Below are 222,555 nucleotides of genomic sequence, written 5' to 3' on the forward strand. Positions count from 1 at the left end.
CAAAATTTTCTATAGAAATAAAATTTTGACAAAATTTTCTATAGAAGTAAAATTTTGACAAAATTCTCTATAGAAATAAAATTTTGACACAATTTTCTATAGAAATAAAATTTTTACAATATTTTCTATTGAAATAAAATTTTGACAAAATTTTCTATTGAAATAAAATTTTGAGAAAATTTTCTTTAGAAATAAAATTTTGACAAAATTTTCTATAGAAATAAAATTTTGACAAAATTTTCTATTGAAATAAAATTTTGACAAAATTTTCTTTAGAAATAAAATTTTGACAAAATTTTCTATAGAAATAAAATTTTGACAAAATTTTCTATAGAAATAAAAATTTGACAAAATTTTCTATAGAAATAAAATTTTGACAAAATTTTCCATAGAAATAAAATTTTGACAAAATTTTCCATAGAAATAAAATTTTGACAAAATTTTCTATAGAAATAAAAATTTCAAAGATTTTCTAAATGGCTAGATCGACTCAGGGGCTGGCCCGTAGCATTATTACCAAAGACACTATTTGTCTGTCTCGTTTCCTTCTGGGTTTTGTTCCACAGTGTTAGGGTATAAAAAATTATAACAAATTTGTTGTGTAGCACATTATTGGAACACTTGGGAAGCTTTAAATTGATTTTTCTTACATTTGCTTTTCAAATACACTCCTCACATATACCTTTAATCAATTTTTATTTATCTGACGGACAAACGAGAATCATAATCACATTTACCTTGAGAATTCCATTCCTTAATGAAAAAGAAAATATATATTTTATTGAATTATATTATTTTGTGTCCCATAATCTTTCTTAGTTATCTAATGGATCTTGATCGTGTGGCTCAACCTGATTATTTACCAACAGTGCAAGATATTTTGCGTGTTCGTGTTCCGACAACGGGGATTATTGAATATCCTTTTGATTTAGAAGAAATACGATTTAGGTATCGGCGTATTTTTATAATTGTTCTATTATATTGCATGTCTGTTTGTTTTTTCTTACTAATCCTATTTTGTTTTCGAATATGCATTCAAATGTATTACTAATATTATTAATTTGGTGCATGTGTTGTTTTGTTTTTGTTTCTTTATTCTATAATGATGGTCATGGGTATATTTATATTTACATACTTTGTTAAAAATATAAAATATAAATTTAAACTACTGTCCTTTTGACTTTTGTGATCAATGAAAGTTGAATCCATGATTCAGTAGAAAATATAATTGCTACATACATATAAAAATAGAAAACACTGAGTGATGTTTTCAGCGGAATAATTTTTTTTAATATAACGTAATGTTTTTTATATGAAATAAAGTTCTATTACCAACAATATCCGTCGATTGTGTTCCTACACAGAAAAAAAAAAATATTTTTTGGCTTCAGTCACGAAATTAATTGATTCAATTAATTATTAATTGAAATGTCTTCAATCACATAAATGATAGCACCAATCAGCAAAGTCAATTAAAAAATTAATTGCTCCAATTAAAAAATTAATTAATACAATTAAAATTAATTAATTGATTTTTGTTGAATTAAATTTTTTTGTGATTATTTTTTGTTTCAATTAAAGAATTTGTTGACTCAATTACATTTTTTATTGAATATTATTTAAAATTCTATTAAAGTTTTAATTGGAAAAAATATTTTTTCTGTGTAGTTTCTAGTAATTATATGGTAATCTATTATGAATAAAATGAGTTGTATTGTCCATAAATTGGTAATCATTTCGTATTTAACCGGCCATCAGCGGTTAATGCATACCATCTCGTGAGGTGCAATTCGTCAACTTAAATTGTTCTACGTGCTTCCACTCAGCAAAAAAATTTGGAAGTTGTTCTAACGGCACAACTTTAAAAGCACTTTCCGACATGTCCTTCCAATGATGTTAACACGTTTTTTTCATATTTTTAATGGGTAATCTTAACGTTTTTATTCCAAATAGCTTAGGTTGAACAAGATTACGGAAAACAGAGTAAGAATTAATAAAACTGAACAAGTTATTTAAATTTTGTCGAAAAAATAGTAAATCAGACTCACTAAGACAATTCAATCCATTGTGATACCACAAGGGGTGAATATCTCTCTTGTCAATAACCCATGCGACGCCAAAAAAGTAGTGAAAATGTTCTTTTTGGATCCGGAAGTGGTGCAAAATTGGAGCAGAAGCGATGAATTTAACATGGGCTTGTCATAGGACGGATGTCCACCATCGTTGCACTGAATTTGCATCACTTCTTAAGTGTGTGGCGAATTCAGTGTTTTGAATGTGAATTAAGAATTTTTGTGATATTTTGACAAATAAATAATTTTTAAAATTTTTTATGAGTTTTAATGCATTTTTACACTTGTGTGGAACGTTTGACATCAAATATTTTCAAAAATTCGTAATTTTTCTAGAATGGATTTGACATTTTTTTCGGCAAAATTTAAATAATTTTTTACCATTTTATTAATTCTTAATCTATTTTTAATATATTTGAAACAAAATTTTTTAAAGTTTCCATTTTAAAAATATGAAAAAAAGCGAGTTATAAAAAAATTGACTCTAATGAACTTCCTGTGCAGCTAAAATAAAGAACTTCTTTGGAAGGACATTTTTGAAAGTGCTTTTAAAGTTGTGCCTTTAGAAGAACTTCCAAATTTTTTTTGCTGGGAAGTGATACCCAATCCAATGTTTAGCTCAATCATACGCAATCTTCCGAATACGAACAGTGTTTCACATTACGTTGAAACACTTAGAAATTTCACAAGCATTACTAAGAGGGTTTTTGTGTCGAAACTGGGATTAAACCCATGACCAAGAATACAATACTGGGAAATTCATTTCGGTCGAGCCAAAGATAACGCAAACACACTATTACTCTTCGACTCCATAATGACTTCTAAAATACTCTTAGACTCAAATATTTTTTTTTCAAACGGTCCGATCGCCCATTTTCCCGCCCCTTCCGACCGTGAGGGGCTCGTCCCCATAACGTAGCGGTGTGGAGGCAGAGGGATGTAACCAGATACAGAGAAGGACTCATCAGCCGGATATACTACATTATAGGACTAGCATATCTAATAAAATTGGTAAAATATGGACCTTATCACATCAATACTTAAGTTAGCATCAATTAGATGATAGATTGAATTAAAATCAATGCACACCCTACGAATGGGCTCTACCGAAGCATAATTCGATTGTTGAAAATCAATGAATGGGAACTGGCAATTCCTAGAAGTCCTGAAAGGGACATTTATTCTAATCCTATATACCAATCCGGAGCAAAGAATGCCACCGCTAATTAATCTACACATCAAGCTCAACATCATCCGACGGCTAAATGAATCAGCCTAAATCTAGAAGTGTAAGGAGGATGAACAAAGTGACTGTTGCAATGAAGATGCTTCAAAGCGAACAACAAGAACTGCTTCTGCACCGATTCTATCCTATCAATGTAAACACCATACGATAGAGCATCGAATAAATATGATCAAATTAAGCCTACGATCCATAACAATGCCAAGATCAACAAAAAAATCAACCTCGTCCAATAAAGAGCCCCGTATATCAATAGACCTAGTCCTGAAGAATCGCATAAACTTGCATTTCTTCAAATTCAAATCCATTAGATTCGACCTACACGAAAAAAAATATATTCATCTTTATTTACATTATTTTTCCATCTATATACATTTTTGAGAACATTATACTAGATATTAAATGAGATCAGTTTTTAGTTTTTGTGATCTTTACTTTTCAAAGAAGATTTCAAAGGGTAAAATAGGTAAAACCCCTATCTAAAAAAATTTGTTATAAATCAAACATTGCCAGAAAATCAAATATGTATAAATGAAATTTACTAATTGCATATGTATTATGCTTTTCAAATTGGTGATGATTCTCAGAGGACCTTTTAATACCTATCGCATGAATATAACCTTAAACAGAAACCCATGTCATTAGTCAATAATCATCCAATCCCAACTCGAAACATTGCCATTTCACTCAATAAGACATTATGGACGGACACTATGACACTAAGTGTAGATTTGATCAAATACTAATTTTATTTCTCAGTTACATAAGCGATATACCACGTATTGAACAGCCTGATTATTTACCAACTGAACAAGATATTCTACGTGCTCGTGTACCAACGACGGGTATTTTGGAATATCCCTTCGATTTGGATGGCATTGTATTTAGGTAAAAAACCAGAAAATGAAAGTATTTACAAAATTCCCCAAATGGCTAAAAACCCTGTAGGAAAGAAACAATAATGTGGAAGCTCTAAAGGCAAAACAAATATTATTCCGCCCTTTGTAGATATACTGTAAGAATTAATTGTAAGAAATAAAATAAAAAATATTACTGTACAATACTACAAGTATAAGCAAGTAGAATTTTATATATATTTACTTTATTTTTATACATGCTTTATTAATTTTATTTAGTTTTTATGTTTCTGTGTTGCATGCTTTTTGTTTAGTATTTGTCCTTGTTCATTGAATTTCATTGAATATTATTTTATAAATAAATTGTACTAATATTAATTTTCTTTATCCATTTGTTTTGTTTGTAAACCATAGAATGGTAGACGTCGGCGGTCAGCGTTCGGAGAGAAGAAAATGGATTCATTGTTTTGAAAATGTAACATCAATCATATTTTTAGTGGCCCTTTCGGAATATGATCAAATTTTATTCGAATCTGATAATGAGGTTTGTATATAAATATTTAAAATAATTATTAGAATATTGAATATATAATATATTTTTTTATAATAATTTTCTACTTATAGAATCGTATGGAAGAATCAAAAGCTTTATTTAGAACTATTATTACGTATCCATGGTTCCAGAATTCATCAGTAATTCTTTTCTTAAATAAGAAAGACTTGTTAGAAGAAAAAATTATGTATTCGCATTTGGTAGATTACTTTCCTGAATATGATGGTAAGTTTATTAAATAAAAATGGTTACCGAAAGCTATAGTTGAAAACAATGTTCTATCGAAATAGTGTTTACTATTTTTTTCTTCGTAAAATTATCTCATAAAACTTTCTGCAAGATTAAAAAAACGTAAATTAAACAAAAAAAGTTTTGTTTTATGTTATCAAATCATTTGTTAGGTATTTTTCATTGCTCCCATAAATCCGGAAAGGCGGGTATATAGAAACATTTTAAATTACACTCTAAAAAGGGAATGCTGTAGGTTATATTAAAATTACAAAATTACCTGGAATTAGGAGCTCAAAGAAAAAACTTTTTTGTCTTCACTCACGAAATTAATTAATTAAATTATTTTCTAATTGAAATATCTTCAGTCGCAGAAATGTTAATATCAAACACAAAATTCAATTAAATAATTAATTGATTCATATAAAATATTAATTGATAAAATTAATTCTTATGATTGATTTTTGTTTTAATTAAAAAATTAGTCGATTCAATAAAATTTTGAATTAAATATTTGTGGAAATTTAATTTAATTTAAATTTTAATTGGAAAAATTTTGGAGATATTCTTTTCTGTGCCATTATATAGAGACTACCAGATATTTCTACTTAATTTGGATATTGTATACAAATTATACTTCTGCAGTAAAGATTAGTCTAGCTTGATAGTCGGCATTTTTAATTTCTTCTCTAATTTTTGACACTAAGATATATATTCCTCAACTTGAGAAACTACAATCACACCGACTTGCTTATATTCACCCATTCTGTTAACATGTCCCAGGAATATTCACCCATTCTGTTAACATGTCAAATTCGAAAAGTGCTTCCAGGAGCATGGAAGGACAAATAGAGTATTAGCATTCTGTTGAGCCTTATTTTCGTCTTTTGTAAGGTACTTATGCAAATAGAACTCCGTGGAGGCAATGCTCACTCCTTATTCAGTTGAAAGACATTTTTATTTGAAATCAAAAAGAAGTTGCAAGGGGAAAATCGGTAGATGGGACATTTTTTTAACGAATGGCCCCAACGCACACTTTCCGACCATGAGGATTTCATCCCCAGAGGCAGAGGGAAGCACATATTATATTACACGACTAAATGTGCTAGTATTTAGTCAACAAAAATGTATTAGTTAGTCAAATATGGTAAAATTCTGGACTCCACCCTTGTTCTGGTTTACGAATTCGCAAAACGCAAAATTTTCCTCAATCTCTAGATTCCGAACCACTATTATATTTACTACGAAATTTTTACATACTGTTTATGGATAAGGAATTTAATTGGAAGAAATTTCTTGGCAAAATATTGAATAGTTCCGAAGTTAATGGCGGTTAAAAGTTTTGCGAATAAACCAGAACATGGGGGTTTATCACATCTGATGTCAAGGAAGAGTAACTGGTAATTCCTAACTATTTGTGATAAACCTAGATATCAATTCTGAGCAGGGAATATAACCACTAACTATCCCATTCATCGTCATAGGCCTCAACATCGCCTGTCGGCACTTAAGGTTGGGTAAATAAATCACCCTCTATCTACTAGTGTAAGGAGGAAGAACAATCTCATTGTTCCAATTAAGTTTCATATTCCATAGAGCCATACTCCTGTTCGTACACAAAAAAAAAAAAATCAAGAAAATTTTTTTAATTAAAATCTTGAGTTTTTTTGGGAGCCACCGTGGTGCAATGGTTAGCATGCCCGCCTTGCATACACAAGGTCGTGGGCTCGATTCCTGCTTCGACCGAACACCAAAAAGTTTTTCAGTGGTGGATTATCCCACCTCAGTAATGCTGGTGACATTTCTGAGGGTTTCGAAGTTTCTCTAAGTGGTTCACTGTAATGTGGAACGCCGTTCGGACTCGACTATAAAAAGGAGGTCCCTTGTCATTGAGCTTAACATGGAATCGGGCAGCACTCAGTGATAAGAGAGAAGTTCACCAATGTGGTATCACAATGAACTGAATAGTCTAAGTGAGCCTGATACATAGGGCTGCCACCTAACCTAACCTAACCTAATTGAGTTTTAAAATATATTCAATTAAAAACTTCATTGATTCAACAAATTTTCTAATTGAAACAAAAATCAATTTATTGTTTAATTGATACAATCATTTCTGTAATTGAAGACATTTCAATTAAAAATTAATTGGATCAACTAATTTCGTGATTGAATCAGAAAATAATTTTTTGTGTGTGGATTAATTTAAACGTGGCGGGTCGTTATCCTTGTGAGATGTACATTTCTTTAATCGTCGTATGGCACTGTCACTTCACTCCTGCCGAATACCAGAAATCGGTGTTCAATTTTTCAGCCCATGGCACAGTCTCTTCTCGGCCGGTCTTTTCTCGTCAGTTGCAGTCAATAGTTTCAACTGTTGCTTGGACTCTGGTAGTGAACGAACGTAAAGTATACAACCAAGGCGACTTTTGGAATACCTACTACCAAGGCGACTTTTGGAATACCATCTCTCCTACAATCCTACTTTTTCCAATACGAGATCGTAGATTTTAGATGCTTTGTCTTCAATACGTCATAAACTCCGACTTCCCAATGACCATCTATTTTCCTGCTAATTTCAAGAACTTAAATTCAATTTTGATAAATTGGGTCATAAGGGAGATTCCCCTTCCCGAAAATATAACGAAAAATGGTTTACACCATTATTCACTGTATTTTAAATAAAAATGTCGGGAAAGAGGAAGGTAGCCCTTCCCATAGAAATTTCTGTGTAGATACCACCCTCAACATCCCACGAAAATTTCAAGAAAATTGGAGAATTGTGGTTAGTTTTTTAAAAAGTCGAGTAAGAGAGCAGTCCAACCCCCCGATGTCGAAAAATTGTGGTCTCTGTAAGCATTAAATAAATTGGAAAAGTTTTTTTTAATACTTTAGGGAAAAGTCGGGCGACGAAGAGGTTCACCTCCTTATTACCCCAATTATCGACCGATCTTCTTTAAACTACAGTGTATATTTAAAATTAGTTCCCAGAGTATTATTTTTAAAATATAACTGAATTTGCTGTTAGGTAGTCATCACCACCATCACATTGTCCCTTTTTCAGAACGCGCCTTTTTGGATTTATAGTGACGATAAATTAATATAGTTTAATAATTAATTATACCATATTCTAATATAAATAATCAATTAACAAGAAAATCAGCGATTTGCTAAATTATATAAATATTATTATTTATTTTTTTATTATTTTATTTTTATTCCTTTAACGCCCACTGGAGCATAGGGCGTCTATATTATCTCTATCACAGTAAAAACCTATAGCAACTCTTTGTGTAGAACAAGACCTAGGTTTCAAGTCTTTCCGCAATTGTATTGAACGAAATGTATTAAGCTCTTTTTATATACTAATTTTAAGTTTAGATTTAGATTAATATATAAAATCTAGAAAACTAATCAAGCATTTTAAACAATTTATTTCCTAAATAATACAATCGCCCATGGTTATTACTGACTAACAAACAAAGGCCCCAAATGTGATCATGCCGCTGCAAAACAATTTGTTTTAAAGAAATATCTTTCAGCCAATCCAGATCCTGAGCGTCAATGCTATTCTCATTTCACTACAGCCACAGGTTATCTCTTACAAAAATTAAATACGGCTAGAAAAAGGAATCACGCAAAATTTATAAATTAGCCGTATTATATTACTATCATGAAGTTCTAATAGAGTTTATATTGCTTAGATTACTTTTACAGTAAAAATGCTAATTTGAATTAGATTTTATTAAAAGTATACATCGTTTTGGGGCAAATCAAATCAATGAATTTCAATTGACGTAATAATTGACAAAATGAATAAAAAACCAAAGAATTTATAATGAGCGTAGCAGTATGGCAAAGTGATATACAATTCAAATCCTTATTTGGCTGAAATAAAAACAAAAATTAAAAACTTTCTTTATTTCTCATTAGATGGAACATTGTATTTTATTATTTTACAAATATTTTTAATTTGCTCATCTTATTAACTATTCCCATTTCCTATTTTTTTTAATAAAACCAAAATTGAAAACATTGAAAATATGCCAAAGGTCCGAAATGTGATCACGCCGCTGCAAAACAATTTATTTTAAAAAAATATTTGTCGGCCAATCCGGATCCTGAGCGTCAATGTTATTCTCATTTTACTACAGCTACAGGTTTTTGTTCAAAAGACGACGATATTAAACACCCTTTAATTGCTTTTATTATGTGGTCCATGTATTATTGTAGTATTTCATATCATCACCATCATCGATATATGGGTGTTGTTATTGTATTATGGTTAAATAAATTATTATAAATTATATTGCTAGAACATTTTTATATACATATTTATAAGGCCTTAAAATCTTAGTGCTAGATTTTGTAATTGCTTAAATATTTACTTATTGTCTTGTATCGCTATTATCACAATAGGTCCACAAAGAGATGCCATAGCCGCCCGAGAATTTATATTACGTATGTTTGTGGACTTAAATCCAGATTCAGAGAAAATTATTTATTCTCATTTTACATGTGCTACAGGTAAGTTCTATATTTTTATTAGATTAAATATTGGGGCATTTTTCAGGACTTTATGAAATACTAAAAGTCTTTAACAAAAAAAAAAAAGAATATACATATATGAAATTTTATTTATGACATTTTTTCCTTTTAAAGAGATCTACGCTGAAAAAGCATTGACCTGGTATGAAAGATTATGCAAACTAAATTTTAGGACACACTATTAGGGACAAATTTCTTTGAAATAAGGAAATTTTAATTAAGAAAAGATTATATTCTTTGTTTAAAAAAAAGTTTATTAAATTTAGGACACTTGGAATGTTCGTTCCTGTGTTAAAGTTTTCTTAATGTTTCATTACTTTGGAATTAAGACAACATTTTTATACCCTCCACCATAGGATGGGGGGTATATTAACTTTGTCATTCCGTTTGTAACACATCGAAATATTGCTCTAAGACCCCATAAAGTATATATATTCTGGGTCGTGGTGAAATTCTGAGTCGATCTGAGCATGTCCGTCCGTCTGTTGAAATCACGCTAACTTCCGAACGAAACAAGCTATCGACTTGAAACTTGGCACAAGTAGTTGTTATTGATGTAGGTCGGATGGTATTGCAAATGGGCCATATCGGTCCACTTTTACGTATAGCCCCCATATAAACGGACCCCCAAATTTGGCTTGCGAGGCCTCTAAGAGAAGCAAATTTCATCCGATCCGGCTGAAATTTGGTACATGGTGTTAGTATATGGTCTCTAACAACCATGCAAAAATTGGTCCACATCGGTCCATAATTATATATAGCCCCCATATAAACGGACCCCCAAATTTGGCTTGCGAGGCCTCTAAGAGAAGCAAATTTCATCCGATCCAGCTGAAATTTGGTACATGGTGTTAGTATATGGTCTCTAACAACCATGCAAAAATTGGTCCACATCGGTCCATAATTATATATAGCCCCCATATAAACCGATCCCCCGATTTGGCTTGCGAGGCCTCTAAGAGAAGCAAATTTCATCCGATCCGGCTGAAATTTGGTACGTGGTGTTAGTATATGGTCTCTAACAACCATGCAAAAATTGGCCCACATCGGTCCATAATCATATATAGCCCCCATATAAACCGATCCCCCGATTTGGCTTGCGAGGCCTCTAAGAGAAGCAAATTTCATCCGATCCGGCTGAAATTTGGTACATGGTGTTAGTATATGGTCTCTAACAACCATGCAAAAATTGGTCCACATCGGTCCATAATTATATATAGCCCCCATATAAACCGATCCCCCGATTTGGCGTGCGAGGCCTCTAATAGAAGCAAATTTCATCCGATTCGGCTGAAATTTGGAACATGGTGGTAGTATATAGCCTCAAACTCCCATGCAAAAATTGGTCGAAATCGGTCCATAATTATATATAGCCCCCATATAAACCGATCCCCCGATTTGACCTCCGGAGCCCCTTGGAAGAGCAAAATTCATCCGATTCGGTTGAAATTTGGTACGTGATGGTAGTATATGGTATCCAACAACCATGCAGGAATTGGTTCATGTCAGTCCATAATTATATATAGCACCCATATAAACCGATCCCCAGATTTGACCTCCGGTGCCTTTTGGAGAAGCAAAATTCATCCGATCTGGTTGAAATTTTGTACGTGGTGGTAGTATATGATATTTAACAACCATGCCAAAAGTGGTCCATATCAGTCCACAATTATATATAGCCCCCATATAAACCGATCCCGAGATTTGGTTTTAGAGCCTCTTGGAGGAGCAAATTTCTTCCGAGTCAGTTGAAATTGTGCTAGTATATGGCCGTTAACAACCATGCCTAACTAGGTCCATATCGGTCTATAGTTATATATAGCCCTCAGATAAATCGATCCCCAATCACACAAAAATTGGTCCATATCAATAATTGTATATAGCCCCCATATAAGCGACCCCCATATTTCAATTCTGGCTCCCTACGTACCGTGCAAAAGTCCATATCGATTCGTAATTATTTGTAGACTTACTTACACATATTTTTTTTTGTCTAATGTATGGACTAACTCACAATTTAGAAAACGATTTAAGATACCACAACCCAAGTAATTCGATTGTGGATGACAGTCTTTCGTAGAAGTTTCTACGCAATCCATGGTGGAGGGTACATAAGATTCGGCCTGGCCGAACTTACGGCCGTTTATACTTGTTGTTCTTTGAAGTATCTGTTATTATCTCCATTTTTAAATGGATTTTGTTTGTAAGTTAATAGCTTTATTCATTCCGTTTGTAATACATCGAAATATTGCTCTAAGACCCCATAAATCGAATATATTCTGGGTCGTGGTGAAATTCTGAGTCGATCTAGCCACGTCCGCCCATTCGTCCGTCTGTTGAAATCACGCTAAATTCCGAACGAAACATGCTATCGATTTGAAACTTGGCATATGTAGTTGTTATTTATGTAGGTCGGATGGTATTGCAAATGAGACATATCGGACCACTTTTACGTATAGGCCCCATATTAACCGACACCCAGATTTGGCTTGCGGAGCCACTTAGAGAAGCACATTGCATCCGATCCGGTTGAAATTTGGTATGTGGTGTTATTATATGGTCTCTAACAATCATGCATATCGGTTCATAATTATATATAGCCCCCATATAAACCGATCCCAGACTTGAACTCCGGAGCCTCTTGGAGGAGCAAATTTCATCCGATTCGGTTGAAATTTGGTACGTGGTGTTAGTATATGGTCTCTAACAAACGTGCGAAAATTGGTCCATATCGGTCCATAATTATATATAGCCCCGTATAAACCGATCCCAGATTTGAACTCCGTAGCCTCTTAGAGGAGCAAAATTCATAAGATCCGGTTGAAATTTGGTACGTGGTGTTAGTATATGGTCTCTAACAAACGTACAAAAATTGGTCCATATAGGTCCATAATTATATAGCCCCCATATAGACCGAACTCCAGATTTGACCTCCGGAGCCTCCTGGAGGAGCAAATTTCATCCGATTCGGTTGAAATTTGGTACGTGGTGTTAGTATATGGTCTCTAATAACCATGCAAACATTTATCCATAACGGTCCATAATTATATATAGCCCCCATATAGACCGAAATCCAGATTTGACCTCCGGAGCAAAATTTCATCCGATTCGGTTGAAGTTTGGTACGTGGTGTTAGTATATGGTCTCTAATAACCAAGCAAAAATTTATCCATATCGGTCCATAAAAATATATAGTCCCCATATAGACCGATCCCCAGATTTGACATCCGGAGCCTCCTGGAGGAGCAAATTTTATCCGATCCGGTTGAAATTTGGTAAATTTGGTGTAAGAATATAGTCTCTAAGAACCATGAAAAAATTAGTCCATATCACTCCATAATTACATATATCCCTCATTTAAATCGATCCCCAGATTTGACTTCCGGAGCCTCTTGGAGGAGCAAAATTCATCCGATCGGTCAATAGTTACTTATAGCCCCCAGATAAACCGATCCGCAATCACACAAAAATTGGTCCATATCGGTTCATTAGTGTATATAACCCCCATATAAAACAACTCCCATATTTCAATTCTAGCTCTCTAATTACCGCACAAAAGTTCATATCAGTTGGTAATTATTAGTAGCCTTCCCTAAATATACCGGTCAAAAACTGAATTATATACGTATTTTATATGCTTTTATTTTGTCTAATATATACCAAGTATGGACTAACTTACAATTTAGAAGACGGAGTTAAGAAATCCCGTGTAAAAATTGGGGGATCTAAGTATATATGATTAGATCTCAAAATTGGCCGCTGTAGATCCAAGCATATTTACCTAGATATTATGAGACACAATTAGATATTATTATACATAATTCCACATATGAAGAGATCTAACATCAGATCCAACTATATATAGGGATAGATATAATCATATATAAGGCATTAGATCTAGGCCAATTTTGAGATCTGATCAGATCTAATTTCATAGTAATTAGATATGATTAGATCTTACCATTTTTCGGATCTACTCATATCTCATTGTATCAAATTAGATCTCTCAGTTTTTACTCGGGATTTTAAGATACTTTGCCATCGGTAAGTATTACCACAACCCAAGTAATTCGATTGTGGATGACAGTCTTTAGTAGAAGTTTCTACACAATCCATGGTGAAGGATACATAAGATTCGGCCTGGCCGAATTTAATTTTTTTAATTTTATTGATCCTAGCTCGATAGGTCAATTAAAAATTTCTTTATTTTAAAGATGCGGCATGTTAGGTTCGGAACCCATATCAAAATCCTTAGGGTGATGTCAAAATCATTGGATCCAAGTAACCTCTTTTTGAGGGTAATGACCATTAGGGTAGGGATTGTCATTAGAATTGAAAAGTTGAATTTTCCATTTGCGAAAATCGAAATATATTTATGACCGTGTGGCTGTTTAACCTATGTAAATTTTATGTGATTGAAAATTGTTTATGTGGATTTAGATTTTCCTCTCTAAGCTTTCACTTGAAAATTTCCAACAACAAAAAGCAAGTATAACAGTAAATTTTAAATATTTTCCTAGTATTGTAATTTTTTTCTAATTATTTCTATTCTCATCATTTACATTTGGCTAGTTTTATTTAAATTAAAATGCTTTCACTATTGGCTCATTGTGTTTATTGTTCAAATTTAATTATATTAATTTGACATTAATTCTGAATTTATTTTCTTTTTTTACAATTTCTCTTTTTTTCATTAAAAATATATTTTTTAAATATTTATTTAATTTCAATTCTTTCCTTGATATATGGTGGTGAACAAAAAAAAAAAACAAAAATCTTATTAAACAAATACAGATACTGAAAACATTAAGCTTGTATTTTGCGCTGTAAAAGATACAATTATGCAAAATGCTCTAAAAGAATTTAATTTGGGTTAAATATTGCTATGGATGGATATATGGATACAACAAGCTGGTTTCTACCACATTCCCAACGGTTTTTTTATAGTAAAATTTCTTTGGTAATTTTCTTATTTTTGTGTTTCTTTATTTTGCCACGGAATTGGATCTGCTGTTATAGGACAAAAGATGATTTATTAAATTTTGAATTTTAATAGTTATACAACAAAATATATATACATATATTTAAAAGAAAATTATTTACTTTAAAAATTGTTTTATGCAATATTTTCATAATAATGTATGATGAGCCTCACCCCACTTCCCTCTAAACAAAACTCTTAAATAAATTGCCATTATAATTTGTTGTTTTATTTATGATTTTCTCTAAAAAGGTGTTGTTATTTAAAAAAATAAATAAATTTGTTTTTATGAAACCAGTGTTATCGATTTCTACCGTACATCATATTTGATCTTATTATATACTGAAACTCTGGCGAAGTCGATATTTTCAGCCACAGACAATATTCGACCAAAGACGGAGCCGAAGCAGAAAAGCTGTATTGTCAAGTAATTAGCACCACCATAGAATGTTGATGGGGGTGTAATAAGTTTGCGATTCCGTTAGTAAGACATCGAAATATCCATTTCCGACTATATGAAGTACATGCAGTGCACTCGCGCTAACGCGAACACCGCCTAACGTGAACACGCTTTTTCTGACACTAACTATTCCGTAACGCTGAAAAACATGAAATTTGACGTTAAGGGCAGATTCAAAATGTCAAATACAATTTCAAATAAACCTATGGAATTTTTTAGTAATCTAGTTTGGATTTTTTTTTTTGTGAATTTTAATTATTAATTTAAATTGCTTTATAAATCCATATCCACTGATATTTTTCCAATATCTTTTTTTTTATTAAGTTTTTAATATTACTAATAACAAAAAAAATAAAAGACTATCACGCTAGAACGTGTAAATCTCACGAATATGACGATGTTTTGTTCTGAAATTCGCTGAAGTTCGCTAACGTGAACTCTCTTGGTTTTAATTAGTTCACGTTACCGCGAGTGCACTGTATATTCTTGATCAGGGAGAAATTCTAAGATGATATAACCATGTCCGTCTGTCCGTTAGGTTAGGTTAGGTTGCAGCCCGATATATCAGGCTCACTTAGACTATTCAGTCCATTGTGATACCACATTGGTGAACTTCTCTCCGTCTGTCCGTTGCTGTAGCTCGCTTCATATGCTTAGGATTATCACATCCTTAAGTTCTTGTTAACTTCGATCTGGCTTCATCACACCGGATTCTTAATTAACAGCTGTTTTGTTAATGGATGAGAGGAAATTCCGTTTGTAACACATCGAAATATTGGTCTAAGACCCCATAATATATTCTTGGTCGTACACACAAAAAAAAAAAAATTCTGATTTAATCACGAAATTAATTGATCCAATTAATTTTTAATTGAAATGTCTTCAATCACAGAAATGATAGTATCAATTAAAAAATTAATTGAAGGTCAATTAAAAAGTTAATTGATCCAATTAAAAAATTAATTGATACTATTATTTTTGTGATTCATTTTTGTTTCAATTAAAAAAATTGTTGAATCAATTAAATTTTAATTGAATGTTTTTTAAAACTCAATTAAAATTTTAATTGGAAAAATTTTCGTGAATTTTTTTTGTGTGTAGTGACATTCTGAGTCGATATAGCCATATTCGACCGTCTGTTGAAATCAAGCTAACTTTCGAACGAAACAAGCTATCGTCTCGAGACTTGGCACAAGTAGTTATTATTCATGTAGGTCGGATGGTATTGCAAATGGGCCATATCCGACCACTTTTACATATAGCCCCCATATAAACCGAACCCCAGATTTGGCTTGCGGATCCTCTTAGAGAAGCCAATTTCATCCGATCTGGTTGAAATTTGATACATGGTGTTAATATTTGACCTCTAACACCCATGAAAAAATTGGTTAATATTGGTCCATAATTGCATATTGCCCCCATATAAACCGAGGTCAGGTTAGGTTAGGTTAGGTGGCAGCCCGATGTTTCAGGCCCACTTTGACTATTCAGTCCACTGTGGTACCACATTGGTGAACTTCTCTCTTATCACTGAGTGCTGCCCGATTCCATATTAAGCTCAATGACAAGGGACCTCCTTTTTATAGCCGAGTCCGAACGGCGTTTCACATTACAGTGAAACCACTTAGAGAAGTTTTGAAACCCTCAGAAATGTCACCAGCATTACTGAGGTGGGGTAATCCACCGCTGAAAAACTTTTTGGTGTTCGGTCGAAGCAGGAATCGAACCCACGACCTTGTGTGTGCAAGGCGGGCATGCTAACCATTGCACCACGGTGGCTCCCCAAGCTAAAATTGGTCCATATTGCATATAGCTCCCATATATACCGATCCCCAGATATTGATTGCGGATCCTCTTGGAGAAGACAATTTCATTCTATCCAGTTAAAATTTGGTACGTGGTGTTAATATATGGCCACTAACAACCATGCAAAAATTGGTCTAAATCGGGCAATAATTATATATAGCCCCTATATACACCGATCACAAGATTTGACCTCCGGAGCCTCTTGGAGGAGCAAAATTCATCCGATCTGGTTGAAATTCGGTACGAGGTGTTTATATATGGCCTCTAACATCCATGTAGCAAAAATTGCTCCAAATCGGTCCATAATTATATATAGCCCCCATATAAACTGATCCCCAGTTTAACCTCTGAAGCCTCTTGGAGTAGCAAAATTCATCCGATCAGGTTGAAATTTCGTACATTGTGCTAGTATATTGCCGTTAACTACTATGTTCAACTTGGTTCATATCGATCTTTAGTTATATATAGCCTCCAGATAAACCGATCCCCAATCACACATATTGGTTCATATCGGTTCATAATTGTATATAGCCCCCATATAAAGCGACCCCCATATTTCAATTCTTTTCTAATTACCGCGCAAAAGTTCATATCGGTTCGTAATTATTTATAGACTTCCTTATAACAGGTTGGCTGATAAGTCCCCGGTCTAACAAAGAAAAACACATTTTTTTTGTCAAAATTCGTTTTTATTATTCAACATAGTTCCCTTCAAGAGCGATACAACGATTATAACGACCTTCCAATTTTTTGATACCATTTTGGTAGTACTCCTTCGGTTTTGCCTCAAAATAGGCCTCAGTTTCGGCGATCACATCTTCATTGCAGCCAAATTTTTTCCCTGCGAGCATCCTTTTGAGGTCTGAGAACAAGAAAAAGTCGCTGGGGGCCAGATCTGGAGAATACGGTAGGTGGGGAAGCAATTCGAAGCCCATCGTTCGCAATGACTTGTGGCACGGTGCGTTGTCTTGGTGGAACAACATTTTTTTCTTCTTCATATGGGGCCGTGTTGCCGCGATTTCGACCTTCAAACGCTCCAATTACGCCATATAATAGTCACTGTTGATTGTTTTTCCCTTCTCAAGATAATCGATAAAAATTATTCCATGCGCATCCCAAAAGACAGAGGCCATTACTTTGCCAGCGGACTTTTGAGTCTTTCCACGCTTCGGAGACGGTTCACCGGTCGCTATCCACTCAGCCGACTGTCGATTAGACTCAGGAGTGTAGTGATGGAGCCATATTTCATCCATTGTCACATATCGACGGAAAAACTCGGGTGTATTACGAGTTAACAGCTGTGAGCTCGCGCGGCACCCATTTTGCACAGAGCTTCCGCATATCCAAATATTGATGAATGATATGACCAACACGTTCCTTTGATATCTTTAAGGCCTCTGTTATCTCGATCAACTTCAATTTACGGTCATTCAAAATCATATTGTGAATTTTTTTGATGTTTTCGTCGGTAACCACCTCTTTCGGGCGTCCATTGCGTTCACCGTCCTCCGTGCCCATTTCACCACGCTTGAATTTTGCATACCAATCAATTATTGTTGATTTCCCTGGGGCAGAGTTCGGAAACTCATCAAGCCAAGTTTTTGCTTCCACCGTATTTTTCCCCTTCAGAAAACAGTATTTTATCAAAACACGAAATTCCTTTTTTTCCATTTTTTTTCACAATAACAAAAGTTGCTTCACAAAAGACGCTCTATCTCACAAACTAGTTGACTTACAGACGTTAAATTTTGGCACGAATCATTTGAAGGTTGGTACTATATAAAAATAATATGCATTTAATACTAGCGACGCCATCTATGTGTCAGAGCGGGGACTTATCAGCCAACCTGTTATATACCGGTCACGAATTGAATTATATACCTATTTAATCCGCCTTTGTTTAATATATACCCTACGTGGACTAACTTACAATTTAGAAGATGATGTTAAGAAGTTTTAAGATACCTTGCCATCGGTAAGTATTACCACAACCAAAGTAATTCGATTGTGTATGACAGTCTTTAGTAGAAGTTTCTATGCAATCCATGGTGGAGGGTACATAAGATTCGGTCTGGCTGCACTTACGGCCGCATATACTTATTTAGTCTTGTTTTTATTTATAGATTGGAAGTGCGACCGGTTGTAAATATAAAGAATTCAATAATTCCCGGCCGAGAATCGAACCCGGGCCTTCGTCTTGCAAGACTAACGCACTTGCACTTTGCTATCAAAGGCCCATCACTCTACAGTCTTCAATATTAGCGCTTTTGTCCTGAAATTTGGCACAGATTCGTTTCTATCCGGATGCAGTTCAAAGAAGGCTATAAGGGTCCATGTATTGATATAACCCCCGCATAAAGCTATCTACCGATTTCTATTCTTGAAGTGTTAGTTACCGAAATTTTTATCCGATTTGCATTGGCCCATGTTTTGATATAGCCCCCGATTTGACTTTTTGGGGTTCTAGATACCAAAATTTCTATCCGATTTGCATGAGGTTGGAAATCTAGAAGTAGCTAGGTCAAAAAATAGATGCTCCGAATATGGTGTGTATCGGTCCATGTTTTTGTATAGCCCCCATATAGATCGATCTCCCCATTTGATTTGCCTGAAATTGGAAATCTAAAGTTTAAAGTATATATACCGTTTTGAATTCTAGGACATCTAGACACCGTAATTGTCTTGAAGTTGTAAATCTAGAAGTATGTTGGAACCATAAATATATATATCAAATTTAGTTTATATACGAAATTCCATATAGTCCTCATATAAACCGCTCTTCCGGTTTTAATTCTTTAAGAGGATAGAAGACTCACCATCCAAATTGAACGAAACTAGAAGTAAAATTTCCCGATTGGACATCTTGTGTTCATGCGAGTAATACGGGGAGCCACCGTGGTGCAATGGTTAGCATGCCCGCCTTGCATACACATGGTCGTGGTTTCGATTCCTGCTTCGACCGAACACCAAAAAGTTTTTCAGCGGTGGATTATCCCACCTCAGTAATGCTGGTGACATTTCTGAGTGTTTCAAAGCTTCTCTAAGTGGTTTCACTACAATGTGGAACACCATTCAGACTTGGCTATAAAAAGGAGGTCCCTTGTCATTGAGCTTAACATGGAAACGGGCAGCACTCGGTGATAAGAGAGAAGTACACCACTGTGGTATCACAATGGACTGAATAGTCTAAGTGAGCCTGATACATCGGGCTGCCACCTAACCTAGTCCATACGTGGTATATAGTAGATAAAAACAGATTAAATACGTATATAATTCAGTTCTTGACCGGTAAAAATCATGCACGGCGTGCTCATTTCAAAACGATTCGTTTATGAAAGTGAATCGACACACGTGTGGTGTCAAACTGAGAACGATAAAATGACACCATGCGTTGTCAAAACAAGGACCAGCGTTCATGATCTGAAAACGTTATGGTTACGAATTTATAAACAAAATTAAAAAAAGATTTCCGCTACCGTGACTCGAACTTGTGTTTTCTGCACCATACGCGTACGCTTTAGCACATTGCACCACCGAGGAGTTGTCATAATAGGTTAGGTTGGGTTAGGTGGCAGCCCGATGTATCAGGCTCACTTAGACTATTCAGTCCATTGTGATACCACATTGGTGAACTTCTCTCTTATCTTGTCATAATAACGTCTAGCGATTATTTTAAGGCTTTTCGTGGTCGAAGAAAAACGAATGCTGTTCATGAAATCGTGAACGCCCGTGGACGAAATTGTGAACATTCCGTTTTGATTTTTTGTGCACTTTTCCGTTTCATTTCGCCACCGTTCGTTCACGACTGTGGAACGTAATTTTTTCTATTAGTGTATAGGGAAGTCTACAAATAATTACGAACCGATATGAACTTTTGTGCGGTAAATGGAAATCCAGAATCGATTTATCTGCACCAATGTACCAAATTTTAACCGAATTGGATGAATTTTTCTCCTTCAAGAGGCTCCGGAGGTCACATCTGGGGATCGGTTTATATAGGCGTTATATATAACTATAGACCGATATGGACAAGGTTTGGCATGGTTGTTAGAGACTATGTACTTTGCTCCTCCAAGAGGCTCCGGATGTCAAATCTGGGGTTCGGTTTATATAGGGGCTATATATAATTAAGGACCGATATGGACCAATTTTTGCATGGTTGTTAAAGACCATATACAAGTACCACGTACAAAATTACAACCGGATTGGATGAAATTTGCTCCTCCACGAGGCTCCGCAGGTCAAATCTGGGGATCAGTTTATATAGGGGCTATATATAATTATGTACCGATATTGACAAAGTTTTGCATGGTTGTTAGAAGGCATTGAATAATTTCAATCGTATCGGATGAATTTTACTCTTCCAAGAGGCTCCGGAGGTCAAATCTGGGGTTCGGTTTATATGGGGGCTATATATAATTATGGACCGATATGGACCAATTTTTGCATGGTTATTAGAGACTATGTACTTACACCACGTACCAAATTACAACTGGATTGGATGAATTTTACTCCTCCAAGAGAAGGAGGAGAAGAGCTATATATAATTAAGGACCGATATGGACCAATCTTTGCATGGTTGTTAAAGACCATATACAAGTACCACGTACAAAATTTCAACCGGATCGGATGAATTTTGCTCCTCCAATAGCCTCCGCAAGCCAAATCTGGGGTTCGGTTTATATGGAGGCTATACGAAAAAGTGTCCCGATATGACCCATTTGCAAAACCATCAGACCTACATCAATAACAACTACTTGTGCCAAGTTTCAAGTCGATAGCTTATTTCGTTCGGAAGTTAGCGTGATGTCAACAGACGGACGGACGGACAGGGTTATATAGACTCAGAATATATATACTCTATGAAGTCTTAGAGCAATATTTCCACCATGGGATGGTGGAGGGTATTAAAATAGAAAAAAATCACATGATTGAATATTTCACATTACATAGCTAATCAATATAATTTTTGATAGGTTTAAAAGATAGTTTAAGGCCGCTATTATTCTCGCATTATCGCGCTAAAAATGCCATATTTTCACGATTACTTTTCTTTAATAACTTATTTTAGGAAATAGGAAATTAAAAAGCTTTGTATCATTCACCTTCAAATTATAATAAAATTTGTGAAAACCGTTATAATATGTCATTCTGCTTATATTTATTTTTTTTTATTTTAGAGGCTAAACTCGAACTTTATATCCCTCTTTCTCTTCTCTCTTTCAATTAAATATTACCAAAAATATTGCTGGTTTGTATTTAAGTCCTGAGAGAATGCCCGGTTGCCAATGTAAAAAATACTATATATAAATATATTTCTTTCGATTAAATGTTAATATATATATTTTTTTCTTATTCTCCCTACCATTTTCAGATACGGAAAATATACGATTTGTATTTGCAGCAGTTAAGGATACGATTCTTCAATCAAATCTAAAGGAATACAATTTGGTCTAAACGGGTCTTTAGACAAAACCATAAGAACTAATTTTGTGATTTTATTAATTATGAATGAATTCCTTCTTTTTTCACTAAACAAATACAACAACAAATTAAGTCAAACAAAAAAAATTTAATTGATAACAAACAAAAGATATAATAAAACAAAAACCCCCACAAAGATACTACAACAAGAGAGAAAATATTTAATACCAGATTTCTTTTAAGGAAACCAAAAATAAAACAAACAAAACAAAATTCAAAATAAACCACAAAACATCAAAACTGATAAAAAACAAAATTAAATATTTGAATACATGATGATAAAGGAATAAAACAAAGTGAAAACAAAATTACTAATTTAATAATTAATAAAATAAAGAAAACCGAGATGAAAAGAAAAAAACAAAACAAAACAATTTTATAACGCTAATTATAACAAATGATATACTTTATATATAAAAACAAAAAATAAACAAAGAAAAAAATTATTATTTAAATAAAAACAAAAAAACAAAAACAAAACAACATCATCATTGAGAAGAAAAGTTTAGTCAAGAAGAAAAACTAAAACTGTTGAAAATCTTCTTTTTTGCAAGAAACAACAGCAAAATAAATTTAATTTAGAGAGAAAACACAAAATACCAACGTAATCACATTCATAGCAACCAATGATGTATAAGACGATAAAGAAGATCTGTTTGTGGTACTATACTATGACTAAATTATAATTTATTATAATTATAACATATTTATAATAGAACAAAAATGGAAAACAAAAACTCCCCCATCGTACTCTTACTGAAAAACACTCGTATACACTCACTGAAAACAAAAAAAAAAACAATATCCGATAAACACTCACTCCAACATATACATAGGAAAAAATTATTTTTTTTTTTCGAAATGAAGTTTTAGGTTAACAAAGGCTGCAAGTTGTTAGTTTCTGCAGAAAAAAATTTGAAAAAGTAAAAATTGTTATTACATATGTTTTGTTTTTGCACCCGATATCAGCTATACAATGGTATGATAATTAAATGTGAAATCAAAAATTTTGAATGTACACCCATAGAAATAAGTCTATAAAAATAGTACACAGAAAAAAAACAATAACTTTGATTCCAAACGAAATTTTAGACAAACTAAATTTGTCACAAAAGTGTTTCTATACGGGTAGCTAAACCCTAATTCGGGGTGTTAGTAGCAATAAATGTCTAAATAATTTTTCGCTTTCTCCTAAACATATATTTTTAAAGTAAAAGGAAACTACACTTTCTAGCATTCCTTTGGAACTAAAAGATTGTGGAAATTTTCAGATTTTGATAACAGTTAAAGAAATACACCCATGCTCGGATATCCACTTCAATTCCACTATTCACGTCAAATCCACAAACGTGAAAATTCACCCAAAAATTCACTAAGGCGGAAATCAAAATAAGACTTATTTTAATTTATTATTTTTTTTTTTTTAATAAAAATTACATTTTTTTAATAAAACTCGTGAATTAAATGTAAAATATTTCAAATTTTTTACGCCAGTAATTTTTTTAACCGAAACTACATCCATCTTGGACATAATTCAACTTTCACCAAGACTTTTGCAAGTGAATTGATTTCACGAAACTTCCGGTGTAAGTGGATTGGAGGACACCAAAATCGTGGAATTTATTCACATTCACCTGGAAGTGGATTTGCGAACATGGGCAATAAGATTTTAAACAATTACCAAAAAAAAAATAGGAACTAAATTACATTTTACGTATCTCCATCTTTCAAATGATCTAAAAAGCTACCGATCAACAAACATTTATGGTGCTTAGCCCTAATTTTTGTCATTCTTATATGGGTGAAATTAAAGTTTTTCGACGCCTGAGTAACATGCAGCATACTGGCCTTATTAGGCAAACAATAAGTACCTTTCCATTTGACTGTTTAGACAAACTTGTTTTGTGTCTACTAACATATTTCAATGAGTGTATAAAATCTTTAGATGATAAAAATAATAAAATTATTTAAATATTAGATATATTAGATAATTGGGGGATCTAATCATATATGATTAGATCTCAAAATTGGCCCCTTTAGATATAAGCAGATATACCCAGATACGATGAAATAGTATTAGATATAATTATATGTACACACAAAAAAAAATTCACGAAAATTTTTCCAATTAAAATTTTAATAGAGTTTTAAAAAATATTCAATTAAAAATTTAATAGATTCAACAAATTTTTTAATTGAAACAAAAATCAATCACAAAAATAATAGTATCAATTAATTTTTTAATTGGATCAATTAACTTTTTAATTGACCTTCAATTAATTTTTTAATTGATACTATTATTTCTGTGATTGAAGACATTTCAATTAAAAATTAATTGGATCAATTAATTTCGTGATTGAATCAGAAATTTTTTTTGTGTGTAGTAATTCCATATATGACCAGATCAATAATCATCAGGTCCAACTATGTGTAGGGCTTTATAATTATTATATCTAAGACATTAGATCTAGGCCAATATTGAGATCTGATCAGATCTACTTCCATTGTAATTAGATATGATTAGATCTTATCATCGTATCTACTCATATGTAATCGTATCAAATTAGATCTCTCAATTTTTACTCTGGATTGTTAGTAACATCAAACAAATTGGGCAAAAACAGCAGAGAACCTAATGAAATTGGACCAGAAGTCATTGATTACTTAATCAACTACACTGAAAAAAGCATGCCCGGTTCCAAAGATATTGTCCTTATTCTAATGATTTTGGTATTGATTCCGAGCCAAAGAAGCGGAGAATTGAAGTAAGGAAAAATTTAAGACACAATTCTCTTTTATATTTAAGTTTTGCATACGTAATTTTAGGAAACAATTTTTAATTTGTTCGTTTTTTCAGTATTTTTCTTCATGTGCTATCAGAGTCCTTTAAAGTTAACAACTTAAATTTCCAAATACAAACAATTTCATTAATTTTGAAGGATTTTTCAGAATTATTAATGCCAAGTTGACCTTAGTCAAACAAAATTTTCTTTTATTTTAAAATACGCAATTTTAGGTCGACTCACTTAACTATAAAGACAAAACGACTTCATTGAAAAGTTGATCGACTTTTGAACAAGGAAAACAACTTTATATGAGAGAAATGTATCTTCTATGCTAAGCAAAATTCTGATTCGTTTTTTAAGGACATGAAATCTTTGGTTTCACGACAATATTTTTTTTTCAGTGTAGCAGATAGGCAGTGGTAAATCTAAAATGTTCAGGTATAAGGGAAACCCAATAAATCCAGTAAATTAAATTGCAAGTTCCGAGTGTAACGAACAGTAGGAAAATTTTCTCAAATATTGCACATAGGAAAATCGAAAAAAAATCTTGGAAAGGACCCTATATCGCCCGGCATTAAGGTTTTGCCTTGTATTTATATTATAGTGTCATTAAAAAAATTGATTGAATATGAAACCAAAAATTTGACCAAAATAGAAATGGAGTTATAGCCCATTCACATGAGTCTCAAAATCTACTAAAAGTAGATTTGAAATCCCTGTTTTGTAAGGCAAATGACAGTTGAAATCTACTTAAAGTGGTTTTTGGAAATATAAGACATTGAGGTATAAGACATTAATTGTGTCGCACTACTTCCTACACAAAAAAAATATATTTGTTTGTCTTTAAATTAAATTTTAAATTAATTGATCCGATTAGATTTTAATTGAAATTTCTTCAATCATTGAAATTATAGTATTATATATATATAATTAAGAATTTAATTGATACAATTAATTTTTGTTTTAACTAAAAATTTTGTTGAATCTATTGAATTGATACAATTAATTTTTGTTTTAACTAAAATTTTTGTTGAATCAATTGAATTGATACAATTAATTTTTATATTAACTAAAAATTTTGTTGAATCAATTGAATTGATACAATTAATTTTTGTTTTAACTAAAAATTTTGTTGAATCAATTAAGTATTTAATTTAATTTTTTTTTTTTTTTCAATTCAATTAACATTTTAATTGGAAAAATGAAAATGGATTATATTTTTTTCTGCATATTCTTTCTCCAATCGATACTTTTTATACAGGGATGAAACTTTCAGACCAAAATTCTTTAATGCTCAAAAAACAAGTAAATTCCATTCAACGCAATTCATAATTAAAAACAATAATTTCATAGAAACGAAAGTATTCAAAATTAATATGGAGTAGAATCGGCTCGAAGAAAACTAACCAACACAATGCCGTAATTTGGTTTATGGGAAGTAGATATGTTTAAATAAGTTGAGTGATTTTTTGCTGGATTAGTGAAATAGTGTGGGCGAATCATATGATGTATCCAATACAAAAGAGGTCCTATTTTTTTGCTAGAATAACAAAGTTTTGTTCTTATTGCAAGTCCAAACATATGAATGAAGTCGCCAAGTTGAACCTTCAAATAAAAAAAATAATATAAAACGAAAATGGTTCAGTAATGGATGTGGATACTGTGGATTATCCATGAAATTGCTCCAACAGCATAGGAAGCAACTACACCAGTTGTGGATCATCCTGTATTAACGCAACCACCATAGTCATCATCGCTGTAGCATTCCCATATCTTTGGACCATTCTTTTTGTACACTCTTCCCATATTAATTGAATCAGCAATATACCGAAATACATCTTTTAGTCTCTGAATGTCTTCAAGGATGTGCTTATCCACATTAGAAACCAACGCTATACGCCAAAGCTGGCCTGGTTCCTAGCATCAAATACATAAGTGCACCAACTGATTGCCAACATATCTTTAACACACAGAAAAAAATTTCACAAAAAATTTTCCAATTAAAATTTTAATTGAGTTTTAAAAAATATTCAATTAAAAATTTAATTGAATCAACAAATTTTTTAATTGAAACAAAAATCAATCACAAACATTAATAGTATCAATTAATTTTTTAATTGGATCAATTAATTTTTTAATTGACCTTCAATTAATTTTTTTAATTGTTACTATCATTTCTGTGATTGAAGACATTTCAATTAAAATATTAATTGGATCAATTAATTTCGTGATTGGATCAGAAAAAACTTTTTTGTGTGCATGGATGGGTGTGATTTCCATTGGAGTTTTTAATGGACAGAATTCTGAGAAATTAAATCCCTCCAATATTTTCTTTGCATACACACAAAATAATTTTTTTCTGATTCAATCACGAAATTAATTGATCCAATTAATTTTTAATTGAAATGTCTTCAATCACAGAAATGATAGTATCAATTAAAAAATTAATTGAAGGTCAATTAAAAAGTTAATTGATCCAATTAAAAAATTAATTGATACTATTATTTTTGTGATTGATTTTTGTTTCAATTAAAAAATTTGTTGAATCAATTAAATTTTTAATTGAATATTTTTTAAAACTCAATTAAAATTTTAATTGGAAAAATTTTAGTGAAATTTTTTTGTGTGTATGATTTCTGAAAAATTTAATATGATTTTATTTATTTTCAAATTCCATACCAAGAAAACACGTTGCTTCACTAGAAACAATCTTCAAATCTAATCATAGATCATCAACATAGAAAGCAAGTATTAGCTTGTTACCATTCTTTTCTCTTATGTACAAACAACTCTCAGCTGAACTTTAGAAATTTCCCATTCTTTTATTCCAATACCTGGGGACTTGCTTTAAGACATAAAATCTTCGTTTAAGAAGGCAAACACTGTTTGTGCCATCTTGGTGATGGCCTTCGGGTTGTTGCATATGAATTGTTTCACTCAAATCTCCGTACAAAAAGGCTGTGTTCAGTTGCAGCAATACTTAGAAGTAATTATATGGTAAATATTCTCGCTAAATGTCTCATCATAGTCCATCCCAGAGAATGAAAAGGGAGAGAGTCTATCCCAATACATACTCATATTGTGATATACTTTGATTGCAATCATAGATCAAGAATTGCGACCAAAATCAACTCTCCATACCAAAGGGCTGTATTCAGTTGCAGCAATACTTAGAAGTGATCATATGGTAGATATTCTCGCTAAATGTCTCACCATAGTCCATCCCAGAGAATGAAAAAGGGTGCTCATCAGAAAGTCTATCCCAATACATACTCATATTGGGATATACTTTGATTGCTATCATAGATCAAGAATTTCAATCAAAATCATGCAAATAATAAAAAAAGACTATTTTGTGTGGATTTGCTTTTTATGAACGACACAAAAGCAATTTACTGTATGGAACAGACTCTTTCGGAAATAAAATCAACATGAAATGTCAAAAAAAATATTTCGAGCTAACATATTTTTTCGTGGAGAGAAACGAATGTTCTATGTAATCTATAGTCTATGCTTTACATGAATGTCTTTATTAGAATGCCCATCAGTACACACCCTTTTCTCCTTTTAATCTCCATTTTAAAGTCTCAAAAATGGACACCTCCAAATGTGGACAAAATTTAGGCGAACGTAGGTGTCAACTTCTATAAACAAAATAGGTAAACCCTCTAAAGCCCAAACCTGCCTTTAGGCAGTCTTTGTTCAAACGCGAATCTTTCAATAAAACACACCTAAAAGCAACAAAGTTTCTAGGTCATTTGAAGCTTGGAGTAGGCAAAAAAAACTTGTTATATTTTTGTTAAATATCGTTTGTATAATTGTTAAAATCTCAAAAATGTTACGAATTTTCATACGTCAATCAATTCATTGGCAGACTTTTTTCCATGGGTGTATTAAAATATATTCGTAAATCGCTTTGTACAAATACTTTAATAACACAAAACAGCCTTTGTTTGCCTAAAACGACTATTTCGGACATTCGGAAAATTTTTTACGTATACCCTCCCTTACATAGCCCAAAAATAATTTTTATTTAAAAATTTATAATTATGTTTGTTTTTTTTTTTTAAAGAAAATTAATAAATACATACAACAAACCAAGGTCGTAAATTTTAACCCCTCCTAACTCTACAAAAAAGAAAAAGGAAAAATTATTCATAATTAATAATTCTTCAATACATTTAATGTAAAATTACCAAGAAAAGAAAAGAAAAATTGATGAACACAGATACTATTACATCTACTATAACTACTACAACAGCTACGACTACTACTATACTATACAAACAAAAAGAAATACACACGCACACAACCGAAACTAAACTACAAAAAGATAGATGTAACAATAATATAAAAATAAAAACCACAAAGTTTTGAAAATACACTACAATACTACATAATGCATTATACATAAAATAATTTAAAGAAAAGTCATTATAAATATAATGATGATGATAAAATCAATATTATGAAATTCTCCAAATCTATATCTATTCTCTTCTCCTGTTTAATGCATTAGTTTTTAAACAAACAAAATAAAATAAAACTTATTCAAAATGTATGAATCAAAACAAAAACAAAAAAAGAGAAACACCTTACAAAGAATACATCATTTTGAACAGCTGCCTTGTTTATTAGAATACGTTTTCATTTTTATTTGCTTAGCGGCATCATATAAATACTACTACTAATAATAATAAATATATATAAATTTACATATATATACCCAGTAGCAATTTGAAGAATTTTGTTAAGTACATCATAATACCAAGCAAGCAAGCAAACAACCAACAAATCAATCAACCACCATACATCATTTGCTGTATAGTATTCAAACACAGTAAAACAAACAAACAACAACAACAACAACAAAACAATCTTTAAATGGAATAACTATGTATGTATTGGATTTCGAAAATTGTTCGTAAATGTAACCAAAAATTAATTTATTTGTAAAATAAATCGTCCTTTTTAAAAAAAAAAAACAAAAATTGTATAATAAAACATGCGTAAAATCGCCTAAAAATGTCTTGTACAAACAAAAAACAACCAACTAATAGTGTTATCATATTTTCCAGATTTGAAACGAAATTCGAATGTGAGTATTCGCTATAGAAAGGCAATATGAAAATGGGTCCCAGGGAAATTAGTCCCAAAATCCACAAATAATGAATAGAAGCCCCAACAAAAGCATTAAAATCGACGCTAAATAAAATTAGGCATCATTTTCACTTTTGGTGTAAATAAAATGAACCTTAACTGATGAAAATGAATCCTAGCTGGGGGCTAATCACGGCATTCGATATCGAGAACTTTTGATCGAAATCTAAATTTTTCGGATCACGGGAGTCGATATCGAGTTTTTTTGATCGACAATTTTTTCGATTGGTAAATTGCAATCGTAAAACATTTTTCACTTGTTTTTTACATTGTTTTCGCCATATAGGAATAGTAAAATATATTAGTTTTAGTTCGATTTGTTGATAATTTGTAGTAAATTTACATATAATGAACATATGAATGTTTAGGACTAATGCAACTCCAATAAGTTAAACAAAAATTGGTCATAGTCGAGTTCGGGAGCGAGCATCCTAGCTTGGCAAAGAACCATATATAAAGTGCACATGCTAGATCGATATTCAAGAGATTGTGATTAACCAATTACCGTACCATTCCGTGAAAACATAACGCTTCTGGACCACCTTGTAAGAATAGTGAATGATGAAGGCTTCCACTGGCAAAAAGTTTTAAGACGGCAGACAATTGTAAAGCGATAAAATTGACGTTGACGTGCCACCAAAAATTATTTTTCATTGAACGCCTCCTTCGTCAGCCGAAATCGTCCATTGAGCTTCCAAAGGTGACTTTCTAACAGTGCACACTATTTCAAACCCATGTACTTATTACACCAATAACAATGCGCACATTTATTCCTAATTTGTCGCCGAATTATTTTATATTTATCTCATCCTCCAATTAGGAAGGAATTCGGAGGAATGTAAAAAGAGATATGGGTCCATAAGATATAATGCAATACAATTTACTTTGAAATCTTCATTCTATTTTGTGCCGCTAACTTAATTTTGTCATTTCATTTTGTTCTGCTTCGTTGTTTGCTGTCGGCAATGCTAGAGAAATTACATTAAATTTCGATCGAATGCCGTGATCCAAACTTCTAATCGTATCGACAATTTTTTCGATACGATTATGAATTCGATATCGAATGCCGTGATTAGCCCCCTGATTGAAAAAAAAAAAAATATGAAAATTTAAGAAAAAAAAGGCCTGCCACGCTATAGGTTAATCTATTGCCATACAACGCCATTCGGAACAACAAAAGTGTGTATAGTTGGCACCATTGTCAAATCCCAGAATGCGAAAATAGGTCCCACTTGAAAACGTAGCACAGTCACGGTGCCACTCGTGCTAAAACTAATCTTCCAAACTTGAAAATTTGACCAAAATTTTCTATAAAATTTAAAAAATCTTATCTCTCTGAACAATTTTTTCTGGTTAGTATGAAAAAATATGATTTTTCCTCTTATCAGCTACAATTTTTTGGGCATGAAATAACACGAATTAAATTTTTTAAAGATATCGAATTTATAGAAAACTTTTTTAAAATTTTATTTCAATAGAAAAGGTTTGTCAAAATTTTATTTCTATAGAAAATGTTTGTCAAAATTTTATTTCTATAGAAACTTTTTGCCAAAATTTTATTTCAATAGAAAATTTTGTCAACATTTCTTTTTCTATAGAAAATTTTGTCAAAATTTTATTTCTAGAAAAAATTTTGCCAAAATTATATTTGTATAGAAAATTTTGTCAAAATTTTATTTTAATGGAAAATTTTGTCAAAATTTTTTTTTTTTAATAGAAAGTTTTGTCAAAATCTTATTTCTATAGAAAATTTTGTCAAAATTTTACTTCTATAGAAAATTTGGTCGAGATATTATTTCTATAGAAAATGTTGTCAAAATTTTATTTCTATAGAAAATTGTGTCAAAATTTTATTTCTATAGAAAATTTTGTCAAAATTTTATTTCTATAGATAATTTTGTCAAAATTTTATTTCTATAGAAAATTTTGTAAAAATTTTATTTCTATAGAAAATGTTGTCAAAATTATATTTGTATAGAAAATTTTGTCAAAATTATATTTGTATAGAAAATTTTGTCAAAATTTTATTTCTATAGAAAATTTTGTCACAATTTTATTTCTATAGAAAATTTTGTCAAAATTTTATTTTTATAGAAAATTTTGTCAAAATTTTATTTCTATAGAAAATTTTGTCAAAATTTTACTTCTATAGAAAATTTTGTCAAAATTTTACTTCTATAGAAAATTTTGTCAAAAGTCAAAATTATATTTGTATAGAAAATATCAAAATTTTATTTCTATAGAAAATTTTGTCAAAAGTTTTATTTTTAAAGAACATTTGATAAAAATTTTAATTCTATAGAAAATTTTGTCAAAATTTTATTTCTATAAAAATTCAACATTTGTCACAATTCAAAAATATCAAAATTTTTATTTGTATAGAACCTTTTGTTAAAATTTTATTTGTATAGCAAATGTTATCAAAATTTTATTTGTGTAGAAAATTTTGTCAAAATTTTATATCTATAGAAAATTTTGTCAAAATTTTATTTCTATAGACAATTTTGTCAAAATTTTATTTCTATAAAAAATTTTGTCAAAATTTTATCTCCATCGAAAATTTTGTCAAAATTTTATTTCTATAGAAAATGTTGTCAAAATTTTATTTCTAAAGAAAATGTTGGCAAAATTTTAATTCTATAGAAAAGTTTGTCAAAATTTTACTTCTATAGAAAATTTTGTAAAAATTGTATTTCTATAGAAAATTTTGTCAAAATTTTATTTCTATAAAAATTCAAAATTTGTCAAAATTCAAAAATATCAAAATTTTTATTTCTATAGAAAATTTTGTCAAAATTTTATTTCTACAGAAAATTTTGTAAAAATTTTATTTCTATAGAAAATTTTGTCAAAATTTTATTTCTATAGAAAATTTTGTCAAAATTTTATATCTATAGAAAATTTTTGTCAAAATTTTATTTCTATAGAAAATTTTGTCAAAATTTTATTTTTATAGAAAATTTTGTCAAAATTTTATTTCTATAGAAAATTTTGTCAAATTTTATTTCTATAGAAAATTTTGTCAAAATTATATTTGTATAGAAAATTTTGTCAAAAATTTTAATTCCATAGAAAATTTTGTCAAAATTTTATTTCTATAGAAAATTTTGTCAAAATGTTATTTCTTTAGAAAATTTTGTCAAAAGTTTTAATTCCATAGAAAATTTTGTCAAAATTTTATTTCTATAGAAAATTTTGTCAAAATTTTATTTCTATAGAAAATTTTGTCAAAATTTTATTTCTATACAAAATTTTGTCAAAATTTTATTTCTATACAAAATTTTGTCAAAATTTTATTTCTATAGAACATTTTGTCAAAATTTTATTTCTATAGAAGATTTTGTCAAAATTTTATTTCTATAGAAAATTTTGACAAAATTTTATTTCTATAGAAGATTTTGTCAAAATTTTATTTCTATAGAAAATTTTGACAAAATTTTATTTCTATAGAAAATTTTGTCAAAATTTTATTTCTATAGAAAATTTTATTTCTATAGAAAATTTTGTCAATATGTTATTTCTATAGAAAATTTTGTCAAAATTTTTTTTCTAGAGAAAATTTTGTCAAAATTATATTTGTATAGAAAATTTTGTGAAAATTTTATTTCTATAGAAAATTTTGTCAAAATGTTATTTCTTTAGAAAATTTTGTCAAAATTTTATTTCTATACAAAATTTTGTCAAAATTTTATTTCTATAAAAAATGTTGTCAAAATTTTATTTCTATAGAAAATTTTGTCAAAATTTTATTTCTAGAGAAAATTTTGTCAAAATTTTATTTCTATAGCAAATTTTGTCAAAATTTTATTTCTAGAGAAAATTTTGTCAAAATTATATTTGTATAAAAAATTTTGTCAAAATTTTATTTCTATAGAAAATTTTGTCAAAATGTTATTTCTTTAGAAAATTTTTTCAAAATGTTATTTCTTTAGAAAATTTTGTCAAAAGTTTTGTTTTTAAAGAAAATTTTATCAAAATTTAATTTTTATAGAAAATTTTGTCAAAATTTTATTTCTATAGAAAATTTTGTCAAAATTTTATTTCTACACCATAGACACTTTTGTCAAAATTTTACTTCAAAACAAAATATTATTAGTGATTTCGATGGAGGGAAAAATAAGTTGCATTTTATACACCTTTCCCCCGTAAATTGTAAATTTTTGTTCGATTGAAATAGAAAATTTTGTAAAAATTTTATTTCTTAGAAAATTTGTACAAAATTTTATTTCTATAGAAAATTTTGTCAACATTTTATTTGAGTAGAAAAATTTGTCAATATTTTATTTCTAGAGAAAATTTTGTCAAAATTATATTTGTATAGAAAATTTTGTGAAAATTTTATTTCTATAGAAAATTTTGTCAAAAGATTTATTGTTAAAGAAAATTTTATCAAAATTTTATTTCTATAGATAATTTTGTCAAAATTTTATTTCTATAGAAAAATTTGTCAAAATTTTATTTCTATAGAAAATTTTGTTAAAACTTTATTTCTACACCATAGACATTTTTGTCAAAATTTTACTTCTATGCCATAAAAAATTTGGTCGAAATTTTATTTCTATAAAAAAAGTCAAAATTTTAAATTTTTGGCGCACAATCGAAATTTCCTCAAATCGACCTAAAGCCCACACACACATACGATTAATCTTATACATGTCGATAACACAGTTGTTGTATGAGTTTCTTATCTGAGGAACTGTAAACAAACGATAGCATTGCCCTTACGAAAATTGCAGTAGCAAAAGTACGTATGCATACCTTAGCAACAATAAAGCGCCGGTAACACGGTTTTGACATGTATTTGTCTTATATGAGAAAATTTTAAACAGTCGATAACAAAGCGAAATCACCGAATTTTAATTAGCAATAATAGTTATGCATTTCTTATGGGTAAGGGATGTGCATACTGGTCTTTAGATTAAAAAACGTTTGTCGCAGATGGGCTATAATTAAGTAAGATGGAACAAGTTTGCCTTATTTTCCGTTTAAATAAATAGGATTTGTTGTACAAATTTTATAGGACACATTAAGTATGCTCTAGTTTTGGACGGAATACCCCAGAAGACAGTAAGTAAAAATACCAAAAAATGTTCAACAATAGTTTTGTGAATTGTGGACATTCTTAAAAATATTACATTTTTAAATATGTTGTGGATAAATAAGTTCTGTTTTCTCGTTTAGCCCTATCTCCTTTAAGAAATGCATGACAAAACCACCTTATCGAGCTATAAGCCCGATATGCTCCTACAGCGGAAATTTTATACCGATAACACCGTTTTATAATGTTCAAGTTGAAAACCACTTTATTTTCGCTGTTACTTCTTTAAAAAAAATATAAATGAAAACAAAATCTTGATGAAATATAGATGACATAGAACGTACGAATCAGTTAAACATAGCCACCTGCGTTATGAGATCAAAATGTGGGCAATCGATAACCATACCTTACAGAATTTTCAATAGCAAATATAGGTTAAGCGCATAACAGACTATCAGTTATTCCGGACGACAGTGCTCGTGTCGAACATATCCCATATATTGTGCACATTATAAGTTAAGTCCGAAGCATAATCGATACTGCTGCATGTTTATGGGATCGATAACACATTTACCGATTATTTAGTCATCGCCGACAAGTCGTATCGATCCGACACACTGTAAGATTCTTTGCAAACACCGACATTTTTTCTAAAGCGCATTAGAAAAAACTTTGCAAGAAGAAATTTACCGGCCTTCAATCCGGTTTGTAAATTCCTGTTGAATGCCGATAAGACGGTTTTGTTAGAGGCCGGTATCTTACGAAACTTACTGATGTTCAATAAGTCCATATTGCATGTAGTAACTATCTAACGAAATTTCTGCTACTAATAACAAAGGCATAGGCAGAGAATGAAGCCGCCGAGTCGCGCCGCCGATTTCAGTCGCCGCCGGTCATTTTTTGCCAGTCGACGCCGCCGCCGAATATGTCGGCTCATCACGACTCAAATTTAGCCGCCAATTAATCAAAAATATTAGTTTAAATCAAAAAACTTTATTAATAATTGTAGTAATTTTAGTCAAAATTTTGAGCCTTTCACCCCCAATCAATCTATTTCAAAGTGTTATAATAATTTTGCAAACATTTACCTCAGAAAATTTGAATGAAATGTAAATTTGATTGTAAGATTGATTGTACAACTAATCTCATTACCATTCGGATAACTTCAAATTGATTTTATAATGGATAATTGTCCGCAGCCGAAGAGACTTATTTATATCGGCTTAGCCGTCAAGCCGCCGCCGCCGGATGCAAAAATTTAATGTCAGCCGCCGCCGACAAAAATGGGTCGGCTTCATTCTCTGGGCATAGGTAGAGAATTTTATATAAGGATATTGTTATCGACAGTTTAAGTTCTCTTCCATAAAAACACTAGGAAAATTTGCATAACGGGCAGGCCTTATATATTTGCAGTGTTTTGATATTGCTATTGTGGTTTTGAATTAGAAATTTTAGCAAACACACAGTTGTTGTTGACATTTTCTGGCGCAAAAGGCAATACATTTGAGTAATACGTTGAAGCAAACTTGATGCCATTATGTTGGCAGAGACTTCTGGTACTTAAGATTATCACTTTGTTATTAATATGTCACCAGATTATTCTAAATAATTTGTTGGATGAGGTTTTAATTTCAGATGGGTATACTATGGATTCCAAATAAATATACGTTTACATATTGTATTTCTTTTTATATGAAATTAATTTGGAACATTATTACAATTTGCAAGAACACTTCAAAATAATTGATTATTAATAGATTTGTAAACTGTATATTAAGTAGGGGAATGCGCACAATATTTTCTAAGGTAATGAAGTGTTTTTATAAATTGCAATAAAAATAATATATATAAAGATATATCTATATTACTTAAAATAAAATGTTTAAGAAAAAATATTCAGTTTTAAATTCCATTTAAATTTTAATAAAAATCAATCCTTAAATAAATATTTAATTTATTTTGATGTAAACAAAAGTTATTATATTAATATATTTTTTCCCATAAAATTCCTCTGGAATTTAGATAATTCCTAATCAAGATAGATCACACCAAAAAATAATTCTTCACTTCCTACTGGGTTAGAATATATATTTTTTTCTTTTCCTATAATTTATATATACAAATCAAAAAGGAATCACTGTATTATTTGCCTTTTAATAAATTCAATAAGGCGGTGAAAACTAATCTCATTTGATTGCTTATTAATGTATGTAATTGACTAATTTTTATTATTTTTATTTCTAATATTTTTTCTCTCATTATTATGAAGCTTTTTCTGATGCTTTTGTAAATGTCTCTAAAGAAAATAAGTTCTTCCTTTTGTTAAATAACTTAGATTATAATTGTAATTGCAACAATGATAATTTAAGGTTTAGTAGTTTTTTGTTTTTGTATTTTTATATAAATATTATGAAAATATGTTTAATTATATATGTCAATGTTTTATTTTTCCATATTGTTGAATTATTATTTATTTTTAAATTTATGTTGATAATTTATATACACAGATTCAACATACAACAAAACAATAAAGTGGATAAATTAAAATTGTGATAATTTTTAATTAGAACCATAGCGTGGAGAATTTCACTGACATGACGATAATGCCGTCATCCAAGGCTTTTTTGGTTATAACACCTGTTTATGTTAGAGAATTATATAATTATGATGATTACTCATAGGCTCATACCGGACTTTCTGTGGTAAGTTTTACCTTTAGAGAAATTTCGTTTCCATGCCAATAATACAGTTTTGCATTGGTGCAAATTGTAAATTATGGTTCATTTTGGTAACGGAGACACTGTTATTGGGTCTTTTCGTATTTTTTCAAGCGATGTGGTTGGAGTCATCTATTTCCAGTGCTACCAGTGGGTCATTTCATATTCTGTTGGAAACATTTTAAGATTCATTCAAGAGAAGATTGTGAAACTTAATTTCGCAGTTTTTCGCCAAAAAAATTAAACTGAGGAAACATTGTCTTCAGTCGATAAAAATCGTATATATAATATTTTAATCTAAATACAAACATCTACGTAGTGTTACATTTTATATTTTGCATTTTATATCTTACATTTATTATTAATTATTTTTTTTTTTATTTAATTATAATTAATTTTCCTAATAGTCATTCTTTCTATATTTACGCTTTTACCGTCTTAATACTTTATTTAAATATTGATTAAATATTAATTTTTTTGTTGTTAATTTTTGTGTACTTTATTTTTGGTTAATTTTAGATCTGTTCTAAAATGGGCTTTCAAGGTCTCTCAATATGCAAATAAAAAGACTTTATTTCATATTTACATCCGACGTTTCGTTGGTGATTTCCAACATCTTCTGGGATGAATTTTTTATTGAAATATTTAGTCTTTTGTCATATTTTTTAAAATTAATTTTAAATTGTAAAAAGCAACGGCACGGGAACACCACGGCATTAAACAAATATTTAAATAAATTACAAAACTAAATTAAAATATCACAGATGTTTTTCCTTATGACTACGATCATAGAAGATTGGACGTAAACTTATTTTTTTTATTATTATTATATTTTATAATCTTACATAACAAACACATTAAAACTGCTTTGTCGGCTTTAAATTATACAAACTATGTATGTATTTTTTCTCTTAAGCCCGTTATACATCTCTAATGAAATTTTCTCTTCGTATAATAAATGCATAGGCACTTTTGCTAGGGATTTTTTTCGTGAGAGCGAAGTTTTGTCTTTGCTTCCATGAGAAACACATAGCTAAACTGTCTTATTGGCATGTAACAAAAATTTTCGGGTGCGAATTATACCGGGCTTTAACTCATTTTCGTTCGATTACGTTGTTATCGACCGTTTTCATGTTTCCTCATATACTCGTATATATGCATACTTTTGCTAATAAAAAAATGTCATTAGCTGTCGTTATGGATTTATACATTTTGTTATTATAAAACAAGTATATCCAGCCGTAAGTTCGGCCAGGCCGAATCTTATATACCTTCCACCATAGAATGCGTAGAAACTTCTACTAAAGACTGTCATTCACAATCGAATTACTTGGGTTGCGGTAACACTTGCCGATGGCAAGGCATCTTAAATCTTCCTAACACCGTCTTCTAAATTATAAGTTTGTCTATACGTGGTATATATTAAACTCAAAAAAGGCCGACTAAATACGTATATAATTCAGTTTGACAAAATTTTCTATAGAAATAAAATGTTGACAAAATTTTCTAGAGAAATAAAATTTTGACAAAATGTTCTATAGAAATAAAATTTTGAAAAAATTTTCAATAGAAATACAAGTTTGAAAAAATTTTCTATATATAGAAAATTTTTTCAAACTTTTATTTCTATAGAAAATTTTGACAAAATTTTCTATAGAAATAAAATTTTGACAAAATTTTCTATAGAAATAAAATTTTGACAAAATTTTCTAGAGAAATAAAATTTGACAAAATTTTCTATAGAAATAAAATTTTGACAAAATTTTCTATAGAAATAAAATTTTGACAAAATTTTCTATAGAAATAAAATTTTGGTAGATTATTTTTGACTCGAGTGGTAACCATGATTATGAACTAGAGGTGTGCACGTGAGTAATATTGTGCTCACGCTCACGCACACTCACGACGGAGAAATCTTATTCACGCACACTCACGCACGATATTTTTGGTAGGACTCACGGTCACGCACGCTCACGAAAAGAAAATTTATACTCACGCACACTCACGCACGAAAATCTTTTAAATGTCATGACTCACGAAATATAGCGTGACTCACGAAAAATGTCGTGACTCACGAACAACTTCGTGACTCACGAATAATTTTATAAGTGATTTACCTATAGAACCTGACTGAAAACATGAGTATGGTTAAAATCGAGTGCGTTATAAAACTCGTACCACCTAGGATGTTACTAAAATTATAAATGAATTCAACTCGTAAGCATTTTATGTTCGTAAGCGGGATTATTTTCGTGAGCGTGTTTTTCCGAAATTCGTTACTCACGCACACTCACGAAGATATTATTTTCGTGACTCACGCTCACGCACGACATTTGGTTGGTTAATCACGCTCACGCACACTCACGCCGTTGCCGTAAGCGTGACTCACGATTCACGCGTGAGTCACGAAACTGTTCGTGAGTCACGACACTTTCGTGTCACGTGCACACCTCTATTATGAACCGAAGAAATAAAATTTTGACAAAATTTTCTATAGAAATAAAATTTGACAAAATTTTCTAGAGAAATATAATGTTGACAAATTTTCGATACTAATAAATTTTTGACTAAATCTTCTATAGAAATAAAATTTTGGTAGATTATTTTTGACTCGAGTGGCAACCATTATTATGAATCGATATGGACCAATTTTTGTGTGATATATATAACTATAGACCTATATGGACCAATTTTTGTATGGTTATTAGAGACCATATACTAACACCACGTACCAAATTTCAACCGGATCGGATGAATTTTGCTCCTCCAAAATGCTGCAGAAGTCAAATCTGTGGATCGATTTATATGGAGGCTATACCTAATTATGGACCGATATGGACCAATTTTTACATGGCTGTTAAATACCATATACTTACACCTCGTACCGAATTTCAACCGGATCGGATGAATTTTTATCCTCCAAAATGCTCTGGAGGTCAAATCTGAGGATCGATTTATATGGGGCTATGTATAATTATGGACCGATATGGACCAATTTTTGCATGGTTGTTACAGACCATATACTATCCGCAACCAAATCTGGGGCTCGGTTTATATGGGGGCTACACGTAGAAGTGGTCCAATATGGCCCATTTGCAATACCATCCCACCTACATCAATAACAAATACTTGTGCCAAGTTTCAAGTCGATAGCTAGTTTTGTTTGAAAGTTAGCGTGATTTCAACAGACGGACATGCTTTGATCGACTCAGAATTTTACCACGACTCAGAATATATACTTTATGGGGTTTTAGAACAATATTTCGATGTATTACAAAGAGAATGACATAGTTAATATACCCCCATCCTATGGTGGAGGGTATAACAATATTTGGCTTGCCAAAATCAGGGATTTAAATTTGGTACAATTGTACTAAATTTGGTACATTCCTCTTCCCAAAAGTACACATGTACTACAATACTGATTAAATTACAGTCAAATGCGATAAAAAATGGTCCATACAAAATCTGCAGTTCGGTGTGTAGGGTGCCCTACAAACAACAAAATTGTCTGATATCCACCATTTGACAATAAAATACAACATTTCGAGAATGAAAATGCACATGGACCATTTTTTGCTAAATACTGGAAATGAATTAAAAAAATATATATTTAGGATTGTTATCAAGTATTTGCATTAATCTTTAGTCTTGGTAATGAGGTTGGTTTTGAGAAATCCAAACTTCGGATTTCATGGGAAGTTCTCTTATGTCGAGCAATGTTATAGCCAAATCTAAGCGTGGTGTCAGCCACTCCGAGGTATCCCGATTGTGAAGTTGTGCAAATATTTAAAAAATATTGACTGTGAGTATTATTAAGAGTAATTCTACGACTTGTTTATGGTTTCCGCCAGTTTGCTTTGGGCACTAAACCTTTACGAATGGCACCTTCGTTATTTTAAAAGATGATTTTAACAATTTTTTTTTTTTTCGGTTATATAGTAACCGATACATTATTTGTGAAATTTGTTACAATTTGAACCCAAAAAATATACTTTTTGAGTCTCGTTGGTACAATTTAAAATTTTAATTTTTCATTCCTGAATAAAATTCTTCATGGATTTGAGAGGCTATTTGCAACTCTCAATCTCTGGTTACTGGTTTATGAAGTCGATAAAACTGTTAATCACGGTAGTATGTATTATAATAGGCAATTTTCTCACCTAACATAATGCCACTGTTATGGTAATTTTATTTAAATGATCCAACCACTTTCCAAATTTGTTATAACTGTTTTTTTTTTTTTTATCCTCAGATTAAAATTTTAGATGGATTACTTAACAGTAGTATTTCAGTTAATTCTATTTGTGATTATTCACATTTCCACTTTTTTCATTTTTTCAGTTTATATATTTTTACAAAAGCATTCTTATGTTTTGTTTTTTTAATATCTAGTGTCTAAACTAGTAATAGATTAAAATCTATAATAAATTACTAAATAGACATCTACATCAAAAATATGTAATAATAAAAGAAAATCAATAATTAAAAATAATTATTTTCCAAATTAACATAAACCCACTGTTATGGTAATTTTATTTTTTTATTTTTCTTTTTTAAATGATCCAACCACTTTCCAAATTTGTTATAATTGTTTTTTTTTATCCTCAGATTAAAATTTTAGATGGATTACTTAACAGTAGTATTTCAGTTAATTCTATTTGTGAATATTCACATTTCCACTTTTTTTCATTTTTTCAGTTTATATATTTTTACAAAAGCATTATTATGTTTTGTTTTTTTAATATCTAGTGTCTAAACTAGTAATAGATTAAAATTTATAATAAATTACTATATAGACATCTACATCAAAAATATGTAATAGTAAAAGAAAATCATTAATTAAAAATAATTATTTTCCAAATTATGTATTAGATAATTTTTATAAAACCAAAGTGTTGTATAAAGCTTTAAATTGAAAACCGAAATAAATAATATATATATATATGAAAAACGACATATTAAATCAAATTATACCAATTATAAAAAAAAAACACACACACATAAACATACATAGACCCACACAATTAATAGCTTTTAAAAAGCTTCAAAAACACTGGACACATATAATCACAATGATTTTCTTTTCAATCCCTTAAGAAGAATAATATATAAAATATAATTGAAAATATTTATGGTTTATTATAAACATTGTATTAGATTAAGGATTAATTTTTATTATTATTTTTTTTAATATTTTTCTTTTTAATTTTCCGTCCAAAAAAATTGTCAGACAGAACAACAGTAAAATTTTTAAAATTTTGTTGTTTATTTTCTTTAGCATGGAACCATAATGAAAATGTTGTATTTTTTTATTTTATGCACAATTTGCCGCTGCAGCAGTAGATGATATTTATATAGAAATTTCAATAGGGACCATTTATACAAGTTCCTCTCCATAAAAAAAAGCAAACACACAAAGTACATATACAAATATATATATTTTGAATGTATATAAAATTTAGTACTTAGTTTTATTTCTTTTTATTATGTATTAATTCCAATTTTATATTTCTTTGAATTTTATTTTTATTGAACGAAAGATTTCTCATCGCCCAAGAGAGAGAGAGAGGAAGAGTGCAAGATATGAAAATGTAAAATTTTCATTTTATTCTATACTACCCGTGATTGTTTTTTTAATATGTATTTAATTTTATTTAATTAGTTTATTTTAAAATTTGGCCTATTTATATAACTTACAATGGGGCGACCAGAGAATGAAGCCGCCGGGTCAAACCAATGATTTTTGTTCAGTCGACGTCAATTAAGTCTCGACTGATCTATTGTAAAAGTTGACAAAATCGTCCAAAATTTTCCCATTTCATGCCATAAAGTTTAAGCTTTCAAACACACCAATTCAATACTACGATTCTATAATAATTTAGCAAAAATTATGCACAACAGATATGAATGAAATATAAATTAGAAGTTAACCCTCTAATACCCAAGCCCGCCTTTAGGCGGTCTTCATTTAATAAGGAAGCTTTTAGTAAAACCCACCTTAAGACAACAAAAAATGGGTAAAATAAAAAGAAAACTTAGTTAAAACTGTTCAAGAGGCTTTGCAGCATATACTTAATTTTACCGTATAAATTTTTCTTGTTTAGTTTTCTTGCTTTCGTGTCGTTAACATTGAAAATTTAATCAGCTGGCAAAAAAATTGGGACATTAGAGGGTTAAGATTTGTTTTACAATTTATCTCATAGCTGCTTGATTACTTTTTCTCTGATCACACGACTTTCTGTGGTAACGCAATGGACTGAATAGACAAGTGAGCCAGAAATTGCGAGCGGCTATTAGACCTAACCTATGGTCGGTATGCACCTCTAACGAAAAATAGGCATTGTTATATATGTGCTAACGAGAATTCCGTGGTGCGTTGTTATCGATTGTTTAGATTTTACATTCTTGGAATTTTCGTTAAGTCTACATTATTATGAATATGTGAATGTCGATAAGATACTAATATACACTGAAGAAACAGTAATCCATCAGGAAGAAAAATTTTGGTTAATTTTAGAAAATTTAGATTATTTTTAGAAAATTTTAACTGAATAGTATTACAAGAAAAACATTTTTTTTTTTCAATTGTTAAAGAAAATTTTGTAGTTTGAAGGAAAAAATTAAAGTTCAAAAATGCGAGAATGTCTTTAGTGCCATATGAAGTTCACGATGGACGTATTTGTAGTAAAATGTACAAATTTAAAGAAATAATGAACTATTATGTGAGAAGTATGAAATTACTAAATATTTATGCTTCAGTTGGGCATATTTTTATACCCTGCGCCACACTGTGGAACAGGGTATTATAAGTTAGTGCATATGTTTGCAACACCCAGAAGGAGACGAGATAGACACATGGTGTCCATGGCAATAATGCTCAGGGTGGGTCCCTGAGTCGATCTAGCCATGTCCGTCTGTCCGTCCGTCTGTCTGTCTGTGAACACATTTTTGTGATCAAAGTCTAGGTCGCAGTTTAAGTCCAATCGCCTTAAAATTTGGCACAAGTTCCTTCTTTGGGTCAGAATAGAACCCTATTGATTTTATTAAAATCGGTTCAGATTTAGACATAGCGTAGGAAGGCCTCTGGGGAGGGGGCTTAGACCCCCCAGAAAAATTTTAGCCCCCCCCCCAGAATTTGAAAACCTATTTACGATTTTACATTTTTATAAAAATTAAACAAGTATATATTGGTACAACGCACAAAGTTCCACTAAAGACTTGGTAGAAGTCTGATAAAATTTTGAAATAAAGCTGTGGTTGAACTTATGATTTAGTTGAATAAAAAATAGTAATTGATATTAAAACTATTCTTTCATAAATTAATATCTTAATAATGCTGCAAAAAAGCGTCGCCAAAAAAGAAGTGAAAATGTTCTTTTTGGGTCTGGAAGTGGTACAAAATTGGCGGAGAAGCGATGAATGTAATATGAACTTGTCATAGAACGAATGTCCACCGTTTCAACAACCGTTGCAATGAATTTGCATCACTTCTTAAGGTGTGATCTGAATTCAGTGTTTTGAATGTGAATTAAAAATTTTGTGATATTTTCCCAAATAAATAATTTTTATACTTTTTTATGATTTTTAATGCATTCTTACGCTTGTTTGAAACGTTTTTTCAAATAATATCGATTTTTCTATAATGGATTTAGCATTTTTGAGGCAAAATTTGAATAATTTGTACCATTTTATTTATTCTTACTCTTTAAACTATTTGAAAAAAGAAAACAAAAAATTACGCATTAAAATATACAAAAATGAAGTAAAAAACTTCCTGTGTAGTTAAAATAGTTAACTTCTTTGTGAGGACATTTTTGGAAGTGCTTTTAAAGTTGTGCCTTTAGAACAACTCCCAATTGTTGCTGGGAAAAGTTTGGAACTACCCTACGGGAAATGGATCAACCACAAAACTGGTACATGGACCAGTCCCAGTGTGTATGGTGTGTATGGACCAGTCCCAGTTCTGATCAAAACGTATGGAAGGGACCGTCCACCTTAACATGGGTTTGTCATTGACGGAGTAAACTTACATTTTAGGACGCGTCTTGGACTCACCCCAAAGGACACGTCCTGGGACAATTTAGCAGGAGCAACCCATAAACAGGTCCTCAGGAACCAGTCTCGGACAAACTCTTAGAAATCACTTTCAATTTGGGCTCCTAATCGAACCCGACATGATTTTTTTTTAAATATGTCGAACAAAAGGTTATTCTGATAATTTTATTTCACTAAATGTGAAAATTGCAACTAACTGGAGCACAGGTACCAGTTCTGTGATAGGTCCGTCAGTGGCAATTTGCACCAATTTCCCGTAGGGTACTTTTAGTTGCTTTATTATAAATTGATTCTCGAGTTATTTTGATGTCTATTTTTTATTCAATTTTATGAAATAAAACATTAGTTGAACCTATAAGTTCAGTCTATAAAGTTTTAGTTAGGGGGGCTATAGCCCCCCTAGGAAAATTGTCTAGCTACGCTAATGGATTTAGATATAGGTCCCATATATATCTTTCGCCCGATATGCACTTATATGGCCCCAGAAGCCAGAGTTTTAGCCCAATTTGGTTGAAATTTTACACTATGAGAACAATAAGTACTATAGTCAGGTGTGCCAAATTTGATTGAAATCGGTTCAGATTGAGATATAGCTCTCATATATATCTTTCGCCCGATATGGACTTATATGGCCCCTGAAGCCTGAGTTTTAGCCCAATTTGTTTGAAATTTTACATTAGGAGTACAATTAGTGGTGTAGTCAAGTGTGCAAAAATTTTATTAAAATCGGTTCAGATGTAGATATAGCTCCCATATATAACTTTCGCCCGATTTTCCGTCATATGACCATAGAGGTCAAAGTTGTAGTCTGATATACGTGAAATTTTGCCCAGGGAGTAGAATTAAAATATTAAGTATGCCTGTCAAATTTGGTTGAAATCGGTTCAGATTTCTATATAGCTTCCATATATATGTTTTTCCGATTTGGGCAAAAATGGCCAAAATACCCACATTTTCCTTATAAAATCGCCATTGCTAAGTCGAAAACTTGTAAAAGTGACTCAAATTTTCCTTTATTTCTAATACATATCTATCGACCAATAAATCATAAATACACTTTTTCAAAGTTGCCTCAAAATTGTTTCAGATTAAAATGTTTCCCATATTTTGTTTTTACTAACATATACAGAAAAAAAATTCACGAAAATTTTTCCAATTAAAATCTTAATTGAGTTTTAAAAAATATTCAATTAAAAATTTAATTGAATCAACAAATTTTTTAATTGAAATAAAAATCAATCACACAAATTAATAGTATCAATTAAATTTTTAATTTAATCAATTAATTTTTTAATTGAATGCCAATTAATTTTTTAATTGATACTATCATTTCTGTGATTGAAGACACTTCAATTAAAAAATTAATTGGATCAATTAATTTCGTGATTGAATCAGAAAAAAAATTTTTGTGTGTAGGGACCGTCCACCTTAACATGGGTTTGTCATTGACGGAGTAAACTTACATTTTAGGACGCGTCTTGGACTCACCCCAAAGGACACGTCCTGGGACAATTTAGCAGGAGCAACCCATAAACAGGTCCTCAGGAACCAGTCTCGGACAAACTCTTAGAAATCACTTTCAATTTGGGCTCCTAATCGAACCCGAAATGATTTTTTTTTAAATATGTCGAACAAAAGGTTATTCTGATAATTTTATTTCACTAAATGTGAAAAATGCAACTAACTGGAGCACAGGTACCAGTTCTGTGATAGGTCCGTCAGTGGCAATTTGCACCAATTTCCCGTAGGGTACTTTTAGTTGCTTTATTATAAATTGATTCTCGAGTTATTTTGATGTCTATTTTTTATTCAATTTTATGAAATAAAACATTAGTTGAACCTATAAGTTCAGTCTATAAAGTTTTAGTTAGGGGGGCTATAGCCCCCCTAGGAAAATTGTCTAGCTACGCTAATGGATTTAGATATAGGTCCCATATATATCTTTCGCCCGATATGCACTTATATGGCCCCAGAAGCCAGAGTTTTAGCCCAATTTGGTTGAAATTTTACACTATGAGAACAATAAGTACTATAGTCAGGTGTGCCAAATTTGATTGAAATCGGTTCAGATTGAGATATAGCTCTCATATATATCTTTCGCCCGATATGGACTTATATGGCCCCTGAAGCCTGAGTTTTAGCCCAATTTGCTTGAAATTTTACATTAGGAGTACAATTAGTGGTGTAGTCAAGTGTGCAAAAATTTTATTAAAATCGGTTCAGATGTAGATATAGCTCCCATATATAACTTTCGCCCGATTTTCCGTCATATGACCATAGAGGTCAAAGTTGTAGTCTGATTTACGTGAAATTTTGCCCAGGGAGTAGAATTAAAATATTAAGTATGCCTGTCAAATTTGGTTGAAATCGGTTCAGATTTCTATATAGCTTCCATATATATGTTTTTCCGATTTGGGCAAAAATGGCCAAAATACCCACATTTTCCTTATAAAATCGCCATTGCTAAGTCGAAAACTTGTAAAAGTGACTCAAATTTTCCTTTATTTCTAATACATATCTATCGACCAATAAATCATAAATACACTTTTTCAAAGTTGCCTCAAAATTGTTTCAGATTAAAATGTTTCCCATATTTTGTTTTTACTAACATATACAGAAAAAAAATTCACGAAAATTTTTCCAATTAAAATCTTAATTGAGTTTTAAAAAATATTCAATTAAAAATTTAATTGAATCAACAAATTTTTTAATTGAAATAAAAATCAATCACACAAATTAATAGTATCAATTAAATTTTTAATTGAATCAATTAATTTTTTAATTGAATGCCAATTAATTTTTTAATTGATACTATCATTTCTGTGATTGAAGACACTTCAATTAAAAAATTAATTGGATCAATTAATTTCGTGATTGAATCAGAAAAAAATTTTTTAGTGTGTAGTGGACCATCCCAGGGCATTCGCCGACTTAAATTTTAAGTCTATAGAATATAAATTTTGTTCAGATGGCGTCAGATTTGTATTTGGGACAAAAACCTTTATATATAGCACCCAACACATTGGACGAATTTGATATGGCATTTTCTTGAATTTATTCATAAATATTTGGTTGGGTTGTTTACCCTTTGCTCCCACCACATACCAGAACTGCTTTATCGACATACAGCAGTCATTTTCGTTTCTCGATCTCATAAGACTGCATTGCGCCCCTAGCGAAAATGTTGCTTCAAAAATTTCGAATATTTTTTCTCGTTGAGCACATTTAAAACAAAACAACCAAAATTGAATTATTGACATGCATGTACGTGGTATGTACATGTGGGATAAATCTTAAGAAAATCATCGATAATTTTGTTGTCAGTCTGTTAAAACAGTTTTACCATGAGCTTGCCAAGCGAAATTTCAGCTACCCGTGAGAAATGCATTAGTACTGTTTCTAACGAAATTTTCGTGAGAACTGCCTTATCGATTGCATCTTCCATACAAAAGCTCTACATAAATCTCTAGATAAATTACTACTTCCCCTAAGAAATGAATATTTAATTTTTCTAGGGAAAATTTCATTTGGACGATATTATCGACTGTTTGCATTTCCTTCTTTAGGAAACATGGGGTCAAACTACTTTATCGACAAACAACAGGAACTTTCGCCAAGACCTAGCAAGACCGAGCATAAGAAATACATGCCCAAATTGTATTTATTATTGACAAGCAAACAAAATATAATAAAGGCATATAAAAGAAATATTCTTTCATGGAAGTGCATACAGGGATATATGCGAGAAAAGTTAATCCCAATACGACACACCTTTAATGAAATTAACCCCATTTGATTTTGAAGCCATAACAATCATTTTGTGATTTAAATAGATTTTATTACACAAATCAATAAACTTCCTATGGATGTATGAGAAATCTTAAAATTTATTTTCATTTATATATTTTTTTTGAAATATTTCTCAAGTATAATTTTCTAATATCGGCATTCAATTGAAATGAGCCATTGAAAATCTTCAAATGAATGTCAAAACAAAAAATTGTTCAAAAATGAAAACTATATCTTCAGAAATATTTCTTATCACAACCCTCGAATTTCGTAAATAGACATTATATTCATAAAAATAAATTTTAATACAATTACTTTCAAATAAAACAAATAAAATGCACAAAGGGAAGTATATAGACATATTAGTGCATTTATAATTAATTAAGTGGGATGCTTCACACATTCAGATTTTTTTTATTGTTTATGGATTTTAGTGATTTTTTATTTTTCTCAAAATTAAAAAAAAAATAAATATTGTTTTAAATATGTTTACATCATTTGTAGACTTGCATATATTTTAGAAAAATTTATTTGTTTTTTTTTTATAAATATTTGTAGAGTCATTAAAATCCAAAAACCCAATATCTGTGTGTGAATCATCCATTAATTAAAGTTTTTTATTTATAATTTGATTTTTATGTATGACAAAAAACTATTACAATTCATAAATATATAAAGTATTTTTTTTTCTTTTATATATACATACACCAAAGAAAATAATTCATACTTAAGGGAAATATTTTTGAAAAACAAAAATCATCCCCTTCAAAATTCAAAAAAGATAAAAAATTAAAAAAAAATAAAACACAGCATAAAATAATATGCTGCTAATTTATATGTAAGTCTAACTAAGTAAGTATTTAAATTAAGAAGTTGGTAGAAGGAAATTGGAAATATTACAACAACAAAAAATCACACTAACACAATTAACTATTTGCAAAAAAAAATAATAATAAACCCACGCCTACAAACCACGTCTCGATTCATATTTATACATGTGCATATACATTTAAAATTTCATATATACAGTGACCATTCGATAATTAATTATTGAATGAATGATTTATATAGAGTATATATACATACTTATACATACTATATAGTATATATAACACTACTATAAAACAATACAAAAAGAAATCTAATAACTAAATAAAAACATACTAATTAATTATAATAAAAAAAATCGTGAAGAAATAAATGAATGTTTTATTTAAGGATATTATAATAAATCCTTAACACTTACATTAATTATAAAATCAACCAAAAGCCCACAACATCAAACAAAAAAAAACTTAAAAATGATTATTAATGTACACTTATTTAATAAGAAACATATTTGAAAAATAAATACAAAAATTCATAAAATAAAATTTTCAATAATAATAATTGCTTTTATTTCTGGGAACAATTTGAATGGGTGTTTTAAGTAGAGAAAAAATCCACTATTATTTCCAATAAATAATGTTAGAAATATGATATTTTGTACTGGAAAAAGATTGTTACCAGTGTTACCAGAAGTTTCCTAATTCTTGTCCCCAAATTGGGATAGAAATAAAATTTAGAGACAATTTTCTATAGAAATCAAATTTTGACAAAAGTTTCTATAAAAATAAAATTTTAAGAAAATTTTCTATAGAAATAAAATTTTGACAAAATTTTCTATAGAAATAAAATTTTGACTAAATTTGCTATAGAAATAAAATTTTGACAAAATGTTCTATAGAAATAAAATTTTGACAAAATTTTCTATAAAAATAAAATTTTGACAAAATTTTCTATGGAGATAAAAATCTTGACAAAATTTTCTATAGAAATAAAATTTCTACAAAAATTTTCTATGGAGATAAAATTTTGACGAACCATTTCTATAGAAATAAAATTTTGACAAAATTTTCTATTGAAATAATTTTCTATTCTATTGAATAATTTTGACAAAATTTTCTATGGAGATAAAAATCTTGACAAAATTTTCTATGGAGATAAAATTTTGACGAACAATTTCTATAGAAATAAAATTTTGACACAATTTTCTATGGAAATACAATTTTGACAAAATTTTCTATAGAAATAAAATAAGAGAAATAAAATTTTGACAAAATATTCTATGCAGATAAAATTTTGACAATATTTTCTATGGAAATAAAATTTTGACAAAATTTTCTATAGAAATAAAATTTTGATGAACAATTTCTATAGAAATAAAATTTTGACAAAATTTTCTATAGACATAAAATTTTGACAAAATATTCTATGGAGATAAAATTTTGACAATATTTTCTATGGAAATAAAATTTTGACAAAATTTTCTAATAGAAATACAATTTTGACAAAACTTTCTATAGAAATAAAAATTTAACACAATTTTCTATAGAAATAAAATTTTGACAAAATTTTCTACAGAAATAAAATTGTGACAAAATTTTCTATCGAAATAAAATTTTGACAAAATTTTCTATAGAAATAAAATTTTTACAAAATTTTCTATAGAAATAAAATTTTGACAAAATTTTCTATGGAGATAAAATTTTGACGAACAATTTCTATAGAAATAAAATTTTTACAAAATTTTCTATAGAAATAAAATTTTGACAAAACTTTCTGTAGAAATAAAATTTGGACAAAATTTTCTATGGAGATACAATTTTGACGAACAATTTCTATAGAAATAAAATTTTGACAAATTTTTCTATAGAAATAAAATTTTGACGAAATTTTCTATGGAGATAACAATTTTGACAAAATATTCTATAGAAATAAAATTTTGACAAAATTTTCTATAGAAATAAAATTTTGACAAAATTTTCTATAGAAATAAAATTTTGACAAAATTTTCTATAGAAATAAAATTTTGACAAAATTTTCTATAGAAATAAAATGTTGACAAAATTTTCTATGGAGATAAAATTTTGACAAACAATTTCTATAGAAATAAAATGTTGACAAAATTTTCTATGAAGGTAAAATTTTGACGAACAATTTCTATAGAAATAAAATTTTGACAACATTTTCTATAGAAAAAAAATTTGACAAAATTTTCTATGGAGATAAAAATTTTGACAAAATTTTCTATAGAAATAAAATGTTGAGAAAATTTTCTATAGAAAAAAAATTTTGACAAAATTTTCTATGGAGATAAAAATTTTGACGAACAATTTCTTAGAAATAAAATTTTAACAAAATTTTCTATAGAAATAAAATTTTAACAAAATTTTCAATGGAGATAAAATTTTGACAAAATTTTCTATAGAAATAAAATTTTGACAAAATTTTCTATGGAGGTAAAATTTTGACGAACAATTTCTATAGAAATAAAATTTTGACAAAATTTTCTATAGAAATAAAATTTTGACAAAATTTTCTATGGAGATAAAAATTTTGACAAAATTTTCTATAGAAATAAAATGCTGAGAAAATTTTCTATAGAAATAAAATTTTGACAAAATTTTCTATAGAAATAAAATTTTGACAAAATTTTCTATGGAGATAAAATTTTGACAACAATTTCTATAGAAATAAAATTTTTGACAAAATTTTCTGTACATTAACTATAAAATCAACCAAAAGCCCACAATATCAAACAAAAAAAAAAACAAACTTAAAAATGATTATTAATGTACACTTATTTAAAAAGAAACATATTTGAAAAATGAATATAAAATTTTGACAAAATTTTCTATGGAGATAAAAATTTTGACGAACAATTTCTTAGAAATAAAATTTTAACAAAATTTTCTATAGAAATAAAATTTTAACAAAATTTTCAATGGAGATAAAATTTTGACAAAATTTTCTATAGAAATAAAATTTTGACAAAATTTTCTATGGAGGTAAAATTTTGACGAACAATTTCTATAGAAATAAAATTTTGACAAAATTTTCTATAGAAATAAAATTTTGACAAAATTTTCTATGGAGATAAAAATTTTGACAAAATTTTCTATAGAAATAAAATGCTGAGAAAATTTTCTATAGAAATAAAATTTTGACAAAATTTTCTATAGAAATAAAATTTTGACAAAATTTTCTATGGAGATAAAATTTTGACAACAATTTCTATAGAAATAAAATTTTTGACAAAATTTTCTGTACATTAACTATAAAATCAACCAAAAGCCCACAATATCAAACAAAAAAAAAAACAAACTTAAAAATGATTATTAATGTACACTTATTTAAAAAGAAACATATTTGAAAAATGAATATAAAATTTTGACAAAATTTTCTATGGAGATAAAAATTTTGACGAACAATTTCTTAGAAATAAAATTTTGACAAAATTTTCTATAGAAATAAAATTTTAACAAAATTTTCAATGGAGATAAAATTTTGACAAAATTTTCTATAGAAATAAAATTTTGACAAAATTTTCTATGGAGGTAAAATTTTGACGAACAATTTCTATAGAAATAAAATTTTGACAAAATTTTCTATAGAAATAAAATTTTGACAAAATTTTCTATAGAAATAAAATTTTGACAAAATTTTCTATAGAAATAAAATGTTGACAAAATTTTCTATGGAGATAAAAATTATGAAAAAAATTTCTATAGAAATAAAATGTTGAGAAAATTTTCTATAGAAAAAAATTTTTGACAAAATTTTCTATGGAGATAAAAATTTTGACGAACAATTTCTTAGAAATAAAATTTTGACAAACTTTTCTATAGAAATAAAATTTTAACAAAATTTTCAATGGAGATAAAATTTTGACAAAATTTTCTATAGAAATAAAATTTTGACAAAATTTTCTATGGAGGTAAAATTTTGACGAACAATTTCTATAGAAATAAAATGTTGACAAAATTTTCTATAGAAATAAAATTTTGACAAAATTTTCTATGGAGATAAAAATTTTGACAAAATTTTCTATAGAAATAAAATTTTGACAAAATTTTCTATGGAGATAAAATTTTGACAACAATTTCTATAGAAATAAATTTTTTGACAAAATTTTCTGTACATTAACTATAAAATCAACCAAAAGCCCACAATATCAAACAAAAAAAAACAAACTTAAAAATGATTATTAATGTACACTTATTTAAAAAGAAACATATTTAAAAAATGAATATAAAATTTTGACAAAATTCTCTATAGAGATAAAATAAGAGAAATAAAATTTTGACAAAATTTCTTATGGAGATAAAATTTTGACGAACAGTTTCTATAGAAATAAAATTTTGACAAAATTTTCTATAGAAATAAAATTTTGACAAAATTTTCTATAGAAATAAAATTTTGACAAAATTTTCTATAGAAATAAAATTTTTACAAAGTTTTCTAATAGAAATAAAATTTTGCAAAATTTTCTATAGAAATAAAATTTTGACAAAAGAAACTTCCACGAAAGACCACTTTTGGCATGGCTGTTAAATATCATACACTCCACCACGTACCAAATCGGATGAATTTTGCTTCTCCAAAAGGCACCGGAGGTCAAATCTGGGGATCGGTTTATATGGGGGCTATATATAATTGTGGACTGATATGAACCAGTTCCTGCATGGTTGTTGGATACCATATACTAACATCACGTACCAAATTTCAACCGATTCGGATGAATTTTGCTCTTCCAAGGGGCTCCGGAGGTCAAATCTGGGGATCGGTTTATATGAGGGCTATATATAATTATTGACCGATGTAGACCAATTTTTGCATAGTTGTTACAGACCATATACTTACACCATGTACCAAATTTTAGCCGGATCGGATGAAATTTGCTTCTTTTAGAGGCTCCGCAAGCCAAATCGGGGGATCGGTTTATATACGGGCTATATCTAATTATTGACCGATGTGGACCAATTTTTTCATGGTTGTTAGAGATCATATGCTGACGTCATGTACCAAATTTCAGCCGGATCGGATGAAATTTGCTTCTCTTAGAGTCCCCGCCCCGGTTCGTTTATATGGGGCTATACGTAAAAGTGGACCGATATGGCCCATTTTCAAGTTTCAAGTCGATAGCTTTTTTCGTTCGGAAGTTAGAGTGATTTCAACAGACGGACGGACGGACATGCTCAGATCGACTCAGAATTTCACCACGACCCACAATATATATACTTTATGGGGTCTTAGAACAATATTTCGATGTGTTACAAACGGAATGACAAAGTTAATATACCCCATCCTATGCACCCAGAGAAAGAATATGATCACCTCAAACATGTTTTAAGAGCAAAATGTTATTTTTGGGTGGTGACCATGTAACATGGTTTTCGCAGCCATGTTATTTTCTCGTAAATCATGTATCTGATTTCGGCAAGCAGGTTATATTTGACGAGAAAATAACATTTTAGTGACAAACATGTTACATGGTCACCATACAAAAATAACATTTTGCTCTTAAAACATGTTAGAGGTGATCATATTCCTTCTCTGCGTGTGGTGGAGGGCATAAAAAACAATCCAGTGGCTAAGAAATTCATTCTGCAACATTTAAACCTTCGGAACAACAGTTTCTCCGCGGAGTTCTTCTGATCTATAATCCCCCTCTGATATATTCCATTCTACAGTTCCTCACTCAGATCTTCGGATCTTCGGCTCCCCCAGAAATATATTTGGTCTGCAGTTACTCACAGAGTTCTTGGAATCTACAGTTCCCCACTAAGGTCTACAATGCTTTCTCGGAGGTCTACGAGTTTACAATTCCCCCACTGTGTTCTCCGGACCAGTATCATTATAACGAATTATGGTACAATGCACTTACATTTGATTCACATTATGGTTTTTTGGCTTTGCAAAAATTGCCGCTTCTGATTTTCCAGCCCATTATAATTACAAATACATAGGAATGGCAAATTAAAACAGTTTTCTTTTTTATAAAAGCTGACAGAATATTTCATATGAATTATTACGTCTTCCCGTGTAATATTTGTCCACTTTTCCATCATATTGCATTTGTGACAAGTACTAATTAATTTTTACTTTAATATATTGATTTGAATTGCACATATTTAATCGTCATCATTTTTCATTTAATACACATGTTTTATAGTTTCGAATTTTCAGTTTCAATTGAATTTTTAACAATAAATAACGTCAGCGGATTAGACCTTTTGATAGGATAAAAAGGATTGTTTCTTAACAAGGTGAAAATAAAAAAATTCAAAGGTATTAATTCTATTTGGAACTATAAAGACAATTTTTAAGGCCCGATAACCACAACAGTGAAATTGATAAAGGGTGATTTTTTAATAGCTAGTGGAAATTAAAAAAAAATACTCACAAAGTAAAAAAAAATCATAAAATCTCTATTTGAATCGATAATACGGTCCATATAATTTAATGCTTGGAGATTTTTTCATGCAAATATTAACCGCGATTGCGCCTCAAATGGTCCATTGGCTTAATACAATTTTAGCTTCAATTTTGTATTCCATTTCGTATATTGAAGTTGTCTTGTGAGCATAGTCTAAAGGCGTTTAAAGGGTGATACGGTCAAAATTTGGTCAATATAAACTTGACGTATTTCTTTCAATTTTGCATTTAAAAAACCTGAACATCCCTCATTTTGAAGGTGTGTGTGTGTAGAATGTTGCTCCTATTTTGATTTTGGAATTCACTCTTCAGTTGTCAAAATGCCGTCCAAGCAAGAAGAGCAGCATATCAAAATTTTGCTCGCGCATCGCGAAAATCCGAGCTACTCGCACGCAAAGCTGGCAAAATCGCTAAAAGTTGCCAAATCAACCGTTACAAATGTAATTAAAGTGTTTGGGGAACGTTTGTCGACAGCCAGGAAGTCTGGATCGGGGGGAAATCGAAAACCGGAAGCCGCTGAGACGACAAAAAGAGTTGCCGATAGTTTCAAGCGAAACCCTAACCTCTCTCTCCGAGATGCCGCAAATAAGCTGGGTGTCTCGTCTACAACCGTGCATCGAGCCAAAAAACGAGCCGAACTATAGACTTACAAGAAGGTAGTGACTCCAAATCGCGATGATAAACAAAATACGACGGCCAAAGCGCGAACCCGGAGGCTGTACACGACGATGCTGACGAAGTTTGACTGTGTGATAATCGACGACGAAACCTACGTCAAAGCCGACTACAAGCAGCTTCCAGGACAGGAGTTTTATACGGCAAAAGGAAGGGGAAAGGTAGCAGATATTTTCAAGCACATAAAACTGTCAAAGTTCGCAAAGAAATATCTGGTTTGGCAAGCCATCTGTACCTGTGGCTTGAAAAGCAGCATTTTCATAGCTTCCGGGACTGTCAACCGAGAAAAAGTGTTTGAATAAACGCCTGCTGCCTTTCCTGAAGAAACACGGTTGTTCCGTACTGTTTTGGCCGGATTTGGCATCTTGCCATTACGGTAAAAAGGCCATGGAGTGGTACGCCGCCAACAACGTGGTGGTGGTTCCCAAAGACAAGAACCCTCCCAACACGCCAGAGCTCCGCCGAATTGAGAAATACTGGGCTATTGTCAAGTGGAACCTAAAGGAGACCAAAAAAACTGCTAAGGACGAGCAGCAGTTCAAGGCAAAGTGGCTTTCTGCGGCGAAGAAGGTGGACAAGGTGGCTGTACAAAATCTGATGGCAGGTGTCAAGCGTGAGGCCCGGCAATTCGGATTTGGAAAAGCGAAAGAATTTTATACTAATTGAACTTGAAAAAGAAATTTAATTTGATTTTTTTAAATAAACGATTTCACCGATTTACACGCGTTTTCCCTTGACCAAATTTTGACCGTATCACCCTTTAATCGTACGATCTAGACGGCAAATTGATCGGTCCCAAAGTAAAATGAAATGTTCATCATTCTCGTCTCTCAATAACTCCAATATTACGCGCACTGTGTGACTTGTGGCACCGTCTTGTGCAAACCGCATGTCATGTAAGTCAAGCTCTTGCATTTTGGGCAAAATAAACATGGATATCATGGTACGGTAGCGCTCACCATTCAGGGTTACATAACGATTCACATCATCATAAATGTCACCAAACTGTCACTCTTTCTGGATGCAAATGTTTCTGGCAGATCTTCACTCAAAAATTTAAAATTCAGCTTATTTACGTACCCATTGGACCTAAAAGAAGCTGCGACTCTGACACAATTTTTTCAATAAAAACGTCCATCTAAAACGTTGGGCTTCAATTCTTGCACCAGCTATATTTTGAAAGGCTTCGCATCTAAATCCTTTTGCAAAATTGTCCACGTTGCTGAGTAATGCGCCGCCCAGATTATAAGTTATTCCCGACGGAATGCCCGTGTTTGAAAAGAATCTTACAGTGTGGCCAATCTATACGAATTGTCGGCGATGACCACCGTGGTGCAATGGTTAGCATGCCCGCCTTGCATACACAAGGTCGTGGGTTCGATTCCTGCTTCGACCGAACACCAAAAAGTTTTTCAGCGGTGGATTATCCCACCTCAGTAATGCTGGTGACATTTCTGAGGGTTTCAAAGCTTCTCTAAGTGGTTTCACTGCAATGTGGAACGCCGTTCGGACTCGGCTATAAAAAGGAGGTCCCTTGTCATTGAGCTTAACATGGAATCGGGCAGCACTCAGTGATAAGAGTGAATTTCACCAATGTGGTATCACAATGGACTGAATAGTCTAAGTGAGCCTGATACATCGGGCTGCCACCTAACCTAACCTAAATAATTGACAAATGTGTTATCGATCCCATAAACAAGCAGCAATATCGATTGTGTCTTCGAGCATAGCTTATAGTATAGCCAACATTTGGGATATGTGCGACACGAACACTATCGTCCGGATAAACTTATAGTCTGGACGGCGCATTACAGAGGCCCAATTGCTGCGAAAGGGGACGGATTTTTGATTGATTGCCATCATTAACACTGGTCGATACATCTGCAATATTTTCATCAGTTCGCACTCCATGGAAACGTGTTGGTGATTCAATGTTCAATATTGTAAATTTAATGTGAAATTTTGTCACAAAAACCCGTATAGCCGATGCAGTGAGTTGATTAAACTGACTCTAAAATTGAAGAAGCGCCATTTTGCATCCATTTTGATAATTAAATTTAATAATTTGCAATCGTTCTTCGTTTGTAAGACGATTCATTGTTGAATTATAGACCAAACTGAAGGTGTAAGACAGTGAATCAATGTTGACAAAATCCTAACCTTCAAACGGCCATTAAAAGCTGCACGAAAGTCAATCTGCGGTTTCTTGACTCGTTACTGGTGAAGCGCCATTCATATTTTTTTAGTGACAACCTTAGTTTCCAGAATACCCCAGGCGCAAAAGTCCAGCAGATTGAGATGTGGAGAATTTGGTGGTCATCCTGCTGTAGAAATGGAGCGAGGAACCTACATTGTTTGTAAGCCATTCTTGGTTGACCAATGCTAAGTTAAGTTCTTTGGGAATATCCATGGTCCACGGCCGAAATATTTGTCTGACCAGAGCTTCAATACTGTCCATAAGACATTTCGGCATTTTTTTAGATCCCATGATCGATGAATACGAGAGGGAAGCGACCATCGCCCGTTATGGTGGCCAATCGAAGGTGTAATTTTTCAGCTGAACTCTTTGGCAAGTAAACCCATTTTTTTTGATTGTTCACTAACTGCTCAATTTGGAATGGAGAAGCCAATATTCGGTCACTGGTCACTTTCGTGCAACTAAAGCAACTCCTTGGTTCTTTCTAGTCAAAGTTTTTTGTTGTTCATCGGCGAGTTCTTGCTTCAATGGCTTTAGTCCAACTCATTTTTATAACCAGCGCCGCACTATGGAGCAGGGTATTATAAGTTAGTGCATATGTTTGCAGCACCCAGAAGGATACGAGATAGACATATGGTGTCTTGACTCGATCTGTGACTCGATCTTTGAACACATTTTTGTGATCAAAGTCCAGGTAGTTTTAGTCCAATCGACTTTAAATTTGGCACAAGTTTCTATTTTGGGTCAGAATAGAACCTTATTGTTTTTTGAAGAAATCGGTTCAGATTTCGATAGAGCTCTCATATATATCTTTTTTTTTACCATAATTAGCTTGAAATTTTGCACTATGTTAGGTGTACAATTAGGAGTGTAGTCATGCGTTATAAATTTTATTATACCCTCCACCATAGGATGGGGGAGGGTAACTTTGTCACCTAACCTAACCTAACACATTGCTCGTGGGTCGTGGTGAAATTCTGAGTCGATCTAAGCATGTCCGTCCGTCTGTCCGTCTGTTGAAATCACGCTAACCGACCTAACGAAACAAGCTATCGGCTTGAAACTTGGCACAAGTAGTTGTTATTGATGTATGTCGGGTGGTATTGCAAATGGGCCATATCGGTCTACTTTTATGTTACGTATAGCCTCCATATAAACGGATCCCCAGATTTGGCTTGCGGAGCCTCAAAGAGAAGCATATTACATCCGATCCTGCTTAAATTACATGTACATGGTACATGGTGTTGGTATATGGTCTCTAATAAACATGCAAAAATTGGTCTACATCGGTCCATAATTATATATAGCTCCCATATAAACCGATCCCCAGATTTGGCTTGCGGAGCCTCAAAGAGAAGCAAATTTCATCCGATCCGGCTGAAATTTGGTACATGATGTTGATATATGGTAGAGGTGTGCACGTGAGTAATATTTTACTCACACTCACGACGGAAATATCTTACTCATGCACACTCACGCACGATATTGTTTGGTAGGTCTCAAGCTCACGCAACTCACGAAAAGAAAACTTGTACTCACGCACGCTCACGCACGAAAATGTCGTGACTCACGAAAAATATCGTGACTCACGAAATATGTCGTGACTAATTTTAATTGTAATTTACCTGAGAGTTTGTTAATGTTTTTGGAGCAATCTGGTTGGTTCAACAAAAGTAAATAATAGAGAAGGTTCAGTTGTTAAGACTAGAAGTGCCCATATGTAATAGGTACTTTTAGTTAAATGTGATATCACAATGGACTGAATAGTCTAAGTGAGCCTGAAATTTAATCGGGCTGCCACTTTAACCTAACCTAACCTACCTGAGGGACGTGTCTGAAATCATGAACACGATTAAAATCGAGAGCGTTATTAAACTCTTAACATCCTAGGTGTCACTAAAATTGCAAATAAATTTAACTTTAAAGCGTTTTATGTTGGAGAGCGGGATTATTTTCGTGAGCGTAATTCGTTACTCACGCACACTCACGAAGATATTGTTTTCATGAGTCACGCTCACGCACGACATTTTGGTTTGTTAATCACGCTCACGCCGTTGACATGAGCGTGACTCACGACTCACACGTGAGTCACGAAATTTTTCGTGAGTCACGACAATTTCGTGTCACGTGCACACCTCCAGTATATGGTCTCTAACAACCATGCAAAAATTGGTCCACATCGGTTCATAATTATATATAGCCCCCATATAAACCGATCTCCAGATTTGGCTTGCGGAGCCTCTAAGAAAAGCAAAATTCATCCGATCCGGTTGAAATTTGGAACATGGTATTAGTATATGGTATATGGCCGCTAACAACCATACCAAAATTGATCCATATCGGTCTATGGTTAGGTTAGGTTAGGTTAGGTTATGTGGCAGCCCGATGTATCAGGCTCACTTAGACTATTCAGTCCATTGTGATACCACAGTGGTGAACTTTTCTCTTATCACTGAGTGCTGCCAGATTCCATGTTAAGCTCAATGAGAAGGGACCTCCTTTTTATAGCCGAGTCCGAACGGCGTTCCACATTGCAGTGAAACCACTTAGAGAAGCTTTGAAACCGTCAGAAATGTCACCAGCATTACTGAGGTGGGATAATCCACCGCTGAAAAACTTTTTGGTGTTCGGTCGTAACAGGAGTCGAACCCACGACCTTGTGTATGCAAGGCGGGCATGCTAACCATTGCACCACGGTGGCTCGGTCTATGGTTATATATAGCCGATCCTCAATCACACAAAAATTGGTCCATATCGGTTCATAATCATGGTTGCCACTTGAGCCAAAAATAATCTACCAAAATTTTATGTCTATAGAAAATTTTGTTAAAATGTTATTTCTAAAGAAAATTTTGTCAAAATTTTATTTCTATAGAAAATTTTGTCAAAATTTTATTTCTATAGAAAATTTTGTCAAAATTTTATTTCTATAGAAAATTTTGTTAAAATTTTATATACGTATTTAATCGGCCTTTTTTAGTTTAATGTATACCACGTATGGACTAAATTACAATTTAGAAGACGGTGTTAGGAAGTTTTAAAATACCTTGGCATCGGCAACCCAGCAAAAAATGGAGCACTAATTCAGCAAGATTGTAAGGGAGAGAGGCAGTACAAACTGCTTATAAAACAACCGAATCAGCGCTGATTTTTGTGCGCGATGTTCCGATTTATAGCAGCTTCAACATAGCGCTGATATAATTGCTCATTTTAATAACAATATTGCTCAGAAGTGAGCAATATTGTTATTGGTATGAAGGAAAACAGCACTACTTTTTGCGCATCTATACTGCATGAATTGGTTGCAATAACGTAAACGAATGATCATAAACTTGTTTGATTACTCGTTTACGTTATTGCCGCCGATACATGGAGTATGCCTGCGCTGCCTACTTTATTGCATACGAAAAAGCGCAATTAAATTTTACTGCTGAAATATTTTTTGCTGGGAAGTGTTACCGTAACCCAAGTAATTCGATTGTGGATGACAGTCTTTAGTAGAAGTTTCTACGCAATCCATGGTGGAGGGTTGTTGTTTTTTTTATACCCTCCACCATAGGATGGGGGGTATATTAACTTTGTCATTCCGTTTGTAACACATCGAAATATTGCTCTAAGACCCCATAAAGTATATATATTCTGGGTCGTGGTGAAATTCTGAGTCGATCTGAGCATGTCCGTCCGTCTGTTGAAATCACGCTAACTTCCGAACGAAACAAGCTATCGACTTGAAACTTGGCACAAGTAGTTGTTATTGATGTAGGTCGGATGGTATTGCAAATGGGCCATATCGGTCCACTTTTACATATAGCCCCCATATAAACGGACCCCCAAATTTGGCTTGCAGAGCCTCTAAGAGAAGCAAATTTCATCCGATCCGGCTGAAATTTGGTACATGGTGTAAGTATATGGTCACTAACAGCCATGCAAAAATTGGTCCATATCGGTCCACAAAAAAAAACTATCTGTTAACAGTTGTGTCACCCGACTAATTCTTTCAACTCAATCGAATCATGGCCGACTTCACATATGCTAAAATGCTACAAATGCAAAAAAAAAAAAAAAAACAGTGAACCCACCAGGAAGAAAACATTTTGTTATACCCTCCACCATAGGATGGGGGGTATATTAACTTTGTCATTCCGTTTGTAACACATCGAAATATTGCTCTAAGACCCCATAAAGTATATATATTCTGGGTCGTGGTGAAATTCTGAGTCGATCTGAGCATTTCCGTCCTTCCGTCCGTCTGTTGAAATCACGCTAACTTCCGAACGAAACAAGCTATCGACTTGAAACTTGGCACAAGTAGTTGTTATTGATGTAGGTCGGATGGTATTGCAAATGGGCCATATCGGTCCACTTTTACGTATAGCCCCCATATAAACGGACCCCCAAATTTGGCTTGTGAGGCCTCTAAGAGAAGCAAATTTCATCCGATCCGGCTGAAATTTGGTACATGGTGTTAGTATATGGTATCTAACAACCATGCAAAAATTGGTTCACATCGGTCCATAATTATATATAGCCCCCATATAAACCGATCCCCCGATTTGGCTTGCGAGGCCTCTAAGAGAAGCAAATTTCATCCGATCTGGCTGAAATTTGGTACATGGTGTTAGTATATGGTCTCTAACAACCACGCAAAAATTGGCCCCCTTCGGTCCATAATTATATATAGCCCCCATATAAACCTATCCCCCGATTTGGCTTGCGAGGCCTCTAAGAGAAGCAAATTTCATCCGATTCGGCTGAAATTTGGTACATGGTGTTAGTATATGGTCTCTAACAACCATGCAAAAATTGGTCCACATCGGTCCATAATTATATATAGCCCCCATATAAACCGATCCCCCGATTTGGCTTGCGAGGCCTCTAAGCGAAGCAAATTTCATCCGATCCGGCTGAAATTTGGTACATGGTGTTAGTATATGGTCTCTAACAACCATGCAAAAATTGGTCCACATCGGTCCATAATTATATATAGCCCCCATATAAACCGATCCCCAGATTTGACCTCCGGTTCCTTTTGGAGAAGCAAAAGTCATCCGATCTGGTTGAAATTTTGTACGTGGTGGTAGTATATGATATTTAACAACCATGCCAAAAGTGGTCCATATCAGTCCATAATCATATATAGCCCCCCATATAAAGCGATCCCGAGATTTGGTTTTGGAGTCTCTTGGAGGAGCAAATTTCATCCGAGTCAGTTGAAATTTGATACATTGTGCTAGTATATGACCGTTAACAACCATGCCTATCTAGGTCCATATCGGTCTATAGTTATATATAGCCTTCAGATAAATCGATCCCCAATCACACAAAAATTGGTCCATATCAATAATTGTATATAGCCCCCATATAAGCGATCCCCATATTTCAATTCTGGCTCCCTACGTACCGTGCAAAAGTCCATATCGATTCGTAATTATTTGTAGACTTACCTACACATACTTTTTTTGTCTAATGTATACCACGTATGGACTAACTCAAAATTTAGAAAACGATTTAAGATACCACAACCCAAGTAATTCGATTGTGGATGACAGTCTTTCGTAGAAGTTTCTACGCAATCCATGGTGGAGGGTACATAAGATTCGGCCTGGCCGAACTTACGGCCGTTTATACTTGTTAATTTTAGAAAAATTTTGCAAACCCCGATATCAAAAAATAAAATACAAACTTTTTAGACATAATTTTTATTTTTTTATTTTTTTATTTTTTTTTTAAAGAAAATTTCGTACTTTGAAAGAATAAAATGTAGTTCAAAATTGTAAAAATGTCTTTAGCAAATTTTAAGAAATTCTACACTATTTTGTGTGGAGATATAGTAGTCAGTAACCTTATGCTTGTTTATAATTTTTCCCCCTTTTTAGTTCATTTGACTAACGTATACAACAAATTAAAGTCAAGGAGAGTTTCTTAAAATATAATAATACCATGAACTATGTTTAAAATGGTCATGATTTGGCGCCAATTATTGTTTTCTTTATTTTTAGTTCATTTTTTCTTCTACGAGAGGGAATAATTTCGTAGGTTGTAGTTAAAAAGTACAGCAGGGCATTAAATTTTCCTTGATTTAACAACGCTTTGTGGAAATCATAAAATGTACTAGGTAGTTCATTCAAACCAGTTTATATTTTTTCTGTGTAGAGGATTCACTTTTTTGCTTGGATGCACTAGTGTTGGTTTCTTCAACCAATTGAATCGGTTGCTATGACCTACATCTTTCGAAAGAAAATTAATTATTTTCCTTTCAAATATGTTGATTTTATTATTCAAATATATTCATGTAGGCAAATGTATGCACATAATTAGTATTACTATCAATGTACGAGTATACAATGTAACGGCTAATACGGATATTCCTCGTATGATTTTTACTTTCCTATAAAGTGATTTTACATTTAGCACATAATGGTGCATTATATGCTGTATATAGTGACGCACATAAATATTGCGTCACTGTATGCAACCCATATTTTAAAAGTGATATGAAACTATTTTAAATTAAGAAATATTTTAATTTGGATTGTAACTGCATTAAAAATCGAGACCATTTTTTCTTTTAGAAAAAATTTTGTTCTTTCAATATTTAAATTATAAAAAATTAAAACAAGGCACATTTTTTTGAGGAACAAAAGTATTGGCACAGGTAGGTCAAAATTAGTTTTTTTGGTACATTTATTACTTATTGGGCATTCCTTTTTATTTGATAACAGCATCAAGCAGTCTAGAAAATTAATGGATTATTTTTTTGTATTATTTGTAACTATATTCCCCCAATTCTTCCATAAACAATGTACCCAATTTCATCAAAATAGCTTAATAATGGTGGCCTAAATACTGTGAACAATAAACACATGGTAGGCCGGACGGACACCAAGGGCTAAACCAACCCAGGATGTGCCTCAAAGGCGATCGGTATATATTTTATGGAGCTTAAATCAATATTTCTGGTAGGCCCATTTTTTCGCAGATACCCTGACCACTATGTGGTAGAGGTGTGCACGTGAGTAATAGTTTACTCACGCTCACGCACACTCACAACTGAAGAATCATACTCACGCACGATATTTTGTGGTAGGACTCACGCTCACGCACACTCACGAAAAGAAAATTTGTACTCACGCACACTCACGCACGAAAACGTCGTGACTCACGAAAAATACCGCGATTCACGAAAAATATCGCGACTCACGAAAAATACCGTGATTCACGAAAAATATCGTGACTCACGAATAATTTTATGATTAAGTTACCTTACCGAAGTGTCTGAAAACATGAGCATTATTAAAATTGAGAGTGTTATTAAACTCGTAACATCTCAGGTGTCACTAAAATTGTAATTGAATTTAACTCTTAAGCGTTTTATGTTGGTGATCAGGAATATTTTCGTGAGTGTAATTCGTTACTCACGCACACTTACGAAGATATTATTTTCGTGACTCACGCTCACGCACGACATTTTGGTTTGTTAATCACGCACACTTACGTTGTTGTCATTAGCGTGACTCACGCACGAATTACGAAAAAATTTTCGTGAGTCACGACAATTTCGTGTCACGTGCACACCTCTGCTAGAGTAGTATTTTACTCACGCTCACGCACACTCACGATGGATAAATCTTACTCACGCACGATATTGTTTGGTAGGACTCACGCTCACGCACGAAAATGTCGTGACTTACGAAAATACCGTGACTCACGAAAATACCGTGACTCACGAAAAATATCGTGACTCGCGAAAAATGTCGTGATTCACGAACAATTTTTTGAGTAATTTACCTTAGCGACGTGTCTGAAAACATGAGCATTATTAAAATCGAGAGCGTTATTACACTCTTAAAATCCCAGGTGTCACTAAAATTGTAAATGAATTTAAGTCTTAAGCGTTTTATGTCGGTGAGCGGGATTATTTTCGTGAGCGTAAATCTTTACTCACGCACACTCACGAAGATAATATTTTCGTGACTCACGCTCACGCACACTCACGCCGTTGCCATGAGTCACGACAATTTCGTGAGTCACGACAATTTCGTGTCACGTGCACACCTCTAGTGGAGGGTATAAAAATTAGACTGGAAGGAGCCAAGGAGTTGTTCCGTTTGCACGACAGTTTCTTCGTTTGAACGAAAGTGGTTTTCTCCCATGAAAACCCATTCCAAATTGAGCAGTTTGTGAACAAACAAAGTGATGGGGGCTTACTTGCCAAAGAGGACAGCTGAAAATATACACCTTCGATTTCCTACCACGATTGTAATGGACGATCGTTCCCCTTATGTATTCAAGGCCCCTGAGGTCACGAATATTATTGTGAAAATTTCCTTAAGACAGTATTGAAGCCCCGGGGCAAACATTACGGCCGCAGACCATGGACATTCCAAACGAACTCAGCACCATCGTACTCAGCACGCTTCAACATGAATGGCTTAATAAGCAAGTTTCTCGCTTTATGTTTCTCCCTCTATTCTTTCAAATTAAAAAAATCGATTCACATATGTTGAGTCAAGAAAGCGAGAAAGCGTGGAGGCCCCCTACACTTTAAAATATCAAATTGTAGTGTACAAAGTTTTTATAGAATTCAATTCATTTTGTTCTTGTCTATTGCATAGGAATCATAATATAAATTAGTTAGAGTCTTTATTAAAACAAAATATCGCTATTTCGCTGTTATGTCCATCCATTTTAAATTATTTCTTTTTTTTCGTCATACTGCACTTGTTACAAGCAAAAACAAAATATTTTTCTATAATTTAATCATTTGCAATGCACATATTTAAACTTTCTAGTACCTTTCATTTAATACGCATGTTTTATAGTTTAGAATTGTTAGTTTCCATTAGATAGTGAAGTGCAAATAACGTCTACAGAATAGAGCTTTTGAGAGAATAAACAAGGATTTCTTCTAGCATAAAAGGTGAAAATAAAGACAAGTATACAGGAACGAAAGTTCGACGGGATGTATTTTAAATACGTACCACCATGGATTTTCTTTGAAAACATATGGATTACATGAACATCCATATAACAACTTTTGTTACGAAATTGCGAATATATCGGTTAATATCGGGTCTACAGTGAATTATGGAAGTTTTGAGGACTATTTCTGCTATGGATATGTGAGGCAACGAATTTAATTTAAACTGGTCATAAGACTATATTATCATCAACAACCACCAAAATAGAGAAAGAAGGAAATTGTTGCCGACTCTAAAATAAAAACTTACCCAAGTTCAAAGATTTTTAGTCCAATGAACTTGATCAATTGATTCCAAGCCAAGGAAACGGAGAATCGCACTAAGGATGCATGGGAGCCACCGTGCACGCAGAGAAGGAATATGATCACCTCAAACATGTTTCAAGAGCAAAATGTTATTTTTGTATGGTGACCATGTATCATGTTTGTCACTAAAATGTTGTTTTCTCGTCAAATATAACCTGCTGGCCGAAATCAGATACATGATTTCCGAGAAAATAACATGGTTGCGAAAACCATGTTACATGGTCACCACCCAAAAATAACATTTTGCTCTTAAAACATGTTTGAGGTGATCATATTCCTTCTCTGGGTGTGGTACAATAGTTAGCATACTCGCCTTACATATAAAGTGTCCTTGGATCAATCCCAGATTTGACAGAACTTCAAAAAGTTTTTCAGCGGTGGTTTATCGCATTTCTGTAATGCTGGTGATATTTTTGAGTGTATCAAATCTTTTTCAAAGTGGTTTTACCGTAATTTGACATCGCCGTTCGGCTATAAAAAGAAGGTCCCACACCATTATCATTGGCGCCACTTGAGTTTTGGAGTAGATTAGGTTGAAAAGAGAATTCAGGTTGCCCTGTCTCATGTCGGCTGACATACACATAAGGCAGTATTCGACTTGTTGTGTGTTCTAACTTCTTCTTTCCATCGTACTCCTCTTTTATTCCAGGAACTCTGCGTGCCTAATGAATTCCCTAATTTGTTTTCAGTCCCTGCTTCCAAACAAGGTCCCGAATCACCTCTTCATCGATATTCTTAACTCTTTGTGTAGTGAATGCAGGGCAGTGACAAAGGTAGTGTTCCAAGGTCTCATCATCCACCATTGTCTTCTATTCGGCGCAGGTGTGCTCTCAATTCTAGGTGTTCGGCCGTTATTCTCACGGCCTACTCTGCTTTTCTCTTATATTGGCATGCCACACATATAGTCAGTGTTGCCAGTATTGGGGATCCCCCAAATTGGGAATATTTTTTGTGAATGGGGATTTTTTAAGTTGGGGACTTGGGGATTTGGCGGGGAATTTCCAAAAATTTGGGGTTTTTTGGGGATCTTTTCGAAATACGTTTAGTATAATAAATCGGGTTTGTAATAATTTATTTTGAGGATCCAAGCGCTAATTTATAATTTTACTCAGCTAGGTTAAGACATTTTTCTACAATTGTAAAGTCATTTCTTGAGTATCGAGCCTAAATGTTACCCTGTTATCGGTGTTCATCACTGTTTTGGGTAATATAACAGGTTGGCTGATAAGTCCCCGGTCTAACAAAGAAAACCACTTTTTTTGTCAAAATTCGTTTTTATTATTCAACATATTTCCCTTCAAGAGCGATACAACGATTATAACGACCTTCCAATTTTTTGATACCATTTTGGTAGTACACCTTCGGTTTTGCCTCAAAATAGGCCTCAGTTTCGGCGATCACCTCTTCATTGCAGTTAAATTTTTTCCCTGCGAGCATCCTTTAGAGGTCTGAGAACAAGAAAAAGACGCTGGGGCCAGATCTGGAGAATATGGTGGGTGGGGAAGCAATTCGAAGCCCAATTCATGAACTTTTGCCATCGTTCTCAATGTCTTTGTGGAACAACACTTTTTTCTTCTTCATATGGGGCCCTTTTGCCGCGATTTCGACCTTCAAACGCTCCAATAACACCATATAATAGTCACTGTTGATGGTTTTTCCCTTCTCAAGATAATCGATAAAAATTATTCCATGCGCATCCCAAAAAACAGAGGCCATTACTTTGCCAGCGGACTTTTGAGTCTTTCCACGCTTCGGAGACGGTTCACCGGTCGCTGTCGATTGGACTCAGGAGTGTAGTGATGGAGCCATGTTTCATCCATTGTCACATATCGACGGAAAAACTCGGGTGTATTACGAGTTAACAGCTGCAAACACCGCTCAGAATCATCAACACGTTGTTGGTTTTGGTCAAATGTGAGCTCGCGCGTCACCCATTTTGCACAGAGCTTCCGCATATCCAAATATTGATGAATGATATGACCAACACGTTCCTTTGATATATTTAAGGCCTCTGCCATCTCGATCAACTTCATTTTACGGTCATTCAAAATCATTTTGTGGATATTTTTGATGTTTTCGTCGGTAACCACCTCTTTCGGGAGTCCACTGCGTTCACCGTCCTCCGTGCTCATTTCACCACGCTTGAATTTTGCATACCAATCAATTATTGTTGATTTCCCTGGGGCAGAGTCCGGAAACTCATTATCAAGCCAAGTTTTGGCTTCCACCGTATTTTTTCCCTTCAGAAAACAGTATTTTATCAAAACACGAAATTCCTTTTTTTCCATTTTTTTTCACAATAACAAAAGTTGCTTCACAAAAGACGCTCTATCTCACAAACTAATTGACTTACAGACGTCAAATTTTGACACGAATCATTTGAAGGTTGGTACTATATAAAAATAATATGCATTTAATACTAGCGACGCCAGCCAACCTGTTATTCCATAAATATAGAAATGAAGATGTTTCCATTGCTCCATATGTACACAAAAAAAGGTATATTGTAAAACTGACGCCAAAATGAACTAACATTTATTACAAAAATTTTATTCTGTTTTAGTTTATTTTAAAAATTTTGCAAGGAATTTTCCCCAGCCCAAAGATTTTTTCTTTATTCGAAGTATGTCTCAAAAATTGTATGAACTAAGTGGCAGTAAAATTTCAATGGCATACAAATTAGATCAATTCTAACTAAAACAGAAGAAGTTTTTCGTACATTTCTCAAAAATAGTAAGAATGAACTACAGCGAGGTTAAAATGGGAATGATCTGGCGCCTAAGATTTTTTCTCTATTTTTAGTTCATTTTAGTTAAAAATCAAAAATATTGGAAAATTTTCGTTAATTTAATTTAAAATTTGGAATACAATTTTGTTCAATTCGCACGAGATAGATCATTTTGTAGTTTACTTTTTTCTGTGTATCTACCACCCAATTTTATTGATTAAGTAATTAGAAATAAATGTTCGTACATAAATACATGACCTCGAACTTCATTTTTCGAACACTTAGAAGACAGTCGCCGACAGCTGGCAATAAATTTTATATTTTTTCCAATTTTTAAATCAAATCATTATTCCTCCGCAGAGTCTATTTTTTTTTATTTTTTCCATAAAAACTTGTCTAAAATATATTGGGGAATTTTATGAGGAATTTTGATTTAAATTGGGGATTTTTGGGGACGAAAGCGTCATAATTAGGGGGAAAAGCCAGAAATATACCAGCAACACTGCATATGATGCGGATCCTGCCCTATTACGAGTATTCGTTGATCATACCTTTGTAATCCAATACGGTTCGCGATCGAAGCATATTGTCTGCTATTGTCTTTATTGCCCTCCGGCAATCTGTGACAATGTTCACGTTTTGTGGCATTATGTTGACGTTATTTCCTAGCAATTTAACAGAAGATCGTGCTACACCGGCTCTTCTCTCTGCAGGATTGAGCTGGGGTCCGGTAATCGGAATAGAACCTCGGAGTCTGTTTCCTCCACATATACGCCCAGTCCCGTCGTCTCTCCCATCTTCCATCCATAGGTGTAGTAACTATTTCGCTCTGGTATCTGTTCTGTCGTCCAATTCTCAAATGTCCATCTTAATGGCGTCAGTAAGATGGTCTTGCGAGAATGGCATCGTATACAATGGTCCGGTAATCAGAATAGAATCTCGGTGTCTGTTTCCTCCACATATACGCCCAGTCCCGTCCTCTCTCCCATCTTCCATCCATAAGTGTAGTAACTATTTCGCTCTAGTATCTGTTCTGTCGTCCAATTCTCCCATGTCCATCTTATTGGCGTCAGTAAGATGGTCGTGCTAGAATGGCATCGTATGTCATGGTCCGGTAATCGGAATACAATCTCGGTGTCTGTTTCCTCCACATATACGCCCAGTCCCGTCCTCTCTCCCATCTTCCATCCATAGGTTAGTAACTATTTCTCTTTGGTATCTGTTCTGTCGTCCAATTCTCCATCTTAACAGGTTGGCTGATAAGTCCCCGGTCTGACACATAGATGACGTCGTTAGTATTAAATGCATATTATTTTTATATAGCACCAACCTTCAAATGATTCGTGTCAAAATTTGACGTCTGTAAGTCAATTAGTTTGTGAGATAGAGCGTCTTTTGTGAATCAACTTTTGTTATTGTGAAAAAAAAAATGGAAAAAAAGGAATTTCGTGTTTTGATAAAATACTGTTTTCTGAAGGGAAAGAATACGGTGGAAGCAAAAACTTGGCTTGATAATGAGTTTCCGGACTCTGCCCCAGGGAAATCAACAATAATTGATTGGTATGCAAAATTCAAGCGTGGTGAAATGAGCACGGAGGACGGTGAACGCAATGGACGCCCGAAAGAGGTGGTTATCGACGAAAATATCAAAAAAATCCACAAAATGATTTTGAATGACCGTAAAATGAAGTTGATCGAGATAGCAGAGGCCTTAAAGATATCAAAGGAACGTGTTGGTCATATCATTCATCAATATTTGGATATGCGAAAGCTCTGTGCAAAATGGGTGCCGCGCGAGCTCACCTTTGACCAAAAACAACAACGTGTTGATGATTCTGAGCGGTGTTTGCAGCTGTTAACTCGTAATACACTCGAGTTTTCCGTCGATATGTGACAGTGGATGAAACATGGCTCCATCACTACACTCCTGAGTCCAATCGACAGTCGGCTGAGTGGACAGTGACCGGTGAACCGTCTCCGAAGCGTGGAAAGACTCAAAAGTCCGCTGGCAAAGTAATGACCTCTGTTTTTTGGGATGCGCATGGAATATTTTTTATCGATTATCTTGAGAAGGGAAAAACGCGTTATTGGAGCGTTTGAAGGTCGAAATCGTGGCAAAACGGCCCATATGAAGAAGAAAAAAGTGTTGTTCCACCAAGACAACGCACCGTGCCACAAGTCATTGAGAACGATGGCAAAAATTCATGAATTGGGCTTCGAATTGCTTCCCCACCCACCGTATTCTCCAGATCTGGCCCCCAGCGACTTTTTCTTGTTCTCAGACCTCAAAAGGATGCTCGCAGGGAAAAAATTTGGCTGCAATGAAGAGGTGATCGCCGAAACTGAGGCTTATTTTGAGGCAAAACGGAAGGAGTACTACAAAATGGTATCAAAAAATTGGAAGGTCGTTATAATCGTTGTATCGCTCTGGAAGGGAACTATGTTGAATAATAAAAACGAATTTTGACAAAAAAAATTGTTTTTCTTTGTTAGACCGGTGACTTATCAGCCAACCGGTTAGTGGCATCAGTAAGATGGTCTTCCGGGAACGGCATCGTATGTCATATATACGATCATGGATTGATGCGGCATCCTCCATTTCACCCACCTTCTGTGTTTCCTTCCATTCTCCCAAAATCTTCAATCTCAAAGCAGCCATGACGATTCATCGGTATAGCTGATATTCGCTCTAGTATCTGTTCTGGGGTGCCATTCTCCAAGGACCATCTTACTGTCTTGTACACACTCGGCTACTATGGCCACCTCAGGTATACGATCAAGAATTGTTACGCCATCCGCCACTACAACCACCGCCAATCCCACGGCGGCGGGTTCTTTGTACCGGATTGACCCGATGGGTCCCCGGACCATGTTACTGTGCAGACTGCCGAAACCAAATTCACCAACGTTCGGTTTCGGAGAGGTGTAAACGGTTCTTGGAATGGGTATACTTCCGGAACTGCTCCGGCTTAACATCGCGGCGGGAGTATAGTCATACTGATTACGTGGCAGGATACTGTGCCAACGACAGCAGCAGTGGCTCATCAGACTATGCCACCCCCAACATTCTCGGAGCCAAATTCGACAGCCTTTTCAGGTCGTCTGCCCATGTAACTGCTCTGCGGTAGAAACAAGGTTCTTAGGTTACTTGCCGGCAGCACTTGGGGTGCGGACAAAGAAACCTTTTTAACTACCTATAAGGCAATTGAACGGTCAGTGATAAACTATGCAGCTACAGTGTGGACACCTCAGACTAGTGATACGCAGTGAAATAACATACAGACCTGCCAAAACGCTGTTCTCAGAACTGCGACTGGATGTCTCCGCAGCATACCTTTGGATCACCTTTATGTGGAGACAAAGATCATCCCTGTGCCTAGGCACAACAACATGTTGCCAAAGCAGTATCTCGTGGGTTGCTATCGCAGTAATCATCCAAACCACCAACTCATGGATAGACAACCACCACCCAGAAATGTAAGGGTAGATATACATCATCTAGAGCGCGAGATCCAGCGCTACAAAATAAGGCCAAATGACACACGTCATCTTTTTCTCTTGCCCATCTAAACCTACCCGACTGACCACCAGATCACTCTGGGCACATCCCACCTTAGTCGCAGAGTTCCTTGATCAGGATACAAGGTGAAGTACCAAAACATAAAAATGCTTGAAATCACAATAAACTGTTACAACAACAACACCAAGCGCCTCTCTATTATCCTTTGATGGTCCGTCATGTTTTGTGTTTCCGCCCCTTCTCCCAACATCTTCAATCTCATCGCGGCCCATAGATATTACATCCAGAATTGCCTCTAAGACTCGGTTGGCATGGTCTTCATTGGCCCAGTCATGTCAAGACAACATATGTTATTCGTTGGGTCCGTTGAAAAAATTCTATATTGAAATTTCGAAACATTTTTCTTATCAAAACCATGTTGTTTCGCTCGACTTTCTTATGTGCGTCTTTTTCTAATATGATATGGTCTTATATCCGTTACCTATCAATATAGGGGCACATCGGGCTTAACGCCTGAGGATACTAATAACATCGACCAGAAAAATATATTAATCATCATAATAATACTATGAAATTATTATATACTTCATAGGAAAACTGCGCTCGTGGACTCTCTCTCTCTCTCTCTGTATCAACGTGAAAAATGGATATCCAAGAATTTTTCATTAATCGCGAAATATTTGTAACCGGTGGAACAGGTAAGTAATCTTCATTTTCTAGAATATTTGTCAAATCATTGTCATCTATTGTCCAATTATATAGGATTCCTGGGTAAAAGTCTTATTGAAAAACTATTGCGTGATGCTCATGGTTTGAAAAAAGTATATATGCTCGTTCGACCGAAAAAGGGAAAAACGGCACAAGATCGCTTAAACGATTACAAAAATGATGCTGTATTTGATTGTATACGGAAAAGTAAACCGCATGTTTTGGACAAGTTAGTTCTAATATTTGGAGATTGTCAACATCTAGGCTTGGGCATAAGTAAAGAGGATTTCGATCTAATGAAAGATGTTAGCATCATATTTCACGGTGCAGCTAATGTGAGGTATGTAGAAATATAAAACAGTATTATCGACGGAGTCTGTTTTTTTTTTAGCAAAACAAAAACTCTTTAATATTTTTATTGACCCATGTCGAACCTGCTTTATCGTAATTTTTGGCTATATGCATGCATACTTATGTGAATTTTGTTTTCATTTTCAGATTTGACAACGATTTACAAAGTTCCATATTGATGAATACAAGAGGAACCTATGAACTGGTTAAATTAGCTCTAACAATGAAAAATATTCAAGCATTTGTCCATATCTCCACCGCTTATATATATCCAAAGGGTTCAACTATTGGCGAAAAGGTTTGTTTATTGTATGACTCTATGCTACAGAATTTAGGTCTAACTTTGGCGGGTATGACACATTTATGGTTATGGGTTATGCCTTTCTATACCCTCCACCATAATTCCGTATGTAGCGCATCCTAATATTGCGTCCAGACTAGAGGTGTGCACGTGACACGAAATTGTCGTGACTCACGAAAATTTTCGTGATTCGTGCGTGAGTCTTGAGTCACGCTCATGACAACAGCGTGAGTGTGAGTGATTAACAAACTAAAATGTCGTGCGTAAGCGAGAGTCGCGAAAATAATATCTTCGTGAGTGTGAGTGAGTAACGAATTACACTCACGAAAATATTCCTGCTCACCAACATAAAACGCTTAAGAGTTAAATTCAATTACAATTTTAGTGACACCTGGGATGTTAAGAGATGTTAAGAGTTCTCGATATTAATAATGCTCATGTTTTCAGACATTTTGGTAAGGTAAATTATCATAAAATTATTCGTGAGTCACGATATTTTTCGTGAGTAACGATATTTTTCGTGAGTCACGGTATTTTTCGTGAGTCACGGTATTTTTCGTGAGTCATGACGTTTTCGTGCGTGAGTGTGCGTGAGTACAAATTTTCTTTTCGTGAGTGTGCGTGAGCGTGAGTCCTACCAAAAAATATCGTGCGTGAGTGTGCGTGAGTATGATTTTTCAGTCGTGAGTATGCGTGAGCGTGAATAAACTATTACTCACGTGCACATCTCTAATCCAGACCCCATAAAGTATACACTTTCTTGGTCGGGGAGAAATTCGATCTAGCATTGTTCATCCGTCCGTCTGTCTGTTTAAATCAAGCAAAATTCCGAACGGAACAAGCTATCAGCATGATATATGTTGGAAGATAGTGTAAATTGGCCATATCGAATCACTGATAAAACTTCCTACGAAAATTTAATTTTGATAAAATTTCCTATAGAATTGAAAGTTTGAAAAAAAAAATCCTTTAGAAAAGAAATTTTAACAAACATTTCCTATAGAATGACATTTTAGCAAAATTTCCTATAGAAATGAAATTTTGACAAAATTTCCTATAGAAATGAAATTTTGACAAAATTTGTCATAGAAATGACATTTTAACAAAATTTGTTATAGAAATGGAATTGACAATATTTCTATTAGAAATGAAATTTTAACAAAATTTCCTATAGATATGAAATTTGGATAAAATTTCCAATAGCAATTAAATTTTGACAAAATTTCCCATAGAAATGAAATTTTGACAAAATTTCCTATAGAAATGAAATTTTGACAAAATTTCCTATAGAAATGAAATTTCGCAAAATTTCTTAGGAAAATGAGATTTTAACAAAATTTCCTATAGATATAAAATTTGGATAAAATTTCCTATAGAAATGAAATTTTAACAAAATTTCCTATAGAAATTAAATTTTGACAAAATGTCCTATAGAAACGAAATTTTGACAAATGTTCTTATAGAAATTACATTTTGACAACATTTTCTATAGAAACAAAATTTTGGTAAAGTTCTATAGAAATGAAATTTTGACAAAATTTCCTAAAGAAACGAAATTTTAACAAAATTTCCTATAGAAATGAAATTTCGACAAAATTTCTTGGGAAAATGAAATTTTAGCAAAATTTCCTATAGAAATGAAATTTTAACAAAATTTCCTATAGAAATGAAATTTTGACAAAATGTCTAATAGAAACGAAATTTTGACAAATTTTCTTATAGAAATTAAATTTCAACAATATTTTATATAGAAACAAAATTTTAGTAGAATTCTATAGAAATGAAATTTTGACAAAATTTCGTATAGAAATGAAATTTCGACAATATTTTCTATAGACATAAAATTTTGACAAAATTTCCTATAGAAATGTCATTTTGGCAAAATATCCCATAGAAATTAAATGTTAACAAAATTTTCTATAGAAATGAAATTTGGACAAAATTTCCTTTAGAAATGAAAAATTTCCTATAGATATGAAATTTGGATAAAATTTTCTATAGAAATTAAATTTTGACAAAACTTTCTATATAAACAAAATTTTGGTAGAATTCTATAAAAATGAAATTTCGAAAATATTTCCTAGAGAAATGAAATTTCGACTATATTTCTATAGAAATGAAATTTAACAAAATTTCCTATAGAAATTACATTTTGGCAAAATATCCCATAGAAATTAAAGTTTAACAAAATTATCTATAGAAATGAAATATTGTTAAAATTTCCTATAGAAATTAAATTTTGACAAAATTTCCTATAAAAATGAAATTATGACAAAATTTTCTATACAAAAGAAATTATTACAAAATTTTCTATAAATGAAATTATGACAAAATTTCCTATAGAAATGAAATTTCGAAAAAAATTCTTTGGGAAAATGAAATTTTAACAAAATTTCCTATAGATATGAAACTTGGATAAAATTTCCTATAGCAAGGACATTTTAACAAAATTTCCTATAGAAATTAAATTTTGACAAAATGTCCTATAAAAGCGAAATTTTGACAAATTTTCTTATAGAAATTAAATTTTGACAACATACATTTTTGATAGAAACAAAATTTTGGTAGAATTCTATAGAAATGACATTTTGGCAAAATATCCCATAGAAATTAAATTTTAACAAAATTTCCCATAGAAATAAAATGTTGACAAAATTTCTTATAGAAATGAACTTTTAACACAATTTCCCATAGAAATAAAATTTTGACAAAATTTCCATTAGAAATGAAATTTTAACAAAATTTCCTATAGATATGAAATTTGGATAAAATTTCCTATAAAAATTAAATTTTGACAAAATTTCCTATGAAAATAAATTTATGACAAAATTTTCTATAAAAATGAAATTATGACAAAATTTCCTATAAAAATGAAATTTTGACAACGTCTTTTATAGAAATCAAATTTTGGTAGAATTCTATAGAAACGAAATTTTAACAAAATTTCCTATAGAAATGAAATTTTGACAAATTTTCCTATAGAAATTAAATTTTAACAAATTTTCCTATAGAAATGAAATTTTGACAAAGTTTCCTATAGAAATAAAATTTTGATAGAATACTATAGAAATGAAATTTTGACTAAATTTCCTATGAAAATTAAATTTTGTCAAAATATTTCCTATGAAAATGAAATTTTGACAAAATTTCCTATAAAAATTAAATTTTGACAAAATTTTCAATAGAAATGAAATTTTGACAAAATTTTCTTTGGCAATGAAATTAGTAAAATTTTTATATGCGATCAGCTTTTTTATCGAATCGAGAAATAATAACAAGACAATAATGTATAATTTTCTATTCAAGGTCTACCCATTACCAAATGATTGGAGGAAAGCTATAAAAATTGCTGAAACTTGCGATAATGACACATTGGAAATATTACGACTCAAGTAAGTTAACAGAGTACTCTAATATAGGTAATTGAACACAAGAAACAAAATTTGGTCTTCAATCACAAATCATTTGTGATTGAAGACAAAATATATAAAATTTGAAGAAAACTACCAACAATCTAACAACTTCACAAAAAAAAATATTTTGAATTTATTGTTAAAAATTTTGCATTTCTTTAGAAAATGTTGTCAAAATTTTATTTCTTTAGAAACTTTTATCAAAATTTTATTTCTATAGAAAATTTGGTAAACATTTACATCTATAGAAAATTTTATCAAAATTTACCTTTGCCAAAATTTTATTTCTCTAGAAAATTTTGTCAAAATTTATTTCTCTAAAAATGTTTGTCAAAATTTTATTTCTCTAAAAATTTTTGTCAAATTTTTATTTCTCTAAAAAAATATGTCAAAGTTTATCAAAATTTTATTTCTATAGAAAATTTTGCAAAAATTAAATTATAAAATTTATTTATTTGCATATTTATTATAATAGCTATCTGCTTAAAGTTTTGCCAACATTTTATTTCTATAGAAATTTTTGCCAAAATTTTATTTCTATAGAAAATTTTGCTAAAATTTTATTTCTATAGAAACTTTTAGCAATATTTTCATAATTATTATAAATAAAAACTATAATAAATAAAAAAGGATTTAAGCAATAGCAACTAAAGCTATCGGCTTAAATTTTTGCCAATTTCTATGGAAAATTTTGCCAAAATCTTATTTCTATAGAAAAAAATTATTTCTTTAGATTTGTATTTCTATAAAAAAAAGGATGTACATCCCAGTTGGAAAGGATTTTTTTTTGCAAAATCTACCAAAATATCAAGAATTTGACCAATCTACCAAATAGTAAAAAATCTAAAATTTTTGGTAAAATTATAGACTCATGGTTAAATTATAGAACAAACTGAATATGTTTGACGGTGAAATAAAACACGAAACATGCATCAGTTGGTTAGTCTAAAGTTTCTAAAAATATAATAGCCTAAAAAACCACCCTTTATAATGCGTAAATAAGCTGATAGCGATACCAATAACAACTAATAGATATTTTCTCTTTTTCTAGGTATACCGATTTCTTCCCCAACGCCTATTCGTTTACAAAAAATCTCTCGGAAAAAATAATTAGTGATTATGCGGATGAATTGCCTATGACCATATTAAGGCCTGTTGTTGGTAAGCCATATAATCCGAACATATTTTATTGGAAATGCAAACACACTAAACACTTTCGAAATGTTCTTATAGTTTCGCCTTCTTATCAAGAACCAGAAACAGGATTCCTTGACAATTTGAACGGACCTATGGGACTATTACTAACGATTTCAATGGGCATCTCACAAATGACATATTGTGATGGAGATTTGAATATGTCTATGATGCCCGTCGATTTTACAACTAACCTAAGCATTCTTAGTGCTGTTAAACAAGCGCAACTAACAATGGAGTAAGTATATGGGTATATGGTTTGATTACGTCCAACACACAATCAAATGTTCGAGACCACATTTTATAAATATGAGGTTGATTAGAAAACTCAATTAATTTCTTAATCAAAAACGTAACAATTTTCAATAAGTTTCTTAACTGACTAAGTGTTTTTAGTTCGATTACAAAATTTTAAAAATTTAATTGGAATACATTTTTAATTAAAAACTAAAAAAAAATTCCATCAATTTTCTGATTAAAAAGTCAATTGTATCAATTAATATTTTAATTAAAAATTTAAAAATTTCCAATCATTATCTCAGCTAACTTAATATTTCTATCGTGATTAGAAAGTTAATTGTATCAATTAATTTATTAATTGGAAAATTTGTCAACTTCAATCAACCTTTTAATTGGAAATATTTTGGGTACATTTTTTCTGTGTACTATTAAATGGTACATTAAATTTTGACTCCAATCTAATCGAAATATTCATAATAAATTATAACTTCTTGTAAAATTACAAGAAAATTAGTTCATCTAAAGTAAAAATAATTATAAATAAATAAAAAATAATAAATAATTAATTTGCATCAATTAAAAAAATAATTGAGTTTTTTGACCAAAATCAACTAAAATGAATTGAAATTAAGTTTTTAATCACGTATTGTTTTTTATATCCTCCATCATAGGAGGGGAGTATATTAACTTTGTCATTCCGTTTGTAACACATCGAAATATTGGTTTAAGACCCCATAAAGTATGCATATTCTGGGTCGTAGTGAAATTCTGAGTCGTCCGTCCGTCTGTTGAAATCACGCTAACTTCCGAACTAAATAAGCTATCGACTTGAAACTTGGCATAAGTAGTTGTTATTGATGTAGGTCGGATGGTATTGCAAATGGGCCATATTGGACCACGTTTACGTATAGCTCCCATATAAACCGACCCCCACATTTGGCTTGCGGGTCCTCTTGGAGAAGCAAATTTCATCCGATCTGAAATTTGGTACATGTTGTTAGTATATGACTTCTAATACCCATGCAAAATTTGGTCCATATCGGTCCATAATTATATATAGCCCCCATATAAACCGATCCCTAGATTTTGCTTGCAGATCCTCTTGGGGGAGCAAATTTCATCCAATCCGATTGAAATTTGGCACGTAGTGTTAGTATATAGTCTCTAATAACCATGAAAAAATTGGTTCATATCGGTCCATAAATATATATAGCCCCCATATAAACCGATCCTCAGATTTGACCTCCGTATTCTCTTGGAGGAGCAAAATTCATCTGATCAGGCTGAAATTTTGAACGTGGTGTTGGTATATGGCCGCTAACAACCATGCCAAAATTGGTCCATATCGGTCTATAGTTATATATAGCCGAGCTCCAATCACAAAAAATTGGTCCATATCGGTTTTTAATTATGGTTGCCACTCGAGCCAAAAATAAAATTTTATTTCTATAGATAATTTTGTCAACATTTTATTTCTATAGAAGATTTTGTCAAAATTTTATTTCTATAGAAAATGATGTAAAATTTTTATTTCTATAGAAAATTTTGTCAAAATTTTATTTCTATAGAAAATGTTGTCAAAATTTTATTTCTATAGAAAATGTTGTCAAAATTTTATTTCTATAGAAAATGTTGTCAAAATTTTATTTCTTTAGAAAATCTTGTCAAAAATTTATTTCTATAGAAACTTTTTTCAAAATTTTGTTACTATAGAAAATTTTATCAAAATTTTATTTCTATAGAAAATTTTGTCAAGATTTTATTTCTATAGCAAATTTAGTCAAAATTTTATTTCTATAGAATTTTTTTTTTAAATTACTATAGAAAATTTTGTCAAAATTTTATTACTATAGAAAATTTTGTCAAAACTTTATTTCTATAGAAAATTTTGTCAAGATTTTATTTCTAAAGAAAAATTTGTCAAAATTTTATTTCTATAGAACATTTTGTCAAAATTTTATCTCCATAGAAAATTTTGTCAAAATTTTATTTCTATAGAAATTGTTCGTCAAAATTTTATTTCCATAGAAAATTTTGTCAAAATTTTATTTCTATAGAAAATTTTGTCAAGATTTTATTTCTAACGAAAATTTTGTCAAAATTTTAATTCTATAGAAAATTTTGTCAAAATTTTATCTCCATCGAAAATTTTGTCAAAATATTATTTCTATAGAAAATGTTGGAAAAATTTTAATTCGATAGAAAATTTTATCAAAATTTTATTACTATAAAAAATTTTGTCAAAATTTTATTTCTATAGAATTTTTTTTTCAAAATTTTGTTACTATAGAACATTTTGTCAAAATTTTTTTTCTATAGAAAATTTTGTCAAGATTTTATTTCTATAGCAAATTTAGTCAAAATTTTATTTCTATAGAAATTTTATTTAAAATTTTATTACTATAGAAAATTTTGTAAAAATTTTATTTCTATAGAAAAATTTCTCAAGATTATATTTCTTTAGAAAATTTTGTCAAAATTTTATTTCTAAAGAAAATTTTGTCAAAATTTTATTTCTATAGAAAATTTTGTCAAAATTTTATTTCTATAGAAAATTTTGTCAAAATTTTATTTCTATAGAAAATTTTGTCAAAATTTTATTTCTATAGAAAATTTTGTCAAAATTTTATTTCTATAGAAAATTTTGTCAAGATTTTATTTCTAAAGAAAATTTTGTCAAAATTTTATTTCTATAGAAAATTTTGTCAAAATTTTATCTCCATCGAAAATTTTGTCAAAATTTTATTTCTATAGAAAATGTTGTCAAAATTTTATTTCTAAAGGAAATGTTGGCAAAATTTTAATTCTATAGAAAAGTTTGTCAAAATTTTATTTCTATAGAAAATGTTGTCAAAATTTTATTTCTATAGAAAATGTTGGAAAAATTTTAATTCTATAGAAAATTTTGTCAAAATTTTATTTCTATAGAAAATCTTGTCAAATTTTTTTTCTAGGAAAATTTTGTCAAAATTTTACCTCCATCGAAAATTTTTTCAAAATTTTATTTCTGTAGAAAATTTTGTTAATATTTTATTTCCATAGAAACTGTTCGTCAAAATTTTATTTCTATAAGAAATTTTTTTCAAATTTTATTTCTATTAGAAAATTTTGTCAAAATGTTATGAAAACGATGTAAATTTTTTATTTCTACAGAAAATGTTGTCAAAATTTTATTTCTATAGAAAATGTTGGAAAAATTTTAATTCGATAGAAATTTTGTCAAAATTTTATTTCTATAGAAAATTTTGTCACAATTTTATTTATATAGAAAATTTTGTCAAAATTTTATTACTATAGAAAATTTTGTCAAAATTTTATTTCTATAGAAAATTTTGTCAAGATTTTATTTCCAAAGAAAATATTGGCAAAATTTTATTTTTATAGAAAATTTTGTCAAAATTTTATTTCTATAGAAAATCTTGGCAAAGTTTTTTTTTCTATAGAAAATTTTGTCAAAATTTCATTTCTTTAGAAAATTTTGTCAAACTTAATTATATACGTATTTAATCGGCCTTTTTACTTTAATGTATACCACGTATGGACTAACTTACAATTTAGAAGACGGTGTTAGGAAATTTGAAGATACCTTGCCATCGGCAAATGTTACCGCAACCCGAGTAATTCGATTGTGGATGACAGTCTTTAGTAGAAGTTTCTACGCAATCCATGGTAGAGGGTACATAAGCTTCGGCCTGGCCGAACTTATGGCGGTATATACTTGTTATTTCTAATTAATTCTGTGATTGATACTATCATTTTAACGGTTGAAGAAATTTCAATACTTGGATTAATTAGAAAGTATATGATGACATCAATTATTCTATTTTTGGACATTAGAAAATAATATTTTTGCGACAAAAATATTCCAGGTTTAGAGGATATTTACAACCGGATCCTTCTCGAAAACAAGGATTGGAACAAATTCACAAATTCATTGTCTAGTGGCTGCAACTTCAGCAATCAAAATCGCCAAGCGATTTTTGACATAAAATTCAATGCGTTGTGTGTTGGCAATATAACAACTAATAATTTCATTAACTAATTCTTATTTTTCTCAATTATTTCAGGACAAAAAAACCAACATTGTTTGTTCGAAATTTGGCACCCAGAGCCATGTATACATACTCGTTGCGTCAGAGCGCTCTAGCCACTGTGGAAGCTACGCAGGAAAACCCATTGCAATATACTATTTGGGCTCCTTCAGTTCGTATGACCGCTAATTTTTATTGGTATCTACTTTGGGTATTTTTTGTACATATACCTATGGCTGTTTTTTATGATACTATATTGGTATTGGCGAAAAAAGAACGCATGTAAGTATCGGAATGCAGAAATTCCTCTGTAAAACCCATATCCAGATCGAAACAATTGTAGAGACGACATGGGGAATAGAAAAGAATCAATAGAGTATAGGATACGACTCTTGATGGACTTCGACATATACACCAAAATCCTGACAGGGGGGCAAGAATAGTCTTCATACCCAAACCCGGAAAAGCGAGATATGCAAAATCCGGTTTTAGGTGGCCGAATATTTAAAAAAAATTGCCCAATATATTGAACCGAGAGTTTTGGGCCAGACTATATTAATTCTGAAAAAATGAAGTACTTAGGAGGATGTACAACACAAGAAACTATATTGGAAGAGCCACATCAAATAGAGGACTGAATACATGTGTTTTGCACTGTGCAGAAGAGCGGTGGACTCTAAATAGGGCCTGAATCCAAAAGTTAAGCACTGGATATATGAGAACGTAAGAAGGCCAATCCTGACATATGCGTCGGTAATCTGTTGGACATCTATGGAGGGGAAGTTCAACATAGAAATTTGACAACGGGTCCAATGGGCATGTTGTCTTGACATAACTGGGGTAATGAAGACCTCGTCAACCAGAGCCTTGGAGACGATACTGGACTTAAGGCCTATAGAGGTTCAGATGAAAAACGTGGCCGCAATGGCTACGATGAAATTGAAGATGTTGGGAGAATGAATGGTCGGAAATACGAGCCATCAAAGGATAATAGGGAAGACGGTGGGTGCAATGCCGGATGCCACAACAATCCATTATCGTATACATGAACTGGTCATAGCATTAAGATGGTCCTGGGAGAACGAGACCCCATAACAGATACCAAATGGATATAACTGCTTCATCGATAGATCGAAGATTGGTGAGATGACAGGACTGTTCGTATATATGGAGACCTCAAGATTAGAGGTGTGCGCGTGAGTGATATTTCAATCAAACTCACGCTCATTCACGAAGCAAAATGTTCATTCACGCACGCTCACGAACGATACGTGTGGTAGCCACTCACACTCACTCACATTCTCGAAATTAAAACCAACACTCACGCACGAACTATTTTTAAAGACTTATGCTTACGCACGATTCACGACAATTCACGTGACACACGGCAAATTCACGAGACTCACGACATTTTCCAACCGGGAATGAACAAAGGTAACAAAATTCATGAATAGAATATAGTTTGACAGCTAAATTAATATCAGTTAACATACGAGTAAGAATTAAATCTTGAGTTTTTTGGTGAGCGTGATTTTATAGAAATTTTATTCACGCACATTCATGAACTGATTTTATTTCTCACGCACGCTCATGCACGACATATTTGTTTCAGTTCTCTTCACGAGAGTGGCTTCAGATTTTTGTCATGAGTCACGTGATTCACGCACGTCACGACAATTTCGTGTCACGCGCACACCTCTACTCGAGATGCCATTCCGATTGCCGGACCCTAGTACAATCCTGCAGGTGGAAGTGCGTGTCATAATGGTATGTGTTAATTGGCTCGGAAATAACACGAAACCACAAAACATGAACATTTTCACAGAATTCCGGAGGGAAAATGAAGGCAATATCCGACATAACGGTTCCATCGCGAACCGTGTTAGAATGCATCGAATACTCGGAATATGGCAGGATCCACATGACATAACAGGAAACGTAAAGTCAAATGAACTGGCGACAAGAGCTGGGACACATAGGGAAGGGAACTTAGAGAACGCAAAGCTCATAGAGTGAACGCGGGCCGAACTGGATGAATGGATACGGAGACACATATGTTGACCAATGCAACGGTCGGAAGGACGACGGAATTACTTTGTAATTATCCAGACAAGAAAAATTCTGGAGAAATACACAAGGAGAATAGGACGACGTGTTTTGAGGATGATGAGACATTGGCGAAATACCTTTACTTTAACCATATCGGCGAAGAGATAATTCCGTGCCTGGCCAGTTTGGAAAAAGGGACTGTCAACAGATTAGGGAATTCATTAGATACAAAGAGTTCATGTAATAAAAGAAGAGTACGATGGAAAGAAATTAGAGCACACAAAAATCTTAATACTGACTTAGGAGTATGTCAGTCGACATCTGGTAAGACGACCTGAAATCTCTATTCAACCTAACCTAAGTATCAGAATCGTAACTATGGTTAAAAAAATGTTGCCTTCACATAAAACTGAACCGATTTCAAAAAAATTTGGCACACTTGATGACACTATGAAATGTACTCTTTGTGCAAATTTAGGAGCAGATCAAAGTAAAAACTGGCTTCCGAGATCATATAAGTGCATATCGGGCAATACATACATAAAGGCATTAGCGTAGCTAGACAATTTTCCTAGGGGGGGCTATAGCCCCCCTAGCTAAAAATTTATATACTGAACTTATAGGTTCAATTATTGTTTTATTTCATAAAAAAGAATACAAAAATAATATATAATACAGCAACTAAAAGTAGTTCTACACTTTTCCCAGCAAATGCAATTGGGATTTGTTTTAAAGGCAGAACTTTAAAAGCACTTCCAAAAATGTGCTCACAAAGAAGTTAATTATATTAACTACACAGGAAGTTTTTTACTTCAGTTTTTTCATATTTTAAAGCGTAATTTTTGTTTTCTTTTTTCAAATAGTTTAAAAAAAGAGTAAGAATAAATAAAATGGTAAAAATTATTCAAATTTTGTCACAAAAATGCTAAATCCATTATAGAAAAATCGATAATTTTTGAAAATATTCAAGCAAGCGTTAGAATGCATTAAAAATCATAAAAAAATATAAAAATTATTATAAATTAATGTTTCTTGAAGCTCGAGATCTTTATATAATTCTAACAAAAGGTCGACCAAAAATCAAATAAAAAACGAATAAATAAAAATTATTTATTTCGGAAAATATCACACAATTTTTTAATTCACATTCAAAACTCTGAATTCGGATCACACCGTAAGAAGTGATGCCAATTTATTGCAACGGCTGTTGAAACGGTGGACATTCGTTCTATGACGAGTTCCTATTACATTCATCGCTTCTCCGCCAATTTTGCACCACTTCCGGACCCTAAAAGAACATTTTCACTTCATTTTTGGCGACTCTTTTTTGCAGCATTATTAAGATATTAATTTAAGATGACTAAACCAGACTAAACAATATAATAAAGGAGCTTTAGTTATTCAACTAAACCATAAGTCCAATCATAGCTCTATTTCATAAATATCAGACTTCAAACATTGCCATCGGCAACTGCTACCACAACCCAAGTAGTTCGATTTTGCATGAAAGTCTTTAGCGGAACTTTGTGCGGTTGTATATACCTCTTTAATTTTTATAAAAATGTAAAATCGTAAATAGGATTTCAAATTCTGGGGGGGGGGGGCTAAAAGGAGCCCTAAAAGGAATATTTATCCTAATCCTAGATATCAATTCCGAGCATGGAATATCCCCACTAACTAACCTATACCTATCATCATGGAGCTCAACATCGTCCGTCGGCTCCTAAGAGTAGGCAAATGAATCAACCTCAATGTAGAAGTGTAAGGAGGAAGAACAAAATCACTGTTCCAATGAAGATGTCTCAAAGCGAACAACAAGAACTGCTTCTGAACCGATTCTATCCTATCAATGTAAACATCATACTCAGGATCCCACACGATAGGCTCATACTCAAGAATGGTACTAACAAGGGCAGTAAAAAGCATCTTGGTAACATAAGGGTCCGAAAGCTCTTTCGCCCAACGCTTTATGAATCGTAGAACCCCAGATGCCTTACTCACCATCGAATTAATATGATCATTAAAATTAAGCCTACGATCCATAACAATGCCAAGATCAATAAAAGAATCAAATCAACCTCTACCAATAACGAGCACAGAATCGCATACACTTGCATTTCTTCAAGTTCAAATCCATTAGATTTACCCTACGCCAGATCTATCCAAATTATCCTGTAATAAATGCACCCAACCAGATTATCGAACGAGGAGAATAACTTAACATCAATAGCATACATCATAATCCTAGAGTTAACTACTGACTGAGGTAAATCGTTTATAAATAACAAAAATAAGGCAGGCCCCAAATTACTACCCTGTGGCATACCTGACGGGACATCAAAGCAACTCGAATAGCAATCATCAATTTGGCATCTACAGGTGGGTATTAAGTTCGAGTTTAGCCGCTAAAATCGTCATTTTTATCCATAGGATGGGGGGTATATTAACCTTGTCATTCCGTTTGTAACACATCGAAATATTGCTCTAAGACCCCATTAAGTATATATATTCTGGGTCGTGGTGAAATTCTGAGTCGATCTGAGAATGTCCGTCCGTCCGTCCGTCTGTTGAAATCACGCTAACTTCCGAACGAAACAAGCTATCGACTTGAAACTTGGCACAAGTAGTTGTTATTGATGTAGGTCGAATGGTATTGCAAATGGGCCATATCGGTCCACTTCTACGTATAGTCCCCATATAAACGGACTCCCAAATTTGGCTTGCGATTGCTCTAAGAGAAGCAAATTTCATCCGATCCGGCTGAAATTTGGTACATGGTGTTAGTATATGGTCTCTAACAACCATGCAAAAATTGGTCCACATCGGTCCATAATTATATATAGCCCCCATATAAACCGATCCCCCGATTTGACTTGCGAGGCCTCTAAGAGAAGCAAATTTCATCCGATCCGGCTGAAATTTGGTACGTGGTATTAATATATGGGCTCAAACTGTCATGCAAAAATTGGTCGATATCGGTCCATAATTACACAGTCTTACACAAGTTTACATACGGTTTAAGAAATTGTATTTTCTTTAATTATTAAAATATATTAAAATATGCATATATATGCTTTAGATTTTGTAAATTAATTTGAAAAACAAAATATTTGTCCATTTTCAAGAAAATGTTTTTAGTCTGGATTATAAACAACAACAAGAAAAATGTTTAGTTATAAGGTAAAAACCTCAAGGGTATGTAAACTTATGTGAGACTGTGTATATATAGGTCCCATATAAACCGATCCCCAGATTTGACCTCCAGAGCCCCATGGAAGAGCAAAATTCTTCCCATTCGGTTCAAATTTGGTACGTGATGTTAGTATTTGGTATCCAACAACCATGCAGGAATTGGTTCCTATCAGTCCATAATTATATATAAAGGGTGATACGGTCAAAATTTGGTCAATATAAACTTGACGTATTTCTTTCAATTTTGCATTTAAAAAACCTGAACACCCCTCATTTTGAAGGTGTGTGTGTGTAGAATGTTGCTTCTATTTTGATTTTGGAATTCACTCTTCAGTTGTCAAAATGCCGCCCTAGCAAGAAGAGCAGCGTATCAAAATTTTGCTCGCGCATCGCGAAAATCCGAGCTACTCGCACGCAAAGCTGGCAAAATCGCTAAAAGTTGCCAAATCAACCGTTACAAATGTAATTAAAGCATTTGGGGAACGTTTGTCGACAGCCAGGAAGTCTGGATCGGGGGGAAATCGAAAACCGGAAGCCGCTGAGACGACAAAGAGAGTTGCCGGTAGTTTCAAGCGAAACCCTAACCTCTCTCTCTCTGAGATGCCGCAAATAAGCTGAATGTATCGTCTACAACCGTGCATCGAGCCAAAAAACGAGCCGGACTATCGACTTACAAGAAGGTAGTGACTCCAAATCGCGATGATAAACAAAATACGACGGCCAAAGCGCGATCCCGGAGGCTGTACACGACGATGCTGACGAAGTTTGACTGCGTGGTAATGGACGACGAAACCTACGTCAAAGCCGACTACAAGCAGCTTCCGGGACAGGAGTTTTATACGGCAAAAGGAAGGGGAAAGGTAGCAGATATTTTCAAGCACATAAAACTGTCAAAGTTCGCAAAGAAATATCTGGTTTGGCAAGCCATCTGTACCTGTGGCTTGAAAAGCAGCATTTTCATAGCTTCCGGGACTGTCAACCAAGAAATTTGCGTGAAAGAGTGTTTGAATAAACGTCTGCTGCCTTTCCTGAAGAAACACGGTTGTTCCGTACTGTTTTGGCCGGATTTGGCAGCTTGCCATTACGATAAAAAGGCCATGGAGTGGTACGCCGCCAACAACGTGCAGGTGGTTCCCAAGGACAAGAACCCTCCCAACATGCCAGAGTTCTGCCCAATTGAGAAATACTGGGCTATTGTCAAGCGGAACCTAAAGAAGACCAAAAAAACTGCTAAGGACGAACAGCAGTTCAAGGCAAACTGGCTTTCTGCGGCGAAGAAGGTGGACAAGGTGGCTGTACAAAATCTGATGGCAGGTGTCAAGCGTGAGGCCCGACAATTCGGATTTGGAAAGCCTAACTGAATATTTTTCCTGAATTTTATACTAATTGAACTTGAAAAAGAAATTTAATTTGATTTTTTAAATAAACGATTTCATCGATTTACACGCGTTTTCCCTTGACCAAATTTTGACCGTATCACCCTTTAGGTCCCATATAAACCGATCCCCAGATTTGACCTCCGGTGACTTTTGGAGAAGCAAAATTCATCCGATCTGCTCGAAATTTGGTACGTGGTGGTAGTATATGATATTTAACAACCATGCCAAAAGTGGTCCATATCAGTCCATAATCATACATAGCCCCATATAAACCGATCCCGAGATTTGGTTTTGGAGCCTCTTGGAGGAGCAAATTTCATCCGAGTGAGTTGAAATTTGGTACGTTGTGCTAGTATATGGTCGTTAACAACCATGCCTAACTAGGTCCATATCGGTCTATAGTTATATATGGCCCTCAGATAAATCGATCCCCAATCACACAAAAATTGGACCATATCAAGTTCATAATTGTATATAGCCCCCATATAAGCGACCCCCATATTTCAATTCTGGCTCTCTACGTACTGTGCAAAAAGTCCATATCGATTCGTAATTATTTGTAGACTAACTATACATAACTTTTTTGCCTAATATATACCACGTATGGACTAACTCACAATTTAGAAAACGATGTTAAGAAGTTTTAAGATACCACAACCCAAGTAATTCGATTTTGGATGATAGTATTTCGTAGAAGTTTCTACGCAATCCATGTTGGAGGGTACATAAGATTCGGCCTGGCCGAATTTACGGCCGTATATACTTGTTTCACGATTACTTTTCTTTAATAATCCATTTTAAGGAATACAAACTTTGTGAAAATTTCCTTTGGGTTATTCCCCATCAGGATATAAAGAAATCTGCAACAAATATGTATAATTTTATGCCTTTTTTACTCATTTAGTTTTCACTTTAGTAAAAAACTTAAGATTTTAGCGGCTTAACTCGAACTTAATACTCACCTTAAAACTAAATTTCATACATACCCGAGGTAACCAATTTCAATGTATATATGACAGCCCATGAACCCACAAACCTCAACTTTCATACAAAGAAAAAATTATATTGATATCTTTATCAACTCAAACGTTGCAGAATTATCAAAAAAAATCGATTTAAAGGATGTTTCCCTTAATGCGTTACAATACATTTTTTACAGGTTACTCAAAACAATAAGAAGAATACACTTCACATCCAAAGCGGTGATTAAATTCTCCAGCAAGTATTTCGATTTTTCAAACGATGGCATGTGGGAATTATACCAATTCCAACAAAAAATTGATCCAAGGTATGACAACACATACATAAACTATTATTACAAGTTGTTAACCAATTACGTGTTTTTTTTTATTCTGTAGTTCCTCATTTCTTTTACGTAATGCTACCCGCTTAGATTATCATTACATATTTAAAGGTATAATTTTTTTACTTAATTTACTTTCGAAAACAATTGTATCCCAAAATATTTCTTCCACAGGCATTATTCGTGGTTTTAAGAAATTTATTTTAAATGAACCACTTGAAGCCACACCTGCAGTACGACGACGTTTTAAAATTTTCTACTTTCTTGATCATATGGTTAAACTTGGATTCTTAGCTTTTATTTCATATCTAATTTGGAATTTTATTAATTAGTCAATATTCACTTTTGTTGTTTGTATAATATAAAAATTTATTAAAATAATATTCATATATGTAAAACAAAATAATAAATAAAATCAAGCAATAAGTCTATTGACGTCTTTTACAGGATGTAAAATCAATTTAATAAATACTAGCAAAATTTTTGCTTTTAATTTTTCCTTTTTACACCCACCACCATAGAATGGTGATGGGGGTATAATAAGTTTGTCATTCCGTTTGTAACACAGCGAAATATCGATATATGTATATATTCTTGATCAGTGTGAAATTCTAAGACGATATATGCATGCTCGTCTGTCTGTCTGTTGTAATCACGCTACAGCCTTCAATAATGGCGCTATCGTCCTGAAATTTGGCACAGATTCGTTTTTTGTTTGCAGGCAGGTCAAGTTCGAAGATAGGCTATATCGGTTCAAGTTTTTGGGTCTTGGGCTTATAAAACCTGTAGTTTTTATCCAATTTGCCTGAAATTGCAAATCTAGAGGTATTTTAGGATCATAAAAAGGTGTGCCGAAAATGGTGCCTATCGTTCCATGCTTTGATATAGCCCCAATATAGACCGATCTCCCGAGTTTGCTTCTTGGGCGTCTAGAAACTGAAATTTGAAATCTAGAGGTATTCTAGGAACACAAATAGGTTCGGTGAAAATGGGGCGTATCGGTCCATCTTTTGATATAGCTCCAATATAGACCGATCTCCCGATTTTACTTCTTACAACCCCCATATAGACCGATCTCCAGATTTTACTTCTTGGGCTTTTAGAAACCGTATTATCAATCCGATTTACCTGAAATTTGAAATCTAGAGGTATTTTAGTACCAAAAAAAGAGGTGTAGCGATAATTGGCATATTGGTCCATCTTTTGGTATAGCCCCAATATAGACCGATCTCCCGATTTTACTTCTTGGGCGTCTAGAAACTATATTTTCAGACCGATCTCCCGACTTTACTTCTTGGGCTTCTAAAATCCGTAGTTTTTTATCTAATTTGCCTGAAAGTGGAACTCTAGAGGTATTTTAGCACCATCAAAAGGTGTGCCGAAAATGATGCTTATCGGTCCCCATATAGACTGATCTCTCAACTATAATTCTTGGGCTTTTAGAATTCGTAGTTTTTACCCAATTTGTCTGAACTTGGAATTCTAGAGGTATTTGAGGACCATTAAGAGGTGTGTCAAAAATGGTGAGTATTGGTCCATGTTTTGATATAGCCCCCATATAGACCTACCTCCCGAATTTATTTCTAGAACTTCTAGAATCCGGCTGACCACAAAAACGTCAGCTGAATATGGTGTGTGTAGATCCATGTTTTGGTATAGCCCCCATATTTTCCTCTGGAATGAAATTTTAGACAAACGAAATTCCCCTTTCGTATAAAGTATTTTCGTTTAGAGCAAATTAATCCGAATTTTTGATAAGCGATTCAACGATTGTCTCTAAAATTTGTGTCAAAAGGAAACTTTGCTTGTCTAAAATTTCGTTCCTCAGAAAAGAAAGCTCTTCTTTCAGTGTATAGCAGGCGCAGTGCTTATAAAAATTGCTTGATACTGAAAGTATAATTTCCAGATTTTACTACTCGTTATCATTTAAATAATGGCGGTAAAAATCTACAGATTTAAGATTTCAAATCAAGGCGTTATTTCATCATTTTCACGATATGTTTATGATTTAACCAAAACTCAAACAAAATTGGTTCTTATAAATTTAGAATCTGATCTAGTCTTCATAGGTAGAATCTTTAAATTTATCTTTGGGAAGCGTATTGGATGAACTGATTTGCTTGGGAGAATATTTGTCATCAACCCCCCTGAAATCTTATATATTATCAAGTAACCCGCTACGACGAAGAGTTTTCAAAGTAAACTATTATATTTGATTCATGGTGGTGGGTATTTAAGATTCGGTCCGGCCGAACTTACTGCTGTATATACTTGTTAAATTTTATCTTTTACCCGGACGGAGAATCGTACTACCGACATTCGTAAGTTATGAAGCTCTTATCAACACAAAACTATCGCTGCAGGCATATTTTAGGCAATTTTGTTACGCACTCAAGCTCATTTTAGAAAACTTCGTTTTTTTATAAAAACAAACAACTTTATTTGCTTCAATTTTTACAAACGAAAATACCCATTTTTAAGCCGTATCACCTAACTATGAGGATAAAACAAGTTCGTTGCAGACGAATTCCAAGCAAATCAAGATGGTAAAAAACTACAACTCTTAGGATTTCAAGTCAATACACCACCGGACTGATAAAAATTGTACATACATCTGTTTTTATGACTCAAAAAATTGTTCAAAAAAATTTAAAAAAATCGGGGGATAGTAGCAACTTCCAGAGCAAGCTTCCAACTTTTACCAAAACGAGCTGTAATGCAAAATCTGTTGAACGAATCGATCTCAACGAACATGTTTTAGTCCATAGGGAAAACCTAAAAGATATGACTATTTATTTTGCATATACGTGCCCTAGTTCAACTCCCTAAAAGGATCTTACTTTTGTAAAGTTATTTTATAATTTCTTCTTAAGCCAAACTTTTATTTAAAATTTGAGTCAAATTTCTTAGCTCCGTCAATTAGTCCAAACCCCCCAAAACCCTCTGAAAATGTATATTTCCAAGACCATAGGTAAATTCTAAGGGGTTTAACCGTGCACCAGTTTTGGTATACCTTATAAATATCAGATACGCAGAAAAGTCATCTTTTCAACAATAAATAAATCCACCCTATTGTAACCTGATTTTTTTAATTTAAAGTTAAAATATATTTTAAAAATATACCCATAATAGTAAAGATCTATAATAGTATAATACAAAATTTTATATATTCAACTGATATATTCTAACTAGATTATCTTCACCACAACTGGCTAAATGGAATTTATTCGTCAGCTCCGATTCTCCTATTGGTCTAAACTGTAAACGTTTAACAGTCAAATGGTGAGATTGTCTGAAAAATGTATAAATAAATAGAGATCATACTACAATATATGTATATATAACTTACGATGCCTTCATTTCCACCAATAAATTCCACGACCCATTAAATTCATAAATGTACACATGACCACTTTCACAACCCAATGCAATAACATACGAACCATTTGCATGAAAATTATTTGCAAAGGCAACTGCTGTGATTGACTCGTGCTTAAGCTCCAAAACTTCTAAGTTATGCCAACCATTTAGAGAAGACTTTCCGCTATCACCATCATTGCTTTTGGACCACACAACAACTTTGCCCTCTCGTGATGATGTGACGAAATATTTGTTATCATGACTCCAGTCACATGACCATATAATACGCGTATGAACACCATTAGTTTTGTCCGTGCTTGCGGTTAGGGTAAAATGGGCAGCCTTATCGCCTGATATGCGTTCAAACAGGGACCATCGACGATCCCTTGAAACCGATAGTAAATATTGACCATTGGGTGAAAAGCGCATTTGAGTTACGGTTAACTGATGCGAGGGAAGCTTTTGAATTTGTTTCCAATTTGCTGTATTCCATAATATAATTTGGGCATGCTCAGCATTTGTTGATTTACACGAGGAAGCCAATATTGTCGCATCGGGATTCGCGGCTAAGGCATAAATTTCGTATCCATGTCCATACAGTTTTTGTACTTCTGGCCACAAAGTGTTTTGCATAAGGGTTTCCTCTTGGGGAGGTGAATCCAAGGTGATTGGTGTAAAGTAATTCTCGGGATATTCGTCTTTAACATGACGTTGTTCATTAGGTGTTTCCTCCGTGTTGTAGACAGCCTTGTTGGATAGACCCAGAGAAGGAACTGAGGCCCCTTTTGGCAATGCTGAAATGATCATTAATAACATTAGCATGACCAATGTCTCTGAAAAGATTCTACTTACATTCCAACAACAGATTTCCCTCCTCATCATTCTTTACGTTTGTAATGCGTCTGAAGTTCTCTATAAAATTTGCTGAAGCTTGAAAAGTTCTCACTATCTTCTCCTCAGCTCCACTCGCAAATTTATAACGTGAAAGTAGAGCTAAACATTGCATATCATAACCATGAACCTGAGGACGGGCCAACTCGTGCCAGGTTTCTTGCAATGCGGAGTTACAAGATGTAGACAATTTTTTCCAAGGTGCATGTATACGAGTGGTTTGATCGGCAGAAACAGACATTACATATTCGCCATGAGGTTCCCAAGCAAGATCTCTTACTTCTCCAAAATGACCTCCTATTATAACTTGTGGCTGCCACATAGCATCATTTTCTTCACTTTGTTTCCATAGATGGAAACCACCTTGATAACTGTGGCCTAGTATAGATTTTCCATCATTGGAAAATTTTCCTCCAAAAAATCCTAACGAATTGCCACCAACCTCTCCTAGACGAACTTTCTCCATCCATATACCACTTTCTTCCGATGATTGCCATAAAATTAAGGTCTTATCAATGGAAGCTGACAGCAAACTCAATTCATTATTGTCGTTCTTATGCCAATGCACTCCATAGACCCAATTATCGTGGCCAAATAAAACAGATTCTAAGCTGATGGCATACCAACAACATTCGGAAACTTGTATGATTTTTTCCTCCACACGAATCTCTCCAGTAGATTCATCCAATAAGTTAAATATATCCACTTTGTTATTGCTCACTTGTTCAGCAGTTCGGGGAGCTATACGCCATAAACGTATAAAATTGTCCTGGGACGCGCTTGCCAATAACAAATCATCACCCTCGCGTACAAAATCTAAGCCACGTACCCAGTCTTCGTGACCTACAAGTTTGTGAATAGGTTTCAATTTGTGTTTGTCTCCATCTTCCTCGGTCCACAAAGCCACAGTTTCGTCATCAGCAGAAAAAGCCAATAATATTTTTTCGGACTTGGGCAATACGGAAAGCCTCAGAGTAAAGCAAAATCCAGTGTTCAATAATAAAGTTTGTTTGCATTCGGGCAAATCCTGCGAATTAAACTTGAAAGACCAAATTTTAATCGTAGAATCGGCGGCAGCTGTTGATAAAATCCATTCTCCATTTGAACGCTGCAAACCATCTACTGCATTAACTCCGCTCTCATGACCTTTCATCTCATAACCCTTCACATCGTTGGTATTGCTAAAATCCCACAAGACTGCTAACTTATCATCAGAGCCAGATAGAAATACAGTCTCTTTGGAGCTGTCGCTACCATAGGACTTAAGCCAACGCACGGTATTAACACGTTTCGTATGTTTCACAAATGTATGAGTAATTTTAGCTGAGTAGCCATTATACTAAAATAGAAATCATTTAAATTTTCATTTATTCACTACAAGCTTCCTTCCAAACCTTGGGATCATATATGGCAACACAGTTGCAGGCACCAAAAACGACTAGGCCATTGCATCCCCAGTCTGCACTCTCTGTGGTACGATTGCAGGCTATGGAGGTGTAAATATTTTCAACACTCATTTTCTTCGTCCACCCTGCGAAATAGTAAATCCTCTGGAGGTGATTGGGTTTGTTTTCTAAACAAAAGTCGCACGTGTAATGTCAATTCACAGCCTTAATTGTACGATATGCTAAATCGTTTAGTGGATTCAATCGATTATAATTTTTATCACACACTGCATGTTGATTTGTTCATATATATTATTTTTCAATTACATTATTTATAATTCTATGGAATTAATTCGCACACTTTTAAGTTAATAAATTCAATAACTTATGTACAATTTATGATTATTCTCGCTCGACTTAAGTTACTGTGTAATCATAGTGACCATTTGTCAACATAAACTCATTGATAATCAGCTGTTAGTTTAATGTCATGTTAACACAATGTCTTTAAGCTACTACTAGGCGTTTACTTTGGAAAAATGTTTGAAAATGATCTGAATGTTAACATTTCTCAAAGGCTTTGTTTAGTTGTAATCTATAGCGCTACAATTACGACACGTTAACGATATACGTTGGGTAATTGGTTTTCGGTTACTGTATATCCATTAAACAGCCAATTGGTGGCGCGAAGAGTTTAATTATCCTACTGATGTTCAATTAATGCATACTCAATGGATAGCAACAGCGAGAAATTAAGGAAGAAACACATTCGAGAACAACAGAAGCGTATCAAACCAGGAGAATGTCAAAAATACGTTCGACTTGTGATTGATTCCCATTTTATGTCGGCATCTTATGGCAGAGAATTGCTGGCCGAGTTGAACAATGCAATGTGTGATTTAAAATACGAAGTCAGAAACTTGCCACTCAAGGAATCCATTATCTGGGAAAGAAGTAGAGGACAACTTACGCTTGCAATAGATCAAACAAATGGATTAACAAATGAATGGCAGAGGGAGAAACAGGTTGTGAAAATATTAACTCAGGAAGATCTCCAACTATTGATAAAAAGAGGTAATCTTGGACAACTGGCAGATGAATTAAGGATGAAATATGATAATATGCACCATATTATTATATACCTATGCGATAAACACAAACATTCGAACGCCGAGGCGACCGCTTTAATAGAGCTTCAGGTATTGCATCAATTGCATATTTTAGAAATAGATGGATGTAAAGGATTAGTGGAGGAACTCAAAAGACTAACTAAATCCATAGCTGAGAGCCTACACAAACAACAAAAATCCGAAATATTAGGATCTTTCAAAAAATTCTTGGCTAATGACAAAAAACAATGTGTACGCGTTGAGGGCACAAATGGTTTTGGTCGTTTGTGGCAACAACATTTAAATCGATTACCTTTAGTTACCCTAGAAGTAGCTGAAACCATCATTGAACGTTATCCATGCCCTAACTTATTGATTAAAGATTTAAAAAACAACTCAGAAGCTGTCCAAGAAATATCAGATTTGAAAATAAAGAGATCAGGTCCAAAAGTATTGCAAGTTGATCGACGTATAGGTAATGTGCTTGCATATAAATTATATATGCTCTACAATTCCAGGGATCCAAATACTTTAATATGAAATTGAATTTTTTTGAGAAATACGCTGACCATTACTGTTTTCTTTGGAAATAAAATTTTGGTATGAAATTTCGAAATAAAATTTTAAGGCAGTTTGTTTTGTTTTTCTGTAAATTTGTGTATCCTATTCAATGGAAAAGCGACTTTGCATACCAGGAGGAGTACCCCAGCCACGCCCATATAATTATTCTTTACATCAAAACTCAACAAATGTTTGCAATCATCGTAACGCCCAATTATTAAGCAGCAACTTCCATCTATATATTGTCCAATCTTTACAAATGTACCTTTTGTTGTTAACTAACTACCCGGTCAGATTTATATATAGCTTTCACAAGCACAAATCTCTATAGCAATCCTCTAGAATTTTCTGTGAATAAATTTGCGTAATTAATAATTTAGATTTATATATAGCTTTCACAAGCACAAATCTCTATAGCAATCTTCTAGAATTTTCTGTGAATAAATTTGCGTAATTAATATTTTTTTTTTCTCGAGCACAATTCAAATTTCCAAGTTCGTTGAAAATTCGAGGGAGTGACCTAACCATTTGTTTGTGAGGCTAAGCTACAGCACAATAGCTTCAACCTAGACACTTGGTTGTGAATATTTAATATTAAATCGACTAGAGACAAATTTCTCCGAATATTCTCCTACTTTTAAAGAAGCAACTGAACAAAGTAAAACCTTTAAAAATGAGACTGCAATATGTTATGCATATGTTTTTTTTTATTAGTTTAATAATTTTAAATTAAATTTTCTAATTATATATGTATCAATAAAACCGATGTGTCTTTGTGAATGCATGTGGTTTAGTTTAACATATTGATATCTTTTCATCATAGTTTGGTTACAATGATTTCACTTTGTTTGGTGTTTATCTAGACAATTATTGGTAATTTTTTATGTTTTATAATTAATATTTCGCATTTAGTTTTGGCTATTGCTTTAGAATAGAAATTTAACCTCTGACTAAGAACACACACATATCAAGAAATTTTAAAATATTTTTTCCTAAAAATTTACATTTGTTTTCAAGATGAGAAAAATGTACAATGATGAAACGAATGAGCAATTATGGGAGATATGTTTGGAATAAAATGTTGTGAATTATATGGGTAATTGTAACAATTTGAAAATTATAATAGGAACCATTCAAGTATCTTGAACATTTATGATTACTTCCTACGAATGCATTAATAAACGAAAAAACGATCCATTGAGTATATAGAAACATCAAAACAATATGTTGGTGAGTAAGTAGTCTGTGTAAATGAACGAATGCAAGAGTATAATAGTTATGTTAGTTGGTATGTATGAGAATGGCAATTTTACAAAGTGGCCAGAATTCTTGTGAATCCCAAACATGCTGACACTAGCGTTTGCCCCACACCCCAGACCATGGCGTATATCGGCGACATTGGTAGACTGGAGGCACGATGAACAAAAGCTATAACAGCACTACTTATTATACCACTTAAGGCAGGCGACAGGAAGCCCATAACCAAAATTAATATTGAAAAGAATCGACCAAATTTATGTTTGCGCAGCGTTACAAACGCCACGAGTGCGGCGCAAGTATGGATGAATATTGATGAAAATAATGCCCACAAAAAAATGTGATACCACATTTCGCGAAAATTATCAAGTCTGGCTTGAGATCTCAAGCCCATAACATCGGCAATTGTATCCAATTCATCGTCATCGACAAACGACGGCATGACAAAGGAGGATAATCTTGTACCAACAGGGAGTCCAGTCTCTCCCCTAGAAGAGTGGAAAAATGACAACAGTTTGGCGGTTATGGATGACGACGATGACAGAGTAGATGTGAGAGAAGTAACAGCCAAGAGTTTTAATATTTGGTCTTTTAGCAGTTGTCGTATAATGATGATGCCGTGTGCTCGAAATGCTCCAAATACGAAATATTTATAGAGTCGTTGGTATCACAGGTTACAAGTCTTAGTGATCAATCTGAAAAGCTATACTAAATCGGAAAAATATTTCACGCCAGCTCTGGGAAAATATGTAGATTTGTTTCTATGATTCTCGTCTTGTAGGTTGTGGTGCCGAGTGGTATTTTTTGAAAGTGAACCATATAAATTGACCTCATTTGCACTTTTATAAGATAAAGATCTGTGAAATTAAAGAAATAAACCATTGATTCACACGTAAAAAAATTAATTCTGTTACAACCACTGACCATTAAAATATCATCAATGCACAGTACCGCCAGCTTTTCTCTAACGAAAATCATTCTTATTAACTTTGGTAGGCTGACGGTCTGAATACTATGTTGTTTATATCTATTGTATATTGCTTATTTTATATTTTCTACAAAGAACAATGTTCAATATATTTTGACTCCTTGTTGAACAGCTGATTATGAAGTTTTGTTTTTCTCATGTCTGTGTTGGCAAACGTGTTTGTACTATTTCGATTTCCGTGTACCCTAAGTTTTTATAGACAATCTCGCTACACATATTAAGGTAAGTACTATGTTCACTTTTCAAGCTGAGAGCCAGCTTGTTTTCACGGCCCCTTCTTCAATTAACTAATACAGAAATATTAAATGTTTCGCAATCAATGCCTTGGATCCATAATTTGACAAGACTTATTAACAATATAATCGTCTTCATATATATTTTTGCCCTTTTATTTTAGTGTTTTGGTTGAAAACCCGAACAGTACTCGCTTTTAAACGGTACAAGTATAAATCCAGCTGATTTCAGGTTTTGTATGTTTATATTACGTTCAAATTAAAAATCGGGCACAACGTTCATCTTACTAAAAACTGTTTTTTCGATTTGATGGCAAAATGTTATTTTGTGTAAAAACCGAACAGTACTCACCTTTAAAGGGTAAAAGTATAAAGCCAGCTGATTTCAAGTTTTGTATGGTTATATTTCGTTCAAATTATAAATCGGGCACTACGTTTACCTTATTCAATACTGTTTTTTGGATTTGAGGAGAAAAATATTCTTTTGTGTACTACCAATAGTAATACTATTACAAAAGGATAATATTCAACTTGGCAATGTGAGTGATGATGATAGTGTTGACAACATATGTTTTGCTGAATTGGTTTTATAGGGATGCCAATCTATGTATGTGTGACATTTGTTAACGGCGTTAATACATTTCTACAGGCATATATAACGCCGTTACAAAAGTATGGAAAAATGACGATGGAACGCTTTTCAATTTAGAAGGTGTTGGTTTACCAAAAATTCATTTTCGCATTGTAGCATCTTATTCTTATATTTTACGTAAAATTGTGGAGCTAATAGCAGTAATTGTGCAAACGGGGAACAAAGTACAAGAGTAAAATAATGGAAGTGAACAAGGATATTGATTATGCTTCTGATTCAGATGAAAGCGATGAGGATTTCCGTCCTGAAGGTGCCGGCGAAGAATGTGTAAGCGAAGAAGAATCTAATGAGGATGGGAGTGAAAACGAGGAGCATGAAGGAGGAGATGAATCTATCAAACAGAATGTCAGAAAAGCACGGAAGCCAACTAAAAAAGTTAGCAGAAAAGGCAAATCTAAGAAGGACGATGATTCCGACGAAGAGGATTCTAATGATAATGAACAAACAGCAAGACGTTCTACCAGACAAACGGAAGACTCCTCAATGAATGGAAAAAGTAAATGTATTGAAAAAGACACATTAGACTCTGATGAGGAGGACAAGTCGAGAACAAATGCTCTATGGGCAGATTTTCTAAAGGACGTAAAACCAACGTCAACGACTGCTAAAATGGAAAATAAATCAGACAGTAACTCAACAACGAGTAAAGACAAAGCAAGTACCTCAAATAATGGTAGTGTAGAATCTGCAAGACCATCCAAAGAAGAAGCCAAGAAGACTACAATCACCCAAGTTCTAGACTTTGCGGGTGAAGAGATTCGTGTGCAAAGAGAAGTCGATGCTTCAAGTATTAAAGAGAATAAGGCTACATTAGTTGCAGCACCGAAAATGCAACCCTTTGGTCGTATTATGCCGGGTGCCGGCATTAAACGTGCAGCACCGGGTCCATCGGGAGGTGGAGGACTGGGAAGTTTACTAAATCAAATTGGCAAGAAAAAGAAAATTTCCGTATTGGAGAAAACCCAAATGGATTGGAAGAGCTTCAAGAGTGACGAAGGCATTGAAGAAGAACTACAGACCTTTAATAAAGGCAAAGACGGGTTAGTAAATAGATTTTTATTAAATAACGATATGATTTCTTCGTGTTTTCCATTCATTGGTAGACTCTAGATGTTTATGTAGTCTCCACTGTCATGGTTTTTTTTTTTTTTTTTTTTTTTTTTTTTTTTTTTTTTTTTGAGTAGATAACAATCTGTCCGATAGAAAAAAACACAGCATATTCAAATTCCAATCAAAAACGACAATTCGTTATTGTATTATATCTGAGAATATTGCAAATGTACGGATTTCAAAGTACGGATTTCGCATTCTTTATTAATGTCTCACATTTTGTATTGCTTGGAGGTATACTGTGGCACAGGTCTAGGCATTCTGAGGAAGCTGCATGTTGTTTTTAATAGGATTATTAGATATGTTTACGGCCTCAGGATGAGGGATCATGTTTCGCCATTTGCTCAGGAATTCCTACAATGTTCCTTTGAGGACTTTGTTAAGATCAGGAATCTACTATGTTTCAATCGTATTATCGTCACCCAGTCACCACTCGATATTGCTCAATCATTTCGTTTTTCCAGGTTAACCCGAAATCAAGTAATTATATTGCCGAGAATATCATCGTTAATATATGAGCGGTCATTTATTGTAAGGATTTGTAGGTTATGGAACTCTCTTCCGGTTTGCTTAAAGGCATTTGACTTCTCGAACCCGCTTTTTAGGAGAAAACTAATGGACCACTTCAATCAATAAAGTCACATACCATATAGTACCGTATTTTCTTAATAGACTAACAAAATATTTTATGATTATTGAATAATTATTGTTACATGTATATTTTTTTTTTTGTAATATGAAATTTATGAATGAACTAAATATCATTACACTTTTTAATATAATAATCGTATATGGCCAATATTGGCTCGATTATAATGGATTAAATAAAAATAAAAAAAAAAAAAAAAAAAATGTCACTAAAGACATTCTTCCAATTTTGAACTCCAATTTTTTCCTTCAAACTACAAAATTTTCTTTGACAAGTGAAAAAAACTTAATTAAGTCTAATAAATTTTCTTGAATTTATCGAAAAATATTTACTTATTTTTGTGATATCGGCGTGATGCCAGCGTTTGTAATACTGTTTAGTTAAAATTTTCTAAAAATATTAAAACATTTTATAAAATTAATCGAAAGTTTTCTTTCCTGATGGGGTTCACTGTCTTTTCAGTGTATGATTATATATTGAACCACAGTGGTAAATTATTGAAAATATCGTCAATGCTAAGTTTTAATTAAAAATATCTCTCATATGGAAATGATTTTAATCTGATCTCCATACTTCTTACTCGTGCAAAGGGACCATTTTACTCGATCACAATATCAGTCTATAAATTCATATAGATTCCACATAAATCGACCCTTGATTTGATTTAATTTTGAAATTTTTATCATAAAGTATATGTGTATTATCCGATGTCCAATTATAATGTGATGAGTTTCTTGAGCCAACATTATCCAATAACAATTGAAGGTCGTTTGATATATGTACAAAATCGCCGATAAAGCCCCATTTAAAGCAATCTCGGTATTTGATGTATAGCATTTTCTGGGGACTAATTTCTTATGTGACGATCTTGTAATTCGCCTGTACATACCAATTTTAGTAGACAATTTGTAGCAGGGAGAAAGAGAGAGAGTTTTCTAAAGCTGGCGCAGAAATAATTTTGGAATAATCACCGGACCCCCAAAATTTTCTGCGCACGCAGACATGTTCAAAAGCCAGAAGTAGCTATATTTTACCATACTTACTTAATTATTTGAAAAAAAAAATCCTATTTGGATCCATTCAAATTTTGGCCGTACTTATTTTTTTCTGTTTATTCATAGCTAATGCTAGTAGTAGTAAATTCAAAATTAAATTCAAATTAAATTCAAAATTAAATTCAAAATTAGTATAAAAACAAGTAAGCAAAGTCTAAAGTCGGGCGGGGCCGACTATATTATACCCTTCACCATTATGTAGACCAAAATTTGTGTTACCATATCTGATTTACATCTGAAACGATTTGGAGACAATTTTTTGTACTTCTACAAAATCGCTAGAATTAAAAATAAAATTGGCTAATACCCTGGGATGAAACACAATGTTGGTAAAAAAATATGGAAAATAGAGAAATTTTGATGCAATTGTACAAAATAGCATTTATGATTTATCGGGCGATACATATGTATTCGAGATATAGGACAATTTGAGTAATATTTACAATATATGTGGTCAAGTGTGGGTTGTGATATATTATTTGGTCAAGTCGGGCGACTTGGAGCCTTATTTAAAACTCAACCGGTTTGTGTAAAGTGTGGGAATTTTTGCCATATTTGTTAAAAAGATAAACGTATATATGGAGGCTTTATCTAAATCTGAACCAAATTAGATCAAACTTGACACACTTAAATATCATATTAAATATATTCTCTGTGGAAACAGTCAATTGGAGGAAAATCCCATTGTAAATGGGTCTAAAATATGAAAAAGTCTACCATATTTCCCCTACTCTGGCGTACATATATATGGGAGCTATATCTAAATATGAACCGATTTTGACCAAATTTAACATGCATAGTTAGAATAATAATCCTGCTATCTCAACAAAAAACCTAAATGGGAGAATAATTTTGGCATCCGTGGTCATATGGGTTTAAATCGGGCGAAAGATATATATGGGAGCTATATCTAAAAATCTTAACCGATTTGAACGAAATTTGCCACGCTTAACGATACTATTAAACGTACTCCTTGTGCAAAATTTGAAGCAAATTAGGTCAAACCTCTTGCTTTTGATGCCATATTTAGCACACTGAATGACACTCTTAAACGTACTCCTTGTGCAAAATTTGAAGCAAATCAGCGCAAAACTCTGGCTTTTGAGGCCATAAAAGTTCAAATCGGACGAAAGATAAATATGGGAGCTATATCTAAATCTGAACCGATTTGGCTGATATTTTACATATCTTACGAAAGCCCCAAAATATTTGGTTGCCTGAAATTTTGAGAAAATACGGTGGTAAATACGTCAATTATGACCATATGGCAACTATATCTAAATCTGAACCGATTTTCAATAGCGATTGTCTGTGAGCCAATGTAAAACTCTGTGCCAAATTTGAGGACAATCGGACTTAAACTGCGAGCTGTACTTTGCACACAAAATTACATATACAGACATACGGACGGACAGACAGACAGACAGACAGACGGACATTGCTAAATCGACTCAGAATTTAATTCTAAGACGATCGGAATACTAAAGATCGGTCTAACACTTTTCCTTCTTGGCGTTACATACAAATGCACAAACTTATTACACCCTGTACCACAGTAGTGGTGAAGGGTATAAATATAAAGAAAGCGTTGGAAACTGAGACCATCAGCTACTCATTTGTACAATAAAAGGTAGCTGTTTTGGATTTCGATATGAAGTTGTAGATTGCGTTAATGTTTTCAATGCTGGAATTTTAAAGCATCTCTATACCCTATAATTGTCTTCATTTTGGTAATATTTATTCTATTTTTCTTTTGTTCTTACAGTTATTTGGAACGTCAAGACTTCTTACAACGCACCGATTTGAGGCAATTTGAGATTGAAAAGAACTTGCGCCAATCGACAAGGCGCCCCCTTTGAATTCCAAATAAATGCAACAGAGTACATTAACACTCAATTCAACTGATCAGGTATAAGTAACTACTAAAGTATAGTCCATAACATACTTAAATATAATATGCACATCCATAATATCCAATTCAATAATTGAAAATATAACTAAAATTAAAAAAAAAAAAAAATTATACTATTCATTGGCCGTTTATGATTGTAAAATGTATATTTAAAAAAAATTATTATTATTATAATTATAAATGTTTATTTTGTATTTTATTTTTTCTACAAATCAAATATTCCATAATTTTAGTTATGCCATAAACCATTCAAATATGTATTTCACAGCAATGTGTTCATCATTTCTTTTTTTCAGAATATGAAAATAGAATCATAAATAAATTTATAATTTTATGAAATTATAATAATTATAAAGAAAATAAATGATTGTTTTATTTATTGTAAGTGTACTACTAGAATGAGGATTTTTCCTTTACGGAGTTTATTATTATAATTGTGACATGGTTAGGTTAGGTGATTTTATATTAGTTGGGGTAATAGTTTTTGGTGTTTTGATGCTGATGTATATTTTGGGTATATAATGAACAGTATGGCTAAGAACTTCGTTGCGCATAGTCTCAAATTTGGCGTAGCGAAGTTAACTTTAAGCCAATTTCTCATATTCGAAACGAATAATTTCATTCATCTAGGAAGTTTAATTAGTTGAATTTACGAAGAAAAATAGTCGGATATCTGAGTTTGAGCCCCCCATGAGTTCTTTGTAAATATGGAGTCTGTGTGATTTTTGCACTCAGAGAAATAATTATCTAATATTAAAGATTATTTAAAATTTTAGGACACAACACTGTTATATAAGTGTTAAGGACATTCTTTTTCTTTAAAATATAGAATTTTAATAAAAAACAAGTATATACGGCCGTATGTTCGGTTAGGCCGAATCTTATGTACCCTCCACCATGGATTGCGTAGAAACTTCTACGAAAGACTGTCATTCACATTCGAATTACTTGGGTTGTGGTATCTTAAAACTTCTTAACATCGTTTTCTAAATTGTGAGTTAGTCCATGGTCCATGTGGTATATATTAGACAAAAAAGTTATGTATAGGTAAGTCTACAAATAATTACGAATCGACATGGACTTTTGCACAGTACGTAGAGAGCCAGAATTGAAATATGGGAGTCGCTTATATGGGGGCTATATGGAATTATGAACTTGATATTGACCAATTTTTGTGTGATTGGGGATCGATTTATCAGAGGGCTATAATAACTATAGACCGATATGGACCTAGTTAGGCATAGTTGTTAACGGCCATATACTAGCACAATATACCAAATTTCAACTGAATCAGATGAATTTTGGTCTTCCAAGGGGCTCCGGAGGTCAAATCGGGGGATCGGTTTATATAGGGGCTATTTGTAATTATGGACCGATGTGGACCAATTTTTGCATGCTTGTTAGAGACCATATACTAACACCATGTACCAAATTTCAGCCGGATCGGATGAAATTTGCTTCTCTTAGAGGCTCCGCAAGCCAAATCGGGGGATCGGTTTATATGGGGGCTATATATAATTATAGACCGATGTGGACCAATTTTTGCATTCTTGTTAGAGACCATATACTAACACCATGTACCAAATTTCAGGCGGATCGGATGAAATTTGCTTCTCTTAGAGGCTCCGAAAGCCAAATCGGGGTTTATATGGGGTCTATATATAATTATGAAAATAGAATCATACCGATATGGACCAATTTTTGCATGGTTGTTAGAGACCATATACTAATACTATGTACCAATTTCAGCTGGATCGGATGAAATTTGCTTCTCTTATAGGCTCCGCAAGCCAAATCTGGGGGTCCGTTTATATGGGGGCTATACGTAAAAGTGTTCCTATATGGCCCATTTTCAATACCATCCGACCTACATCAACAACAACTACTTGTGCCAAGTTTCAAGTCGATAGCTTGTTTCGTTCCGAAGTTAGCGTGATTTCAAAGACGGACGGACGATATTTCAGTTAATTTAAGGACGATTTCTTTAAATCAAAAATGTTTTACTTTACTTTAGGGAAAATAGGGACGCAATTTTCCAAAAAATATGTTCTAAATTTATTAAAAAAAAAACCAAAACAACAAAATTAGAAACTTTCTTTTAATTAATTTTTTAATACTGTGTAAATGGTTTGTTATAAAATTTGGGTTGCATAATCTTAAATACCACGTAAATATTATTTTTCTGTGTAAAATACTTCTAAGTAAACAAAATGCTTTTTTAATTTCAAAAAAACTTTAAACCAAAAATGCAAAATCCTCAAAATAAGAATTTGCCAATTTTTGAAGCTTTTTTATACCCTCCACCATAGGATGGGGGTATATTAACTTTGTCATTCCGTTTGTAACACATCGAAATATTGCTCTAAGACCCCATAAAGTATATATATTCTGGGTCGTGGTGAAATTCTGAGTCGATCTGAGCATGTCCGTCCGTCTGTTGAAATCACGCTAACTTCCGAACGAAACAAGCTATCGACTTGAAACTTGGCACAAGTCGTTGTTATTGATGTAAGTCGGATGGTATTGCAAATGGGCCATATCGGTCCGCTTTTACGTATAGTACCCATATAAACGGACCCCCAAATTTGGCTTGCGAATCCTCCAAGAGAAGCAAATTTCATCCGATCCGGCTGAAATTTGGTACATGGTGTTAGTATATGGTCTCTAACAACCATTCAAAAATTGGTCCACATCGGTCCATAATTATATATAGCCCACATATAAACCGATCCCCCGATTTGGCTTGCGGAGCCTATAAGAGAAGCAAATTTCATCCGATCAGGCTGAAATTTGCTACATGGTGTCAGCATAGGATTTCTAACAACCATGAAAAAATGGGTCCACATCGATTCATAATTATATATAGCCCCCATATAAACCGATCCCCAGATTTGGCTTGCGGAGCCTCTAAGAGAAGCAAATTTCGTCCGATCTGGCTGAAATTTGGTATATGGTATTAGTATATGGTCTCTAATGACCATGCAGAAATTGGTCCACATCGGTCCATAATTATATATAGCCTCTATATAAACCGATCACCAGATTTGACCTCCGGAGCCTCTTGGAAGAAGAAAATTCATCTGATTCAGTTGATATTTGGTACGTGGTGTTAATATATGGCCTCAAACACCCATGCAAAAATTGGTCGAAATCGGTCCATAATTATATATAGCCCCCATATAAACCGATCCCCAGATTTGACCTCCGGAGCCCCTTGGAAGAGCAAAATTCATCCGATTCGGTTGAAATTTGGTACGTGATGTTAGTATATGGTATCCAACAACCATGCAGGAATTGGTTCATATCAGTCCATAATTATATATAGCCCCCATATAAATCGATCCCCAGATTTTACCTCCGGTGCCTTTTGGAGAAGCAAAATTCATCCGATCTGGTTAAAAAAAGTGGTCCATATCAGTCCATAATCATACAAACCGATCCCGAGATTTGGTTTTGAAGCCTCTTGGAGCAGCAAATTTCATCCGAGTCAGTTAAAATTTGGTACATTTTGCTAGTATATGGCCGTTAACAACCATAACTAACTAGGTCCATATCGGTCTATAGTTATATATAGCCCTCAGATAAATCGATCCCCAATCACACAAAAATTGGTCCATATCAAGTTCATAATTGTATATAGCCCCCATATTTCAATTCTGGCTCTCTACGTGCCGTGCAAAAGTCCATATCGATTCGTAATTATTTGTAGGCTTACCTATACATACCAGGGATTGAAAATACAATTTTTAAGAAAGTACAAAAAAGGTATTTTTTTGAGCAACAAAGTACTTTTCACTAAATTTGAACAAAAATTCCATTGGAAGATTATTGTCAAGAGCTCCTTTAGACTGAATTTGAAAGACAATAAAATTTTGTTTGTCAACTCCTCAATTGTAAATATTTTTTAGTTTTATATCCGCTTACAAAGACTGCCGTAGTATTGTAATCACGGTTGCCACAGTTGTACTTCATGGTACACCGAAAGAATTCTCTTCGTTAATTTTACGAAGAATTCTTCATTAACTATTCTTCCTGAATTCTTCATTAAAATAACGAAATTTTCATTCATTTTCGTAAATTTTACGAAGAACATTTTACGAATATACGAAACTTCTACGAAACATTCTACATTAACTTTTCTTCGTAAAAAGTTCGTACTTTTAACGAAACTTTCTTCACATTTCATGAATTTTGTGAAGAAGTTTTTACGAAACATTCTGCGTTAAAATTTCTTCATAAAAAGTACGAAACATTTTCTTTGAAATAACGAAGAATTTTCATTGAAGTTGTAAAATTTCCGTTCGCGGCATTAAATTGTCTTTTATAGTGTGCTTGAGTGTATTCCATTATTCTATTTTTTATGCAAGTCTTCTCATTTGGGTGATAGCGTGCTATGAATAAAAGTGAAGCAATAAAACTAAAAATTATTCAAAAACTTAAGATGTAAAGTAGTGATGTCATTTTTCACACTTGCAACTACAACCAAATGCACTTTCGACTATAAATTTTTTTTCTAAAAGTTCGAACATTTTTCAGAAAAAGTACGAAAGTTTTCCATAAAAAGTACAAACATTTTTCATAAAAACTACGAAAATTTTTCATAAAAAGTACGAAACATTTTCATAAAAAGAACGAAATTGTTTCATAAAAAGTACGAAGATTTTTCATAAAAAGTACGAATTTTTTTCTTACAAACTACTAAATTTTTGGAAGAATTTTTCTTCGTAAATAGTACGAAATATTTCGTACTTTTAATGAAAAGTTTCTTTGGTTGTAAAACAATGACAAATTTTAACGAAATTGTTCGTTCTTTTTACGAAGAAAATTCTTTCGGTGTACATCATAAATTTTCTGTAGATAAATTAAGGTAAATTTTTGACAATATTTTCTAATGAAATAAAATTTTAACAAAATTGTTTATAGAAATAAAATTTTGATAAAATTTTCTATAAAAATAAAATTTTGACTAAATTTTCCAAAAGAAAACAATTTTGACAAAATTTTCTGTAGAAGTAAAATTTTTACAAAATTTTCTGAGTTATTATGCAAAATAATATTTTTTGGTAGTTTTTGGTAAGAAATGATGGTAGATTATTTTTTTTCAACTTTCGACCGTAACTGACTGAATGGTTCGCATTATTTTAGTATGCGATCGATAACTTCTCATCTAGAAAGTGTTCGTGTGGAAGCTTAGTATAGAAACACATGCTTTTTCGACATTCTTGAAATTCAATAAAATCGTGTTTTTGACTATGGCTTTTAAAAATCAAGATTTTCTTCCCGCATGAACTTGTCTGTTTTGTCAAATTTGTAAAAGAGCAAATAAGCAAAATACTTTCTAAAAATATTAAAATATTTTGTCAAAACTATTGTACCATAAATTCGATATCGGGTCACAAAATGTCTATACAAAAGGTACTAAATCATTCGCGGGGGTACTACGTTACTGATCAGGGAAAAAGTATTGAAAAAAGTACTATAGTACTGCATTTTCCATCCCTGATACATACCTTTTTTGTCTAATATATACCACGTATGGACTAACTCACAATTTAGAAAACCATGTTAAGAAGTATTAAGATACCACAACCAAAGTAATTCGATTGTGGATGACAGTCTTTCGTAGAAGTTTCTACGCAATCCATGGTGGAGGGTACATAAGATTCGGCCTGGCCGAACTTACGTTTCCAAAATCTTTGGAAACGGGCATGTTTTTTTTTCTCAGTGTAGAAGAAGTTGTAATCAATGAATGATCAAAATATAACATAATATGTATGGGCCATTCAAAAAGTGTTATCCATGGAAATCACAACAGCGAAGTCGACTGCAGCAGACCGGAGTAGATTTAAAAGTGTGTGGCCAAAAACAAAGCAAAACTTTAACACATGTTGCCACTCATAGCGACATTCGATTCAGTTGTACATCATCTTAGCTCGGAGAAACTACCAAAGAGCGGTAGAAATATATAAATTTAAGAAATTTATTTAAAGAAGTTGTTAAACAATATATGCAATAAAAAAAATTAATTAATGCAGTTTTGAATAAACGAAATAAAAAAAAGCAAAAAAGATATTAACATTGCTCCGATTTAAATAAAAATATTGTAATAAAATTAAAAAAAATAAAAATGAATTATATTTTCAATTTCATATATATGTTTGGCTATTTAGTTTTTATTCATAGTTGGTGAAAGTTTTGATAACTTAGTTTAAAGAAAAATAAAACCCTCTCTAAACGATCGACAAATAAAAGTAATAACCACAAAAAAAAGAGCTCATAATCGACCGCAGAAAAAGCCACAACAATAAATTTTCTTTTTCCTCGTTGTTTTCCCAATACTGCACTGACTGTAAGCTAGATGGAATTTTCGGCCAAAACAAATATTAAATGAAATTGTTTTTGTTTCTACATTGTACATACTTACATACACATATTGAGCTATATACTAAATAGTATGGCTAAAGTGTAACTAAAAGAAAAGCATATAAGAAATATAAAAAAATACCAAAAAACACTTTTTATTTTAGAAAATACGAAAATAACCAAACCAGAAAGTAACTACACCCGACTACTGGCTTTACACAGTTTAATAAAAAACAAAATATCTGCGCCTGGCTGACTGGTGATACTTGTGCTGGTGGTGTTGTACTCGTCCCGTTGTTATTTTTGCTTTTTGTTTATTAATGGTGGTGGTGGTGCTGCTGCTGTTTGGAACTGCAACCACATAAGCGTACAACACCAAAAAAGACGTTTTTTTTTTTTTTAAATGCTATTTGGCCAAATTCATACATTCATACGTTACATTCGATACAAACGCGCCAGTTAATAACAAGACGACGAAGACGAGTGAGAGTAGGGACGGTCTCGGTGGTACCAATGCATTTAATCGCCCCAATCGTCATCTAAGTCATCGTTGAATTTTTTGTTGTTTTTCGTCACAAGTGTTCACAGCAAGCAAGTATTGCGTATAGTTTGTTGGCGTTGGTGGTGCAATTGTATTCAAAAGACCCCCGAATAATTGTTACTTAGCACTAACAAACAAAGTGCCTTCATTAAGGTTTGTGAAAAAAAAATTAAAAATTCATCAAAGTATACAACGTTTTAATAAAAACAACAACAACAGCAGCATAAGCTATAAGGCGACAATATTTTTGGTACCATCAACTACTTTAAACCACTGCCGATTTATAATATAACTCATAAGGTAAGCATTTGTTTTTTTTTTTAAATTTCTTACAATTTCATAATGAATTCATGTACGTAAATGTTTGCATTTTTTTCGATTATTACCAATTGAGTTCTCCAAGTTTATTGCTTAAGTCTTTAGTTTGGTACGATTTTTTAAAGAAATAAAAAAATAGTAATTAAAGAATTAATTAAAACTTAACAACAACAGTTAAAAATATATCTTGTATTTGCTCAAAACTCAAAAAGACGTAACATGGGTTGCCTATCGCATTTAGGAGCTTTGAAGGCTATTGCACTGAAAAAAATATTGTCGTGGGGTCAAAGATTTCATGTCTTTAAAATACGAATGCGAATTTTGTTTAGCATAGAAGACGCATTTCTCCGCTATAATGTTTTTTCCTTGTCCAAAAGTAGATAAACTTTTCAATGAAGTCGTATTGTCCTTATAATTAAGTGATTTCACTTAAAAATGGGTATCATGACATGAAAGAAAAAATGTTTGGGCTAAGGTCAACTTCACTTTAATAATTCAGAAAACTTCTTTAAATTTAATGAAATTGTCTTTAAATTTTTGCATCTTGACTACAAAGCAAAAATCGTTCAAATATAGAACATGTTTTTCAACACTTTATTTTAAAGACCTTTTTTACTTGAAACACAGCATAATTTCATAATTTGGAAAAAAAAAGTTGTCGTTAACTTGTTTTTAAAGGACTTTGAAGTCAGGAATATACAAAATTTTTAAAATAAATCAATATTATTTCATGGTAAATTACCTCACAAGATCTTCTTGTCAATTGAAAATTAAATCTATGAATAAACAAGTAAGGAAAGTCTAAAGTCGGACGGGGCCGACTATATTATACCCTGCACCACTTTGTAGATCTAAATTTTCGATACCATATCACATCCGTCAAATGTGTTGGTAGAGTAATTTTTACAACTTTTCGACTAAGCAGTGGCGATTTTAAAAGGAAAATGTTGGTATTTTGACCATTTTTGTCGAAATCGGAAAAACATATATATATCTAAATCTGAACCGATTTCAACCAAATTTGGCACGCATAGCAACAATGCTAATTCTACTCCCTGTGCAAAATTTCAACTAAATCGGAGTTAAAAATTGGCCTCTGTTGTCATATGAGTGTAAATTGGGCGAAAGCTATATTTGGGAGCTATATCTAAATCTGAACCGATTTCAACCAAATTTGGCACGCATAGCCACAATGCTAATTCTACTCCCTGTGCAAAATTTCAACTAAATCGGAGCAAAAAAATGGCATCTGTGGTCATATGAATGTAAATCGGGCGAAAGCTATATATGGGAGCTATATCTAAATCTGAACCGATTTCAACCAAATTTGGCACGCATAGCCACAATGCTAATTCTACTCACTGTGCAAAATTTCAATTAAATCGGAGCAAAAAATTGGCCTCTGTGGTCATATGAGTGTAAATCGGGCGAAAGCTATATATGGGAGCTATATCTAAATCTGAACCGATTTCAACCAAATTTGGCACGCATAGCTACAATGCTAATTCTACTCCCTGTGCAAAATTTCAATTAAATCGGAGCAAAAAATTGGCCTCTGTGGTCATATGAGTGTAAATCGGGCGAAAGCTATATATGGGAGCTATATCTAAATCTGAACCGATTTCAACCAAATTTGGCACGCATAGCAACAATGCTAATTCTACTCACTGTGCAAAATTTCAACTAAATCGGAGTTAAAAATTGGCCTCTGTTGTCATATGAGTGTAAATTGGGCGAAAGCTATATTTGGGAGCTATATCTAAATCTGAACCGATTTCAACCAAATTTGGCACGCATATCTACAATGCTAATTCTACTCCCTGTGCAAAATTTCAATTAAATCGGAGCAAAAAATTGGCCTCTGTGGTCATATGTGTGTAAATCGGCCGAAAGCTATATATGGGAGCTATATATAAATCTGAACCGATTTCAACCAAATTTGGCACGCATAGCTACAATGCTAATTCTACTCCCTGTGCAAAATTTCAATTAAATCGGAGTAAAAGATTGGTCACTGTGGTCATATGAGTGTAAATCGGGCGAACGGTATATATGGGAGCTATACCTAACTCTGAACCGATAAAATTTGGCACACTTGACTACACTACTAATTGTACTCCTAGAGCAAAATTTCAACCAAATTGGGGTAAAACTCTGGCTTCTGGGACCGTATTCGTCCATATCGGGCGAAATCTATATATGGGAGCTATATCTAAATCTGAACCGATTTCAATAAAATTTGGCACACTTGACTATAGTACTAATTGTTCTTCTTGTGCAAAATTTTAAGCAAATTAGGATAAAAAGCAAGCCCGGTTTCAAATATTTTGTATTTACACATATGAGTTTGGTATTTAATCCGAGTCAAAGAAGTAAGGATACATTTAAGACACAATTCTATTTTTTAAATTTAAGTTTTGCGCACTTTGTTTTTTTTCAGCTTTTTTCTTCATGCACTATCAAAGACCTTTAAAAACGTGTTAATGACAACTTCGGCCAGAAAACAGTGAACCCACCATGAATGTAAACGTAGGTTAATAATAGAAAATTTTAACTAAAATAATTTAGTAATTGCAACATGATACAAATAAGTTAATAATTATTGTAAAATTGAAGAATAACATTTTTTTCTGTTGTTTAATAAAATTTCATATTTGGGAAAAAAATTGGAATCAAAAATTGTAAAAATATCTTTAGCGCTATATAAAGTTCAAGACAGACACAATTTAAAAAAATATTTATTTGAGATATCTTTGAACTCAATGTGAGCAAACTTCCTCCATTTTAAGAAAATATGAACTATTTTCATTTTAGTAAAATTTTCTACTTCATTTGTATAAATATTTTTCCCTCATTTTTAAATCATGTCATTAAAGTAAACAAAAAATTAATTAAAATAAATATTTTCTTACATTTTGCCAAAATTAACTAAGTTTCATAAACTAAAATAAAGTTGAATTGACTATAAAAAAAATTCGTTGTCTTTTTTCTGGTGGTTAAATTTCCAAATACAGATTCAACTTTAAGTAGAAATTATCCTATATTTCAAGATACAAAATGTAGTCGTCGAGATACAAACTGTCAACAAATTTAAAGACGATTTATTTAATTTTGAAGCACTTTCAGAAGTATTAAAGTCAAGTTGACATTAGTCAAATAAAATTTTCTTTCATGTTAATATATGTAGTTTTAAGTCGATTAACCTAACTATAAGGATAAAATAACTTTATCGACTTTTTGGTCAAAGAAAAAACCTTATATCTCAGTAATACGTATTCTACGCACCCAAAGAAGGAATATGATCACCTCAAACATGTTTCAAGAGCAAAATGTTATTTTTGGATGGTGGCCTTAAATTAACTGAAATTTTCAATCTTTAGATTTCAAAGCAAAACGCTTCAATTATAGCCTAAAACTTCCTTTAGCTTTAGCATCTTTGATTTAAAGTTTTTGTTTTTGGAATTAAGAAAAAGAAAATTTACTTTGGAGTATTCGTTAAATTTTGGATTTTTAAACTGGCATTTGTTTGTTCGTGAATAGCTTTATTAATATACCGCGAAAAGGCAATGAAAATTCGATAAATATGATTTGTATCTTAATTATAATTTAATTAAATCTACACGGACGAAAAAGACTGTTTTTCATATGTTTGCGTGTAAAAATTATATGTTTGGAACCGAAATTTTTTAATCATATAATGTTCATAAACTGGCATAACATGTTTGGGACATATATGTTAGAACAAATTATGTTTGCGACATAAAATGTTTGTAAATATAATATGCTTAGATGCAAACATGTTATATGTATTTAGAAAGAGAGACCTAGAGAATATGCTGCAAGTAAAATAATGGAAGTAACCAATGGCGCCTTAAAAATATATCCACACAAAGAAAATTTCATTAAATATTTTTCTACCAGTGTATGTTTGAATAATACAAACAATATTTTGTTTGGACCAATCCTGAAAATATATATGCTTGAAGCAAAATGTGTTTGGGGTATATGTTAGAGAAGCGATTTTTTTTTTGAGGGTGTACCATTCACCATGGATTGCTTACAAAGTTTTACTAATTACTGTCGGCTGTCTTTTTCGGATCAAATGAAATTTATTCCTCCACGAGGTTACAGAAGTCATATCTTGGGGGATCTGTTTATATATTGGCTATATATAATTGTGGACAAGATTGTATGAAATTTGTTCCTCCAAGAGGCTCCGGATGTAAAATGTGGGGATTATGCACCAATTTTTGCATGACACTCTTACATGTCTCCACTCATATATATATATATATATATATATATATATATATATATATATATATATATATATATATATATATATATATATATATATATATATATATATATATATATATATATATATATATATATATATATATATATATATATATATATATATATATATATATATATATATATATATATATATATATATATATATATATATATATATATATATATATATATATATATATATATATATATATATATATATATATATATATATATATATATATATATATATATATATATATATATATAGATAGATATGGATATATATTCTGGGTCATGGTGAAATGGTCTGACACATATAATTCGATGTATTACCTATTATATTTATTTCTTTAGAAAATTTTGGCAACATTTTATTTCTATAGAAACTTTTGTCAAAAATTTATTTCTATAGAAAATTTTGGCAAAATTTAGCTTTATAGAAAATTTTGCCAAAATTGTTTTCTAGAAAATTTTGATAAAATTTTATTTCTCTAACAATTTTTGTCAAAATTTTATTTCTTTAGAAAATTTTGTCAAAATTTTATTTCTTTAAAATTTTTTGTAAAAATTGTATTTCTTTAGAAAATTTTGGCAAAATTTTAAGACTCCAGAAAATTTTATTTCTATAGAAAATTTTTCCAAAATCTTATTTCTATAGAAAATTATCCAAAATCTTATTTCCATAGAAAATTTTGAAAAAATCTTTCTTTTTCTATAGAAAAAACAGTGTACTCTCTAGGGCACTAAAGCCAATTTCACTTTATTTGAGTATGTTTTAGTTAAGTTTAGTTTTATGTTTTAGTTAAAATTTTCCCTATATGAGAAAGTTTTTTTTCACTTTAATAATTTTTTGTGTACGTTGGTTAGATGAAAGAGAAAAAAATTTACAAATGAAACCTAAAGATTTGCCAAATTATCATTTCCCACAAAATTGTTGCGATTTTTTTTAAATTTGTAATTTTTACCACAAATGAGCCCATCTTGAATTTCGTATGGCGCTAAAGGCAGTTTTGCAATTTCCAACTCCAATTTCTTCAAAATAGGAAATATTCATTAAAAATTTTCTTTTTATAATATGGTTTCAATTTAGTTAAAGATTTCTAAAATTAACCAAAATTTTCCTTCTTAGTGAGTTCACTTTGTTTTTTGAGTGTAATGATATCATTTTACCATTTTTCGATTGATAACGTCGGTTCTAAATTCTTGATGTGCGTTTTTAGCACACTATAGTGACCATAAAGTTTTCTTTGTTATTAAAATTTAATATTCGTGACGTACTTTCGCACGGTAAATTCGAAGTTCATTTTTTGCGGCAATACCCATTGCTCTTCCGATTTGCAGCTATGAAAAAATCAACTTGAGATGGGTAAAACCCCTATCGAATGTCAATTGTCATTGGTCTATGATTCAACCAAAACATTAGTTTTTATATATATATATATATATATATATATATATATATATATATATATATATATATATATATATATATATATATATATATATATATATATATATATATATATATATATATATATATATATATATATATATATATATATATATATATATATATAAATAAGTGAGCATTAGCCCTTAAAATCAATTTTGAATTAGTGGTCTTGTTTAGAAGACTTGGTTTTTTTAGAATTTATTTATTTGTCATTATTTAAAATTCGAACATATTTATGTGTTATGTTTTTCTTTTGACGCTGCAAAATCAATATTTAATATATGTAATTTTTATAATGCACTTTAGTGGTCTCTCCAAACAAATCTGTCGTGATTGCGTTCACATCGTTTCTGTTTTAGTTTGAATATGACCCCAATACTAACTTGTTTTGGTTTTTCTTTAAAAATAATTTTAAATATAGCTTGTTCGGAGGTTGCATTTCTGATTGAATATTCTTTGATCGATTAAAATGGCCACTAACTACTGAAAATGACATGTGCCGAAAGAAGATCGGGTTTTTTGTGTGCTCACATCAATCGGATCGTGTGTGAAAAAGGTGCCATTGACAGCAATGTTCATCCGGCATCAGGAGGGGCAAACCCCATACCATACCATACAATCATTAAAAATAATTTTATTGGTTGTTATTTTGTTTTTCTTCATTTTGGCTTCTTTTAGCTGACATGGTGCATGGTGATTTTCTAAGGAATTCTGCTGTTTTAGATGAAATTTCACTCAATCTGTAACAGCCGGTTTTTTTATGACTGTGTGTGAATATTTAATAACAGGTGTATCATACCATAACTGTAACTGAATGCTGATATATATTTTCGGGCACAAGGGTCTTTTTCTATATAGCATGAGATGGATAATATCATATTGGAAAATTTTAACCAAACTGCTGATATCACAAAATGCCGATTAGACATAATTATTTTTATATCTCGCACCATAGGATGGGGGGTATATTAACTTTGTCATTCCATTTGTAACACATCGAAAGTATATATATATTCTGGATCGTGGTGAAATTCTGAGTCGATCTAATCATGTCCGTTCGTCCGTCTGTCTGTTGAAATCACGCTAACTTCCGAACGAAACAAGCTATCGGCTTGAAACTTGGCATAAGTAGTGGTTATTGATGTAGGTCGGATGGTATTACAAATATCGGACCACTTTTACGTATAGCCCCTATATAAACCGACCCCTAGATTTCGCTTGCGGAGCCTCTTAGAGAAGCAAATTTTATACGATCCGGTTGAAATTTGGTACATGGTGTTAGTATATGATCTCTAACAACCGTGCAAAAATTGGTTCATACACTGAAAAAACAGTGAACCCACCAGGAAAGATAACTTTCGATTAATTTTAGAAAATTTGGAACTTTTTTAGAAAATTTTAACTAAACGGTATTACAAGCGCTGGCATCACTCCGATATGGCAAAAATAAGTAAATATTTTTCGACAAATTCAAGAAAATTTATTAGACATAACTAAATTTTTTCAGTAGTTGAAGAAAATTTTGTAGTTTTAAGAGAAATCTTGGAGTTCAAAATTGCAAGAATGTCTTTAGTGACATACGAAGTTCATGATGGACACATTTTTGGTAAAATTTACAAATTTAAAGAAATAATGAACTATTTTGTAAGAAATACGAAATTAGGAAATCTTTATGCTTTATTTGGGTATAACTTTTTCCCGTTTTTTAGTTCATTTAACTAACATACGCAAAAAATTATTTGACTAAAATAAACTTTTTCCAAACATAATGATTCTATGAACTAATATAAAGTTAATATGGCTTTAGTGAAATAGAGAGTTCACTTTTTTTTGAGTGTATAGGTCCATAATTATATATAGCCCCCATATAAACCGATCCCCAGATTTTACCACCGGAGTCTCTTGGAGCAGCAAATTTCATCCGATTCAGTTGAGATTTTATATTTTGTGTAAGTATATGGACACGAACAACCATACAAAAATTAGTCCATATCGGTCCATAATTATATATAGGCTCCATATGGGAGCCACCGTGGTTCAATGGTTAGCATGACCGCCTTGCATACACAAGGTCGTAGGTTCGATTCCTGCTTCGACCGAACACCAAATAGTTTTTCAGCGGTGGATTATGACACCTCAGTAATGCTGGTGACATTTCTGAGGGTTTCAAAGCTTCTTTAAGTGGTTTCACTGCAATGTGGAACGCCGTTCGGACTCGGCTATAAAAAGGAGGTCCCTTGTCATTGAGTTTAACATGGAATCGGGCAGCACTCAGTGATAAGAGAGAAGTTCAGCAATGTGGTATCACAATAGACTGAATAGTCTAAGTGAGCCTGATATATCGGGCTGCCACCTAACCTAAACCTAAACCTAGCCCCCATATAAATATTAGACAAAAAAGTTATGTATAGGTAAGTCTACAAATAATTACGATTCGACATGGACTTTTGCACAGTACGTAGAGAGCCTGAATTGAAATATGGGGGTCGCTTATATGGGGGCTATAGAGAATTATGAACTTGATATGGACCAATTTTTGTGTGATTGGGGATCGATTTATCTGAGGGCTATATATAACTATAGACCGATATGGACCTAGTTAGGCATGGTTGTTAACGGCCATATACTAGCACAATGTACCAAATTTCAACTGACTCGGATGAAATTTGCTCCTCCAAGAGGCTCCAAAACCAAATCTCGGGATCGGTTTATGTGGAGGCCTATATATGATTATGGACTGATATGGACCACTTTAGACATGGTTGTTAAATATCCTATACTACCACCACGTACCAAATTTCAACCAGATCGGATGAATTTTGCTTCTCCAAAAGTCACCGGACGTCAAATCTGGGGACCGGTTTATATGGGGGCTATATATAATTATAGACTGATATGAACCAATTCTTGCATAGTTGATGGATACCATATACTAACACCACGTACCAAATTTCAACCGAATCGGAAGAATTTTGCTCTTCCAGGGGGCTCCGGAGGTCAAATCTGGTGATCGGTTTATACGGGGGCTATATGTAATTATGGACCGATGTGGACCAATTTTTGCATGTTCATTAGAGACCATATACTTACTCCATATATCAAATTGCAACCGGATCGGATGAAATTTGCTTCTCTTATAGGCTCCGCAAGCCAAATCGGAGGATCGATTTATATGGGGGCTATATATAATTATGGAACGATGTGGACCAATTTTTGCATGGTTGTTAGATACCATATACAAACACCACGTACCAAATTTCAACCGAATCGGATGAAGTTTTTTCCTCCAAGAGGCTCCTGAGGTCAAATCTGGGGATCGATTTATATGGGGGCTATATATAATTATGGACTGATAGGAACCAATTCCTGCATGGTTGTTAGATACCCTATACTAACATCACGTATCAAATTTCAACCGAATGGGAAGAATTTTGCTCTTCCAAGGTGCTCCGGAGGTCAAATCTGGGGATCGGTTTATGTGGAGGCCTATATATGATTATGGACTGATATGGACCACTTTAGACATGGTTGTTAAATATCCTATACTACCACCACGTACCAAATTTCAACCAGATCGGATGAATTTTGCTTCTCCAAAAGTCACCGGACGTCAAATCTGGGGACCGGTTTATATGGGGGCTATATATAATTATAGACTGATATGAACCAATTCTTGCATAGTTGATGGATACCATATACTAACACCACGTACCAAATTTCAACCGAATCGGAAGAATTTTGCTCTTCCAGGGGGCTCCGGAGGTCAAATCTGGTGATCGGTTTATACGGGGGCTATATGTAATTATGGACCGATGTGGACCAATTTTTGCATGTTCATTAGAGACCATATACTTACTCCATATATCAAATTGCAACCGGATCGGATGAAATTTGCTTCTCTTATAGGCTCCGCAAGCCAAATCGGAGGATCGATTTATATGGGGGCTATATATAATTATGGAACGATGTGGACCAATTTTTGCATGGTTGTTAGTTGTTAGATACCATATACAAACACCACGTACCAAATTTCAACCGAATCGGATGAAGTTTTTTCCTCCATGAGGCTCCTGAGGTCAAATCTGGGGATCGATTTATATGGGGGCTATATATAATTATGGACCGACACTGGCCAATTTTTGCATGGTTGTTAGAGACCACATACTAACAGCACGTATCAAATTTCAACCGAATCGGATGAATTTTGCTCCTCCTAGAGGCTCCTGAGGTCAAATCTGGGGATCAGTTTATATGGGGGCTATATATAATTATGGACCGATGTGGACCAATTCTTGCATGGTAGTTAGATACCATATACTAATACCACGTATCAAATTTAAACCGAATCGGATGAATTTTGCTCCTCCAATAGGCTCCGGAGGTCAAATCTGGGGATCGGTTTTGTATGGGGCTATATACACTGAAAAAACAGTGAACCCTTTTCCATTGCAAAATGAACTAAACTGTAGTAATATTGACCATGATTTAGCCCTTAAGATTTTTTTCAACTTGTCTAGTTTATAATTTTCTTAAATTTTAGTTCATCTAAAGGGTGATTCTTTTGAGGTTAGGATTTTCATGCATTAGTATTTGACAGATCACGTGGGATTTCAGACATGGTGTCAAAGAGAAAGATGCTCAGTATGCTTTGACATTTCATCATGAATAGACTTACGATCTGCCACAACGTCGAATTTTCAGTGAATGGGCCCTAGAAAAGTTGGCAGAAAATCCGCTTTTTTATCGACAAATTTTGTTCAGCGATGAGGCTCATTTCTGGTTGAATGGCTACGTAAATAAGCAAAATTGCCGCATTTGGAGTGAAGAGCAACCAGAAGCCGTTCAAGAACTGCCCATGCATCCCGAAAAATGCACTGTTTGGTGTGGTTTGTACGCTGGTGGAATCATTGGACCGTATTTTTTCAAAGATGCTGTTGGACGCAACGTTACGGTGAATGGCGATCGCTATCGTTCGATGCTAACAAACTTTTTGTTGCCAAAAATGGAAGAACTGAACTTGGTTGACATGTGGTTTCAACAAGATGGCGCTACATGCCACACAGCTCGCGATTCTATGGCCATTTTGAGGGAAAACTTCGGAGAACAATTCATCTCAAGAAATGGACCGGTAAGTTGGCCACCAAGATCATGCGATTTGACGCCTTTAGACTATTTTTTGTGGGGCTACGTCATATCTAAAGTCTACAGAAATAAGCCAGCAACTATTCCAGCTTTGGAAGACAACATTTCCGAAGAAATTCGGGCTATTCCGGCCGAAATGCTCGAAAAAGTTGCCCAAAATTGGACTTTCCGAATGGACCACCTAAGACGCAGCCGCGGTCAACATTTAAATGAAATTATCTTCAAAAAGTAAATGTCATGGACCAATCTAACGTTTCAAATAAAGAACCGATGAGATTTTGCAAATTTTATGCGTTTTTTTTTTTTAAAAGTTATCAAGCTCTTAACAAATCACCCTTTATAACATTGTATTTTAGTTCATTTTTACAACACCATAAGATTTATATACCCCTACCAAGTTAAAAAGTCAATATTCTTTTGGTTTACTTGCTTATTTTGTGGGAAACCCGATAATAAAAATTGGTTTACAGTCTCTTTAAAATGTCGACAACTAAACTATTTTTAAATCAATCCTTCCACAGTACAGAGAAATTAAATAATTAAAGGAACAACAAATCGTTTTACTATTATGAAAATGTTCATACATTAAAATTAAACTTTCTTTAATCAAAAGTACTTTATTATAAAAACTTATGATGAAAGTTCTTAATACAATGTTTTTTGTGAATAAAAATTATGACCACGTGGAACAGAGAGTAGTTCATTTGAACTCGCTGTTTGGACATTTTGACTTATCCTTTTTTTATTCATCGTAGGTAATTTTTTCACATATCTTGCTGGAAAAAAATGGAAGCAATAATGAAAATTGTTAAAAATTAACACCATGTAATGAAATATAAGTTTTTAATTCTTTATATTAGCTTGTAACTTACCATGTTTGGGGGCATTTTATCAAATGGTGTAAGGAATTCAACTTTTCTTTGGAAAACGTATCTCATAAAATTTGTACCTGAAACAATTAGAGAAATAATGAAGTATTTTATATCAACTCATAAAACTGTGTTGTTATCGATGTGAAGGATATAATAAAATAAATATTCTAGTTGAAAGAAAGACAAAGTTTTAATATAAAACTTACCAATTCTCTATTAAATTGTACGCTGAGTGGAAATATAAAAAGTTGTCCAAATTTATTTGGGTTACTCTGAAATTAAATATATATTTTTTACATTAATTAAAATTATTAAATAGGTTTCCAAAAAATCTAATGAAAAAAACATGTACATACGGCCGTAAGTTCGGCCAGGCCGAAGCTTATGTACCCTCCACCATGGATTGCGTAGAAACTTCTACTGAAGACTGTCATCCACAATCGAATTACTTGGGTTGCGGTAACACTTGCCGATGGCAAGGTATCTTAAAACTTCCTAATATATACCACATAGTCCATACGTGGTATATATTAACCTAAAAAAGGCCGATTAAATACGTATATAATTAAGTTTAAAGTTTCTATAGAAATAAAATTTTGACAACATTTTCTATAGAAGTAAAATTTGAAAAAAATGTTCTATAGAAATAAAATTTGGATAAAATTTTCTATAGAAATAAAAATTCTGACAAAATTTTCTATAGAAATAAAATTTTGACTCAATTTTTTATAGAAATAAAATTTTGACAAAATGTTCTATAGAATTAAAATTTTTACAAAATTTTCTATAGAAATAAAATTTTGACAAAATGTTCTATAGAAATAACATTTTGACAATGTTTTCTATAAAAATAAAATTTTGGTAGATTATTTTTGGCTCGAGTGGCAACCATGATTATGAACCGATATGGACCAATTTTTGTGTAATTGGGGATCGGCTATATATAACTATAGACCGATATGGATCAATTTTGGCATGGTTATTAGCGGCCTTATACTACCACCACGTTGCAAATTTCAACCGGATCGGATAAATTTTGCTCCTCCAAGAGGCTCCGGAGATCAAATCTGGGGATCGGCTTATATGGGGGCTATACATAATTATGGACCGATATGGACCAATTCTTGCATGGTTGTTAGAGACCATATACTAACACCACGTACCCAATTTCAACCGGATCGGATGAATTTTGCTCCTCTAAGAGGCTCCGGAGGTCAAATCGGGGGATCGGCTTATATGGGGGCTATATATAATTATGGAGCGATATGGACCAATTTTGGCATGGTTGTTAGAGACAATATACTAACACCAGGGACCAAATTTCAATTGTATCGGATGACTTTTGCTCCTCTAAGAGGCTCCGGAGGTCAAATCTGGGGATCGGTTTATATGGGGGCTATATATAATTATGGGCCGATGTGGACCAATTTTTGCATGGTCATTAGAGAACATATACCAACACCATGTACCAAATTTCAGCCGGATCGGATGAAATTTGGTTCTCTTAGAGGCTTCGCAAGCCAAATCGGGGGATCGGTTTATATGGGGGCTATATGTAATTATGGACCGATATGGACCAATTTTTGCATGGTTGTTAGAGACCATATACTAACACCATGTACCAAATTTCAGCCGGATCGGATTAAATTTGCTTCTCTTAGAGCAATCGCAAGGCGTTTATATGGGGGCTATACGTAGAAGTGGACCGATATGGACCAATTTTTCCATGTACCAAATTTCAGCCAGATCGGATGAAATTTGCTTCTCTTGGAGCAATCGCAAGCCAAATTTGGGGGTCCGTTTATATGGGGGCTATACGTAAAAGTGAACCGATATGGCCCATTTTCAATACCATCCGACCTAAATCAATAACAAGTACTTGTGCCAAGTTTCAAGTCGATAGCTTGTTTCGTTCGGAAGTTAGCGTGATTTCAACAGACGGACGGACGGACGGACATGCTCAGATCGACTCAGAATTTCACCACGACCCAGAATATATATACTTTATGGGGTCTTAGAGCAATATTTCGATGTGTTACAAACGGAATGACAAAGTTAATATACCCCCATCCTATGGTGGAGGGTATAATAATAATATGCATAAAAATATTATGGTTAACCCTAGACAGTCATCATTTGTCAAAATGACGACACGTAATTCATTTTCGATTTAAAATGCATTTTAGTCTTTTGGAAAATGGTAAATTTAAGTTATACTAATTCGACCGTTTTATGAATTTTTGTGTTATATAACTTAAAACCAAATTGAATAAGAAAATAAATTCAAGTTTGGTTCACTTTTTCGCTCACGATGAAAATTATAGCGTCTTGAAATGAGCCGTAGTCAAAATGACGAAGGATGACGTTAATGTACAAAAAATAAGAATGACTGTACAGGGTTAAAAGAAAGTTAAGGAATCCTTACCAATTCACTATTAAATTACAAGCAAAGGAGTACTAAAAATTTTTCCAAATTTTTAAGGGGTTATTCTGAAATTAAATATTTGTTTTTTGCATTAAAAATATAACATTGGTTTCCAAAAAATTTGATGAAAGAAATACTAACATAAGGTATTAAAAACCTGTAATTTTGATGATAAAAAGGTCATAAAAACGTAAATATTCTAGTTGAAAGAAAGCCAATTTTTAAAAGAAAACTTACCAATGCTCTATTTTTTAAATTTGTTTGAATCCATCTGGAGTTGCTCTGAAATTAAATATTGCTTTTACAACAAAGAAAAACATTAAACTGGTTTCTAAAAAAATTAATTAACAAATAATAATATACATAAAAAATATTCTTTTTAAAAGAAATCCATATTAAAAAATTACTTACCAATTTATGACTAAACTGTACGCTGAGATATAACAAAAATTTTCCAAATTCATCTGGAATTTAATATTAATTTTTTACATTGAATAATGAAAATTTCAATACACCTTCAATTCCAACATATTTTACTAAATATTCTTAATAACTTTTTTCTAAACTACCGATAAAATATTAATAACTTTCATTTAAAAGGTTTAGTAAACAAACACCAATATATGTCTCAAAAATCCAAAATATTCCATGCCTTTATATTCCCTTGTTGCATACCTGCTTAAAAGATGCAACAACCCACGCCAACTGTACAACTGAAGCATGCCAAACAAAACCAAGCAAAGCCAAAACATCCCTACAACAACAAACACACATGTGCCTTTATTGAAAACAACACCTCATCCAGCCAAAAACCATCAACGAATAACAAACACACGCACACACAAACAGGGCTGCCAATAAAATTTTAAGAAAAATCGTCACTTTTTCCCGAAAAAATCGTCATAATCGGCACTTGCATTATAAAAATCGTCCAAAAATCGGGAATTTAAATTTAAATAAATACATCCAGATTTTATATCCTAACTCACGTAGTGTTTAGGAAATAATAACTTTTATTGACTTTAGACTCCATAAAACATACTGATCGACTCAGAATCACCTCCTGAGTCGATCTATTCGTATTCGTCCGTTCATCGGTCGGTATTATGTATTGTTCGCAGGATTCCGGTCGCAATTATTTTGATGAAACTTGATTCAGTGCTTTTTGGGCACAAGGACGAACGCTATTGAATTTGGAAAAAAATCGGATCACATTTAAATACAGGCCCCATATATATAGGCATCGCTCGATTTCAACAAGTGGGGTCGTATTGAGCTAAATAGGTCGTCTTCAAATTTAATACAAAGTAATTAAGTACTCTTAAAGTAAGCAAAATTTAATCAAAATCGGTTAAGATTTCGAATTCGCTCAATTTTTCCAAATTTTTGAACCGAGTAAATATCGTCATTTTCGAAGCAAAAATCGGAAACTGCTATTTTTTGAGTCAAAAATCGTCAAAATGCCGATAAATCGGCAAAATTGGCAGCCCTGCACACAAACCACTAAATGAACAAAAATAAAAACAACCCCACGCTCATGTATACACAACAAAACTCAAGTAACATCATCTTTACATTAATCACATTCCACTATTCCGATAAAGATCTCTGTACTATGCATTAGTTCATCGCATCTGCTGACAATTTACTCTAAGAATAATATTCGTAAAGGCACACCAGTTTATGAACGATGAAACGTTTAACTTAAAGTGTGCAAAATTTTCATGAAATGTTATCTACCATTTTTGACGAAAATGTCTATAAATTTAATTACATGTGAACTAAAAATATTTCATTGGGTAATTTTTTACCAACAATTATTAACTATAGGAATTGTCAGTAAGAAATTGCTATCCACTTTCAAGTTCATTTTTCGTAAAAAAATATTTTCTCATACAAAAAAATCTTACAGTAAATTGCATTTATTATTTAGAAAATACTTTACATTTCACAAGTAGTTTTACAGCATGACAAACGAATTTTTAACTAACAGCTAAGAAATTTTTTAAGGAAATTTCCATCGTATTTTGTAGGCCATGAACTAAACGATTGCTACTTAGAATTTGTAAAATTTCCTTTCGAGTCGTTCATTTTCGTTGAAGATACGAAAAATGAACTAAAATTCTGGAAAATTCTTGTAATAAATTATTGTAAAAATCTTCTTAAATTTACGAGACACTTTTTTTCTGTGTATAATTATGGACCGACACGGGCCAATTTTTGCATGGTTGTTAGAAACCACACACTAACACCACGTACCAAAATTTCAATCGAATCGGATGAATTTTTCTACTCCGAGAGGCTGCGAAGGTCAAACCTGGGGGTCGGTTTATATGGGTGCTATACGTAAAAGTGATCCAATATGGCCCATTTGCAATGCCATCCGACCTACATTAATAGTAACTACTTATGCCAAGTTTCAATTCGATAGCTTGTTTCGTTCGGAAGTTAGCGTGATATCAACAGACGGACGAACGGACATGCTTAGATCGACTCCGAATTTCACCACGACCCAGAATATATATGGAGTCTTAGAGCAATATTTCGATGTGCTACAAACGGAATGACAAAGTTAATATACTCCTCATCTTATGGTGGAGGGTATAAAAAGAAAAATTGCATTCTTGTTTAAGGACAAGAAATCCTAATGCTTACGATAATATATTTTTCGGAGTGCATATACTTACAAATGACTCTCATTAAAAATTTCTGGAAAAACCTGGCGGTCTTTGATGTTATATTTTTGTACTTTCCATAAAAAAATTGGAAAAATGCTGCTATATATTTATACTTCGTTGTCTATCGAAATACTCTTCGTTTAGTTTTTTTTACCTTAATACCCATTTTTGTAATAGCGGACTTGAAACATTCAGTTTGGCTTACATTACATATGTTTAAGGAAATTTATTCAAGTCGATGAGCTTATGATCATAATAGTATTGATTTGTAGGCTTATATATAATTTGGTAAATCCATTAAACAAACAATGAGTAATTGCTTTTTGTTTTTGCAATAACATGAGTAAAATCAGAAAATTAATTAAATATTGCCAAAAAGATAAAAATTTCGAAAACATGTAATTTGAGAGGCCTAATAAATTAACAAGAAATTAAAAAAAAAAACGACAATAGTCATTTATCATTTTGCATTGTATAAACTATGACCATATTAATTGTTATTCGCTATTAGTTAAAGCTTCACTACCTTGAAAATATGTCAGTCAAATGGATATAACTAACCTAGGATACTAAAACTAATAAAGACGAGTTCATATTTATCACGGTATTTCAGTAAAACAATAAGAGAAGAATCAAGGAAACAAATAGCAAACATTTGACATTTAACACGGAAATTTTATTAACCGTTAAAAATTAATAAGACAAATGCAGCTGTGTACATTCATATAAAAAAATAATATATGGATACAATCGAAGCCTTCAAACGCACCATCAAAAAGACACACCAATTCATATACTCATCACTCATTAATTCATGGCGGCAATGACAATTACACATAAATCTAATCTAATCATTTTGTTATGCATCGGTATATATCTTGTTGAGGGACTTTAAAGAAAAACATGTTCATACAAAATAGCACAAATTGTTCCGCCAGCTCAATATTTTTTTTTTTTTGTTTTCAAGTATATTTGCATGGTTTCACATAAAAAATATAGGAATTTTTAAAAATTTGCGAAACCAAAAAGTAAACAAGAAACAATGAAGACATTGCAATTGATATATAATTGCGTTTTAGGTGTAACCCTTTTTTTGTTGGGGGTTGCAAGCTGTTTAATTATGTTATAAACATAAACATGTTGCGGTTAATTATCATAAATCATTTTATATGTGTCGTTTTTGTGTTATTGAGTTTGGTAATTTTGTGCACAAAAAAAAAACAAAGAAATGCCACTTGGATGTAGCCTTGTTTTGCTATTATTTATTATTATTATTTTTTTATAGACATTTTGAGACAATTAATGAAATCTCCTAAGTCCTTAGAAAGGCATTTAATAGCAATGTGGTTTTCAAAAAAAAATATGTTAATAGTTACAATGTGGAAAATTAAAAAAAAAAAAAAACAATCCATTGTTAGAACGATTAAAGTGACGTTAATACTGTTGTAAATTGTGTTATTATGTTACTGTTGGAATAAAAGACTTAAGAAGCGAACTTCATTTGTTTTCATAATTGTGGCTGGCACACGTTTGTTTCTTAAGTCTTTTGTATCTTTAACCCCAAGCATCTGTAACAATACCGGCTTCCGAACATTTTATTGTTTTAACGCACATTACCCTACAAAAGACATCATAATATTGTAAAACAATTTTGAAATTATGACAATTTATGACGAGTAAAGTAATAATGGGTTTGTTTCAGATTGTGTGCTTTGTTTGTGCTATGAATTAATTTAGATCTTTAAATAATTTATAATTTTGAGAAATATTTATTATTATTGTAATCTTTTTCACTTGTGTCTTTTCTTTTATGTATTTATAGTTGTAGAGCTTTATATTAGTTTCATAATATCTCCAAAAATTTATACAGGGTGTCTGATATGTATTGCAACTAAATTCGGGTTGATATAATTACTAAACCATTTATCTGACAACTGACAGATTTATTCCGGTGACACATAATTTTATTCTTTAAAAGCTTATAAAGTAATTTGAAAAAAATGTTTGTCATAGAATTTATTTGTGAAAAGGAGGTTGTTTTCTATTTACCGAAGTTCAAGGTTGGCGCATTTGTGGGAAATACGCATTAGTTCGTTTTTGGCCTGCAGGCAGGTCAAGTTCAAAGATGGGCTTTATCGACCCATGTTTAGATATAGCCTGAATATAAATCTAGAGGTCCTTGTTTTAACTTGAACTTGAATTAACTATCGTTAGAGCGCTCTAGCATTTAAATGTGAATAAATTTTTTATTTCTCGTACCATTGCTCGTTACGTGATACTGCCAGTCAGTGTTGCCAGTATATTTCTGCACTTCTCCCCAAATTATGACGCTTTCGTCCCCAAAAATCCCCAATTTAAATCAAAATTCCTTAAAAAATTCCCCAACATATTTTAGAAAAATTTTTATGGAAAAAATAAAGAAATAGACTCTGCGGTGGAAATTGGAAAAAGTATAACATTTATTGTCAGCTGTAATAAGATCAAGATTTCGAGGTCATGGACGACCATTAATAAAATTGGATGGTAGATTCACAGAAAGTAAACTACATTATAGGAAAAATGAACTATCTCGTGCGAAAATTGAACTAAATTTTATTGCAAATTTTGAGATTCATTAAATTGTCGAAAATTCTCCAACATTTTTGATTTTTAACTACCATTTGCGAAATTCATCTTTCTCGAAAAGCAAAAATTAACTAAAAATAAAGAAAAAATTTTAGGCGCCAGATCATTCCCATTTTAATCACGCTGTAGTTCATTCTTACTATTTTTGAGAAGTGTACGAAAAATTTCTTCTTTTTTTAGTTAGAATTGAACTAATTTGTATGCCATTGAAATTTTACTGCCATTTAGTTCATAAAATTTTTGAGACGTACGTGAGAATAAAGAAAAAATCGTTGTGTTGGGGAAAATTTTTTATAAAATTTTTAAAATAAACTAAAACAAAATAAAATTTTTGCAATAAATGTTAGTATATTTTAGCATCAGTTTTAAAGCAGACTTTTTTTTCTGTGTGCATATGGAGGTGAAGCATCTTCATCATTTCCATATTTATGGAATATATTACCCAAATCAGTGATGAACACCGATAACAGAGTAACATTTAGGCTCGATACTCACGAAATGATTTCACAATGGTAGAAAAAAGTCTTAACCTCGCTGAGTAAAATTATAAATTAGCGTTTTGGTCCCCGATTTATTATACTAAACGGATTTCGAAAAGATCCCCACAAAAATCCCAAATTTTTTGGAAATTCTCCGCCAAATCCCCAAGTCGCCAACTCAAAAATTTCGTTCCCATTCACGAAAAAATATTCACAATTTGGGGGAGAATCCCCAATACTGGAAACACTGCTGCCAGTGTTGTATTGCATCCAAAAAGGGGCTAAAAAAGAAAGAGTAACAAAACCAGAAATCCATGCTGCAGTGGTAGAAAACTTGCTAGTAAACTGAAAATATTCCAAAACAGTTTCAAAAAGTGCAAGAGCTCAACGATGTACAAAAAACAACTTAGACTGCGAAGAGCCAAGTAGTTGCTTCTTTTGCACGAATGTGGCATGTTATCGAAATTGGTTTTCTCCGATTAGAAGCCATTCAAATTGGAGTAATTTGTGAATAAACAAAATTATTGAGTTTCCTTGCCAAAGAGGTCAGCTAAAAATGTACACCTTCGATTGGCCATAAGAACTCAAGCGCTGCCGATGGTAATGATATGGACCGCCGTAACGGCCTATGGTCGCTCCACACTCGTATTTATCTACCATGGGATCATATAAATAAATACCGAATGTTAGGGGGAAAATCTCCTAAAGACACCCAACAAAAAAGCGTCGACAAAAAAGTAGTGAAAATGTTCTTTTTGGATCCGGAAGTGGTGCAAAATTGGCGCAGAAGCTATGAATTTAACATGGGTTTATCATAGGACGGATGTCAACAGGCGTTGCACTGAATTTGCATCACTCCTTAAGGTGTAGTCCGAATTTATCATATTTGCCAAATAAATAATTTTTAAAATTTTGTATGATTTTTAATGCATTCAAACGCTTGTCTAAAACGTTTGACCTCAAATATTTTCAACAATGTGCAATTTTTCTAGAATTGATGTAGAATTTTTTGTGACAAAATTTTAATAATTTGTACCATTTTATTAATTCTTACTCTCTTTTTATACCCTCCACCATAGGATGGGGGGTATATTAACTTTGTCATTCCGTTTGTAACACATCGAAATATTGCTCTAAGACCCCATAAAGAATATATATTCTGGGTCGTGGTGAAATTCTGAGTCGATCTGAGCATGTCCGTCCGTCCGTCTGTTGAAATCACGCTAACTTTCGAACGAAACAAGCTATCGACTGGAAACTTGGCACAAGTAGTTGTTATTAATGTAGGTCGGATGGTATTGAAAATGGGCCATATCGGTCCACTTTTACGTATAGCCCCCATATAAACGGACCCCCAAAATTGGCTTGCGAGGCCTCTAAGAGAAGCAAATTTCATCCGATCCGGCTGAAATTTGGTACATGGTGTTAGTATATGGTCTCTAACAACCATGTAAAAATTGATCCATATCGGTCCATAATTATATATAGCCCCCATATTAACCAATCCCCCGATTTGGCTTGCGGAGCCTCTAAGAGAAGCAAATTTCATCCGATCCGGCTGAAATTTGGTACATGGTGTTAGTATATGGTCTCTAACAACCATGCTAAAATTGGTTCACATCGGTCCATAATTATATATAGCCCCCATATAAACCGACCCCCCGATTTGGCTTGCGGAGCCTCTAAGAGAAGCAAATTTCTTCCGATCCGGCTAAAATTTGGTACATGGTGTTAGTATACGGTCTCTAACAACCATACAAAATTGGTCCATATCGGTCCATAATTATATATAGCCACCTCCGGAGCCTCTTGGAAGACCAAAATTCATCTGATTCAGTTGAAATTTGGTACGTGATGTTAATATATGGTCTCAAACACCCATGCAAAAATTGGTCGATATCGGTCCATAATTATATGTAGGCCCCATATAAACCGATCCCCAGATTTGACCTCCGGAGCACCTTGGAAGAGCAAAATTCTTCCCATTCGGTTGAAATTTGGTACGTGATGTTAGTATAGGGTATCCAACAACCATGCAGGAATTGGTTCCTATCAGTCCATAATAATATATAGCTCCCATATAAACCGATCCCAGATTTGACCTCCGGTGCCTTTTGGAGGAGCAAAATTCATCCGATCTGGTTGAAATTTGGTACGTGGCGGTAGTGATATCATATGATATTTAACAACCTGTGAGTTGAAATTTGTGGATGACAGTCTTTCGTAGAAGTTTCTACGCAATCCATGGTGGAGGGTACATAAGATTCGGCCTGGCCGAACTTACGGCCGTATATACTTGTTTCTTCTTCATATGGGGCCGTTTTGCCGCGATTTCGACCTTCAAACGCTCCAATAACGCCATATAATAGTCACTGTTGATGGTTTTTCCCTTCTCAAGATAATCGATAAAAATTATTCCATGCGCATCCCAAAAAACAGAGGTCATTACATTGCCAGCGGACTTTTGAGTCTTTCCACGCTACGGAGACGGTTCACCGGTCGCTGTCCACTCAGCCGACTGTCGATTGGACTCAGGAGTGTACTGATGGAGCCATGTTTCATCCATTGTCACATATCGACGGAAAAACTCGGGTGTATTACGAGTTAACAGCTGCAAACACCGCTCAGAATCATCAACACGTTGTTGTTTTTGGTCAAGTGTGAGCTCGCGCGGCACCCATTTTGCACAGAGCTTCCGCATATCTCAATATTTATGAATGATATGACCAACACGTTCCTTTGATATCTTTAAGGCCTCTGCTATCTCGATCAACTTCATTTTACGGTCATTCAAAATCATTTTGTTGATTTTTTGGATGTTTTCGTCGGTAACCACCTCTTTCGGGCGTCCACTGCGTTTACCGTCCTCCACACCCAGAGAAGGAATATGATCACCTCAAATATGTTTTAAGAGTAAAATGTTATTTTTGGGTGGTGATCATGTAACATGGTTTTCGCAACCATGTTATTGTCTCGGAAATCATGTATCTGATTTCGGCAAGCAGGTTATATTTGACGAGAAAATAACATTTAAGTGACAAACATGTTACATGGTCACCATACAAACATAACATTTTGCTCTTGAAACATGTTTGAGGTGATCATATTCCTTCTCTGCGTGCACCACGCTTGAATTTTGCATACCAATCAATTATTGTTGATTTCCTGGGGCAGAGTCCGGAAACTCATTATCAAGCCAAGTTTTTGCTTCCACCGTATTGTTTCCCTCCAGAAAACAGTATTTTATCAAAACACGAAATTCCTTTTTTCCATTTTTTTTCACAATAACAAAAGTTGCTTCACAAAAGACGCTCTGTCTCTATGCAAGAGCTCAACGATGGACTAAAAACAGCTTAGACTGCGAAGAGTCAAGTAGTTGCTTCTCTTGCACGAATGTGGCATGTTATCGAATTTTGTTGTTTTCTTGATGAGAATACAATCGAAATTGAGCAGTTGTGAGCAAACAAAATGATCGAGTTTGCTTGCCAAAGAGGTCAGCTAAAATTTAAACCTTCGATTGGATTCAGAACTCAAGTATCGCCGATGGTAATGATATGGGCCGGCGTTGCGGCCTATGATCGCTCCGCACTCCTATTTATCTATCATGGGATCATAAAAATAAATGCCGAATATTATGGGGAAATCTCCTAAAGATACCCAACAAAAAAAAAACGTTGACAAAAAAGTAGTGAAAATGTTCTTTTTGGATCCGGAAGTGATGCAAAATTGTCGCAGAAGCTATGAATTTAACATGGGCTTATCATAGGACGGATGTCCACCATTTCAACAGGCTGAATTGGCATCACTTCCGAATTCAATGTTTCGGATGTGAATTATAAAATTGTGTCATTTTGTGATTTTTAATGCATTCTAACGCTTGTCTAAAACGTTTGACCTCAAATATTTTCAACAATGTGCAATTTTTCTAGAATGGATTTAGTTTTTTTTTTTCGACAAAATTTTAATAATTTGTACCATTTTATTAAATCTTACTCTCTTTTTAACCTTGTTGAAACAAAATAATTTAATATTTATACCCTTCACCACTACTGTGCTACAGGGTATAATAAGTTTGTGCATTTGTATGTAACGCCAAGAAGGAAAGGTCTGAGACCCATCGTTTAGTATACCGATCGTCTTAGAATGAAATTCTGAGTCGATTTAGCGATGTCTGTCTGTCTGTCCGTTTGTCTGTATATGTAATTTTGTGTGCAAAGTACAACTCGCAGTTTAAGTCCGATCGTCCTCAAATTTGGCACATTGGCTAAAAGACAATCGCTATTGATTTTGAAAAAATCCGTTCAGATTTAGATATAGCAGCCATATATATTTATCACCGATCTGGTCATAATTGACGTATTTATCAACGTATTTTCTCAAAATTTCGGGCAGCCAAATATTTTGGGGCTTTCGTAAGATATGCAAAATATCAGCCAAATCGGTTCAGATTTAGATGTAGCTCCCATATATATATATATATTTCGTCCGATTTGAACTTATACGACCACAAAAGTCAGAGTTTTGCCCTGATTTGCTTAAAATTTTGCACAAGGAGTATGTTTAAGAGTATCATTCAGTGTGCTAAATTTGGTTAAAATCAGTTCAGATTTAGATATAGCTCCCATATATATCTTTCGCCCGATTTAGACTCATATGGCCTCAAAAGCCAGAGGTTTGCCCTGATTTGCTTCAAATTTTGCACAAGGAGTACGTTACGATACTATTTATCGTTAAGCGTGTCAAATTTGGTTCAAATCGGTTCAGATTTAGATATAGCTCCCATATATATCTTTCGCCCGATTTACACCCATATGACCACGGAGGCCAAAATTATTCTCCCATTTACGTTTTTTTGTTCAGATAGCAGGATTATTCTAACTATGCATGTCAAATTTGGTCAAAATCGGTGCATATTTAGATATAGCTCTCATATATATGTACGCCAGAGTAGGGGGAATATGGTAGAATGTTTCATATTTTAGACCCATTTTCAATGGGAGTTTCCTCCAATTGACTCGATAGATCCCACACCCAGAGAAATGATTGGTTGGAATTCGATTACGACAACAGTTTGATAGTGGAGACCCACAATTTTTAATTGTGTGCAATAATTATTAGTTATTTCTCTTGTTTAATTGTTTATAAAATCAATATAATGGCAGTGTGACCAAAAGTTGGTACACACGACCAAATATTGGTCGTTATTTATACATTGAAGTAACTAACCATTTCAATTTATTCCACCCTGTTGTGATAACTGATTTGTTTTGCCAATGTGTCACCAAACCCAACTGAAAGTCCGCCTAGCTAATAAATTGGCTGTGTTAACAAATTTGATAGTTATAAAGGGAATTTGTTGCTATGGAGTACATATATATGACAACAAATAAGTTGTTTATTTCGGTAAATGTATGAAACTCTACAATTTAAATATTTGATGACGTTAGTTCAATTTTAAAATGTAATCTACCAAACACGGAATGCCGCGTCTTATATCTAACCATTCTTTTGAACCGGTAGCTGCATTCTTAAGTGGTAAGTATGTTAAACATAAAGCGACATTAATATCACTCACATTTTAACCTTTTCCCTAATTTTGTTACAATTTCATCAAATATATCAATCAAAATATGACGACTTCCGGGATGGTGAAAGGTGTATATATAGATTTTGTGCCTCATCATCGAACTAAAATCAATCAGCATAGAGAACATTTCGCCTGGTTATGCGTGAGTCCCGTTGAAAATCGATCTCGTGATTGTGAGTATCGAACGATGACTGAAGAAGAAGATATTTTGAGAACCGTGCACCAGAACCACAAATGCCGAATTCGGGCGACATTCAAATTTCATTAGGTAAATTATCAATATAATATAATTTTTAATACAATTAAATAAAATAAATACGAAATCATTCAACGGACGTTTTCTTTAATTTTATAATAATTGGTTTTCCGAAAAAACAGATAATTGCTTTAACAAACGAATGAAACCATATTGGTTGTGATTTCCAATTAGCCTATTATTGTGCCCAAAATTTAGTCATCCAAACAATTTTCTGTACAGTTGTGCCAGACAACAATTGGTTGTTCTAACAAATTTTGTGATGTAGTAGATGGGACCAAATAACTCGGTTGGCAAAAAAATTGGTTGGCACAACAAATTTGTTTTCTGTGTGCACAGAGAATACATTTAATATGCTATTTAAATGGCCAAAATACCCACATTTTACACAAAATTCTGTGATGATTTCCCCATATCGTAGTCATATTCTACACACTGTAATGCCAAACTTTCCACAGAATGGTAGAATTTTAAATAAAGCTTCGACTTGTGGAAATATCGCCCGAATTGGCCAAATAATATATCACAATCCACAAATGACCACATATCTTGGCGAGATTTAACCAATATCCTTGTAAAATCGCCACTGCTGAGTAGCAAAAATTGTAAATATTACTCAAATTGTCCTATATCTCGAATACATATATAAATGCTATTTTGTACAATTGCATCAAAATAACTTTATATTTCCAATATTTTTTTTACTAACATTGTGTTTCATCCCAGGGTTTTAGCCCATTTAATTTTTAATTCTAGCGATTTTGTAGAAGTACAACAAATTTTCTCCAAATCGTTTCAGATATAAATATTTGTATATGGGAATATAAACCTTGATAATAACTCCCAACAAATTTGAAGGAGTTGAGATGGTAACACAAATTTTGTCTACATAATGGTGAAGGGCCCGACTTTAGACTTTATTTACTTGTTTTTATTAAAAATATGAAAAAAAGAAAAGAACATCTTTGGGAGGGCATTTTTGGAAGTGCTTTTAAAGTAGTGCCTTTAGAAAAACTTCCAATTTTTTTGCTGGGCAGTATTGAAGCAGTGGGATCAAGAGGACTCAGTACGTTCAACTCCACTTTAAATTCGTTGTCGCACTCGAATTCCAACCAACCATTTTTCAGGGTGTACTATGAATTGTTTTCCAGTCATCTCAAATGAATGAAGCTTTGCAAATTTAGTATGAAGACACCCTTCTTCATCTACGCCCATGTATTGACATCTTGTCTTTTGACGAATAAAGACAAAACGACATTTTATATAAATGAACGGTATTGTATGTTGGAAGTTTATGATTAAGTGTTGTGCAAAACAACGCCAATTCACACAAATAGCCAAATGAATTTTGGAATATCATTTTAACACCTGATGACACAAATTTGCATATTGTCTTCAGCCGATATTACAAATGTCACATTGTTTTTTTTTTTTTTTTTTTTTTTTTGGTTTTCGCACTGTCAAGTGAAAGTGAGTCGTCTTCTTCTGCTGCTGCCATGAGACTTCACCATAAAAAAATAGTTCAAGTTATAGAGCCTATCTATATAAAACTAGCTATGTCATTTTATCGAATGTCATATTAATCATTTGAACCAATATAAGCTCAATTTGAAATTTTGTTATGTTTTAAGGTAACCAAAGGTTATAAAATTCCAAACGAGAGGTAATTGTCACGCATGTTTGCCTATCCATCTACCTGTTATCATAAACTTAGGTTATGTTTTAGGGTTTTTGATTCCTATTCATTCATGCATTCATTGTAAATTTCATGTTCACTGAATGCCAAGTGTAATACGAGCATGCGAATTTTTTCGTTCATCTTTAAATGTGAATGACTTGAATTCATTAAAAAAGATTGCCAGGGCATATTGTGGTTTATGGGGAGCCATATTAAATTTATATTTTGATATATAGTGCATATGATCATGAGTTGATATGTTACTCTATAGTCTTTTGTTGGTGTCATGCAAATAAATTTGCAAATCAATATTCAATATTGCGAATTTTATATATATAGTTGATAATGATAATAATCATTAATTTAGGGAATTTATAGCAAATGAACTCTTTGAAAAGAAAAGCAAAATAAAAAACAAGTATATACGGCCGTAAGTTCGGCCAGGCCGAAGCTTATGTACCATCCTCCACGAAAGACTGTCATCCACAATCGAATTACTTGGGTTGTGGTATCTTAAAACTTCCTAACATCGATTTCTAAACTGTGAGTTAGTCCATACGTGGTAGAGAGCCAGAATTGAAATATGGGGGTCGTTTATATGGGGGCTATATACAAATATGAACTTGATATGGACCAATTTTTTATGATTGGGGATCGATTTATCTGAGGGCTATATATAACTATAGACCGATATGGACCTAGTTAGGCATGGTTGTTACCGGTCATATACCAGCACAATGTACCAAATTTCAAGTGACTCGGATGAAATTTGCTCTTCCAAGAGGATCCAAAACCAAATCTCGGGATCGGTTTATATGGGGGCTATATATATATATATGATTATGGACTGATATGGACCACTTTTGGCATGGCTGTTAAATATCAAATACTACCACCACGTACCAAATTTCAACCAGATCGGATGAATTTTGCTTCTCCAAAAGGCACCGGAGCTCAAATCTGGGGATCGGTTTATATGACGCTATATATAATTATGGACTGATATGAACCAATTTCTGCATGGTTGTTAGATAACATATACTAACATCACGAACAAAATTTCAACCGAATCGGATGAATTTTGCTCTTCCAAGGGGCTCCGGAGGTCAAATCTGGGGATCGGTTTATATGGGGGCTATATATAATTATGAACCGATTTCGACCAATTTTAGCATGGGTGTTTGAGGCCATATATTAACATCATGTACCAAATTTCAACTGAATCAGATAAATTTTGGTCTTCCAAGAGGCTCCGGAGATCAAATCTGGTGATCGGTTTATATGGGAGCTATATATAATTATGGACCGATATTGACCAATTTTTGCATGGCCATTAGAGACCATATACTTACACCAGGTACCAAATTTCAGCCAGATCGGGTGAAAATTGTTTCTCTTAGAGGCTCTGCAAGCCAAATCGGGGGATCGGTATATATGGGGGCAATATATAAATATGGACCGATATGAACCAATTTTTGCATGGTTGTTAGAGACCATATACTAATAATATGTACCAAATTTCAGCCAGATAGGATGAAATTTGCTTCTCTTAGAGGATCCGCAAACCAAATCTGGGGATCGGTTTATATGGGGGCTATATATAATTATGAACCGATATGAACCAATTTTTGCATGGTTGTTAGAGACCATATACTAATAATATGTACCAAATTTCAACCGGATCGGATGAAATTTGCTTCTCTTAGAGGATCCACAAACCAAATCTGGGGATCGGTTTATATGGGGCCTATATATAATTATGGACCGATATGGAAAAATTTTTGCATGGTTGTTAGAGACCATATACTAATACTATGTACCAAATTTCAGCCGGATCGGATGAAATTTGCTTCTCTTAGAGGCTCTGCAAGCCAAATCGGTGGATCGGTTTATATGGGGGCTATATATAAATATGGACCGATATGAACCAATTTTTGCACGGTTGTTAGAGACCATATACTAATACTATGTACCAAATTTCAGCCGGATCGGATGAAATTTGCTTCTCTTAGAGGATCCGCAAATCAAATCTGGCGATCGGTTTATATGGGGGCTATATATAATTATGGACCGATATGGACCAATTTTTGCATGGTTGTTAGAGACCATATACTTACACACACATCCATATCGGATGAAATGTGCTTCTCTTAGAGACCCCGCAAGCCAAATTTGGGGGTCCGTTTATATGGGGGCTATATGTAAAAGTGGAACGATATGGCCCATTTGTAATAACATCCAACCTACATCAATAACAACTACTTGTGCCAAGTTTCAAGTCGATAGCTTGTTTCGTTCGGAAGTTAGCGTGATTTCAACAGACGGACGGACGGACGGACGGACGGACATGCTCAGATCGACTCAGAATTTCATCACGACCCAGAATATATATACTTTATGGGATCTTAGAGCAATATTTCGATGTGTTACAAACGGAATGACAAAGTTAATATACCCCATCCTATGGTGGAGGGTATAAAAATAATAATGATGTCACAATTGATATATAATAGCATTTTATGTGTAGCCCTTTTTTGGGTTGGGGGTTGCAAGCTGGTTAATTATGTTATAAACATAAACATGTTGCGGTTAATTATAATAAATCATTTTATATGTATATTTTTTTGTGCACAAAACTGGTGCCTCTTGTAAGTGACCTTGTTTTGCTCATTTTTTATAGGCAAATTGTGACATTTGTACATAGATTAATGAAATCAACGTAAGCCCTTAGAAATACATTGTAATACTTTAGCACATTTTTCAGTTGCAAAATGATTATCAACAAATATCTTACAATGTGGAAATATAAATCAAATTTACGGTTAAAGTGACTTGATTACAATCAAATTTTAGAAAATTTCCAATAAATCCTAAAAAAAAAACTAAACTAAATTTTTATATGAAAAATTATTTTGCTCATATATGTTATTCCAAAATAAGCAACGTTTAATGGAAACGATGTGATTACAAAAAGAAAATTCCATCCAAGTCCTGAAAAAATTAAATTTTTTTTTGTATGAAAAACCTATTTTGCTCATATCTCGTAAACTAAGCATCGTAGATCGAAAAGGAGATTAATTCGTAATCACTCCCCAAAAAGTTTAAAATTCCATCCAAGTTCAGAAATTGAAATTGAAATTTTTATATGAAAAACTTATTTTGCTCATATCTCCTAAACTGATCAAAAGAAAAATTAAAATTTTTGTAGAAAAGTGCATTTTGCTCATGTCTCTCAAAGTTAAGCATCCTAGAAACGGTTGCCACAGTTGGTAGAATTCCACCAAAAATGGTAGATTTTTTTATTGTTTTGGTAGATTGGTAGAATTCTTGATATTTTGGTAGATTTTGCAAATTATTCCTCTCCAACTAAAAGGTACAGTAATCCCTCGATTTACGTTGTTTCAATTTACGTCATAAAATTTTTTCTTCCATCAAACTTCATTTTACGCCGCCATTCGATTTACGTCGTCGATTTTTGCCCACTTTATTAGAAACGCCTTCCATAAGTAAAATAAGTATCAACGATGAGGACATCAAAACATTTTTTCCTGAATTTCTTACCGAAATAACTGAATTGCTTTTATTTTTGAATTTTTTTATTATGTACATGCACATACAACATAAATGGACTATGAACAATTTTTAAATCGGTTTACGTCGTTTCGATTAACGTCGTCAAATTCCGGAACCAATCACGACGCAAATCGAGGGATTACTGTACATCACAAATTTTCTATAGAAATGAATTTTTGGACAAAATTTTGGTACAAAAATTCTAAATTTTGATACAAAATTCTAAAGAAATAAAATTTTCACAAAATCTTCTATAGAAATAGAATTTTGACAAAATTTTCCATAGAAATAACATTTTGACAAAATTTTCTATAGAAATAGAATTTTGACAACAATTTGTAGAGCAATACAATTTTGAAAAAATAGAGAAATAAAATTTTGACAAAATTTTCTATAGAAATAAAATTTTGACAACATTTTCTATAGAAATAAAATTTTGACAAAATTTTTTATAGAAATAAAATTTTGATAAAAATTTCTAGAGAAATAAATATTTGACAAAATTTTCTATAGAAATAACATCTTGACAAAATTTTCTATAGAATTACAATAATTCTATAACCCAGCCAACTGCACTCAAATCGATGATTTGACAGTGGCATAGGAAAAGAGATATGTTTGTTTCGAATTTATTTCGGCATAAGCGCCGGCTATCATACAAAAACTTTTTTCGGAAGGTTCAATTGTGGTTCGTTGTTGGGTTTAATGAACTGCCTGAATTTATTCTGATAATTGGTTGATAGTTTTGCTGCAAGTAGAGGATGCTGATGAGGAATGTGGTAATTCCGAAACGTGCGTCCATCCAACCATCTTGCAGTCTATAGGGCTTTGCCCAACTAAATTTGACAAACATTAGTTTCCTCTGTTGGTTAAGCTACACTTGTAGTTTAGTCAATGTATGGTTTTAAGCTGAAATAAAAAAACAACAACAAGAAATAAAATTTTGAAAAAATTTTCTATGGAAATAAAATTTTGACAAAAATTTATAGAAAATAAAATTTTGACAAAAATTTCTAGAGAAATAAAATTTTGACAAAATTTTCTATAAAAATAAAATTTTGACAAAAATCTCTAGAGCAATTTTGACAAAATAGAGAAATAAAATTTTGACAAAATTTTCTATAGAAATAAAATTTTGACAAAATTTTTTATAGAAATAAAATTTAGACAAAAATCTCTAGAGCAATAACATTTTCACAAAAAATTCTATAGAAATAAAATTTTAACAAAATCTTCTATGGAAATAACATTTTGATAAAAATATCTAGAGAAATAAAATTTTGACAAAATTTTCTATGGAAATAAAATTTTGACAAAAATCTCTAGAGAAATAAAATTTTGACAAAAATTTCTATAGAAATAAAATTTTGACATTTTCTATAGAAATAAAATTTTGATAAAAATTTCTAGAAAAATAAAATTTTGACAAAATTTTCTATAGAAATAACATCTTGACAAAATTTTCTATAGAAATAACATTTTGACAAAATTTTCTATAGAATTACAATTTTGACAACAATTTCTAGAGCAATAAAGTTTTGACAAAGTTTTCTATAGAAATCAAATTTTGACAAAAATTTCTGTAAAAATAAAATTTTGGCAAAATTTTCTATAGAAATAAAATTTTGACAAAATTTTCTATAGAAATCAAATTTTGACAAGAATTTCTAGAGCAATAAAATTTTGACAAAAATTTCTAGAGAAATAAAATTTTGACAAAATTGTCTATAGAAATAAAATTTTGACAAAAATCTCTAGTGAAATAAAATTTTGACAAAATTTTCTGTAGAAATGAAATTTTGACAAAAATTTCTAGAGCAATTAAATTTTGAGAAGAATTTCTAGAGAAATAAAATTTTGACAAAATTTTCTATCGAAATAAAATTTTGACAAAATTTTCTATAGAAATAAAATTTTGACAAAATTTTCTATAGAAACCAAATTTTGACAAAATTTTCTATAGAAATAAAATTTTGACAAAATTTTCTGTAGAAATAAAATTTTGGCATAATTTTCTATAGAAATAAAATTTTGACAAAATTTTCTATAGAAATAAAATTTTGACAAAATTTTCTATAGAAATAACATTTTGATAAAAATATCTAGAGAAATAAAATTTTGACAAAATTTTCTATGGAAATAAAATTTTGACAAAAATCTCTAGAGAAATAAAATTTTGACAAAAATTTCTATAGAAATAAAATTTTGACATTTTCTACAGAAATAAAATTTTGATAAAAATTTCTAGAAAAATAAAATTTTGACAAAATTTTCTATAGAAATAACATCTTGACAAAATTTTCTATAGAAATAACATTTTGACAAAATTTTCTATAGAATTATAATTTTAAATAAAATGTTGACAAAATTTTCTATAGAAATAAAATTTTGACAAAGATCTCTAGAGAAATAAAATTTTGACAAAATTTTCTAGAGAAATAAAATCTTGACAAAAATTCTTAGAGCAATTAAATGTTGACAAAAAGTTCTAGAAAAATAACATTTTTACAAGATTTTCTATACACTCAAAAAAAGTTTACTTGGATCCAAAGATTTTGATCTTCCTTTAAGGATTTTGGTATTGATTCCGAGCCAAAGATGCGGGTTCTTTAAAATAAGGACATTTTTTGCGACCTATCTGGCTTTAAATCTAGGATCTATAAAATTAAAATTAGGATATAAATCTCATTTGTCGAATTTTCATTCTATTTTATTATATATTTATAAAATAGAAATAAATACCAGTTTAAAAATCAAAATTATGACGGATATTTTGAATTAAAAGATACTTTCTTAATTCCAAAAAAAAACTTTAAACCAAAGATGCTAAATACTCAAAATAAGTCTTAGCCTATATTTGAAGCGTTTTTATCTTAAATCTAAAGATTCAATATTTCATTTAATTTAAGGACGATTTCTTTAAATCAAAAATGTGTTTTAAGGAAAAATTGCCTTAGTTTAAAGACATGCAACTGTAACGAAGGGACACAAATTTTCAAAATGTGTGTCCTAAATTTAATGAAAAAAAATTTTGAAGCAAGGATTATAAACTTTCCTTTAATTAAAATTTCATTATTTTAAAGAAATTTGTTCTTAATAGTGTGTAAATTGCGCATCCTAAAATTGAGGTTGCGTAATCTTTAATATCACGTAAATATGTTTTTTCAGTGTAGAAATAAAATTTTGACAAAAATCTCTAGAGCAATAAAATTTTGACAAAAATTTCTAAAGAAATAAAATTTTGACAAAATCTTCTATAAAAAAATTTGCAAAATAAGATTTTCTTGTTTGGTAGTTTGTTTGATAAAAATTTCTCCAAATTTTGTTATTTTATTGTGGGCTCGAGTGGCAACCGTGGTCCTAGAGCAAAAAGAACGATAATTCGTCATCACCGCCAAAAAATTTTAAAATTCCATTCTTATCCTGAAATAATCGAAATTTTATATTCCGTCCATATCCTGAAAAAATGAAAATTTTTATGAACAAGTTTTTTGCTCATATCTTCTAAACTAAGCGTCATATAAGGTACTCTGCACTAGAGGTTTGCGCGTGATTGAAATTTTACTCACACTCACGCATATTCACGAAGCAAAATATTTATTCACGCACGATACTAGTGGTAGCCAATCCTACTCACGCACATTCACGAAATGAAAACCAGTACTCACACACGCTCACGCGCGAACTACTTTTAAAGATTCACGACAATTCACGTGAATTACGACAAATTCACGAGACTCACAATATTTTCCAAACGGAAATCAGCAAAGGTAACAAAATTCAAAAATAGAATGTAGTTCAAGAGCTAAATTAATTTCGGTTAACATACGAGTGTGAATTAAATCTTGATTATTATCGTAAGCGTGATTTTGCAGAAATTTTATTCACGCACATTCACGAACCGATTTTATTTCTCACGCACGACATATTTATTTTAATCCCATTCATGCATATTCACGAGAGTTGATTTGGATTTTGTTCACGACTCACGTGATTCAACCGTGTCACGAGAATTTCGTGTCACGCGCACACCTCTACTCTGTACATCTAGGTAGTCAGGACATTGTAAACCTTATGATATTGTTGGACCACCTGGATAACCATTATTGCGAAAAATTTGGAATTTGGTCTTCATTGTTTCTCAAATTAATGTACTGATTACTTCGATGCCGATTTTGATGTTGCGTCCCTCTTGAACACATTGAAGCAATAAGTATCATTCAGATTATTTGAAATATAAGAATGTGGGGCTTTTAATAACCGTAAACGAATTTGCAGAAGATGGTATATATCAATTAATACTCGTATATAAACTTCATGAAATAAGCGGTTTTTTAAGATTTTACTACTAGAAAGAAAAATTTTTATCCAATACACTAATATCCTGTGGGAATGTGAGTTTGTAAGCTCAAAAAGTGACATCTTGCAGATTGTATATATAGGCACAATTAAATGGTGTAGGGAATTCGCGATAGAATTGAAGCTAATGTACACAGAGAAGAAATATGATTAACTCACACATGTCTCAAGAGTTCAATGCTATTTTTGAACGGATAATGGCATATTTTTCCACCAAAAATAATTCAGATACATAATTTCCGAGAAAATGACATGGGTGCGACAAACGTCCAAAAATATCATTATTCCTTTAGAATAGAATCTGAAGTTATCATATAATTTCTCTGGGTGTGTACCTTCGATATTGGAAAAGAGATTTTTTTCCAAATACTTCAGATACTCCGACCTACGAAGAGGTCTTATCGGGTCGTGGTATCTGCAGGAAAATACAATTTCTTATTATGGGAAAATTACTATTTCTAATTAATTTTTTAACCACAGTACATACTAAATAAATAGAAAAAAAAAACTAAATAGAAAAAAAATACACAAACCATCGTGCCTATCTTCTCCCATACTAAACACAAAATAAAAGCTTGACATGAAATCGAAAGTGGTTAATAACCGCCAATATAGCACAAAAAAAGCAAAATACCAATAAAAACTAAAAAAAAAATATTACGGCATAGACGCAAAGAAGAAATGTGCAAAATACATATGGATACATTGAAGAAAAAGCTATAACAAAAAACAAAATAACAAAAAATACAAAGACAGGGCAATGAAGATATACAAAGAGAAGAGCAGCATGGTAAATTCGTTGGTTATCCATAAAAGATCACGATTTAACAAGTGTTTTTTGTTTGTTTCTTTATTTTGTTTTTTTTTTATTTCTTTACACAACTATCGTTGATTGAAGAGCATTTTACAGACATTTTTTTTAACAATGAAACCATTTTATCACCACTATATTTTGTAGGAATAAAGTGGAATAAATAAAAAATATTGCTCATTATTTACTGACATCAATAGCCATCGATGTGGAGCATTGTATAGTTCGATTACTAACAGTAGGTGTTTTTTTTTATCATAAAGATTTTATTGTTTTTTTTTCTATAACATCATATAAGCAACTGGATAAATTAATCAATAAAATTTAGTTTATTGAAAGCTACCTTAAATATGGCTCATCATGATAAAGTAATATGCACTTTTATGTTATAGTAAAAAATTTTAAGTTATCGAAACTAAAGACTTAAGAAACAAACTTGTTTGAGTTTTGCTTGGATTAGGCTAACCGGAAGAATTTTTTATTTGTGAAAGGAAATATATTGTATTTGTTTTATTCAATCAGTTAGTCGGGAAGAATTTGCAATCGGCAAAACTAGTATTGTTAAACCAGTGTTTTTGTATTGTTTGAAGATTCGAAGTTTATTTTGAAAGAGTTTTCTGATTTTATGCTGAGACCAATTGAGAGTGTTTTAATTAAAAAAAAAAACGAGTCTTTAAAATCCGTTCTTTAATAGTTTTCGCATGGACTTAATATATTGGGATATGCACTAAATAAAGCTTATCGAATTTAAAAGTTTTTTCTCTGTTAGTATTAACATAAGAGCCTTTTTGTACTCTTGCTGTTTGTGAACAGGGTGTACTAAATTTTATCTTCAAGAAAATGTCACGCTGAACGACCCAAGATCATCTAGTGATTCGATATAGCCCTGATATTTTGTTCATCTATTTGAATTCGTAAGTCATATGTCATATTTTGTGTTCGATCTTTATAAATCCTGTTAGTCAACAAAGGTTAGATTAGGTATAGTGGCAGCCCAATATTTTATGCTCACTTAGACTATTCAGTCCATTGTATTATTATTACGATGTATATTGCAGAAAACTAATTTTTGTTCAAAACATTTATTTTATTTAAAATGACTTTATTTTACAGTTGTCCTTCAACTTAACAACAAATATTTGGTTATTAATTTTGTATTTTAATTTATTTGTTCATGCAATAAAAAATTGATTTTGAAATAAATCAGAAATATTCAAAAGCTTTTAAACAAGAAGAAAAGTTCAGCGCCACTTAATATATGGCTTGAAATTTGTTATTGCAAGTAGCAATCATGTAGTTGCTACTGCATCTCTCCCTTACTCCTGCTGAGACACTGTTCCAGTTTTTCTGCATTATTGCTGGGATATGATAATAATAATATGATAATAATTTGTCTACGGATTCGTACTAATAAAAGCTTGACTTTTGTTTGTTCTAAACTCTTCGTAATCACGACTGCAACTCGCGCCACTATAATCTACCAAGATTTAGAGAAAATTTTACCAAAAAATTGCCAAACAAAAAAAAAATGTTCGCAAATTTTTATTTGTATAGAAAATTTTCTCAAAATTTTATTTCTATAAAAATTTTTGCCAACATTTTATTTCTATAGAAAATATTGTCCACATTGTTTTTCTAACGACATTTTTGTCAAAATTTTATTTCTATAGAAAATTTTGTTCAAATTTTGTTTCTATAGAAAATTTTTTCATAATTTTATTTTTATACAAAATTTTGTCACAATTGTATTCCTATAGAAAATTTTGTCAAAATTTTATTTCTATAGAAAATTTTGTCCAAATTTTAATTTTATGGAAACTTTTGTCCAAATTTTATTTCTATAGAAAATTTTGTCAAAATTTTATCTCTAAAGAAAATTTTGTCAAAATTTTGTTTCTATAGAAAATTTTATCAAAATTTTATTTCGTTAGAAAATTTTGTCAAAATTTTATATCTTTCACAACTTTGTCAAAATTTATTTTTCTTTAGAAAATTTTGTCCAAATTTTATTTCTATAGAAAACTTTGTTACAATTTTATTTCTATAAAAATTTGTAAAGTACCTCTTATTTGTGGAGAAATATTTTCCAAAATCTACCAAAACATCGAGTATTCTATCAATCTACCACACAATAACAAATCTAACATTTATGGTAGAATTCTACCAATTGTCGGAACTGTGTTCGTAATACATACGTCAAATGTGGTTGAAAAATAGGTAACGAATTCTATAGAAAATTTAGTCAAATTTTTATTTCTATAGAAAATTTTGTCCAAAGTTTATTTCCATAGAAAACTTTGTCCAAATTTTATTTCTATAGAAATGTTTGTCAACATTTTATTTCTATAGAAATTTTTTGTCAAAATTTTATTTCTATAGAAAGTTTTGTCAAAATTTTAATTCAATCGAAAATTTTGTCATAATTTTATTTCTATAGAAAATTTTGTCAAAATTTTATTTCTATAGAAAATTTTGTCAAAATTTTATTTCTATAAAAAATTTTGTCAAAATATTATTTATTTATTTGCATTTATAAACATTGACCAAAACAGCCCATTAAAATAAAGAAAAATCTGATATTATTTCTATAGCAAAATCAAATTTTATTTCTATAGCTAATTTTCTCAAAATTTTATTTCTATCGAAAATTTTGTCAAAATTTTGTTTCTATAGAAAATTTTGTTTCTACAGAAAATTTTGTCAAAATTTTATTTCTTTAGAAAATTTTGTCAAAATTTTATATCTTTGAAAACTTTGTCAAAATTTTATTTCTTTAGAAAATTTTGTCCAAAGTTTATTTCCATAGGAAACTTTGTCAAAATTTTATTTCTACAGAAAATTTTATTTCCAAATATAGCAAATTTCCTCAACATTTTATTTCTATAGAAAATTTTGTCAAAATTTTATTACTATAAAAAATTTTGTCAAAATATTATTTATTTATTTGCATTTATAAACATTGACCAAAACAGCCCATTAAAATAAACAAAAAAGTTATTTCTATAGAAAAATCAATTTTTATTTCTATAGCTATTTTTCTCCAAATTTAGTTCTATAGAAAATGTTGTCAAAATTTTATTTCTATAGAAAATTTTGTCAAAATTGTATTTCTATAGGAAATTTTATCAAAATTTTATTTCTAAAGAAAATTTTGTCAAAATTTTATTTCTTTAGAAAATATTGTCCACATTGTTTTTCTAACGACATTTTTGTCAAAATTTTATTTCTATAGAAAATTTTGTTCAAATTTTGTTTCTATAGAAAATTTTTTCATAATTTTATTTTTATACAAAATTTTGTCACAATTGTATTCCTATAGAAAATTTTGTCAAAATTTTATTTCTATAGAAAATTTTGTCCAAATTTTAATTTTATGGAAACTTTTGTCCAAATTTTATTTCTATAGAAAATTTTGTCAAAATTTTATCTCTAAAGAAAATTTTGTCAAAATTTTGTTTCTATAGAAAATTTTATCAAAATTTTATTTCGTTAGAAAATTTTGTCAAAATTTTATATCTTTCACAACTTTGTCAAAATTTATTTTTCTTTAGAAAATTTTGTCCAAATTTTATTTCTATAGAAAACTTTGTTACAATTTTATTTCTATAAAAATTTGTAAAGTACCTCTTATTTGTGGAGAAATATTTTCCAAAATCTACCAAAACATCGAGTATTCTATCAATCTACCACACAATAACAAATCTAACATTTATGGTAGAATTCTACCAATTGTCGGAACTGTGTTCGTAATACATACGTCAAATGTGGTTGAAAAATAGGTAACGAATTCTATAGAAAATGTAGTCAAATTTTTATTTCTATAGAAAATTTTGTCCAAAGTTTATTTCCATAGAAAACTTTGTCCAAATTTTATTTCTATAGAAATGTTTGTCAACATTTTATTTCTATAGAAATTTTTTGTCAAAATTTTATTTCTATAGAAAGTTTTGTCAAAATTTTAATTCAATCGAAAATTTTGTCATAATTTTATTTCTATAGAAAATTTTGTCAAAATTTTATTTCTATAGAAAATTTTGTCAAAATTTTATTTCTATAAAAAATTTTGTCAAAATATTATTTATTTATTTGCATTTATAAACATTGACCAAAACAGCCCATTAAAATAAAGAAAAATCTGATATTATTTCTATAGCAAAATCAAATTTTATTTCTATAGCTAATTTTCTCAAAATTTTATTTCTATCGAAAATTTTGTCAAAATTTTGTTTCTATAGAAAATTTTGTTTCTACAGAAAATTTTGTCAAAATTTTATTTCTTTAGAAAATTTTGTCAAAATTTTATATCTTTGAAAACTTTGTCAAAATTTTATTTCTTTAGAAAATTTTGTCCAAAGTTTATTTCCATAGGAAACTTTGTCAAAATTTTATTTCTACAGAAAATTTTATTTCCAAATATAGCAAATTTCCTCAACATTTTATTTCTATAGAAAATTTTGTCAAAATTTTATTACTATAAAAAATTTTGTCAAAATATTATTTATTTATTTGCATTTATAAACATTGACCAAAACAGCCCATTAAAATAAACAAAAAAGTTATTTCTATAGAAAAATCAATTTTTATTTCTATAGCTATTTTTCTCCAAATTTAGTTCTATAGAAAATGTTGTCAAAATTTTATTTCTATAGAAAATTTTGTCAAAATTTTATTTCTATAGGAAATTTTATCAAAATTTTATTTCTAAAGAAAATTTTGTCAAAATTTTATTTCTTTAGAAAATTTTGTCAAAATTTTATATCTTTGAAAACTTTGTCAAAATTTTATTTCTTTATAAAATTTTGTCAAAATCTTATTTCTTTATAAAATTTTGTCAAAATCTTATTTCTAAAGAAAATTTTGTCAAAATTTTGCTTCTATAGAAAATTTTGTCAAAATTTTATTTCTTTAGAAAATTTTGTCAAAATTTTATATCTTTGAAAACTTTGTCAAAATTTTATTTCTTTAGAAAATTTTGTCAAAATTTTGTTCCTATAGAAAATTTTGTCAAAATTTTATTTCGTTAGAAAATTTTGTCAAAATTTTATTCCTTTAAAAAATTTTGTCCAAATTTTATTTCTATAGAACATTTTGCCCAAATTTTATTTCTATAGAAAATTTTTTAAAAATTTTATTTCTATAGAAAATTTGTAAAAATTTTATTTCTATAGAGAATTTGTACAAATTTTATTTCTATAGAAAACTTTGTTAAAATGTTATTTCTATAAAAAAATTTGTAAAGTACCTCTTATTTGTGGAGAAATATTTTCCAAAATCTATTAAAACATCGAGAATTCTATCAATCTACCACACAATAACAAATCTACAATTTATGGTAGAATTCTACCAATTGTGGGAACTGTGTTTGTAATACATACGCCAAATGTGGTTGAAAAATATGTAACGATTTCTATAGAAAATTTAGTATAATTTTTAGTTCTATAGAAAATTTTGTCCAAATTTTATTTCTATAGAAATTTTTGTCAAAATTTTATTTCTCTGAAACTTTGTCCAAATTTTATTTCTATAGAAAATTTTGTCAAAATTTTATTCCTATGGGAAATTTTTGCAAAATTTTATGTCTATAGAAAATTTTTGCAAAATTTTATGTCTATAGAAAATTTTTTCAATTTTATTTCTATAGAAAATTTTTTCAAAATTTTATTTCTAAAAAAAATTTTGCCAAAATTTTATTTCTTCAAAAAATTTTGTCCAAATTTTATTTCTATAGAAATTTTGGCCAAATTTTATTTCTATAGAATATTTTATCAAAATTTTATTTCTATAAAAAATGTTCTCAAAATTTTATTTTTATAGAAAATTTTGTAAAATTTTATTTCTATCTGTCCAAATTTTATTTTTATAGGAAATTTTGTCCAAATTTTATTTCTATAGAAATTTTTGTCAAAATTTGATTTCTTTCGAAAATTTTGTCAAAAGTTTATATCTCTGAAAATTTGTCCAAATTTTATTTCTATAGAAATTTTTGTCAAAATTTTATTTTTTTCTATAAAAATTTGTATATTACCTCTAATTTGTGAAGAAATATTTTCCAAAATATAACCACATAATTAAAAAATCTACCATTTCTGGTAGAATTCTAACAATTGTGGGAACCGTGTTTATAATACATACGACAAAATGGTTTGAAAAATAGTTAACGATTTTTAAGAATAATATTGATTCCAAATTTTATTAGTTATGAATATCTCAAAATTAAAACAAAATAATTTAAAATATTTTATTTAAAACAACAGACTGCTTTTTCCCCCTATGAAAGTAGCACAATTAAAACAAATTAAACTATTAATGTGCATTAACTGCCATGACTTGCTGATATCTTGCCAACTATGCTGACCAAATGTGACTGACAAGAAACCTTGTCCACAATTGCCGATGACCAATAACCAAATAACTAAAACCCCAAATAACCAGTCAATGACGAAAAATTTTAACATTCGCCAAAAATACCATTAGCCATCGATACTAACATGAACTGCAGGAGGAATGGTTAAAGGAAAAACTGGAAATTTTATTGTGTAATCTAGCAAAGTTCCCATAAATAGAGAGGAATTAGTTTTCTTCAAATAGTCCACGTTTAGAAAAGTTGAAAGTCGATTTCTTTTACTCAAAATTGTTAAATATCGAAAAGAACCCCTTAACGAATGTCACAAAGTCTTTTTGATTCTTTTTACAATACCTACTTACCCAGTTTCAAATATTTTATCTTCACTTTATTTATTTTTGAAGCAGCCTCGGAATAAATACCAAAATCCTTAAATCTAATATTTTTTGTACCTGATAAAAGCAAATACTTTTTGGATGTAAATTTTAATAAAATATTTACAATCAATTGTTTATGCCTGAAAGCTTATGGACTAGAGTGTGACATTTAAAACAATTGTAAAATAAGAGTAAAAGTAACCAAATGTTATATGCATTTCCTCAGTCTATTACGAAAATTACAGTTCAAACCTATGCCAGAGGTATGGTGGTCGTATGATCTATTTTGGCTACCGAAATCATTTCAACTCCTCTACGCTTAAATCTTTTATGGCACATTTAAATAGTCTTAATAATCAGCATTTAGCGCTATTAGTGAGGGTAAATGTGTTGGACTTTTAATTAAGCTCAACACGCCAACGGTCATCTTTAATAAACCCATTCACTCGAAAGGGAGAAGTGGCAATTCACACAAGTCAAGCGTGTTTCAAATTAAATCGCTCACAAAACACATTTAGAGATATTAATTAAGTCTTACTTCATATCTGCAATTGAGTACACTAAAGAAGACATTTATTGCAGTATATTATAATTAAATGGCATTAAAAAAAAAAAAAGTTGATGAAAGTGTAATAAAAATAAGGTCTTTCCCTAGTTAAAAATTTTTATGCGGCCAGAAGGATAGTTAATTAGTATATCTTTACGGTATATTTAACTTAATTATTGCAAAGTTTAGCGGGTAATAAGAAAAACCCAGAAAAAAGTTTAAACTAAAGCGCCCACGTTTTAGGGTTTATTCATGGTGAAAGTAGAAATACGTTTTATTTCGCCCCCAGAAAATTTCTAGGCCCCTCTGTGGAGAAAATAATGTTTGAAAATTGCACGCAACAGCCACGCTAAAAAAATGGATTCAAAGATGTGGATCTTTCCTTAAGGATTTTCGTATTATAGCAGATTCTTCAATGTAAACAAGAACATATGGCCGAAAGTTCGGGCAGGCCGAATCTTATGTACCCTTCAACATGGATTGCCACAAAATTCTACTAAAGACCATCATACACAATTGAATTACACGGGCTGTGATTACAGTTACCGATGGCAAGACATAGTTTAATTTGCCTTTTAAATTGTATGTTAGTCCATACACAGAAAAAAAAACTATTGTATACTAAACATCTTGAAATTTCCGCAAATCGTTATTAAAACCAGGAAAATTTAATTCCCTGGGGTACTTTTTAACTACAACTCACAAAATTACACCCTCCCATAGAAGAAAAAAAATTAACTAAAAGTAAAGAACAGCATCATTGGCACCAAATCATTACCATTTTAACCATACTGTAGTTCATTCTTATTATTTTTGGGAATCGTACGAATATGTTCTGTTGCTTTAGTTCATATTGAACATATGTGTATGTTGATTGAACTTTATATACACGTTTAGTTAAAAACAAGTATATACGTCCGTAAGTTCGGCCAGGCCGAATCTTATGTACCCTCCACCATGGATTGCGTAGAAACTTCTACAAAAGAATGTCATCTACAATCGAATTACTTTGGTTGTGGTATCTTAAAACTTCTTAAGATCGTTTTCTAAATAGTGAGTTAGTCCATACGTGGTATATATTAGACAAAAAAGTTATGTATAGGTAAGTCTACAAATAATTACGAATCGATATGGACTTTTTGCACGATACGTAGAGAGCCAGAATTGAAATATGGGGGTCGCTTATGTGGGGGCTATATACAATTATGAACTTGATATGGACCAATTTTTGTGTGATTGGGGATCGATTTATCTGAGGGCTATATATAACTGTAGACCGATATGGACCTAGTTAGGCATGGTTGCTAACGGCCCTATACTAGCACAATGTACCAAATTTCAACTGACTCGGATGAAATTTGCTCCTCCAAGTGGCTACAAAACCAAATCTCGGGATCGGTTTATATGGGGGCTATATATGATTATGGACTGATATGGACCACTTTTGGCACCACCAAACCAAATTTCAACCAGATCGGATGAATTTTGCTTCTCCATAAGGCACCGGAGGTCAAATCTGGGGATCGGTTTATATGGGGGCTATATATATAATTATGGACTGATATGAACCAATTCATGCATGGTTGTTGGATACAATATACTAACATCACGTACCAAATTTCAACTGAATCGGATGAATTTTATTCTTCCAAAGGGGCTCCGGAGGTCAAATCTGGGGATCGGTTTATATGGCGGCTATATATAATTATGAACCGATGTTAACCAATTTTTGCATGGTCATTAGAGACCATATACTTACACCATGTATCAAATTTCAGCCGGATCGGATGAAATTTGCTTCTCTTAGAGGCTCCGAAAACCAAATCTGGGGATCGGTTTATATGGGGGCTATATATAATTATGGACCGATGTGGACCAATTTTTGCATGGTTGTTAGAGACCATATACTAACATCATGTACCAAATTTGCTTCTCTTAGGCGATTCGCAAGCCAAATTTGGGGGTCCGTGTATATGGGGGCTATACGTAAAAGTGGACCGATATGGCCCATTTGCAATACCATCCGACCTACATCAATAACACAATGGACTGAATAGTCTAAGTGAGCCTGAATCTTAATCGGGCTGCCACTTTAACCTTTAACCTACATCAATAACAACTACTTGTGCCAAGTTTCAAGTCGATAGCTTGTTTCGTTCGGAAGTTAGCGTGATTTCAACAGACGGACGGACGGGCATGCTCAGATCGACTCAGAATTTCACCACGACCCAGAATATATATATACTTTATGGGGTCTTAGAGCAATATTTCGATGTGTTACTAACGGAATGACAAAGTTAATATACCCCCATTTCATTGTGGGCTGTGGAAAATTTCGAAAAATCATTTGTCAAAGCACCGATTGCTGAACTGAGCTCTTTTCCAAAAGCCTCATGTGTGCACTAAGTAACTGTGAAAGGTTTCAACATCCTACCAGTAAACAGATGAGAAATATGCAAATTACAAAAAAATAACGTTTGCTTTTAACCTATGTCCCCAATTAGGGAATTTTCGACTCGAATTTTGGGAATGGTATATTTCTTAAAACAATGCAAATCCCAATAAAAATCGTAATGATATCATAATTAGTTGAAAAGTTATAAAGTTTTCAATTCATATTGTTAATTCGCAAAACATTGTATTTAAAAAAAGTGTTCCTTGCACCAAATAATAAGAAAGTCCTCTCAAATACTTTTCCAACGATATATTATACATAGGCCTTTGTTTAATAAAATGCGCCACAAATGTGCATTAAACCTCACTAATTCTGGTAAAATAGTGCAATTTGGTAAATGTACGTTTATATGGGGGCTATACCTAAATCGGAATCAATTTAAATTAAACTTGACGATACTATTAATCAGACTCGTTGTGCAAACTTTCAAGCAAGTTCTATCCAGCAACGAAAAATTGATCGACATTGGTTTATAATTACGGATTTGTAGCTAAAATAAAATTTAATACCCCCGAGATGACCAAATTTCAAGGCCTACAGGTCAGCTACTAGTGACCCAAGCTTAGAGGAAACCACCTCAGATTTCCCAAACAAAAAAACAAATATGTTGATATCCTTATCCGCTCAAAAGTTGCAGAATTATTTCCAAAACAGCGATTTGGAACCACTGCGCGACGGACTGTCTGACCGACATCGCTTTATTCGACATTATATTTACTAGCATGAACAAGATTAGATTCTTTTCATGATGCAAATGCATCTTATTTGGCTATGTAAATATGTTTAAGCCAATCTTGCACAGCATGCTTACGATTAGGATGAAGATCTTAGATAGGATAAAAAGCAAACTTATAACTTTTCAAATTTACAGTGAAATAAAATCAAAAGACTTAGGGCACAAACTGTTGGATAATTTAACAGAAACGAGTTAGGGTTCCAATTGACTATAACTATATTTGTTAAAAAAATGCCTTATTTTTTATTATTTAACTTCTGGGTAGCTGTCACGAAGTGTTACAAATTCAAATGTAATATTCTTAATTAGAAAAACAATTACAAAAATGTTTGGAATAAAATCAAAAGACTTAGGGCACAAACTCTTTTAGAATTTAACAGAAACGAGTTAGAATTCACGTAGCGACTGTAATTACACTTGGAAACTTATCTTATTTTTTATTAATTAACTCCTGGGTGGCTGTCACGAAATGTTACAAATTCAAATGTCACATTCTTAATTAGAAAAAATGTTTGAAAGCAATGAAATAAAATCAAAAGACTTAGGATACAAATTCTGATAATTTAACAGAAACGAGTTAGGGTTCACATAATGACTGTAATTATATTTTTGAAAAATATTTTTTTTCTCCTGGGTGTTGCAAATTCAAATGTCACATTTGATATTTCCACAAAGCGTTGTTAAAACTAGGAAAATTTAATGCCTCGTTGTACTTTTTAATTGCAGTTCTCGAAATTACACCCTCTCATAGAAGAAGAAATTAACTAAAATTAAAGAAGAAAATCATTGGCGCCAAATCATGCACCCTCAAAAAAAATCGCTTCTTTAACATATGTTCCAAACATATTTTGCAGGAAGCACATATATTATTGCATACTGCCGAAACATTAATATGTTTGTTTTATGTGAACATATTATATGTTTGGAAGCATTTTGAGCCAAAAATATTATATGCTTGGAAGAATTTTTCCCAATCACGATTGTGCTCATTCCCTAACATACTCGTAATTTTCACTTCCACGAAATTTTTTAGTTATTGGCACCTTTCTCTGTAATACAAATAATGTTGAAGAAATTATTCACTTTTATAAATTTTTTAAATTTTACCTTTCGCCTGCACGGAGAATCGAACCGAGGACCATACAGTTTGTAAGCCAACACACTATCCACTGGGCTACGTAGCTGTTATAGTCACCAGTAGATAATTATCGTTTTAAGTTACATTTATATAGCATAGTTTGCAGCGCCCACGAGCCCATGCAAACATAACATTATTTAACAGAAACATACATTTGTTTGCCACGTGGAGCAGTGGTTAGCATGTCTGCCTTGCATGCAAAGGGTCGTGGGTTCAATCCCTGCTCCGACCGAATGTTTTTTTTTTTTTTTTTTTAATTTACACATTTATATTTATACTATATTATTTTTTTTAAATGAAACATCGAAATGTGCGTTATTAAAGATTTATAGTCAGTAACAGTGCTTGATATAAACAAAATTGAACGATTTTTGGATAAAATATTATTTTTTATTGCAAAAATAACAATCTTGTAATAAAAAACTGTTTTTGTACAAAACTTTAAAATTTGGAAGGAATTCAAAAACTAACAAAAGAAGAACGTGGAGTCGAGTATAAACATACATACATAATTTTATAATATAAACATAAATTTATTTAGGAGTGAACAGTTTTTTACTAGCATTTAACACCATCGCTCTAAAATTCCTTTTATTTTTCTTTAATAATTCATTTTAAAGAAAATAAACTTTTTAAATTGTTTTAGCTGTAAAAGTCGAACTTAATGCCCGCTTTTATATTTGATGGTGTCCGTCAACTCCTCGTGGACTACTTTTTAATAAAGAGAAACTAAACTTTATTTTTTTACTTTTTACTGTGTAATTTTTCACTATTTCCTCCTTATTTCATTTTACCGTCCCAACTCTAAAAAGAGTATAGTGCCCTTTCGTTATTTTTATGAAGACCCCTGATTTCTTTTAACGAACCAAGAAAAAAATAATGCCAAAATGATAAACAAAACACATGTCCACACATACATAAAATGCTGCTCTCAAGGCGAAAACATAAGCTGTTTTTTTTTCAAATGTCTATTCTCTTGGTTCAGAATGTATATTCTCTTTATTCAAATTAAATAATATTTAGACTTAAACATATCAAATTTTTGGCCTTATCATAAAACAGTTTTCCGAAACAACATACAAGCGGTTTCACAGAAATTGTTCTCTTTTGACTCTTTTGCTGTGTTATATTGATATCTTTCGTCAACTCTCCCGTTTTCCATCTCTATTTCTCTCTATACTCTCTCTGTCGCTTTGAATAAAATATCACAACATATGTATGTTTAGTTGAAATTTGTAAATTTATATATGTTTGTATTCACACATATGATTTTTATGAAACATTCATGCCCCAAACATAATATATTCTAACATATTAACATAGATGTCCCAAACATTTAGTGTTAGTTTAGGAAAATTACATGTTCGCACTTAAATATATTGTGGTTTAAAATCGTGCCCGAAACACATTTTGTTTATATCGGAACATATGAAAAACATATTTTTCTAACAGTGTGGCCATTTTAACCATACAGTAGTTCATTCTTACTATTTTTGGGAATCGTACGAAGATTTTTATTTGCTTTAGTTCATATTGAACTTATGTGTACGGTCATTGAACTTTATACTCACGCATAGTTCTTAAAATGTTTGAGACATACTTAAAAACACAAAATTGTCATTGGGCTCTGGAAAATTTCGCAAAATATAATAACATTTAACTACAAACAAAAAATTTTTTTTTGCAATAAAAATAAGTTTAATTTAGCGTTAGTTTAACTACGGACATTTTTTTCTCTGTAGAAAAAAATATATGTATTACAAAAATGTTTGGAAGTAATCTAAATTTTTGAATACATTTGTTAAATATTAGCACAATTTGCCATGACTATTGCTCTGAGTCGGTAAAAACAAAACTTGTTATCTGCCAGTATATTAGTCCATTTCCGTGCAATGGCTTCACTCAAAAAAGTGGCTTAAAGCCAATTTAACATTCTTTCAGTTCTTGGAATTATTATGTTTTGAGAAAGTTTCTTTGACTATAGACATTTTTTGTTAAAAACGTTAGTTAAATTAACTAATGAAAGAACAAAAAAGTATACACAAATGAAGCATACTAAATTCGTTTTTCCCCTCAAAATAGTTCAGAATTTCATAAAATTTACAAATTTTACCACAAATGCGCCCATTTTGAACTTCATATGGCGCTAAAGACATTCATGTAATTTTGAACACAGTGTTTTCCTTCAAACTACAAAATTTTCTTTATGAAGTGAAGGGATATAATTAAGGCTAATACATTTTCTTTTGTGATATCGGTACGTCTTTAGAAATAGGAGATGTTTTTCAAAGACGTTTTTTGCTTGAAACATAGCATAATTTTTACTTGAAGTCGAGTCTGAATTGGGAAATTAAAATTTTCTTTAATACGTTTTTAAAGGCCTTTGGTAGCAAATGAAAAAAAAAAAACTGAGAAGGCGAATAAATTAAAATTTGTTTCCAAGATTCAAGAATGCAAAACTCCAATTTAAAAGAGAGTTGGATCTTAACTGTATCCTTACTTCAATTCTCTGCTTCTTTGGCTCGGAATCAATACCTCAAACATTAGTATAAAGACAAAATCGTTGAAACCGGGCATGAGTTTTTTTTTTTCAGTGTAAGACAATCCATATTGGCATATATTTTAGTTCTTACCAGAATTTATAATATTATGGAATGAAGTGCAATTCATAAGCGTAGGAAGGCCTCTGGGGAGGGGGCTTAGACCCCCCCAGAAAAATTTTAGCCCCCCCCAGAAAAATTTTAGCCCCCCCCCAGAATTTGAAACTCTATTTATGATTTTCCATTTTTCAATAAATGTCAATAGTTTTTTTAATTTTTATAAAAATTAAACAAGAATATACAATCGCACAAAGTTCCGCTAAAGACTTTCATTAACAATCGAATTACTTGGGTTGTGGTAGCAGTTGCCGATGGCAATGTTTGAAGTCAGACATTTATGAAATAAAGCTGTGGTTGAACTTATGATTTAGTTTAATTTAATTAAAAAAATAGTAATTGATATTAAAACTATTCTTTCATAAATTAATATCTTAATAATGCTGCGAAAAAGCGTTGCCAAAAAAGTAGTGAAAATGGTGCAAAATTGGCGGAGAAGCAATGAATGTAATATGAGCTTGTCATAGAACAAATGTCCACCGTTTCAACAGACGTTGCAATGAATTTGCATCACTTCTTAAGATGAGATTCAGTGTTTTGAATGTGAATTCAAAAATTTTGTGATATTTTCCCAAATAAATAATTTTTATATTGTTTTTATGATTTTTAATGCATTCTGACGCTTGTTTAAAACGTTTTTCCTCGAATAATTTCCAAAATTATCGATTTTTCTATAATAGATTTAGCAGTTTTGTGCCAAAATTTGAATAATTTGTACCATTTTATTTATTCGTACTCTTTTTTAAACTATTTGAAAAAAAAAGAAAACAAAAATTACACATTAAAATATGAAAAAAAAAAATGAAGTAAAAAAACGTCCTGTGTAGTTAAAATAATTGAGGACATTTTTGGAAGTACTTTTAAAGTTGTGCTTTTAGAACAACCCACAATTTTTTTGCTGGGAAAAGTGTGGAATTACTTTTAGTTGCTTTATTATAAATTAGTTGTCGAGTTATTTTGATGTCTAATTTTTTATTCAATTTTATGAAATAAAACATTAATTGAACCTATAAGTTCAGTCTATACATTTTTAGCTAGGGGGGCTATAGCCCCCCCCCTAGGAAAATTGTCTAGCTACGCTAATGGTGCAATTATTAGTTTACACATCTTTTATGTGGCGTTATCGAGTACATTCAAAATAAAGTGAACCCTCTATTTCATTAAAGTTAAATGTTTGTTAAATGAACTAAAAAACTGGAAAAAATTATACACAAATGAAGCAAATAGATTTACTAAATTCATACTTCTTTAATTCTTTTGATTTGTAAATTTTACTACAAATGCGCCCATCTTGAACTTCGTATGACACTAAAGACATTCTTGCAATTTTGAATGTCAATTTTTTCTTTCAAACTACAAAATTTTCTTTAACAAGTGAAAAAAATTAATTATGCCTAATAAATTTTCTTGAATGTGCCGAAAAATATTTACTTATTTTTGTGATATCGGCGTGATGTCAGCGCTTGTAATACTGTTTATTTAAAATTTTCTAAAAATATTAAAAGTTTTCTAAAATTAACTAAATGTTTTCTTCCTGGTGGGTTCACAGTTTTTTCAGTGTTGTTAGTTCGCCTAAGGTTTGCATTCCCAAGCCGACGCATATGCTTTTGGTAGCTTGCCAACAATATAATGGGCTGTGAATAAAACTAATAATGTGCAGTTTTCATTTCTAATTTGACAGATATACCAGTGTGAGATTGCTACCACATCGTGTTAGATACCCTGAACAAGAAAATAAAATCGAAAGACTGAAGACACAAACTCTTTGCAAATTAACAGTAACGAGTTAGGGTTAATATAAAAAATATCCATGAAATGGAGAATGCCTGTGATTCTACTGGTGAAGAATACCCTATAATTTTTTTTTACTTAATTAAATATATAAACTTGTTTTTATGCAAAAAAACAAAATGTTTGTTAAATAAACCACAAACAATTAAAAAATTATTCTTAGCTTTAGGCTATACATTTCGTGGCATTTTTGTATATTTTTTGTATCACTAAAATATGCCATTGTTAGCTGATTGTCTATAGAAGCTTTAATTTTTTGCTATTTTAAATAATTTATTGCTATTATAAGAATGACATAAGTGTATAAATATATAGATAATTATTTTTATATTTATAAATATTTTTCAATATTTAAGAGTTAGTCTTCCTTAAATGTATAAAAATGTATAATAAAACCTAAATATATTTAGATATCAATCATATTTAGCCATTAACTTTTCTCCACCTCCCATTTCTTTCTACAGCTTCTTTACTATGTCATTAAATAAGTTTGGTGATTCAAAAAAAAAAAAAAACCGCAGCAGCAAGAAATGTATAAAAAATATCCATGAAATTAAATCTCATAGAAATGGGTACCTTGAACTTGACAATGAGTTTATGGTGGTTTTGCTTAAATATATTTGGCATGCTACCATCAACATCATCATCATTATCATCATCATTGGGGTGGCACTAATGCTCATGCGGGTGTTGTATATTTATTTAGTCAAACTGATCGCAAAATAAATCTTTTTGAAATTCAATTGTTTGTGACATTAATATTGGGAATAATTGTCATCACCTCCATCATCCCTATCGGCTAATGGTTGCCAGTGAGTGCCGTGAAATATTTTCTAAATGTATTTTTAATTGATTTACGCTTCTTATGGATTTGTTTTTTTTTTTTTTTTTTTGTTCAACTTGCATATATTTTTTTATTTTATTGCTTATATTTCTAAAGTGCAAATGACGTAGTTTGAGAAGAAAAAATGCATTAGCGTACAATATTTCATATTGAATGAATTAAATAGATGAATGAATGCATGCAAAATAATAAAATATGCTTTGAGAACCAAAATTAATAAAAACCTCATAACTTTTGAGTCGTTTCAGTTTTTTCATATTTTATCATGTCGGTATGTTTAGAATTTTAGTGAAAGAAGACACGTGTTTTTCATTTTATTCGAATTTATATCGGGACACGCAAATTGTGAAAGAAAATAGATAACCTTCACCTTACGATATAATATAAATCAATAGGTTTCTTGAGAAACATTTCGCTATGAGAAAAAATATTAAGGTATACACTCAGAGAAAAAAGAACACATGAGCAAGTTAGTATGTTTTTCATAAGTTGCGGTGTAAAATGTATGTGTTTTTCAAACTGGATTTTTAAAACAATATTTTTAAGTGTAAAAATATAATGTTCCTAATATTGCATATAATTTTTGAGACACATATTTTAAAGCAAACGAATCAAATTGATGATTGGTGTGGAACTGCCCAGCAAAAAAAGCGTCGCCAAAAAAGTAATGAAAATGTTCTTTTTGGATCCGGAAGTGGTGCAAAATTGACGCAGAAGCGATGAATTTAACACGGGCTTGTCATAGGACGGAAGTCCTCCATTTCAACAGCCATTGCACTGAATTTGCATCACTTCTTTAGGTGTTATCCGAATTCAATGTTTTGGATGTAAATTAAAAAATTCTGTGATATTTTGTCAAATAAATAATTTTTATAATTTTTTTTTAATTTTTAATGGCTTCTAACGCTTGTTGGAAAGGTTTGAACTCAAATATTTTCAAAAAATCACAATTTTTTCAGATTGGATTTAGCATTTTTTCGACAAAATTTAGATGATTTGTACCATTTTATGAATTCTTACTCTGTTTTTAACCTATTTGAAACAAAAAAGTTAAAATTATCCATTAAAAGTAAGAAAAGAACCATGTTATAAAAAATTGCATTAAAAGAACTTCCTGGGGAGTTACAATAAAGAACATCATTGGAAGTGCATCTTCCCGAAGTTCTTTTAAAGTTGTGCCTGTGGAAGAACTTCTAATTTTTTTTGCTGGGTGCTTGTATGTTGTTGCGGAAAACTGTGCTTGTATGAGTGCATTCATGTGGCAATGCGCTTGGCATGTTAATGAGGCTTCTCCAATAATATGATATGCCTAAGTCTAAATATTATGTAATTTTAATATGAATATGTGAATAGACATTTAAAAAAAAAAACAATGAGCATGTGTTTTTGTCTTGAGAGCAGCGTTTTAATTAGGTATGTGGGTTATATCTGTTGCCAAAATAATCTATTAAAATTTAAATAAAATTTTATCAAAAATCTGCCAAATTAAATTTTTTTTTGATGTTTTTAATTAAATTTTTGTGGTTAAAATAATTTTTTTTCGAAAGTTTTTATTTTATAATCTTTATCTCGGAATCCCATTTTAGCAGTGCTGGAGTGAAGATTTTCTTTCAAAATGTTTAAATACATTTTGGCGTTCATTATCCCATAAATAACAAGTAAGGAAAGTCTAAAGTCGGGCGGGGCCGACTATATTATACCCTGCACCACTTTGTAGATCTAAATTTTCGATACCATATCACATCCGTCAAATGTGTTGGGTGGAATATATAAAGGTTTGTCCCACATACATTTAAATATCCCTCGATCTGGACAGAATTTGATAGACTTCTACAAAATCTATAGACTCAAAGTTTCAACCAATTCAACCAATGTTCACAGACGGACGGACGGACGGACAGACGGACATGGTTATATCGACTTAGGGATCCACCCTGAGCATTATTGCCAAAGACACCATGTGTCTATCTCGTCTCCTTTTGGGTGTTACAAACATATGCACTAACTTATAATACCCTGTTCCACAGTGTGGCGCAGGGTATAAAAACTAAGTTTCCAACTCCACGTGCTGACAACATGAACATTTTTTAAGTTTTTTTTTGTTTAATGATTAAAAGTAATACAATGAAATTAATTTCATGATTTTTTGTATACGTTTTGCTTTTATGTATGTCCATGGAAACATTTTAACAAAACTATTTAATAAAAATGTTAAACGGTTTATAAAAAAATGCATTTGAATTCAAGAAATCAAAAAATAAAAAACGAATACTTTTGTGAGTCACTGTATAAATTTCCTTTGAATTGTAAATGTGTCGAATTTTAAAGGTTATAACGATTTCATCTTGCACCAAGAAGGGAAGTTACTACTTCTACAAAAAGGTAGAAATTACTCACAAGGGACTTTGATAGTATGACCCTAACACAAAAATTAAAATTTTTTATGATATTGAATTAAATATTAAAAAAGTTGTCGAAATTTTATTTCCATAGAAAAATTTCTCCAAATTTTAATTCCATAGTAAATTTTGTCAAAACTTTGTTTCTATAGAAAAAAATGATGAAATTAATTTCATTGTATTAATTTTAATCAAAAAATGCATTTGATTTCAAGAAATCAAAAAATAAAAAAACGCATACTTTTGTGAGTCACTGTATAAATATACTGTGAATTGTAAATGTGTAGAATTTTAAAGGTTTTAACGATTTTATCTTGCACAAGCAAGGGAAGTTACTACTTCTACACAAAGGTAGAACTTACTCGTGTTACTTTGATAGTAACACGAAAATTAAAATTTTTTTATGATATTGAATTAAATATTTAAAAAGTTGTCGAAATTTTATTTCCATAGAAAAATTTCTCAAAATTTTAATTCCATAGAAAATTTTGTCAAAACTTTATTTCTATAGAAAATTTTGTCAAAATTTTAATTCTATAGAAAATTTTGTCAACATTTTATTTCCAGAGAAATTTTTATCAAAATTTTAATTCTCTAGAATAATTTGTCAAAATTTTGTTAAAATTTTATTTCCATAGAAAATTTTGTCAAAATTTTATTTCTGTAGAAAATTTTGTCAAAATTTTATTTCCATAGAAAATTTTGTCAAAATTTTAAATCTATAGAAAATTTTGTCAAAATTTTATTTCCAGAGAAAATTTTCTCATAATTTTATTTCCAGAGAAAATTTTATCAAAATTTTAATTCTATAGAAGGAGCCACCGTGGGTTCGACCGAACACCAAAAAGTTTTTCAGCGGTGGATTATCCCACCTCAGTAATGCTGGTGACATTTCTGAGGGTTTCAAAGCTTCTCTAAGTGGTTTCACTGCAATGTGGAACGCCGTTCGGACTCGGCTATAAAAAGGAGGTCCTTGTCATTGAGCTTAACATGGAATCGGGCAGCACTCAGTGATAAGAGAGAAGTTCACCAATGTGGTATCACAATGGACTGAATAGTCTAAGTGAGCCTGATACATCGGGCTGCCACCTAACCTAACCTAACCTAACCTAACCTAATTCTATAGAAAATTTTGTCAAAATTTTATTTCCGTAGAAAAATTTGTCAAGATTTTATTTCCATAGAAAATTTTGTCAACATTTTAAATCCATAGAAACTTTTGTCAAAATTTTATTTCCAGAGAACATTTTATCAAAATTTTAATTCTATAGAAAATATTGCCAAAATTTTATTTCTATAGAAAATTTTCTCATAAGTTTATTTCCAGAGAAAATTTTATCAAAATTTTAATTCTATAGAAAACTTTGTCAAAATTTTATTTCCATAGAAAAATTTGTCAAAATTGTATTTCCAGAGAAAATTTTATCAAAATTTTAATTCTATAGAAAATATTGTCAAAATTTTATTTCTATAGAAAATTTTCTCATAATTTTATTTCCAGAGAAAATTTTATCAAAATTTTAATTCTATAGAAAACTTTGTCAAATTTTTATTTCCATAGAAAAATTTGTCAAAATTTTATTTCCAGAGAAAATTTTATCAAAATTTTAATTCTATAGAAAATTTTGCCAAAATTTTATTTCCAGAGAAAAATTTGTCAAAATTTTAATTCTTTAGAAAATATTGCCAAAATTTTATTTCTATAGAAAATTTTCTCATGATTTTATTTCTATAGAAAATTTTCTCATAATTTTATTTCTATAGAAAATTTTGTCAAATTGTTATTTTTATAAAAATCTTGTCAAAATTTTATTTCTATAGAAAATCTTGTCAAAATTTTATTTCTATGGAAAATCTTGTTAAAATTTTATTTTTTTCTATAGAAAATTTAAGTGCTCCTTAGTTGGAGAGGAATATTTTGCAAAATCTACCAAAAATCAAGAATTCTACCAATCTACCAAGCAGTACAAAATCTACCATTTTTGGTAGACTTCTACCAACTGTGAAAACCGTGGTGGGTGTGCGGTTTTATACCTTCCACCTTAGGATGGGGGGTATATTAACTTTGTCATTCCCTTTCTGGGTCGTGGTGACATTCTGAGTCGATCTACCGATGTCCATACGTCCGTCTGTCTGTTGAAATCTCGTCCGAACGAAATAAGCTATCAACTTGAAACTTGACACAAGTAGTTATTATTGATGTAGGTCAGATGGTATTGCAAATGGACCATATCCGACCACTTTTAGGTATAGCCCTCATATAAACCGATTCCCAGATTTTATTACGGAGCCTTTTGGAGAAGCAATTTTGATCCGTTCCTGTTGAAATTTGGTACGTGATTTCAATATATAACCTTTAACCATATAAACCGATCCCCAGATTAGATATCCGGAGCTTACTGCAGGTGGTACGTGACGTTAATATATGACATCGAGGGAGCCACCGTGGTGCAATGGTTAGCATGGACGCCTTGCATACACAAGGTCGTGGGTTCGATTCCTGCTGCGACCGAACACCAAAAAGTTTTTCAACGGTGGATTATCCCACCTCAGTAATGCTGGTGACATTTCTGAGGGTTTCAAAGCTTCTCTATGTGGTTTCACTGCAATGTGGAAAGCCGTTCGGACTCGGCTACAAAAAGGAGGTCCCTTGTCATTGAGCTTAACATGGAATCGGGCAGCACTCAGTGATAAGAGAGAAGTTCACCACTGTGGTATCACAATGGACTGAATAGTCTAAGTGAGCCTGATACATCGTGCAGCCACATAACCTAACCTAACCTAACATATATGACATCGAACCACCATGTAAAAATTGGTTCATATCGGTCCCGATCTCCAGCTTTGGGCTGCTGAGCCTTTTGTCCGATCCGGTTGAAATTTGGTACGTGATGTCAATATATGGCCTCTAACTACCATGCAAAAATTGCTCTATATCGGTTAATAATTATATATAGGCCCCATATAAACCGATTTCCAGATTTTAATTCTTTAGCTCTCTGAAGGTGAACATTTCATCCGATTCTGTTGAAATTTGGTACGTGTCGTCAATATATGGCCTCTTGCAAAAATTAGTCTATATCGGTTCATAATTATACAAAGCTCCCATGTGGGGCGCTCAAAAAATTCTCGCAATTTTATTCACGCATTATAAGTAGGTCATTCTTCCCATATTTTAATAACGTAAGTGGTCAAGCCTGTTCATTAGACAAAAAGAAATTAGCAATTTATTTTCATATTCAAAACAATTTATCGAAAGAGTTTACATGGCAAAAGTAAGCTTAAAATGTTCTATAATTTAATTGTATATGATGCAGTCAAGGTATAATAGCTTTATGATCGTATAGCTCATATGATATGCAAGATATACAATAGAAATATAGAAAAAAAAATTGAAACAATTTTCTATAGAAATAACATTTTGAAAAATTTTCTATAGTAATAAATTTTGACAACATTTTCTATAGAAATACAATTTTGGCAAAATTTTCTTTGGAAATAAAATTTTGTATAGAAATAAAATTTGGACAATTTTTTTTATAAAAATAAAATTCTGCATAAATTTTGTATAAAGTCAATATCTTTTAAAAATGCTGATTTTCGTTTTAGGTCATACTATCAAAATACATTGTGGGTAAATTCTTCTTGTAGAAGGAGTAACTTTCCTTTTTGTAGAAGTAGTAACTTTCCCTTGTTGTTGCAAGTTAAAAATATTAAAAATTTCGACACATTTATACATAAAAAAAATCGCTATTAGCAGTGTTCATAAAATAATAAATAAAGTTCTAAAACATAATAATAAAATATTTCTTTCGGAGAAACGTGTTTTTTTAATAGAATGTGATCAAAATATGCAAGAGGAATGCGTTTTCTATGCAAAGCAAAATTCGTATTTTAAAGACATGAAATCTTTAGCCTCACGACAATATTTTTTCAGTGTTTTTATACCCTCCACCATAGGATGGGGGTACATTAACTTTGTCATTCCGTTTGTAACACATCGAAATATTGTTCTAAGACCCCATAAAGTATATATATTCTGGGTCGTGGTGAAATTCTAAGTCGATCTGAGCATGTCCGTCCGTCCGTCTGTTGAAATCACGCTAACTTCCGAACGAAACAAGCTATCGACTTGAAACTTGGCACAAGTAGTTGTTATTGATGTAGGTCGGATGGTATTGCCAATGGTCCATATCGGTCCACTTTTACGTATAGCCCCCATATAAACGGACCCCCAAATTTGGCTTGCAGACCCTTTAAGAGAAGCAAATTTCATTCGATCCGGCTGAAATTTGGTACATGGTGTTAGTATATGGTTTCCAACAACCATGCAAAAAATTGGTCCATATCGGCCCATAATTATATATAGCCCCCATATAAACCGATCCCCCGATTTGGCTTTCGGAGCCTCTAATAGAAGCAAATTTCATCCGATCCGCCTGAAATTTGGCATAAGGTGTTAGTATATGATCTTTAACAACCATGCAAAAACTGGTCCACATCGGTAAATAATTACATATAACCCCCATATAAACCGATCCCCCGATTTGGCTTGCGGAGCCTCTAAGAGAAGCAATTTTCATCCGATCCGGCTGAAATTTGGTATATGGCGTAAGTATATGGTCCAAACATGGTGTTAGTATATGGTCTCTAACAAACATGCAAAAATTGGTCCACATCGGTCCATAATTATATATAGCCCCCATATAAACCGATCCCCCGATTTGGATTGCGGAGCCTCTAAGAGAAGCAAATTTCATCCGATCCGGCTGAAATTTGGTATATGGCGTAAGTATATGGTCTCTAATGACCATGCAAAAATTGGTCCACATCGATCCATAATTATATATAGCCCCCCTATAAACCGATCACCAGATTTGACCTCCGGAGCCCCTTGGAAGACCAAAATTCATCTGATTCAGTTGAAATTTGGTATGTGGTGTTAATATATGGCCTCAAACACCCATGCAAAAATTGGTCGAAATCGGTCAACAATTATATATAGGCCCCATATAAATCGATCCCCAGATTTGACCTCCGGAGCCCCTTGGAAGAGCCAATTTCATCCGATTCGGTTGAAATTTGGTACGTGATGTTAGTATATGGTATCCAGATTTGACCTCCGGTGCTTTTTGGAGAAGCAAAATTCATCCGATCTGGTTGAAACTTGGTACGTGGTGGTAGTATATGATATTTAACAACCATGCCAAAAGTGGTCCATATCAGTCCATAATCATATATAGCCCCCATATAAACCGATCCCGAGATTTGGTTTTGGAGCCTCTTGGAGGAGCAAATTTCATCCGAGTCAGTTGAAATTTGGTACAATGTGCTAGTATATGGCCGTTAACAACCATGCCTAACTAGGTCCATATCGGTCTATAGTTATATATAGCCCTCAGATAAATCGATCCCCAATCACACAAAAATTGGTACATATCAAGTTCATAATTCTATATAGCTCCCATATAAGCGACCCCCATATTTCAATTATGGCTCTCAACGTACTGTGCAAAAGTCCATGTCGATTCGTAATTATTTGTAGACTTACCTATACATAACTTTTTTGTCTAATATATACCACGTGGACCATGGACTAACTCACAATTTAGAAAACGATGTTAAGAAGTTTTACGATACCACAACCCAATTAATTCGATTGTGGATGACAGTCTTTCGTAGAAGTTTCTACGCAATCCATGGTGGAGGGTACATAAGATTCGGCCGTATATTCTTGTTTCAACTCATTTTATTACAATCGAAATCGCCAATATAGTGGCCAAAATATATGTTGCTTTGGTTAGCCTCGTAGCACCTGTTTCTCTGCAATTTAGCAGGGCTGGTTGAGGGTCCCACATAGACAATTCTTCTCAATTAAGCTCTTTAATGTATATAAGAGGTGTGCGCGTGTGTGAAATTTCACTCACACACATTCACGAAGCAAAATATTTATTCACGCACGCTTACGCATGAACTACTTTTAAAGGTTCACGCTCACGCACGATTCACGACAAATTCACGAGTAGGAAAGGCAAAGGAATATCTGTGTCACGCTGTGAAACATAGGCTGGCATTCAGTCAGTCATTCATCAAAAGATCTTTTTACATTGCTATGTGAAAGGATGCCAAAAGAGATTCTGGGCGATAGATACTCGTAGTTCGACAGCTAAATTAATTTCAGTCAACATACGAGTACACCCAGAAAAAAGGGGCTCTAATGCCAACTGAACTTTATTTTAGTTCATGAAGATTAGTTGATTTTTGTTAAACTTTGCACAATATGAGTAAATGTTCCTTATTTGAATAATTTTTTCCAAACTTTAATGACGTGAACTAAAAATAAGAACAAAGTTGTATACAATATAGTGCACAATTTTACTAAAAAATAAATTAGTTCATATTTTCCTAAAATGGCAGAAGTTTGCTTAAATTGAGTTCATAAGTCTCTCAAATGAGTAAATTTTACAAAAATTGTAGCTGTCTCGAACTTCGTACAGCGCTAAAGACATTTTAACAATTTTTAAATCCAATTTTTTCTTCCAACATATGAAATTTTCTTAAACAACAGAGAAAAAATTTAATATTTTTTAAAAATTTTCTTCAATTTGACAAAAAGTATTAACTTATTTGTAACATGTTGCAATTAGAAAACTATTTTAGTTAAAATTTTCTAAAATAAACCTACATTTTCTTCCACGGTGGGGTCACTTTTTTTTGGGTATAAGAATTAAATCTTGATGTTTTTTTTTTCATGATTGATTTTGCAGAAATTTCATTCACACACATTCACGAACCGATTTTATTTCTCACGCACGCTCACAAACGACATATTTATTTCAGCCCCATTCACGCATATTCACGAGAGTTGTTTCAGATTTCGTTCACGATTCACGCGTGTCACGACAATTTCGTGTCACGCGCACACCTCTTATGTATCTATCCAATTATAAAGTCGTATTTTAATTAATTTCTAGATTATGATAATGTGTATACATTAACGATTTCATACCAGTTTTTAATATGCAGATCATTTTTTTTATTATTAAACACAATTGCATGTTCCAATATGTGTTTCTAATTTTTTAGGTAATTTTTTGTTATAACTAAAACAAAGCAAGTAAACACGCATTATCGACGGAAACATTTCATTCAATTCAATATAAAAAAAAATTTTAAGTTTTATGCAGAAGAATGTGAGTAAGAACCTTCTGAAAATTTGATGCTACAATCAAGTGAATTGTACTAAGGATACATTTGAGGCACAATTTACTTTATATATAAAAACAATGATAAAAAGTTTTTAAAGCAACTGTTACCACTACGCAAGTAATTCGATAGCGATTGTGAAGTCTTCAATAGAACTTTGTACACAAACCATGGTGGAGGTCGAATCAATAGTAGTCGATTCGAGACCGAAACAAGAATGTAAAAAAAATAATTCTTTCCTCCCAAACGAAACTTTAGACAAACAAGGTTCGTTTCTCATTTGCTTTTTTTGCTGTAAGGAAGTTTATTTAGAAGAAAAGTATATACGTTCTCTGATATATGTTTATTCTTTTCCAGGATGTAAAAACAATTTCATAAAGATTAACTAAAAAAACAATCTTTTCTGGCTAATTGCATTTTCCCTCACATCTTTCTCACTTCCACGAGGTTTTTTAGTTCTTAGCACCTTTGTCTGTTAAAACAAACAATGTAGAAGAAATTATTCGATTTTAAATTTTTATACCCTCCACCATAGGATGGGGGTATATTAACTTTGTCATTCCGTTTGTAACACATCGAAATATTGCTCTAAGACCCCATAAAGTATATATATTCTGGGTCGTGGTGAAATTCTGACTCGATCTGAGCATGTCCGTCCGTCCGTCCGTCCGTCCGTCCGTTCGTCTGTTGAAATCACGCTAACTTCCGAACGAGACAAGCTATCGACTTGAAACTTGGCACAAGTAGTTGTTATTGATGTAGGTCGGATGGTATTGCAAATCCACTTTTACGTATAGCCCCCATATAAACGGACCCGCAAATTTGGCTTGCGATTGCTCTAAGAGAAGCAAATTTCATCTGATCCGGCTGAAATTTGGTACATGGTGTTAGTATATGGTATCTAACAACCATGCAAAAATTGGTCCACATCGGTCCATAATTATATATAGCCCCCATATAAACCGATCCCCCGATTTGGCTTGCTGAGCCTCTAAGAGAAACAATTTTCATCAGATCCGGCTGAAATTTGGTGCATGGTGTAAGTATATGGTCTCTAACAATTATGCAAATATTAGTCGACATCGGTCAATAATTATATATAGCCCCCATATAAACCGATCCCCCGATTTGGCTTGCGGAGCCTCTAAGAGAAGCAGATTTCATCCGATCCGGCTGAAATTTGGTACATGGTGTTAATATATGGCCTCAAATACCCATGCACAAATTGTTCGAAATCGGTCCGTAATTATATATATCCCCCATATAAACCGATCTCAAGATTTGACCTTCGGAGCCTCTTGGAAGACCAAAATTCATCTGATTCAGTTCATTTTTGGTACGTGGTGTTAATATATGGCCTCAAACACCCATGCAAAAATTGGTCGAAATCGGTCCATAATTATATATAGCCCCCATATAAACCGATCACCAGATTTGACCTCCGGAGCCCCTTGGAAGAGCAAAATTCATCCGATCTGGTTGAAATTTGGTACGTGATGTTAGTATATGGTATCCAACAACCATGCAGGAATTGGTTCATATCAGTCCATAATTATATATAGCCCCCATATAAACCGATCCCCAGATTTGACCTCCGGTGCCTTTTGGAGAAGCAAAACTCATCCGATCTGGTTGAAATTTGGTACGTGGTGGTAGTATATGATATTTAACAGCCATGCCAAAAGTGGTCCATATCAGTCCATAATCATATATAGCCCCCATATAAACCGATCCCGAGATTTGGTTTTGGAGCCTCTTGGAGGAGCAAATTTCATCCGAGTAAGTTGAAATTTGGTACATTGTGCTAGTATATGACCGTTAACAACCATGCCTAACTAGGTCCATATCGGTCTATAGTTATATGTAGCCCTCAGATAAATCGATCCCCAATCACACAAAAATTGGTCCATATCAAGTTCATAATTCTATATAGCCCCCATATAAGCGACCCCCATATTTCAATTCTGGCTCTCTACATATCGTGCAAAAAGTCCATATCGATTCGTAATTATTTGTAGACTTATCTATACATAACTTTTTTGTCTAATATGTACCACGTATGGACTAACTCACAATTTAGAAAACGATGTTAAGAAGTTTTAAGATACCACAACCCAAGTAATTCGATTGTGGATGACAGTCTTTCGTAGAAGTTTCTACGCAATCCATGGTGGAGGGTACATAAGATTCGGCCTGGCCGAACTTACGGCCGTATATACTTGTTTTTTATTGAAAAAATAAAAATTTTGTTACAAATGAATTTTTATAAATTTTCGAAGAAATTCACTTTAAAGACGACTTTGCAAATAATCCCAAAAATTCATTTTTTAAATTAAAAGTAATACATATTCCCAATTTTTATGAATAACGATTTCCCAAATATTGAAAAATGCGAATTTTCGACTTTTTGACTCTGATTGCAATACCCACACTCAAAAAAGTTTACTTGGATGCAAAGATTTTGATCTTCTCTTAAGAATTTAGGTATTGATTCCGATCCAAAGATTCTGCTTCTTTAAAATAAAGAGATTTTTTGCGACCTATCTGGCTTTAAATCTCGGATCAATAGGATCAATCATGGAGCCACCGTGGTGCAATGGTTAGCATGCCCGTCTTGCATACACAAGGTCGTGGGTTCGATTCCCTCTTCGACCGAACACCAAAAAATTTTTCAGCGGTGGATTATCCCACCTTAGTGCAATGGTTAGGATGCCCGCCTTGCATACACAAGGTCGTGGGTTCAATTCCTGCTTCGACCGAACACCAAATGTTTTTCAGCGGTGGATTATCCCACCACAGTAATGCTGGTGATATTTCTGAGGGTTTCAAAGCTTCTCTAAGTGGTTTCACTGCAATGTAGAACGCCGTTCGGACTCGGCTATAAAAAGGAGGTCCCTTGTCATTGAGCTTAACACGGAATCGGGCAACACTCAGTGATAAGAGAGAAGTTCACCAAATGCCGTATCACAATGGACTGAATAGTCTAAGTGAGCCTGATACATCGGGCTGCCACCTAACCAAACCTAACCTAGGATCAATAAAATTTGAATTAGGAAACAAAACTCATTTATCGAATTTTCATTATTTTTCCCGGTGTATTAATGAAGCTATTCATGTGCAAACAAATGCCAATTTAAAAATCAAAATTGTAACGGATACTTCAAAGTAAAAATGGTTTTCTTAATTCCAAAAAAAGCTTTAAACTAAAGATGCCAAATCCTCAAAAAAAAGTCTTAGCCTATATTTGAAGCGTTTTTATCTTAAATCTAAAGACTCAATATTTCAGTTAATTTAAGGATGGTTTCTTTAAATCAAAATTGTGTTTCTTTACTTTAAGGAAAATTTGCCTTAGTTCAAAGACATACGACTTTAATGGAGTGATGCAAGTTACCAAAATTTGTGACATACAAAAATTTTTGAATCAAAGATTATAAACTTTATTTTAATTAAAATTTAATTATTAAAAAAAATTGCCCCTAATACTTTGTAAATTGCGCATCCTAAAATTTAAGTTGAGTAATCTTTAATATTATATAAATATTTTTTTCAGTGCATTTCCATTCTTGAAACATGATATCTAAGCGCATTTTTTCCAACTTATCGATGATGCACTTGTAAAATTCTATTACCACCCAGAATGATAATGGAAGATACTAGCAACAAGTTTCCTTGGTGGAAATATCCATTGGTTGCATACGCATACATATGTACCATATATTCGAAAAACAAGCCTCAGGCAACCAAATAAAGATACATCATACATAGCTATGCCTATGAATACTTGCATGTTTGGGGGCAACAAGTCCAAAATTTTCCAAGCAAACAAACAAACAAGATTTCTTTGTGCAATGGACTCCCTTGAACTGTGTGAATGTTGCAATACAGCAACAAAACAACGTAATGTAATGGCTATTATAGAGTAAAAAAAGTTAAAAGACCAAAGCCAAAACTACCAAAATTTCCAAGTTAGACGTATCGTGCTAGTTTTAAACTTCTAGAAATCAACCAAAACTGAATGCTTAATTACTTATAATACCAACATCCATTCAAGAGAACGCAGAACTCAATAATCATAAAAATTAGAAAAAAAAATCAAAATTATTTTGCCTGCAAAAGTTACCCCTTGGGTCATGGTCAATTAAAGTCAGTCAACCAGTTTTTGTTTTTGAATTGACATCCGATTGATACATTTGTAGAGATAAAAGAAAATTAGTTTTTCATATAATTCAGGGACAAAGTTATAAATTCTAATTTTAATGGTTAATGGTGTTGGAGTTATTTTGTTTTTTATTGGGGGAAATTGGTTTGTTTCATATTGTCTGTCTACAATAAAAGAGTAAATATACAAGAGAAAATTTCTAGAAATTAATCAATAGGTGTGTATATAAATTTTTATAATATTTAGTTTTTAAGAAATTCTTAATTTTTAGTTTATAGTTTATTTATTATTAATTTCTTTTCTTCTTCTTGTCTTTATCTTTACAGCATGAATAATTTAATATGTACCACAATTTTCCTTATATGTGTGGGGAGTTGTTTATCAGCTGATATTTTGATGGTTACAATGGGTGGCACCAAATCCCATAAAATTCCTTTTTGGGAATTAGCCAAAGGCTTGATAGATAGGTAAGTCCATAAGCTTATACTCTATGACAGGGTATCAAAATTTTATGCTAAATAATTAACAAAACGTATATCACCATAAGGGTGGTACAATGGTTAGCATACCCGCCTTGCATACATAGGGTCGTGGGTTCAAGCCTAGTTTCGACCAAACACAAAAAAAAATTTCATTGATATATTATTCTCAAAATTTTATTTCTACATAAAAAATGTTGACAAAATTTTATTTCTGTAGAAAATTTTGTCAAAATTTTATTTCTATAAAAAAATTTCACAAAATTTTATTTCTATACAAAATTTTGTCAAAATTTAATTTCTATAGAAACTTTTCTCAAAATTTTTTTTCTATAGAAAATATTTTGTCAAAATTTTAGTTCTATAGAAAATTTTGTCAACATGTTAGTTCTATGCAAAATGTTGTCAAAATTTTAGTTCTAAAGAAAATTTTCACAAAATTTCAGTTCTATGGAAAATTTGGTCAAAATTTTAGTTCTATAGAAATTTTTGTTAAAATTTTAGTTCAATGGAAAAATTGTCAACATTTTATTTCTATGGAAAATATTCTCAAAATTTTGTTTTTATAGAAAATTTTCTCAAAATTTTTTTTATTTTTATAGAGAGTTTTATCAAAATTTTATTTTTTGTAAATAACAAGTAAGGAAGGTCTAAAGTCGGGCGGGGCCGACTATATTATACCCTGCACCACTTTGTAGATCTAAATTTTCGGTACCATATCAAATCCGTCAAATGTGTTGGGTGCTGAATATATAGAGGTTTGTCCCAAATACATACATTTAGATATCACTCGATCTGGACAGAATTTGATAGACTTCTACGAACTCTATAGACTCAAAATTTAAGTCGGCTAATGCACTAGGGTGAAACACAATGATAATAAAACAAGTGAGGAAAGTCTAAAGTCGGGCGTTGCCGACTATATTATACCCTGCACCACTTTGTAGATCTAAATTTTCGATACCATATCACATCCGTTAAATGTGTTGGGGGCTATATATAAAGGTTTGTCCCAAATACATACATTTAAATATCACTCGATCTGGACAGAACTTGACTTCTACAAAATCTATAGACTCAAAATTTAAGTCGGCTAATGGACTAGGGTGGAACACAATGTTAGTAAAAAAATATGGGAAACATTTAAATCTGAAGCAATTTTAAGGAAACTTCGCAAAAGTTTATTTATGATTTATCGCCCGATATATATGTATAAGAAGTTTAAGAAAATTAGAATCATTTTTACAATTTTTCGACTAAGCAGTGGCGATTTTAGTTACAAGGAAAATGTTGGTATTTTGACCATTTTTGTCGAAATCAGAAAAACATATATATGGGAGCTATATCTAAATCTGAACCGATTTCAACCTAATTTGACACGCATAGCAACAATGCTAATTCTACTCCCTGTGCAAAATTTCAATTAAATCGGAGTAAAAGATTGGCCTCTGTGGTCATATGAGTGTAAATCGGGCGAAAGCTGTATATGGGAGCTATATCTAAATCTGAACCGATTTCCACCAAATTTGACACGCATAGCTATAATGCTAATTCTACTCCCTGTGCAAAATTTCAACTAAATCGGAGCAAAAAATTGGCCTCTGTGGACAAAGGAGTGTAAATCGGGCGAAAGCTATATATGGGAGCTATATCTAAATCTGAACCGATTTGGATGATATTCTGCAAGTTTTTCGAGACTCATAAAATATTCGGATGTACGGAATTTGAGGAAGATCGGTTGATATACACGCCGATTATGACCAGATCGGTGAAAAATATATATGGCAGCTATATCTAAATCTGAACCGATTTTTTCCAAAATCAATAGGGATCGTCTTTGAGTCGAAACAGGACTCTATACCAAATTTTAGGACAATCGGACTAAAACTGCGAGCTGTACTTTGCACACAAAAATACATCAACAAACAGACAGACAGACAGACAGACATACAGACGGACATCGCTAAATCGACTCAGAATTTAATTGTAAGACGATCGGTATACTAAACGATGGGTCTCAGACTTTTCCTTCTTGGCGTTACATACAAATGCACAAACTTATTATACCCTGTACCACAGTAGTGGTGAAGGGTATAAAAATATGGGAAAGATTTAAATATGAAACAATTTTAGGGAAACTTTATAAACTTTTATTTATGATTTATCGCTCGATATATATGTATTAGAAGTAGAGGAACATTAGAGTAATTTTTACAACTTTTCCACTAAACAGAGGCGATTTTAGAAGGGAAATGTTCGTATTTTTACCATCCGAAATCCGAAAAACATTTAGATGGGAGCTATACCTAAATCTGAACCGATTTCAACCAAATTTGGCACGCATGGCAACAATGCTTATTATACTCCCTGTGCAAAATTTCAAGCAAATCGGGATAAAACTCTGGCTTATGGATCCATATAAGTGCATATCGGGCGAAAGATATATATGGGAGCTATATCTAAATCTGAACCGATATCTTCCAAAATCAATAGGGTTCTATTCTGAACCAAACCAGGAACATGTGCCAAATTTGAAGTCGATTGGACTTAAACTGCGACCTAGACTTTGATCACAAAAATGTGTTCACGGACAGACGGACGGACGGACAGACGGACGGACGGACAGACGGACGGACGGACATGCTTATATCGACTCAGGGACCCACCCTGAGCATTATTGCCAAAGACACCATGTGTCTATCTCGTCTCCTTCTGGGTGTTACAAACATATGCACTAACTGTTCCACAGTGTGGCGCAGGGTATAAAAATAAATTTTGTTTCCATAGAAGATTTTGGCAAAATTTTATTTCAATAGTAAGTTTTGTCAAAATTTTATTTCTATGGAAAATTTTGTCAAAATTTTATTTCTATAGAAAATTTTCGCAAGATTTTATTTCTATGGAAAATGTTGTCAAAATTTTATTTCTGTAGAAAATTTTGTCAAAATTTTATTTCTATAAAAAAATTTCACACAATTATATTTCTAAACAAAATTTTGTCAAAATTTTATTTGTATAGAAAATTTTCTCAAAATGTTAAGTCTATAGAAAATTTTCTCAAAATTTTATTTCTATAGAATATTTTGTCAAAATTTTAGTTCTATAGAAAATTTTGTCAACATTTTAGTTCTATAGAAAATTTTGTCAACATTTTAGTTCTATGGAAAATTTTGTCAAAATTTTAGTTCTATAGAAAATTTTCACAAAATTTTAGTTCTATGGAAAATTTGGTCAAAATTTTAGTTCTATAGAATTTTTTGCCAAAATTTTAGTTCTATGGAAAAATTGTCAAAATTTTATTTCTATAGAAAATATTCTCAAAATTTTGTTTTTATAGAAAAATTTCTCAAAATTTTAATTCTATAAAAAAATGATTAAAAGTTTTAGTTTTTTTATAGAAAATGTTGCCAATATTTTATTTTTATAGAGAGTTTTATCAAAATTTAATTTTTTTAAATAAAAATAAATTTTATTTCCATAGAAGATTTTGTCAAAATTTTATTTCAATAGAAAATTTTGTCAAAATTTTATTTCTATAGAAATTTTAATTTAAATTTTCTATAGAAATAAAATTTAATCAAAATTTTATTCCAACAGAAAGTTTTGTCAAAATTTTATTTCTATGGAAAATTTTGTCAAAATTTTATTTCTATGGAAAATTTTGTCAAAATTTTATTTCTATAAAAAATTTTCTCAAATTTTTTTTTCTATAAAAAATTTTCTCAAAAAATTTTTTTCTATGATAATTTTGTCAAAATTTTATTTCTGTAGAAACTTTTGTCAAAATTTTATTTCTATAAAAAATTTCATTTTTTTTTTCTATACAAAACTTTTATTCCAACAGAAAATTTTCTCAAAATTTTATTTCTATAGAAAATTTTGTCAAGGTTAGGTTAGGTTAGGTGGCAGCCCGGTGTATCAGGCTCACTTAGACTATTCATATATTCTCTCTTATCACTGAGTGCGGCCCGATTCTATGTTAAGCTCAATAACAAGGGACCTCCTTTTTATAGCCGAGTCCGAACGGCGTTCCACATTGCAGTGAAGTCACTTAGAGAAGTTTTGAAACCCTGAGAAATGTTACCAGCATTACTGAGTTGGGATAATGCACCGCTGAAAAAGTTTTTGGTGTTCGGTCGAAGCAGGAATCGAACCCACGACCTTGTGTATGCAAGGCGGGCATGCTAACCATTGCATTACGGTGGCTCCCAACCACGGTTGCCACAGATGGTAGATTTTTTACTGTTTGGTAGATTGGCAGAAATCTTGATATTTTGGTAGATTTTGCAAAATATTGCTGTCCAACTAAGGTGTACTTAATTTTTTTTATAAAAATACAATTTTGACAAAATTTTCTATAGAAATATTTGTATACCCTCCTCCACACTGTGGAACAGGGTATTATAAGTTAGTGCATATGTTTGCAACACCCAGAAGGAGACGAGATAGACACATGGTGTCTTTGGCAAAAATGCTCAGGGTGGGCTCCTGAGTCGATATAGCCATGTCCGTCTGTCCGTCTGTCCGTGAACACATTTTTGTAATCAAAGTCTAGGTCGCAGTTTTAGTCCAATCGACTTCAAATTTGGCATAAGTATGTGTTTTGGCTCAGAATAGATCCCTATTGATTTTGGAAGATATCGGTTCAGATTTAGATATAGCTCCCATATATATATTTCGCCCGATATGGACTTAGATGGACCCAGCAGCCAGAGTTTTACTCTAATTTGCTTAAAATTTTGCACAAGAAGAACAATTAGTACTATAGTCAAGTGTGCCAAATTTTATTGAAATCGCTTCAGATTTAGATATAGCTCGCATATATATCTTTCGCCCGATATGGACTAATACGGTCCCAGAAGCCAGAGTTTTACCCCAATTTGGTTGAAATTTTGCACAGGGAGTAGAATTAGCATTATAGCTATGCGTGCCAAATTTGGTTGAAATCGGTTCAGATTTAGATATAGCTCCCATATAAAGCTTTCGCCCGATTTACACTCATATGACCACAGAGGCCAATTTTTTGCTCCGATTTACTTGAAATTTTGCACAGGGAGTAGAATTAGCATTGTAGCTATGCGTGCCAAATTTGGTTGAAATCGGTTCAGATTTAGATATAGCTCCAATATATAGCTTTCGGCCGATTTACACTCATATGACCACAGAGGCCAATTTTTTGCTCCGATTTAGTTGAAATTTTGCACAGGGAGTAGAATTAGCATTGTAGCAATGCGTGCCAAATTTGGTTGAAATCGTTTCAGATTTAGATATATCTCCCATATATAGCTTTCGCCCGATTTACACTCATATGACCACAGAGGCCAATTTTTAACTCCGATTTAGTTGAAATTTTGCAAAGGGAGTAGAATTAGCATTGTTGCTATGCGTGCCAAATTTGGTTGAAATCGGTTCAGATAGCTCCCATATATATGTTTTTCTGATTTCGACAAAAATGGTCAAAATACCAACATTTTCCTTGTAAAATCGCCACTGCTTAGTCGAAAAGTTGTAAAAATGACTCTAATTTTCCTAAATTTCTAATACATATATATCGAGCGATAAATCATAAATAAACTTTTGCGAAGTTTCCTTAAAATTGCTTCAGATTTAAATATTTCCCATATTTTTTCACTAAAATTGTGTTCCACCCTAGTGCATTAGCCAACTTAAATTTTGAGACTATAGATTTTGTAAAAGTGTATCAAATTCTGCCCAAATCGAGTGATATTCAAATGTATGAATTTATATAGCACCCAACACAATTGACGGATGTGATATGGTATCGAAAATTTAGATCTACAAAGTGGTGCAGTGTATAATATAGTCGGCCCCGCACGACTTTAGACTTCCCTTACTTGTTTTTTTCTATAGAAATAAGATTTTTGCAAAATGTTCTTTACACTGAAAGAAGAGTTTTCTATGCTGAGGAACGAAATTTTAGACAAAACAATTTTTTTTTAACGTTAAAAAAATTGTTTAGAAACAAAAGAAAAATATGAGAGACAATCATTGAATCATTTGCCATAATTTCGGGTTTATTTGCTCTTACAGAAAATACTTTACATTAAATGAAAATTTTGTTTGCCTAAAATTTCGTTCCGAAGGAAAGTATTTTTTCTTTGGGTTTAGAAGTAATTTTAGGAGAATTTTCTATAGAAATAAGATTATGGTAAAATTTTCTACTAATAATAAAATTTTGACAAAATTTTCTAGATAACTAAAATTTTGGAAAAAAATTCTAGAATAATAAAATTTTGACAACATTTTTTAGAGAAATAAAATTTTGACAAAATTTTCTAGAGAACTAAAATTTTGATAAAATTTTTTGTAGAGGTAAATTTTGACAAAATTTTCTATTGATGTAAATGTGGACCAAATTTTCTATAGAAAGAAAATTTTAACAAAATTTTCTACAGAAATAAAATTTTACCAACATTTTCTAGAGAAATAAAATTTTGATAAAATTAAAAAAAAAAAAACAATTTTGGCAAAATTTTGATCGAACGTCAAAATGAAATTTTTAAAATTTAGTCGATTTTTGGTAAAATTTTCTTCAAATTTTGGTAGACTAATTTTTGCACAAGTGGCAACCGTGGACCCAATTTTCTAGAGAACTAAAATTTTGATAAAATTTTTTGTAGAGGTAAATTTTGACAAAATTTTCGATTGATGTAAATGTGGACCAAATTTTCTATAGAAATAAAATTTTAACAAAATTTTCTACAGAAATAACATTTTACCAACATTTTCTAGAGAAATAAAATTTTCATACAATTTTCTAACAAAATACAATTTTGGCAAAATTTTGATAATAAACGTCAAAATAAAATTGTTTAAATTTAGTCGATTTTTGGTAAAATTTTCTTCAAATTTTGGTAGACTAATTTAGGCACGAGTGGCAACCGTGGATTGAACGCGAACAAATTTTGTTGACGGTCAAATGCTCATGCAATATTGAATGAATGCTGGTCCTGCTAATGCCTAAGATTTTCTCAATCTGACGATAGGTCAAATAGCGATCTTGGAATATCAATTGGCGCCAAGAATCAAAAATTTCTGGAACAACTTATTTTCGACGACCTACAAGAAATTCGTTTTGGAATGAACTACCATCTCAGCTATCTACACTACATTTGGTTGAAATCGATTCATATTTATATATAGCCCCATTTAGCTCCGATTTAGACTTAATATATGACCACTTGAGACCGATTTACTTGAAATTTTGCAAAAATAGTAGAATTGTCATTTATGTTAGTTTTTTATTTATTTTTCAATCTTATTGACAATTTTTATACCCGCCACCATGGGAAGGTAACACATCGAAATATCGGTTTCCAACTATATAATGTCCATCTATCGGTCTGTTGGAATCATTTTACAACCTTCAATAATGAAATTTGAATGAAATTTGGCACAATATTTGCCCCTGATTTGGTATAGCTTCCATATTCCCCGATTTGATTGGGAGTAATAACAAATTCACTGGAGATATCTAGCTTCCAGTTATTTTTTTTTATCAATATTTATATACATGTGAATTCACAGAATTCACCAACTTGATCAGAAGGTGGTTTGAGCCCGAACTATGTAATATTGTAAAACCGTCCGAACAACTTGGTGTTGGATATATTTCACACAAGAGAAATCATAATGATCAAAATTTACATTTACCTATAAGTTAGGATATCGGCTCCTCCAGACTTTAAATCATTCCTATTTTAATTTACCAAGCTGCCTACCAATCGTACATGTTTGAGGTAAAAATATTTAATGGATTCCATGAAAATTGACTCAGTCATTGTGAGAGTATTGGTGATTATTGGTTTCATATAGAATTTGCAATTTTTTTATTTTTCTTCTTCATATTATTGCGGAAATATTTCATAATTGAAAAAGATGAAATGAAATAATTCGATGAAATACCTACGAAGCTGCATTAAAGGCCTAACAAAACAAGAATTCCGCTATATTGATATATTCGCACGTATTGTTTATTGATCATTATCATTATCAATGTCAATCATTATTTCATTATTTTCAAAACAAAACATTATTAGCAATCAATTTTTTTTTATTTGGTCAAACAAAAAGAATATCGAGACATATTTCATAAAGAAATAAAGAAATGCGATAATTCAGTATTTGTCCACAAAATCAATGGAAAGATTGATTGTAAAGTCAATATTATACGAATAAATATGGTTACTATAAGATTTCTTTGAAATTTGTACATCGCGGACGTGCTACAATTTGCAATTATTATGTTATCTCCAAAATCTTGCACTCAGGGAAAAAGTTCAGTTTAATGAGGGAGTCTAAAGTTAAGTGACCATTGTCATTTTAATTTTGAAAAATACTGTTATGGAGACGGACAATAAGTCCGAATTTATGATAAGCGAAGTAATAATTGTCACCAATTTCTGCCTTCACTATTTTATCCTTTCAAGTACACCGAAAAATATCAAATATCAAATAGAAAATTGACACAATTTTCTATAGAAATAAAATTTTGACAAAATTTTCTATAAAAATAAAATTTTGACAAAATTTTCTATAGAAAAAAAATTTGACAAAATTTTCTATAGATATACAATTTTGACAAAATTTTCTCTAGAAATAAAATTTTGACAAAATTTTCTATAGATATAAAATTTGTATAAAATTTTCAATAGATATAAAATTTTGATAAAGTTTTCTATAGAAGTAAAATTTTGTCAAAATTTTTTACAGAAATAAAATTTTGACAAAATGTTTTATTGAAATAAAATTTCGACAAAATTTTTTTATAGAAATAAAATTAGAAATAAATTTTTTGACAAATGTTTCTATAGAAATACAATTTTGAGAAATTTGGACAACATTTTCTAAAGAAATAAGATTTTGAGAAACTGTTCGACAGAAATAAAATTTTGAGAAAACTTCCTATAGAGATAAAGTGTTGACAAAATTTTCGACAGAAATAAAGTTTTGAGAAAATTATCTATAGAAATGAAAATTTGAGAACATTTCATATAGAAATAAAATATTGAGAAAATTTGTTATAAAAATAAAATTTTTACAAAACTCTCTATAGAAATAAAATTTTGACAAAATTTTCTATATGTTAGATATAATATTTTGACAAAATTTTGTATAGAAATAAGATTTTGACAAAATTTTCTACAGAAATAAAATTTTGACAAAATTATCTATAGAAATAAAATTTTGACAAAATTTTCTATAGAAATAAAATATTGACAAGATTTTCTATAGAAATAAAATTTTGATAAAATTTTGTATGGAAATAAAATTTTGACAAAATTTTCTATTGAAATAAAATTTTGATATAATAATTGATAAAATTTTGATTTTTATAGAAATAAAATATGAATAAAATTTTCTATAAAAATAAAATTTGGACAAAATTTTCTACAGAAATAAAATTCTGATAAAATTTTATATGTAAATAAAATTGTGATAACATTTTTTTAGAAAGAAGAAAAAAAAATTTTGACAAAATTTTCTATAGAAATAAATTTTTGACAAAATTTTCTATAGAAATAAAATTTGGAAAAAATTCAATAGAAATAAAATTTGGACAAAATTTTCTATAGAAATAAAATTTTGAAAAATTTTCTTAGAAATAAAATTTGGACAAAAATTTCTAAAGAAATAAAATTTTGAGAAACTTTTCGACAGAAATAAAATTTTGAGAAAACTTCCTATAGAAATAAAATTTTAAGAAAATATTCGATAGAAATAAAATTTTGAGAAAATTATATATAGAAATGAAACTTTGAGAAATTTTCTTATAAAAATAAAATATTGAGAAAATTTTCTATAAAAATAAAATTTTGACAAAATTTTCCATAGAAATAAAATTTTCTATAAAAATAAAATTTTGACAAAATTTTCTATAGAAATAAAATTTTGACAAATTTTCTGTAGAGATAAAATTTTGCCAAAATTTTCTATAAAAATAAAACATTGAAAAAAATTTCTACAGAAATAAAATTTTGATAAAATTTTCTATGGAAATAAAATTTTGACAAAATTTTCTATAGAAATAAAATTTTGATAAAATTTCCTATAGAAATAAAATTTTGACAAAATTTTCTATAAAACTAAAATTTTCTATATAAATAAAATTATGACATAATTTTCTATAGAAATAAGATTTTGACAAAATTTTCCACAGAAATAAAATTTTGACAAAACATTTTGAAAACAAGTACATACGGCGGTAAGTTAAGCCAGGCCGAATCTTATGTACCCTCCACCATGGATTGCGTAGAAACTTCTACTGAAGACTGTCATCCACAATCGAATTACTTGGGTTACGGTAACACTTGCCGATGGCAAGGTTTCTTAAAACTTCGTAACACCGTAATATATACCACATACATCGTATATATTAACCTAAAAAAAGGCCGATTAAATGCGTGTATAATTAAGTTTAAAGTTTCTATAGAAATAAAATTTTGACAAAATAAAATTTTGGCAACATATTCTATAGAAGTAAAATTTGGAAAAAATTTTCTATAGAAATACAATTTTGCCAAATTTCCTATAGAAATAAAATTATGACAAAATGTTCTATAGAAATAAAATTTTGACAAAATGTTCTATAGAAATAAAATTTTGACAAAATTTTCTATAGAAATAACATTTTGACAATGTTTTCTATAAAAATAAAATTTTGGTAGATTATTTTTGGCTCGAGTGGCAACCATGATTATGAACCGATAAGGACCAATTTTTGTGTGATTGGGGATAGCCTATATATAACTATAGACCGATATGGAGCAATTTTGGCATGGTTATTAGCGGCCTTATACTAACACCACGTTGCAAATTTCAACTGGATCGGATGAATTTTACTCCTCCAAGAAGCTCCGGAGGACAAATCTGGGGATCGATTTTATATGGGGGCTATATATAATTATGGACCGATATGGACCAATTCTTGCATGGTTGTTAGAGACCATATACTAACACCACGTACCTAATTTCAACCGGATCGGATGAAATTTGCTTCTCTTAGAGGATCCGCAAACCAAATCTGGGAATCGGTTCATATGGGGGCTATATAATTATGGACCGATATGGACCAATTATGGCATGGTTGTTAGAGACAATATACTAACACAACTCACATAAATTTCAATCGGATCGGATGACTTTTGCTCCTCTAAGAGGCTCCGGAAGTCAAGCCTGAGGATCGGTTTATATGGGGACTATATATAATTATGGGCCGATGTGGACCAATTTTTGCATGGCCAGTAGAGAACAGGGGGTCCGTTTATATGGGGGCTATACGTAAAAGTGGACCGATATGGACCAATTTTTGCATGGTTATTAGAGACCATATACTAATACCATGTACCAAATTTCAGCCGGATCGGATGAAATTTGCTTCTCTTAGAGCAATCGCAAGCCAAATTTGGGGGTCCGCTTATATGGGGGCTATACGTAAAAGTGGACCGATATGGCCCATTTTCAATACCATCCAACCTACATCAATAACAACTACTTGTGGCAAGTTTCAAGTCGATAGCTTGTTTCGTGCGGAAGTTAGCGTGATTTCAACAGACGGACGGACGGACGGACATGCTCAGATCGACTCAGAATTTCACCACGACCCAGAATATATATACTTTATGGGGTCTTAGAGCAATATTTCGATGTGTTACAAACGGAATGACAAAGTTAATATACCCCCATCCTATGGTGGAGGGTATAAAAATAAGATTTTGACAAAATTTTCCATAGGAACAAAATTTTGACAAAATTTTCTATAGAAATAAAATGTTGACAGAATCTTCTATAGAAATAAAATTTCTGTCATTTTATTCAGCTTATTTTTCACAGTAAGGAGACAAATAATATAGACCTTTTGTCGATTTGTTTTGATATTATTCGAAATCCACCCAAGTAATGATTTTGATGAAAATAGTTTGATACATTTTTTATGTTTGTTAAAATCGACTTATCGATCTTTTATGTTGGCCAAAGTAGGCTAAGCAGTTTTTTATATTGGCCTTTGGCGATAAATCGTCTTTTATTATGAAATTTGGCATAAATTTTAAGAATTATGGAAAAGAGAATTTTTGATTGTTTTGATGGGAATTGCTCTTGCGGAGTTATTATATTAATGAGAAACGTATATTTATATATTTTTTTAAATAAAAATAATATTTTTTATTTTATATATTTTTAGAGGTCATAATATCACATTTCTTAGTGGCTTCCCCTCGGATTTCCACCTAGATGGTTTACATGAGGTAACACCGTCTGGTCTGGTGGAATATATACAAAATTATACCAACTGGGATTTGGTGGGTGCTCGAATGTTAGGTGTAATGCCAATATCAATATGGGATGGCATGCGTTATCCCTTTCAGGTAAGTGTGAGTCTTATCAAGATGTTCCTGAGAAAATAACAGTGATTGATATAAACTAAATGGATTGTGGTTTTGGGGCTAAAAAATTATACATTTCGAAGATACTACTCCCAGCAATGGGATATGATCACCTCAAACCTGTTTCAAGAGCCAAATGTTATTATTGAATGGGGAAAATGTAATATGTCCTTTGCAAATGGAGTAAGCATAGAATCGGGCTGTACTCATTTATAAGCGAGAAGTTCACTAGTTGTGTCAGAAGAACAGGTCTACTGAGACCGCATTGCATGAATTAGTCAGCTTTATTGAATGCTCACTATCTGTCAATGAATACACAATTGTGACTTTTCTAGACATCGAAGAGGCATTCAATAATGTCCATCCGAGCTTGTTATTAAATGGATTGACAGCTCTGAATGTTGACCAAGGAATAATTAGGCTGTTAGACGAACCTCTAATGAAAAGACGTATTTCAGCCACACTAGGACAAGCAAACAGAGGCACTCCCCAAAGAGAAGTTCTATCACCTCTTCTTTGGAATGTTGCTAGAAGCAGAAAGTATAAAAGTGGTGGCATACGCAAATGATGTGGCTCTAGCAGTCAAGGGAAAATTCCCATCCACACTTAGAGATATTATACAGAGAGCCATATGGATGATTGAGAAATGGGCGAAGAAGAATGGTCTAGGGGTATATTGGGGTTATATTGGACAGGAAGCTGGGCTTGAAGAGCTGAACATTGAAGAGAGGGCGAGAAATGCTACGGTAGCCTTGTAATCGTGCAAAAAGCTAATAGGGAACAAGTATATACGGCCGTAAGATCGGCCAGGCCGAATCTTATGTACCCTCCACCATGGATTGCGAAGAAACTTCTACGAAAGACCGTCCTCCACAATCGAATTACTTGCGTTGTGGTAATACTTGCGATGGTAAGGTATCTTAAAACTTCTTAACATCGTCTTCTGAATTGTAAGTTAGTCCATATGTACCACATATTCGACAAAAAAAGGTATATATAGGTAAGTCTACAAATAATTACGAATCGATATGGACTTTTGAACGGTACCTAGAGAGCCAGAATTGAAATATTGGAGTTGCTTATATGGAGACTATATACAATTATGAACTTGATATTGATTGGGGATCGATTTATCTGAGGGCTAAATATAACTATACACCGATATGGACCTAGATACACGCTCACAAAAAATCGCTTCTGTAACATATACTCCCAAACATATTTTGCTTCAAGCATATACATTTTTGGGTATTGCCCAAACATTTATATGTTTGATCTCTTCCAATATATAATATGTTTGAAAGCATATTGGTCTAAACAATATATGTTTGGGTAGTCTAAGTTCCAAACATTTTGTATTTTTGCATCCAAATTCAATAATGTTGTCTTCCAAAAAACAATATGTTATTATGTGAACATATAATATGTTTGGAAGCATTTTGCACCCAAAAATATTATATGCTTAAAAAAAATTCTCACAAACAATATTGTGCTCAAAATTTTATTTATTTATTTATATATTTACAATCATAATGAATTATGAAAATAAACAGGTAATATAGGTGCTAACAACATAGGTTTTCGACCTGAATGCTCAAAATTTTGTTTCTGCCCAATTGTATATTCCCCGACATCTTTCTCACTTCCACGAGATTTTTTAGTTCTTAGCACCTTTTTCTGTAATACAAACATTGTAGAAGAAATTATTCAATTGTATGATTTTTTTTATTTTAATTTTACCTTTTGCCGGACGGGGATTCGAACAGCGGACCACACAGTTTGTAAGGATCAAAGAAGTAGCTGATCAAATGCCCAAGGAAAAATAAAATGTTAATTTTGTAATAACAAGCAACAACCACCAACTTAATTCAATATCGCTCCCTGTTAAATAGCGCTCCAAGCTACTAAACACATATATGTTTATAGGCTATTTCTAAATTAATATATGTTTGCATCCAAGCATATTATATTTACAAACATTTTATGTCCCAAACATAATATGTTCTAACATATTAACATATATGTCCCAAACATGTTATGCTAGTTTATGAACATTATATGCTTGCACTCAAAAATATTGTGTTTAAAAATTTGTGTTCCAAACATATAATGTTTATAGCCAAACATATGAAAAATAGTCTTTTTCATCCGTGTAGGCATGGTTGTTAACGGCCATATACTAGCACAATATACCAAATTTCAACTGACTCGGATGAAATTTGCTCCTCCAAGAGGCTCCAAAACCAAAACTCGGGATTGGTTTATATGGAGGCTATATGTGATTATGGACCGATATGGACAACTTTTTGCATGGTTGTTAAATATCATATATTAACACCACGAACCAAATTTCAACTAGATCGAATTTTGATTCTCCAAAAGGCACCGGATCTGTGGATTGGTTTATATGAGGCAATACATAATTATGTTCCGATATAGACCAATTCCTACATGGTTGTTAGATACCATATACTAACACCACATACCAAATTTCAATCAGATCGGATGAATTTTGCTTCTCCAAAAGGCACAGGAGGTCAAATCTTGGGATCGGTTTATATGGGGGCTATATATAATTATGGACCGATAAGGACCAATTCCTGCATGGTTGTTAGAGACCATATACTAACACCACGTACCAAATTTCAACCGAATCGGATGAATTTTGCTCTTCCACGAGGCTTCGGAGGTCAAATCTTCTTAGGAGGTCAAATCTTTGGATCAGTTTATATGGGGGCTATATATAATTATGGACCGATGTGGCCAAATTTTTGCATAGTTATTAGAGACCATATACTAACACCACGTACCAATTTTCAGCTGGATCGGATGAAAGTAGCTTCTCTTAGAGGATCCGCAAGCCAAATCTGGGGGTCCGTTTATATGGGGGCTATACGTAAAAGTGGACCGATATGGCCCATTTGCAATATCATCCGACCTACATCAATAACAACTACTTGTGCCAAGTTTCAAGTCGATAGCTTGTTTCGTTCGGAAGTTAGCGTGATTTCAAAAGACGGACGGACATGCTTAGATCGACTCGGAATATCACCACGACCCAGAATATATATACTTTATGGGTCTTAGAGCAATATTTCGATGTGCAGTGGCGGCACTTCAACAGTTTACATAAAGTGCTGCGAATGGCGTGCTTGTGTATTTCACACTGAAAAAAACATTGAACCCATCTGGAAGAAAAATTTTGGTTAATTTTAGCGAACTTAGATTATTTTTAGAAAATTTTAACTAAACTGTATAACAAAGCTGACATCACGCCTATATCCAAAAACATGTAAATATTTTTCGACAAATTCAAGAAACTTTATAAGTAATAATTAATTTTTTTACTTGTTAAAAAAAATTTTGTAGTTTGAAGGAAAAAATTGGAGTTCAAAATTGCAAGAATGTCTTTAGTGCCATACGAAGTTCAAGATGGGCGCATTTGTAGTAAAATTTACAAATTTAAAGAAATAATGAATTATTTTGTAAGAAGTACGAATTTAGTAAATCTTTATGCTTCTTTTGTGTATAATTTTCCCGTTTTTTAGTTTATTTAACTAACGTATGTACATAAAAAAATTGTAGAGTAAAGGAATATTTCTGCAAAAATAATAATTCCATGCACTAAAATAAAGTTAAATTGGCTTTAGTGAAATAGAAAAAGAAAAAAAGTGAACCCTTATTTTTTGAGTGCAGGTGCATTCAGTACGGCAGATTCTCTCAATGTCATGCCGCATCTATTACCCTTAGAGATATTAGCCAAACAATCAGCAGCAATTTCTACACCGATGGCTCCAAATTGAATGGACAAGTGGGTTTTGGAGTATATTCTAAAGACCTGGAACTTAAAATAGCGAAACGATTACGTAATATTCAGGCTGAAATATTAGCAATAAAAGAGGTGGCAAATTGGCTGAGAAGTTTTGTTCCAACAAATTTTGGCATTAATATACTCAGAAAGTCAACCTGCAATAGAATTCTTGAACTCCATCAACAGCCGCAAATCTCTCAATGAGATGGCTGAGAATACAATATTTACCTAATGCCTGTGTGCCTGGCCACAGGAACATAACACGGAACATCAAAGCAAGGCTATGGGAACTAGAATCCGTTGGTATGCCTCTGGCTACCTGCAAGCTCAAACTGCGTGAGAAGGCAATTATGATGGCGAATGTCCGATGAGAGCATCATTGCAAGGGATGCAACGACTCTAGGCAAATATGGCCCCATCTAAAATTAAACCGCAAAATAGATATGTTAGTGTTGTCAAGTCATCAGATATCACTCCTGATATCTGCTATAACGGGTCGCTGCCTGATAGGCGAGTCCGCAAAAATATTGGCGCGAAGTATAAGGGTCGACTGGTCCTAATTTCTTTTTCAGCGTTCCTTAAATTGCTTTCGTCAGAGATTACCTACTTTTAATGTCGTTACCTTAGAAAAGATGCGACTTCCCAAAGTGTAGCCACCTGTCCATCCATCTACATGTCGACTAATTGGGCGAAACTCTTGTTCATTGCCCAAATTTAGAACTTCAGTCGAAACACGTCCACTGAGCCCTGAAGTTATCAACCCAGTGACTTTGAGTTTCGCTGCATGGTAGCTAAGTGTACCACCACACTTGAAATTCGTAATAAGTACTTATTACGATAATTTATTTAATACGATATCAAAACCAAAACCGATCCGACCAAAATTATTAATTTTTAAATTTGGTCCGATGGTCGGACCAAATGGAATTTGGTTGATTTTGGTCCATTTTCGTCAAATTGGCAACTTTTTCAAAATTTTCTATAGTAATAAAATTTTGACAAAATTTCCTATAAAAATGAAATTTTGACAAATTTTTTATAGAATTAAATGTTGACGACATTTTCTATAGAAATGAAATTTTGTTGTTGTTTGTTTGATTTCAGCTTAAAACCATGCATTGACTAAACTACAAGTGTAGCTTAACCAACAGAGTAAAAGAATGTTTGTCAAATTTATTTGGGCAAAGCCCTATAGACTGCAAGATGGTTGGATGGACGCACGTTTCGGAATTACCACATTCCTCATCAGCATCCTCTACTTGCAGCAAAACTATCAACCAATTATCAGAATAAATTCAGGCAGTTCATTAAACCAAACAATGAACCAAACTTGAACCTTCCGAAAAAAGGTTTTGCATGATAGCAGGCTTATGCCGAAATAAATTCGTACAAACATATATATTTCCTTTCTCTTTTTGACAAAATTTTCTGTAGAAATAAAACATTGACAAAATTTTCAATAGAAATAAAATTTTGAAAAAAATTTTCTATAGAAATAAAATGTTGTCAAAATTTTCTATAGAAATAATATTTTTTTGCTAGATTTTTCTCTATTATTCTTACATTTACTATAAGTTTAATAAGTAAATAAATAAATAACAACATTTTCTATAGAAGTAAAATTTTAACAACATTTTGTATAGAAATAAACTTAAAAAAAATTGTATAGGAAAAAAATTTTGTAAACATTTTATACAGAAATAAAATTTGCACAAAATTTTCAAAAGAAATAAAATTTTGACAAAATTTTCCTTTAAAATAAAATTTTGACATAATTGTATATAAAAATAAATTTTTGACAAAATTTCCTATAGAAATAAAATTTTGATAAAATTTTCTAAAGAAATAAAAATGTGACAAAATCTTCTATTCAAGTAAGATTTTGGAAAAATTTTAACTATTAAATGGTATTAATTTAATTTGGAAAAATTGTCCGCTCGTACGAATTTTGGTTCAATTGGGGAAAAATGTTGGTCCAAAATAAAAATTCATTGCGGCAACGTTGATTAAAACACACGTGCGGTCAGTTCGAATTTTAGCAGTATACAGCTTTAGATTACTGGCGGGTGGCGAGTCCACCGTGGTGCAATGGTTAGCATGCCCCCCTTGCATACACAAGGTCGTGGGTTCGATTCCTGCTTCGACCGAACACCAAACATTTTTTCAGCGGTGGATTATCCCACCTCAGTAATGCTGGTGACATTTCTGAGGGTTTCAAAACTTCTCTAAGTGGTTTCACTGCAATGTGGAACGCCGTTCGGACTCGGCTATAAAAAGGAGGTCCCTTGTCATTGAGTTTAACATGGAATCGGGCAGCACTCAGTGATAAGAGAGAAGTTCACCAATGTGGTATCACAATGGACTGAATAGTCTAAGTGAGCCAGATAGCTCGGGATGCCACATAACCTAACCTAGAATACTGGCGGACCTGAAAAATGTTAACTTAAGCCGTGTGCTAAATCTTTTTGGAACAATCGGGTTGGTTCAAGAGAAGAAAATAATCGAGGGGGTTCAGCGCCTAAAACTAAAAATGTCCATATCTAATAGGTACTTTTAGTTAATGTGGTATCACAATGGACTGAATAGTCTAAGTGAGCCTGAAAATATATCAGGGTTGCCACTTTAACCTAACCGAACTTAAAGTGTTCTTCCTTAAATTTGCTACTGGATACATTCCACTCAAATAAGTGACCACCATGATAGACTGACGTAGTTGACACTTGTAGATGCAACGACTAAAATAAAACATGTTTCACCTGCAGTGGGATGGAGTACCATTACACGTTGCTGGCAGATCATAAGACCGGTTCAAGGTTGAAACATTGAAGTCATATTCATTAAATCATGTCTGCTTAGTTTAGTTGGATTATTACAATTTTGTGTTTTTCGTTTTTTTTTGCTCTCTTAAAATTTCAGTCATGCGATGCAATGTTGGAAGATGCCGAGACACAGGCTCTTATGAATCGTAATTTTGATCTGGCGATATTGGATGGTGCTTTTCCTGAGTGTGCTCTGGGCATGGTATATCAATATAAGATACCATTTATGTACATGAATACAGTGGGATTTTATACTGGCAGTTTATCAGTGTCAGGTAATCCTGCGCCCTTATCGATAACACCGAATTTTTATACGACTTTTACGGATAGTATGAACGTTTTGGAAAGGGCTTCTAATACAGCGTTTCACATTTTTTTCTATGTAATACATAAGGTAAGATATATCACTATGGAGTGAATAGTCTAAGTGAGCCTGAAACAATATGGGGCTGCCACTTTAACATAACCTAAGATCGAAGAAGATAATGACAATTGAATTTTTTGTTTCATTTCTACAGTTTGTCATTGCTTGGGTCCATCGGGTATTGAAGGAACGTTTAAACAATCAAATACCCCATCCTTATGATATTTCCAAGAATGTCAGCTTCATTCTACAAAATGCTCATGCTGTGGCCTCCTATCCTCGGCCTCTTAATCCCAATATTGCCGAGGTGGCATGTATTCATTGTAAAGCGGCTAAACCTTTACCCAAAGATTTGGAAGATTTCATAGCATCTGCTGGAGAATCTGGTTTCATTTATGTATCGATGGGTTCTTCGGTAAAGGCTGCCAATATGCCGAATACATTACGTCGTTTAATGGTACAAACCTTTGCCCGTCTACCCTATCATGTTTTGTGGAAATATGAAGGTAGTGCTGATGAAATTGATGATCTTTCGGATAATGTAATGTTAAGCCGTTGGTTGCCCCAGCAGGATATTTTGGGACATCCGCGTCTTCGAGCTTTTGTCACACATGGTGGTTTGTTGAGTATGTTCGAGACTGTATTCCATGGAGTTCCCGTTGTTACTATGCCAGTATTCTGTGATCATGATGTAAACTCAGCTAAAGCAGAAGTCGATGGATATGCAATTAAATTGGAATTGAAAACATTGACGGCGGTGCAATTGTATAAATCTATAATGAAGGTGATCCATGATCCTCAGTATAGAAATGCTGCAAGGTAAGTCTGTGGAACGATGATACTTTGGAATAAATTTTTTAGCATTTTGTGTAAGGCGTAAGCGAATTTTAGGGGCATATAGCTTTAGATCATATGTAATAGGTACTTTTAGTTAATGTGTAAAACTTAATCGGGCTGCCACTTTAACCTAACCTAACCTAACCCTAACCTTTTAGGAGACAAACATTTGTTGGCACAATATCATGGTTTGTATACCAGAATCGAGACCATAGATAGACTATCCACCTTGCATACAAAGGGCCATGGGTTCAATGCCATTTGCTACAAAATTGTTAAATGTAGGACAGAAATTTTGGAAATTTGCATCCCTCCGTTAAAGTCGTATGTTTTTGATCTAAGACAAATTTTCCTTAAATTAAAGAAACACATTTTGGATTTAAAGAAATAGTCCTTAAATTGACTGATTTGTTCAATCTTTAGATTTAAGATAAAAACGTTTCAAATATAGGCTAATAATTATTTTGAGGATTTCCCATCTTTGGTTTAAAGTTTTTTTTTTTGGAATTAAGAAAACATTTTTTACTTTGAAATATCCAAAATAATTTGGCTTTTTAAAATGGCATTTATTTGCACGTGAATAACATACCGGGTAAATATAATGAAAACTCGATAAATGGGATCTGTATCCTAGTTTTAATGTTTTGATCCTAGATTTAAAGTCAGTTAGGTCGCACAAAAAAAATTCTTTATTCAAAAGAAGCCACATCTTTGGCTCGGAGCCACCGTGGTACAATGGTTAGCATGCCCTCCTTGCATACACAAGGTCGTGGGTTCGATTCCTGCTTCGACCGAACACCAAAAAAGTTTTTCAGGGGTGGATTATCCCAGCTCAGTAATGCTGGTAATATTTCTCAGGGTTTCAAAGCTTCTCTAAGTGGTTTCACTACAATGTGGAACGCAGTTCGGACTCGGCTATAAAAAGGAGGTTCCTTGTCATTGAGCTTAACATGGAATCGGGCAGCACTCAGTGATAAGACAGAAGTTCACCAATGTGGTATCACAATGGACTGAATAGTCTAAGTGAGCCTGATACATCGGGCTGCCACCTAACCTAACCTTGGCTCGGAATCGTCTCTTCCCCTCTATATGCTGTGTATCTACACTCAAAACAAAGTTAACACAAAAAAAAATATTTTTGTCTTCAATCACGAAATTAATTGACCCAATTAATTTATAATTGAAATGCCTTCAATCACAGAAATGATAATATCAATTAAAAAATTAATTAAAAGTCAACTAAACTAGTATATACGGCCGTAAGTTCGGCCAGGCCGAATCTTATGTACCCTCCACCATGGATTGCGTAGAAACTTGAACGAAAGACATGGGTTGGTTTACTTGGGTTGTGGTATCTTAAAACTTCTTAATATCGTTTTCTAAATTGTGAGTTAGTCCATACGTGGTATATATTAGACAAAATAGGTAAGTCTACAAATAATTACGACTCGATATAGACTTTTGCACGGTACGTAGAGAACCAGAATTGAAATATGGGGGCTATATACAATTATGAACTTGATATTGACCAATTTTTTGTGATTGGGGATCGATTTATCTGAGAGCTATATATAACTATAGACCGTTATGGACCTAGTTAGGCATGGTTGTTAACGGCCATACATGTTACTAGCACAATGTACCAAATTTCAACTGACTCAGATGAAATTTGCTCCTCCAAGTGGCTCCAAAACCAAATATCGGGATCGGTTTATATGGGGCATATATATGATTATGGACTGATATCGACCACTTTTGGCATGGTTGTTAAATATCATATATTACCACCACGTACCAAATTTCAACCAGATCGGATGAATTTTGCTTCTCCAAAAGGCACCGGAGGTCAAATCTGGGGATCGGTTTATATGGGGGCTATATATAATTATGGACTGATATGAACCAATTCCTGCGTGGTTGTTGGATACCATATACTAACATCACGTACCAAATTTCAACCGAGTCGGATGAATTTTATTCTTCCAAGGGGCTCCGGAGGACAAATCTGGGGATCGGTTTATATGGGGGCTATATATGTAATTATGGACCAATTTCGACCTGTTTGTGCATGGGTGTGGATGGGTGTTTGAGGCCATATATTAACACCACGTACCAAATTTCAACTGAATCAGATGAACTTTGGTCTTCTAAGAGGCTACGGAGGTCAAATCTGGTGATCGGTTTGTATGGGGGCTATATATAATTATGGACCGATGTGGATCAATTTTTGCGTGGTAATTAGTACCAAATTTCAGCCGGATCGGATGAAATTTGCTTCTCTTAGAGGCTCCGCAAGCCAAATCGGGGATCGGTTTATATGGGGGCTATATATAATTATGAACCGATATGGACCAATTTTTGCATGGTCATTAGAGACCATATACTAACACCATGTACCAAATTTCAGCGGGATCGTATGATCTTCTGCTTCTCTTAGGGGCTCCGCAAGCGAAATCGGGGGATCGGTTTATATGGGGGCCATATATATTTATGGACCGATGTGGACCAAGTTTTGCATGGTTGTTAGAGACCATATACTAACACCATGTGCCAAATTTCAGCCGGATCGGATGAAATATGCTTCTGTTAGAGGCTCCACAAGCCAAATCTGAGGTCCCTTTATATGGGGGCTATACGTAAAAGTGGACCGATATGGCCCATTTTCAATACCATCCGACCTACATCAATAACAACTACTTGTGCCAAGTTTCAAGTCGATAGCTTGTTTCGTTCGGAAGTTAGCGTGATTTCAACAGACGGACGGACGGACATGCTTAGATCGACTCAGAATTTCACCACGACCCAGAATATATATACTTTATGGGGTCTTAGAGCAATATTTCGATGTGGTACAAACGGAACGACAAAGTTAATATACCCCCATCCTATGATGGAGGGTATAAAAATGTATTTTGTAAACTAGTGTAATCAATTTCGACGTTTTTAGATTTTCATAATCGATTTTCGATTTATATGGGACGTACATAGGAGGCTGCCAGCTTCTCCGTGAAAATGTAACATTAAGCTCTTGAACCATAGTTGGGGCGATCACATTCCTTCTCGGCATGTACGAGTAAATGTATGCCAACTTGAAAGAACGAATTGGAAATTAACTGAACCTTACTTAAGCAGATGGAATTATAACATTTTTGTTGCCGAATACTGACTTAACAGGTTGGCTGATAAGTCCCCGGTCTGACACATAGATGGCGTCGCTAGTATTAAATGCATATTATTTTTATATAGTACCACCTTCAAATGATTCGTCTGTAAGTCAATTAGTTTGTGAGATAGAGCGTCTTTTGTGAAGCAACTTTTGTTACCGTAAAAAAATGGAAAAAAGGAATTTCATGTTTTGATAAAATACTGTTTTCTGAAGGGAAAAAATACGGTTGAAGCAAAAACTTGGCTTGATAATGAGTGTCCGGATTCTGCCCCAGGGAAATCAACAATAAATGATTGGTATGCAAAATTCAAGCGTGGTGTATTGAGCACGGGGGACGGTGAACGCAGTGGACGCCCGAAAGTAGTGGTTACCGACGAAAACATCAAAAAAATTCACAAAATGATTTTGAATGACCGTAAAATGAAGTTGATCGAGATAGCAGAGGCCTTAAAGATATCAAAGGAACGTGTTGGTCATATCATTCATCAATATTTGGATATGCGGAAGCTCTGTGCAAAATGGGTGCCGCGCGAGCTCACATTGACCAAAAACAACAACGTGTTGATGATTTTGAGCGGTGTTTGCAGCTGTTAACTCGTAATACACCCGAGTTTTTCCGTCGATATGTGACAATGGATGAAACATGGCTCCATCACTACACTCCTGAGTCCAATCGACAGTCGGCTGAGTGGACAGCGACCGGTGAACCGTCTCCGAAGCGTGGAAAGACTCAAAAGACCGCTGGCAAAGTAATGGCCTCTGTTTTTTTGGGATGCGCATGGAATAATTTTTATCGATTATCTTGAGAAGGGAAAAATCATCAACAGTGACTATTATATGGCGTTATTGGAGCGTTTGAAGGTCGTAATCACGGCAAAACGGCCCCATATGAAGAAGACAAAAGTGTTGTTCCACCAAGACAACGCACCGGGCCACAAGTCATTGAAAACGATGGCAAAAATTCATGAATTGGGCTTCGAATTGCTACCCCACCCACCGTATTCTCCAGATCTGGCCCCCAGCGATTTTCTTGTTCTCACACCTCAAAAGGATGCCTGCAGGGAAAAAATTTGGCTGCAATGAAGAGGTGATCTCCGAAACTGAGGCCTATTTTGAGGCAAAACCGAAGGAGTACTACCAAAATGGTATCAAAAAATTGGAAGGTCGTTATAACCGTTGTATCGCTCTTGAAGGGAACTATGTTGAATAATAACAACGAATTTTGACAAAAAAAAATGTGTTTTTCTTTGTTAGACCGGGGACTTATCAGCCAACCTGTTATGTACACGGAAAGAAGAGTTTCTTTTTCTGAGGAACGAAGTTTTAGACAAGTGAAAATTTCTTTTTCTTTAGACGCAAATAAAATATATAAGAGACCATCGTTGCATCGCTTATCATAAATTAGGGCTTATGTGTTCGTAAAGAATTTATGAGAAATGGGAATTTTGTTGTTTTGAAATTTGGGTGTATATGTCAACTTACATGCCACGTGATATCTCTGATACCTCTTTTCAACCTAATCTAATATTAAAATTTAACTCTTCTTGATTTGTGTCAGTAACATTTATTTTTCTTTTGTTTTAGATACCGTCAACGTTTGCTGTTAGATCAACGTAGCACACCTCTTGAGACATCGGTGTATTGGACCGAATATGTATTACGTCATAAAGGAGCTTATCACCTACAATCTGCTGGTCGCAATTTGAAGTAAGAATTTATTAATGTTTTTTTTTTTTTTTTGATGAATATAAACTCATTACATATATAATTTTTCTATCCAATTTCTCTTTTACAGTTGGCTGCAATATTATTTAATAGATGTTGCTGCCTTATATATGGCTGCCATTTATATGATTTATATTCTCGTTAAACGTTTTGTCCTACGTTTCGATGTGATAAAATCACTGCATACTCCGACAAAGGCTAAAAAATTATAAAAAAAAAAAAAAAAAAAACTAACTAAGTAACTATTGCTATTAAATATATGTATTAAAATATCTATACCGCTATAGGTTTACTATAGTAAATAAGTCGATTAGTATATGATGTATGTAACTATGTTTATATTATATATATGCATCTATGTATATTTGTTTTTAGTTAGACCTTTTCGATAGATCATTCGTTTTTAATGTATACATGTCTATTTTAAAATGGGTGATATTGTAATTAACTACGATATATGTTGTTGAGTAAATGTTTATTGTTTGATTTATTATTGATTTGAATGAAATGAATGAAACATAAAAAAAATCGTTTTAAAATGTATTATTCTTGTTTTTTTTTTTTTTAATTTAAAGTAGTACATGTTTTTAGTTTTATTATTTTTATTAATATTTGTTTTGTATATATTTCTTTTTTATTTTTTATATATAATATAATTAATTATTTTGAAGAGAAATGGATCACAAGGTTTTGTATTGTGATTCTATTTCCTTTGTATGCCTACAAACATAGAGAAACACAAGTAAACAATAAACCAAAGTCAATTATTTTTGTTCACAAATTACAATTAATAATTAATTAATTAATATATAATTAAGATCTTAGATGTTATGTTGCAATATATAATGCTAAAAAATAATAATAAAAAAATATTGTGAAATAAATACCATATTTAATTGAAATAGATCGAGGGATTCGCAGATGGCCGGATAATCTCAGGAGGTTAGTTTGAGTCGATCGCTTTATAATGTGGGATTTTAGAACCGATATTTCTGGCACAGATATGACTTCGATCCGAATTCAGTGTGTTGGATGTGATTCAGAAAAACTTGTGATATTTTGCCGAATAAATAATTTTTATAACCAATGGCTAGATCGACTCCGGAGGTGATTCTGAGTCGATCGGTATATATTTTATGGGGTCTAAAATCAATATTTCTGGTAGGCACATTTTTTTGGCAGATCATAGATATTATACCCTGACCACTATGTTAGGTTGTGGTATCTTAAATCGTTTTCTAAATTGTGAGTTATGGACTAACTCACGTGGTATATAATAGACAAAAAAAGGTTTGTGTAGGTAAGTCTACAAATAATTACGAATCGATATGGACTTTTGCTTGGTACGTAGGGAGCCATAATTGAAATATGGGGGTCGCTTATATGGGGCTTTTTATACAATTATGAACTTGATATGGACCAACTTTTGTGTGATTGGGGACCGATTTATCTGAGGGCTATATATAACTATAGACCGATATGGACCTAGCTAGACATGGTTGTTAACGGCCATATACTAGCACAATGTACCAAATTTCAACTGACTCGGATGAAATTTGCTCCTCCAAGAGGCTCCAAAACCAAATCTCGGGATCGGTTTATATGGGGGCTATATATATATATATATATTGTTAAATATCATATACTACCACCACGTACCAAATTTCAACTAGATCGAATGAATTTTGCTTCTACAAAAGGCACCGGAGGTCAAATCTTGGGATCGGTTTATATGGGGGTTATATATAATTATAGACTGATATGAACCAATTCCTGCATGGTTGTTGGATACCATATACTAACGTCACGTACCAAATTTCAACCAACTCGGATGAATTTTGCTCTTCCAAGGGGCTCCGGAGGTCAAATCTGGGGATCGGTTTATATAGGGGCTATACATAATTATGGACCGATTTCGACCAATTTTTGCATGGGTGTTTGAGGCCATATATTAACACCACGTACCAAATACCAACTGAATCAGATCAATTTTTGTCTTCCAAGAGGCTCCGCAAGCCAAATCTTGCGATCGGTTTATATGGGGGCTATATATAATTATTGACCGATGTGGACCAATTTTTGCATGGTTGATAAAGACGGATGAAATTTGTTTCTCTTAGAGGTTCCGTAAGCCAAATCTGGGGGTCGGTTTATATGGGGGCTATATATAATTATGGACCGATGTGGACCAATTTTTGCATGGTTGTTAAAGACCATATACTAACACCATGTACCAAATTTCAGCCGGATCGGATGAAATTTTCTTCTCTTAGAGGTTCCGCAAGCCAAATCTGGGGGTCGGTTTATATGGGGACTATATATAATTATGGACCGATGTGGACCAATTTTTGCATGGTTGTTAAAGACCATATACTAACACCATGTACCAAATTTCAGCCGGATCGGATGGAATTTGCTTCTCTTAGAGGCTCCACAAGCCAAATCTGGGGATCGGTTTATATGGGGGCTATATATAATTATTGACCGATGTGGACCAATTTTTGCATGGTTGATAAAGACGAATGAAATTTGCTTCTCTTAGAGGTTCCGCAAGCCAAATCTGGGGTCGGTTTATATGGGGGCTATATATAATTATGGACCGATGTGGACCAATTTTTGCATGGTTATTAGAGACCAAATACCAACACCACGTACCAAATTTCAGCCGGATCGGATGAAATATGCTTCTGTTAGAGGATCCACAAGCCAAATCTGAGGGTCCCTTTATATGGGGGCTATACGTAAAAGTGGACCGATATGGTCCATGTGCAATACCATCCGACCTACATCAATAACAACTACTTGTGCCAAGTTTCAAGTCGATAGCTTGTTTCGTTCGGAAGTTAGCGTGATTTCAACAGACAGACGGACGAACTTGCTTAGATCGACTCAGAATTTCTCCACGACCCAGAATATATATATATATATATATATATATATATATATATATATATATATATATATATATATATATATATATATATATATATATATATATATATATATATATATATATATATATATATATATATATATATATATATATATATATATATATATATATATATATATATATATATATATATATATATATATATATATATACTTTATGGGGTCTTAGAGCAATATTTCGATGTGTTACAAACAGAATGACAAAGTTAATATACCCCCATCCGATGGTGGAGGGTATAACAATTTTCAACTTCAACATTTTAATCGGAAATATTTTGGTCATATTTTTTTGTGCGGGTGCCGTTGTAACATATTTCTAGTAAGTAGCGAAAAATGATGTACTCATCAAAATTACTTCCACAGAAGTACAGCACGTAAATGATCTAACAAGCATGTATTGGCAAAAAACTTAATTTCTATATAACAACATATTTAGTTTGGCATTTTAAAAGTTGAACTGAAAATTATAAAAAAATATATGTAAAGTACCAATTAGATTTAAATAAAGACTTACATAGAAAACACTAATTATTTGGCGAGTATATTTGTCATGGGTATAAATAGTTTTCTAACACTGTTATATAGTCCACAAAAGAAATAAAGAAAACAAAAACAAGTATATACGGCCGTAAGTTCGGCCAGGCCGAATTGTATGTACCCTCCACCATGGATTGCGTAGAAACTTCTACGAAAGACTGTCATCCACAATCGAATTAATTGGGTTGTGGTGTCTTAAAACTTCTTAACATCGTTTTCTAAATTGTGAGTTAGTCCATACGTGGTATATATTAGACAAAAAAGGCATGTAGAGGTAAGTCTACAAATAATTACGAATCGATATGGACTTTTGCACGGTACGTAGAGAGCCAGAATTGAAATATGGGGGTCGCTTATACGTGGGCTATATACAATTATGAACTTGATATGGACCAATTTTTGTGTGATTGGGGATCTATTTATCTGAGGGCTATATATAACTATAGACCGATATGGACCTAGTTAGGAATGGTTGTTAAGGGCCATATACAAGCACAATGTACCAAATTTCAACTGACTCGAATGAAATTTGCTCCTCCAAGAGGCTCCAAAACCAAACCTCGAGATCGGTTTATATGGGGGCTATATATGATTATGGACTGATATGGAGCACTTTTGGCATGATTGTTAAATATCATATACTACCACCACGTACCAAATTTCAACCAGATCGGATGAATTTTGCTTCTCCAAAAGGCACCGGAGGTCAAATCTGGGGATCGGTTTATATGGGAGCTATATATACTTATGGACTGATATGAACCAATTCCTGCATGGTTGTTGGATACCATATACTAACATCACGTACCAAATTTCAAACGAATCGGATGAATTTTGCTCTTCCAAGGGACTCCGGAGGTCAAATCTGGGGATCGGTGTATATAGGGCCTATATATAATTATGGACCGATTTCGATCAATTTTTGCATGGGTGTTTGAGGCCATATATTAAAACCACGTACCAAATTTTAACTGAATCAGATGAATTTTGGTCTTCCAAGAGGGTCCGGAGGTCAAATCTGGTGATCGGTTTATATGGGGGCTATATATAATTATGGACCGATTTCGATCAATTTTTGCATGGGTGTTTGAGGCCATATATTAAAACCACGTACCAAATTTTAACTGAATCAGATGAATTTTGGTCTTCCAAGAGGATCCGGAGGTCAAATCTGGTGATCGGTTTATATGGGGGCTATATATAATTATGGACCGATGTGGACCAATTTTTGCATGGTTGTTAGAGACCATATTCTAAAACCATGCACCAAATTTCAGCCGGATCGGATGAAATTTGCTTCTCTTAGAGCAATCGCAAGCCAAATTTGGGGGTCCGTTTATATGGGGGCTATACGTAAAAGTGGACCGATTTGGCCCATTTGCAATACCATCCGACCTACATCAATAACAACTACTTGTGCCAAGTTTCAAGTCGATAGCTTGTTTCGTTCGGAAGTTAGCGTGATTTCAACAGACGGACGGACATGCTCAGATCGACTCAGAATTTCACCACGACCAAGAATATATATACTTTATGGGGTCTTAAATCAATATTTCGATGTGTTACAAACGGAATGACAAAGTTAATATACCCCCATCCTATGATGGAGGGTATAAAAAAACTTACGTGTAAAGTACCAATTAGGTTTAAATAAAGACTTACATAGAAAATACTAATTATTTGGCGAGTATATTTGTCATGGGTATAAATAGTTTTCTAACATTGTTATATAGTCCTCAAAAGAAATAAAGAAAACAATTATCGTCAGTGGAAAATTATCGTAACACACAAAACCTACCAAACGATATAAGCAAAAAAATCTAACTGATAGTTTCAATTTTGGGTCTTAATAAAATAAACTGTTGAGTAAGGAGCGGAAGCGATATTGAACGCATGCAACTCATATTGACGGCAACAGAAACTCTAAGTGTTTGTGTGTGTTTTTTATCGGAAGAGAACATAAAAAAATAACTCTTCTTTTCTCACTCGTAGATTTGGGGTTTTTTGTTCCCCTTTATAACCACCACACCATTGTCGATTTATTTTGTCGCTCTTCCCTTGTTGCTCTGTAAATCCACTGCTTTATTCACCACTATGTTCTCTTTATGAATTGAGTAGAACGGTAGATTACAAGCAATGTATGCTCATATTCAGTGTAAGCTTGTGTGTGTGACGAAATACAAATCTTATTTTGTTTTCCTACCACAAGAACATCTTACGGTTGATGTTGTCTTTCTAGTAAATAACGCAAAATTTCATACTCACTAAAACTACTTCACTAAGTGATCCAATCCAACAGTTATGTATTGGACAAAATTAATTTCTCCATTAAGAACAAATTTATGTAAGCATTTTAAGAACTTTGATCAGTAAACAAACTTACATGTAAAGCACCAATTGGATTTATTCAAATTATTTGACGAGTATGTTTGAGTATAGTTTTTTAACACTGTTATCTAGTCCAGAGAAGAAAAAAAACATACACACAACATTACAAAAATAGCAAATGTTCATAACACACGAACTATCCGGTACGAGCATAAAAACCGAACTGTTTGTTTAGTTTTTGCATGAAAATAAAATAACCTGTTGAGCAAGCGGGTATTAAACGCTTGCAACTTATATTGATGGCAGTGTTGCCAGTATTTTTCGGGCTCTTGTCCTCAAAATAGGATGTTTTCATCCCCAAAAATCCCCAATTTAATTTAAAATTCCCCACAAAAATCCCCAATACATTTTTGGCAAGTTTTTTTTTTTTTACATTTGGCAAGTTTGAGTAAAGGAATAGGCTCTGCTGTAAAAAAAAAAATCCATCATAATTTAAAAATTGGAAAAATATGTAATTTTTGTTATACCAGTTTGCGAATTACAATGAAATTAAGATTTCAAACCCCAAAACCAGGAGACGGGTGCTCAAAATATTATTCGATACAATCCCTCATTAATTCTTGATATAAAGAGTCATCGAATTTGTATCTTATGCAAATCGTCTTCTAAATGCTCGAGAAATAAAAATTGGAGTTGAGTCAACATATGTAGTTAGGAATCAAAACTTACCCAGCAAAAACTTTCGAATATTGTATAAATAAACAAAAAAATCTAATAAATAATCTAAATAATATTACACGCAAATTAATTTCACACTTAAAATAGAAATAAATGTAGGTTGTTTAAGGGAGTTGGATTCATGAATTACGTTATAATATATCCAATAGCCAATTCACATTAGGTTCGAAATCAACTAAAAGTGGATGTTAAGTCTCTTTTTTATAAGGCAAATGGCATTTGAAATTTAGTTTAAACGCATTTTGGAAGTGTAATGTGAATGAGGTATAAGAAAGCATTTATTTAAAACATAATATGATAATGTCATTAAAAACAATTATTATGAAATATTTGCGATAAAAATTTCTTAACGGAAAAATTTTTAGAATTACCGTTACATTATATATTCTTTTTGATTTTTTATGTAAGTGCTCGATTATGTGAATAATTATACCTAATGGTACCGTCATTTATTCTATTTTATTAATTCGTTAAATAAAACTGCCTAAAAATTTGAGAAGAACAATTCGAAAATTACCGAGAAGTATTTATTTTTGTCATTACAAGTAGTCATTATAACTCGCCGCAATGTAATGCAACGTGTAATGACAGCTTTACTCCTGGTAATGTCAATTGTAATGAGATGTGGTTACCTAGTTTTTGCTGGGTTACTTCTGAATAGCCTAGAAATAAAATTGGGTGATCGATCGATTCTATATGTATAATATATATATTTCAAATCAGTGATGTACGCAGATGAGGGACCAAGGCTTCGACCCATGACCTTACGATATAAATTCACAATAGTAAAAAATTTCTCAGGAAACAAAGTAAAATGTGAAGTAGCTCTTGGAATAGAATTTTTTTTATTTTGAAGACTCTGTATTAAAGAATCCCCTTTTTAAACATGTAAAAGTAAAGAATTTCATATAAACCATTGTAGCTACTTTGTTTTCTTATTTAGAATTTAAAATCAAATATTTTTTTTGTAACAGATAGACATTGAATATTGAATATTGTTTGTTAGTAAGTTGTCATAATTTTATTCATTCGAATCCTGTTGTAAAAACAAACAATAAAGAAAAGATTGGCTACATTCAAATATTTAACGGCCTACGAATCATTCTACACTCGGAAAAACGTAGACCCTTGGCACCCACGCCATAACTCAAAACCTGATTTATTATACTGAGCAGATTTCGAAAATTCCCCACAAAAATCCCCAAATTTGTGGAAATTCCCCACCAAATCCCCAAGTTCCCAGCTCAAAAATTTTGTCCCCATCCACGAAAAAATATCCCCGATTTGGGGACAAAATCCCCAATACTGGCAACACTGATTGATGGTAACAGGAGCTCTCTCATTGCTTGTTGTCTTTTTTTTATCGAAATAGAAAATACAATTCAGGGATGATAAATTATGTTGACGAAAAAGTACTAAAAATGTACTTCTAGAAGCCAAAAGGTGCTAAAATTACATTATATCAAATTTAAAGACTATTGTAAAAGTATACGTATATTTAAATCTAGACCGATTTGGACAATTTTTTTTTTTAATTTTCTTTTTCAATAGAAAATTTTGTCAAAATTTTATTTTTATAAGAAATTTAGTCAAAATATAATTTCTATAGATAGTGCCAAAATTTTATTTCTATGGCAAATTTTGTCAAAATTTTATTTCTATGGCAAATTTTGTCAACATTTTATTTCTATAGAAAAGTTTGTCAAGATTATATTTTTTAGAATATTTTGTCAAAATTTTATTTCTATAGAAAATTATGTCAACAATTTATTTCCATAGAAAGTTTTGTCAAAAATATATTTCCATATAAAATTTTGTCCAATTTTTATTCTATAGGAAATTTTGTCAAAATTTTATTCCTATTGCAAATTTTTACCAATTTATTTCTAGAGCAAATTTTGTCAACATTTTATTTCCATAGAAGATTTTGTCAACATTGTATTTCTATAGAAAATTTTAGGATTTCAATAGAGGATTTATGAAGAAGAACCTCTGTGCAAAATCTACCAAAATCAAGAATTCTACCAATCCCCAAAACAGTAAAAAATTTACCATTTTTTGTAGAATACTACAAACTGTTGGCAACCAGCTGTGTGTATTTTGTCTCCTTCTGGGCGTTTCAAATATATACACTATCTTATAATACTCTGTTCCTCAGAGTGGCGGAAAAAAATCACTTTTCACGTTTCACTTTTGCGGACGAATGTGGTATAGACAATATTCCTCTCAAGCCTTTCAAAACTGATCCTGTAATAAAATCTAATATATCCTCATTTTGGAATATGTTTATTTCTTCAAAGTCCGCTATTTATAATTTTTAGAGTTGAGTTGATATCTGAGAAACGTTCACATTTAGGGCAGAATAATCTATGTAGAGTAATTGTGATGAAAAAGTACCAAATGGCTCGCGGTCGTGCCACGGTGCTTTTGGCGGTCGAAATGTATCAAAAAAATCACAAAAGTGTCAACTTTATCATTCCTGGTGCACGGTCATTGAACTTTATACTTCCGTTTAGTTCATAAATTGTTAGAGACATACTTAAAAAAGGGAAAATTTCATTGGACTGTGGAAAATTTCGAAAATAATAATAGCGTATTTGTCTAAATCTGAGCCAAATTAGGCACACATTGCTGAAAGATTTAGATATCAGAGACAGTAATATTACTCTCTCTGATATCTAAATCTGGACGGATTTCAAACAAATTTGGAACATTAGACATGAAAAATTTGTTCCTTGTTCAAAATTTAATTAAAATTGTGGCTTCTGGGACCATATAAATGTATATCGGGCGAATGATATATACGAGAGCTATATCTAAATCTGAAGCAATTTTTTTCCACTCAATAAGGCTCTGCTCTGACTAAAACTGCGACCAAGACTTTGATCACAAAAATGTGTTCACAGAAAAACTCTGAGCACTACTGCTAAAGACACCACTATTGCTTGTATTTCGCCTCCTTCTGGGTATTGTAAACATATGCACTAACTTATAATACTCTTAACTCAATTAATTTTTTTATGTTGAGATCCTGTCATGACTACATCTAAAAATACTCTTATTTTGGTATATATTTCTTTCTTCATTGTACGCTATATAAAAGCTTAATAATTTAGTTGATATCTGAGAAACGTTCACATTTAGGACACAAAAATGTAATTGTAATGAAAAAGTACCAAATGGCTCGCGGTCGTGCCACGGTGCTTTTGAAGTCAAAAAGTATAAAAAAAACAGTACAACTTTATCAACCCTGAGTTGCATGCGCTCAACATCCGCTTCCACTCCTTGCTCAACTGGTTATTTTATTATCATGCAAAAACTAAACTAACAGTTCGGTTTTTATGCTCGTACCGTGTGGTTCGTGTTGTGTAATGCTATTTTTGTAGTGTCGCGCGTGTGTGTGTTTTTTTGTTTTTCATTTCTTCTGTGGACTATATAACAGTGTGAAAAAAACTATATGTACCTATGACAAACATACTCGTCAAATAATTTGAATAAATCCAATTGGTGCTTAACATGTAAGTTTGTTTACTGTTCAATGTGTACATAAATTTGTTGTTAATAGAGAAATTCTGTTCCCCAATACATAATGTTAGATCACTTACGTGCTGTACTTTTGTGGAAGTAGTTTTAGTGAGTATGAAATTTTGCGTTATTTAATAGAAATACAACATCAACCATTCTTGTGGTAGGTAAATAAAATAAGTTTTGTATTTCTTCACACACACAAGCATGAGCATACATTACTTGTGGGTCTACCGTTAAACTCAATTAGCAGTATTCACCACAGAAAGAACAAAAGAGAACATAGTGGTGAATAACGTTGAGAATTACAAAGCGTCAACATCGTTGGCAAGGGAAGAGTGGCAAAATAAATTTACAATGTTGGTTATAAAGGGGAACAAAAAAAACCATAACTGCGAGGGCGAAAAGAAGAGCTTAATTTTATTATCTCTTCCGAAGAAAAACACAAACGCTGAGAGTTTCCGTTGCCGTCAACATGAGTTGCATGCGTTTAATATCTTCTTCATCTCCTTACCCAAAGGATCCAAAATTGAAACCATCAGTTAGTTTTATATGCTTGTATCATTTAGTTGGTTTTGTGTGTTACCATAACTTTCCACGGACAATATTTTTTTTAGGTTTGGGTTTTTATTTATTTCTTCTGTGGACAGTGTTACACTGAAAAAAATATTTCCGTGATATTAAAATTGAGCAAACTCAATTTTAGGATGCGCAATTTACACACTATTAAGGACAAATTTCTTTAAAATAATTATATTTTAATTAAAAAATCATTAAATTTAGGACATACATTTTGAAAATTTGCGTCCATTCGTTAAAGAAATATAATTTTGATTTAAAGAAATCGTCATTAAATTAACTGAAATAATGAATCTTTAGATTTAAGATAAAAACGCTTCAAATATAGTCTAAGACTTATTTTGAGGATTTAGCATCTTTGGTTTAAAATTTTTGTGGAATTAAGAAAAAAATTTTTACTTCGAAGTAACCGTCATAATTTGGATTTTTAAAGTGGCATATGTTTGTATGTGAATAGCTTTATTATAATCCGGAAAAATAGAATGAAACTTCGATAAATGAGATATGTATTATAATTTTAATTTTATGCATCCTAGACTTAAAGCCAGATACGTCGCAAAAAAATTTCCTTATTTTAAAGAACCCGCATCTTTGGCTCGGAATCTTGGTATAGATTCCGAGCCAATACCAACATTTTTGGATACAAGTATACTTTTTTTTAGTGTAGAAAACTATTTATACACATGACAAACACTCGCCAAATACATAGTGTTTCCTATGTTAGTCTTTAAGAGCGAATGAATTTTTATTTTGGACGAACATTTTCCAAAATTCGTACTAGCGGGCAATTTTTCAAAATTAAATTAATATAATATTAAAGTTGAAAGTTTTCCAAAATTTTGTCAAATTTTTATTTCTATAAAAAAATTTTGTCAAAATTTTATTTCTATAGAAATATTTGTCAACATTTTGTCAAAATTTCATTTCTTTAGGAAATTTTTTCAAAATTTCATTTCTGTAGAAAATTTTGCCAAAATTTTATTTCTATAGAAAATTTAGCCAAAACTTTATTTCTATAGAAAAATTTTTCCAAAATTTTTCTTCTATAGAAAATTTTGTCAAAATTTCATTTCTTCAGGAAATTTTGTCATCGTTTTATTTCCATAGAAAATTTAGCCGAAATTTTATTTCTATAGAAAATTTTGTCAAAATTTCATTTCTATAGAAAATTTTTTTTAAAAATTTTATTTTCATGGAAAATTTTTTCAAAATTACATTTCTTTAGCAAATTTTGTCAAAATTTCATTTCTATAGAAATTTTTGCCAAAATTTTATTTATATAGAAAATTTTGTCAAAATTTTACTTCTGTATAAGATTTTGTCGAAATTTTACTTCTGCAGAAAATTTTGTCAATATTTTATTTCTATAGAAATGTCGTCAAAATTTGATTTCTGTAGAAAATTTGGTCAAAAATTCATTTCCATAGAAATTTTTTCAAAATTTCATTTCCATAGAAATTTTTTCAAAATTTCATTTTTTTAGGAAATTTTGCCAACATTTCTTTTCCGTAGAAAATTTTATCAAAATTTCATTTATATAGTAAATTTTGTCAAAATTTCATTTCTTTAGCAAATTTTGTTAAAATTTTAGTTCTGTAGAAAATTTTTCAATCTTTTATTTCTATAGAAATTTATCGCTAACTGTTATTTCTATATAAGATTTTTACAAAATTTTCTTCCTATGCAAAATTTTTGTATAATTTTGTATCTATATGATTTTTATACCCCTCACCATAGGATGGGGGTATATTAACTTTGTGATTCCATTTGTAACACATCGAAATATTGCTCTAAGACCCCATAAAGTATATATATTCTGAGTCGTGGTGAAATTCTGAGTCGATCTAAGCACGTCCGTTCGTCCGTCTGTTGAAATCACGCTAACTTCCGAACGAAACAAGCTATCGACTTGAATCTTGGCAGAAGTAGTTGTTATTGATGTAGGTCGGATAGTATTGCAAATGGGACATATCGGTCCACTTTTACGTATAGTCCCCATATAAACGGACCCCCACATTGGGCTTGAGGAGCCTCAAAGAGAAGCAAATTTCATCCGATCCGGCTGAAATTTGGTACATGGTGTTAGAATATGGTCTTTAACAACCATGCAAAAATTGGTCCACATCGGTTCATAATTATATATAGCCCCCATATAAACGGACCCCCAAATTGGGCTTGAGAAGCCTCAAAGAGAAGCAAATTTCATCCGATACGGCTGAAATTTGGTACATGGTGTTGGTATATGGTCTCTAACACCCATGCAAAAATTGGTCCACATCGGTCCGTAATTATATATAGCCCCCATATAAACCGATCCCCAGATTTGGCTTGCGGAGCCTCAAAGAGAAGCAAATTTCATCCGATCGGGCTGAAATTTAGTACATGGTGTTATGGTTTTTAACAACCATGCAAAAATTGGTCCACATCGGTCCAATATAAACCGATCCTCCGATTTGGCTTGCGGAGCCTCCAAGAGAAGCTAATTCCATCCGATCCGGCTGAAATTTGGTACAAGGTGTTAGAATATTGTCTCTAATGACCATGCAAAAATTGGCCCACATCGATGCATAATTATATATAGCCCCCATATAAACCGATCACCAGATTTGACCTCCGGAGCCTCTTGGAAGACCAAAATTCATTTGATTCAGTTGATATTTGGTACGTGGTGTTAATATATGGCCTCAAACACCCATGCAAAAATTAGTCGAAATCGGTCCATAATTATATATATAAACCGATCCCCAGATTTGACCTCCGGAGCCCGTTTGGAAGAGCAAAATTCATCCGATTCGGTTGAAATTTGGTACGTGATGGTAGTATATGGTATCCAACAACCATACAGGAATTGGTTCATATCAGCCCATAATTATATTTAGCCCCCATATAAACCGATCCCCAGATTTGATCTCCGGTGCCTTTTTGAGAAGCAAAAATCATCCGATGTGGTTGAAATTTGGTACGTGGTGGTAGTATATGATATTTAACAACCATGCCAAAAGTAGTCCATATTAGTCCATAATCATATTTAGCCCCCATATAAACCGATCCCGAGATTTGGTTTTGGAGCCTCTTGGAGGAGCAAATTTCATCCGAGTCATTTGAAATTTGGTACATTGTGCTAGTATATGGCCGTTAACAACCATGCCTAAATAGGTCCATATCGGTCGATAGTTATATATAGCCCTCAGATGAATCGATCCCCAATCACACAAAAATTGGTCCATATCAAGTTCATAGTTGTATATAGCCCCCATATCAGTGACCCCCATATTTCAATTCTGGCTCCCTACATACCGCAATTCATGGTGGAGGGTACATAAGATTCGGCCTGGCCGAACTTACGGCCATATATACTTGTTATTTTTTTTATTATTTTAAAGAAATTTGTCCTTACTATTGTGTAAAGTG

The 222,555-nt window shown here is 32.1% G+C and overlaps 7 protein-coding genes across 14 annotated transcripts in view; 5 read left to right on the forward strand and 2 right to left on the reverse strand.

The window, feature by feature from the left end:
* The window catches only part of Galphaq (G protein alpha q subunit), a 68,317-nt gene extending 38,250 nt beyond the window's left edge, over positions 1-30,067 (forward strand). For 2 of the 6 annotated variants that reach the window (XM_075312213.1, XM_075312212.1), the window contains exons 5-9: positions 4,075-4,203; positions 4,587-4,716; positions 4,797-4,950; positions 8,439-8,546; positions 14,296-14,713. In XM_075312213.1, coding sequence (XP_075168328.1) covers positions 4,075-4,203; positions 4,587-4,716; positions 4,797-4,950; positions 8,439-8,546; positions 14,296-14,378 — 604 coding nt within the window. In that variant the 3' untranslated portion in view covers positions 14,379-14,713. Of the gene's footprint in view, positions 1-819; positions 949-4,074; positions 4,204-4,586; positions 4,717-4,796; positions 4,951-8,438; positions 8,547-9,372; positions 9,481-14,295; positions 14,714-22,122 lie in introns of those variants that run through there. The other 4 variants (XM_075312217.1, XM_075312216.1, XM_075312215.1 and 1 more) reach the window with 4 other exon arrangements.
* A 26,739-nt stretch (positions 30,068-56,806) lies between these two features.
* Positions 56,807-94,038, forward strand: LOC142239612 (fatty acyl-CoA reductase wat-like). Of its 2 annotated transcripts, none has more exons than XM_075311405.1 (11): positions 56,807-56,893; positions 76,039-76,144; positions 76,209-76,494; positions 76,653-76,803; positions 80,113-80,198; positions 81,271-81,380; positions 81,453-81,651; positions 85,721-85,966; positions 93,464-93,592; positions 93,663-93,718; positions 93,782-94,038. In XM_075311405.1, the coding sequence occupies exons 2-11, from the start codon at positions 76,090-76,092 to the stop codon at positions 93,937-93,939; spliced, it is 1,476 nt and encodes a 491-aa protein (XP_075167520.1). In that variant the 5' UTR covers positions 56,807-56,893; positions 76,039-76,089; the 3' UTR covers positions 93,940-94,038. The 2 variants fall into 2 exon arrangements, with proteins under 2 accessions (XP_075167520.1, XP_075167519.1); XM_075311404.1 differs by lacking the exon at positions 56,807-56,893 and adding an exon at positions 68,713-68,832.
* A 2,629-nt stretch (positions 94,039-96,667) lies between these two features.
* Positions 96,668-99,549, reverse strand: Elp2 (elongator complex protein 2). The gene is made up of 4 exons (XM_075310430.1): positions 99,253-99,549; positions 97,820-99,197; positions 96,957-97,761; positions 96,668-96,899 (listed from the first exon to the last, which is right to left on the reverse strand). The coding sequence occupies exons 1-4, from the start codon at positions 99,373-99,375 to the stop codon at positions 96,770-96,772; spliced, it is 2,436 nt and encodes an 811-aa protein (XP_075166545.1). The 5' UTR covers positions 99,376-99,549; the 3' UTR covers positions 96,668-96,769.
* A 353-nt stretch (positions 99,550-99,902) lies between these two features.
* Positions 99,903-100,979, forward strand: mms4 (Methyl methanesulfonate sensitivity 4). The gene has a single exon (XM_075310411.1). It carries the CDS (start codon positions 99,975-99,977, stop codon positions 100,890-100,892), a length of 918 nt encoding a protein of 305 aa, XP_075166526.1. The 5' UTR covers positions 99,903-99,974; the 3' UTR covers positions 100,893-100,979.
* Positions 100,980-101,600: 621 nt separating this feature from the next.
* Positions 101,601-103,281, reverse strand: LOC142238703 (transmembrane protein 170B). Its single transcript, XM_075310412.1, has 2 exons — positions 103,095-103,281; positions 101,601-103,027 (listed from the first exon to the last, which is right to left on the reverse strand). The coding sequence occupies exon 2, from the start codon at positions 102,610-102,612 to the stop codon at positions 102,223-102,225; it is 390 nt and encodes a 129-aa protein (XP_075166527.1). The 5' UTR covers positions 102,613-103,027; positions 103,095-103,281; the 3' UTR covers positions 101,601-102,222.
* Positions 103,282-104,081: 800 nt separating this feature from the next.
* Positions 104,082-109,133, forward strand: Yeti (yeti). Of its 2 annotated transcripts, none has more exons than XM_075311917.1 (2): positions 104,082-105,083; positions 105,618-106,028. In XM_075311917.1, exons 1-2 carry the CDS (start codon positions 104,224-104,226, stop codon positions 105,787-105,789), a joined length of 1,032 nt encoding a protein of 343 aa, XP_075168032.1. In that variant the 5' UTR covers positions 104,082-104,223; the 3' UTR covers positions 105,790-106,028. The 2 variants fall into 2 exon arrangements, with proteins under 2 accessions (XP_075168032.1, XP_075168033.1); XM_075311918.1 differs by lacking the exon at positions 105,618-106,028 and adding an exon at positions 108,623-109,133 and having other exon boundaries at positions 104,085-105,083.
* Positions 109,134-114,702: 5,569 nt separating this feature from the next.
* On the forward strand, positions 114,703-209,334 carry Ugt50B3 (UDP-glycosyltransferase family 50 member B3). The gene is made up of 7 exons (XM_075312336.1): positions 114,703-115,973; positions 183,207-183,347; positions 195,562-195,745; positions 202,491-202,787; positions 202,912-203,576; positions 208,345-208,467; positions 208,556-209,334. Exons 2-7 carry the CDS (start codon positions 183,208-183,210, stop codon positions 208,695-208,697), a joined length of 1,551 nt encoding a protein of 516 aa, XP_075168451.1. The 5' UTR covers positions 114,703-115,973; position 183,207; the 3' UTR covers positions 208,698-209,334.
* Positions 209,335-222,555: the final 13,221 nt, after the last annotated feature.

This window comes from Haematobia irritans, chromosome 5 (genome assembly GCF_050003625.1).
Source record: "Haematobia irritans isolate KBUSLIRL chromosome 5, ASM5000362v1, whole genome shotgun sequence".
NCBI lineage: Eukaryota > Metazoa > Arthropoda > Insecta > Diptera > Muscidae > Haematobia > Haematobia irritans.

Bases quoted from the DNA above. Each gene is read 5' to 3' on its own strand.
- Elp2 (XM_075310430.1), bottom strand. From the start codon at position 99,375: ATGAGTGTTGAAAATATTTACACCTCCATAGCCTGCAATCGTACCACA. The intron at 97,762-97,819 runs GTAAGTAGAATC...TGATCATTTCAG, and splicing joins GGGAAATCTGTTGTTGGAAT to CATTGCCAAAAGGGGCCTCA. The intron at 96,900-96,956 runs GTAAGTTATATA...TACATTTTTCAG, and splicing joins TTGGTGGAAATGAAGGCATC to ACAATCTCACCATTTGACTG.
- Yeti (XM_075311917.1), top strand. From the start codon at position 104,224: ATGGAAGTGAACAAGGATATTGATTATGCTTCTGATTCAGATGAAAGC. The intron at 105,084-105,617 runs GTTAGTAAATAG...TCGTTTTTCCAG, and splicing joins TTTAATAAAGGCAAAGACGG to GTTAACCCGAAATCAAGTAA.
- mms4 (XM_075310411.1), top strand. From the start codon at position 99,975: ATGGATAGCAACAGCGAGAAATTAAGGAAGAAACACATTCGAGAACAA.
- LOC142239612 (XM_075311405.1), top strand. From the start codon at position 76,090: ATGGATATCCAAGAATTTTTCATTAATCGCGAAATATTTGTAACCGGT. The intron at 76,804-80,112 runs GTTTGTTTATTG...TTTCTATTCAAG, and splicing joins GTTCAACTATTGGCGAAAAG to GTCTACCCATTACCAAATGA. The intron at 80,199-81,270 runs GTAAGTTAACAG...CTCTTTTTCTAG, and splicing joins TTGGAAATATTACGACTCAA to GTATACCGATTTCTTCCCCA.
- LOC142238703 (XM_075310412.1), bottom strand. From the start codon at position 102,612: ATGCCGTCGTTTGTCGATGACGATGAATTGGATACAATTGCCGATGTT.
- Ugt50B3 (XM_075312336.1), top strand. From the start codon at position 183,208: ATGAATAATTTAATATGTACCACAATTTTCCTTATATGTGTGGGGAGT. The intron at 183,348-195,561 runs GTAAGTCCATAA...ATATATTTTTAG, and splicing joins GCCAAAGGCTTGATAGATAG to AGGTCATAATATCACATTTC. The intron at 208,468-208,555 runs GTAAGAATTTAT...TCTCTTTTACAG, and splicing joins TCTGCTGGTCGCAATTTGAA to TTGGCTGCAATATTATTTAA.